The 250,076-nt window shown below is 37.8% G+C and overlaps 7 protein-coding genes and 2 pseudogenes across 13 annotated transcripts; 3 read left to right on the forward strand and 6 right to left on the reverse strand.

Annotated features, from left to right (window-relative positions):
- Positions 1-34,493: 34,493 nt before the first annotated feature.
- LOC143550617 (auxin response factor 18-like) lies at positions 34,494-37,495 on the reverse strand. Of its 2 annotated transcripts, XM_077041236.1 has the most exons (5): positions 37,447-37,495; positions 36,971-37,161; positions 35,681-36,885; positions 34,813-35,600; positions 34,494-34,710 (listed from the first exon to the last, which is right to left on the reverse strand). In XM_077041236.1, exons 3-5 carry the CDS (start codon positions 36,782-36,784, stop codon positions 34,638-34,640), a joined length of 1,965 nt encoding a protein of 654 aa, XP_076897351.1. In that variant the 5' UTR covers positions 36,785-36,885; positions 36,971-37,161; positions 37,447-37,495; the 3' UTR covers positions 34,494-34,637. The 2 variants fall into 2 exon arrangements, with proteins under 2 accessions (XP_076897351.1, XP_076897352.1); XM_077041237.1 differs by lacking the exon at positions 37,447-37,495 and having other exon boundaries at positions 35,681-37,310.
- Positions 37,496-102,107: 64,612 nt separating this feature from the next.
- Positions 102,108-228,946, reverse strand: LOC143550622 (30 kDa ribonucleoprotein, chloroplastic-like). Of its 2 annotated transcripts, XM_077041241.1 has the most exons (6): positions 228,941-228,946; positions 104,385-104,393; positions 103,984-104,349; positions 102,737-102,838; positions 102,346-102,651; positions 102,108-102,262 (listed from the first exon to the last, which is right to left on the reverse strand). In XM_077041241.1, exons 3-6 carry the CDS (start codon positions 104,335-104,337, stop codon positions 102,197-102,199), a joined length of 828 nt encoding a protein of 275 aa, XP_076897356.1. In that variant the 5' UTR covers positions 104,338-104,349; positions 104,385-104,393; positions 228,941-228,946; the 3' UTR covers positions 102,108-102,196. The 2 variants fall into 2 exon arrangements, with proteins under 2 accessions (XP_076897356.1, XP_076897357.1); XM_077041242.1 differs by lacking the exon at positions 228,941-228,946 and having other exon boundaries at positions 103,984-104,354; positions 104,393-104,407.
- On the forward strand, positions 167,173-170,716 carry LOC143550619 (phenylalanine ammonia-lyase-like). Its single transcript, XM_077041238.1, has 2 exons — positions 167,173-167,552; positions 168,782-170,716. Exons 1-2 carry the CDS (start codon positions 167,191-167,193, stop codon positions 170,529-170,531), a joined length of 2,112 nt encoding a protein of 703 aa, XP_076897353.1. The 5' UTR covers positions 167,173-167,190; the 3' UTR covers positions 170,532-170,716.
- Positions 179,337-182,073, reverse strand: LOC143550599 (serine/threonine-protein kinase PCRK1-like). 2 transcript variants are annotated; one of them, XM_077041219.1, is made up of 5 exons: positions 181,775-182,073; positions 181,280-181,647; positions 180,705-180,965; positions 180,495-180,617; positions 179,337-179,830 (listed from the first exon to the last, which is right to left on the reverse strand). In XM_077041219.1, exons 2-5 carry the CDS (start codon positions 181,625-181,627, stop codon positions 179,387-179,389), a joined length of 1,176 nt encoding a protein of 391 aa, XP_076897334.1. In that variant the 5' UTR covers positions 181,628-181,647; positions 181,775-182,073; the 3' UTR covers positions 179,337-179,386. The 2 variants fall into 2 exon arrangements, with proteins under 2 accessions (XP_076897334.1, XP_076897333.1); XM_077041218.1 differs by having other exon boundaries at positions 181,280-181,652; positions 181,779-182,072.
- LOC143550620 (serine/threonine-protein kinase PCRK2-like) lies at positions 185,153-189,422 on the reverse strand. Its single transcript, XM_077041239.1, has 5 exons — positions 189,335-189,422; positions 187,565-187,915; positions 186,776-187,030; positions 186,567-186,689; positions 185,153-185,730 (listed from the first exon to the last, which is right to left on the reverse strand). Exons 2-5 carry the CDS (start codon positions 187,904-187,906, stop codon positions 185,341-185,343), a joined length of 1,110 nt encoding a protein of 369 aa, XP_076897354.1. The 5' UTR covers positions 187,907-187,915; positions 189,335-189,422; the 3' UTR covers positions 185,153-185,340.
- On the forward strand, positions 214,006-214,389 carry LOC143550610 (protein SMALL AUXIN UP-REGULATED RNA 12 pseudogene; annotated as a pseudogene).
- Positions 217,153-219,416, forward strand: LOC143550601 (protein NUCLEAR FUSION DEFECTIVE 6, mitochondrial-like). Of its 4 annotated transcripts, XR_013138357.1 has the most exons (4): positions 217,153-217,391; positions 217,536-217,657; positions 218,897-218,988; positions 219,221-219,416. XR_013138357.1 is itself a non-coding variant. In XM_077041221.1 (3 exons), the coding sequence occupies exons 1-3, from the start codon at positions 217,246-217,248 to the stop codon at positions 219,238-219,240; spliced, it is 288 nt and encodes a 95-aa protein (XP_076897336.1). In that variant the 5' UTR covers positions 217,153-217,245; the 3' UTR covers positions 219,241-219,416. The 4 variants fall into 4 exon arrangements, 2 of the variants coding, with proteins under 2 accessions (XP_076897336.1, XP_076897335.1); XM_077041221.1 differs by lacking the exon at positions 218,897-218,988; XM_077041220.1 differs by lacking the exon at positions 219,221-219,416 and having other exon boundaries at positions 218,897-219,166.
- Positions 227,568-231,381, reverse strand: LOC143550621 (calcium-dependent protein kinase 8-like; annotated as a pseudogene).
- A 1,313-nt stretch (positions 231,382-232,694) lies between these two features.
- LOC143550623 (polyadenylation and cleavage factor homolog 4-like) lies at positions 232,695-236,280 on the reverse strand. Its single transcript, XM_077041243.1, has 6 exons — positions 235,548-236,280; positions 235,194-235,295; positions 234,841-235,104; positions 234,622-234,753; positions 233,132-234,544; positions 232,695-233,037 (listed from the first exon to the last, which is right to left on the reverse strand). The coding sequence occupies exons 1-6, from the start codon at positions 235,959-235,961 to the stop codon at positions 232,948-232,950; spliced, it is 2,415 nt and encodes an 804-aa protein (XP_076897358.1). The 5' UTR covers positions 235,962-236,280; the 3' UTR covers positions 232,695-232,947.
- Between the last annotated feature and the right edge of the window lie 13,796 nt (positions 236,281-250,076).

Below are 250,076 nucleotides of genomic sequence, written 5' to 3' on the forward strand. Positions count from 1 at the left end.
GGGTGATCGTACTCTTTTCGTCTAACGAGGAGTCGTCACTTTGTGAAGAAGGTCGTTCAACTGATGCTAATAAATCTATGGACTCGATTGCAGGTCTCACCTATCAACGAGCCGCGACCGATCAGGCAACTGCGGAGAAGACCGATAATGTTGATTCTACTGCGGACGTTGAAGGTCCGGGACCTGATGATATTACTGCAGAGATTGGACGTTCGGTCGTTGACGCGGGCGCTTCCAAAGCGGCAGGCAAGCGCAAGGTTAATCCGGAGAAGACTGTCCCCAAGAAGAAGAAGTCTAAAAAGACAAATCTTTCCACGTTGGGAGACCGGTTGGAACGTCTTGATGCAGAAGACCCGTCATTGGGTATGCAATGTTTTCCTTACTTTTATTATCCGTTTTGATTTGAGTCATTCCTAACCTATTGGTAATGTTTTTCAGTGAACCTGGATAACCTATCTGAAGGTATTTTTGGTTTGAAGGAGTCACCTGTCCGTCCGTCACAACCACCTCCTAACACTGTTGAGAATCCGGTCGTTGTGACGGATGATTCTCCATTGAAGAAGGAGGGGGATGACACAACTGATCTTACTAAGGTGTCACCCTCTCATAACGTTTACCGCTTTAGGGAACAAGGGGGTGTGAGCACATTTCCATATGCTTCCCCAACTTCTCCCTCTCCTGGGGAGGAGGACCCCACCCCACACCAACCTAACTGATCCTTACATCGGGATTCAACATTCCGTGACGTGGATGCATGTTTTGATTTCTTGTGGGAATGTCTTCCTCCTGGTGAAAAGGAGAGACGTCTCCTTAGTATTCGCCAAGAATTACTAAACTCTCACTCTTATTATTTGGCGAATACTATGTCCACTACTCATGAGATAACCAGAGATTGGTTGGCGATGAATGAACAATGGGATGAGCTGGTGGCCTCTGCTTCTGATGCTAAACAAGAAGCTCTTAAAGCTATAAACGAAGCTAGGGAAGCCAACCAGGCCCTGGAGGCGGAAAAAGCTGCTCGGTCCGCTGCTGAGGAAGCCAAGGCTGTTCTCCAAAAACAGTTGGAAGAACAAGTCAGATTAATGGAGGCTCTTCAGGCTGAATCAGCAGCCACGGACAAGCGTTTATCTGACCTTAACACCAAGAGCCGAAATCAATCGTTGGAATGTGCTCAACACAAAATGGAGCTTGTCCGGGCCAAGGCGGACCAAAAATGGCTATTGACGGAAGCTATTCCCAAGGTATGTGCCTTATTCTCATCATAAATGTTCCAAGTACTTTTAGAGTTACTTATGTGTAACTGTTCTATCAGGTCATTTCCGATGTTCGGGCTAGTGATGAACTTGGGAATTGTGTTGCTATCCTCCTTAAAGCTTCGAAGCAGGCTAGTCGCCAACTGGGTTTCCAAGAAGGCTATCAGTTTGGTTCAACCTCCAAGCTTCCTGAGGAGTATGTCCTAGCTGGCAAGGATACTGTTGTTATCCTTAAACAAAAATCAAAGGACTTTGATTCTCTGAAATTTTCTTTTACGGAACAGATATCCGCGCTTGCGGACAAGGAGGATAGCATCCCGCAATTAAAGATTCTTCTTGAACTTGATGAAGAAAACAGAGAAGAAGAAGAAAGAGATAACGAATATGCGGAAGATGCAGAAGGTGAAGGTGCGGGGCACTGTGATGCTGCACCATAGTTTTTTTTTTTGTAACTTGATCCTTTTGTTGTAATCTCATTTGTATGAATAAAGAAGGCTTAATTTTGCATCCGTTACACTTTGTTTATTTGTCATAATATAAGTGTTTTGTAGGATCTTCTTTGTACGCCAATAAAGGATTACCTAATGATACAAGTCTCAAATGACTGAAATGAAAATTTTCATAACTGAAGCATAAGCCAAAATACAAGAAATGAAATTACATATGTTGTGAACTTCTAGTTAGGCACGCAGGCCAAAAGATAAACATACTAAATGTAGCATTTCCTCAGTTGGGCCCCATTCCAAGTTCTAGGGACTTCTGTCCCGTCCAACCTTTCTAGTTTATAGGCACCTTTAGATAGAATTTTTTGGATTCTATAAGGTCCTTCCCATGTAGGGGCCAACTTGCTCGGAGGCTCTTTCCCTGAGGCTCCGTTACTGCGGAAGACATAGTCTCCCGCATCGAATTCACATCTTTGAACCCCCGAGTCATAATACTTTTGCAACTGTCATTTATAATTATGCTCGCGGATCGATGCCATTTCCCTCCTTTCCTCGAGGAGGTCGAGGTTCATCCGGAACTCATGATCATTATCTTCAATCATAAGAACTTTGGCGGATGGGATACCAATCTCGGCGGGAATCATGGCTTCTGTGCCATATGTTAAACTGAAGGGGGTTTCGGAATTGCTGGAATTCCTTTGAGTGCGGAAAGCCCCAGCACGTGGGGCAGTTCATCGACCCAACCCGTCATTTTAGTTCCTAGTCTGGCCTTAATTCCTTCTTTGATGGTCCGATTGGTTCGTTCCACCTGACCATTCGCCTGCGGGTGGGCTACTGAGGTGAAGATTTGAGAAATGTGTAATTCTTTTAACCATTCTTGTAGCCCACTGTCCGCGAATTGTGTTCCATTATCACTAATGAGTTCCAGAGGGAGGCCAAACCGACATATTATGAATTCCCATAGGAATTTTTTAACGTTTGCTGCTGTTATGGAAGCCATTGGTTTAGCCTCCACCCACTTTGTAAAGTAGTCGATGGCTACTATCAAGAATTTGACGCGTCCGGGGGCTTCAGGGAAAGGTCCCATTACGTCAACTGCCCATTTCTGGAACGGCCAAGCTGAAGTGACTGGAACTAACTCGTTTTTTGGTCGCAGCGTGTTAGGAGCATGGCGTTGACATGAATCACACTTCCTGATTTCACGTACATCATCCATATGGATCCCCGGTCAGTACTATCCAGCGTTCATTACCTTTGCTACGACCATCCGCGGACTCGCGCGAAGACCACAAATGCCTTCGTGAACCTCTCTGATTAAATAATTCGCGTCCTCGGCATCCACACATCGGAGTAGTGGGCCAAGGAAGGAACGTCGGTATAAAACACCGTCATGTATTTGGTAGTTCAAGGCTTTGTGCTTTATCTTCCGGGCCGCTACTTTTTCTTCCGGAAGTGTTCCGGATGACAAGTACGCTGCAAGGGGTGTCATCCAGGATTCTACTCCCGTTTGGATCACTAACAACTGATGTTGCGAAACAAATGGGCGATCTAATACCTCGATGCGGATGTCTTTGGCAAAATGTTCGAAATTCGTTGAAGCCAATTTACTGAGAGCATCCGCTGATTTGTTTTCACTTCTCTTTATATGAATGACTTTGCAAGAAGAGAACTGAAGCATCAAATCCTTTGCCTGTGACACATATGAAGCCATGATATCGTTTTTTGCTTCGTATGTACCGTTGATATGTCCCGCAATCAACGTGGAATCCACTCGGGCTTTTAAATTTTTAACTCCGAGCTTTTTGGCTATCCACAAGCCTGCCAAGAAAGCTTCATATTCTGCCTCGTTGTTGGTACTTTTGAAGTCCAGCGTTATGGCATATGTAAACTCATGGCCTTCGGGATTGACCAGCCTGAGGCCTGCGCCACATCCCTCATTGCTTGAAGCTCCATCCGTGAATACGGGCCAATTTTGTCCCAATTCCGGAGGTGCTTGGGGTTGTTGCTCGATTAAACATTCTTTTTCTTTGTGATGCGGAACTTCTGTCACGAAGTCCGCCAACACCTGCCCTTTGATTGCTGGCCTAGGTTTGTATTCTATTGCATGTTCACCTAGTTCGATGGCCCATTTGGCCAGTCGGCCAGATAATTCGGGCTTACTGAGAACATTTTTGAGCTTGTATCCGATTAAAACATTGATGGGGTGCCCTTGAAAGTACCTGTGGAGGCGTCTGGCAGCATAGACCAGTGCCAAAACAAGTTTTTCAAGCATTGAGTATCTTGTTTCCGGGTCCGATAGTGTTCTGATGACGTAGTAGATCGGTGTTTGAATATTCTTTCGATCTGTCAGGAGGACAGCCCCGATGGCAATGTCTGACGCTGATAGGTATAATGTTAACGGTTCCCCCGCACAGGGTGCTGTTAACGTGGGCAGCTCCATCAAACATTTTTTAACTTCCAAAAAAGCTTGTTCTGCTTCCGCAGTCCAATTGAAATGTGCTTTCTTAAGCCAATTTCTTAGTGTTGAGATAAATGGGTGAGATTTGGCTGCATGGTTTGCCAAGAATCGATTCAAAGCAACCAAAGGCCCATTGAGTGTCTGAACTTCCTTGAGGGAGGACGGGGAAGGCATGCGGGCTATGGCTTGAACTTTATCTGGATTAGCTTTGAAGCCTGCATCCGTGACAATCACACCCAGAAACTTTCCCTCTTCCATTCCGAATGAACACTTGGCTGGATTTAACTTCATGTTAATACCTTTCAATGTTTCGAAAGTCTCTTCAATATCTCTCAGCATCTGATCTTCCTCAACACTTTTGATTACAAGATCGTCCATATACACCTCTAAGTTTCGACCAATTTGACCTTTAAATGCTATGTCCATCAATCTTTGATACGTGGCTCCCGCATTTTTTAGTCCGAAAGGCATCATTTTGTAACAAAAGGTGCCTTGATCGGTACGAAATGTTGTTTTGTCCTCATCACCCGCTGCCATGCGGATCTGATGGTAGTCTTTGTAAGCTCCAAGAAGCACTTGAATTTGAATGGTGCCACAGCATCAACTTTGAGATCTATTTCGGGTAAAGGATAACAATCCTTGGGACATGCTTTATTTAGGTCCCTGAAATCGATACACATTCGCCATGCCCCATTGCTTTTGGGGACGATAAATGGGTTGGCGACCCAAGTTTGGTAACGAATTGGACGAATGATCCATGCCTGCAAGAGATCCTGGACTTGTTCATTTATTGCTTTTGTTTGTTACGGACACATCTTACGTTGTTTTTGAACAATTGGCGTAAACAACGGGTTTACCCTTAGTTTGTGTTCCGCAATTTTCCGTGGGACACCCGTCATGTCCGCAGGTTGTCATACGAAAACATCGACATTCTTTGATAATAACTGTTTCAAGAAGGTCCGCACTATCTCGGAGATAGCAGGTCCAATTGTTACAGTTTGATCAGGGAAATCTTTGTTCAAGACCCACTTTTCCGGTTCAGTTCTCAAAGTTTGTTTTGGGATCTTACTGGGCTTTGAGCTCTCGGTTGCAAAGCAGTGCCTATTAACATGAATTATTGCGATGCCAGTACAAGTTGGGACTCCCACTGCACTGTGTGCTGTGGACGGATGAGCATTGAAATCACCAATCGCTTCTCGCCCAAGGATAATGTCATGTTTTGATGTTGCCGGCAAAACCAGAAATTCGACCTCCTCGGTCCTCGAATGAATTCCATCGCTCAGGGTGACTGGAAATGAAATTACACCCCGTGGATGCATTATTTCTCCTCCGAATCCTGACACTGGAGCGTGGATGGGTTTCAATCTTTCTTTATCTTCTTCGTCAAGCTGATCAAAGTATTGTTCATACATGATATCTGATGTGCTGCCGGTGTCGAAGAAGACGTAATGAGAACGATAGTGTCCGAAGAGAGCAGTGATAATCAGGGGGTTCTTATTGTTCGGGCCTCATTTAATTCGAGGGAAGATCACTGGTTCATTCTTCCACTCTTCATCATCAGACTCTTTCCTCTTATTCCATGTATGGGACTCGCTTTGTATCATATGAACGTTCAAATCTTTAATTTGCTTCTTACCCGGGCCTTGGATGTCTCGAATGGTTGCTTTCCCATTGCCCGGTTTTCCAGTTTTTACCAAGTGTCTGAGCTTTCCAGATTTCACAGCCGTCTCTATTTCATTTTTCAATGTTCTACATTCATTTGTATTATGACCAATGTCGTCATGATGCGAACAGTGCTTGGTAGCATCCAAGAATGATCTTCTTTTTAGTGGCTGTGGCTTTCTAAATTTTATATTCTCTGTGGTGAGAATTTTAGCGGGAGTCTTTGAAAGAGGAGTCCAATTGTTGGGACTTCGCTTTGCGGGTCCCGCTTTGTTCTTGTTGCCTATGAGGGATCTTGCATCAAATGGTTTTGATGCTTCCGCACTTGGCTGAAGCCTTAACCATATAGGGCCTTTCGCCAGTCTATTAGGTCTCGGATTCTGAAATTCAACTTTAAATTTTTGCTTCGGGTTACTATTCCTCAATTTTTTCTCAGTACTAGCATACACCTTTGCCACAGTCATCAGGTCTTCCCACTCCTTTGGCATTCCATCTCTGCCTGTATGTGTGCGGACTAAATCATCACATTTGACGTTTTTGCGAAAGGCATCGCGAAGCATGTCTTTACTGATTCCGCCAATGTTCAAGATCTCGTCATTGAACCTGGTAATAAAATCTTCTATGGACTCGTTATCACGGCGGACGACATCCAAAATTTCTGACTGGTCTCGCGTATTTTTCTACTGGCTGAAGTGTTGGGAATTTTTTTTCACCAGATCGTCCCAACTAGAAATTTCACCGCTAGGTAATTTTTCAAACCATTCTCTTGCTGCCCCTGTTAGTGTCAATGCAAACATGTGACACCAATAAGGAAGCGTCCAACCACTAACACCACCCACCGCAATAAAGTTCTGGAGATGATCACTTGGATCAGTCATACCATTATATTTACCCACCGATGTAGGTATCTTAGAATTAACGGGAAAGGGTGCTGTGGCAATACTTGCTATGAACTTTGATTTTTCAGCGAAAGCCGCGGGGCGGTATGGTTTAGTAAAGTCTCGTTCCGCATTGCTATGGTATTCGGTATGGCAGACTATGTCATGCGGACGACTGCTTTTTGCCTGAGAACTTATCCTACTGTCTCCGGTATACATATTGTGATCTCCCGGGTGGTAGGATGAATCATAACCATCAAACTCATCTAAATAAGATGGCATCCGCATATTTATGCGAGGACGAGGACGTAGTCTCGGAAGCTCGCCAAACTCCAGTTCTGTCTGTTGACTGTAACGGGTTTGACTTCCTCGCACTGTTGGTGGAGGAGAAGGAGATTCCCTAGGTGATTCCTCATAATCCAAAGTGCGGGCGTGAAGTTGCTCGTTACGCTTTCTACGCTCGTATTCAGCCACCAAACTTTGTTGTTGCACATGGAGCCACTCTTCAGGAGTCAAGGCTCCTCTGGATCTGGAATTACGTCTATGAGATCTCGACACGTCAGAGTCACCTGAATCATTTTCTAGATCCAACACTGACCGCTTTCGGCGAGTTTCTTCCGTAATCCGTCCGAGATTACCCAAATTAGAACCTTCCGGTGCCGAGGCCCGTCCCATATCTAGGGGGTGGTACCGGTTGGTGCTGTGACGTTCTCTAGGGTAAAACCCCCAGGTGTTACGTCAATGTTTCGTGACCCTGGAGCTATGACTCGCTCAAGAGTACGACCACTTGGAGTCGTGATGCGTGCAAAAACACTAAGACCCGGAGGTGCTTCTGTGTTAGTTACACGTGACTCAGTTGCAGGGGTTCCCGTCGGCCCTTCAGGAAGTTTACTCATATCAAACGAACCAAAAAACCAACGAAAACTATTGTTGTTCTAACACAAATCACGGATGGCGCCAATGAAGAAACACGGATCCACTCCCCAAGTATGGGTCCTGGATCCAATGAGTCCACAGGGTACAATACGATAACTACTACCACGATATGAGTAAAGCTCCCTAAAGTCCAGTGACCGGAACCTGCAAAACAAACACCGTGAGTCTCGTTACAGGAAGGACAAGAGGGGGGTCTTCCTGTAACCACCCTCCGGCGTGAGAATCAGTAACGTTCGTAATGAAGAAAATACTGAAGTACAGAGACTAAGTGTAGTCAGAATAAATGTGAGTGAATGAATACCTCATACCGTTTGACAAGGTATTTATAGCCGAAGGATGATGGAAGATGATTGGGGTAGCTGTCATCTTCTAGAAGATCTTTGATAATCGCTTGGACACGTGTCTTCTTGTGATAGGTTGGGCTATACGTCCCATGTGCATGGGTATAACAACCTGGACACGTGTCACCAGCTGATAGGATGGATCGCACCCTGACCATATGCACGGTTATAACAACCTGGCCAGGTGTCCTTTGTTCATTGGTTAGTATGTCACGTATTCCCCAAGTAAGAATCATGAGCCTTTGTTCTAGAAAGTTTTTGAATGGTGACAGCTGTCCTACTGGCACCGTCCTCCAGTTATTTATGCGGACACATGTCTTGTCCCGCGGACGACTTTTGAGGACGCCCGGATGCTTCGACGCGTATTATGAGGACGTTCCTCCTCTATCTTGATATGCGGGTGATCTGTTTGTCCCGCGGGTGGCTTATAAGAGCATTCTCTGTGACCCGCAGGTGGTACTAAGGGTATTTGGGTCTTTTTGGTACCCTACCTCTACAATATGTTTGATTTCCTTTTATATAATCAGTTCTGATAATATGAGTACCAATCTTTGTTTACCAATCTCTGTCATTTTTTTATCCAATATTTTTCAGAACCGACCAAGACTCAGGATGAGAAATTTCAAGTTTGATTTTAGGTAAAATATTAAGTTTTTTTTATTTGTTGCATTGATTGTTTACTTAATGTTCAAAATGCCCTTCATACAATTTTAATAATGCAGTTTAGTAATCAAATAACACTTCAAGTTCGAGCATTTTCACATATGTCAACTTATTTGACCTGCTTCGCCCGTTTTCTTTTTAAAGTTTTTTCTGCTTCACCTATATGAGATATAACATAACTCAAATCAATCTACCATTGCATTTTTGAATGATTTTCTAAATTGGTTACGGGTCGGGTCCGATTTGTCTAACATAATTGTTTACTTCTTATATAGCATTTGACTTTGCTTTCTTAAATGTCATCTTACTGGATGTGGCTTCACAAGGAACAGTTAGTTTATCTAATTGTATACTACAAGTATTTTGTAACTTTGCTAGACTAAAATGAGTTTTTGGCAACTTGTTTTGTCAAATTTGGCACCGGTTTCATACCAATTTGGTCTGATCATTGATCAGAGATGGGAAGTTTTTTATCTGAACTAAATTTTCTGTTCAAACTTTGTATTGGCCAAGGCTACAAAGATGCTCATTTCAAGTAATGCGGGATCTCAAATGCCAACTCGGACATTTTTTCGAAGATGCTGATTGTTCATAGTTTCATACTAAGTAGTTGATTCTCATTTGAACATTTTGTAACATTTTAAATACATCAAATAAACATGTACCCAAGTAACTTAAATATGCAAACACAGTTAAAGGTAAATAATAAGTACATAAAGATTTTTAAAATTTAATAGATTATTATTTATTAACATGTTTAAAAAATATTTTTTTCAACCTGTGTGACACACGAGTATATAGACTAGTATATAATAATTTGCCAACCTGTTCGTGTAGTGTGGTCTTCCTTTTTTTCGTTTTCTTTAAATAAATTGTTTTTTTTTTAATATTTTGCATGTCAATTTCATAATTCGTCTGTGCTTGCTGATAGATGTAGTTAAATGATAATTGATAAGTGATTGTGACTTAATGTGGACAAATCACTCATTCGTGTACATGTGTGCTTGTAAACAGTACATAAATATCATGGATTCAGATAAGAATCATTAACTAATTAAAAATCCATTGAACTACCTTTTGTTTTTCATTACAAACGAGCGACATGGACAGTTAATTCATCCATGAAATATGATCTGAAGGACTAAAGGTAAAAAAATAGTTTTACTATTTAATGATTGTCTAATTATCTCTATGTATTGTGTCTAAACGTATGAAGTATCTAGAGTATGACGCATGCTTTAGGGAGTGATATTAGCAGGCTAATGCCATCTTCGATAATTATAAAAAAGTTTGGATCGAAGGCTTAAAATATAGTTCTTAAATTAGTTGAGTAATTGGGTTTAAACATTAAGAATATATATTTTCTTTCAAAAAAAAACTATATAATTTTAAAAAATAAAAATAAAAATTCGGGCCTACCTCGTAGCCGGCTTTGAGTATATGTGTCCTTTAATTAAAAAAAAGTGGCTTAAGACGCAACATTCTAATGGCTTGGATGGGCTGTTATAATTCTGTAGTTCTTGGTTGCGTCAAACCTAGGCAACCTGGATACACAGATGTACGTCAAAGACACATAGTTGTATCCGGTTTAAAAGTATCACTGCAACTAGTTTAGATACAACGTTGTAATATGATAACTTAAACACGTTTTTATAAATAGTTTAAACTTGTTTGTTTGAATGACCGTTTTATCAAGTTTAGATACACCATTTGTTGCATAGCGCATCAACATTTAAAAATTCTACGTTTCTTTCTAAATATATCGATATTATACTTAAATGAAAAATAATAAATTCTCAATTTTATGGTATTACTTTTTAGACAAAAAGTATATAATAGTTTATTTGAGTTTGCAAAACATGAAACCATACTTGAGTCAAAAGGTCAACAACGGTGTTTGATTTCTTTTTCACTTATTAGCCTTTTTTTTAAACGTCCTATTATCATTTGGTTGTCACCCTCAATCAGTTTAACTATTGAAATTTCCTTATCAGTCTGTTCGATTAACACACAAATTTCTTTATTCAATATATCAAATCCAAAATGTGTGTTTGTGTGTGCGCACACATATATATTGAAATATCATATACACGTACATATTAACATATTAAAGATAACAAACACATGTTAATATGGTGTAATTTATTTTAAACAAAAATTAATGTCTTATAAAAAACTTATAAACTTCACATGACTTGCATGTAGAAAATTTTCGCTTTAAATGATTGTACCATGAATTTAATAGTTATAATGACTTAAACTCTTAAATTATGTAACATTACATTTTTATTCTCATCGTATATATTATAGTATAGTGCGCGCGTATGCCCCTCTCGCGGTAGAAGAACAGATACTTACTATTTATACCGGAACAAACGGTTATCTCGATTCATTAGAAATTGGACAGGTAAGGAAATTTCTGGTTGAGTTACGTACTTACTTAAAAACCAATAAACCACAGTTTCAAGAAATAATATCTTCTACCAAGACATTTACCGAGTATATACACACACATATGTGTGTGTTTATGGCTGTAACGAGTGAGCATGGGTAGAAACTATGGCATATGTTGTGGGATGAATTGTTTGGAGGGTGCTGAAAACAAAGAGTGGTCATTGTTTCAACAACATAAATAATACCAAGAGGCTTTGGAAAATGGATATTGATTCTTTTCTTCGTCCATAACCGATTGCATGATTTAAAATTATTCAAATTTACAGTGGAGAGTGTTTATCACCATACAAAACAACTACAAAAATGAGCCAGGCAGTTCAATTTTATCCATCTTGAGGCTACTTCATTCTATCTTGTTTTCTTCAACGTTTAATCTAAACCACACAAGCGACGTGATCAATGCACGGGTGACCATGGTCTGACTATCAATTGTACCAAGATCGTCTCAAGAGTTCTAAATGTCATAGTAGATGGATGGTCGACCTCAAACTAACTCTATTTCATTTGTAAACTAACCATGAACCTTCTGTCCAAAGTGACATTTATTGGAAACAAGGCTCTAGCATTTTGTTTTCAATACCGTAAATTACCACAATTGTGATACAACATACAATAGTTTTTCAAGCGCTTTTATCTAAAATCCAAACACTTTTTAAGTTACAGAAAACAGCACCCTATTACTATATTATCACCATACGAATACATGTTTCTGAACTCCTCACGTCTTAGGAGGATCGGTTTATTAAAGACATTTAAGTGAAGACCAAAGCCCACAATATGAAAATCAAGTTTTAAATATCCAAACAATCTCAAGTTTTTACCAAAACATATCTAGATCATAAAACTCAAAAGTTGTGGGAATTAATCATGCTTTGACATCTATTCTTAAGTTATGTGATTTCTAAATTACCTTTTTATGAAATATAACTAATAAACATCCCATATTACTCTTGAAAACATCGTTTGGTTAGTAAAAAGTTAAACAAGATTGATAATATAAGGGCTCGGCACTAGATCACGATGGGTAAGGTGCTTTCTTTGTAGGCAAACGTTGGCAACTTGGCACATTAAATCCTCATGGAAAAAAATGTTGACATAATGGTCCACCATGCTTTGTATAGTCAAATAACAATAGTAGTTTAATTCATTTAGTAATGTGTTGCTTATTAGAAACTGAAGAGGTAGGTCCCAGCAAAGCCCAGTTGGACCCGCAAGACTCACCTAAAAGAGGGACGTCTGCGCAAAAACCAACTGGATCCGCAGGACCAACCATGCTCAGAGACGTGACGTCCTTACGCGCAGTACGCAAGCTGGTCCCGCAGGAAATGCCTCCCGATGGTGAAGGACTCCGCCTGTTCCCGCAGCCTCGGATACAAGCCATCAGGGAAGGCCACCCGCGCAGCAAGGCTACACGCACAAGGCACTTAGCTCTCACTCAGTGTCACCTGAAGGAATGAGCGAAGCCGGGAACAATCCCGCACAAGGGCGGGAGGGGGAATACTCCCGCCCAAATAAGCCAGTCCGTACGATACAGGAAGATCTTCTGTACTGTACCTGACGAGGTATGGGAAAAAGATCTGACTAAAGATACGACAGCTTATTGACAACAGTATGGCAAGCAGCATGCTCCTGCACTGTATGTCACTATTAGCCGCTGCCTACTCACCAACTACTGCCATACCACGTGCGTAGCCGTCAGTTGGTGGAACAGGAATAGTATATAGCAGGCCTGGTCGCTATCAGCCGCTACCTACCCACCAACTACCAGCAGGGCACGTGCGTAGGCTACTGTTGGTGGAACAGGAACACTGTTGCAGCCGGCCATACCTCTTTGGAAACCTACCTTCGGCTATAAATACCACAAATGGTATGACCATCTCATCTTATCATATCTTACCACATTATCATCATATTATACCTGATATCTGCTCTAGCAATCTCTTAATATACTTTTATATTTAAAGAGCAATCTAGTCTGATTCTCACGCCGGAGGGTGGTCACAAGGAGGAACCCCCCCCCCCCCCTTCTCAGTGACGAGCTCACGGTGTCTGTTTTGCAGGTTATCAGAAGAACCATCTTCCAAGGGTCTAACCCCTCGTGGGAAACATCTATCTAACCCCCAGGTTACCAGTAATCTGCCCGGGGTCCGGTTAGTGTTTCTTCATTGGCGCCATCCGTGCATAAAGCTAGAACTTTATTTTTCTCCAGTTTTTTTCAAACTTCTACAAAGATTGTTAGAGAAATTCCGGTAACCACAACCCCAGCTACTGGGGTGAATACCGGTAACACAGTTTTTACAAACACTACCCCGGTTACCCAAGCCGGGGCAAGTGAAGTAAATTTTACGAACACTACCCCAGTTACTCAAGCTGGGGCAAGTGCAGTAAATGATCGCCTACTGGGATCCACTGATACCCAGTTTGAGAAACGAAGACTCCCCCGCCAAACTCTCGATGAAGTTAAGGCATGGGCGGAGGCACGACAAAAGGAATTCCAGGCTGAGTTGGACGAACGCTTGCGTTCCATACAACAGGCCGACGAATTCAAGTACTGGGAGGATGACTCGGAGGAATCCGACTCCGACGCGAACCCTCGCCATATGGCAAAAGGGAAGCGTAAGGAAATGGAATCCCAACCGAAAAGGCATTTTGGACAAGCCTTCAAACCAAAAAGCACAGGTGGAAGTCCACGAGACTTCTCCAAAACGTTCAGACCAAACATTGCAAATGCAGGAACGTCCAAGTTTGCAAGGGACATTGCGGAAGCAATCGCCCCAAAGAGTGCCAAACAAATGCCTAACATAGGCACATATGACGGTATATCTGATCCAGACGATCATTTGAATAGGTTCATAGCGGGGGCAACCGTCAGCAACTGGACGGAACCCACCTGGTGCTACATGTTCCAAATGACGCTTGTTGGGGCTGCTAGAGCTTGGTTTGATCGTCTACCGGTCAACCACATCTACGACTGGGCAGACTTCCAGCAGAAGTTTAGCCAACACTTCAGCCAGCAACGGAAGTATACCGAGGAGCAATGGACAATCCTCAAATGCATACGAGAAGAAGATGAATCTCTGCCAAACTTCATCACTCGCTTCAACTCAAAGAAGCTAAGTTTGGGCAATATCAGCGAAGATCTTGTTCGCGCTGCCTTCATCCAGGGCGCGAATGACCCAGAGCTCATCCGCACCCTAACGGGTAAAGATGGCATGCCATCCACATGGGATGCCATCATGACAGCAGCAAAACGCTATGCGGAAACGGAGAAGCAACTGGGTAGAGATCTCCCCCAGAGCACAAACCTCTACACTCAGAAAACGAGTGAAGACAACGTCCTCACCGCCCGATTAAATAAAAAGCGGAAGCTAGGCATTTGGCAGTCAAGGGTAAACTTTGACACCTCATCCGGCTTGCAACATCGATTGGGCGGAAGGGATAATGTACATCCGCACCGGAACTCCAGATGGACGCCACTCACCAAGAGCGTCACTGAGATATTCGCTACTGAAGAGCTCCCATGGCCAAAGCCTCCAATAATCCGACATCGTCATGATGCTGATCGGAGCAAATACTGTGACTTTCACAAGACAAAAGGCCACAACACTGAAGAATGCATAGACGTAAAAGACATGGTCGAAGCATTTGTCAGAGATGGGACGCTCGCGCACCTCGTGGCGCAATAAAGGCTGAGCAGGCGGGTGCGTGTAGAACCTCAGCTGGGGAAAACACGAATAAAAGTTCCAGCTTCAATGTCGAGACTACATGCTGCGTAAAGAACGAGATCCCGAACCAGGTGCGTATCGGCTCGATGGCACTCCCATCCCAACATGGAAGGGAGCTCATTTACACAATTTGCATGTAAATCAATTCCAATTTGTAAAGAAAAGGCCAAGAGCCACTTCTAACGGAAATGATTCTCTTTAGAACATCGAAGCTGATGATTTTACTTTTCTGAACACTAGTATGCCGGCTTTCACCGCATAATTACGTGAAGTCGTTGCGTGGGAAGGCGGTCCTACCCGCACAAACCCAATAATGTGAAAAAACCTTCACGCAGGTCAGTTGAAGGGAAAAGGTTCAGCACCCAAAAATGAAAGTGCCGGTCTATCCGCACGAATCATAATGAGGAAACTGAACAATAACCTATCAACAACCGTGCGTCGAACGGTTAAACTATGCAACACTGGTAACGGCATTCACATTACGTGAAGTCGTTGCGTGGGAATGCGGTCCTACCCGCACAAACCCAATAACAGAACAGAACCTACACGCAGGTCAGATAAGGGTAAAGTTTTGCCATCCTACTAAGTGCAAGTGACGGTTCTACCCGCACAATCACGAAAGAGGAAGCAAAACTTCACACCTATTATCAACCACGTTCAAAGGTCAACTTATCCTCAAAAGATGAGGAAAACCTACATGCAGGTCAGATGAAGGTTAAAAGTTTAGCCATCCTACTAAGTGCAAGTGACGGTTCTACCCGCACAATCACGAAAGAGGAAGCAAAACTTTAACCCATTATCAACCACGTTCAACAGGTTAACTTATTCTAAACACTTGGAAAATTGCTAATTTAAACTAAGTATGCAAGACATAAGTTTATAAAGCAAGAAACCCAAAGAAGGAAATAACAATCTTATACGCAAAAAGATTTATATTTCACAAACGAATTATTACAAGAATGGCCGGGTAACTACCCGCCTACGAAAAGAAAAATAATACATCTGTACAAGCTAAAACTATCCTAGCAGTGGGAAGGGATCTTCAGGATCAGGCTTCAGGGCCACTTCCACTTGGACCAGCCCCATCGGTAGAGCGTGGCAGTTCAAGGAAAGCTTTGAGGATAGCTAGCCCATCATCAGCAGCAGCGACTTCCTTCACCTTCTCCACCACTGGATGCGGGAAGGCGGCATATTGGTTCACCGCTTGGTCATATGCAGCTTCGGTGTCCACATCGAACAAAGGGAAGTTGGAAGGCGGGACGCCTTTCTCAACGAACCCTAGACCAAGCAGGAAGCCGGCCTTTTCCCCATCCTCATGAGAAGCGTTGAGGGCTGCGCTCATGGCATCATCGTAAGTAGTCTCTGAGAAGACCCGATGCACAACCTACAAAGAAAATACAAGTGTCAAACACCTTTTCTATGTACAAAGGAAAGCGTGAAGACGTAAAGCCAAACATACCTGAGGCAACGCTTCTCGAAGAAGCCATTCCTTGGCAACCAGAGCTTCTTGGAGGGCGGCTTGAGCTTGGGTGCGGGCGCGTTCGGCTTCGCTTTTGTTAAGGTTGGCAAGTAGCACTTCCTTTGCAGCAGCCTCTTCAACGCCCTTAAGCTTCCGCTCGGTGTGATCAAGCACGCCCCTCTGGTCCAGGATCTCTTGAAGCTTCTTGGCATCCTCCATCGCCAAGGCATCATGAGCACGTTGGAGAGCCTCCAATTTGGCCTTGAGCTCCTCGTTCTCCACGCGTAAAGGCTCAGCAACGGCTTCAGCCTTGGTGGCCCTCTCGGTTGCGTTCCTCGCAGTCTCCTTAGCCAGCCGAAGCTGTTCGTTAACAGCTTGGGCAGCCTTGGAGCGGGCCTCGAGTCGCGCTTGAACCTCAACCTCGAGGGCCTTGAAGGCCTTCTCCTTCTCCGCAGCAGTTGCGGCCAACTTTTGGTTCTCCTCCCGAAGAGCCCGCGCTTGAGATACTTCCTTGGCGCGAGCTGCTTTTAACTTGTCGTTTTCACGACAAAGCAGCTCGACGCGCGGCTGCATCCGGGCCTGGAGAACCCGAAGCTCATTGGTTAGCCTACCCTCCTGGTAGCTAGCCATGGCTTCCCCCAACGCACCATGGGGAGCAGCGTGGCGAGCCCATTCCACGCACTCCACAGGGGTACGAAGGGTTGTTCCTCGGCGTATGTTCCATCGCGGAACATACACTTCATTGGAATCCGACACTGCAAAAAACAAAAAAGCAGTTAGGAAAAGATGATAAAAAATATAAGTGAAAAAGGGCCAAAGGAACCCTACGCACCTGTAGGGTCTATAACAGGTCGATAGCCGCCGAACCCATCACCTGAACCCAAAGGAAACCCATCCAAAAGGTCAGGCAGATGGGAAGGTGGCAAAGAGTGGCGAGTACTCCCATGCGTACCTGATGGGCCGGCCGTCGGTGCCGGTGGCGGGGGCATGGTGGCAGCCGCCGCAGTCGCTGCCGCAGAATCCGCAGCAATCGTAACCGCCGGCTCGGTGAAAGATGCTGTAAAAATCGCACTTACCACCGGCGGTGACGTCATCTCGGCTGGAATAGTCGGCTCAAGGGACTGAGCAACTGATCCAGCGGAAGCAGGCGCAGGCGCCTGGGTCGTCGCCTCAGGTAGGCTGACCGAGCCTACCGTCATCGGCGGAGAGGTACTCCTCTGCGCTCCACCCTGGAATGCGCCAACATCCACGCCTGCACAAGAAGATAAGTGTTAAACAATAAATTTATGAAGTATGATAAATCTACAAAAACAAGGATGTCTGTACTTACGGGTTTTCTTGAGCCTGAACGTACGGACGGGCGGGGACGAGCCCGATGGAGCCGGTCTCTTGATGCCGGTCACCGTCGTCGTCAATGGTTCTCCGGGGGTAACAGTCGTAGCCTCCGGAACAGTGGTCTTCTCACCACCGGGGTTCCCCGCCACCTCTTCACTATCTGACTCGGTGTCAGATAGGAGCACCGGATCAGCTGTGGAGGCCACCTTCTCCTTCCCTTTCCCACCGGCAGCCTTCCTCTTCCGCACCAGCGTAGGACCATCTGCGGATTCCTCAGAAGAAGACAGGATGTCAGGAATTCCAGCAGCGGGTACAGCATTGAGGGGTTGAGGATAGAGTATCGCCTTACCTGGCCGCCGTTGGCTCAGGATCTCGTGGCCCAGCGGATAGACCTCCACAAACCGATCCGCTGTTTGCTCCAGGATGGGCAACTCGTTCTCGTCAAGAGCACGAGTACCCACCCGCACGGGACCGTCAGCTTCCCGCGGGTACAGGAGCGACTCCAAATCGTTCCCCTCTGAAAAGAAAAGAAACAGTTAGAAGACAAACTCATATCAGCAAGAAAGACAAGACATACCATAAGGAATAGAGTTCAAACCGTATTCGAGAAGGATGGGAAACCGGGACGCATCCTTCCATACCCGGCTCATCCCCAGCATCACCATCCCGGACTCCGCAAACCGGTAAACCGGAGATTGGACCCGGGATATCTTCGCGAACCATTCCGCCTCCTGGTAGCTGGAAGCATGAAGGCTCGGAAGCGCTTGCCCCTTCTTAAACTTCATGGCAATGGGGATGGCGCGGGCAGAAACGTAGAAGAACTCCCGCTTCCACGATCGGAGACTGCGCTCGGTCAAGCAGATCTTCAAACCCTTAATACGGGTTGTCAGGGTGTACCACCCCTGGATGCACCTCCACGTATAGAAGGTCATCAGGCGGTCCACATAGGGCTCAATACCCAGAATCCGGCACACCCACTCGAAGTGCCGGATCTTGGCAATCGCCATCGGATGCAACTCGGTTAGGTGCACACCGTGCCTCTCCAGGACACGGTACACAAACTTTGTCAATGGGAACCTAAGGTTCCCATAAACAAAGAATGCAGCATATACCCCGATCTTGCCACTGGGGGCATCGTACACAGTCTGGTGGGGTTCAGGAAACTCAGGCTCAAGAGACTCAAGCATGAATTTCCTGACGACATACTGGTACTGATCGACAGGTAGAGCACACTGGCACTCGCCAGCAGTACTCCTATCGTCGGCTACAGCTTCAGCATCATGGGAAGACATTTTGCAGAAAGAAGAAAGCGATTTCGGGAAAATGTTTGCCTGAAAAGGGGAGTATTTGCCGGAAATCGCTAAGAAGAAGAGAGGTGAAAGTGTGGATTACAAAGAACCCTCTCCCCCTTTATATAGTAATCGCAATTAATGCGGTGAATTTAATGCGGAGGAGAGAGAAATCGAAGGTGCAATGAAACTATGACACGTGGCAAAAAGCAAGCTGGAAACAGCTGTTGAAAGGACGTGTGCCAGTAATTTCGCGGCCACGCGCCCGAAAAATCGGGCCCACGCGCCTGAAAAAGCGTCTGGAATGACCATATAATGTCACGTCACCATAACTTCCTGCACGTCCTGACACAGTCAGAAGAAACCGTCGCACGACGTTTCAGAGATTTGGACTGTTCCTATCTTTCCACCAACCTTTCGAATTTCAAAATTCAAATTTTGAAAATATTAAAAAGTAGGCGGGAAAATACCCCTTACCTTGGCAAACAAGTAACCGTAAGACGGATGCGGGTAGAGTGTAAAGGCAAAACCCTTCACATACCTAGCACCCGCAGGGAATTAAAGCCAAGAAAACCTTGGCGAACAAGCAACCGTAAGACGGATGCGGGTACAGTGTAAAGGCAAAACCCTTCACATACCTAGCACCCGCAGGGAATTGAAGCCAAGTACCTCGGCAACCAAGTAACTATAAGACGGGTGCGGATACAGTGTAAAGGCAAAACCCTTCACAAACCTAGCACCCGCAGGGAATTGACGCCAGGAATACCTTGGAAGTAAAATAACCGTAAGACGAGCGCAGGTACAGTGTTAAGGCAAAACCCTTCACATACCTAGCGCTCCGCTGGGAATTGAAACCAAGAAGGATCTTCTGGGCAATGCTTGCGGAAACGGAAATAACATCCCCGCATAGCGGGAACGTCGAGAACTACGTTGTTCGAAGCTCCAGGATGGAATTGGTGGTCTTAACATAATTGATCACTATGTTCAAAACCACCAAAACCTCAAGGAGAATCCACACAAGTGGGACTCAACGCTCCTGACGTGCGAGGAGATTACAGCCTACCCGCATCATACCCAAAGACCAAGCAGGAAACTCGGGCATTTCTGCAAGTGACAAGGACTTCCGCGGGAAGAATCCCCATGGAAAACCTTAGAAAAACCCTTTTCAAAACCCTCTGCTTAAGTCCAAAAGTTCACCTCACTTTATTAAACACTCATGAGAAGAACATTGGACTGGGGGGACTTGAAGAGGTAGGTCCCAGCAAAGCCCAGTTGGACCCGCAAGACTCACCTAAAAGAGGGACGTCTGCGCAAAAACCAACTGGATCCGCAGGACCAACCATGCTCAGAGACGTGACGTCCTTACGCGCAGTACGCAAGCTGGTCCCGCAGGAAATGCCTCCCGATGGTGAAGGACTCCGCCTGTTCCCGCAGCCTCGGATACAAGCCATCAGGGAAGGCCACCCGCGCAGCAAGGCTACACGCACAAGGCACTTAGCTCTCACTCAGTGTCACCTGAAGGAATGAGCGAAGCCGGGAACAATCCCGCACAAGGGCGGGAGGGGGAATACTCCCGCCCAAATAAGCCAGTCCGTACGATACAGGAAGATCTTCTGTACTGTACCTGACGAGGTATGGGAAAAAGATCTGACTAAAGATACGACAGCTTATTGACAACAGTATGGCGAGCAGCATGCTCCTGCACTGTATGTCACTATTAGCCGCTGCCTACTCACCAACTACTGCCATACCACGTGCGTAGCCGTCAGTTGGTGGAACAGGAATAGTATACAGCAGGCCTGGTCGCTATCAGCCGCTACCTACCCACCAACTACCAGCAGGGCACGTGCGTAGGCTACTGTTGGTGGAACAGGAACACTGTTGCAGCCGGCCATACCTCTTTGGAAACCTACCTTCGGCTATAAATACCACAAATGGTATGACCATCTCATCTTATCATATCTTACCACATTATCATCATATTATACCTGATATCTGCTCTAGCAATCTCTTAATATACTTTTATATTTAAAGAGCAATCTAGTCTGATTCTCACGCCGGAGGGTGGTCACAAGGAGGAACCCCCCCCCCTTCTCAGTGACGAGCTCACGGTGTCTGTTTTGCAGGTTATCAGAAGAACCATCTTCCAAGGGTCTAACCCCTCGTGGGAAACATCTATCTAACCCCCAGGTTACCAGTAATCTGCCCGGGGTCCGGTTAGTGTTTCTTCAGAAACAAAAGGACGTATGGACACAATAGTTCAACGTTTACTATATAACACTCCCTCTGTCCCCCAAGGTAACCATATATCACCAACAAAGATATAACCGGGCAAGAAGCTAATTTAACATTCTTGTACCTTTTTATAGACAAAGAATACATAAGTAGAAAGTGGGACATCTTTCTAAATCGTGTTAGCAATATTTAGATTTAAATACATGTTTATGGTACTTAGAAAGTTAAATAAGATAACTTAAAGGGAAACACAAAAAAAGAATATGCATAATATGTTATAAAAGCATGTGTGTTCTAAAGGAAGACCAAATATAGGGGCAAATTCCACAACATGATAGTTGGTGGTTATAACCATCGACTGTTAGAAAATCATTGACAGAAGAGTACAGTGATAGTAACTTAGCTACCACTGATACCCTAGTTGTCGCTGACACCAAGTACCACCACCGATGACAAGTTACTAGTGTTGAACCCAGTAGTCACTGATTAAGAATAACATACTATTGTGATTACCACTTATTACCAATTACAAGTGATGAATAGTTTCTATGTAATTTTCTATATATGAAGTACCCTCGAGACCCTACTGAAGGCTCCACACCTAGACCTTGGACGGGAATTTGCCCAAACCGCGTTGCCACTTGAATTCTTTGGTTCATTGTTGCATGAAATAACAGTAGTTAATGAGCATAACTGCGGACGCCCTAACTTGCCGGAATTTGTTATTTTTTTTACTTTGGTCTTATTTAAATCTCAATTAATCACATTTGCTGGATAACACGCAAGTCTAATGTAAAGGTTTCGAACAATTTGGACTTCATCTTCTCCATGAAGACATGTTATTAGTGGCGGACCTAGTATATAGCTAGGGGTAGCCTCCGTTACCCCTCAACTTTTCGCTGGCAGTACAAATTTTTATATGTTTTGGTCGGTTTTCGTATTTCGCTACCCCTTAAAAAATATAATGCTCCCGATGTTTGTTTAAAGCACAACCAAATTAAAAGTCGAAACCAATTAAAGTCCAACCAAATTTAACCACAAACTAAATAAACCATTTGTTTGTGTTACCCATATGCTTAAACGCTTGGTTTAGGTCGGAAATCATCGTTCAACAAAACAGAGTTTCATTCAGTCGTGGCTTACACCCGCACTGCCCCGACCTCCTGCATGTTGCAGTCGAATAGCCAACGGTCGGTGCTCCTTCAGTCCCTCACTCCCTCGTCCGCAGTTTGAATTCTACTTGTAGAATTTAGGTATTCTTCTACTTCTACTTAAAATTATAATTGTTTATTTGTTTATCTGAGTTGTTATTTTGGAAGTGTTTATGGGCAATTAAATGATTTTTTTAGCAATGAACTTCTTTTAGTTTTTTTTGTCTATATGATTTGAACCCAAGACCCCCCCCCCCCCCTTTTTTTCCAAATTTAGGTGTTTTAAAGGTTTTGCTTTTGACAATGAAGCATCACCCCGTTGGTAACAACTGAATAATTGATTATAGTTTGTTGGATATTCGGACAATATAAATTGGAAATTGTAATTGATTAGGGATTTAGGGTTTATGTATAAATTGAAATTGATTATGGATTTATGGTTTAAATTTTGTCAATTCAAAAATTAGAGAACTTGGAAGATGAAACAACAAAGTCTTATTAACAATACTTTTAAACGAAAATTAAATGAAAATGATGATATCAGTTCAAAGGAAAGTTAAATAAAAAAAACAAAAAAAAAACTATTGTATGAAATATCCTTAAACAAATTTTGGTTATTTATGAAAAATGGTAAAAAAAAATCCGTTTATATTGTATGAAATACGACAAAATTTATTTATTTTTTTTTAATGTTATCCCTGAGATTATGGTCTAGATATATTATCTTCATTTGAGTTGGTAAGAGTATCATGTTGCTTCACATTCTCAAAAGGCATTCTTTAGAAGACAATCGTGGTTTATGAATGACCGTTCATAAATACACGGTTATCAATCATATCAACTTTTAACACACATATTAAAAAAAAACATAACAAACGATTTGATAGGTGTGGGTTATAAGAAAAATATTAAATTGATTTAACATGTATGTAAACAAAACAAAATTAATTTAGTGGTTGGATGTTTTTTATTTATTTATTTATTTTTTGTCACGAGAAATTTCAATAAAGCAAACAAGCATGGTGCTAGAAACTAAAAAACAAATAAAAGGAATTACAACACGCATTTACATCAATCTTTGCACAAAATGCTTTAAAAAGGAGAATGGTTCTTGATCCTTAAGATACCCCAATATTTTTTGTCATCTACGGTTTTGGATAAGCAAGTCGTTTATTTGAAAAGACAACCTCATTAGCTATCTTTTAAATACACCAACACGCTGTGAGAATTATCTCGTACATCACCTTGTTCTTACGTTGACCCATATATCTTGTTTCCTGAATCTTAAGCAAGTCTCGTACTGAGAAAGCATAAATAGAAGAAATTTAATATCAATTACTAACAAATTACCAAACCAAAGTTGCAAAGTAAAAGAGGATGTAGCATGATGATCACTATTTTCCTCATGGTTCTTCACACATTCTACAAGCCATTGATCCCGTATCTATGTTTATTTTTTGTCAAGCCACATGAGCTGTCAACCTATCCATTTCCGTCTTCCAAGCAAGATCTTAATATTCTTTAGAGCCCAACTAAAAGTTAACGGAAAACATAAAATCCAAAATGAGCGTCTACATATTTAATAGCAACTGAGAGGACAACACTCATTCATCGACGTCGTGTAAATAGTGCAACACAAGTTTTTTGATAAGCTTTTATTTTATCATCCTATCATAACCATTAATCAACCTATATTTACATAAAGAAAAAAATATTTATCATATAACTATCAGTTTTATCTTTTTAACTCATTTTTCTAGCAAATCTATAACAAATGACGTAACATAGAGAAAGAAACAAGTTATACATATTTATTAACTTTTAACATATACTTTTTGTTATTAAAGTATATAACTTATAGTATGAAAGGTGAATTTCAAGATCCTTCGGTTAACCAGAGCTGATTCGGATGAGTGTTTGGAGGAACTTCACGTGATCCAACTCATGGTCTTGTCACCGCCACGTCGCGTTCCACGTAATCAAGTTTTTGCTAACTGGGATGGCCACGTCAGACAAAGACTAACGGAGTTAACATCCGTTAGTCGCGGCCCGTTAAAAACAAATGCACAGTTAGTTGGTACTGCCAGCAGGCAAGTGTAAAGTTGGGATGGATATTTACCAATAGGCTATAGTTGAGATTATTTAAAACCAATTTTCCATTTTTCAATCACGTATCAAGTTTATGGGTATTCATTGTTTGGTATGAAACCATAAAACCATTGAAACCGATAATTTTTTTGATTTCACGGTTGATTTTTTTCTTTAGATTTTGGCCATTCGTTTTTAATTTTTAATGGTTCGGTTTCAGTTTCAACGAAAAAAAAATGTTACCAATAGCTAAGTTCATGGTTTAACTTGAAAACCATCAAAACCATACCGCAAACACCCCTATACAAAAATGCTATTTTCTAACTGAAAAAAAAACTATAACAATACCATACTCAAATAAAGAGAAAATTATGCTCGTTTTTATGGTACAGTTTTTTTTAAAAAAATATTAACGTATGAAAAAGTTATTAACGTTTAAAAATCGTTGGGGAAGTTGGGTTAAAATTGAAAATATAAGTAAAATATGAGTAAAGGTAAAGGGTAATATGTAACATCACGGAAATTTCGACCTAAAAATGCCAAGTTTCAAAAGTCAATGGACCAAATTCGTCAATTTCCAAACTCAAGGGGGCTAAAATGTAAATTATGATTTCATGACCCATCGCGCTACGCGATGGATCAAAAAAGAGCCCCATCGCGTATCGCGATGGGGTATCTGACACGTTGTGACACGTGTGCCACGTGGCACACGGTGGCACCGTTTGCCGCCACGTGTCACCACTTAGCAACACGCCGCCACGTGTCACCATGTGGCGCAACGCCTGCCACGTGTCGCCACGTGGCAGGTCTACTGGGTGACACAGCCAGCCTACGTCGCGGTACGCGAGGGCTAGCCAAAGGATTCATCGCGTACCGCGATGGGGTCCAAAATCTTGCCTATAAATAGCAAGTCCGGGTTCTTCACAATCCATCCCAAATTTCAGCATATATATCTACATCTCTCTATACCTCGTAATACATGCCCTCAATCCATCTCGATAAACATGTCCCGGATCCTCGATAAACGTACCATACCTCGATAACTCGTACCACTAACTCGACGACGTGTATATCAAGAATGTAGTACTGTTCCGACGTCCCGACGATCATCTTGAAGAGCGTGTCGTGAAGTGTTGGTGCCTCGAGAAGCGTGCCAAGTGTGGAAAGAGTGAGTGATCAAGCGGCGACGAAGTGCTGCTCAAGTGAATAGGGTTCCATAAGCCAACCAAGGTAGGCATGATGCCCGAATAAAATATTAATAAAATATTATAATGGCTTAATACCCTAAGTCGAGATTATACTCGATACCTCGAGCATACAAGAAATATTTATAACAAAGAAAAGAAAGAAAGAAAATAAATATATTTATATGTGTGTTATATTCTTTGTTATAGATATTATTTAAGTATAATGAGTATACTTAAATAATAAAGAAAGGAATACGTTTCTTAAAGAAGAAGAAACGTAGAATTTTATAAATAAACTAAAGGTTTATAAATTACTATTAAAACTAAAGGTTTTAGAGTAAAAGAAGTTTTAAACTAAAGGTTCATCGAGGTAAAGTTTATAAAACTAAGACTAAAGATCTTAAGCCAGATCGTGTATCCGACTAACAAAAGTTATACTCGTACTATAGGTGCGAGATAGCAAGAGAAAGAACCAAGGACGGTGTTTGAAGCCGATCCCAAACAAAAGGTGAATACGCCCCACTTTTACAAACTTGATTTCAAACGAGTCAACTTGATTATGTGAAAAACTTTACATGAGACTAAGTGTCTCTAAAAACATTGTAAATAAGAGTATAAGCCTAGCCCTCAGGCTGTGGTATGCGTTTGTCTGGATCCTTACATATGTGGTATGCGGTGGGCACATCGCACCACGCTTGGTCACGACCTCCAGCCATGATGGGCCGGACCTAAGTTATGTCTGGGTGAGACTGACCATGTGTATATTTGTGATACCTAAGTTATGTCGGAACGCTGCGGTGTTTTGCTGAGGTGACCTAGTGTAGAGACTCGAGTTTATAATTATATTGTTTTAACTTAATTATTCTTAAGCCAAGATGGGCCGAAATTTACGTGGTCTCGAGGGGTGACTAAGGAAAGAAAATATTTTTAGCGTCAGCATATTCACCAGCATTCGTTGCTGACATATTTTTATTAACATTTTGCATGTAATCAAGATTAGAGCTTGAAAAACAAAGAGCTCAAGAATCCGATGGCTCGGATAATTTTGTTTGAGTATTAAAATATGGTGGTTTTGTAAAACTTATAACAAGTAAACTTATAACGAGACTTTCGTCTCGTCTTTTGTAATGTAAATATTTATAATTTTGATCCTTATGTTTTTATAAGACTTCCGCTAATAACCGTAAACTCTGATTTATTTACAAATGTGATACCAACTATTGATCACACTCCTAGGCCTAAGATAGGGGTGTGACATAATAATTGTAACTATACATTAAATTTATAAAAAATGATTACACCATGTGTAGTCATAAAGCCTCACCCGTGGGCGACGTCACGTGGCGCCCAGTTAGAGTTATGGCTATTTACAAAAACATAGTGTAGTCATAAAGCCCCACCCCCAGGCGTTATGCGTCACGTGACGCCCAGTCACTTTTACATTTTTTTTTTTGTTTTTTTTATTTTTTATTAAGAATAATCAAATAACAATAATATTTTATTAAATAAATATTATATTAAAATAAAAAAAAACTACTCGTTGTTGTCGTCTTCATCGTCTTCGCCCTCATCGTCCTCGTCGTCTTCGCCCTCGTAGTCGTTGTCATCATCGTCTTCATTGTTGCCCTCGTTTTCACCAGGAAAACGCCGATTCATCCAAAGATGTTGGACCAAATCCCCCTTTAGTGCGTTATGTATCTCTCTTGATCGCACGAAATTTGAGTTTTCGAGTCTTCGCTCCATACTTGCTGGAGTTCGTGGTGGATCCGGGTCCGGTATGAAAGTTGGACATATTGCTCTTCCGTCGTCCTCGATGATCATGCTATGCATTATGATACACGCATACATAGCACATTTTGTTCTTTCTAAAGACCTTAGACGACAGAGATTTTTAACAAACTACCATCGTTGTTGAAAAACACCAAAACACCTCTCGATATCCTTTCTCGCAGACTCTTGCACTTCCTTAAAATACTGTTTTTTTCATCTAACGGGTGTCTGAATGTTTTCACGATTATCGCATACTCTGGATATATTCCATCACCCAGATAATACCCATGATGGTAGAAGTTATCGTTAGCCCAAAACGAATCTACGGGAACGGTCCCAGATATGTAACTTTCCATCACAGGCGACTGTACTAAGACGGTTATGTCATTGCTGGAACCAGGAACACCAAAGAATGCCGACTAAATCCAAATGTCGTATGAAGCAATCGCTTGAAGGTTGACCGCTGGTTCCTTTTGGTCACCTCGTGTGTATTGATATAGTCATGCAGTTGGACAATTAGCCCATTACCAATGCATGCAATCTACACTCCCTATCATGTCGGGTAAACCATGCACCTTTGTATGTGCCTCGTAAAGATGTTATAGATCGTTCAAGGTGGGCTCTCTCAGATAATGTGGTCCATATAGTTTCAATATTCCTATATTTTACACAACTTTTTATAAAAGAACCGATTAAAGAAAACAAGTGATATAATTATTTAAAAAAAACGAAATGTACCGTAAAAAAAATACTCCAAGGTGTCCCAAGTTGTTTTATCGGCCATCTTTAAATACTCGTCATTGATGTCGACTGTTAGGGCTGTCACTTTTACCCGAAACCCGAAACCCAACCCGAGAAAACACGTACCCGAACCCGAACTAACCCGACCCGAAAAACCCGAACCCGAGAAAAGACTAACCCGAACCCCAACCCGAACCCGAACCGAAGTAATTCGGGTTGGTTCTCGAGTTTGATTTATAAGTTTCGGGTCAACCTGAATAACTTTTAGTTTTGAAATTAAATATATTTTTAGGTATATTAGGCTTAGTCTTAGCCACCAACGTTATCAAAATTTTGTCCTAATCAATTGTTGTCATTTCAACTATTTTAGATCGATTGTTTATTGTTAATTTATGTTTTCCGTTTATTACTAATAATAACCGTAATCGAACAACCAGATCAAGTCCGATTGAAGACGATTAGGGTTCGAGTTAGTTTTACTCTTCTTTTGGATTGCTTTATCAAGTTATGTTAGTTTATTATTTGATTATTTGCTTACGAGCAACGATAATATGTTGTTTTAATTTTAGCATTGTAGTTTTTAAAATATTTTTGTTTTTTGTTTTGTTTTCTAGAATACTCGAAACCTGATTAACCCAACCCGAAAAAACCCGAAACCAAATAACCCGAACCTGAAAAACCGTGAGAGATTTGGGTTGGGTTTCGGGTCAAGATTTAAAACTTTGAATCCCGAAGAACCCGACCCGAAAAACCCGAAACCCGAAAAACGAACCCGAAGAACACCCCTATCGGCCGTGTTTCCGTAGGCGAGCACGCGTACGGCTGACGTAACCTTCTGAATAACTGTGAATCATAGCGTCCCTCGACCGTACGGCTTTTGCTTAAAATAATCAAGCTCACGCTTCAAATCATTGGTGATGCGCATAAATACATTTTTATACATATGAAAGCGACGCCTAAAGGTCTTCGTGTTCTTTTATCTCTGCGAGTCGCCGAAGTAATCCACCATCAACCGGTTGTTGGCTTCGGTACGATCTCGTTCGATATATGCTCTTTTGAAACGGGGGGTGGTGGAGACCTAATCGCACTCGTAACAGAACTCATATAAGTTGTCGCGAGCACTATCGCACTCGTAACCGCCTTTTCCTCTGCCACGTCTTCGGCTTGTTGGCCGGGCCCGAATAACCGATTATATATAGAAGTAGGAGAATCCATTTATAAGGAAGTTGGTGTGAAGAAATATAGAGTAGAAAGAAATATTTTATAAATTTTATGAGTTTTGATTGTGGATGAAGTTGATTAATATATATAATTTTTTTTTATTTATTTGTTTTTATTAACGGTGTAATGACCGGTGGAATTGAATATATGTTTTTTTTTAATTTCCGTCCATTTTACTTCGTTATACACAAAACGCTCCAAAAAAATACCCCAAAACAACGAGGGGGGGGGGGTGCTCCCTGCGTTATAGGGCAAAACGCGTAGCATAAAGCCCGACTACGGGTGGTCTTATAATTGAAGAGGAAAATGTGTAACTATTTTAAAACAAATTAAAAAGAACGTGAGCTTTGATGTTATAATAAATTTTTTTTACCCTTATTCATAGTTTTACTTTGTGTCTCATAACTTGTAAATCCCTTAATCTAAGTGTCTTGATTTGCCCTTAAAATGTGCATTATATATAGTATAGACTAGACAAAGTCAACCGTACAACATTCTAAGGGTTATAGACAAAAGATAACTAAACTTAACTAATATTGAGTATAATTTAAAAAACAACAAAAAATGAAGCCCAACAAGGGTCGAACCTAGGTCATTTCGAAGGAAGAGACTGGGAGTTTCCACGCACTGGACCAGTTAAACACTATTATTATGGGTTCCAAGTTATAATTTTTATGGGGTCCTTAAAAAATCAATATACCTCTTCTAGTAAATTTTTAAAATACATTGGTGTTCCGAGAACCCGATACATACTAAGTGTGGTCCGCCCCTACTTGTATATAAACAACATTTAGAGGATAGATCCGACTATACTTAATTCAGAAATCAAGATTTTTTTCTAAAGAAAATTTTTTTGCCAATATCAAATAGACCTCGACTCGTCTTCAACTGTTTAAGCCACTTTCGAGTTAGGAGGCAACATCACTTGGTGCCCCCTTCTCACCAAATGAGTCAAACAAGCGGTTCGGGGATGTGGGAGAGAAAGAACTCATGTTGCAACTCTAATTTATCACCTTAAAAGTTTAAACCCTAAAATCCGTGACCCTGTAGTTATATCTAATTACCGTCCAATAAACCTAATTGGATGTATACACAAGTTGATATCAATGGTTCCATCCAATTATATCCAACCAAAATATAAGCAAAGAGAAAGTGAGTGTTTATCCCACATTGGTGGAGGAAGAAAATAGAATCATTCCACCTTGATATAAATAAGAAAATATGTTACTGTCTCACATCGCTAGATTACAAAACTTGTAAACTCTTTACAAAGAAGAGAGATCACATTATAGGATTCTTATATGACAAGACACTCTTGGTGGTCCTAGCGAGGGTGTGAAGCACCCGACGTGCACGCGCATGGGTAAAGTGTGATGGTCACAATGTGACGCACTTTGCACGCACACATAAGTGACCCATTGCGATACGTGACGTGGAGGCTACGCGGCCATGACAGGTTGTCAATCACAAGAAATAGCTAGGGCTGACTCGACGAAGCTATAGGCTCGTCCTGCTACGCAGTGGTCTTTGTTTGTGGGCATCGCGATACTCGACTATACCAATTTCAGCTAAAAAGGGAAAAAAGGAGAGGAATCCAGGCTCATTTTCTACGTCCAAAATTTAAAAGTCTCTCTCACTTTCATATATTATAAGTGTTGGTTTAATACCCTTGAGTAGTCGTAACTAATCCGATCGAAAGAAGCTGCGTACACAAATCCAAAAGCACTGCCTGAACAAGGTATGACTTTGTGTCATCGTGTAAAGTTTCTAATCTCGTGCTTATCATTATGATTATCGGTTTATACTAATATAGATATACTATATGGTGTTTAACTAGGTTTTAATAACAAGAAGCTCTATGTTTATAAACTTTCAGTGTGAGACATTCGGATTTTTGTATAACTCACATTTACGTGAGACAGCTGGTTTTCCAATACTGTTATGAAGATTTTTTAAACTTATTAAACTCATGACATATTGCTTTCAAAAGGTTTTAGTTATTGACAAGTTTAATTCCAAGTTATAATAATGGAAAGAAAATACATCTCTTTTGGTGGAAGAGCTACACTTATCAAAGCGATGGGCAATTGTCCCCACATATAAGTCTTTCTCGTATATAAAGCTTCATTTCACATTACTAATGAATGTGAAATGTGAAAACTAAAAATTTCTTTGGGTAGTAATAGTAAAAACTGAAAAGAAAAAAAATTGATGGGTGGCTTGGTAGAATATCATGACCCCAAAACAATGTGGAGGGCTTAGAGTGAGAAGTAAGAAAGTTTTAACTTCGCGAATGATGACGGAGATTAAAAAACAGATAATCAACAACTATGGGTTGATGTTATAGTATCAATCGATCTGTAAGAGGATATGAGACGTGATCCCGATGAAGTTGAGTATAGCTAATAGCAGGCACATGGAAGAACATTTCAAAAATAGATTAATAACTAGATAAGACCTCTATTGACACCCATGGAAGATTGAAAGGTGTGGTAGGCTAGACAAATCGCATTAGGTTATTTGTCGTCCATTAAGAGAGCTATTCCCGTCCATAAAAGCAAAATCCAGAAAAATTTGCTAAGCATGAGATGGATTGTGCCAAGAATCAACATGCTTTCATTTATTTTGTTTTTAATACAATTTGGTCACTTGTCTCCGATGCTGCTACGTTTCTGAAAATAGTTTAGCGGGCCATGCACAGTAACATATTCGACACCAAAGAACTATAATTTTGGTTTTCACTAGGATCGGAAATGGGGTGGTGGCGTAGCTTGTTACCCGTTTACATATCTCTCTATTGTATTTGAATACTTTTGTGTTATAAATTTAGGATTAATAAAAAAGTCGAATATACCTAAGTAATTCAATATACTATTGTAACATTCTAGTGTTTCGTTGTCTTCTATTATTGAAGAAAGTAATAGTTTATGTAATTTATATATAGAATTACATGAATTAGACATGTTCATTGTAGTGGTAGGAAACTTGAGTTTCTTAGCAGAGACCCAAGTTCAATCCATACAGACAACATTTTGAGGAGGACATGAATGACTGAATTAAAGAAGACTAAGATCTTTATGATCTTCAGTTTTTCATCAGTGGCCTTTTGCCATTAGGTTACTCCGTACGACACACTTGGCTGTAAAATAAAAAAAATAGCATTTAGTTTTTATTGAACGTGTGATTCCATATAGATTACTTATGCGTGAATTTTAAAGTTAACGAAATTTGATTGATTAAAATGATGATTATTTATGTATATATAAGTGAAAATGAGGAGGGTCAAAGGGGAAAAACAGCCCGATCGTCAAAACGGCGCAACACACTCCCTTGCGACTTGGATGATGTAATCTGACGCATCCCTCACGTGAACCTATTATTGTTCTTGTCGTCTATTTAGCCTTCACGTGTGACAATTTATATCATTCCTTAATAGATTATTATATTTATAAACTAGGTATTTAATTAATTAATGGTACACGATGTTACTCTTTTGGTTCATAGTTTTTTTTTGTTACTCAACCATATCATGTATGATATATTGTTTTCGCGGATGATTAACGATAAAGGGTTACTATTGCTTTTTTTTTTTTTATAATTTACCGTTATCGTATTTAAAGCTAGAAGCTTGGTTCAAGTTATTGAACTTTTCATGAAAAATCTAAATTTTTTCAATATTCTCAAAACTTTAAAAGATTATAGTCGATACCGTCTTATTAGGTGGTCTTGTCAGGCCGTTTTAAATAACTAGACGATGTAATTAATACTTTAAAAACTGTATGTGAATATTTAACTAATTAAAACAAAACATGAAACTATTAACAATCGAGGATACGATAAACAAAAATATGAAATTTGGAGCCTAAACTAGCAAATTAATAAGTAAATGAGATAAACATTTAAAAAAAATACAAATATTGAAAATCCGGTATGACCATAGATTTGGTTCCGGTTGTCAACGAAGACTTTAAAAAACACTCAACCAAACTGGTTGTATATGCGATTCTCGATCCTTACAAGTTACAAGGACATTGTTTTCAGATAATGTACATAGTTCCAAATAATAAAGCAAATTACTTTTGAATAACAACTTCAAGAAAAGGGTATGAATACGTATTATAATGAAAACGTTGAAATAAAAATTAAGTTGTGTTGATATCTAGCTTTTTGTTGACTTTGTGTTACGTGTAAACCGGAAGTTGAGGAAAAAAATTGAATACTTATGTTGAAAATTTGTAATCCCCGTACTATTGTACAATTAATATATTAATTATTTATTTAAGAAAAAATATATATAAAGAGGGTAATTTAGTAAGACAATAGGGAATTAAAACAAGGCCAACTCTTGCGGCACTTCAATGGGACGTTCATTCAATGTTTGGAGCCATGTTTAGTCTACCATGTGACCTCTGCCTCTTTACATTTTAACTTTACCCCTTTCACTTTCTACTTAGTTTCACTATTACCCTTCAACTTTTTTTAATTTCTTTTCCACATTTACGTTACATAAAATATAAATTCACCATCTTTGTTCTCACATTTGATGATATACCACTATATATTTACCCTCTGCATCCTAGGGTTTCATTACCTTTTTGCTCATATCTTTTAAAGGTTATTCAACCATATCATTGTTCTCACTTTTGATGACATACCACTATATATTTTATTTACCCTCTACATCCTAGGGTTTCATTACCTTTTTGCTCATAACTTTTAAAGGTTATTCAACCATATCATATAGTGCATAAAAACCTTCTCCGTTAATCGATGCACATAAGCGTTAATCTAATAAAGATAACAGGTGTTTTTTTATCCATACTGAAACCAGAACGTCTTGGTTTAGGCTAGTACAGAGTTAACTTCTCTCACGACTGCAGCTCAAAGGTTAAACTCATATTTTTCATTTAAAATTTAAAATATAATTTTGTAAAGGAAATTCTAAGTCAATAGTGTTTCTTGAAAACATATTCTTTTAAACACGTATATTCTTGACAAATAAACATTTTTATACATATGAAGTGTAGCGGTCAATTTATTTGACCATTTATATATTACTATGAAATTCCTTTTTTGGCTTTTTCCTGCTTTCCCCAAGCGTGCACGAAATATCCACTTTTATAATATTTATATACTTTTTTATTATTTCCTTCAACAACCTTTTGCTGTTTCTAACAGTGACTTTTAAACAGAAACCACATATATTTAAGTAATATATTTATTTCACTTTCACTTCATTCACATAAAGTCATAAATAATAATAATAATATTGTTTCATTTAAAAACAATCGAGTTTTCATTCAACTTATAATTCATTTGCCACAAATTTAACAAAAACAAAAATTAAATCAAGAATCCAAATCTTGAACGTTGCTCAAATCAGTCGATATTGTTAACCTTCTTGCTGTCTTCATGAACACACTACAAAAAAAAAATAGAAAACACAAAAAACAAATGAGTTTAAGAATAAAAAACATTCAAGTTTTCAGATAAAACAGGATCTTGGTCGGATCATGATCTCACCCAAATGGTTCGTCCCCAATCTGTTTTAAGGTTCCTGTTGAATCCCAATAATGAACACGCTTCGGCGTTACCGATCTTTCGATTTCAAACATATTTCCCAATTTGTTACACAATTCTTCATAGGAATCGAGTAACGAGAGATCGAGGGTCCGGCCCACGTCTTCTGATTCCATGAAAACCTTACAATGACCCGTTTCAGCGTTTAGGGTCTGGCCGAGGTCTGTCCCTCGGCCTGACCCAGACCCTGATACGATTTGTTGCTCGGTAAGAATCGGCTGACCGAAGAGTAAAAACCGTGATGTTTTAGTTGCTTTAGGGGTTTCGGGTGTTTCAGGTTCTTTCGAGCTCATGGTTGAGTTTCCGATTGTTAACAAACAGGAAATGGGCTCGGATTGGGCCGGTTTATTAAACGACGGGTTGGGTGAAAAGCTCGGATTGGTTTTGGTGTTTATTTGGATATCTGAGAGAGATAAACCATAATGTGTGTGCCTGGCTCCCTGCATGCTAGCAGGATGATGATGAAGGTGGTTAAGGTTCTCCGGGAGTTGGTAACCGAAAAGCCCGGTGGTGGGCCCGCCAAAGAGATGCGGGTGCGGTCTGGAGAATGCAGGAATGGGGATCGGGATTTGTGGTTCCGTATGGTAATCGGGGTGTTGGGTTGGCCTACATTTCTTTCGGGGCGGTGAGAATGGAGATATATGGATCGCGGGCATTGTCGATACTAATTCCACGAGCCATGGGTTGACCCGTTTCACGTTTTGTAGCAAATCGGGCTCGTCCCACGTTACCTGAATTACAAAATGGTAATGTAATATTGTTTAAACGTGTTGAAGACGATACAAAAATGTAAATCGAGCTCGGATTTTACCTGTAAAAGTCTCCATGGCGAATCGGGCCAACGAATAGGGTCAGCGACTTGGACCGAAGATATGGTTCCCATGAACCAACTGATTCGTGACGAATCCTCGGTTTCAAACGGCATCTTAAACCGCATCCCTGGAGACCACCAGATCTGCATCGCGTTCTTCACAAGAGACGCCTTGACACAAAACTCGGGTGTGCTAGCTCTCGGGTAGAACTCGACCTCAAACGGCTGCCCGCTTGTCGCTTGTTTAACCGCTTGAATCACAGAATCCGCTTCCACTTTTACTTTCCCAAACGAATCACCGCCACCACCACCATCCCCGTTTCTAATCAACGACGAATACCCACCATACGGAACAGAGCAATTTCCGCCAGCAGGATTCCAACCCGACAACGTTTCAGGCCCGCCCCCAATACCCCTTTTAGCCCGTCGGATCCCAACACAAAGATCCCCATTCTCCGCCCTTAAAAACACAATCGAATCACCCGCCACAAGCTTCTTATGGTTCACAAACGTGCTCCACCCGGTGGTAAGCAAATGCCGCCGAGGCGTCCCACGGTAAATATGCCGAAACTTCCACGTATCACCATGAACATCTTTCGCTAAAATCGTTTGAACCGGCGGGTCGGCCGAGTAATCAAGCCGCGGGAATATCGTCTCGGCACAATACCTCGGGATCGAAAACCCGCCACCGTTATTAGCATCCGATTGAGTCAAAGTCTTCGCAAACGAAGACGGTTTCGCCGGGCCAGAATCCGGCCCGGCCCGAGAACCCGAATCCTCATCATCAAAGGAACTAAACTCACCCGAACCACTAACCGGAACCAACCGAATTTTAGCATAAACCTCATCAGTATCCACATCCGCCATGAACTTAACCGCGGCAACCCGACACGGGATCCACGCGGGAACCCTGGATAACCCGGACCGGTCCCGGAAATCGACATTTCCGGAAGCGTGTTCGGCGTGTCCTTGTGGGAAATAATAAACTTTAGAATTCACCGGCGGCATTTGAATCATACTTCCGGCACACGCATGCCATAACTGAGAATCCAAACATCTTTCACCTTCTTTCACCATCTCTCGTGAATCCATAAACGTAATCATGCTTAATTATTTAATTATAATTCACAATAATTCACAACGCTTGAGTTCATATGATTTTATAACCCCTGTTTTCTGATTAATACGCCAATTCTGAGTAAATGCTGCAATCAAACAGTTTCAACATTAAAATCAAAGGAATCAATCAAACAGCAATTAACTTTTGGGTTATTAAATTCGTTCAATTACCTCACTAACCCACCAAAATCTTGAACAAAAACCATTAATTTAGCAAGAACAGAGTAGACTCTCATTATCTTGATGAAACTTGAAACCCCCAAATTGATAAAATTAGGGCAATTGAAGGAAAACCCAGAAAGAATATTCAGCTGTGAAGATAACCCAAGTGCATAATCATTGATCAACACCTAGAGCTACACCTACACGAACACAGACACACACACACATGCATTAACAAAGATTTCACAAGAAAAAGATTCATTCAATGCTTTTCTCTCTCCTGTTTCTCTCACTAGGACTCTTTTGGATCACTACAAAAAGTCCAAGCTTTACACACAGATATGTCTATATATATATAAAAAAAAATAATATTGAATTGGCAGTAGTACAACTCAACTCCAACACACAGTGGTGGTGTGTGGTTTATTGAATATTTCTTTTATCTGATTGTTAAAAAAGGTTTGAAATTGTATTTTGTTTCTTACCTTTTTCTTCGGATCTGAAGAAACTCAGGCAGCATAATAAATAAATAAAGATCGAAAAGCAAGTAATCCTTTTAAGTTTTTGCCCTTTTTAAACTTCATTTTATAACCCGTTATTTATTATTACTTCCTTATTAAAATATCACTTTATTTATTCTCTGTCATCAGCTGAGCAAAATTTAATTCCTCAAAATTTCGCGGCAAATTGGATATCTCGTGAGAATTATAATTTCTTTTTCACTTGGTTGTTTTATGGTAAGGCTATGTGTAGTGAGGGACTACAAAATGGGACGTTCTATCATATGATGTCCAGCCAGCAAATAATGAGTTTTTGTTTTTGGGAAAATCACCAAAATGGCTCATTTATATAATGTGATTTCAAGTTTGTCCCCTCAAATTCAAGTTTCCAAATTTGTCTCTTTGGTATCTCGTCGCCGACGGCATGTTAGCGAACACCGACGATGTGTTAACATAACATAGGGTTGACAATGCGTTATGTTGCTAGCATAGGGTAGTAGCGATGCGTTAGTGTTTAAAGCAGGGGTTCCACAATGCGTTAGTTGATAACGTATCGCTGCCACACTATGTTAGCAACATAAACGCATCAACCCTATGTTATGTCAACAAGTCGCCGACGATGCGTTTATGTCGCTAACATAACATAGGGTTGACGATGCGTTTATGTTGCTAACATAGGGTAGCAGCGATGCGTTATCAACTAACGCATCGTGGAACCCCTGCTTTAAACATTAACGCATCGCTGTTACCATATGTTAGCAACATAGCGCATTGTCAACCATATGTTACGTTAACACATCGTCGGTGTTCGCTAACATGTCGCCGGCGACGAGATACCAAAGGGACAAAGTTAGAAACTTGAATTTGAGGGGACAAACTTGGAACCACATTCTATAAATGGGCTATTTTGAGAATTTTCCCTTTGTGTTTTTGGGTGTAATGGTGTTGTAGCCTCATATATATGCATATATATATATATATCTCACACACACATATGTATAATAATCACACACAACGCATGTGAGAAATACCTCGCGCCCCCCACAATCCGCCGCAAAAATCGCCCAGAGGGGCGGTCGCGTGTCCCAATTCGTCCCGATCGCCATCTTTTCTCGCCCACTACGGATGGCCTAAGAAATAAAGGGTAACCAAACCAACTGGTCTAGTAGTAACACCATGACTTTTGTTATAGAAAACCATGGGTTCAATCTAGTCGGAACATTTTGTTCCAGATTAAGTCAGGGGCTTCCTAATTGTGGATTTCCTCGTGGGAAGGGTTGGGCAGGATTACCACACCATGTTATTTAAGCGGAAGTGTGTTCTGTTTGTCAAGGTGATCTCGGGTTTATAAACACGTTTAATAATTCTCTCTCCCTATCACTTACATAGTTTCAGTTACTCGCTTCATGTTTTCTAGCTACTAAAAGTTCGGTTTCAAATACATTACATCTAACTTCAAACTTGTTTTATGTAGAAATTTGCAAGCTACTAGAAATTTGTCTAATAGCTACTGATTTTTTTCATGTACATTATACCATCTTCAAAACTTGTCATAGAATTTTTAAAGTGAAAAAAATGATAAGTAATGTTTTGAAATTCGCATGATGCTTGTTTGAAAATTGCTAGTTTGATTTTGGCTCTGTTTATAAACAAGCCAATCGGATCGTTTTAATTTGTAAACAAGTCAAGCACGAGCAAGCCCTAAGTTTGTGCATATTTCACTTACTCCCCAAAATGTCACGAGATTTTTGTTTATTGGGTGAGAAATTAAGTGTAACTATAGCATGAGAAAATGAAGAAGTCAACAAGTCTTTAGAACCAAGAACAAAAAGGTCCAAAATGTTATGAGGATCTTTAGATTAGGGATAATTGTTTTGCATGATTTGACTAGGGTCAGATCAAGGTTAATCACGGTTAAATGGTGGGGTGTAGTTGGTTTCCAATTTTGAGATTCCCCATACCCCAATGGTCATGTGTGATTTAAACTAATAATATAATGGTTTGTTTGTGAGTTAGTTGAAACTTGAGGGGTCTGTTTTGCAAGTTGGAAGTGAAAGTAGAAGAAAAAGGGTTTGTTTGACAACCGCAATTGTTTTTCCTTCTTGTCTGCATGAAAGAAAGGGATAACCTAAGTCCACTCTCAGAACCATGCGTTTAATCCACGTCATTATATCTTTATAAAATGTTTTCACATGCCTATTATTAGTTTTTTTTAATATCACATTACATTCTCCCTTAAAATGTTTTTAACATTATTGAGCTACTTATAATTAAATGTGTTAAAATGTCGGTCCTATTATATAATTATTAAAATGTTTGTGATACTTTTTAAAAGATGTGTTTTGTCAAACTTTATATATGTATGTAATCATGTATATAGGAATTAGGAAAAGTATTAAGAGAAGATGATCATCTTTTGAAAACAATCATTACACAAAGTGTAACTATGTTGTTACACAAAGAGCATGTTACTTTACATATAAGCAGAACTAATACTAGATTACTAGTTTTTATTCATTTATTTTATGTTATAATCATTACATTGAGTTTAAAACTTAAAAGATACATTAAAGGAGTAACATTCACCAACAAACATAACACTATTGGCTAGCACAGCCTTATCAGATTCAAGTACTAAATGAAAACGTCAAACTTATATGGCAACCATTATGATACCAGATTCTTACAACTCTAAGGAACACACAACATATTTTGTATAGTGAGCTACTTCCTATAAGTCATCTCCAATATCACCTTACATTCTCCCTTAAAATTTGTGGTATCCGAATTTCGCAATTCTCTTTTGTTGAACCACACCAGTTTATATTGAAAATTGTAGTTATGATGTCAAATATAATGACTACCAAGCTCATGTTATCATCCACCGTATTTTATGTAACATTCCTAAACTTTCGGACTAAATATGCCAAATACAAAAGATAAATGACTTATTTTTAACAGTAAAGCATATAATCCATATATAGATAGAACAAAAAAAAATTACCAGCTAGTTGCAGAAGAGAACATACAGACCACAAACAAAGAGAAAAACAACACGAAACATAAGAACACACTCGAGCTAAAACTAGGGCTGTGCAACGGTTCAGAACCGCGAGAACCGAACAGGAACCGGAACCGAAAATGAGTGAAAAGTAGAACCGTAACCGGAACCTATTATAGTAAACCGGTTCGGTTCCAGAACCGCTAAAGCCGGTTCTCGCTAAGTGTTTCTGGCTAGAACCGGTTCGATCATTTATTTATCAAATGAGTTATGCAAATTTCAAAACAAGTTTATACAATTGTATGTCTTCTTTCACAGTAAAACTAATTTATATTACAACATGAACATCCGTTATTAAAACCTAAGTGTTGAAGTTAAATAAATCATTAGCAACGATAGATTAATGGAAGATCATATCATTTTATAATAAATTACCTTGATAGCTTAAATCAAAATTGATCATGGTTGCTCGTTCTTAAACGTAAAGAAAGAAGATTTGAATTAAAAAATGATTGAATGGATGCCGGTCAATAATTTACTCTGTTAAAAATGGGGATTGGTAAATTTATTTAAAGCGTTTTAAATATTCCGGTTCTTCGGTTCCAAGTCTAGAACCGCCGGTTTTACCCAGAACCGAACCGGGAACTGTTTAATGCAAATTCTGAGAACCGAGAACAGAACCGGTACACACATTAGCGGTTCTGAGGCACCGGTTCGGTTCCGGTTCCTCGATTCTGACGGTTTCGAACCGTTTTTTGCTCACCCCTAGCTAAAACACAATAAAATAAAAAGGATTAACACTCCAGTTCTCCCAAGCAATCTGTTTGTGCATAGATCTTGGTTTAATCCACCCGAACAGACAGATCTTGATATATTCCAAAACGACCTCCTTCGAGAGAAACCTATTATTAAATATCTTCGCATTCCTCCGCTTCCAAATATACCATATGGAGGTATATATATAATAGCAAATGGAATCCTCTTACCCAACATGGAATCGAAATGTGTCGGCACCTGAAGAAGTTCATCAAACGACTCAAACCAGGTCAAGTCCCAACCACACCACAAAGAGACTCCCTCCAAACCTCTTTAGCCCGAGCACTGTCAAGGAATACATGTACGGTTGATTCAGCTATCAAAGAACACTAAGGACAAACCTCTGAAATCGAGGTCATACCTCTAACAATTAAATTAACCGCGACCGGGATTCTATTTAAAAGCAGTCTCCAAACAAAACAATTCAATTTAGTAGGAACCCGATTTACCCACTCGCATATGCCCACAGAATCACTGTCGTAAATCTTGTCGGCCATAACACTTCTGAAACTCTGAACCGAGAAAATATTTGACGCCCCACCACACCAACTCCAACTATCAACCTTACTCGAATGAAACGTATAACGGACCACCATTTCCTTTAGATCAACTACCTCCAAGAGAACCTCAGTGGAGAGTCTAGATTTCGACCAAGCCCAAACTGTTTCTACCACCCCCCGACCAATTTAAAACCACTCTATCACACACAAGGCAACTTTTGAAACGCTCCAACTTAAATAAATCCGGAAATATATCTTTTATAGCAAATCTGCCCACCCACACATCTATCCAGAATTTCGTGTTATTTCCCAACCCAACTTTTCTAACAAACAAACTAGTCAAATCAATGCTCAAGGAAGAGAAATAATACCCGATACTAGCAATTTTCTGCCACGACCCACATATGGAAGATCTCACTGTCACACCCCAACCTACGGCGGAAATATCGAGGGCATGAACTGATTGCCACAACTCGCAAGGTACTATCATGCAATTATAAAGCGACAATATCTAATTAATTAATTTATTATCAAACAACATTTAAATACAACAAAAATAAAGAAAATTTCAAATACAAAACCAACTATTCTTGTATGTGTTTAACATTCTAAAGTCATCTCTACGTGAGCTTCAGTTTGATGAGCAATCCAAATCTATAACCTGCAAATGCGTACAAAATATATATTTGTCAACAACACATGTTGAGTGAGTAGATCACCGGTTTTGACACAAACAAAAATGGTAATATATGATGATATAAATGAGTGAATAAAAAATAGGCAAAACTGTTATTTGTGAGTATAAACAATAAAATCATTAAGCTAGTATGAGTGTCGGTGAAACCATTGCCAATGCGATCGGGCTTCGGCCACTACGACGGTCGTATGATCATACTATGTGGATGAGGATGAGGATGAGGATGAGATATCAACCAACCATAAAAACAGTAAACACATAAGCATAAAACAAATACCAAGTAGTCATTCAATTGAGACACAACACAAAGATCACAGTTTGCATTCGAGAAATAATAGTGTAAGTAATTTGATAGTTGGTACGCAAGTGATGTGCAAAACGGTCTATTAACTTAACCTAACTTTACCTAGACACTCTAGTTATAAATTTATAAATCTAGACTATCTTAATGCTAGACCACTAGACAGGCAAGTGTACCTATCAACTGTAGTAAAGCCTAATGAAGTCCGGATATCGAACCCACAGGACACTAGCGACACCTAAACTAGACTCTGACTAATAACTTAAATAAATAGATTTAATTGATTTTTATGATTTTTTATTATTAAATATTAAATAATATAAAATAAATAATACTTTCTCTAAAACTAGACACGGACAAATAGGACTGGAACTCAAATAGGAGAAACAACTACCTAGGTAAGGAATCCCACTAGTCAACTCGTAAACTTTTGGAATTGGATTTATGATCGATACCGTATTCTAAAAATATGAAATTTAAGGAATAACTAAAGTACGCTAGATCTCCTCCCGGTCTCACCAACAATACTTAAGAACCTTAAATATCATGTAAGCTCAACGGTTTAATGGTTCGGATCACCTCCCGGTCTCACCTAACCTAACTATGTTAAGGTACCCAAAGATTAAATCACCTCCCGGTCTCTCTAATCACAAAACACCCTAAGGCGTAAGGGGTATTTTTATTAAATTCGGTTATAACTCGGATCTGTAAGAATCTAAAGGAATCTAGGGTAACTCACTCCCATGCAATCACTACCCAAACCCGCAAAAGACCAAAACAGACGACACTTAATTACCTCCCGGTCTCTCAAGTGACAAAATATAAGGTATCTCTAAACTCTCAATTACCGTTCCTATGGAATACGTTAACAATAAACCATAAATTAGTTGTAAACACACAGTAAACAACCTAATATGCATCCATACATGAAAGACATTCACAAAGACGCATATGGAACAATAAACTGATAATAAATTAACACCAAATACGCATATGCATCACAACCAAATATAATAAAAACTTTACCAAAACATGAACCAATCAATATATAATCCAAGACCATAAGTAAAACGAGTTTAAAAGTATTCATCCAAACCCAGGCAGTATAAAAGTTTAGCCAACCATAATAATGAACGAAACAAATAAAAAATAAGTATTAAGGTTCATTAAAAAAAATAGTTGACGTGCCTAGATGTTTGCTTGCTTGTTATTTTTCTTCTTTCTGTTGTTGACTTATTTGAGCAGCTTGCGAGCTTCCCTTCTTCTGTCTTCTAGCTAAAACCCCAACAGGGGCAATCGACCAAAAAGGGTTTCCCCCTTGACTTCTGCCCTCGTGTCTGCCCCCTTCAAAATAACTCTTGTGTTTGCCTTTTATATTACTCTTCTTTCTTGTGGCAAAAGATAATTCTTATTGGGCCTCCAAGATGCCAGACTCCAATTTTACAATTCATTCTCGTCACAATAATCACCTAAAACAAAATTGTATTTCGTTTAGTCCCTGCCACATAATTCCTACATCACCACAAAAACAAAAATAATAAGTTTCCAATCTAGCCCCACTTGCAAATAATTGATTCGTTGGCTTTTTCATTCAATCAAACTTATTTTATTCTTTTTAATAGTAAATCAAAAGCACCATTTTATTTTCATACGTATTCTTTTATTTTTATTATTTTTTTTTATTTTATGTTTTTTTTAACCTTAAATATATAAAGAAAATAAAATCAATAGGTATGAAAGTTATTTAAAGTTTTACTTGTCGTTTCAAGTTTAGTAAAACACTTTATTTTAGCTCATAATCTCTAGAAACCATTAAACTCACATATGAACCAATTAATAATAATATTCAATAAAGAACTTGGCTCAAAGGTAACTAAAAGTATAGGAAATATTTACTATATTTATATATAATTTAGCCTATATCAGCAAGTGTCCCCAAAACATTTGAAAACAAGTAAAAATAGGGGAGTGATTACTCACCTAATCGGATGAACGAAGTACAAATGAGGATCATGTGAGAAAGATAAATCCTTCGGGATATACCGTCAAGGATTCTTAATTGAAATAATATAATATTAAGAATTAATTAATAATGAGATAACATGTATAATGAATTTAATGTTCCGATGTGATTTGAGTTATGGTTTTGACAAAAACGTTATTGATTGAAAGATTGACCTCTACGGATTATTTGTTACTGCGAAAACAATATTATTAGTTATCATTTTATTAAAAGAATCGTTTGCTTATCAGATATTCTGATTTACGAATAATTAGTTTAAATAGTTATGAGTTGCGATATATTATAATAATAAACGTTTAAATAGTTAATTATAAAAAGATTTATATTTTAGAATCTGTAACGAAACCCAAAGGTAAAATATAGTTAATTCGTCTAACGCGTTTAATACGTTTTATTATATATTCGTTTAAAAAGAATAATACAACTACATTATATATATATATATATATATATATAATATGTTAAGAATAAAATAATATTTAATAGTATTTACCCGATAAACGCGATAATTTTAATGATAAAAATTTCCTGACATGAAACGGGTCGGGTAATTGATGTTAGTAAAGTAAACGAAACCCGAGTTGTTACACTCGCCATCTTACCATCCACATATAGTCAAATGGAATGAATTGCGTTAAATCCTTTCACCCACAAAGAATCTTTTACAAAACGCCATCTCCACCACGATTTGGCTAGTAACGATAAGTTCTTCAGTTTAAGGCACCCGACTCCTAAACCACCATATTTCTTAGGCTTAACCACCGTATCCCATGCCACCCAATTGATGTTTTTTTGACAAGAGTACCACCCCACAAAAATTTCCTCCTTTTGTTCTCAATCTCAGCCACCACTTTTGATGAAGCTTGAAACATAGAAAAATAATAGAGAGGGAGAGTACCTAACACTAGGGATGAGATCGGGCTCGTACCCGTACCTGTACCCGAAAATACCCGTACCTAAAATTCGTAAATCTTGGTACCTATACCCATACCCGAATTTTATGGTACGGGTATGGGTACATGTACTTTGGGTACGGTACTCGTTTTGGTACCCCTTTGTTCTTTTTTTTAAATCTCCACTAAACTAGATATTGGTAACGGTACGATACCGACAATCAATTATTTATAATACCAAAACCGTAATACCGCAACCAAAACTAAAAATTAAAGAAATCAACCATAATATAAAATCCATTCAAAATCAAGTAATGAATACCAAATTCAAAGTATCAAAAAAAATTATCAAAATATTTAAAACAAAATTAACTTATACAAAGAAAGTCAGTATTCATTTAATCTTAGCTATATCCTTTTATTTTCCTTTTCTTTGTTTATTTTTTCTTCAATTTCTTCGAAAAACAAGAGAGAAAGCTAATACATATTATTTAATAATATACACAATTATACATACATGAAATAAAAATATATGAATACACAATATATGAATATACACATATATATTAAGAATGAACTTATTCAACTAATATATATTATGTTTTGAAAATCATGCTTGAAAGTTAAGCCGTGAGTGTTGGAAAGCTAATAAAAACCCCTAAGTATTCTAAACGGGTACTAGTACCAGTAATACCCGTACTTGTACTCGTACCTATAACCGAAAGTATCTGTACCTATATTTGATAAATTTGAGTACCCACACCCGTACCCAATAGATACGTAAGGGTACATGTACTGAATAGGTACGGGTAGGGGTAGTCGGGAAAAATATCTCATCCCTACCTAACACCGCCTTAACTAAAGTAAGTCTACCACCAAATGATAAAGTACTTGCCTTCCATCCGTTGAGTCTCTTCTTGATTCGATCGATAACCGTATCCCAATGCTTTAATAACCCCATATTTGCACCAACCGGCATGCCAAGAAAGTTAATCGGAAGAGACCCGGCCTCACACTGGATAATAGAAGCCATCGTGGCAATTTCGGAGTCAGAGTCCCCCGCTCCAAAGACCTTGATTTTATAAAAATTCACCTTTAGACCGGACGATAAATAAAAGCTCCTTAGAAGCCTTGCTAGATTCACCATGTCACCAGCATTCCAATCTCCAATAAGCATGACGTCGTCTGCATACATTACGTGGGAGATGACAGGACAATTTTTGGTAACTGAATACCTTTACATAAATGTTGATGAACTGCCGACTTTAGGACAACGTTAAGACCCTCCATGGTTATTATGAAGAGAAACGGAGCAAGAGGATCCCCTTGTTTGACACCTCTCTTGAAGTTAAACTCCAAGGTTGGTGAACCATTTACCAACACCGAGGCGCGACTCGAAGAATGTAAAAGAAAATTTTGAAGTTTTGATTTGTCGCGTTAAACGGCAGATCAAGAACAAACCTGTCACAATAAGTGATGAGAGTATTTCAAAACCCAAGAATTGGCGGTATCGCGCTACGCGACGTAGTCACCACGGCGGAGTGACACGTGTCTAACCACGTGGCATCATGGGACAGGCCACGTGTTAACACGTGGCATGCCTATATCTCGACGAGGCGGGACGTCTCCCATAACATCCGTCGCGATACGCGAATGATTAAAATATTATGAGGCAGTTAAATGTTTCGCTGCGCTTCGCGATGGTCATGCTTGGTCTCCGTCGCGCTAGGCGGCGAAGTATAAAATTTTGCCTCTAAAAGGAGGCCACGGGTTGATGCTCTATTCATCCAAACACACGCCTACATCACACATACTTAACCTCGTAAAGCGTGCGTTGGTCCAGACAATCCGACGTGGTTGTTGTCTCGAAGTACGTGCAAGTGGCAGAAGTTCTAACGGTTTGTTATACCTGACGATAAGTAGGAGTCCTACCCGATTTAAGCCTAGGCATTCTATCCAAAGTATCCGTACAAGGTAAGGCTCTGCCTAAAATTTTGTTATGATTGGCTTAGACCCTGGTCGGGGTATAGCACATACCTTGATCAAACATAAAGTTAAAAATATTTTTCATAAGCCGAGTATATTATTTTGTTTATATATTTAGAAACATAAAGTTTTACATGCATGAGATATAGTTAAATTAAAGTTTCTTCATGAAGAAGAAACATGAATATAAATGATAAATAAACAAAATGGACCAAAGGTCCAAATGTTTCAAATGATTTATTAAAGTAAATTTTATACACAATAGACTAAGTGTATATTTGGTTGGAAGTATTGGAATAAAGAGGGAATGAATGAAATGGACAAACATTTGTAATGGATCATTATCATTCATTTTCCTTGTTTGGTAGTAATTACTTTATGTTGTTTGGTATTAAACAAAACTGTAGGTATAAAATAAAACTAATAAAAAAATTCTTATCTCAATATATATATATATATATATATATATATATTTGAAAAAATGGAAATGACTACGGTGGTGGTAGCTCCGCCGACGAAAATGGTGGTGGTGGCGGTGGTAGCATTGGGAGTGATGGCGGTGGTAGGGTGGCAGTCAGGCAACGACAGTGGTGGCGGTGGTTAAGGCCAGGTGGCGGCGGTGACAGTGGTAGCGCTGGTGGTAATGTGGTGGTGGAGGTGGTGGCGACGGTGACAGCGGCGGTCAGGTGGTGGTTGTTGTTAGTTGGTGGTGGTGTTGAGAAAGTAGGGTGAGGGAAGAATGAAATGGAAAAAAAAGAAGGGTGGGGGGGGGGGGGGAAAGGAGTGGTTTTGATGGAATGAGATTCCATGTGTAATGGATGATTCCATACCATTGAGCAACCAAAACACCATTTTTTTCATTACCACGTAGTGAATCATTTCATCCTCCTTGTCATTCCTGCATACCAAATGCTACCTAAAGGTTTGAAGATAGATCATGATCTGGTTATTTATAAAAATTATTGTATTATAGGTTCGAGGTCACGTTCAAGCATACATCAGTGAGACACACTAATCATAATAAAGATGAATACGCTCAAACTTTTACAACTCTTTAATTGAGTCATTAACAGTTTACATATGGTTAACTATCCCTAAAACATTATAAACAAAAGTAATTGTTGGGCCTCCAGCTATCGTATACGTTTGTCTATATCCTTACATATGTGGTTAGTCGGTGGGCACACCGCACCACAATTGACCATTCCTCCGCCGCGTTGGGCTGAATCTAAGTAATATTTAGGTAGGGAATAATTTTGTGTATATTGGTAGTTGCTAAGTACTCGAACGTTGCATTGTTTGCTAAGCGGTTTTGATTTGAGCTTGAGTTTATAATAGTTATTCAAAATTTCATAATTTAGTTATTTCCTTTGCCATGACGGGTCGGGTCATAAGATACCCGTAAGGAATAATTAAGTATATAAAATGTTTTAATGTCAACGTTTTCACCTTGCTGACGTGTTTTGTAAATAGTTTAACACATAAGCAGGAATAGATGATGGGAGACGATGTTTAGCCATTTGACAATTGATGGCTCAGATGAAGGTTTTATTATTAAAATAATGTAAATTATGTTTTTATAAGTCAAACGTTTTTATACTACTGATTGGGTGTTTAATTTCCGACTTTTGAAATTTTAATCATGACTTTCGCTTTACAACCTTAAGCTCTGATATATTTACAAAACATGTACCAACTGTTGGTCACACTTAAGGACCTAAGTTGGGGTGTGACATTTTTCTTGTTATGGATTCTTCATCTTAGGCATTTTGCAGTTTACTGCTCGACGGCCATGTGAAATGTTGGGACTTGCTTTTTTAAATTTCCTTTCATCGAACCTAGATACGCAACCATACCTTCTCCTTTCTTTGAATGAATTCAGTAACATGTTATTTCGTGAACACGTACAAGCCAAATATTCCCCTTTAGGACAGCTTGTTGTCTTTTTCAATACGAAGACAAGCCACATGGTATTCAGTAATCATCTTATTTCGTTTGTGTTTAAGATGGCTTTTGAAATCAACTCCACTAAGAGACAACTTCCTAACCATCGTTACAAATTGAGAAGTCTCACTAAGGCCATGCCTCAACACGAATGCCATACACTAAAGTTTGGGGTTCTTTAACTTGATAGTCGTCTTTAAATCAATCACATTGTAGTCCAAAAACAAAGTGCCTAAATTTTTAGCTAAGCAGTTAATGCGGAAAAATATCGGATATCAGTCAAGTACCGATATATGAGATATCGATTATCGCGGTGAGACATCGGTGGGATATCGGTAATTTTAGCATCATGTAAAATTCATATATATAGAAATTTTAACACTACTAATTAAGTATACTCTCCTATCATTAACATTTTAACCTTTTGCAACTTGCAAAACACTAGAATTCGTAGCAAGTATGAACTGATTAAGACTTAAAACACTAACACTGAACACTAAAAGTTAATAATTAATACTTAAAACACTGAAATTAGGAATATCAGTGATATATCGGTCAATATTGTCGTTATTATCGGTAATGATAATCTAACCAATTATTTGACTAATATTTTATCAAGGTACCGATAGCTGATATATCATCGTGCGATAGCGACATCATAGATTTTTAGTTCATGCATTCTCATTTTGTACTTACGATTAAAAGACCCCTATGATTCTTTGTCCTTTGTGAATTGACTCGTCTCCTCACATTTATATTGATAGAATTACTCTTAAACATGAATACACGATTCGTGCACCTCCGGTTAAGTGGAATTTTTCGGTGACTATGAGCCAAGGGACGAATCTGATGCAATATTAGTAGTTGAAATACCACATGTATAAAGGATGGGGGACCAAACATGTTCTTTAAACATACATGAAGATCATTTTTGTAATTTTGTGTTTACACTTTACAGTGGGAGTGGAGTGGGACAGCCAGTGAGACAGTCTTTGGTTCTTTAGGTTTCTAAAGTGGTGAAAAAGCATTTGTTGGTCTGTGCCTGAAAAGATATGTAATAAATTCAATATATTCGTGTCATATTAAAGTATAAAAATGTGTTTATCTTCACTAAACTACTTTAAAACACAAACTACACAGAAATTACCCATGCACATCGCATTTCATCATTCTTTAAATTTATCTCTTCAGGGCCTTTTGCAAAATTTGATAAAAAAAAAACTAACAAAAAATACGAGTTAAAGGCGAGAAAAAATTTGAGCATTAACTAATATGATTTTTAATTAGGTATAACTATTTCAATTTTTAAATAGACTAGTTGAGCTATGATTTGGGTGTGCAAAACTTTTTTCTTATGAAAATGGATTATTATCATTCCATTAAGATGTTTAATTACCATTAGTAGTAGTAGCAGTAAACCATCTTTGGAAAAAGAATTAGCGCGTTGCTTTGAGTTGGAACTAAAAAAATATTAATATGATTTGTGTGTGTAGATTTGGGACCATGGTACCAAGTTATAGAAATCTTTATTCATTCAAATGATGTTAACATGTTATGTCTCTAAAAGTGCCTACGATTATTTACGGGTTCCATTTTTTTTATTTGTTACTAGTTAAAATATAAACCGAGATATTTCGTATTATAAATATCCACACCGGTCCAACTCAAGATTATAACGAGGTGAGTTATTTTACGATGAAAAAAGGTTGGTGTGATTTAGGGGATTCAATGTAATGTAGATTTCAAATAGATATTTAATCGTTGCATTAAACAAAACTTTCAAAATCATCACATAATCATAATCGATTATCAACTGTGAATGTCAAATTGGCATGGTTTGTACTGGCACAATTTTAGGGTTTGATTTTGTAGTATTGTTTATGTAAGAAGAGTATTTTGTACGTGTAAACCTATTTGTATTGCTTGAATTGATTTTGTACAATAAAGTGCCTCCTCAATATAGGAGCATTTTAAAAGGAAAAAAATATACACATTATGGTGAAATAAACTCTAAGAAACAGTCAGAAGGTCATAGATGCCCCTGCATACATAATATGTCTAAGATGCCACCCAAGCGAGACAGGCGTAACAATGTGAATCTTGGACCGAAGAGTGTCAAAACGAGTTGATGTCAGCCGTTTGTTTACAATGTCGGCCAACTGAGAAGAGTAGAGATATGTCTGATAGTTAGAGTTCGTGCTAAACAAATTCTCGAATGTAATGCAGATGATGGATTACATTCGGGTGCTACTGCACCCATGACATCATACATTTTGATGGCTTACGATGCTATTCCCTACACAGGTTCTAAGAGTGTTAACGCCAGCAATGGTATGTTGCTTGGTTGCTCCCCATTTCCCATATCGCTCGTTCTTTACTCCGTTTATCTCATCATATACTTTTACTTTGACATGTTTTTGTTGTTCAATGGCCTAGCCACAAAACTTTTATCTATCACACAACTTAATTATTCTTGATCATGCATCCTGTTGCGGTTATCTTCTCTCATTTTGGTTTATCTATCCCGACTCTCGATGGATACTTCAATATCAACAGCCTAGTCCTTATCAACTCTAATACCATGTAGGAAAAGTATTTGATATGCGATCTGTTGTGTATTTATTGAATTGAGTTCAACACAATGCCTCTTATATATATGAAGAGGTAGGTCCCAGCAGAGCCCAGTTGGACCCGCAGGACTCACCTTGAAGAGAGACGTCTGCGCAGAAACCAACTGGATCCGCAGGACCCACCATGCTCAGAGACGTGACGTCCTTACGCGCAGTACGCAAGCTGTTCCCGCAGGAAATGCCTCCCAATGGTGAAGTACTCCGCCTGTTCCCGCATCTGCGGATACAAGCCATCAGGGAAGGCCACCCGCGCAGCAAGGCTACACGCACAAGGCACTTAGCTCTCAATAATTCAGTAGTCACCTGAAGATATGAGCAAAGCTGGGAACAATCCCGCACAAAGGCGGGAGGGGGAATACTTCCGCCCAAATAAGCCAGTCCGTACGATACTGGAGGATCTTTTGTACTGTACTTGACGAGGTATGGGCAAAAGATCTGACCAGAGATACGACAGCTCATTGACAACAGTATGGCGAGCAGCATGCTCTTGTACTGTATGTCACTATTAGCCGCTGCCTACTCACCAACTCCTGTCATACCACGTGCATAGCCGGCAGTTGGTGGAAAAGGAATAGTACACAGCAGGCATGGTCACTGTCAGCCGCTGCCTACCCACCAACTACCAGCATGGCACGTGCGTAGGCCACAGTTGGTAGAACAGGAATACTATTCAGCCGGCTATACCTTCTTGGAAACCTACCTTCGGCTATAAATACCCCAAATGGTATGATCATCTAATCTCATCTTGTATCTTACATCTTATACCTGATATCTGCTCTAGCAATCTCTTAATATACACTTATATTCAAGAGCAATCTAGTCTGATTCTCACGCCGGAGGGTGGTCACAAAGAGGTACCCCCCCTTCTCAGTGACGAGCTCACGGTGTCTGTTTTGCAGGTTATCAGAAGAACCATCTTTGCCTGGTCTAACCCCTCGTGGGAAACATCTATTTAACCCCCAGATTATCCGTAATCTGCCCGGGGTCCATTAGTGTTTCTTCATTGGCGCCATCCGTGCATAAAAGCTAGAACTTCATTTCTTTTCAGTTTTTTCAAAATTCTGGAAAGATGGTTAAAGAAACTCCGGTAACCACAACCCCAGAGGGGAATACCGGCGACTACACAGTTTTTACGAACACTACCCCGGTTACCCAAGCCGGGGCAAGTGCAGTAAATTTTACGAACACTACCCCAGTTACCCAAGCTGGGGCAAGTGCAGTAAATAATCGCTCACTGGGATTCACCGATACCCAGTTAGAGAGACAACGAACGAGGCTCCCCCGCCAAACACTCGATGAAGTTAAAGCGTGGGCGGAAGCACGTCAAAAAGAATTCCAAGCTGAGTTGGATGAACGCTTACGTTTACTCCAACAGGCTGATGAATTCATAGAGTACTTTGACGATGATTCGGAGGAATCCGATAGTGACGCAAACCCTCGTCATAGGGCGAAAGGGAAGCGTAAGGAAACGGACTCCCAACCGAGAAGGCATTTTGGAGAAACCTTCAACCAAAAAACGCGGGTGGAAACCCACGTGACTTCTCCAAAACATTTACACCAACTGCTGCAAAGGCGGGAACGTCCAAATTTGCAAGGGACATTGCGGAAGCAATCGTCCCGAAAAGTGCCAAACAGATGTCCAACATCGGCACTTACGATGGTATATCTGATCCAGACGATCATTTGAACAGGTTCATAGCGGGGGCAACCGTCAGTAGTTGGACGGAACCTACGTGGTGTTACATGTTCCAAATGACGCTTGTTGGACCAGCTAGAGCGTGGTTCGATCGTCTACCGGTCAACCACATCTACGACTGGGCAGACTTCCAACAGAAGTTTAGCCAACACTTCAGCCAACAAAGAAAGTATACCGAAGAGCAATGGACAATCCTCAAATGCATTCGAGAGGAAGATGAATCTTTGCCAGACTTCATCACTCGCTTCAACTCAAAGAAGCTAAGTCTGGGTAATATTAGCGAAGATCTTGTTCGCGCTGCTTTTATCCAGGGCGCGAACGACCCAGAGCTCATCCGCACCTTAACGGGTAAAGATGGCATGCCATCCACACGGGATGCCATCATGACAGCAGCTAAACGCTTTGCGGAAACGGAGAAGCAACTGGGTAGAGATCTCCCCCAGAGCACAAACCTCTACACCCAGAAAACAAGAGAAAACAACGTCCTTACCGCCCGACTAAACAAAAAGCGGAAGCTAGGCATTTGGCAGTCAAGGGTAAACTTTGACACCTCATCCGGCTTGCAACATCGGTTAGGCGGAAGGGATAACGTACAGTCGAACCAGAACTTCAGATGGACGCCACTCACCAAAAGCGTCACTGAGATATTCGCCACTGAGGAGCTCCCATGGCCAAAGGCTCCAATAATCCGACATCGTCACAATGCTGATCGGAGCAAATACTGTGACTTTCACAGGACAAAAGGCCACAACACTGAAGAATGCACAGACGTAAAGGACATGGTCGAAGCATTTGTCAGAGATGGGACGCTCGCGCACCTCGTGGCGCAATGAACGCTGAGCAGGCTGATGCGTGTAGAACCCCAGTTGTGGAAAACACGAATAAAATTGCAGCTTCAATGTTGGAGACTACATACTGCGTAAACAACGAGATCCCGAACCAGGTGCATATCGGCTCGATGGCACTCCCATCCCAACAACATGGAAGGGAGCTCAATTACACAGTTTGCATGTAGATCAATTCCAAATTTGTAAAGGAAAGGCCCAGAGCCACTTCTAATGGAAATGATTCTCCTTAGAACATCGACGCTGATGATTTTACATTTATACTTATGAACTTTCCACACGGATATGCCGGTCTTCACCGCATAATTACGTGGAAAGTCGTTGCGTGGGGAAGGCGGCAAAGCCCACATAAACCCAAAAAACGGAAAACCTTCACGCAGGTCAGTTAAAGGTAAAGTTCAGTCATCCCACTAAATGAAAGTGCCGGTCTATCCGCACGAATCATGATAGAGGAAACACTAACCTATTAACAACCGCGCGTCGAACGGTTAATTTACTCAACTGATATGCCGGTTTTCACCGCATAATTACGTGGAAAGTCGTTGCGTGGGGAAGGCGGCAAAACCCACATAAACCCAAAAAACGGCAAACCTTCACGCAGGTCAGTTAAAGGTAAAGTTCAGTCATCCCACTAAATGAAAGTGCCGGTCCTAACCGCACGAATCATGATAGAGGAAACTGAACACTAACCTATTAACAACCGCGTGTCGAACGGTTAATTTACTCAACACTAATATGCCGGTTTTCACCGCATAATTACGTGGAAAGTCGTTGCGTGGGGAAGGCGGCAAAACCCGCATAAACCCAAAAAACGGCAAACCTTCACGCAGGTCAGTCATAGGTAAACTTTGGTCATCCAACTAAATGGAAGTGCCTGTCCTAACCGCACAAATCATGAGAGGAAACCGAACCTATTGACAACCGCGCGTCGAACGGTTAAGTTATTCAAAATACTTTAGAAAATTTCTAACAGAAGGATGAGGAAAACCTCCACGCAGGTTAGATGTAGGTAAAGTTTAGCCATCCTACTAAGTGCAAGTGACGGTCCTACCCGCACAATCACGAAATAGGAAGCAAAACTTCAACCTATTATCTACCACGTTTAAAGGTTAACTTATTCTAAACACTTAGAAAATTTCTAAAAAGATGAGGAAAACCTACACGCAGGTCAGATATAGGTAAAGTTTAGCCATCCTACTAAGTGCAAGTGACGGTCCTACCCGCACAATCACGAAGGAGGAAGCAAAACTTCAACCTATTATCTACCACGTTCAAAGGTTAACTTATTCTAAACACTTGGAAAATTGCTAATTTAAACTAAAGTATGCATGAGCAAGTCATATAACGTTTATAAAGCAAGTCATCCAGTGAAAGTAGCGGTCCTACCCGCACAAAGATTTATATTTCATAATATTCATTACAAGAATGGCCGGGTAACTACCCGCCTACAAGAATATAAATCTATACAAGCTAAACCTATCCTAACAGTGGGAAGGGATCTTCAGGATCAAGCTTTAGGACCACTTCCACTTGGACCAGCACCATCAGTAGAGCGTGGCGGTTCAAGGAAAGCTTTAAGGATAGCTAGCCCATCATCAGCAGCAGCAACTTCGTTCACCTTCTCCACCACCGGATGCGGGAAGGCGGCATACTGATTCACTGCTTGGTCATAAACAGCTTCAGTATCCACATCATACAAAGGGAAGTTGGAAGGCGGGATGCCTTTCTCAACGAACCCTAGACCAATCAGGAAGCCGGCCTTTTCCCCATCCTCATGAGAAGCGTTGAGGGCTGCGCTCATGGCATCGTCGTATGATGTGTCCATGAAGACTCGATGCACAACCTACAAAAAAAATATACAAGTATCAAAACCTTTTCTATTTACAAAGAAAAGCGTGAAGACATTATGAAGCTAAGCTTACCTGAGACAACGCTTCTCGAAGAAGCCATTCCTTGGCAACCAGAGCCTCCTGGAGGGCAGCTTGAGCTTGGTTACGGGCGCGTTCGGCTTCACTTTTGTTGAGGTTGGCAAGCAACACTTCTTTAGCCGCAGCCTCTTCAACGCCCTTTAGCTTCCGCTCAGTATGGTCAAGCACCCCCCTCTGGTCCAAGATCTCTTGGAGCTTCTTGGCGTCTTCCATCGCCAAGGCATCATGAGCCTGTTGGAGTGCTTCTAGTTTGGCTTTAAGTTCCTCATTCTCGAGGCGTAGAGGCTCAGCAACAGCTTCAGCCTTGGTGGCCCTCTCAGTTGCGTTCCGTGCAGTTTCCTTAGCCAGCCGAAGCTGTTCGTTAACAGCTTGGGCAGCTTTGGAACGGGCCTCGAGACGGGCCTGAACTTCAACCTCGAGGGCCTTGAAGGCCTTCTCCTTTTCCGCAGCCACTGCGGTAAGCCTCTTGTTCTCCTCCCGGACAGCCCGCGCCTGAGCTACTTCTTGGATGCGAGCTGCTTTTAACTTGTCGTTTTCACGACAAAGCAGCTCGACGCGCGGCTGCATCCCGGCCAGGAGAATCCGCAGCTCATTGGTTAGCCTACCCTCCTGGTAGCTAGCCATTGCTTCCCCCAACGCACCACTGGGAGCTGCGTGACGAGCCCACTCCACGCACTCCACAGGCGTGCGAAGGGTTGTTCCTCGGCGGATGTTCCAGCGTGGAACATACACTTCATTGGAATCCGACACTGCAAAAAACAAAAAGCAGTTAGGAAAAGATGATATAAAAAAAAAAAAAAAGGCCAAGAGAACCCTACGCACCTGTAGGGTCGACAACAGGCCGATAGCCACCAAACCCATCACCTGAACCCAAGGGAAATCCGTCCAAGAGGTCAGGCAGATGGGAAGGAGGCAGAGGTTGGCAAGAAGCCCCAAGCATACCTAAGGATCGGCCGTCGTTGCCGATGACGGAGGAGGCATGGTGAAGGCCGCCACGGTAGTAGAAACCAACGGAGGTGAACTCACCGTAGGTGAACTCACAACCGTGGTCGCCGCTGCGGAGTCCGCAGAAAAAGTAACCGCCGACTCAGTGAAAGATTCAGTAAATATGGCACTGACAGCAGGCGGTGATGTCATCACAGTTGGAACAGTTGGCTCAACTGGGTGAGCAACTGAACCAATTGAAGCAGGCGCAGCCGCCTGGGTCGTCGCCTCAGGTAGGCTGACCAAGCCTACCGTCATGGGTCCGGAGGTACTCCTCCCCGCTCCACCCTGGAATGCGGTAGCATCCACGCCTGCACAAGAAAGATAAGTATTAATGATGGAAAGCTATGAAGTCAAATAAAGGAAGTTTGTACTTACGGGTTTTCTTGAGCCTAAAAGTGCGGACAGGCGGGGACGAACCCGATGGAGCCGGTCTCTTTACGCCGCTCACCGTCGTCATCCTGGGCTCTCCGGAGGTGACAGTCGTCGCAGCCTCCGGAGCAGTGGCCTTATCACCACCAGGGTTCCCCGCCACCTCCTCGCTCTCGGTCTCTGAATCAGACCGAGGCACCGGATCGGCAGTGGAGGCCACCTTCGCCTTCCCCTTCCCGCCGGCAGCCTTCTTCTTCCGCACCAACGGAGGACCATCTGCGGATTCCTCATCAGAACACAAGATTAGAGGAATTCCAGCAGAGGTTTCAGCATTGAGGGGTCGAGGGTTGAATAATGCCTTACCTGGCCGCCTGGCGCTCAGGATCTCGTGGCCTGGCGGGTAGACCTCCACGAACCGATCCGGCGTCTGTTCAAGGATGGGCAATTCGTTCTCATCTAGAGCACGAGTACCCATCCGAGCGGGACTATCAGCCTCCCGCGGATGCAGGAGCGACTGCAAGTCGTTCCCCTTTGAAATAAAAGAAAAACAGTTAGAAGACAAACCTATATAAACAAAGAAGACAGAGCATACCGTAAGGGACAGAGTTCAAACCGTATTCAAGGACGATCGGGATCTTTTGCGCCTCCGCATCCTTCCACACCCGGCTCATCCCGAGCATCACCATCCCGGACTCCGCAAAGCGGTAAACCGGAGATTGGACTCGGGAAATCTTTGAGAACCATTCCGCCTCCTGGTAGTTGGAGGCGTGAAGGCTGGGGAGTGCTTGCCCATTCTTAAACTTCATGGCAAGGGGGATGGCGCGAGCGGAGATATAAAAGAACTCCCGCTTCCATGAACGAAGACTGCGCTCGGTTGCGCAAATCTTCAAACCCTTGATCCGGGTTATCAGAGTATACCACCCCTGGATGCACCTCCAAGAGTAGAAGGTCATCAGGCGGTCGACGAAGGGCTCAACGCCCAGAATCCGGCACACCCACTCGAAGTGGCGAATCTTTGCGATCGCCATCGGGTGTACCTCGGTCAGGTGTACACCGTGCCTCTCCAGAACACGGTACACAAACTTCGTCAATGGGAACCTAAGATTCCCATAGACAAAGAATGCGGCATATACCCCGATCTTGCCTCTGGAGGCATCATACACCGTCTGATGAGGTTCAGGAAACTCAGCCTCGAAAGACTCGAGCATGAACTTCCTGACGATGTACTGATATAGATCGACAGGCAGAGCACACTGGCACTCGCCAGCAGTACTCTTGTCATCCTTGTCGGACCTGGATGACGGGTTCTCGGCGTACACCCCAGCCTCCTGGGCTGTAGCCTCAAGATCGTGAGCAGAAGACATCTTGCAGGTATGAAAGAGAACGATTTCAAGAGAATGCTCGACAGAAAAGGTGAGTATTCGCCGGAAATCGTTTTGAAGATGAAGAGAAAAGTGAAAGTATGGATTACAAAGGACCCTCTCCCCCTTTATATACTAATCGCAATCAATGCGATGAATTTAATGCGGAAGAGAGAGAAATCGCAGGTGCAATGAAACTATGACACGTGGCAAAGAGCAAGCTGGCAACAGCTGTTGAAAGGACGCGTGCCATTAATTTCGTGGCCACGCGCCCGAAAAATCGCGCCCACGTGCCTGAAAAGGCGTCTGGAATGACCATGTACTGTCACGTCACCATAACTTCCTGCACGTCCTGACACAGTCAGAAGAAACCGTCGGACGACGTTTCAACAGTTTGGACTGTTCTTATCCTTTCACCAACTCTTCGAATTTCAAAAATTCAAAAAGATTCAAAAGTAAGCGGGAAAATACCCCTTACCTTGGCAACCAAGAAACTGTAAGACAGGTGCGGGTACAGTGTCAAAGCAAAACCCTTCACATAGTTAGCACCCGCAGGGAATTGACGCCAGGAATACCTCGGCGACCAAGTAACTATAAGACGGGTGCGGGTACAGTGTCAAGGCAAAACCCTTCACATACTTAGCACCCGCAGGGAATTGACGCCAGGAATACCTCGGCGACCAAGTAACTATAAGACGGGTGCGGGTACAGTGTTAAGGCAAAACCCTTCACATACTTAGCACCCGCAGGGAATTGACGCCAGGAATACCTTGGAAGTAAAGTAACCGTAAGACGAGTGCGGGTACAGTGTCAAGGCAAAACCCTTCACATACCTAGCGCTCCGCAGGGAATTGAAACCAAGAAGGATCTTCTGGGCAATGCTTGCGGAAACGGGAATAACATCCCCGCATAGCGGGAACGTCGAGAACTACATTGTTTGAAGCTCCAAGATGGAATTGGTGGTTTTAACATAATTGATCACTATGTTCAAAACTACCAAAACCTCATGGAGAATCCACACAAGTGGGACTCAACGCTCCTGACTTGCGAGGAGGTTACCGACCTACCCGCATCATACCCAAAGATCAAGCAGGAAAGTCGGGAATTTCTGCAAGTGACATAAGGACTTCCGCGGGAAGAATCCCCATGGAAAACCTTAAAAATAAACCCTTTTCAAAACCCTTTGCTTAAGTCCAAAAGTTCACCTCACTTTATTAAACATTCATGAGAAGAACATTGGACTGGGGGGACTTGAAGAGGTAGGTCCCAGCAGAGCCCAGTTGGACCCGCAGGACTCACCTTGAAGAGAGACGTCTGCGCAGAAACCAACTGGATCCGCAGGACCCACCATGCTCAGGGACGTGACGTCCTTACGCGCAGTACGCAAGCTGTTCCCGCAGGAAATGCCTCCCAATGGTGAAGTACTCCGCCTGTTCCCGCAGCTGCGGATACAAGCCATCAGGGAAGGCCACCCGCGCAGCAAGGCTACACGCACAAGGCACTTAGCTCTCAATAATTCAGTAGTCACCTGAAGGAATGAGCAAAGCCGGGAACAATCCCGCACAAAGGCGGGAGGGGGAATACTCCCGCCCAAATAAGCCAGTCCGTACGATACTGGAGGATCTTTTGTACTGTACCTGACGAGTTATGGGCAAAAGATCTGACCAGAGATACGACAGCTCATTGACAACAGTATGGCGAGCAGCATGCTCTTGTACTGTATGTCACTATTAGCCGCTGCCTGCTCACCAACTCCTGTCATACCACGTGCATAGCCGGCAGTTGGTGGAAAAGGAATAGTACACAGCAGGCCTGGTCACTGTCAGCCGCTGCCTACCCACCAACTACCAGCATGGCACGTGCGTAGGCCACAGTTGGTAGAACAGGAATACTATTCAACCGGCTATACCTTCTTGGAAACCTACCTTCGGCTATAAATACCCCAAATGGTATGATCATCTAATCTCATCTTGTATCTTACATCTTATACCTGATATCTGCTCTAGCAATCTTTTAATATACACTTATATTCAAGAGCAATCTAGTCTGATTCTCACGCCGGAGGGTGGTCACAAGGAGGTACCCCCCCCCCCTTCTCAGTGACGAGCTCACGGTGTCTGTTTTGAAGGTTATCAGAAGAACCATCTTTGCCGGGTCTAACCCCTCGTGGGAAACATCTATTTAACCCCAGATTATCCATAATCTGCCCGGGGTCCATTAGTGTTTCTTCAATATAAGAACATGATATAGGAAAACAATTGAAACATTCTATATATGTATATAGTGAACAAAAAACAATCTGAAGGACATGATACATAACCTGTCCAATAGTTTATCAATATTTTACTATCAACTAGTGTTAATGGTAATGGCTAATTTGTTTCATCATCATCATCATCATCATCATCATCATCATCATCGTACTCAGTATATCTCACCAATAGCAATGTTATGGTAGGATCTGAGGAAGGTAAGATGTAGACAGCCTTACCTCTATCTCATAGGCAGGGGCGGATTTATATACAAGGTTGGGGGTGCACGGGAATCCCCCGAGTTTCGAAATTATAGTGTAATTCTATATATAAAATATGAAGTGCACCCCCTTATAAAATTGAAGTGCACCATCTTAACAAGCTAAAAAATTGGTGGAGTGGTTAAAAACACTTGTTGCTGCCTTATAAAATTGAAGTGCACCATCTTAACAAGCTAAAAAATTGGTGGAGTGGTTAAAAACACTTGTTGCTGCAGTTGATGTCCCAAGTTCGAGGCTTGTTCATGCCGTTTTTGTTTTGTTTTTTTTGCTTCCCCCCCCCCCCCCTTTTTTTAAGGTTTGTGTTTTAATATTTTAGGGTTTTAACTTGCAAATTTCCAGCCACATAATTGACGAACGCAAATTATGTTCCCACCTCCTCCGATGATTTTCCGCCTCTAGCCTCCTCCTTTCCACGGTTTGTAATACATCAAAACTATTTACGATCTTCTTTAATTTATCTACAATAGAGTGTTCACCAACAAACAAAACAATAATTGCATGAAAAATTTACAATAACAACATGAGCCATATTGGGCATTTTTTTGTAGCAACTGCAGGCATGAAAACTATTTACAATCTTCTTTAATTTATCTACAATAGAGTGTTTCACCAACAAACAAAACAATAATTGCATGAAAAATTTACAATAACAACATGAGCCATATTGACATTTTTTTTGTAGCTAGCAGGTGTCATGAAAGTCTTTATATGGAATAGTTATTTATTAGCAATTACTATTTAGTTTTGAAAGTTGATTTTTGCTACTTGAATGATGGTGTCTTTTATATTACAATATCGTATTTTTATTATGTGCTAAACCGTACCCGACCCGAACCATCCAACCCACCCAAACCGTCAAACCGACCAGAATTTTTTATAACCGGCTCCATGAAATTGGAACATCTAAAAACTGTGCACCCCTTGAAAAAAAATCCTGGATCCACCACTGCCCATAGAGATAGAGAGGCTGCTTCCGGTGAGACCCCCGGCTCGATAGTAGTTTTGCATCAAGCCTTGGACATAATGGCTAATTTGTTTATATTTGGTTTTTGATGTTACATATTGTTAACTATATTGTTGTATTTGTAAAATTTAGTGGAGTTTGTTTAATTTTAGGGGAAGCATTTTCCATTGATGTTCAAAATGATGAGTTATCTTGTTTAACTCCTTAAGATATGAGCACGGTAGTATGATAACTTATTTGTTAGAACGAATTAACTAAAAATAATTGATCAATTTCCGTTAGGGGTTTTCATTATTTTGTATGCGTATTATATTATATAGTCTATAGAGAAAGGTTTATATGGATGTTTAGTAATTTTGAGAAAGAAAAATAAAATCAAACCTCTTGTATGTATTGCTTATTACCAAACTCTAATTCAGAATAAGGTGATGGTCTACTAACGGTGGATGGGGTCAGGAACTTGGCTGGGCCGAGTTGGCTGGGTAGTCGAGTAGGGGTGTTAATCGGGTCAACTCGATCGGGTTTCGGGTTAATCGGGTCGGGTTAGTCGGGTTTTCCTTAAAAAATATCTAACCCGCAACCCGACCCTATTAAGGTTCGGGTTAGTCGGGTTCGGGTTATTCGGGTGTCGGGTTTGTCGGGTCAGGTGTGTCGGGTTAATCGGGTTAACCTTGTTTCTTTATAGTTTTAAGTTATTTTTTATGTTTGTAACTTATAGGTTGCAAAATTTATAATTCCTCTCAATTTTCAATATTTTCTACAAGTAATTATCTTATAATTACATATATAGGCCTGCTAATGAACCGAACGGACATGAACAAAGGTATATCCGTGTTTTTTCAGTTACTTTTAATGAACACGAACACTTAATCGAACATATATTTGTGTTCATGCCGTTAGTTAAACTAAACATGTTCGTGCTCATTTATGTTCGTTCATATAAAATCTAAACGAATAGTTCACGAGCATAATTAATCAAAGATAAACGAACATAAAAGAACATACACGTGCATACGTTAACGAACACAAACATATATAAACGAACATAAGTGAACACATTTAAATAAACACAAACAAATATAAAACATATTAAGGTAATATTTCTAAATGCAAATAATATTTAATATTTTTTTGTTAATATGTAAACGGGCATGAATGGACGTAAAGAAACTAAAATGAACGATCATAAACGAATGTTCACGAACATAGATGAACGAGTGAAACATGTGTTCATGTTCGTTCGTTTAGTTAAATGCACACAACATATATGAACTTTCCACCAAACGGTTCATGAACAAACAAAATAATTATCTATAAAGCTTGCATTAGGGCCTTTATAGTGTTTATTTCACCTTTTAATCATTGTATTTAAAGTTAAGTATCATCGCTAATCGGGTTATTCGGGTTGACCCGAAACCCGACTTTTTTTCCAAAAATGAACCCGAATCCCGACCCTATTAGCATTTCAGGTTATTCGGGTTAACCCGATTAATACTTTTTGACCCTATTAACCCGACCCGAATTTGTTTATTCGGGTTCGGGTTCGGGTCGGGTCGGGTTAATTGGGTTCTGGTATTTTGGACACCCCTATAGTCGAGGATCCCCCCCCCCCCACTCTTCCGACTAGTGTAGCCAATTAAAAGTAGTCAGGTTGAGTAGATGGATTGTAGTTGGGATTGTTTTTTGTTGACTTGAGGAGACATTATTTTATTGGTTAATTGTTGAGTAGATACTGAGGTACCCCACCCCACCCCCACTCTAAATTAAGTAGCTTGAAGTAGTTTTGGGTTATTTAGAGGTGACACTACCCTATCGGTTGTGGATGGTTGAACAAGTCATTTGTTCAAAGTAATACTTCTACACCCCCTCCTCCCTCCCCTCCTCTCAAAAAATATAAAAATGAAATGAAGGTGCTTATTTAAGATCTATGGATGGCTTTAGGGTTGAGTGGCTTCAGAAAACCTAATAGATGTATTGGTTTATGTGGTTGTTTTTAATAATTGTTATTTTGTTATATGCTAGTTACCGATTTTATGATCATACTATGATGAGTTCATGTGTTTTCCAAAAGCGGAGACAACAAATATTAGTGTTTATATCACATATCATGATTTCATACAAATGTTTGCACTAGCTAATGATATGAAAACCTCAAAATTTGTGGATTAAATGTTGGTAATGTGTTGTGTGATGGCATGTTAAGAGGGGGTATTCACTTAAGACTAACTAGGTGTGTATATACATGTGTGCTCGCGCGTTAATAGTAATAATAAATAAATAAATGTTCATTATAATAAATTGTATAATAATAAAATAAACAATAGAACGACACCATAAAGAAACATAATAAATGTGAAGGCATGGATGTGAGAAAAGACCCAAGGCAGAATAAATATATTTAGACATGTAACATCTACAACCCCCACTTAAGTTATTGACTTATTTCTCTCCACCCCACATATGCTTGGTTGGTGCTCATGGCTGAATTATCATCACACATACTTAGTGTCACACTCATCAAATGTTCTTTATTTTTCTCATGTCGTATACCCCCCTTTAGTTCTTGAGAAATATGATTTAATTATCTATAAAAACGTTCTTTCGCATTAGAAAATACATAAACTATTGGCATTTCACATTGAAAGAGTTAAAATATTAAGAAGATCTCTTATTTTCTTAAAAACACAAGAACTTGTTGAAGTTACAAACAAAAAAAAAATACAAAGTTGAATGGATTTGTAACCATTTTAAAGCGATGGAGGTGTTTGTGGCGGTTGGAGAGTTAACCAAAGGTGTCAAAGATGGCAAGGAAAGTTAATCTGGAAGTTCGTGGTGATTGCAAAGTTGTCCAGAGATGGTGATAGTGATCGAGTAGTTGCTTGTGTTGGTAATTCGGGACGATATTACAAGTCAGTAAATATAGAATGACCTAAGTTGACAATTTAGTCAAGTTGGTTTTGTTTTCTAATAGTAATATGATTATAATGGTAATGTCTTGGTCATAAAGTTTGGGTTAGATCTACAAACTGTTGATCAGTTCTTCATGTAAGTAATATAAAACATGATAAATATTAAACCTATGAACCTATTCCAGCATGAAGAGTAGTAACCGCATCAGTGTGTGATGTAGTCGACATGCTTGTCATCTTGATCGAGTTCCCCTATAGGATGTATAGTTAAGGATGGTTAGGGTTCTTGAGAGGAACCCGGTTTAGAAGAGAGAGGAGACACATGATTTACTTATGTGTGTGAGATTAGGTTATGATGTTAATTTATTCTCTCCATATATACACCCAAGGGGAAACCATTTATTAGCTATTAAGAGTAGTATGACCCATCAACAATTACCAAGCTAATATATAATAAGGTATAATTAATTATTTTGATCTATTATTATATAAATGATAATGATGGCCATATACATAAATATATAAAATATATTTATTCTTACATTCTCCCACTTGGCCGAGTAATCATTTATTATGAGTATTAGATAAGCCTGATCAGGAGTTAACACTCATTTTAGTTTTAAACTCAAACTGGAGCAGAGAAATACAATCACTGAATTGAACATCAGCTCAAGACCCCCATTAATCATACTGCAGTCCTTATTTAAAACTTAAGTAGTTATGATCAAAATTTTCAAGTAAGCCCTTCAGAACATTTGATTTGTATATTTAATTCGTCTATATGTCATTATGCATGCAAAACATATTAAGAGACGTACAAAATCAAAACTGATGAGGAAATTTAATAGTTAATCATTCATAGTACGATATGCAGTTGTACGTGATCATTAATAAACCCCTCATGATTATAAGCGCTTTCATAATACTTATGGGTAATAGACCTTTAGTTATAGGATCCTTAAGCATATCATGAATGTATTTGATATGAAAATTTAGATTCCTCAATTCGTTCATAAACGAATAATTAATTTCATATCAAAATTTAATGCAGCACCTATCAAACTGTTACTGTTTGAGAAAACATGGTAGCTAACGTTATCACAATAGTCTTCAATATATAAGTTATTTGGATTTTAATAAAACTTATGAGTAATAAATATTCAACAACATTTATTGACAACAACGTTGTAATTAATCAACATATTATGTTGTTATGACTTAGGTTGTTGTTATCAGTTCATTATGACTCCTCCATGAGATAGATTTATCTACTGACATAAGAATATATCCCGAAAATTACATTTTCTTATCTCTGAATATGACAAAGTTTAGAGTAATATACCGGTTTGAATTCTCACTTCTTCTTTTAAATTATAGTCTTTCGTTTCTTTTAAAGATATTTTAATACTCTTTTAGATGTTTCACATTAATCTAGGCATATCTAGTGTGTTACAATTTTGAGTAATATCTGAACGAGTATAGACTTGAACCTACATAAGGCTTCTACTTAATGAAGCATAAGGTAATAATCTCAATGATCCTATTATCCTCTAAATAGAGCAATATTGTTTGTTACATGTGTAAGGACCCATTTAAGATAAAACTTATAAAACAAAACTAATGTCCCTTTGGGTTTATCTCAGAATGTTATGATATCTATTATGTAACGGATATCTTTGAGATATTTCATATCAAAGTGTGTGAACAATGTTTTGACTTATGTAACATATACTTGTCAAAAGAATGTCATCTATATAAGGACAAGTTTGTTTTTAGTTGCTCCCATTCATCTTGAGGTAGGTACATTAATCCACTTGGTTTTTGATGAAAACAATTGTATAAATATTTCATCAAATTTTGATGTTTGCATTAACCCATATATGGATTTTATTGACTTATAGACTAAATGTTCATTAACCTTCAGTTTATAATATTTTGGTTGTTTTATGAGCATGTAGATATGTAAGTCAGTTATTAGGGAAAGTTGTTTTAATGTTCTTCTAACGTAGCTCTTTAACTATTATAAGCTACTTGAACAGTGATGATCCTCAAAGAAATGTTTTATAATATAGGTTATAAGATTCTTTGATGATTTATTCATTTTTGAATCTAACCTTTAATAATCAATTATGCTTCTTAGTGTCTTAACGTTTGTGTTAGGATTTAGTTTAGTTATGAACACCTTTAGGTGATTCAACCAAATCTCAAAACGTTAGCGACTTATGGAGTCAATTATGATTGATGATAATAGTTTAATTATAAGGGGTATGATCATTAAACTTTCCAACATCCAATTCAACTTTAGTTAGGGAGGTTACATAAGCATCAAATTTAGTAGGTTTTAAAACCTAAATGGCCTCATAAGTTGATTATTGGGTAATTTTAAAAGTCTCAGTTTTATGGATTAGCTCTTAGTTAGGTTGCTCTCATTTTCAGGATTCTGAGTGTGTAAGATTTGGCGCAGTATGGTGTACAAGAGGTGTAATTGGAGTAAAATTTAATATCTCTCTTCCCTCCGCCTCTTGTACTTCTAACAAGTCATTATAAAGATTTTTACTGCTCCTACTGACCTTATAAACCTTTAGGAAATTAGCATACTTAGGGTCAGTATTTAAAGACCAATAGATTCTAACAGAGAAACAAGTTAATAATATAAGTTTGCAGTTTCTCTTGGTGAGGATTAATTTAGTAAGAAATCTGAATTTGTCCACTTTTAAGCAACAATGAAACTTTTGTAAGAGTAGTAGTAAATTCTAAAGAGATAAGTTTTAATGGAATAATGTTATGATGGAGCAGTATCTTGTACAAGAGGTGTATTTGAGATAATATCAAGTTTTCACTCCCCCACTCTTGCAAATCTTGTAAGTTATTATTGAGACACTTAAGGCTCCCACTGGTCTTTAATATCTCTAGGAAAAATACAAGAGAAGTTTCAATAATGTACATGACGTGGGAATCTGTCATATATATGTTAGACTTGATTTGATTCCATTAACGTCCAGATGTTATAATAAACTTAAAGGACATATTTAGAAGAAATCGTATTAAGTATATATGAACGGATCTCTTTAAGACCGCGGACCATATAATACTGATTAGATACAAGTAAATAGCATTTTAAATGATAAAAGAATTATGTCTGAATATTCCGTTTGAATAAGTTTCAAGAATGTCAGTGAAATATAACTTATGGTGGACCCATACTTATTTCTTAAGCCAAGTAATGTTTAGGGCATTTAACACATGATTTAAAATCACTAAGAATGAGATTATATGAAAAATCACCCTCATCAACCATGCCATGATTTCTCATGAAATTTGGTTTTAATAGATGAATATTATAGGTCTCATTTGTCTTCCGTTAAATTTTTATTTGCATTATAACAAAAGTTGTGAAAGTATACATTATCATCTAGTTCTATTTTATAAATGTTTCAATCCAGATATTGATAACAAATAATATAAGAGTTTAAGGTAAGAGTGACTTTATGTTGGCTATGCAAACCTTATAACTATCATAATGTAACTTAAGTATTGATACTAAATTATGATTAATCTTCAGAATATTTAAGGTATCATAAAGTGTAATTAAAAGACAGTTTATCATGGTTCTAATAACCTTAACATTTAAATTTGTCACTAACACTCATGTTAGTTATTTGCTGATTTCGGGTAAACATATAGAACTAGACTCAACAAATCATGTGTTAATGGGAATATTATGATTAGCAGACTTATATATCATTATTATATAACTATCAATTTTAGCCAGTTGTTCTTTTGAATTATGGATAGTCTTGTAATGTCTATGCCTAATCTAATGGCATATTTTTGCAATGAGACTTCTCCTTAAGAAACCTAAAGCTGGAAGTAATACTTGTATTTTGTCTATGAACCTAAGAATTATCCTCTTTTAGGTTTTAGTGGTGTTGAGTTGAATAACATCTTATTTCTAGCACCAGACATTTCTTTTCGTGTACATATGTTGCTGATCAACACACTCATTTTCCTTTGGTAATTCTGAGTGTTATAGTTGATTCGTAAGGCACCAAATTGTACTGCTGAAAATTTTAGTATGTAATGTACTAAAAAATGTATTTATTTCCATGTGTAAGCCCTTAATATTATGGGTCATGGTATTTTACATTATGTGTATTTGGTAATGCCATTTAACCTTATAGTTAGAATTTTCAAGAAAAAATGCATGCATCTTATGAGTTATTTTGATTAGTCTTAGGAAAAGCTAAATCAAGAATAACTCTAGTGATAGCATTTATTTAAATAAATTCTTGATTATCATTATTATCAGAGTCATTATGATTGACACATCCCATTTGTTATGCTCTAGTTTTTAATATAATGATTGTTATTAGAAAGAGCAGTAGGATAGCCATATCATGTCTTAATGAATAATTAAAATTGAGAAGAGCTAAATGTTATTAAAACTCTTTATGAGACAAAATTCAATTGTATTTTAAGATTAGAGTGGATGATTTGGATGAGATCGTTATTTATGGAAGAAAATATAGTGATTAATATTATGAGATATTAAAATAATATAGATTAAAGTTTATGATCATTAGAATAATGAAGGATCATTAATATGAGGATCACTATATTTTATTGAAAATGTGATATGTCTATTATTAACATCAAACTAATAGACTATAATTAATAGTTCTACTTAAACAAAAAATAAATCACCTTTGGGCAGGATTAAAATTTATTTAAGTATATGTGCAAAACAATTGTAACACATCACCTTTGGGCAGAAGTGAGACAATTATTTTAATTATGCACGGGCTAGTTTTGCTAAATAAAAATGTAACAAATCACCTTTGGGCAGAAGTGAGACATTTGTATCATGTTACGCAAAACTAACAAAAGCTTTTCAGTTATACTTGAATGATAGGGTAAATGTAACTCATCATCTTTGGGCAGAAGTGTTACATCAAAAGTTCATTCAAGTTAATCCTTTATGTTTTGTAAAATTTTATAATATTTAAGGTTTACAAAACATTTAATTAGTTAATAGCGGAAAATGTTTAGAGTAAGGATTTTTAAATTTCCGGCAGGACCTTATTTTGCGGAATTAGTTCTCAGAAATTTTGGATTCCGGAGAATTGCCAGTTTCCTGCTTTTAGTGGGTTTTTCAGTATTTGGGTGTTTACATGATTTTATGGAGTTTTATGGAAAATGTTGATTCCAGTATTAGTGAGTTTTCGGGTTTATGGGTTATGACCCCAAACCATTTTAGAAACTCATAAACTCTTAGAACACATATACTATTTTAAGCCCATAATACATTATTTTTAAATAGCGCGTGAACCCGTAAACTGGTTTATGCCCTTAACCCATGATCTTATTAACTAAATTAATAATGATAAGATTTAGTTCAAATCTTTTTAATGATTAACAATTATATTTGTTTCCTATTTTAAGAGGATTCAAATCTTTTAAGAAAATATTAAAACTTCTAAGTTATCCAAGATTTGAAAAAATATTTCCCTAAATAATATTAACAAATTTTAATCTAGATTTTGAACCAACATATTTCGATAATAATGATGAACACGAAGAACATCATCGAAAATTTTAACAATTAAACATAAAAAAAACTTGGAATCGAAATCTTTAAACATGAAATTAACAGATTTCGAAAATATTAGAGTTTACTAGATATGAATTTTAGCGATTTTAAACAGTTTCATGTATTGTTTTCGTAATAGAACATGAAAAAAAAGAAACCTAAAAAATTAGGGTTTATCAAGTTTTAGTCCATGTCTTCTGATTCAATTCCAGATTTACGGAAAACATGAAGAACTGATTAATCAACATCACTCTAATGCCACATGTTGATCAGTTCTTCATGTAAGTAATATAAAACATGATAAATATTAAACCTATGAACCTGTTACAGCATGAAGAGTAGTAACCGCAGCAGGGTATGATGTAGTCGACATGCTTGTCATCTTGATCGAGTTCCCTTTTAGGATGTATAGTTAAGGATGGTTAGGGTTCTTGAGAGAACCCAGTTTAGAAGAGAGAGGAGACACATGATTTACTTATGTGTGTGAGATTAGGTTATGATGTTAATTTATTCTCTCCATATATACACCCAAGGGGAAACCCTTTATTAGCTATTAAGAGTAGTATGGCTCATCAACAATTACCAAGCTAATATATAATAAGGTATAATTAATTATTTTGATCTATTATTATATAAATGATAATGATGGCCATATAAATAAATATATAAAATATATTTATTCTTACATAAACATGAGCCTTGTGTAAAAGGCTTAGAGATGTGATAAACAAAGAATTATTATAACAAGTTTTTGAGTCAGTTTTCTTTTTAAAATAATAAAGTGTTTATTAATCCTGTGCCTTGAGCTTGGAAATGTAAAAGCTTAAAAGGTTAAACTATAAACCCACCAAATAATTCATTTTTGTTTTGTTAAGTGTAAATTCCCATTTTTAAAAAGTTTAAAAGTTGTTTTTTAGTGTAAATTCCCATTTTAAAAAAGTTAACATAGAAAACTAATGTCTATCCGTCCCGAATAAGAAATCAAGATGGCTTGAGTAAACCATAAGGACCATATCTTAATTTATGATACGTAAGATAAATGTAAATTTTGATAAATATATAATTTACTCTTTTCAATGTTTAGTTATACTGTTAAAGCAAATTTTCTCTTGTCACATGTCTATTTTCTATTGGTTTCATGACTAATTTTTATAAATACCGTGTTTTCTTATAATTTCTTTGCAATATTATAATTCAAAAAGAAAATCAATATTTACATCCATGGACGAACCCTTTTTTATATGATTTTAACTCATTAACCTATTAATAAACCTTTTCTAATTTCAAACCCTGTCAAAAAATCAAAACGTACGACACCCTATCTATTCACGATTTATCACTGCCACATCTCTTCACGATCCCGAGGCGGTTCGCTTCTTGGAGCGGGTGTAGAAGGTGGTCCATAGTGACTCGGAGAGCTCGAGGAACCAAGGATTTATATTTAGTAGAATAGGCTTTGCGATTCAAAAGGGGGATAGCGGCGCAGCTTGTTGCTCGCTTACTCATTATCCAAATGTAGTTCGGTTTGTGTTATATATAAAAGGATCAATATGTAAAAAAAAAAAAAAAAAAAAACATTAAATCGAGAATCGATTCAAGTTTAAAGGTGTGATTTTTCATATTAACTCATAATCGATTCATGATGTTTAAAGCAAACTTTTCTCACCCCTTATAAGTAGTTGACTTATTTGTCATATCAAACCAATAGGTTTCCAACTTCCAACATTCATTAGTGGATTGAAAATTTGAAACATTATAAATTGCTTCTTTAAACACCAAAATACTCGCTTGTGGGTTTAGTATCTGCATCAATTGAGTACCTAATTCTGCATGCGTATGTTTTCAACTAAAAATTATTATACTTTATGTAAAAGCAAATCAGACACAAATATTAACATTTGTTTTCTTAATTAGATGTTTAATATAATATTATCATATAATTATGTATTGAATGATTGTAGCACACTATCACTACAAGTTTAAACTTAAAGTCACGTGTCTTAACCCCAATGCTTTGTCGGTTTGTCCTACATTAAAAGGTTATAATGGAATGATTACAACTCCTAATCTCTTATAATATCCGTCGTTAGGTTAAAAAAAAATAATAGTAACTATGAGACATGATAAATTTGCATTCCTTCCAATTATCTATTGGCAACCGTTTACGATCTACCAAATCAAAACTAAAATTCTAACAGAAAAAAGAGTGCCTCTCTGCCCACAAGTTCATTAACGTGTTAAGCTCGAGTATTACCTCTTGTCCACATTGGGTACTTTAGCCACACGGCAGCATCACCCCTACCAAAGCAATGAATCCGGGTACTATTATCCGTGAAGAAAGTAGTCTTTTTATAGCCATTGCAATTTAAAAACAAAATAAAAATGGTTTTTATTTTAGATTTTATTTTAGTTGTTTATATACCCACTTTAACTGCTTAACTCAAAATCTCATCTTTCCTATTTTAAAATTAGTTTCACAAAACAAACGGCACCTAAAATACCACCAAAATTGTGAAACGATGATGAAGAAGTGGTCTTGGCAACGGCATGGATGAATGTGTCAGATAATAGCACGGTCGAAAGCGACCTAATTTAATTTCCTAAACTTTTATGATTTTTTTCATTTTCAAAATCAAATACGTTGCTTCTCTCTACAAACCCTAACAATGAACTCAATCACCTTCGCTACACTTAGATTTGGTGCACATTCATCGTCTGTCTTCAGTTCTATGTCTTCATCAACAAATTAGGTGCTAATCAATTTCGTTTATCATCGTCTTCGATTTTATAACTATAATGGATGGTAATTTAGCGGCATTCAAACAAAAAATTTAGTGAACATAGTCTCATGGTACACCAAATCAATTCAAAGTGGAGGAAAAATCCAAGGTTACCATATTCAACGAACTTTACAACCGAACATTTGACGTGTATGATCAGAGGCCGAAGCAATTGTTGAGGACTTTTGCAAGTATTTAACACACCACCAAACACATGGATTTAATCCGTTGGCGGCTTGGGACACTCTAAAAACACATCTCATCATTCAGGCAGTTCCGGTGCAATGTTGACGATTCCGACACTGGCTCTTCCGATGTTGAAGATTAATTCATTTGTTTTATATATAACTTTAGTATTTTATATTAAGTTTTATTTACATTAATACTTTTTTTTATCTATTTTATTAATTTTAATGATAGTTTAGCTAAAAAATTAAAATGGATCATTGTACTTGAAAGAAGTAACGTCATAAAATAATGGGTTTTAAAGTAGTTTATGGTACTTACAAGGTGATAATGCGACATGATTGGTGGGTTTTTAAAGTAATTCAGAAAGAAGTGTCTGTCTCAGTGTCTCACCTAGACAATAAATTTGTACAAGCATAGATAACTAAACAAAGATAGAAAGATTTGTTAGAATAAACTAGTAAATATATTATCATTCGAAATCATTTAACGAAGTTGATAAAGGTAACATAAAAGAAACGATAATCAAACAAAATCGCAGATAGTAATGTTCAAAGAAAATTACAGAGTAATTTTAGGAATGATTATTAAACTAAAAACCTATGAAGAAGGGTAGAATAGAAAAGGCAATAATGATAAAGAAAAGAGAAGAAAAGAATAAAAAAAAACATTATTTGAAAAGAGACTGTCTTTGTGGAAGGCACATTCTTTATATATTGGGGAGCGGGTCACTTTGATCAAGTCGGTTCTTGAAAGTCTTCCCATTTACTTGTTATCCAATTTTAAAGTTCCGGTCAAGGCTGTGGAGAAGCTTGAAGGTATTATGAAGAGGTTTCTGTGGGGAGGGTCAAACAATGGTAAGAAGGTTCATTGGGTTGCTTGGGATCGGGTGGTCTTACCAAAAGATAGGGGCGGGCTTGGGTTTTCCAAATTAAGTGACGTGAATAATTCTCTATTAGCTAAATGGACTTGGAGATTTAAGACAGAAAAAGAGGGTCTTTGGAAGCAAGTGATTGAAGCTAGTCATCGGCAGCGATCTGAATGGAAGTTGGTTCCTATCAATAAAAGTTACGGAAAAATATTGCCGATGTTGTTAACAAACTGAACTTGGCTGGAAGGAATATCCAAGAGTTGATTAAAGGGAACCTAGGAGATGGCAAGAATATTAACTTCAGGTCAGACATTTGGACCCAGAATTCTAGCCTAAGGTCGTTCTTCCCTAACATTTATAGATTGGAAAAACACAAAAATTGCAAAGTTAGAGATCGTGTCAGTTGGAATGGAAGCCTCATAGTTTGGAGGTGGGACTGGACCCGAAGTCCAAGTTCTGTGGTAGAAAGAAGGGAATGGGAAAGTTGTTTTAAAGCCTTAATTTCAGCTAAGTGGAATTCAGGTAAGGACTCATGGGAGTGGCTGGGTGACACGTCTGGATCTTTCTCGGTTAAATCGGTTAAAAACCTTCTTGTTCAAAGTAGAGATAACTCCAATAACTTGGTTTTGGAATGGTGTAATCGGGTGCCAGATAAGTGTAATGCCCATGTTTGGAGGGCGGAGATGGGCAGAATCCCCACTCAGGAAGCCCTAAGAAAAAGGAATATTCAAGTTCCTTTTCGACTTTGTGGTCTTTGTGATTCGGAAGTCGAGTCGGTTGAGCATATTTTCTCAGGGTGCCTTGTGGCGTTGAGGGTTTGGGACTTTGTGGGCCATTGGTGTAAGACGCTTCCGGTTTATGCCTTCTCGATTAGAGATTTATTGGAGTTACATCTTGTGTCAGGTTTGGGGGATTTGGAAAAGAAAACTCTTCAAGGGGTTGTGATTATTGCTTGTTGGAGGATTTGGAAAGCTATAACGAGAAGGTGTTCAAAGGCAAAGAGATAAAGATCAAAGAAATTATAGGTGACATAACGTCTCTTGGTTTTTTATGGTTTAAGAATAGATCTAACTGTAAATCTATAGATTGGTTAAAATGGTGTAAGTTTGATCTAAAGGTGATTTTTGTCGTTTGGCTCCTCTCCGGGTTGTGTAGAGGGCTTGGTTCTATCGGTTGCCTTGTTTATAAAAGTTTACGGTTCGAAAAAAAAAAGTGGGTAAATTGATTATAGATGAACACCATTTGTCATGAGATGAAACATATATTTTCGTAATATAGATTTGTATAAATGTTTAATACAATGTTGTTAGTTTTTTTGTTCTTAAAGATTATATTTTATATATAATTTGTATAAATGTTTAATACAATGGTGTCGCTTCAACTGGTTTCGTGTTAAGTAGCTTCGCCCCTAATTAAATAATATCTTTACTAACGTAAATTTTACCGGTCAAAGGTCCAATACCCATACTCCATCTTAATTCCTCTTAGCTGGTCTAATATTATCATTTGATAAAAATGATAGTTGTATAATGATATTTTATACCCTTTTTAGTTACATATATGAATAACATAAAAAAGTCGTATATAAATAAGAGTTTGTTAGCCTTATTATTTCTATTACCTAAATTGATCCTTGAAAAGTATCCGGCCAAAGAGGTTTTGGTTAGGTTAGATCGATCGACGATCTTGTCAATACCCACAAGGCATAAAACATTTGTAATTTAGTCTTCGTTTTACTTATTCAAATGTGACAAATAAACTCAATGGTGTCACATAAATGGCATTTTCATCAACATAAATGAAATGAAATGACTAAAAATAATCATCATGTTTTGCGAAGTTTGTATATTTTCTCAAACTCAGCATTCAAATTCCAAGACAAATGAATTGCACCAAATGAACCTTTCAACCACCAATATGCTTGTTGGAGGATTTGGAAAGCTATAACGAGAAGGTGTTCAAAGGCAAAGAGATAAAGATCAAAGAAATTATAGGTGACATAAAGTCTCTTGGTTTTTTATGGTTTAAGAATAGATCTAACTGTAAATCTATAGATTGGTTAAAATGGTGTAAGTTTGATCTAAAGGTTATTTTTGTCGTTTGGCTCCTCTCCGGGTTGTGTAGAGGGCTTGGTTCTTTCGGTTGCCTTGTTTATAAAAGTTTACGGTTCGAAAAAAAAAAGTGGGTAAATTGATTATAGATGAACACCATTTGTCATGAGATGAAACATATATTTTCGTAATATAGATTTGTATAAATGTTTAATACAATGTTGTTAGTTTTTTTGTTCTTAAAGATTATATTTTATATATAATTTGTATAAATGTTTAATACAATGGTGTCGCTTCAACTGGTTTCGTGTTAAGTAGCTTCGCCCCTAATTAAATAATATCTTTACTAATGTAAATTTTACCGGTCAAAGGTCCAATACCCATACTCCATCTTAATTCCTCTTAGCTGGTCTAATATTATCATTTGATAAAAATGATAGTTGTATAATGATATTTTATACCCTTTTTAGTTACATATATGAATAACATAAAAAAGTCGTATATAAATAAGAGTTTGTTAGCCTTATTATTTCTATTACCTAAATTGATCCTTGAAAAGTATCCGGCCAAAGAGGTTTTGGTTAGGTTAGATCGATCGACGATCTTGTCAATACCCACAAGGCATAAAACATTTGTAATTTAGTCTTCGTTTTACTTATTCAAATGTGACAAATAAACTCAATGGTGTCACATAAATGGCATTTTCATCAACATAAATGAAATGAAATGACTAAAAATAATCATCATGTTTTGCGAAGTTTGTATATTTTCTCAAACTCAGCATTCAAATTCCAAGACAAATGAATTGCACCAAATGAACCTTTCAACCACCAATATGCTTGTTGGAGGATTTGGAAAGCTAGGAACGAGAAGGTGTTCAAAGGCAAAGAGATAAAGATCAAAGAAATTATAGGTGACATAAAGTCTCTTGGTTTTTTATGGTTTAAGAATAGATCTAACTGTAAATCTATAGATTGGTTAAAATGGTGTAAGTTTGATCTAAAGGTGATTTTTGTCGTTTGGCTCCTCTCCGGGTTGTGTAGAGGGCTTGGTTCTTTCGGTTGCCTTGTTTATAAAAGTTTACGGTTCGAAAAAAAAAAGTGGGTAAATTGATTATAGATGAACACCATTTGTCATGAGATGAAACATATATTTTCGTAATATAGATTTGTATAAATGTTTAATACAATGTTGTTAGTTTTTTTGTTCTTAAAGATTATATTTTATATATAATTTGTATAAATGTTTAATACAATGGTGTCGCTTCAACTGGTTTCGTGTTAAGTAGCTTCGCCCCTAATTAAATAATATCTTTACTAATGTAAATTTTACCGGTCAAAGGTCCAATACCCATACTCCATCTTAATTCCTCTTAGCTGGTCTAATATTATCATTTGATAAAAATGATAGTTGTATAATGATATTTTATACCCTTTTTAGTTACATATATGAATAACATAAAAAAGTCGTATATAAATAAGAGTTTGTTAGCCTTATTATTTCTATTACCTAAATTGATCCTTGAAAAGTATCCGGCCAAAGAGGTTTTGGTTAGGTTAGATCGATCGACGATCTTGTCAATACCCACAATGCATAAAACATTTGTAATTTAGTCTTCGTTTTACTTATTCAAATGTGACAAATAAACTCAATGGTGTCACATAAATGGCATTTTCATCAACATAAATGAAATGAAATGACTAAAAATAATCATCATGTTTTGCGAAGTTTGTATATTTTCTCAAACTCAGCATTCAAATTCCAAGACAAATGAATTGCACCAAATGAACCTTTCAACCACCAATATGGCTGTGTGTCTCAACCTAAGTAGCTATATAACAACAATATAAATCCAAGCAACAATCAAAAGAAATTTAGATAAAAAACAGCTAATGGGCCCGATAAATATTTATATATACTCTCTAAGGCCACCCGTAGTGGGCGTAGTATTGGGACGAAATCAGGCGAACTCCGGCGACAACACACCCCCCCCCCTTCCCTGGCGAATTGTGGGGCGATAGGGGGGGAGGTATTTATCGTTGCTTCCATTTGATTTTATTATTATAATAATGGATTGGGTGTGGTATATATGTATATGTATATGTATATATATATATATATATATATATATATATATAGATATAGATATATATATATAGGGGATGGTTCAAGAGTGAAATGAATTATTGCAAGAAATGTGAGAAATGAATATGAACCACTAGTTTTGTTTTAAGTTTTAAATGCATAAAGCTAAATAATTAAAATATTAATTATTCTTTTTCTTCAATTAATATAACTAATAAACCATAATACTTATCTATTTAATTAATATAACTAATTAAATTATTATAATTAGAAAATATTATAAACTCATCTATTTTTATAACTTACTTTTTGTTTCTTAAATTTTTATCCTACACAAATATAATTTATTCATATATTAAAATTTCTTTTCCAAAACTAATTTCTTCCACTCAATATATTAACATCCATCAACACATACTTACACGATGATGAATAATACCAAAAAACTATTTTACATGTATTTGCATTATATATCAACAAAAAACATACAACCTACACAAAAACGTATAATCTACACTTGCTCTAAGAATAAAACAACATATAACTTACACACGAAAAATATTTAACCTACACACAAAATACATCATCAATAAATTACACACGCACACGAAAACATTTAACCTACACACGAAATTTTATCTTACACAAATACAATTTATTCATACATTAATTTCTTTTTATTCAAAACCAATTTCTTCAAACTCAACATATCAATATCCATCAACACGTAGTTACATTGTGATGAATAATACAAAAAACTATCTTACACATGTTTGCATTAAATGTCAATGAAAAATATACAACCTACATAAAAACATATAACTTACACTTGTTCTAAGAATAAAAAACATATAACCTACATACGTAAAACATATAACATACGCATGTGTAGGACATGTGTATTTTTGTGTAGTTTATATAATTATTAATGTCGAATTCCATATGTAAGTTGTATGTTTTTTGTATGTTGTACGTTTTTATCGCTCAAAACAAGTGTAGGTTATATAACCTTTTGTAGGTTGTATATTTATTGTTTACATTTAATGGACACATTTGTATGATATTTTTATTATATTTATGACAATAATTTTTATAGGCATACCAATTGAAAAACTATATATATTATGTTTTAATATTTAGTGTTAAAAAACATGCTAATAAATTGAGTGGAAATTATTTTTATAATATAAAGAATAGTATTATATGAATAAATTGTATTTATGTTGAATAAAATGAATAATGTGTAAATAAAAAATAAAACTAAAGTAGTGTTTTTATCTTTTTAATTATTATAGTTAAATTAGTTAGATATATTAATTAGAGAAATATTTATTATGGTTATATTAGTTGTATTAATTGGAGAAAGAGTGTGTATTTATTGTTGCATTTATATCTTTTTTTATTTATTTTTAAATATTTAAAACCTAAAATAAAACTAGTGGCTCATATTCATTTCTCTCATTTCTTGCAATAATTTGATTTCTTTCTTGAACTTAAACACATATATATATATATATATATATATATATATATATATATATATATATATATTGGGGGCTACAACACCATTACACCTCAAAAACAAAAACATACCATTTGCTGACTGGGCGTCACATGGCAAAAAATGCCCATTTTATAGCCCCTCCACTACACATAGCCTAACACAAGGCTACATATTTTACGGTGTGTCACTTCTATATTAATTTTCACAAATTTTTAAAAACTTATTGGTATTCATTTACTAAATATATATATATATATATATATATATATATATATATATATACTAGCTTTTATCTCCCCGATGAAAGGGTTTCACAAATAAATTTAATGTTATAACCCGGTTTAACAGCTATCTGGATTTGGTGATACACTAATACACATTACCTTCTTATTTTTATTATAAAATTGATTGTTAATTATAAATAATAAATGTATTTTTGAAAGGCGTAGGATCCTCCCACGTCACTAGAGATCCTCCCACACCATTTTTTCCCTATATTGCTCGTATAAGGCTATACTATCCTATAACACCTTAATCATGTCAGTTTGTGTCGGATGTTTGTTGGTCATTATTTGTAGTGCCTCGTATAGCCCTATACGAGCCGTATAGGCCTATACGGACCGTATAAACAATTTTTTGGATACAAATTTTTGACAACCATAAATTTATGTGAATTTATGTAGCCATCGTCCAAATAAAATTTTAGCCTCTCTCCTTTTCGACCCATTCATGTTTTGTTTCACTTGTATAGAATTATATTTTATATTAAAAGTTGAATGATATGATATTTTAGAATAAAATAAATTGTCTATTAAAAGTTACATAACATATTTGGCTAACTAATTAAATTGTAGCACTATACAGCTCGTATAGGCTCGTATGGTCGTTTTTCGGCAGCGCTTAACAGTGTTCAAAAGCAGACTGGCTTTTTCTACAAAAGTTTTCTATACGGTCGTATAGCCATATACGACCGTATAGGTTTTATGGTGTGGCAGAGAGCAATACGAGCCATTAAACACCTATACGATCGTATAGGCTGCAAAACCTGTTTTTTTTTCTCATGTCTAGTCGTGCGTAGCCTATACAACTCATATAGGCCTATACGAGCCGTATAGGCATGTCCAGTCAACATGGGGGTGGTGTACGAGGATCACGTCCCTTTTTAAATCGGATAGTAATTTTTAGTAATCTTTATTTTATAAGATTTTCATATTAAATATTTGATGAGATTAATTTTTAATTTAATGAGATGTTATAACCCGTTTAAGAGCTATCTGGGTTTGATGAGACTCATACCCGAGAATTCGGGTCAAATGCACGAGAAACCTCTATTTACAAATAAAGCAATCTAGTGACTTGAGAAAATGTGGAAAGCAACCAGAAAGCTTTTAAAGGTTTTGCTATATATAATAAAGATTAAAATTAGTAACAGTTCATTTTATCTATTTTTTTTAATTTTTCTTGCCAAATTAAACAACATACCAAAATAAAATAACCATGTAGAAAATAATAAATATACAATCCTACAAATAAAATTTCCATTTTTTATAACTAAATAATTTAAAATTACGGTTTTTTCTAAACAGTTATTAACATATAAACCTGGTAGTTTTATTATACCTTTTTATTCATTTTAATCAGACAATTTTTAAACTCCATTATTAACACAATAAATAATATATATTCTTCACTTATGTCATAGTGGTTGTTAGGCCATGATTTTTATACTGAGGATCCTTTATCTTTGACTGTCTTATGGATAGTTTATCATTGAAATATATATCAGGATATAAAGGATCGACGATCCTCGGTATTGTTTGTTTACTAATAATTGCGTTTAGTATGGTGATGTGTTAGAGAGGTATATCGACTTCAAGACGAACTTGCATCAATTATCCTCATGGACATCCTGTAGCTGGAACATGGATCTAGGATCCTAATTCAACATAGCTGATTATGGACGAACTCTCTAGAAGATTGACGTTTAAATAACAACAACGGTATCTAGACCTGGTCTACCGCTTTATTCGCTAGTGAGTGGCTATCAGCACGTGGTCAAAGAGCACGTTGGTGAAGAATGGAAGGCTAGCGGATTTATAGGATGAAATCGTTAGGTTTGTTAATTACTTTTTCCTTATATATTTGAGTATGATCGATAGGAATAGACACATGTACTTACACACACACTAGAGCAGAAGCAATTATTCTCTCTATACACTAGCTTTCATTGTGATCTCGATCATATACTCCACAAATATTTGTAATCACCTTTTGTTCATTAATAAACTCGACGGTGATAGTTTTCACCGTCCGGGGGTTTTTTGTGCCGGGGAACACGATAACCATATACTCATCGACCAAAGGTTACCTTGTTGATCATTGACTAAAGTACTTCGACCAAAGATTATCCTATTAATCTTCGACCGGAGCTATTTTACCAACGATTGCCTCGATAAGTTTTGACCGAAGTAAGACTATCGTGATTAAGGGCTTTTTCCCTCGTGATCAAACCATTGTGTTCACCGATATCACGCTTATACATTTGTTATTATCGAATTAGCACCTTACCTCACATAACAGATTTGGATACTTGATCCTTAGCTGATTTTTGTCCAAAGTGGTAGGAAGGCTTGGGGTTCTCTAGTTGAAACTCAAGTTCGATTCTCACTTTTGTCACTTTGGGTGGATATTGGGAATGAAGGATTTGAACTAGACTTTGTCCAAAGTTGTTAGTTCGGATTTCGAGCCCACTCGGGTTTTTGTCCCACCGTGTGTTACACTAGAGAGTTCTGCTCTTGTGACGGCACAACGACTGTTAAGTGGCAGCCAACGGTATGGTTTCCTTGTGGAACAAACAAACCAAACTCTGAAGCTAGAGTGGATATGGTTAAGACAACATAGTTTAGCCAGAATAGGGCATTGGGGCTCTCCAAATTTAAAGAGGGCGATACCCTAAATACAAAAAGTCGTCGTTCTAAAAATAAATAAATAATATATTTTCTAGATTACTTAATTTTTTTTTCTCATAATTGTAACAACATCCCTAATTTTAAGAATTCAAATTTTAACTTTTAATTATACGCAAATTAAAGATACTTTGAAAGAAAGAATCTTGGGGAGGTTATTCTATAAAAGAGAAAAAAAATGAAAAAGATGAGAAAAATTTGTGACAAAAAAAACTCAAAAAATTAACAAAAAAATCATAATTAAAAACTAAAAAAACTAATAAAAAAACAATAATGTTTCTCCCGTTTTTCTCGTTCTAAAAAAACACAATGTTGAGAAAAAGTTATTAGTGTGTCTTTTTATTTATCAATGTGTTTTTTATTTATTTCCGTCACTAATTGTGTCTTTTTTATATATATCGTGTTATATTTTGTTCAACATTATGTAATATTTTATGATGACTTGTGTCTTTTTTTATTTATAATTGTGTCCTTTTGTTAATTTTCATCATTGTGTTTTTTTCTCGGCATTGTGTCTTATCGTCGTTTTTTTTAACGAAAATGACCGGGAAAACATTTTGGTTTTTAATATTTATTCTTTTTTTTTATATTTTGAGTTATGATTTTTTTATTATATGTTTTGACTTTTTTAGGAATTTTTATGTTGCCACATATCCTTCTCACAATTCTAATTTTTGTCTCTATTTGTATTTTAAATTTACCCTTTTTTCATATGTTTAAATTTTAATAAAATTCGTTCTATTGATTTTATATATATTGTTGTTATGTTTATACGTTAAGATTTTAGAAAACTCGTGCAGTCTTAAAGAAACGCAACAACAAATAATGTCAGTTAATCAACTAATTGATAAAATATATTGTACGATTACTTTGTATTAACAATGTATGATAAGTATATATTGTTGAATATTATTTTGATTATTTACTATTTTTTTATCGTAACTATTTACCCGTAATAACACACGGGCCTCAAACTAGTGTGTATATATATAGGGTTAGGTTCTCTACAAAAAAACAATAAATTTAACTATTAAAAGTAATTACACTTTGGCCACTACACATATTTTTTAGGGCTGACAATTTATACATGAATACACGACACGTACCTACACGACTTTAACATGTAACATTTTTATACTGAGGATCCTTTATCCTTGACTGTCTTATGGATAGTTTATCCTTGAAATATATATCAGGATATAAAGGATCGACGATCCTCGGTATTGTTTGTTTACTAATAATTGCGTTTAGTATGGTGATGTGTTAGACAGGTTTATCGACTTCAAGACGAACTTGCATCAATTATCCTCATGGGACATCCTGTAGCTGGAACATGGATCTAGGATCCTAATTCAACATAGCTGATTATGGACGAACTCTCTAGAAGATTGACGTTTAAATAACAACAACGGTATCTAGACCTGGTCTACCGCTTTATTCGCTAGTGAGTGGCTATCAGCACGTGGTCAAAGAGCACGTTGGTGAAGAATGGAAGACTAGCGGATTTATAGGATGAAGTCGTTAAGTTTGTTAATTACTTTTTCCTTATATATTTGAGTATGATAGATAGGAATAGACACATGTACACACACACTAGAGCAGAAGCTATTATTCTCTCTATACACTAGCTTTCATTGTAATCTCAATCATATACTTCACAAATATTTGGAATCACCTTTTGTTCATGAATAAACTCGACGGTGATAGTTTTCACCGTCCGGGGGTTTTTTGTGCCGGAGACCACGATAACCATATACTCATCGACCAAAGGTTACCTTGTTGATCATTGACTAAAGTACTTCGACCAAAGATTATCCTATTAATCTTCGACCGGAGCTATTTTACCAACGATTGCCTCGATAAGTTTTGATCAAAGTAAGACTGTCGTGATTAAGGGCTTTTTCCCTCGTGATCAAACCATTGTGTTCACCGATATCACGCTTATACATTTGTTATTATCGAATTAGCACCTTACCTCACATAATAGATTTGGATACTTGATCCTTAGCTGATTTTTGTCTAAAACAATTTGGCGCCCACCGTGGGGCAATTGGTGCTATAACCCATATTATTCTCATCAACCTTCATTTTTATACCCATATCACTTTCAATGGCCTCTCAATCCACCTCTGCATCATCAACTATGCCATCTTCGGTTTCTCTCTCCTCAAGGACCTTGCCGCCGATGCCTCCGCCAATCACGGGATCACCAAAGGCTGCTACTTCTGGGAGCAAGACGCAAATACCAGTCTTCCAGAGCTCGAGAACAACCGCTGCTACTTCGGCGGTAAACTCTAACAATGACGTTTCATCTATGTTTTCGCCGGTAAAAGCATATATGGAGCAGCATAACAAGACTAACTAGAGGATCCTTCGTGAGATAGAAGATCTCAGGAAGAATAAGAGGCCAGCAGAAGATCTCACTCCCCTGGTGCCCAGGATGCTGGATTTCACCAGTCCAGGATCCATGGCTCAGCTTTCGCATGGATCTTCATTCTTTCAGTCAGGATCACATATCCTTCAACAATGGTCCATGGGTCAACTGGTTCAAGGATCCTCAATGTTTCAGCCAGGATCCTCTATCCTGCAACCAGGGTCCATGGACCAGCAAACTCAAGGATCTTCAGTCTTTCAGCCAGGATCATTCATCCTTCATCAGGGATCCATGGGTCCTCAGGTTCAAGGATACTCGGATTTCCAGCAAGGACCATCTAGCTTCAACCATGGGTCAATAGTTCAACCAATGCAGAGTTCCTCGATGTTCCAAAGGGGATCAGGGGTGCTTCCGCCAGGGTCCTCCGGGATTCCTTATCAAGGATCCCTCTTTCAGGATCAGGGATCCCTTGGATCCCAACATCAACGATCTTCCGAAGTCCATGATGGGGACATAATCCCCATGCAAACCATAGCTTCTGGAGAACCCACTCCGATTGCTGACTCCTCTTATCCCAGATACTCGTCTGGAATACCAAACTCAACCCAACAGAGAGGTAATTGGTACGATCCTATATCTTTAGATACTAACCATGTTCCCATGCAGGATTCAGGTATCAACCAGGCCATGGCCAAAGAGTTACAGAAGCTAAAGGATATGATATCCAGTGTCCCGGGAGTAATACGTCCAATTCCTGAGATACCGGAGGGAAGTCACAAATTATCCAGATTCGCTCCGCCCATATGTGATGCTGAAATCCCGAAGCGGTTCCAAACTCCCAACATGAAGACGTATGATGGAAGTACCGATCCGGAGGAACATGTTGCACAGTATAGGGAGATGATGGAAATTAATCCCGTTCCTGAAAGACTCAAGGAGGCTTGCCTTTGTAAAGGATTTGGAGCCACACTAACAGGAGCTACACTAAAATGGCTGCTAAGTCTCCCTCCTTTCTCGGTTACATCTTTCTCTCATTTAGTTAGTTTATTTAACACTCAATTTTCCTGTAGTCGGAAATTTGAGAGGTTAACTTGTGATTTATATCGTGTTGTTCAACCTAGTGATGAATCCCTTAAGGATTTCGTTACCAGGTTCGGCAAGAAAGCTCTAGAAATCCCAAACCTTGATATGACTACTGCTGTTGAAGCATTCAAGATGGGAATTCAAAAGAGCTTCCCCTTTTATGATGATATGACTCCATGCAGGACATTAGATGAAGTCAGAAACAGGGCATTAAGATACATCCGGTTAGAGGAAGATAAGAAGATCCAGGATCATCTCGGGGGACAAACAAAACAAGAAACTCCCGAAAAGAATAAAGGATTCTGGAATAGGAACAACAACTCAAAGCCATACGCCAAGTTCAACAATCAAAACGTATGGGCAGTTGAAGAAGGAGATGATGATGAAGACTATCCTTGCATCTCCGACTATTGTTTCTCTGTGGATACTCATGGCCTGATCTGTGCCATGAAGGATCTGGGAGAAAAATCAAGGTGGCCCAAAAGAATGAGAAGGTTGTGGGCTTCAAGGACAAATCTAAGTGGTGTGCCTTCCACGAAGATTTTGGCCACGCGACAGACGAGTGCATCGGCTTAAGGAAGGAGATTGGATACCTCCTGAGCAAGGGTCACTTTAAAGAACTCTTGGGAAGGAAGAAATCCAAGATCCAAGATCCTGAAGACCTTCCACAAAAAGCAACACCACCACTACCAGATGCTCATGTGATCAACTTTGTCTCTAGAGACTACGAACTGTTAAGAGATTCTTGTACCATAGAAGAAAGTCCCATAGAAGAATTCGAGTTGGATAATGAGAGAAGACCACTCATTCCCACCACTCGAGTAACTGATCAGAGAATCTTTTTCAATTCAAGGATCCCGGATCTTCAACAGGACAAGCTGGGTGTGCAAGCAATCAATTTCATCTCCGGAGGTTCAGACATCTGTGGAACTTCTTTCTCTGCAGCAAAAAGATTCGCTAAGGAGATCAAGATGGATAACGGGGATCATCCGATAGTGTCAACCACATTAACAACAGACAAGAGAATCTTCTTCGACGAAGAAGACAAGTTGAACATTCGGGATCCTCATCATGACGGTTTGACTATTACTTTATTTATCTCTAACCATTATGTACGCAGGATCCTAGTGGACGGTGGCAGCTCAGTCAACATTATCCAACATGATGTACTCAAGAAGATGAACATCCCGGATTCAGAAATCATTCCTAGAACATCGGTGCTAGTCAGTTTCAGTGGTGAAACCAAGAAAACATTGGGGGACATCAACCTCCCAATTTATATTGAAGGGTTAAACTCATATAAAAAATTTTGTGTAATAGATAACCTTTCCTGTTCTAATGTTGTTTTAGGTAGGCCTTGGCTCCATGGGATGAAAGCTGTAGCTTCAACTTATCACCAATGCATCAAGTTACCTACTCCTTGGGGAGTTGTGAAGATAGTGGGTGACCAAGCGGAGGCCAAGAACTATTATTCATCATCAATGAAGCCAACAGCCAAACCAACTATTGCATAGCAACTACAGCAACATCCTAGGGACGTGCTGGAAGCTCGGGAGAAAGACATTAAAGAAGTATCATTGGACCCCGAAGATCCAGAAATAAATGTGTTCCTAGGATCCAATATCCCCAGTAAGATCGAGGAGGATATAATATCCTTCTTAGGGCGAAGAAGATCTACTTTTGCCTTCAAACACTCAGACATGACAGGTATTTCAAAAGAGGTAATCACTCATAAACTCGGCCTTAATTTAACTGTGAAACCCGTCCATCAGAAGCGAAGGAAATTCTCTCCTGAGAGGAACAAGATCATACAAGAAGAAGTTGAAAAACTTCTTAAGGCCGGTATGATCAGAGAGGTTCAATATCCTCGATGGCTAGCTAATGTGGTCGTTGTTTCAAAAAAGAATGGAAAGTGAAGGGTGTGTGTCGATTTTACGGACTTAAACAAGGCATGCCCCAAGGATCCTTTCCCATTACCACATATAGATGCCATGGTGGACGCGACGACTGGACATGAAATGCTCACCTTTATGGATGCTTCCTCTGGATTTCAACAAATTCAAATGGAACCATCTGATCAAGAGGATACAACATTTATGACTCCAATCGGCATATATTGTTATACTGCCATGCCGTTTGGACTAAGAAATGCAGGGGAGACGTACCAAAGGCTAGTCAACATGATGTTCAAGGACCAATTGGGAGAGACTATGGAGGTATATATAGATGATATGGTGGTAAAGTCGAAGAAAGCAGAGGATCACCTCAGAGACCTTGAGGAAGCATTCAATATCCTTGATCAATATAACATGAAACTAAATCCATCCAAATGCCACTTTGGCGTTAAGGCTGGAAAGTTTCTGGGATACATGGTCACAAAGAGGGGAATTGAAGCAAGCCCGGAACAGATCGAAGCCATCATCAATCTCAAGTCTCCTACAAATATCAAAGATGTCCAGAGACTCACCGGAAGAATAGTGGCTTTGAATAGATTCATTTCAAGATCCTCCGAGAAGTGCAAAGACTTCAATGATATCCTAAGAAAGAACAAGAAATTTGAGTGGACTAAAAGACATGAGGCTGTACTCAAGGCTTTGAAGGATTACTTATCCTCAGCGCCAACCTTGATGAAGCCTATAGATGGAGAACCCTTGTTTCTATATCTCGCAGTGTCAGGCAATGCAATAAGTGCCGTCTTGGTAAAGGACCACGATGGTGAACAACACCCTGTGTATTATGTAAGTAAGAGTCTTTTAGATGCAGAATATAGGTACTCCCATTTAGAGAAATTAATTCTTGCACTTATTATGGCTTCAACTAAACTGAGATATTATTTTGAAACTCACCCTATTATTTTGAGAACTAACTATCCTGTAAAGAATGTTCTTTGAAAACCGGAGTTATCAGGTAGAATGGCTAAGTGGGCTGTAAAGTTAAGTGCATATGATATCCAATACGAGCCGAGAACAACAATCAAGTCTCAAGCACTAGCGGACTTTGTGGCTGATTTCACTAGTGATCTACAAAGAGAAACTGACTTGGAAGTCCAACAACTGGAAAAGACCAAGGATCCTTGGATACTCTTCACATATGGAGCGTCCAACGTGAGAGGAACAGGATTGGGGATCCTACTGAAATCGCCACAGGGGGACATATTACCCCAATCCATAGCTTGTGAGTTCCAAGCAACAAACAATGAAGCAGAGTACGAGGCTTTAATCGCAGGTTTGCAATTAGCCAAAAGCATGAGGATCAGGTATCTTCAAGTTTATGTAGATTCTTTATTGATAACTAACCACTTTAACGGCTCGTATGCCGTTAAAGGTGAGAAACTAATGAAATATTTAGATGTGGTGAAGGAATTGTCAAAATTTTTCGAAGTATTTAGTATTACACAGGTACCGAGGGAAGAAAACGCTGGGGCAGATGCCTTAGCAAACTTAGTCTCATCTATGAAGATTCCTAAAGATTTGAAAATCCAAATAATCCACATTCTCTCGCCAGCAATAGGAGAACAGGAAGTTGGAGACATAACAAATGATAAAGAAATCGTACTCTGGGATCCTTCATCCTCAAATAACAAAGGATCATGGATCCATCCTATCAAGAACTATATTCAGACTGGAGAAATTCCAGCCACAGAAAATCCCCAAGTCCTTCAAACTCAAGGTATCCCAATATATTTTATTAGATAATGTGGTATATAGAAAATTTCTTGCAGGTCCATATCTCAGATGCATCGAAGATCCTGAGATCCAAGAAGTACTTAAGGATTTTCAGGAAGGAGATTGCGGCATTCACACAGGTGGAAGAGCATTATTTTCCAGGATACTCAGAATTGGATACTTCTGGCCAACAATGAAGAAGGATGCAGTGGAGTATTCAAAAAAGTGTGATGCTTGTCAAAGACACGCGAACATTCTTCATCAACCAGCGGAGCCTCTATATCCTATATCCTCCTCGTGGCCTTTCATGAAATGGGGTATGGATATTGTAGGCAAACTGCCAAAAGCACCGGGTGGAAAAGTCTTCATGCTTGCTATGACTGACTACTTCTCCAAATGGATTGAGACAGAAGCATTTGTACAAGTCCGAGAAAGGGAAGTAATATCTTTTATTAAACGAAATATTATAACTAGATTTGGTATTCCCGCTGAAATTATTTGTGACAATGGTTCCCAGTTTATTGGGAAAAGAACCACTAACTTTTGTAACAGTTGGGGCATCAAAATGATTACTTCAACTCCGGTTCATCCTCAATCCAATGGCCAAGCAGATTCTAGCAACAAGATCATCCTCAACAATTTAAAAAAAAGCTAGGATCCAAGAAGGGAAAATGGGCTGAAGAACTTCCTTATGTTCTTTGGGCAGATAGAACTACACCAAAAATGCAACAGGCCAGACACCCTTCTCTTTGGTGTTTGGATCAGAAGCAGTAATTCCCACATAAATGGTGGTTCCTACTGCGAGAACCAACATCCGTGATCCTGGAGTCAATAAAGAAGTCCTTCTTAAAGACTTGGATACTATAGAAGAACTCAGGGATCTAGCAAAAAATCAGAATGACAGCTTATCAACAAAGGGTAGCTGGGACATATAACAAAAATATCAGAATCAGAAGATTTCAAGAAGTAGATCTAATGTTAAGGAAAGCCTTTCAAAACACAACAAATCCGGCTGATGGGAAGCTAGCGTCCAAATGGGAAGGACCTTATCAAATTGAGTCGGAGGCAGGAAATGGGGCATATCATTTGCTCACAATGGAAGGCAACAGGTTACCGAGAGCATGGAATGCCATCCACCTCAAGAATTATTTTTTCTGATCGGGATCCACTATCCTGAGAGTATATATTATCCAAAAAAGGAATTAGGATCCTTAAATCGGTAACATCTTTCTGATCAGTTATTCTTTTTGAATTATTACTGTTAATTTAAGGATAATGTATTCTTAACACTATATCTTTTCCAAGTTTTGAATAACCATGCAGGAGTACAATAATTCAGTTGATGTTCAAGAAGTTGGCCACCTTTCCTTTACGTTTGAGGTACTATCTTATTTCCCTTGGCCTAGCCCACGATTGGATATGACCCCCGATGGTCATATCCCTTACGGTTTAAAGGTTTTCACCTTTCTCACGATCGCCAGTTGCGCACGCCATCCGACGTATAGTTCGGGGCAGCGGGACCGGTACACGCTTAGTGGCTGACAATTTCGTTGTCTCCGGCTATATGGAGGATCATACGAATTATGGTAGACGTACCATACCTCCGGTTTATAACGTTTTCAAGTTATCTCACATTTGGGCTAAATCCCGGTTTGGGCGAGTCCCCGGTTTACATCCGAATCTTTGGGCCAGTCCTCAGTTTGGGCTTGTCCCCAGTTTGTTGGGCTTGTCCCCAGGTAAATTTTATGGGCTTGGCCCCAGTTTATTTTATGGGCTTGTCCCCAGTTGCACGGGCTTGTCCCCAGATTACACGGGCTTGTCCCCAGTTGCACGGGCTTGTCCCCAGTTTATTTATTGGGCTTGTCCCCAGTTTAATGAGTTCGATCCCAGTTGATAATATGAATTTTTTGCAGCGGATTTTCTAAGTTTTTTCTGAAGATCAAGAAACTAAGGATCCCGGATCCTAATGCTACTCTTGTAAGGATCATTAAGAGTTCGATACTCCTAGTAACTTAAATCTATCTAGACCTTCTGGTATGTTCTCTATTAGTTAACTTATATGTATTATTTGTTGCAGTTATTTTGAGAATTTCAGTTTGAGAAGCTATTCTCTTAAAGTAATTTGATTACTAAAATCTTTAGCCATTTTAAGTATAGTTATCCTAAAACTTGCCCTGCAAGGAAATTCTCTTTTATAAATGTTATCAACTATTAAGAATGTTTTATCCTAAGATTTACGATTTAAGGATATTCTATTCTAAACGATTTTTAAAGATCTTTTATCCCAGAAATCTTTTACTCAAAATTATTTGTCAAACTATTAACAACGCCAAACTTATATTTAACAAATTTTTGAAAATAAATGACAAGTAAATAGTCAAAAGATTTATATATTAATTAAAATAAGCCCCAAGGACTTATCCAAAATCCTTAACCCTGACTTCACCATACGAAAAGATGGACCATCCATCCGGATTAAGTGAAAGTTACTAATAGTTCATAAAGTGCAGGGAAATTAAAAACAGGGGCAACAAAGGCTTCATCCCCACAAACAGAGGATCCCTCCACCTTTGTCACCCCCGCAGATTGTCTTAAGGATCATGGATCCTTTACCCTAAATAACTATTGTTTATTACAGACCATAGAAATTGTTCATAAAAACATCAACACCAAATAAAAAAGTGGGCTCGGGCATTGTCTTTAATATCCTTCATCGCCCACTTAAGCTACATCTTCAACCGCAGCATCACCTTCCCCCTTGCCAGCTTCAACCGCCTCCTTAACGCCACTGGTCCCAGCCTCGGTGTTCCCAACCATATCTTCATCATCCTCACGACCAAGGTCATCAAGAGCAGCCTTCCATTTCTCCACTTCCCAGGCCGACTTGTCAAAAGCAGGATCACCGGCTTCCTGCGCCATCTTGATTCGCACCTGGAATACCGACCTGGCAGCCAACACCTTGGCTTCATTAGTCGCCTGCTCCACTGCCTCTTGACGTTGGGCTTCGGCTGAGGATATCTGATCTTCCAATTGTTTCTTGAGTTGAATCATAGCTTTATCCTTAGCAACCACAGTTTTCCCTAACCCGGACATTTTCTCGCTCATCTGGAGGATAGTCTTTTCGTAATGGTCCCTCATAGCAATCACAGCCTACCAATAAATTTCGTATCAAAATTTGGACAATATTGGATCCTAAATCACTAAAGGGGAAAATACGGTACACTTACAGAGCAGACAATGTCACAGTGAGTCTCGGGATCAGAGAATTTTTTCCTCTTGGAAGCTGCGGATTTAGCCCTGGTAGTGGCGGTCTTGGGCTCGGAGCTTATGCCAGCCTTTGAAGCCTCCTTCTTGACAGCAGGAGAAGTAACCATACAGTTGATGTCGTCAAGGGAGAACTTAAGAATGGAAGACTAGCGGATTTATAGGATGAAGTCGTTAAGTTTGTTAATTACTTTTTCCTTATATATTTGAGTATGATCGATAGGAATAGACACATGTACTTATACACACACTAGAGCAAAAGCAATTATTCTCTCTATACACTATCTTTCATTGTAAACTCGATCATATACTCCACAAATATTTGTAATCACCTTTTGTTCATTAATAAACTCGATGGTGATAGTTTTCACCGTCCGGGGGTTTTTTGTGCCGGAGAACACGATAACCATATACTCATCGACCAAAGGTTACCTTGTTGATCATTGACTAAAGTACTTCGACCAAAGATTATCCTATTAATCTTCGACCGGAGCTATTTTACCAACGATTGCCTCGATAAGTTTTGACCGAAGTAAGACTATCGTGATTAAGGGCTTTTTCCCTCGTGATCAAACCATTGTGTTCACCGATATTACGCTTATACATTTGTTATTATCGAATTAGCACCTTACCTCACATAACAGATTTGGATACCTGATCCTTCGCTGATTTTTGTCCAAAACAGCGGTAGGAAGGCTTGGGGTTCTCTAGTGGAAACTCAAGTTAGATTCTCACTTTTGTCACTTTGGGTGGATATTGGGAATGAAGGATTTGAACTAGACTTTGTCCAAAGTTGTTAGTTCGGATTTCGAGCCCACTCGGGTTTTTGTACCACCGTGTGTTACACTAGAGAGTTCTGCTCTTGTGACGGCACAACGACTGTTAAGTGGCAGCCAACGGTATGGTTTCCTGGTGGAACGAACAAACCAAACTCTGAAGCCAGAGTGGATATGGTTAAGACAGCATAGTTTAGCCAGAATAGGGCATTGGGGCTCTCCAAATTTAAAGAGGGCAATACCCTAAATACAAAAAGTCGTCGTTCTAAAATAAATAAATAATATATTTTCTAGATCACTTAATTTTTTTTCTCATAATTGTAACAACATCCCTAATTTTAAGAATTCAAATTTTAACTTTTAATTATACGCAAATTAAAGATACTTTGAAAGAAAGAATCTTGGGGAGGTTATTCTATAAAAGAGAAAAAAAATGAAAAAGATGAGAAAAATTTGTGACAATAAAAACTCAAAAAATTAACAAAAAAATCATAATTAAAAACTATAAAAACTAATAAAAAACAATAATGTTTCTCCCGTTTTTCTCGTTCTAAAAAAACACAATGTTGAGAAAAAATTATTAGTGTGTCTTTTTATTTATCAATGTGTTTTTTATTTATTTCCGTCACTAATTGTGTCTTTTTTATATATATTGTGTTATATTTTGTTCAACATTATGTAATATTTTATGATGACTTGTGTCTTTTTTATTTATAATTGTGTCTTTTGTTAATTTTCATCATTGTGTTTTTTTCTCGGCATTGTGTCTTATCGTCGTTTTTTTTAACGGAAATGACCGGGAAAACATTATGGTTTTTAATATTTATTCCTTTTTTTTATATTTTGCGTTATGATTTTTTTATTATATGTTTTGACTTTTTTAGGAATTTTTATGTGGCTACATATCCTTCTCACAATTCTAATTTTTGTCTCTATTTGTATTTTAAATTTACCCTTTTTTCATATGTTTAAATTTTAATAAAATTCGATCTATTGATTTTATATATATTGTTGTTATGTTTATACGTTAAGATTTTAGAAAACTCGTGCAGTCTTAAAGAAACGCAACGACAAATAATGTCAGTTAATCAACTAATTGATAAAATATATTGTACGATTACTTTGTATTAACAATGTATGATAAGTATACATTGTTGAATAGTATTTTGATTATTTACTATTTTTTTTATCGTAACTATTTACCCGTAATAACACACGGGTCTCAAACTAGTGTGTATATATATAGGGTTAGGTTCTCTACAAAACAACAATAAATTTAACTACTAAAAGTAATTACACTTTGGCCACTACACATATTTTTTAGGGCTGACAATTTATACACGAGACACGAATACACGACACATACCTACACGACTTTAACAGGTAACAGGTAAGACCTTAACAGGTTTCGTGTACTAAACAGGTAGACACGAAATTACCTGTTAATTTTCCTGTCTAAACAGGTGTAATACATGTTTACTTGTTAGGTACATGTTAATTCCTGGTTATTTTTAAAATTAAAAAAATAATGTTTTAAATATATATAGTTATTTATATCCCATTATCCATTTATCCCTAACCCTAATTCATTCTTACAACCATCTCTCTTCATCCATCCTCCCGTCACCCGAAATCCGTCGCCAGCCATACTCTCTTCGGCCTCTAGTTAACACTTTGATATATATGTAATTTGATTTGATGATTCTGTTTATACCAAAACATATATCTTAATTAATTAATAATTAATAATTGTTTTCTGTATCGTTACATTACGTCTTCAATTGTTACACGATGATGCGTACTTTCTGATTATTAATTAACATCTCATTATTGATTCGTTGATGTATTTCTTCTATATCAGTTTCAAACTAGATTATTTCATTTTGAATGATACAGTTGATACTTAAGTACTATTATTAATTTCTCTACTTGATAAAACTATATGAATATGTCCAATTGTCCATGATTAATATGACTAACTGACTATACTTATTTTGTGTGTAGGTTTGATTATTTGTTTGTTTGGAATTGAAGATCTAAGAAGAAAGACCAATTGGAACTTGAAAGTTTAGAATTTGATATTGTGTTCAATAGATGTTATGATTAGAATTCTATGTGTTTTTGTCTTAAATTTGTTCAGGAGCATGTATTTATGTTTTATTTTAAGACTTTTATGAACTTTCGTCGACTTTTGTTTCGCTAGAAGGTTGTCAAATATGTGTTTCTTAACAGCTATTATCGTGTACTATCGTGTATACCAAGTAGTAACAGGTTCGTGTTCGTGTTTGGGTACAGGTACATAATAAGTTTTCGTGTCGTGTACAGGTATACACATATCGTCTTCGTGTCTTATCGTGTACGAGTATACACGATATGCCAGCCCTAATATTTTTCCCCTCTCTTTAACTTGCGTAGTAACTTCTCATTAATTTATGACCTTCTACCGCATTAATTTTTAGGTTGAATCGATTTGATTAATAACTTTGATTACTTTCTACACTTTAAAACAAACAATTTATTTGATTCGTGTGTATATCATTATTAATCTTTTACAATTGTTTACACTGATTATTTATTTTGAACTCAAATTTTTATATAATTATTAAATTGAAATCAATTGGTGGATGTTCGTTTTCAAAACATTAATTCCACTGTATTATTAAATTTAAATTTAAATGTTAAATATGGTGGGATGCTACTAGGTTTTAAGAATATGGACAAGGATGTGGGTCGGACAGCTTTTGGTTGGATTGTTGTTGGTTAACTCGGTTGTTTCTGTTTAAACCTTAATAACAAACTTTTAAGAAACCATATGATTTGGTTAAAACATGTCGCTACATATTTGGGCCATGTTTCATATGTCATTTACTGCACATAGCCCACATCTTTTTTTTTTGGACGTCCAAGCGGGCATTCACATTGGACATTCTATATGCATCTTTTCTATGAAGAAAAGGGTTCAAATAAAAAGAAAGAGTTTCTTAGAAATTGTAAGAACCAATAGATTTTTGACATGTGTCATTACAACATATGGTGAAAGAACAAATCTAGGAAACTATGTCGGTTATAATGGTAAAAGAGTAATTCTAGGAAACTATGACGGTTTTTGATAGTTTTAAATCTCAACAATTGATTAACATGATCCAATGACTATGATTTATTCTTAGTCTTCCTAGGAAACTACTTGTTTTTAGAATAATCCTCCCCTTCTATATAAATAGAGATGTTTCTTATTTACCATCTATATTGGAATCTCTATTTTAAATATTAATTTCATAGAATGTATAGTGATACTCTAAAGATAGAGCAGGGTTGGCTTCGAGAATCCTCAGAATGTTTTGGGCCCCGACAGGTAATAAAAAATGTGGGACAAGTGATATAGATTTTTGTGTATTTTTTAGATTTGGTTTAATAGTTTAACTAATTATTGGCTTTTGTGATACAATATTTTAAAAAGAGAAAATAAGAAATTAAGAATAAGACACATAAAAAATATGTTGTGTTGTTTTCAATTGAAAACAAGAGAAAAGAATAATAAAACACATAAAAAATATTGTTGTGTTGTTTTAAATATTTGAATTTGTGACCTTTGCATTTTCTTACAATGGGTTTTCCAACTAAAATTAAAAAAAAATTATGTATACCAACTACGTGTATAATCTAAACATATTACTTTAAGCATATATAAATTTTTTTAAAAATAGAGATTTGGGCCCTTCGGAAGGCTGGGCCTGGAGTCGTAGTCCACCCTGTCCTCTCTTTGGGCCGGGCCTAAGATAGAGGGTTAGGCTGTCAGAGCATTCTCATTCGAATCTCTTTCTCCATCTTTATAATTAGCTTAAAAATACACATTTTTATCTAAACTTTGTTTATTTTTTAAAAGCCTTTCACATACGATTCTCTATCTCAATCTTTATCTTAGTCAAAATACAATTATTTTATTGTTTTGTATCGATTTTCTACACTCACACTAGATTCAAGGCCTAACCACGAAATCACGAATAAAAAATAGTGAATAGATTCATAGGTTCGATAACTTTTAATAGAACTGATGCGTGAGAGAAATATTAGATTACATAGAGTTGACGAATGAGATGGACTCATTAACAATTCACAGATGAAAATATGGGAAAAAAGAAAGCAATCACTCCTCTTTTATATCGCGTATCTATAGTATTTTGGTCATGTTGGATTTCTTCTCTATCCTAGATAGTCATTATCGTTTCTATCATTTTTTTTCTCTATTTTAGTGATTTCAATGGAGGGTGTATTTGTTTTCTTTATTTTTTTTTTCTCTTTGTTTGCAGAGAAAATAGGTCTTAAAAGACTCTAATGTGAATGTTTTGAGAGTTAGTACTTAAATTTGTTAATAGGAGAAAAAGAACACATAATAAAAAATTGCCATAGAGATAGAAATAGAGAATTGAATTAGAATGTTTTTAAAAAATAAACAAAATTTATAGATATATGTGTTTTTCTATTAAATTATAGAGATATAGAAACTTTCTATAAAAATAAAAATAGATATAACTATTTTGCAGGCATACAAAACTAATTCTAAAAACAAATATAAATATGTAAAACCCATATAAAAATTGTACCTTTTGCTTAATAGTGATATATAAGATATACAAGACGATTATGTAGCAATTTCCTTCAATTTTTCTAACTCAAACTATATCTTGATTCTTGGCTACCGCATGTCTTTATTAAATTGGTTCAATAATGAACATGCAAATCATTTATGAAAATAGTTGGAAGATTTATTGGACCCAAAATGATACTTGATAAGTTGATAGGCTAAACGAATTTGAGTTAATTTATTAACATTTAACACAATTCAAGCTACATCTGGATAATTGGTAAGCGAGTAACAAGCTGCGCCGCTATCCCCTTTTGAATCGCAAAGCCTATTCTACTGGCATTATATGACTTGGGTTGGGCCAGGTTGGGCTGGGGCGTTCTTATCTTTAGTCTTTTAAATGGCTAAAAGATAAAATTTGGTCTGTATATGAAAAGCCCAATCGAGAGTCCAACCCACAAACAATTCACCTTTCCATCCCATGGTCCAATGGTCCATCACTAATTCATGCTCTCTTTATAAACAAAGTGAACGTTAACTGAACTCGAAGTTTGTTCATATTGGATTATTTCATAAACAGTGGATATGAATATATATATTTTTATCATTTACTTAAACTAGCAAGTATAAAACACATGTAATGTTCGTTAAGTATTTTTGTGATCGTTCGCTTATGTTGGTTCACTTATGCTTGTTTATGTCCTCTCATTAAATAGGCATTCAGATTTTTTATTAATATTCACAGTTTAGAACATTTATTTAGCCCATGATATGATACACCAAAATTTGATAATTAGAACACCCACAATACAGGAGGTTGTATCTAGTTCAAGCCATTCGTACCAATCCAATCAGAGAATGCAACTCGCATTAGCCATTAGCGATGCGTCACAACATTTTTTTTTTGGATTTGTTTCAAACCAACTCATCGGGTGATTGTTTGATCGTCGAATCATCGACTACGATCTACATGTACGTTTATTCTACACATATATGGTTAAATGCTGATTTGATGATATGAATAAGGTAATGCGTTATTCATCACTAATCAATTAGGCCCATCCGTTATTGGTCTTGCTTCACCATTTGTCACATTGACACCACCAGGTCAATCATATCAATCAACCCATATTACACACCATTCTCTATCATTATATTATTTATTAAAAAAAAAGAAATGAAAAATAAAAAGTAAAAAAACAAAATTCCTAATGGATGGATAGGGCAAATGAGCCACGTTAACCCCCTTATTTGCACCCCATCACTAGTGACCAAGGGAAGGGGAGCGTGGTGTTCAAACGATCTCACGTGAGCCACGTAGGCATCACACGTGATGCTTAGTAAACCACACTAGATGGCCTTACAACTCAAAAGATTTGATTGAAGTATGAAAATAGTGGCCATTTGGGGGTAGAGGTGCACAAATCGGGTTTTCTAAATATCCGGGTTCGGGTATGACCGGGTATTGGTAATAGTCGGGTAGGGTTCGGGTCGGGTATTTTCTCTAAAAATCATACCCTATGTATCGGGTTCGGGTAGGGTATAGAACCGGGTATTCTAAAACCGGGTATTTGAATACCCTATTATCGGGTATTGAAAAAACTCTATTTACGGGTTTTTTCGGGTTTTTTTCCGGTATTTTTTTATATAGATTGGATTTTTTAAAAGTTTACACTTTTTAGGGGTATTATTCGGGTATTTTTAAGGTATTTTTCGGGTATACATCGGGTATTTGAAATACCCGGTTTCGGGTATTGGAAAACCTCGGTTTTGGGTTCGGGTATTACCAGGTACAAATCGGGTTTTCGGGTATTACCGGGTACAAATCGGGTCCGGTTCGGGTTTTAGTGCCAAAATGCATACCCTATCCGTACCCTACGGGTAGGGTCGGGTTCGGGTATTAAAAACCCGGGTATTAGAAAAACCGGTTCCGGGTATTTATTTCGGGTCCGGTTCCGGGTTCGGGTTTTTTGTGCACCTCTATTTGGGGGTGGGTTCCAGTGAAGCCGGTAGAGTGTGAAGTGTCATGTGACTGCCACCTAATACAAGTAGGGGTTGTCCACTGATGTATATCCATCAGCCTTTAGAAATACATTTGAATGTTAAAAAAAGATGCATTTGCAAGTTTTTAACACATAAGTGGTCAGATTTGGACATTTGGTGACTTACATGATGAATTAAGTGAATAAAATGCATCACTAGGTGTGATTGTGAAGATAGTACTTACTATGGTTGGACATGAGGTCATTCAAACTGAAGTTAATAAACTTCACAGAATGGATTGTAGGGGTAAACATTCACATTTAGATCAAACCAAACGCAATTTGCATACACCAAAATGATCGATTACGAATCAATACTTAGTTTAAAAGCACACGGTTACAAAACTTAACGACACTTAAAACACCCATTAGCCCTTACGCGTGTACCTACTCACACCTTAACAATAAGCATCACTTCCTTCTTTAACACCTACTCCACCTGTTTACCAATTCACTGAACCAATTAACACCACATCAAAAGATTATTCACAAGTTTAAAAACATATAATACCAAAATCACACCTTTTGATTATTTAAAACTGACGCCTTTGCGGAGGAGCTTCAGCAGCACTCACTCGAATATTCCTCCCATCAAGATCCTGCAAAATAAGTTTCAATCAAAGTTATAAATCTTATAAACAATTTAACAAAAAGACCCTTGAAAATGGAATTATTTACTTACAACGCCATTCAACGAGTCGATCGCGCTGTTGACCTCATCAGCAGAACTATAGGTCACAAACCCGAACCCCCTTGACCGACCAGTCTCCCGATCATAAACAACTTTAGCTTCCACAACATTTCCTTGCTCTCTAAACAAAGTTTCAAGAGCATCATTATCAACGCTCCAAGAAAGATTCCCGACATAAACCCTGTTCGTGTTGTCAAAGCTTCTACCACTGCCACCACGGGACCCACCAAACGATGATTCCTCCCTCCGTGGTGGTGGTGGGCCCGAGTTCACCCTGATTGCCCGCCCATCGAGTTCCTGTAAATCTTGAAAAGTTTAGAACAATCTTGAAAGTTGAAATTAACAAAGCTTTCGACTTTATGTATATTATACGATTACTTACGTAACCATTGAACTTCCTGACAGCTTCCTCAACTTCTTCAACCGATGACATTGTTACAAACCCGAATCCTCTGCTTCTCCCACTAACTTTGTCATATATAACCTGAAAATAAGACACATGAAAGGTAAATATAAAGAAACCTCTGTTTCACATACTATTAAGCAAAAAAACAGTGACCAAATTTCGCTGAATAACACAACATTTGCAATGAAAGATAAAAAAAACCTCAGTTTCACATGCTATTAAACAGAAACAGAAGCCCAGTTTCACCGAATATCAGAATAAAAATTTTGAACAGTATGAGTTTAAATTTGGTTAATAATAGTTTAAATTACTTAAAATAACACAAAAATTTGCAATGAAAAACAAAAAAAAGCCTCTGTTTCACATACTACTAACATAACAGGGGTTCAATTTCACTAATTATCAAAATAAAAACATGAACTCAAAATTTAGTTCTAAATTAACTGAAAATTCCTCAAATTGACACAAAATTTGCAATGAAAGATAGATAAACCTCTGTTTTACACATACAGTGGTTCAGTTAGACTAAGTATCAAAATGAAAAATTTGGACAGTATAAGTTCAAATTAGGTTTAAATAATTGAAATTACTCAAATTAACACATAATTTGAGCAGTATTGAGTTAAAATTAGGTCTACAACAGTTAAAATTCCTAAAATTAACACAGAATTTGCAATGAAAGATAAACAAACCCCTGTTTCACAAACTATTAAACATAAACAGAGGCCCCAATTTATCAAAATGAAAAAGTGGACAGCTTAAATTCAAAATTAAGCCTAAAACAGTTAAAACCCCTCAATTAAACATCAAATTCGCAACGAAATTACACCAAATTCCTCAACTTAACACATAATTTGCAAAGAAAGATAAGGAAACCCCTGTTTCACATACCATTAACCAGAAACAGAGACCCAATATACCAAAATGATAAATTGTAAAGCTTAAATTCAATTTAAGCCAAAAAACAGTTCAAATTCAACAAATAAACATCAAATTCGCAACGAAATTACACCAAATTCCCCCAATTTAACACATAATTTGCAAAGAAAGATTAAAAAAACCTCTGTTTCACAAACTATTAACCAGAAACAGAGACCCAATTAACCAAAATGTAAAATTAGAAAGCTTAAATACAAATTAAGCCTGAAACAGTTAAAACCCCTCAAAATTCTTAACAAAATGACACCGAATTCAAGATTAAAAGAAGCAATTTAATAATATACCTCAACCATCTCAACATTACCGGCAGTCTCAAACAACCCAGCAAGTGCAGCACTATCTACGCTAAAGGGCAAATTACCCACGAATATTTTGAGGTCAGGTGAGAAACTCTGCTGTTGCTGGTCATCGCCGTCGTCGGATAAGTCTTCATATTCGAGCTCTAAACCAGAGGACACGGCTACATTGCGGGTGGGTTGGAAGTGTCTGGTGGTGGAAGATAATAATAAGAGCTTTGGGAATGGTTTGAGGGATGAAGGGAAGAAGTGGAGTGAAGTGGGTGATAGGGTTTTGGTGATGGTTAGGGTTTTGGAAGAGGCTAGGGTTAGGAGTTGAAGAGAAGCTGTAGAGGAAGCCATGGGTTGGGTTGGGTTGGGTTGGGTTGGGTTGGATAAACCTTAGCAAGAGGAGGAGGAGGAGGAGGTTTTAGCTAAGGGTGAGAGGAGTGGGTTGGGATTATGGAAGGGTTTTATATAGGGTGAGGATGGTGGTCATTTGTGTGGAGATATGGGTTGACCCGACCCGACCCGACCCGACCTGACCTTTGTTCATAGGGATTTTAATTTATTGGTGAATGATGGGCCGAAACTTGAATAGATGGATATAAAAGGATCGAGGATCGAGGATCGGATCGTTGGATGGTATTCGAGTTTTGGGAACGTTTTGATTGCTAGGGTTTTGTAAATATCTTGACTGGGAATTGTTAATACGATGGTATTTTATTTAAATTAGTTGGTTAAATTGATAAATTTGATTGGTGGTTAAACCAAAAAAATTTTAAGTTTGTTTTCTTTTTCAAATCTTAATAAATCGTACGACGATGATATTTTAGAACAAACTTTCTTAGTGAACAGACGCGATATGAATACATGGTTCAAAGCAATGTTTTCATGTGAGGCCCCGTTACCGGTAACCCTACTTTCGTTTTGGATTTACTCATAAACACAGTTCTAACTATCAGAGTTGATTAAAACATTTACGCGGAAAATAAAACTTTCATAAAACATTACAATATTTCATAACTTGTCTCAAAACATACTTTGTCTTTCACATTAAAACATTAAAATTAAAACATCGTAAGTCTTCAGATGCCAGGCTCTTATCCTTCTGCCATGTGTCCCCACTCAAGCCAGCTGTCTCATCCTACTCACCTGCGTGCATACTAAAAGTCAGCTACGCTGAGTGAGTTCTAGTTAATCACATAATCATGCCATACACATAAAATTATATCCTTTCATTCATACCTTTATACTTTCATACTTTAATACTTTCTTACTTTCGTACTTCTATACTTTCATACTTTCATACATTTAAACTTTCATCCATTCATACTTTCATTCTCTCTTTTGTATTATCTTACTTTCTTATCTTACATTATCATACGTTTTAAAGAGCCTTTCGCCCTATAACCTCACAGATATTATAAGGGTCTGGTCCCTGGTTTTCGAATATTAGAAGGGTTCGATTCCCTAACATCACAGATATTATAAGGGTCTGGTCCCTAACATCACAGATATTATAAAGGGTCTGGTCCCTGGTTTTCGAATATTAGAAGGGTTCGATTCCCTAACATCACAGATATTATAAAGGGTCTGGTCCCTGGTTTTCGAATATTAGAAGGGTTCGATTCCCTAACATCACAGATATTATAAAGGGTCTGGTCCCTGGTTTTCGAATATTAGAAGGGTTCGATTCCCTAACATCACAGATATTATAAGGGTCTGGTCCCTGGTTTTCGAATATTAGAAGGGTTCGATTCCCTATTCGTTACCATACAACCATACATCATACCTCGAGTATTAGTAGGGCTCGGGACCCTTTTCGTAACCATACAACCATACATTATCATTTCTTTCTTCTATTATCTCTATTATGTTCATACACTTAAACATACATATCATACTTACCTTATACATAGCATTACAACCTGACAGTACGTGCAATATCCGAAGATCGTTCACGTTCCATCAAGCAATCATTCATACTTTCATATTGTTCACATAAGGCATACACTTATCTCTTAGGATAAGCGTATTAACAAACATATTGAGTATGCACACAGCCCCGAAAACATAACACATAAATGGGGCTAGAAACTCACCTGAACACGGTTACGTTCTCCGTTGATCGTAATCCCTTTCTTCAGTTGTGCACGGCTGACTGTATAACAAGTATACATATCAATTTGACTATCACTACTTATAATGTATTTCTATCTTTATATGACCCACAATGAACGGGGGTCCGGGGGCAGCGCCCCTGGCAGCGGGGTCTAAGGGCGGAAGCCCCTAGCAGGGTCCAAGGGGCAGAGCCCCTGGCTGGGGTCGAGCTGCCAGGTCAGCTTGGAAAAATTTTATTTCCATTAACTGTCTTAACACATTTTTCATTAGATTTTTAATTTATTTTCTAAACGAACTTGGCTTTAGGCGAAGTTAAACCTCAGGCGAACTTGTCATCAGGCGAAGTTAAACCTCAGGCGAACTTAGCTTTAGGCGAAGTTAAACCTCAGGCGAACTTAGCTTTAGGCGAAGTTAAACCTCAGGCGAACTTGTCATCAGGCGAACTTAAACCTCAGGCGAACTTAGCTTTAGGCGAAGTTAAACCTCAGGCGAACTTAGCTTTAGGCGAAGTTAAACCTCAGGCGAACTTGTCATCAGCGAACTTAAACCTCAGGCGAACTTGTCATCAGGCGAACTTAGCTTGCAGGCGAAGTTCATCAGGCGAACTTATCTTGCAGGCGAAGTTCATCGCTTGAAGGCGAAGTTGCCCAGATGAAGGCGAAGTTGCCCAGACAGCCTGCTGTTTGGTTTCTGTCCAACATTTCGAGCGATTTTAACACCCCCGCTATGGTTCAATATCACCCACTACGCTTCCCGACCATTTTCTGTCACTTAACACTAAAAAGCTTGGATCTTTAAACTTCAAAGTTCAAGAATCTTACCTTTTTGAGCTTGTTGGATCTTGTTACCTTGCTTAATCACAACCAACCGCTCTCTCTTCTCTCTCGGATCTTGGTCTCTCTCTCTACGGCTCTCGGCCTCTCTCTCTCTCTCTCCTCGGATCTCGGCCGCCGGTCGGCTTGTGTATGGGGTGTGTGTGTGTTTTGGAAGTGTGAAGGAATAGATGTAAATGTAGATATTTTTGGGTTTAGGGGATATTTATATCCCTTAAATCCCATTCTCATTTAATCCAAGTCCCTGATCCGCTCCTACCCGATAATAATAATTAAAAACGCGAAATCACTAACATAACTTTCTTTATTCAACATTATAAATTTTAGGATGTTACATTTCATAACCGGATCGGACACCGAACCGGAAGGCCTGCCGGTTCACCGGTTCAATCGGTCGGACCGCCCGAACAAATTTGGTCAAAAAATGACGGATCAAGCTTAAAAAATGATTTATTCAAAAAAGAAATATTTTTTTCCTTAGAAAACCTGTTCAACCGGTTCGGACCGGCCGGTTCCCTGTCAGCCGAGCGAACTATGTGAACCAGACCGGTCGGTAGACCGAATCCCGGTGGACCGGTTCGACCGGCCGGTCCGGTCCTGTCACACCCCGACCAAAGGCGGCGGAACATGCCGAGGTGTAACGATTGCCCATAAGCGCATGACACTATTTAAAGCGACAATATTTAACAAACTCATTTCATTTCACAACATCGATAATGTCACATAACCAAATATTCATAAGTCAAATACAACAAAATATAACAAAATATAGCAAATCAAATATTGTTCATTTTTGCTAATATCCTAACGGTATTTGTGTCATTTTCTTCACCGAGCTACATAATCAACCTAGATGCAAACCTGTAACATTTCATAAAATAAAGTTGTCAACACAAAGGTTGGTGAGCAATTCATAAGTTTGAACAATAGATATATAGTATGAAAAGCCACAAAACTAGTATACAAAACCATAAATAATAGCTATAAACTTGGATAAATTGACAATCGCTAATAGAATTACGTTAGCGCCACCTAGCTACAAGGGATTGCCAAGTAGTCTAGGATTTAATAGAATATCGTTAATTGCATTACGTTAACGACACCTTGCTACAAGGGGATGCCAAGTAGTCTATGATTTATAGATTCTACCAACCGAAAGCGATAAACACATAGGCATATAAGCATAGAACAACAAATCGAGCAATTATTCAAGTAAAGTATACAACAACGTTTGTGGTTTAAGACTCAAGTATAAAGCATTTGATTTGAATAAGTATGAAATGTCACCCCAAAACAAAAGATAGAAAACGGGGTATGAAGTTACTCACGTTCAAGTATAAAACTTGATCGGTAAAAGATGAATAACCGGATGGATGAAGTTTAACGAGCAAGGCCTAAATGACAATAAAATCTTGGATTTAGAATGGTTGTCTTGAAGATCTTTAAATAAAATAATTGTTGCAAAAAGTAAACAATTAAAGTTCAAGGTTTAAAATGTAACTATTTAAGAATTTATAATAACAATCCTTTAAAAATGTAAGTTTGCTCGAAACCGGGTTAAAGTATCTAACCTTAATATTTACTTAACCAATGTTAAGTAATAAGGTGGGAAAAATGCTAAAATGCAAGTTCTTTTGGGATAAAGATACTAAAATGGGTTTTTAACGAGTGTTCGGGTTGTCGATTCGGGTCTTGACAAATGGTCAAACCCAAAGTCAACTTTCCAACATATTAATTGTTATGAGATAACTCATTAAAATATACTAACACTTAACCAAGTATGTAGATCTATTGTTTAGAACTAACAACACACGTTAAGGGAGTGTTCGGTTTTGTCGGTCCAAACTATGTGATGAGATCAAGTTGGATCCAACAATTCCAAGTACTTAAGAAAATAATTAAAATCAGTTTGTAAACTATTTTTAAGAAATATACAAGTCTTGATAGCTAAAAACACACTTGTGTGTCTTAAGCGAGTAAAAGTCGGTATAGTTCGGTTTGGTTCGGTCTCCATCTCACAAATAGTTCATAGATGGTTTCTACATGCCCAAATATCATAGAACTTGTATATTGGTTTATAAATGAAGAAAACTTAAATTTTACAACTAAAAAGTTAACTACAAGTCTTTTAAGCAAAAGTTTCGGTTTAGTTCGGTTTCCATCTCCCAACGAGTTCATAGATGGATTCCATATGCTTAATATCAAAGAACTTGTAAAATGATTTTTGAAACTCAAATCTAGCAATAAACATGTTTAAACAACTATTTTAACAAAACTAGTAAACAAAAGTTCGGTTTCCGGTTTGGACTAGTTTCGGCTAAACCGAGGTTAGTCTTATACAAACCCACACCATGGAACTTGTAAATAAGATGAACAAACTAAAAGGGTTAGAAGTTAGTCATAAGTGATATGTATAATAAGTTATGTGTGTGTGTATATATATCAAGAACACGAAGTCCTCCATGAAGCCTTGCCTTATGACATTCGAAACTTAACCAACCGGAGTCAGTGAAGTAACAAATAAAGGAAACAAGGGGTGTGTATTATATATATGTTGTACAACCATATTCAAGTGTTAGTAATATTAGATGAACAAGTTAAAATGAAAGACTATAGTTAGTTGACCTTTAGAAATCAAAATAACAAAATGTTAAAGATGAATACTTGGATTTGAGAGAGATTTTGGAGAAGATGAACAACCAAAATGGTGTATGGAGCCTTGCGTTTATGATGGTAAGAGTATGGTTCATACAAATAGGGTAAAGATGCATGTGATGGTTGAAATGGTCAAACAAGTTTTTGGTAAATGGCAATAATAGTCCCAAAAGTTTGGTTAAGGAGTTTTAAGGACCAAAAAGAATGTTTTCAAGACCCAGCAAGTGTAAAACAATATTGTAACATAAAATCCATCATTTTGATTATATCATAAGCTTTGGTTTACAAAATGGGTCGGTTTACATGATAAACGAATATAAAAACGAATACAAATGAGACCCGAAATTGACGAATGTCACAGTATCCCCTACTTTAGGAAATTTCGTCCCGAAATTAAGATGACGATGATGATGCAAACAAGTGTGGATACTTCTCCTTCACTGTGTCTTCTCGTTCCCAAGTGAACTCCGCGCCACGCCGTGATTCCCATCGAACTTTTACTAACCGAATACGACTACGCTTGGTTTTCTTCTCGTTACGATCCAAGATCTCAACGGGTCGTTCAACCATAATCATAGACTTATCAACATGAACTTCGTCGAGAGGTATATGAAGGTTACCCTCGGCTAGGCACTTTTTAAGATTCGAAACATGAAATGTCGGATGAACACCGGCAAGTTCTTGCGGTAGTTCAAGTCGATACGCTACTTTCCCAACACGCTCAAGAATTTTGAAAGGACCAACGAAACGAGGAGCTAGTTTACCCTTCTTTCCAAAACGGACTACCCTCTTCCAAGGGGATACTTTTAGAAGGACAAGATCGTCAACATTAAATTCGATCGGTTTTCGCCGTTTGTCGGCGTAACTCTTCTGACGATCTCTAGCGGCTAGGAGATTCTTACGGATTTGATTAATGACATCGGTGGCTTCTTGGACCATTTCGGGTCCCGTGATTTGAGCTTCACCGATTTCGTTCCAACAAATCGGGGAACGACATTTACGACCGTAAAGAGCTTGAAAAAGAGCCACATCAATGCTAGAGTGGTAGCTATTATTGTAGGAGAACTCGATGACCGGAAGATGAGAATTCCAATTCCCACCGAAATCAAGAACACATGCTCGTAGCATATCCTCGAGTGTTTGGATTGTACGTTCGGATTGACCGTCCGTTTGAGGATGATAAGCGGTGCTAAGATCGAGATGTGTTCCCAAAGCTTCTTGAAGAGATCGCCAAAAATGAGAGGTAAAACGGGCATCGTGATCGGAGATGATAGAAAATGGAAAACCGTGTCGACACACGATTTCCCGAACATAGATTTGAGCAAGCTGCTCGACAGAGTACTTCTCGCGAATCGGAATGAAATGAGCAGATTTGGTTAATCGATCGATCATCACCCAAATGCTATCGTTGCCTTTCTGGGTTTTGGGTAATTTGGTGATAAAGTCCATAGCAATGTCTTCCCATTACCAAACGGGAATCGGTGGTTGCTCGAGTAGACCAAAAGGTCTTTGATGTTCGGCTTTGACTTTCGAGCAAGTAATACATTTAGATACAAACAACGCTACGTCCTTTTTCATACCCGGCCACCAAAAGGTAGCACGAAGATCAAAATACATCTTATCCGCACCGGGATGAACGGAATAATGCGAATTATGAGCTTCGTCGAGAATACAAGTACGAAGGTCATCGCGATCGGGAACCCACAAGCGATTGAGAAAATACAAAAGACCATCGGGTTTGGTTTCGAGTTGAAGTTCGGCTCCACATGACATTTCGTCGTACATATTACCTTCTTCGACGGAGGTGCGTTGAGCTTGAAAGATACGAATTTGAAGATCGGTTTGAACAATGACGCTTAGAAGTAGAAAGGATTTAACATTAACCTTTCGACTTAGGGAGTCGGCGAAAACATTCGTTTTACCGGGGTGGTAGCGAATCTCGCAGTCGTAATCACTAAGTAATTCGGCCCATCTTCGTTGTCTCATGTTGAGATCTTTTTGGTCGAAAATGTGTTGAAGGTTTTTATGATCGGTAAAAACCACACATTTTGTACCATAAAGGTAATGTCTCCAGATTTTGAGAGCGAAAACGACAGCACCAAGTTCGAGATCATGAGTCGTATAGTTCTTCTCGTTGACCTTAAGTTGCCTTGATGCGTATGCGATGACTTGACCTCGTTGCATGAGAACACAACCAATGCCTTGATGGGATGCATCACAAAATACAACAAAATCGTCGTTCCATCGGGAAGGGTTAGAATAGGAGCATTGCAAAGCATGTCCTTGAGAGTACAAAAGGCTTCCTCTTGCTTCGAACCCCAATCGAAGGGTTGTCCCTTATGGGTGAGAGAGGTAAGAGGCAAAGAGATCTTGGAAAAATTCCGAATGAAACGCCGGTTATATCCGGCCAAACCGAGGAAGAATCGAATTTCCGTGGGATTCGTTGGAGTTTTCCAATCCTTAACGGCCTCAATTTTAGCGGGATCAACATGAATACCTTTGTCGTTTACGATATGTCCCAAAAATTGAACTTCTTCGAGCCAAAATTCACATTTGGAGAATTTGACATAGAGTTGTTCGTTTCTAAGGAGTTCGAGAATGGAACGCAAATGATGTTCATATTCGGCTTTGGATTTAGAAAAGATAAGGATGTCATCAATAAAGACAATAACGAATTTATCAAGGAATGGTTTGCAAACGCGGTTCATGAGGTCCATAAATACCGCGGGTGCATTTGTTAACCCGAAGGGCATAACCAAAAATTCGAAATGTCCATATCGAGTACGGAAAGCGGTTTTTGGAATGTCTTCTTCGCGAACACGCAATTGATGATAACCCGATCGAAGATCAATTTTGGAGAAACAAGTTGTGCCTTGAAGTTGGTCGAATAAGTCGTCGATACGTGGCAATGGATAACGATTTTTAATAGTAAGCTTGTTAAGTTCACGATAATCAATGCACATACGAAACGAACCATCCTTCTTTTTCACGAAGAGAACGGGAGCGCCCCAAGGAGAAGAGCTTGAACGAATGAAGCCTTTATCGGAAAGTTCTTCAAGTTGGTTTGATAGTTCTTGCATTTCAGACGGGGCTAGACGATAAGGAGCCTTGGCCACGAGCATCGCGCCGGGCACAAGATCGATTTGGAATTCAATCGGACGAACGGGAGGAAGACCGGTAACATCATCGGGAAAGATATCAAGGAAATCACGAACAATAGGAATATCTTGGATCTTCCTTTCCTTTTTGTCTTTTGTCACCGAGAGAGCTAGAAACGGAACGTACTTTTGGCGTAAGTACTTTTGCGATTGAGCACACAACATAAGGTTTAGCCTTCGTGACGTTGTGTTTCCAAAGACCTTAAGAATTTTACCGTTGACGAGCGGGATACGAATGAATTTATCAAAACAAACGACTTTGGCACGGTGCAAAGATAACCAATCCATGCCTACTATGACATCGAAGCTACCCATTTGCATCGGGATGAGATCAATGGAGAATTATGCTTAGAAAGAATATGAGAACAATCGCGGACGACGGAATTGATGGTAATAGAATTTCCATTGGCGACTTCAACAGAGAACGGTCGGGAAACTTAGTTCGAGGCATCGCAAGTTTCGACTCAAATTTCAAATAAATAAAACTTCTATCGGCACCGGTATCAAATAAAATAGAAGCCAAATGATAGTTCACCAAAAACATACCGTTCGCAACATCGTTTGCCACTTGAACTTGATTTGCATTCATCATAAAAGCTCGCCCTTGATTACCATGGTTGACTTGAGGTGTTTGTTGTGGAGGTGGAGGTGGAGGTGGTGCTTGGATTGCTTGGATGGGTTGGATGAGTGGTGCATTGAGTTGGGGAATTTGGGGTTGATAGGTTTGGACTTGGTAAGCTTGGGTTTGGTAGTAATGTACGGTCATGGTTTGGTTAGCAAAGGTGAGGCGAGGGCAATTATTGCGGAAATGGTTTGGATCTCCACAATTGTAACAAGCTCGGGGTGGTTGGGGTTGGTTTGGTGGGTAGGGTGCATATCGGTTTTGGGAATTTTGGGGAAAAGTTCTTGGTTTGTTTGGTTGGTTAGGTTGGTTGGGTTGGGTTCTTTGGGCGGATCGGCAAGTGGTGTTAAGATGGCCAAGTCGGTTACAAATGGTACACTGGTGACAAGGCGAGTTTGCTGGGTGGTGAAATTGGCAAGCATTACACAGCGGGTAAGGACCGGTATATGGTCTTCGGTTTTGGGGAGCTTGGGTTTGTTGTTGAGGTTGGGTAACGGCAAAGTTTCGGTAGTTGTTTTTGGGTTTCTTGTTGTTGTTGTTGTTATTGTTGTGTCGGGAGGAGTTTGAGTAGTTTATGGCTTGTGGTGCGGGGCTTGTGGTGCGGGTTCAACCTTGGCTTGCGGTGCAGGCTCGGGCTTGTCTTTCTCACTTGCTTTCTTGAGGGTTAGGGTACCCGCCTTCACGTGATTTTCCGATAGCCAACCAGCTAACGTGATGGCTTCCTCAAGGTTCGCGGGTTTGCTACTCATGACCGAGTCCCGGATTTTCACCGGTAAACCCCCAATATATTTGTCAATTTCACGTTTGGGTGAGGTAACCAAGTGAGGTAGAAGAACGCTTAGCTCGTGGAAATGGAGCGAGTAAGCGGCGTTATCACCACTTTCTTGTTTTAGGTTCCAAAATTCTTCCTCAAGCTTTTGGAGCTCGTGTTTGGGACATAATTTCTTCTTCATAAGTGCCTTGCCCATGGAAGAGCCATGGCCACATCCGTACCTTGGAGGTGCATAACACTACCCCACCATGTTAGGGCGGTTCCCCTAAACATGCTTAAAGCGAAGTTTGTCTTTTTCTCTTCGGGGCATTCGTTGTGTAAAAACACATTCTCCACAGATTCGAACCATTGCAACAAGGTAGTCGCACAGTTGGTTCCAAAGAATTTGGACGGGTTGGCACTGGTAAATTGTTTAAGCAGGTAGGATGCGGGTTTGGGTTCAATAGGTGCAACAACGGGTGCGGGTTGGTTTGCTTGTATTTGGGTCATAAGTTCGGGAATCACCGCGGCCATTTGCTTGGCGACGAGAGCGGCCATACGTCGGGTGGAGTCATATCGCGGTTGGCGTCTTAGCGGAGGCATGCTAACATTTATAAAGAAAATGGGATAAGTTTTGGATAAAAGGAAATAAATATAAAGGTGTATAAAATAAAATGAGATTTCGATTTTTGATTTGTGAATCCTAGAGTTAGTATGGAGAAGATGTTAGTGTTAGATAAAATATAAAACTTTGTTTATAAATAACAAAACCGTAAACAAAACGTAAATGATTTTTTTTTGAGATAGTTTAGGCTTGAAAATTTGAGATTTATAGAGTCGGAAGAATCGCGCATGAAATCACCATGACTTGATATTCCAACACTAAATAAAAGGTTTTTTAAAACACCACGTTGGAGTCCAAACATGTGCACGTAACCACCGCGACTTTTTCATGTTTTAGACTCAAATAACAATGATAACACAATAAATTGAGATACAACGTCATGCCAAAACACTAGTCCACGAAATCACCGTAGCCCTATTGTTTTAACACCGAAAAATTAGGATGACGACCGGAACGCTCACATTCGAATGCTTAAAGAATTAACATTTATAACACGGTTTATGGCCTAGAAAACGAGCATAATAACTCAACCATCCCAGGTAAGTAAATCACCTTCGATCATTGGAATCTTTTTGTCAAATGGTCATTTTATAATGTCTCGTTTTCTATGATGGCTACAAACCCGATATAAACGCAACTTTAAGGGATTTGAAACAACGGGATCCAAATTAATCTTGTAATCCATAAAACACAATAAAAATCTACTTTTTGCGTTTTAAGGTAAGGATACCTTGGAAATACTATGAAAGTATGTGTATGTGAACATTTAGGATATTGGTGAATTTTAAACAAGTTCATAAAGAACAATAAAATAGAGTAAACACGTATGAACACACGTATAGGACCCTAAGCATAACAATTCTAGGTCGTTACGTCTAACCACCTATCTTAATTGTCATGGCTTTGATACCAATCTGTCACACCCCGACCAAAGGTGGCGGAACATGCCGAGGTGTAGCGATTGCCCATAAACGCATGACACTATTTAAAGCGACAATATTTAACAAACTCATTTTATTTCACAACATCGATAATGTCACATAACCAAATATTCATAAGTCAAATACAACAAAATATAACAAAATATAGCAAATCAAATATTGTTCATTTTTGCTAATATCCTAACGGTATTTGTGTCATTTTCTTCACCGAGCTACATAATCAACCTAGATGCAAACCTGTAACATTTCATAAAATAAAGTTGTCAACACAAAGGTTGGTGAGCAATTCATAAGTTTGAACAATAGATATATAGTATGAAAAGCCACAAAACTAGTATACAAAACCATAAATAATAGCTATAAACTTGGATAAATTGACAATCGCTAATAGAATTACGTTAGCGCCACCTAGCTACAAGGGATTGCCAAGTAGTCTAGGATTTAATAGAATATCGTTAATTGCATTACGTTAACGACACCTTGCTACAAGGGGATGCCAAGTAGTCTATGATTTATAGATTCTACCAACCGAAAGCGATAAACACATAGGCATATAAGCATAGAACAACAAATCGAGCAATTATTCAAGTAAAGTATACAACAACGTTTGTGGTTTAAGACTCAAGTATAAAGCATTTGATTTGAATAAGTATGAAATGTCACCCCAAAACAAAAGATAGAAAACGGGGTATGAAGTTACTCACGTTCAAGTATAAAACTTGATCGGTAAAAGATGAATAACCGGATGGATGAAGTTTAACGAGCAAGGCCTAAATGACAATAAAATCTTGGATTTAGAATGGTTGTCTTGAAGATCTTTAAATAAAATAATTGTTGCAAAAAGTAAACAATTAAAGTTCAAGGTTTAAAATGTAACTATTTAAGAATTTATAATAACAATCCTTTAAAAATGTAAGTTTGCTCGAAACCGGGTTAAAGTATCTAACCTTAATATTTACTTAACCAATGTTAAGTAATAAGGTGGGAAAAATACTAAAATGCAAGTTCTTTTGGGACAAAGATACTAAAACGGGTTTTTAACGAGTGTTCGGGTTGTCGATTCGGGTCTTGACAAATGGTCAAACCCAAAGTCAACTTTCCAACATATTAATTGTTATGAGATAACTCATTAAAATATACTAACACTTAACCAAGTATGTAGATCTATTGTTTAGAACTAACAACACACGTTAAGCGAGTGTTCGGTTTTGTCGGTCCAAACTATGTGATGAGATCAAGTTGGATCCAACAATTCCAAGTACTTAAGAAAATAATTAAAATCAGTTTGTAAACTATTTTTAAAGAAATATACAAGTCTTGATAGCTAAAAACACACTTGTGTGTCTTAAGCGAGTAAAAGTCGGTATAGTTCGGTTTGGTTCGGTCTCCATCTCACAAATAGTTCATAGATGGTTTCTACATGCCCAAATATCATAGAACTTGTATATTGGTTTATAAATGAAGAAAACTTAAATTTTACAACTAAAAAGTTAACTACAAGTCTTTTAAGCAAAAGTTTCGGTTTAGTTTGGTTTCCATCTCCCAACGAGTTCATAGATGGATTCCATATGCTTAATATCAAAGAACTTGTAGAAATGATTTTTGAAACTCAAATCTAGCAATAAACATGTTTAAACAATTATTTTAACAAAACTAGTAAACAAAAGTTCGGTTTCCGGTTTGGACTAATTTCGGTTAAACCGAGGTTAGTCTTATCACATCATTCACATAAGGCATACACTTATCTCTTAGAATAAGCGTATTAACAAACATATTGAGTATGCACACAGCCCCGAAAACATAACACATAAATGGGGCTAGAAACTCACCTGAATCCTGTTACGCTCTCCATTAATCGTTATTCCCTCCTTGAGCTGTGCACGGCTAACTGTATAATATTTACATGTATCAATTAACTACTACTACTCATGTTGTATTTCTATCTTTATATAACCCACAACGAACGGGGGTCCGGGGGCAGAGCCCCTGGTAGCGGGGTTCTAGGGGCGGCAGCCCCTAGCAGGGTCCAAGGGGCAGAGCCCCTGGCTGGGGTCGAGCTTGACTTTAGGCGAAGTTAAACCTTAGACGAACTGTCTTAACACATTTTTTCATTAGGTTTTTAATTTATTTTCTAATCGAACTTGACTTTAGGCGAAGTTAAACCTTAGGCGAACTTAGCTTTAGGCGAAGTTAAACCTTAGGCGAACTTAGATTTAGGCGAAGTTAAACCTTAAGCGAACTTAACTCAGGCGAAGTTAATTAGTTAGGAGAACTTGCTTGCAAGCGAAGTTAAGCTTGCAAGCGAAGTTAAGCTTTGCAGGCGAAGTTATGGCTTTGCAGGCGAAGTTGCCCAGTTCAGCTACGGGTTTGGTTTTTATCAAGCATTTTGGCGATTTTAATACCCTTGTTATGGTTCGACATCACCCACTATGTTCCCTAACCGTTTTCGGTCGTATATATATCCCGTATATACTATAAAGCTTGGACCTATAAGTAAAAACGTTCAATACTACGTAAACTTTAAAGGTCGAGAACATACCTTTAGCGCTCGTTCGATCTTGGTTAGCTTGTTTATGCACTCTAGATCTCGTGTAATAAGATCTAATACCAACTAACGTTTACTCTCTCTCGGATCTTGCTCGTTTATGGTGTGTGTGTGTGTGTTTGGAGTGTGTAGAGATTATGATGGAAATGAAATGAGGGTTTAGGGTTTTAGGTTGGTTTAGGGGATATTTATATCCCTTAAAGCCCATGGACCTAAGGCTCATTCTCATTTAACCCATCTCAATTAATCTAAGTCCATGATCCGTTCTTTACTCGATATTAATTAATTAATAACGCGAAATCACTAAACATAACTTTCTTTATTCAACATTATAAATTTTAGGATGTTACACAAATAAAGGAAACAAGGGGTGTGTATTATATATATGTTGTACCACCATATTCAAGTGTTAGTAATATTATATGAACAAGTTAAAATGAAAGACTATAGTTAGTTGACCTTAAGAAATCAAAATAACAAAATGTTGAAGATGAATACTTGGATTTGAGAGAGATTTTGGAGAAGATGAACAACCAAAATGGTGTATGGAGCCTTGCTTTTATAATGGTAAGAGTATGGTTCATACAAATAGGGTAAAGATGCATGTAATGGTTGAAATGGTCAAACAAGTTTTTGGTAAATGGCAATAATAGTCCCCAAAGTTTGGTTTAAGGAGTTTTAAGGACCAAAAAGAATGTTTTCAAGACCCAACAAGTGTAAAACAATATTGTAACATAAAATCCATCATTTTGATTATATCATAAGCTTTGGTTTACAAAATGGGTCGGTTTACATGATAAACGAATACAAACGAGACCCGAAATTGACGAATGTCACAGGTCCGGTTTCAACAACACTGGTTCAAAGACTACATCTTGGTATACCCACATTTGCATGCTACATGGTCTTCTTCGAGATTTTGGTGCCCCTAGTGAGTACTAAAACGTGAACCTTTATGTAGAAAAAAGATAGACGGTACAATGATAATTGTACCTGGTGCTCTTCTTGCCATAATGGGCTATGAAGTAATTGGTATGTTTGTGTATGTTTATAATAAGGTATTTTGTGTAATGAGTTAAATGTGCATTGGACTATGTTTGTTATTTTTGGGTTGGATAATTAGCTAATGAGTAAATTATGTATTGGGCTTTTCTTTTCCCATTCACTCTATTCTTCAAAAGAAATGGTTTACTTTTTAACTCTCTTCACTCTATTTTTTTATTTATATATCTAATTTCATCATTAAACATTTAGTTTTAATACAAGAATAAATAATAATATTAATATTTTATTAATTTAATTTTATTAAACATTGATAAGAAAATAAAAATAAAGAAAAAAATAAAAACATAAAATGACAAGATGAGTTATAAAAAATAGAATATGTGAGGGCTAATCTGATGATAATGATGATGATAATGATTATGAAGATTGTTTTGGAATGAAAAAAAAGTAATAAAATGATGAGTAATAAATATATAGAGTAGTATTTTTAGATTAAAAAATGAAAAAAAAAAACTAAATATGAGAGTCGCTCAGTTTAGTGACTCTCACTCAGTGTTTTAAAAACCGATTCAAACCGGCCGGTTGAACCGGTTAAACCGGATTTCGCACAACAGGCCGGTATTTTTCACCGGTTTGCTTAAACATCGTACCGGCGGTTTTTGTCTAAAATACCGGTTTTACCGGTAAACCGGTTTTAAGTCCGAGAAATTTTAGATTTTTACGACCCATATTTTTTCAAAATTATTTTCAACCCAGCAATTAACATTCAAAGGTAAACTTTAGGACTACTTTTTTAAAATTGAGTGCTTTCGCATTATTTTTTAATATGAATTAACTTTTGAATTATTTTTTGATATGTAATCATATAGTTTTGAGTTATTTTTGCATTGAAATTACATTTATAGGAAATTACAAGGTAAAATATTCAACCGGTTGAACCTCCCGGTATAACCCGGTCCAACCGGTTGTACCATTTTTTAGTCCAATCCGATACAAGTAAAATACCGGTTTTTAAAACATTGCTCTCACTCCTTTTAATCCATTAGCTCCTTGACCCGTGGCCCTTTTAACAATTCTATCGCATAGGGTGGAGTGGCATTTAACGGGCTTAACTTGTTCATGACATCTTATCATGTACTGGGGCATGAGAGTACACCAATTGGCCTAAATAAATCGGTGTGAAGCTTGTGAACTGATTGTCTTTCAAAAGTACAGTTTTATCATCAATGTCCACTTTCCTTTTAGTCACAATTTTTGTTGGATGGTATATCTACCATGCTCCTACTCCAAACTAAGATGACTTAGGCCGGATTTATACCCGAGTTTGCCATTCTAAAAGGAAAGAGTCTCTACCAAATAGTCTAATCCCACATTAAGGAATGAGATCACTAATACAAATGCTTTCTTCTAACATATCATTTTCGGTTTTTATGATGCTTAGCACATTTACCATCATCGTGGTCGTGATACCATGGATTGCTTTCATGCATCTACATTCTACACTATTAAAGAGCTTTATACATTTATTGTCCTTATTAGAGCAAGTTTATTGTAGAGATATCGGTACGGTATCAAAAATTGCAAATTCTTCGTACCGGTATTGAAGACAAAATTCAGAAAATACCCGTACCGTATAGTACCAAAAACTCAAAACTTGAAACTCATTTGGTATCATTTTGTACCGACGCTACCAGTTCAATACCGGTACCGAATCTGCTCATCACTAGTTTATTGCCTTAAGGTAACTCATCCCAAAACTTTTAGGTTTACAAAATTTACACATCCCCAAAAAAACGTACTTTCTTGAAAAAATTACAAATATTTAGAAGTTTAGAAGTTAAATAATATAAACTTTAATCTGTTAAAAATGAAATATATAAAAAAACAATAAGAAAAAGAAGATAAAAACTAAAATGACATAACATACTCGTTTGTGGGAGTGTACTCACAAATGTTTCATCCAAAAACATCTCATAGTTTAGGGATGAGCTTGGTATCATACCGGTACTACTATCCAAAATGTTTGGTTCGGTACTGATACAATATGCAATAATTCGGTAAATACCGGTACTAATTAACGATCCAAATTTTTCGATCCCGGTTTTCTAACCGGTGATACCATTGCTCATCCATATCATTGTCTCTAATGTTTAAAATTGCATGTTTTCTCCAATGTTGCAAAAGTCGCTAGGCGGTCCCTAGGCGGCCGACTCCCTTGGAGGGAGTACTCGGAGTACTCGGACATGGTAAATATAAAAAAATTAATATTTGGTTATTATATATATGTCAAATATCTTAAGTTTACTAATATTTATAACAAAATAGGTGATTATCAATATAAATAAAAAAAATACATTTTTAAATATAAAATATTCTAAAAATTACTAACCATTAATTAAAAAATATGATATTTGTTCTTTAATATTATTGAAATAACAATTATGTTTTATTTTTTTGAGTCAAAATCGGTCCATGTTCCCCGATAAGATGTGATTCTGACTGAGGTTGACCACATATGACCGATTTTAGTAACTAGGCGGATTTACTGAAACTCGCCTCGGTGACATACCTTGTAGCGAGTACTCAGAGAGTACTCGGCCTTATAATCCTACTTTTATAACATTGGTTTTCTCCCACTAAACATATCGTTTTTAGTCCCTGTCAAATTTTGTAGGTTATAGTTTTGTCTAAGCAGGTTTGCCTTAGTTTCGGATACCCAATCATGTTTCGGTAAACAAATCATGTTTAGATTGGCCTTGTTAGGTGTGCTTGCTGACCCGTTTAACCCGTGTATTTGAAAAGAACGTGCTTATGTTGCATAAAATGATTGTATTTTGTGTCGAAACTCTACAAATAAAAAAACAATCATTATTTTCTTTTATAATTTAGATATAATTATGAGATATTGGTTTTTAATACTCCTAACTTTCTCCCGTTGGTAGATAACTCCCAACTTTCACCATATTTGTTTTTATTACTCCCCCGTTAACTTAAGGCTAACGTCGTTAATGGAGACGCTGACGTGACTTTCTTTATAATATCTTCTTATTAACTCATCTGATGTGTCTTGCTTACATGGAAATTAATTTCTTTTTTTTATCAAACATCAATTAATATACTTATATCAAACAATTTGAGCCATCATCAACTGTCATCGCCATCATCTTCATCAACACAACACCGGAGACTCTTGCCATGTCTGTGACAATCGTCAATTTCAGGTTAACTCCGTTAACTCAACTCCGTCAATTCAAACTTAAAAATCACTGAATCTATAACGCACACCTCATTACATTTAAACTAGGGTTTAAATGACGCTTGACACTTACTACATGTGTAGTCTTTCGGGAATTACACCGAAACGCAAACGAGTTGACGCAAACGATTAGTGAATAAACAAAAAACGTCAATACAATAATTATGTGATAATTATGTGTTAGACATATGTGTTACTTGATTATGTTATGTGGAATGCTAAACAAGAAACAAGAACCCAGTTAATTAAGCTAGAGATGTAACATTTGGAAGTTTAGGGACTAAAGTGTAACATGTTATTATTATTAATATTATAAAACCCTAACCTCTCCTCCCTCTCCCTCTTCCCAAAACCGACGGCCAAACCCCCCCACCCTCCTCACAATCGGTTCACACACACACACACACCTCTTGGATTTTGATCTTGTCTTTCACAATTGAAGCATCCTATATCCGTTTCTAGCCATCTCCTACCTTCCTATTGCTTGTATTGGCGCTTTTGAAGGTATAAATTACAAACCCTAGGTCCGATTTTTCCTATGTATGGTGTTCATATGATTGTTGTTGATTTGATGGTGTATTGATGATGATTTGATAACTAGTTTTGATATTATTGCATGTTAATTGTTGTGTCTTTGAGTTTGAGATCAATTAAAACCCTAACTATGTATGTATGGTGTAATTGATATGCATGGATAGTAGTTATGGTGTCTAGAATGTTATATGAATGATTTGTGGTCCATAGATAGTTAAATTGTTGAGTTTGGATGCAAACAGTTTCTGGACAGATTGTGTTGTTGATGTTTGATTGACTGTAACGGGGTGTAAAAGTGAAAATTGATTGAGATAATTGATACTACAGTAAACTAGGTTGAGTCTAGTTTCTAAAGAATATAAATTTGCAATTTTTGGACGTGTAAAAGTTAACTTTTATGATTTTACAAAAACGTTGTGCAAAGCTGAGTTGTTAGACCTGCTGTTAGGTTGTTTTGTAAATGTTATATCTCATGAACTACGAGACCAATTGGGTTGGTTCCACTTCTGAAAGTTGACTTGTTGAGTTAGGAACCTAACCCAAGTGGTCTTGCATTTATTGGATTTTTCGTTTAACGGGAATTTCAAATAAAATTCTGTTGCGCATGAATTTGACTGTTATGAGTTTGCTGTAATGATTTGATTATTGTGAGAAACCTATGTGGAATAAAAATATAATAAAATATTTTCTGGAAACCTAGGACATATATGCTTTTGTGATGATTTTTGGTAAATTAATTGTGATGCTATGATCGGTGGGATAGACTAGTTTTTCAAGTAGAAATTCTGTCGTTAAGAAACTAGTTGCTGAATTTTGTGAAAGTTGCATGAAACAACGTGATTGCTAATTTATTATCGTGTTTTGACCAAATTGCCCTTGAGGGGAATGATTGCTAATTAATTGTCGTGTTTTGACCAAAATGCCCTTGTGGGGAATAATTGCTAATTGATTGTCATGATTTGACCAAATTGCCCTCGTGGGGAATAATTGCTAGTTAATTGTTATGTGTTGACCAAATTGCCCTTACGGGGAGTAATTGCTAGTGATGTACATTATGAATACATGACACGTAAATAATTGCTCACACATGTAACGTATCACAAATACACTTGTTAAAGTCACACGCGATTCACAAACGAAACACGAAACATGTTGTGTGCATAGGTATTATGTGCCGGGTCTAGAGACTCGATAATATTCCGACACTTAGAAAAATCTCTTTGTTGTTTTAGAACGCTAGAGAGAGTTTTTATGTGACGCGCATCTTGGTGAATTATTTTGGGAATACTTCGCAAACAGTGAGTTCACTTACCCCTTTTAAACTGTTTTCAAACGCTTTTCACTTGGGGAGGTAACATACTCCGAAAAAAACGCATTTAAGATTTTGTTAGTATAAATTATATATCACTTGTAAAGACTAAGTGGCAAATGCGTTAACTAAAGTCCTTCATTCACATCGAACCGTTTAATATTGGATAATAGCGAGTCATTGTTGAGTAGTACTACTAGGTTTGACAAACCCCACCCAACGCTAAACTCGACTGGAGGTCGAGTGGGTGTAATCTTGGCTAAACACATACCATGGTCAGGATAGACCTGGTGGCAAGACAAATGATAAACAATCAGCTTTGGTGTCGAACACTTAGTAATACTTGTTTTATAGGCTAGCTACCTATAGATATATAATTGACATAACACTATCCGGTAACGCAAAACCCTTAACGCAAAACGCTGAACGCAAAACGCTGAACGCAAACGCTAAACGCTTTATTTTATATAAACTTGTGAACTCACCAACCCCGTGTTGACACTTTTAGTATGTTATTCTCAGGTAGCCTAGGCGGGCGCGCGGTTTAGGATCATGCATTGCTTGAAACACTTTTAATTATGCAAACTTATTTTAAACTGTTATCATTGGGTTTTTAAGTCGTCTTGCGTGACGCAACATTGGTTTCTATGGTTTTACGCTTCCACACTTATTTTCATTTAAACGTTTTTATGGTTTGATTATAACTAATGATTCCGATCCTGCTAGTTCACACCCTCTGACAGTAAAACTCCGTTAGTGGATTTTGAGGGTGTGACAGATTGGTATCAGAGCCATTGGTTATAGCGAACTAGAAGCTGCATGCATATTAGACTATAACCGCGACGACCCATTAGTTATAATGATACGCACTGCATATGTTTGTGTAGTCTTTGTTATCTTATCTCTTTACCTCTTTCACTCATACGCGCGCGCATACACGGCTTACCTGTAGGGATGTCGACGCCACCCTCATCATCATCTGATCCGATGACTCATGCTCACGGGAAGGAACCGCAGTTACCTACCGCATCGCCACCCCGAGTAGTCCCGGAACTCGAAGCTCCCGCACCGAAGAGGTATCGCTTATCCGGAGGCATGTACGAAAACGAAGTTAGTTGGTATTGGTACCCTAATATGATCAGACGTATGGTCTACCGTGAACAAGTTCCCCCGCTACCTCACCCGAACCACCCTGCTTACCCCAACACCCTACCACCCATAACCGAACCTGTAGAGCGAGTTCTCGCAGCTGTTGTTTCATGCTTGGAGCGTGACGTGGGTTACATGCGCTATACGAGAGCGAACGTTTCCGGACTGTTAAAGATGGAACCGAGACTAAGGAGAAAATTGCCCGCATGACAGCGGCCAGGAAGGAAATGCAAGAGGCTAGTGATCAACAGATGAAGATTATGAGAAAGATGCAAGCCGAGATGATAGACTTGCAAGAGCAACTCCAAGAGGCAAGGACCCGAACCGGGATAGCTCTAGCACGTTGCGATGTCTTACAAACGCAAATTGCTCAGAACGCAGCGGAACCTGAGGCAGAGCCTGAAGGGGAAACCGAGGAAAATCTTGAGGAAGAACCGGAGGAAGAACCGGCTGAGCCAGAGGCACACTCGGACGTGTCCTCAGGCGACGACATCTCGGGATGATAATACCTAGATGGCTGGAAGAAACGCTGGACACGGACGTGGTAACATCAACCTGACTGCAGCAGAACTCAAACTCTGCTGAACGACCACGCGGCGGCCGCTCTAGCCGCACATGTACAGAACCAAGCTGGAGGTCAAATTGGAACGTGTACCTTCAAGAAACTACCTTGACTGCAAGCCTAGTATGTTTAAGGGCACTGAGGGAGCTATAGGCTTTCTGCGTTGGGCTGAGAAGGCCGAATCAGCGTTTGAGATGTGTACTTGTCCCCCTGCCAGTAGGGTCGAATTTGCTGCTGGAACACTTGAGGATTCTGCCCTCACTTGGTGGAATTCGAACGTACAGATTCTTGGATTGGAACTAGCTAACGCGATGAACTGGGAGGAGTTCAAAAACATGATGCGAGAGGAGTACTGTCCGAGAGAGGAGATTGCAAAGTTGGAGTCAGAATTTTGGTCATTGAAGATGGTGGGTTCAGAAATCGAAGCCTACACTACCCGTTCTCACGAGTTAGCTGTGATGTGTCCGCGGACGGTAGATCCGCCGAGTAAGAGGATTGAAATGTATATTGATGGGTTAGCACCGCAGATTCAGGGCATGGTGACGTCTTCCAGACCAGCCACGATTCAACAAGCGATTCGGTTAGCTCACAAACTAACGGATCAAGCAGTGACCCAATGTGCGTTACCACCTAGGGGTTCAACCACTAAAGCCCGTGACAACCCGAGCACTGACAACAACAACAGCAACAGCAACCCGAGCAGCGGAAAGAAAAAGTTTGACAACACCAGATCCTCATCCTCGAACCCCCCACAGCAACACCACTACCGTAAGCCCGAACCCATTCGGAGCTTCAACAATCAGAGTCACAACAATAATAACAACGGTAGCGGGCAGGGTTCGAGCGGCTATGCTGGGAAATATCCGAAGTGCAACAGGTACAACTATCATCATGCTGGCCCGTGTGACCGTGTCAAGTGTCAGAGATGCGGAAAGATGGGTCACCAGGCAAAGGAATGTAGAGGAGACCTTGCGGCAAAGGGTGCTCCTAAACCACCCATGACAACCAAGGGATGTTTTGAGTGTGGACAAGAGGGACATTTTAAGAAAGACTGCCCTAAGCTGAAACAGAACGACAACAATGGAGGTAATGGAAGTGGCAGTGGTGGTGGAAACAATGGTAAAGGAAGAGCTTTTGTTATCCGTACGTGGTGACTGGTAAGTTCCCTGTGAACGATTGTTTTGCTTCTGTTTTGTTTGACACTTGAGCTGATAGGAGTTTTGTATCAAAAGCCTTTAGTCAACTCTTAGACTTAACCCCAACCCCGTTAGATGCTAAGTTTCCTGTTGAATTAGCTAACGGTAAGACTATAGTAACGACTCATGTACTTGCGGGATGTAAGTTAAAACTGTCAGGTCATGTCTTTGATATCGACCTTATTCCTTTTTCGCTTAGTAGTTTCGATGTTGTGGTCGGCATGGACTGGTTATCCGAGAACCGAGCGGAGATTTTATGTCACGACAAGATAGTCCACATTACTATCCCTTCCGGCGAGATCATTTCGATCCGAGGTGAGCGAAGCGGCATGACCACCAGCGTCATTACCCTCATGAAGGCGCAGAAGTATCTACGAAAGGGTCATCTGGCAATTTTGGCGCATATTGTTGAGAAACCCGCGGAGGAGAAGCGAATTAAAGATATACCGATTGTGCGAGATTTTCCGGAAGTTTTCCCGGAGGATTTGCCTGGACTCCCTCCTATACGACAAGTCGAATTCCAAATCGAGTTGACACCCGGTGCAGCACCCATAGCACGAGCCCCGTATCAGCTCGCACCGACGGAGCTTCAGGAACTGTCCACTCAGTTGCAAGATTTGTTGGATAAGGGTTTTATCCGACCTAGCCCATCGCCATGGGAAGCCCCTGTCTTATTTGTCAGAAAGAAGGACGGGACTTTCCGAATGTGTATCGACTACCGGGAGTTGAACAAGGAGACGGTCAAGAACCATTATCCTTTACCCCGAATTGATGATTTGTCTGACCAGCTTCAAGGATCGAGTTATTACTCGAAGATCGATCTGCGATCTGGATACCATCAGCTAAGAGTGCGCGAAGAAGATATTTCAAAGACGGATTTCAGAACACGGTATGGTCACTACGAGTTTTCAGTTATGCCTTTTGGTCTAACCAACGCACCAGGCGTATTTATGGATCTCATGAATCGAATATGCAAGGCGTACCTCGACAAGTGTGAGATTGTGTTTATTGATGATATCCTGGTCTATTCCAAGGACAAGGCAGACCATGAAGAACACCTGAGATTAATTCTGGAATTGTTAAAGAAGGAGCAACTGTACGCTAAACTCTCGAAATGCGAATTTTGGCTTCGCGAGGTTCACTTTTTAGGACATGTGATCAACGAGAATGGTATCCATGTCGATCCAGGTAAGGTAGAGGCCATCAAAAACTGGGAAGCACCTAAGACTCCGACTGAGGTGCTGCAATTCCTAGGACTGGCTGGCTACTACCGGCATTTTATCGAGGGATTTTCAAAGATTGCTGTCACACCCTCAAAATCCACTAACGGAGTTTTACCGTCAGAGGGTGTGAACTAACAGGATCGGAATCATTAGTTATAATCAAACCATAAAAGCGTTTAAATGAAAATAGGTGCGGAAGCGTAAAAACCAAAAGACAAAAGTTGTGTCACGCAGGACGACTTAAAAACCCAAGTAATAATAGTTAAAAACATGTTTGCATATCAGAATGTTCAAAAACCATGCATGATCCTATACCACGCGCCCGCCTCGGCTACCTGAGAATAACATACTAAAAGTGTCAACACAAGGTTGGTGAGTTCACAAGTTTATATAAAATAAAGCGTTTAGCGTTTGCGTTCAGCGTTTTGCGTTACCAGATAGTGTTAAATCAATTATATATCGATAGGTAGCTAGCCTATACAACAAGTATTGCTAAGTGTTCGACACCGAAGCTGACTGTTTATCAAGTGCCTTGTCACCAGGTCATCCAGACCATGGTACGTGTTAGCCAAAATTACACCCGCTCGACCTCCAGTCGAGTTTAGCGTTGGGTGGGGTTTGTCAAACCCAGTAGTACTACTCAACAGTGACTCGCTATTATCCAAATATTAACCGGTTCGATGTGTAGGACTTCAATTGTTTCGTTTGCCACTTAGCCTTTACAAGTGATATATAATTTACTAACAAAATCTTAAATGCGTTTTCGGAGTATGTTATCTCCCCCAAGTGAAAAGCGTTTAAAACAGTTTAAAGGGGTAAGTGAAACTCACTGTTTGCGAAGAATTCCCAAAAATAAATCACCAAGTGATGCGCGTCACAGAAAACTCTCTCTAGCGTTCTAAAACAACAAAGAGATTTTTCTAAGTGTCGGAACTATTATCGAGTCTCTAGACTCGGCACATAATACCTATGCACACAATATGTTTCGTGTTTCGTTTGTGAATCGTGTGTGACTTTAAAAAGTACATTTGTGATACACTACATGTGTGAGCAATTATTTACGTGTCATGTATTAATAATGTACATCACTAGCAATTACTCCCCGTGAGGGCAATTTGGTCAACACATAACAATTAACTAGCAATTATTCCCCGCAAGGGCAATTTGGTCAAAACACGACAATTAATTAGAAATCATTCCCCTCAAGGGCAATTTGGTCAAAACACGACAATTAATTAGCAAATACCATGTTTCATGCAACTTTTACAAAATTCAGCAACTAGTTTCTTAACGACAGAATTCTACTTGTAAAACTAGTCTATTCCACCGATCATAACATCTCAATTAATTTATCAAAAATCATCACAAAAGCATATATGTATTAGGTTTCCAGAACATATTTTATTTTATTTTTTATTCCACATATATTTCTCACAATGATGGATTTACCACAGCAAACTCACAACAGTCAAATTTATGCGCAACAGAATGTTATTTGAAATTCCTGTTAAATGAAAAATCCAAAAAGTGCAAGACCACTTGTGTTAGGTTCCTAACTCAACAAGTCAACTTCCAGAAGTGGAACCAACCCAATTGGTCTCTTAGTTCATGAGATATAATATTTACAAAACAACCTAACAGCAGGTCTAACAACTCAGCTTTGCACAACGTTTTTGTAAAATCATAAAGGTTAACTTTTACACGTCCAAAAATTGCAAATTTATATTCTTTAGAAACTAGACTCAACCTAGTTTACTGTAGTATCAATAATCTCAACCAATTTTCACATTTACACCCAGATACAGTCAATTGAACATCAACAACACAATCTGTCCAGAAACTGTTTGCAACAAAACTCAACATATTAACCATCTATGGATCATAATCCGTTCATATAACACTCTAAACACCATAACCACTATCCATGCATATCAATTACACCATACATACATGGTTAGGGTTTTATTTGATCTCAAAATCAAAGACACAACAATTAACATGTAATAATATCAATTCTGGTTATCAAATCATCATCAATACATCATCAAATCAAACAAAAATCATATGAACACAATATATGAAATTTTCGGAATCTAGGGTTTGTAATTAACCCATTAAAAATCGAAATTAAGTATAAAGGATGCATAGGATAGTCGTTTATACCTTCCTAGCACCTTAATCTTCAATCAAACTTGAACAATCTTGATTGTATGTGTGTGTATGAAGGCCGATCGCAAGGGGGGGGGGGGGGGTTAGAGGCTGCCGTCGGTTTAGGAGAGAAAGGAAGAGGAGAGTTAGGGTTTTAGGTTTATTATTATTAATAATAATAACATGTTACATCTAGGTCCCTCCACTTTCAAATGTTACTTTTCTAACTTAATTAACTAGTTCTAGCACATTGAGTTAACGTTTATAACAATGTTATCACATAACACATAAGTCTAACACATAATCATCACATAATTATTGTTTTGACGTTTTTCGTTTTTTCACCAATCGTTTGCGTCAACTCGTTTGCGTTTCGGTGCAAATCCAGAAAGACTACACATGTAGTAAGTGTTAAGCGTCATTTAAACCCTAGTTTAAATGTAATGAGGTGTGCGTTATAGATTCAGTAATCTTTAAGTTTGAATTGACGGAGTTGAGTTAACGGAGTTAACCTGAAATTGACGATTGTCACATCATTCCCATGTTAAAGAATTTTCGTCCCGAAAATTTGAGTCAAGTCGTGATGAGTGTCTGAAAAAGTAAGAAAAATTTTTAGTTTGTCATATCATCCCCTAGTAGAAAGAAATTTCGTCCCGAAATTTAATTCATACCTCCGGTGATTTCTGACGGTTTGTCGGGTTTCGCGGTTTCCTGTGTCTGGTCAGCCCTTCAAAAGGTGATGATACTTTTTCATCATTTGATCCTCGCGTTCCCACGTGAACTCCGGTCCACGGCTCGAGTTCCAACGAACCTTAACAATTGGAATTTTACTGTGCTTGAGTATTTTGGTTTCCCAATCCAAAACTTCGACTGGTTCTTCAATGAAGCGTAACTGTTCATCAACTTGCAATTCGTCCAAAGGAACTGCTTGGGTTTCATCAGATAGGCATTTCTTCAAATTTGATACGTGAAAAACATTGTGTACACTGCTGAGTTCCACTGGTAAGTCCAGTCGGTACGCCACCGGACCAATGCGCTCAGTTATCCGGTAAGGACCAACGTATCGTGGATTAAGTTTGTTTCGCTTCCCAAAGCGAACCACACCTTTCCAAGATGAGACTTTGAGTAATACTTGGTCGTTCACTTGAAATTCGAGGGGTTTTCGGCGCTTGTCGGCGTAACTCTTTTGGCGATCTCGTGCTGCTGCCATGCGGTTTCGGATTTGAACAATCTTTTCCGAAGTTTCGAGTACTAGTTCTGGACCAGTGATTTGGCTGTCACCCACCTCTGCCCAGCAGAGAGGTGATCGACACTTTCGTCCGTACAGTGCTTCAAACGGCGCTGCTTTAATACTTGCGTGGTAGCTGTTATTATACGAAAACTCTACCAAAGGTAAGTGAGGTTCCCAACTTTTTCCGAAATCCAACACACATGCACGCAACATGTCCTCTAAGGTCTGAATAGTTCGTTCACTTTTCCCATCCGTCTGAGGATGGTATGCTGTGCTCATATCAAGACGGGTGCCTAGTGCGCTCTGTAGCGACTTCCAAAAGTGCGAAGTGAAACGGGAATCTCGATCAGAAATGATTGAGACAGGCACTCCGTGTCTAGACACTACTTCCTTCATGTAGACGCGAGTCAATCTTTCCATTTTATCCGATTCCTTAATCGCTAAAAAGTGTGCAGACTTAGTCAACCGGTCAACGATCACCCAGATGGTATCGTATCCCGTCGGTGTTTTAGGTAATCCCGTGATAAAATCCATTGAAATGTGTTCCCATTTCCACATTGGAAGTTCCGGTTGCTGTAGCAAGCCAGATGGTTTCTGGTATTCTATCTTGACTCTGGCACAAGTCAAGCATTTGCTCACGTAGGTGGCAATGTCGGCTTTCATATTTGGTCACCAGTAAAGTGCCTTTCATGGTACATTTTATCTGAGCCAGGGTGGATAGAATATCGGGACTTGTGAGCTTCGTCCATCACTAGAGTTCTCAACTCTCCGTATCGTGGAACCCAAATCCGGTTCTCAAAATATCGTACCCCGTCCGATTTGGTTTCAATTTGCTTGTTCATGCCCCGCATGAGTTCTGATGGGAGATTATCATCCTTCAAAGCTTCGAGCTGCGCCTCGCGAATCTGATCGGGTAAGTTGGCATGAATCGTGAGTTGCAATGCTCGCACTCGTCTGGGTTTATCTGTTTCTTTCCTGCTGAGAGCGTCGGCCACTACATTGGCCTTGCCAGGGTGGTACTTGATGGCACAATCATAATACTTAAGCAGCTCGACCCAACGACGCTGTCGCATGCTCAGATCCTTCTGATCGTAGATATGTTGGAGACTCTTGTGGTCGGTGTAAATGGTAAACTTGGTACCGTACAAGTAATGCCTCCATATCTTAAGGGCAAACACCACAGCTCCGAGTTCCAAATCATGGGTCGTGTAGTTCTTCTCGTGAATTCGTAGTTGTCGAGAGGCATAAGCTATAACCCTCTCGAGTTGCATCAGCACACAACCGAGACCTTGTATCGATGCGTCACAATGTACCTCAAAATTCTCCGTTCCCTCGGGTAGGGCTAAAATAGGGGCGCTACAAAGTTTGGTTTTCAACAGTTGGAAAGCGGATTCTTGCGCGTCTCCCCAACTGTACTTAGTACCCTTGTGAGTCAAAGCGGTGAGGGGTTGAGAAATCTTTGAAAATCCCTCGATGAAACGCCGGTAGTAGCCGGCCAGTCCTAGGAATTGCCGCACCTCAGTCGGAGTCTTAGGTGCTTCCCAGTTTTTGATGGCCTCTACCTTACCGGGATCGACATGGATACCATTCTCGTTGATCACATGTCCTAAAAAAGTGAACCTCGCGAAGCCAAAATTCGCATTTCGAGAGTTTAGCGTACGGTTGTTCCTTCTTCAATAATTCCAGAATTAACCTCAGGTGTTCTTCGTGGTCATCCTCGTCCTTGGAATAGACCAGGATATCGTCAATAAGCACAATCACAAACTTGTCGAGGTACGCCTTGCATACTCGATTCATGAGATCCATAAATACGGCTGGTGCGTTGGTTAGGCCAAAAGGCATAACCGAAAACTCGTAGTGACCATACCGTGTTCTGAAAGCCTTCTTTGAGATATCTTCTTCGCGCACTCTTAATTGATGGTAACCAGACCGCAGATCGATCTTCGAGTAGTAACTCGATCCTTGGAGCTGGTCAAACAGATCATCAATTCGAGGTAGAGGATAACGGTTCTTGACCGTCACCTTGTTCAACTCCCGGTAGTCGATACACATGCAGAAAGTCCCGTCCTTCTTTCGGACAAATAAGATGGGGGCTCCCCATGGCGATGAGCTAGGTCGGATAAAACCTTTATCCTATAAATCTTGCAACTGAGTGGACAGTTCCTGAAGCTCCGCCGGTGCGAGCCGATACGGGGCTCGTGCTCTGGGTGCTGCACCGGGTGTCAACTCGATTTGGAATTCGACTTGTCGTATAGGAGGGAGTCCAGGCAAATCCTCCGGGAATACTTCCGGAAAATCTCGCACGATCGGTATATCTTCAATTCGCTTCTCCTCCGCGGGTTTCTCAACAATATTTGCCAAAATTGCCGGATGACCCTTTCGTAGATACCTCTGCGCCTTCATGAGGGTGATAACGCTGGTGGTCATGCTGCTTCTCTCGCCCCGAATCGAAATGACCTCGCCGGAAGGGGTAGAAATGTGGACTATCTTGTCGTGACATATAATCTCCGCTCGGTTCTCGGATAACCAGTCCATGCCGACCACGACATCGAAACTACTAAGTGTAAAAGGAATAAGGTCGATATCAAAAACATGACCTGACAATTTTAACTTACATCCCGCAAGTACATGAGTCATTTCTACAGACTTTCCGTCGGCTAATTCTACTGGAAACTTAGCATCTAACGGGGTTGGAGTTAAGTCTAAGAGTTGACTAAAGGCTTTCGACACAAAACTCCTATCAGCTCCAGTGTCAAACAATACAAAAGCAAAACAATCGTTCACAGGGAACTTACCAGTCACCACGTACGGATCATTGCGGGCTTCACCCGACCCAATAACAAAAGCTCTTCCTTTACCATTGTTTCCACCACCACTGCCACTTCCATTACCCCCGTTGTTGTAGTTCTGTTTCAGCTTGGGACAATCTTTCCTGAAATGACCTTCCTGACCACATTCGAAACATCCCTTAGCCGTCATAGGTGGTTTAGGAGCACCCTTTGCCGTAAGGTCTCCTCTACATTCCTTTGCATGGTGACCCATCTTTCCGCATCTCAGACACTTGACATGGTCACACGGGCCAGCGTGATGATAGTTGCACCTGTTGCACTTCGGGTACTTACCAGCATAGTCGCTCGAACCCTGCCCGCTACCGTTGTTATTGTTGTTGTGACCCTGATTATTGAAGCTCCGAGTGAATTCGGGCTTTCGGTAGTGTTGCTGCTGTGGGGGGTTCGAGGATGAGGATCTGGTGTTGTCAAACTTTCTGTTTCCGCTGCTTGGGTTGCTGTTGCTGTTGTTGTCAATACTCGGGTTGTCACGGGCTTTAGTGGTTGAACCCCTAGGTGGTAGCGCACCTTGGGTCACTGCTTGATCCGTTAGTTTGTGAGCTAACCGAATCGCCTGTTGAATCGTGGCTGGTCTGGAAGACTTCACCATGCCCTGAATTTGCGGTGCTAACCCATCAATATACATTTCAATCCTCTTACTCGGCGGGTCTACCATCCGTGGACACATCACAGCTAACTCGTGAGAACGGGTGGTGTAGGCTTCGATTTCTGAACCCACCATCTTCAACGACCAAAACTCTGATTCCAACTTTGCAATATCCTCCCTACGACAGTACTCTTCTCGCATCATGTTTTTGAACTCCTCCCAGTTCATAGCGTTAGCCAGTTCCAATCCAAGGATCTGCACGTTTGAATTCCACCAAGTGAGGGCAGAATCTTCAAGTGTTCCAGCAGCAAATTTGACTCTACTGGCAGGGGGACAATTTACACATTTCAAACGCCGATTCGGCCTTCTCGGCCCAACGCAGGAAGCCTATAGCTCCCTCAGTGCCCTTAAACGAACTGGGCTTGCAGTCAAGGTAATTCTTGAAAGTACACGTTCCAATTGGACCTCCAGCTTGGTTCTGAACATGTGCGGCTAGAGCTGCCGCCGCATGGTCGTTCAGCAGAGTTTGGAGTTCTGCTGCAGTCAAGTTGATGTTACCACGTCCGTGTCCAGCGTTTCTTCTAGCCATTTCCCTTCCATCTAGGTGTTATCATCCTTAGATGTCATCGTCTGAGGACACCTCTGAGTGTTCCTCTGGCTCAGCCGGTTCCTCCTCTGGTTCCTCTTCGGGTTCCTCCTCGGGATCTTCCTCGGGATCCTTCTCAGGCTCCTCTTCGGGATCTTCTTTTAACAGTCCGGAAACGTTCGCTCTCGTATAGCGCATGTAACCCACATCACGCTCCAAACAAGAAACGACAGCTGCGAGCACACGCTCTACAGGTTCGGTTATGGGTGGTAGGGTGTTGGGGTAAGCAGGATGGTTCGGGTGAGGTAGCGGGGGAACTTGTTCGCGATAAGCCATACGCCTAATCATATTAGGGTACCAATCACAGCTAACTTCGTTTTCGTACATGCCTCCGGATAAGCGATACCTCTTCGGTGCAGGAGCTTCGAGTTCCGGGACTACACGGGGTGGCGATGAGGTAGGTAACTGCGGTTCCTTCCCATGAGCATGAGTCATAGGATCGGATGATGATGATGGTGGCGTCGACATCCCTACAGGTAAGCCGTGTATGCGCGCGCGTATGAGTGAAAGAGGTAAAGAGATAAGATAAAGACTACACAAACATATGCAGTGCGTATCATTATAACTAATGGGTCGTCGCGGTTATAGTCTAGTGTGCATGCAATTTCTAGTTCGCTATAACCAATGGCTCTGATACCAATCTGTCACACCCTCAAAATCCACTAACGGAGTTTTACCGTCAGAGGGTGTGAACTAACAGGATCGGAATCATTAGTTATAATCAAACCATAAAAACGTTTAAATGAAAATAGGTGCGGAAGCGTAAAAACCAAAAGACAAAAGTTGCGTCACGCAGGACGACTTAAAAACCCAAGTAATAATAGTTAAAAACATGTTTGCATATCAGAATGTTCAAAAACCATGCATGATCCTATACCGCGCGCCCGCCTCGGCTACCTGAGAATAACATACTAAAAGTGTCAACACAAGGTTGGTGAGTTCACAAGTTTATATAAAATAAAGCGTTTAGCGTTTGCGTTCAGCGTTTTGCGTTCAGCGATTTGCGTTCAGCGTTTTGCGTTACCATATAGTGTTAAATCAATTATATATCGATAGGTAGCTAGCCTATACAACAAGTATTACTAAGTGTTTAACATCGAAGCTGACTGTTTATCAAGTGCCTTGTCACCAGGTCATCCAGACCATGGTACGTGTTAGCCAAAATTACACCCGCTCGACCTCCAGTCGAGTTTAGCGTTGGGTGGGGTTTGTCAAACCCAGTAGTACTACTCAACAGTGACTCGCTATTATCCAAATATTAACCGGTTCGATGTGTAGGACTTCAATTGTTTCGTTTGCCACTTAGCCTTTACAAGTGATATATAATTTACTAACAAAATCTTAAATGCGTTTTCGGAGTATGTTATCTCCCCCAAGTGAAAAGCGTTTAAAACAGTTTAAAGGGGTAAGTGAAACTCACTGTTTGCGAAGAATTCCCAAAAATAAATCACCAAGTGATGCGCGTCACAGAAAACTCTCTCTAGCGTTCTAAAACAACAAAGAGATTTTTCTAAGTGTCGGAACTATTATCGAGTCTCTAGACTCGGCACATAATACCTATGCACACAATATGTTTCGTGTTTCGTTTGTGAATCGTGTGTGACTTTAACAAGTACATTTGTGATACACTACATGTGTGAGCAATTATTTACGTGTCATGTATTAATAATGTACATCACTAGCAATTACTTCCCGTGAGGGCAATTTGGTCAACACATAACAATTAACTAGCAATTATTCCCCGCAAGGGCAATTTGGTCAAAACACGACAATTAATTAGAAATCATTCCCCTCAAGGGCAATTTGGTCAAAACACGACAATTAATTAGCAAATACCATGTTTCATGCAACTTTTACAAAATTCAGCAACTAGTTTCTTAACGACAGAATTCTACTTGTAAAACTAGTCTATTACACTGATCATAGCATCTTGAATGATCCTAGAGGCTCTTCTTCCGTATGAGATCTTATAACCGGGAAGCGTAGGTAGAACTTGTGTGGAAGGAAGACACTGGCGAGTAGACCTGCAAAAATATGATAAGTAGATACATAATTTCGAGTGTGATCAGACAACCAAAAATCAGACAATGACAGAGCGGCCTGTGATTCAGGATTGATCCACGACTTTAGTGGAAATGATGATCCTGCTCCCCCTGAAAGTATCAACTACCTGAGGCTAAAGCGGATTTGTCAACGGCTGCGCTGCTGGCAATGATTAGAATAGCTATGTTGCTCAATTATCTTGAATAGATTAACCATTTCTTTATTTTCCGATCGCCTGAGAAAAGAAAGATCTTGTTGTTTCTTCAACAATTTCTGATCTCTAGTGGACCTCTCAGTAGGATTCGAACCCAGATGAAGTTCTGACCATCTGTCAGAGAAAAAAGAACGAACGGATCTTGTAGGATTCCCAATAAATTCTTCGATTTCTTCCGGAAGCATATGATTAATCATCTGCTGCTTAACACACCTTCAGATCGAAGAAGTACTTTTTGGAAAGGATTCAGCGGGGTGGAGGAATGGTCAACTCGAAAGACTCATGATCTGAAGACTATAGGTTCGAATCCTGTCCCCACCTAATTGAGATCTTTTTTTGGGTGGTAAAAGTTGTGTTGCCAGCTAGCTAATGTTCGGATGGTGAACTGTTCAGTATCAAGTCTGTAACGAAGCTAGTACGGTTGCTTGTAGAATAATAGTTCAAATTCCGGGTAACTGGATCAACCCCGCCAGCATATATGTATTAGGTTTCCAGAACATATTTTATTTTATTTTTTATTCCACATATATTTTTCACAATGATCGATTTACCACAGCAAACTCACAACAGTCAAATTTATGCGCAACAGAATGTTATTTGAAATTCCCGTTAAATGAAAAATCCAACAAGTGCAAGACCACTTGTGTTAGGTTCCTAACTCAACAAGTCAACTTCCAGAAGTGGAACCAACCCAATTGGTCTCGTAGTTCATGAGATATAATATTTACAAAACAACCTAACAGCAGGTCTAACAACTCAGCTTTGCACAACGTTTTTGTAAAATCATAAAGGTTAACTTTTACACGTCCAAAAATTGCAAATTTATATTCTTTAGAAACTAGACTCAACCTAGTTTACTGTAATATCAATAATCTCAACCAATTTTCACATTTACACCCAGATACAGTCAATTGAACATCAACAACACAATCTGTCCAGAAACTGTTTGCAACAAAACTCAACATATTAACCATCTATGGATCATAATCCGTTCATATAACACTCTAAACACCATAACCACTATCCATGCATATCAATTACACCATACATACACGGTTAGGGTTTTATTTGATCTCAAAATCAAAGACACAACAATTAACATGTAATAATATCAATTCTGGTTATCAAATCATCATCAATACATCATCAAATCAAACAAAAATCATATGAACACAATATATGAAATTTTCGGAATCTAGGGTTTGTAATTAACCCATTAAAAATCGAAATTAAGTATAAAGGATGCATAGAATAGTCGTTTATACCTTCCTAGCACCTTAATCTTCAATCAAACTTGAACAATCTTGATTGTATGTGTGTGTATGAAGGCCGATCGCAAGGGGGGGGGGGGGTTAGAGGCTGCCGTTGGTTTAGGAGAGAAAGGAAGAGGAGAGTTAGGGTTTTAGGTTTATTATTATTAATAATAATAACATGTTACATCTAGGTCCCTCCACTTTCAAATGTTACTTTTCTAACTTAATTAACTAGTTCTAGCACATTGAGTTAACGTTTATAACAATGTTATCACATAACACATAAGTCTAACACATAATCATCACATAATTATTGTTTTGACGTTTTTCGTTTTTTCACCAATCGTTTGCGTCAACTCGTTTGCGTTTCGGTGCAAATCCCGAAAGACTACACATGTAGTAAGTGTTAAGCGTCATTTAAACCCTAGTTTAAATGTAATGAGGTGTGCGTTACAGATTCAGTAATCTTTAAGTTTGAATTGACGGAGTTGAGTTAACGGAGTTAACCTGAAATTGACGATTGTCACAATTGCTCAACCCCTCACCGCTTTGACTCACAAGGGTACTAAGTACATTTGGGGTGACGCGCAAGAATCCGCTTTTCAACTATTGAAAACCAAACTCTGTAGCGCCCCTATTCTAGCCCTACCCGAGGGAACGGAAAATTTCGAGGTACATTGTGACGCATCGATACAAGGTCTCGGTTGTGTGCTGATGCAACTCGAGAGGGTTATAGCTTATGCCTCTCGACAACTACAGGTTCACGAGAAGAACTACACGACCCATGATTTGGAACTCGGAGCTGTGGTGTTTGCCCTTAAGATATGGAGGCATTACTTGTACGGTACCAAGTTTACCATTTACACCGACCACAAGAGTCTCTAGCATATCTACGATCAGAAGGAGCTGAACATGCGACAGCGTCGTTGGGTCGAGTTGCTTAAAGATTATGATTGAGCCATCAAGTACCACCCTGGCAAGGCCAATGTAGTGGCCGGCGCTCTCAGTAGAAAAGAAACAGATAAACCCAGACGAGTGCGAGCATTGCAACTCACGATTCATACCAACTTACCCGATCAGATTCGCGAGGCGCAACTCGAAGCTTTGAAAGATGATAATCTTCCATCGGAACTCATGCGGGGCATGAACAAGCAACTTGAAACCAAATCGGACGGGGTCTGATATTTTGAGAACCGGATTTGGGTTCCACGATACGGAGAGTTGAGAACTCTGGTGATGGACGAAGCACACAAGTCCAGATATTCTATCCACCCTGGCTCAGATAAAATGTATCATGACTTAAAGGCACTTTACAGGTGGCCGAATATGAAAACCGACATTGCCACCTACGTGAGCAAATGCTTGACTTGTGCCAGAGTCAAAATAGAATACTAGAAACCATCTGGCCTACTACAACAACCGGAACTTCCAATGTGGGAATGGGAACACATTTCAATGGATTTTATCACGGGTTTACCTAAGACACCGACGGGATGCGATACCATCTGGGTGATCGTTGACCGGTTGACTAAGTCCGCACACTTCTTAGCGATTAAGGAATCGGACAAAATGGAAAGACTGACTCGTGTCTACTTGAAAGAAGTGGTGTCTAGACACGGAGTGCCTGTCTCAATCATTTCTGATCGAGATTCCCGTTTCACTTCGCACTTTTGGAAGTCGCTGCAAAGCGAACTAGGCACCCGTCTTGATATGAGCACAACATACCATCCTCAGACGGATGGGCAAAGTGAACGAACTATTCAGACCTTAGAGGACATGCTGCGTGCCTGTGTGTTGGATTTCGGAAAAAGTTGGGAACCTCACTTACCTTTGGTAGAGTTTTCGTATGATAACAGCTACCACGCAAGTATTAAAGCAGCGCCGTTTGAAGCACTGTACGGACGGAAGTGTCGATCACCACTCTGCTGGGCAGAAGTGGGTGACAGCCAAATCACCGGTCCAGAACTGGTACTCGAAACTTCAGAAAAGATTGTTCAAATCCGAAATCGCATGGCAGCAGCACGAGATCGCCAAAAGAGTTACGCCGAAAAACGCCGAAAACCTCTCGAATTTCAAGTGAATGACCACGTGTTACTCAAAGTCTCACCTTGGAAAGGTGTGGTTCGCTTTGGGAAGCGAAACAAACTCAACCCACGATATGTTGGGGTCCTTACCGGATAACGGAACGCGTTGGTCCGGTGGCGTACCGACTGGACTTACCAGCGGAACTCAGCAGTGTACACAATGTTTTCCACGTATCCAATTTGAAGAAATGCTTATCCGATGAAACCCAAGTAGTCCCTTTGGACGAACTGCAAGTTGATGAACAGCTACGCTTCATTGAAGAACCAGTTGAAGTTTTGGACTGGGAAACCAAAACGCTCAAGCACAGCAAAATTCCAATTGTTAAGGTTCGTTGGAACTCGAGACGTGGACCGGAGTTCACGTGGGAACACGAGGATCAAATGATGAAAAAGTATCCTCACCTTTTTGAAGGGCTGACCAAACACAGAAAACCGCGAAACCCGGCAAACCGTTAGAAATCACCGGAGGTATGAATTAATTAAGCTAGAGATGTAACATTTGGAAGTTTAGGGACTAAAGTGTAACATGTTATTATTATTAATATTATAAAACCCTAACCTCTCCTCCCTCTCCCTCTTCCCAAAACCGATGGCCAAACCCCCCCCCCCCCTCCTCACAATCGGTTCACACACACACACATACCTCTTGGATTTTGATATTGTCTTTCACAATTGAAGCATCCTATATCCGTTTCTAGCCATCTCCTATCTTCCTATTGCTTGTATTGGTGCTTTTGAAGGTATAAATTACAAACCCTAGGTCCGATTTTTCCTATATATGGTGTTCATATGATTGTTGTTGATTTGATGGTGTATTGATGATGATTTGATAACTAGTTTTGATATTATTGCATGTTAATTGTTGTCTTTGAGTTTGAGATCAAATAAAACCCTAACTATGTATGTATGGTGTAATTGATATGCATGCATAGTATTTATGGTGTCTAGAATGTTATATGAATGATTTGTGGTCCATAGATAGTTAAATTGTTGAGTTTGGATGCAAACAGTTTCTGGACAGATTGTGTTGTTGATGTTTGATTGACTGTAAAGGGGTGTAAAAGTGAAAATTATTGAGATAATTGATACTACATTAAACTAGGTTGAGTCTAGTTTCTTAAGAATATAAATTTGCAATTTTTGGACGTGTAAAAGTTAACTTTTATGATTTTACAAAAACGTTGTGCAAAGCTGAGTTGTTAGACTTGCTGTTAGGTTGTTTTGTAAATGTTATATCTCATGAACTACGAGATCAATTGGGTTGGTTCCACTTCTGAAAGTTGACTTGTTGAGTTAGGAACCTAACCCAAGTGGTCTTGCATTTATTGGATTTTTCGTTTAACGGGAATTTCAAATAACATTCTGTTGCGCATGAATTTGACTGTTATGAGTTTGCTGTAATGATTTGATTATTGTGAGAAACCTTTGTGGAATAAAAATATAATAAAATATGTTCTGGAAACCTAGGACATATATGCTTTTGTGATGATTTTTGGTAAATTAATTGTGATGCTATGATCGGTGGGATAGACTAGTTTTTCAAGTAGAAATTCTGTCGTTAAGAAACTAGTTGCTGAATTTTGTGAAAGTTGTAAGAAACAACGTGATTGCTAATTTATTATCGTGTTTTGACCAAATTGCCCTTGAGGGGAATGATTGCTAATTAATTGTCGTGTTTTGACCAAAATGCCCTTGCGGGGAATAATTGCTAATTGATTGTCATGATTTGACCAAATTGCCCTCGTGGGGAATAATTGCTAGTTAATTGTTATGTGTTGACCAAATTGCCCTTACGGGGAGTAACTGCTAGTGATGTACATTATGAATACATGACATGTAAATAATTGCTCACACATGTAACGTATCACAAATACACTTGTTAAAGTCACACACGATTCACAAACGAAACACGAAACATGTTGTGTGCATAGGTATTATGTGCCGGGTCTAGAGACTCGATAATATTCTGACACTTAGAAAAATCTCTTTGTTGTTTTAGAACGCTAGAGAGAGTTTTTCTGTGACGCGCATCTTGGTGAATTATTTTGGGAATACTTCGCAAACAGTGAGTTCACTTACCCCTTTTAAACTGTTTTCAAACGCTTTTCACTTGGGGAGGTAACATACTCCGAAAAAAACGCATTTAAGATTTTGTTAGTATAAATTATATATCACTTGTAAAGACTAAGTGGCAAACGCGTTAACTAAAGTACTTCATTCACATCGAACCGTTTAATATTGGATAATAGCGAGTCATTGTTGAGTAGTACTACTGGGTTTGACAAACCCCACCCAACGCTAAACTCGACTGGAGGTCGAGTGGGTGTAATCTTGGCTAAACACATACCATGGTCGGGATAGACCTGGTGGCAAGGCAAATGATAAACAGTCAGCTTCGGTGCCGAACACTTAGTAATACTTGTTTTATAGGCTAGCTACCTATAGATATATAATTGGCATAACACTATCCGGTAACGCAAAACGCTGAACGCAAAACGCTGAACCCAAACGCTAAACGCTTTATTTTATATAAACTTGTGAACTCACCAACCCCATGTTGACACTTTTAGTATGTTATTCTCAGGTAGCCGAGGCGGGCGCGCGGTTTAGGATCATGCATTGCTTGAAACACTTTTAATTATGCAAACTTATTTTAAACTGTTATCATTGGGTTTTTAAGTCGTCCTGCGTGACGCAACATTGGTTTCTATGGTTTTACGCTTCCGCACTTATTTTCATTTAAACGTTTTTATGGTTTGATTATAACTAATGATTCCGATCCTGTTAGTTCACACCCTCTGACGATAAAACTCCGTTAGTGGATTTTGAGGGTGTGACACTGTCACCGATTGATTCAACCCTCACCAGTTTCGGCGTCACCATCCAACAACCACCACACCGACTCATGCCCGTGTTCATCTTAATCGCCGCCGCCGCCATGGTTTTCATCACACCTTGTAATCCCAAACACAACCCTTAACCACCGTTCATCTTAATTGCCACTGCCGCCATGGTCTTCATCACACCTTGTCATCCCAAACACAACCCTCATCCACCGTTCACTTTCCCTTGCCACCGATTCCACCACCACCGCTGCTATAGTTTCCCCAATTCGAGTCAGTCTTTAAGTTTCAAATCTTGTCTTATTGAACATCGATTGAGCACCAATTGAACAAGAAAAAATGTGACGGGCTGTACAGTGGTGCCGGTGCATGTGAGGCGTTGTACAATGATGGCGGTGTGTCTATTGAGGGTGGTAGCTTGTTGGCGTGATGGTGGTGGCTGTGTGTATTGAGAATGGTGGTTGGGTGGGGGAGAAGACGAAGAAGACAAACAAGGATTGAGGTGAGATTATTATTATTAGTTTATATTAGTTTTATCATAATTTTGTTAGAAAAGAGCCATATCAGCAAGAACAAGTCATGTCAGCAAGAATAACGTCACGTCAGCAAAAATAAAACTAACGGAGTTAGGGTCCGTTAAGTTCATGAGTGCCAGAAACAAATAGAGTGAAAGTTGGGAGTGATGAGAGACAAAGTGAAAATTGAAAGTATTATCTACCAACGGGAGAAAGTTAGGAGAATTAAAAACCAATATCCCTATAATTATTTTATATTAATTTGAGTCAAAAAGAAAATTAGAAAAAAAGCACCTCTCAAATTAAATCATTTTAGATATATCATAACTAGCTTTAGAAACCCGTGTATTACACGGGATAAATTAATGTATAAATTATAATAAATCATTTAATACAAATAAAAAAATATAATTAAGTCTCTTTATACTATGTAAAAAAATGTATTACAAATATAGTCGTTTTATATCATAAAAAATTGAATTTTAAATCAAGAATAGGTTGTTATACTATTGGTATACAATAATAAATTAATGCCACTGGAAGCAACATTTAAAACAATGAGTCATTTCGATGTGAAAGATGTAGCAAAAGTCTTTCACAAAAATGTTATACGTTTCACACCCGGCCATAGACAAAAAAGACACCAGATTTTCCTTTTTAAACAGCTTTCATGTTGTCCTTATAAACACACCGTTGTTCAACTATCACAATAGTCTTATAATGAATATAAAGAATGAAAGATTTGTTTATGATTTTTAAGACTAAATATTTGTTTAAAAATAAAAAAAAAAGTTTATTATAGCTTTCTTCAATTTAAAGATGTCTCAAAAAATTAAATGTTAATGTACTTTTTAAATATAAACTCTTTTATATATGCATTTCAATCTTAAATAAAATATATTTATGACACATAATTATTATATTAATATTTTTTATATTAAGTATGTTTAGAATATAATTTATTGTATTAATAATTTAATCAATAGAGATTAATACTATATTCAAAACCAAGATTTTTTTTTCTTTTCCATCAATAGAAAGTGATTTTAGAGGGAATTTGATAGTGAGAATCAAACTCAAAATGACATGTGTTAGAATTATTTTCTTTTATTAGTATAGGTAGATTTGGATATTTACAGACGATAATAATAAACCAATTGAAGATATTTCAGCCAAACATAAATCTTAGAACCAAATGTTGGGCTGTCTAAAGGCCACATCTCATCTTTTTTAATGACTCCATGGAAGAGACAAAAACGTGTAGCAGACAAGCCCACAAAAAATGAGAGAAAAAAAAACAAATATTAATAAACTCAAACACAGCCATATACTTATTTATGTATAAAACATCAGTATAATTCGTACACAGCCGATTTATGTGAATATAATAAATATCAAAAGGACGTGGATAAAAAAGGAAAAGTCATTAAAACACTTGAATTTGAGAGGTCTTGGGTTCAAGTTCTAAAGACGATTAGTATGTCAACTATTATAGAGTGTTTGTTTCAGTTTCTTTTGCCAGTCGGATTTTGTGAGTTTTAATAAAAGTATTGAACATGGTATTTGATTCCAAATCTGATTATTTTTGTTCCTATGTTTTGTTGATCATGTACCTTTAGAGAATTTAACTTATTTATTATCTTTTTTACACGTTTGGCAAAAATTAAAACCTAATTATTCTCATGTCAGATTAGTTTCATTTAAAAAAATTGTATGTAGATTTCTTAAAACTCCAAGGCTTATGGATATCATCAATTCGGGCTCAAGCTTATAAGAACACAGGTTGCACTAAATTGGCTCATAACAGTCAACTAGCATAGAATACACATGTTGAACAAAGGATATTTTAAGGATAAAACACATGAAATCGGGTGTAAAATAAGTTTGTATTTGGCTTAGTATTCAATCCGCACCAACTGGTGGCTTGGTAACCTAGGTAATTTTTTATGTTATTTAAGTTTGCAATGGTTTTCACTACCTTACATGTCGTATGCACCCTTCCATCATTAAACAAACATTGCAGCATTACCGATCATGCACGTTTTCAATAAAGCAGTCAAGTGCGATTGTAGCATCTCATGGCTCATTAATCTGAATATTTGAAAGCATTCGGTTCAATACTTAAATTTATAGTTAGAGACGTTTTGAGGACCGTATAGAGTTGATTACTTTTTATTTCAGTTTGCATCATGGTATCTAAGCTTATAAGACCAAACCCACTTGTGGATGGAAATCCTTGGAAGGATTATTGCCACATCACCACATTCACCATTTTATTCTTGTTTATCTATGTTCATGAATTTCGTTATGCTCACAAACATTTTTTGTCATGCAAAACACATTATCTCTCATGTCTAGTCATCAACCACATTACTCTTTACTCACCAAATGCATGTTAAATGCATTGCATTGCATTGGTAATTATCTAACTCCTTTTGAGGAAAGTGTAGAGGCATAGGCGATTAGGCGTAGGGGTTAGTGTTTTATTTCTCGTTCATGGCCTCTTTTATCAACAGTTCTATAGTTTACTTATCTTTGTTTACTTGCCAATATAAGCTAGCGTTAGTTACACTTTCCATTATTAGTACTTTAGTATAGTATAGTATAGTATAGTTGTTTGCTTCATTCTCTTAGTTACATTTTAGACATAATTAGAAAGATTGCCCTTTATGTTTGTATCAGTTTTCATCGTCTGTCCTATATCTTCAAAACTGATCTGATTTGTAATCTACGTTGCCAAATTCTACACTATTTATCCTTTGGCAGTAACCCAATTAGTTTTTCTTTCTAAGTCTGGTTATATGTCTTACAAATGAAGGTGTTTTGTATTTTTACATAATAATAATAATAATAATAATAATAATAATAATAAAACACCATCATCATCTTCTTCCCCGTTCCAAACTCTAGAATACGCTACCACTTCACACCACCACCATCCAAGATCAAGCTCAAGTTCACACTCTTGGTGTTCCTGCAACCTTAATACATATAATCTCTAGTTATTAAATCTCAAAGATTGCATTAGCTCAAGTGTGATGATCTTGCGTGTTTGATGATGATCTTGTTGAGAGAGAAAGCAAGTCAAGGGTTAATCATTAGATTAGGTTTTCTCCAATTCTATCATCTACCCCAATGTTTTTATATGTGCCATTGTTACATGAAATCAAATGTAGTGTTAATGTTAGATACAAATTCGTCGTCAGCACCTCATTTTCTTCTCGTATTTCAGATCCCATCTCTTTTGTCTTCTCGTCTTCTTGAACAGACGGCGGACGAGACCGGTGCAGCAGATTTTTGAAGAGGCTAGGCTTTTGCACAGGTAAGAACATTGTCGCCGACGGCCATTGAGCTGGTTATGATATTGATAATAAATGTTGCATGAATGATTATGCTCTAATAATAATAATAATACTTGTTATGATATAGAAAATATAGGAATAAACGCGTTTTTTTGTATAAAGGGGTTTTCGATCTGATGGTCTTAGTTGAAACAGACTCTATCCGATAAAAATAACTTTTGTGATTTGTCTCCATCAAACCATCCCAAATCCTACTATTGTTTGTTTGTTTCTTTGTTCTCATTCTCGTTATTGTATGTTGCCAAACTTTCCACTTGTCTTTCTTATATACATTGTCGTTGTTGTTCTTAAAAGGAATTAGTTGTGTTTTCTGTTTAATCAACCCATAATTTTTATAATTAAAAAAAGAAAACTCATTATTTAAAGAATAATGTGTCTGGATTTTGCGAGATCACATGAAAATAGTCGTACTAAGATCTAGATTGGAAAAAAAAAACAAAAAAAACTTGTAAAATATTTAACAATCACGTGTTAGGTAGAGTGTGTATTATTATATGAAAAATAGAGAAATAGAGAAGAGTGTGTAAACATAGATTTCTAGGTGAATGCATTTAGATGTATAAGTTAGTGTCCAATTATATTGTTTTATCTTACATGTTTATTATAGGAAACGAAAATAGTTATGCATGCTCTTGTTGATGAAAATGACGATACCATGATAGTGAATTTCATCTTTTTAACAATCATGAACTTGATGCATTCAACACTCTAATGTCATAAACCTATTGTAAACCTCTATTTAAAAAACTGTTAGAAACTTGATTTATAATTATTGATTCCTGTATTTCAGAATTATTTTTTAAGTTAAAGTTGTATTTTTATATAAATATAGGGTCAAGTAGTCAACCTGAAATTTTGGAAGAGAAAAGTTTGAATATTAGAGCCCACTTTTGAAGCATTCGATTAGGTATCGGGTTCACGTGTGAAAATTAAGAAGATTGATCATCTACAACCAGTTTTCCTCCTGATTTCATAACATCGTCTTTAATATGTTTTCTTTTGACTCCAAGAAAAAAAGGTAGCTAAGTAGTTATTATCATCTAGGTTTAGACAAATCTTTGACTTTGTTTGACTTGCTTTTGAACCTTGGTTCACTTTAGTTAAAGTTCTTGTTTTTATATCTAATAATGTTGTGCATATGCATTTGTGTTTATTGCTTTTGTCATATGTTTACATGTCCGGATCATGGCATGTAGAACTATCCTCGTGTGTTGATATATTTAGGTTGTTAAACCTTTGTCTTGCAATCTAAGACTTGAAACTAGAAACAATGATTGATAAATGGGTGATAATGTTGGTTAATCATGTGTGCTACCTCATGATTAAATATGAACAAAACGGATCTAGGACTTTGTTAGAATCTTTCCCATTCATTTATTTTATAGCTAGTTGTGGATATACCAGGGTAAGCCGGTAAGGTGCACTAGTTTATCACGTTAGGTGGTTCTAAGTCATAGATAGATTGAATAAGTGCTTGCTTTATGATTTGAGATAGTTAGCGTTTGTCTATAGCGTCTAGCTTTCCCTATTATAGGCTCTTAGCGGGGATTGAGTTCGTTATAACGCTTTAAATATAGGTAACTGTTGATTGTCATTGTAGTTGATCATATGATTATTACAAACGTCGTGATTTAAATGCTTTAAAATTGTTCCAAGAGAGAAGGCGTGTCTCGAGTGGTAATGTGTTGAACCCTTAACTTTTAAAAAAGGTTGACTTGCAACTTGTCCGCACTAGTCGACAGAGGCGGCTAATCTAAGCCACCTGCCTGTATCATTTTTTTTTTATATTTATTTTAATTTTTTAGCAACTGTCTTTCTTTACTTTAATGACTAAAAGGTTAGTTAAAGACTTAAAGTTATAAGATAATATATGTTCTTAATTATAAAAAATTGGTTTTAAAAATTAATAATATTAGCGACAATGAATCCAGAATCTATGATTACATAGGTATCACTTAAATTTTTATTTTTTCATAAATAGGTTTCCTCAAATCCTACTAGGAAGGACGATATCAAAGCCTTTTAAATTATCATACAATTTTTTTTTATTTTATTTTTTACCATTCGTAGTAACAATTTTTCATTTGCTACTAAATTTTATTTTCTTTAACAGCATATAATATCTGACATTTAAAAGAAAACTAAATACATATATTAATTTTAACCTTTTCTTGTTTACATGCCATCCCATAAATTTTATTGAAGATCGAGTTTTATTTAAAATAACATATTCAATAACATCATAAACAAAGTAGCACTCGACTATTCATTTGAAGTTAGAGGAGTACAATACAAACTCGGATAGTATATCACTGATACGTGATGGAATAAGTGTTAGAATACTTTGTGTTTCTAAAATAATTTACTATACGAGTGGGAATGGGAATGGGGATCACGATTCCATTGTGATTGTTCTAAGAAGCAACAATAAATGACGTTGAATGAGCGTTTGGTGTCTTCAAGCAACGTTAGCACATAGTGTAATCCGACGTGAGCATTGTCACCTGAAGAAACACTAACCGGACCCCGGGCAGATTACTGGTAACCTGGGGGTTGGAGAGCTGTTTCCCACGAGGGGTTAGACCCTTGGAAGATGGTTCTTCTGATAACCTGCAAAACAGACACCGTGAGCTCGTCACTGAGAAGGGGGGGTTCCTCCTTGTGACCACCCTCCGGCGTGAGAATCAGACTAGATTGCTCTTTAAATATAAAAGTATATTAAGAGATTGCTAGAGCAGATATCAGGTATATATGATAAGATAAGATGATCATACCATTGGGGTATTTATAGCCGAAGGTAGGTTTCCAAGGGGTTTAGCCGGCCCAACACGCTACCAACTGTAACCTATGCACGTGCCTTGCCTGTGAGTGGTGGATAGGTAGCGGCTGACACAGAGCAGGCGTGTCGTGCACTCTTCCTCTTCTGCCAACTACAGGCTAGGCACGTGGTTTGGCAGGAGTTGGTGGGTAGGCGGCGGCTATTGGTCACAGTGCTGTGGCGTGCTGTCTGCCATGCTGCTGTCAGTGAGCTGTCGCATTCTTGGTCAGATCTTTTGTCTGTACCTCGTCAGGTATCACACAAAAGATCCTCCATCATACGGACTGGCTCATTTAGGCGGGAGTTTTCCCCCTCCCGCCTTTGCTCATTCCTTCAGGTGACACTGGGGAGAGTTAAGTGCCTTGTGCGTGTAGCCATGCTGCGCGGGTGGCCTTCCCTAATGGCTTGTATCCGAGGCTGCGGGGACAGGCGGAGTCCTTCACCATTGGGAGGCATTTCCTGCGGGACCAGCTTGCGTACTGCGCGTAAGGACGTTACGTCTCTGAGCATGGTTGGTCCTGCGGATCCAGTTGGTCTCTGCGCAGACGTCCCTGTTTAAGGTGAGTCTTGCGGGTCCAACTGGGCTCTGCTGGGACCTACCTCTTCAAGTCCCCCCAGTCCAATGTTCTTCTCATGAGTGTTTAATAAAATGAGGTGAACTTTTGGACTTGAGCAAAGGGTTTTGAAAAGGGTTTTGTAAGGTTTTCCATGGGGATTCTTTCCGCGGAAGTCCTTGTCACTTGCAGAAATGCCCGAGTTTCCTGCTTGGTCTTTGGGTATGATGCGGGTAGGTCTGTAACCTCCTCGCAAGTCAGGAGCATTGAGTCCCAGTTGTATGTATTTTCCATGAGGTTTTGGTAGTTTTGAACATAGTGATCAATTATGTTAAGACCACCAATTCCATCTTGGAGCTTCAAACAACGTAGTTCTCGACGTTCCCGCTATGCGGGGATGTTATTTCCGTTTCCGCAAGCATTGCCCAGAAGATCCTTCTTGGTTTCAATTCCCAGCGGAGCGCTAGGTATGTGAAGGGTTTTGCCTTAACACTGTACCTGTGCTCGTCTTACGGTTACTTTACTTCCAAGGTATTCCTGGCGTCAATTCCCTGCGGGTGCTAGGTATGTGAAGGGTTTTGCCTTTACACTGTACCCGCACCCGTCTTATAGTTACTTGGTTGCCGAGGTACTTGGCTTCAATTCCCTGCGGGTGCTAGGTATGTGAAGGGTTTTGCCTTAACACTGTACCCGCATCCGTCTTACGGTTACTTGTTCACCAAGGTTTTCTTGGCTTCAATTCCCTGCGGGTGTTAGGTATGTGAAGGGTTTTGCCTTAACACTGTACCCACAGCCGTCTTACGGTTATTTGTTTGCCAAGGTTTATTTGGCTTCAATTCCCTGCGGGTGCTAGGTATGTGAAGGGTTTTGCCTTTACACTGTACCCGCATCCGTCTTACGGTTACTTGCTTGCCAAGGGGTAAGGGGTATTTTCCCGCTTACTTTTTAATATTTTCGAATTTTGAATTTTGAAATTCGAAGAGTTGGTGAAAAGATAAGTCCAAACCTCTGAAACGTCGTGCGACGGTTTCTTCTGACTGTGTCAGGACGTGCAGGGAGTTATGGTGACGTGACAGAACATGGTCATTCCAGTTGCTTTTTCAGGCGCGTGGGCACGGGATTTCGGGCGCGTAGCCGCGAAATCTCTGGCATACGTCCTTGTGACAGATGTTGCCAGCTTGCTTTTGCCACGCGTCCTAGTTTCATTGCACCTTTGATTTCTCTCTCTTCCGTATTAAATTCATCGCATTAATTGCGATTACTATATAAAGGGGGAGAGGGTTATTTGCAATTCACACTTTTCACTTTCATCTCTTCTTCTCAAGTAATTTCCGGCGAATTTTTCTGTTCAGTAAAGCATTACCCTGAAATCTCTTTTCATCTTTCTTCCACCATGTCTTCTCATGATGCTGATGACCAGAAGACTGCTGGCGAATGCCAGTGCTCTCTTCCTGTCGATCTGTACCAGTATATCGTCAGGAAGTTCATGCTCGAGTCTCTCGAGCCTGAGTTTCCTGAACCCCACCATACTGTGTACGATGCCCCTAGTGGCAAGATCGGGGTTTATGCTGCATTCTTTGTCTACGGAAACCTTAGGTTTCCGTTGACAAAGTTTGTGTACCGTGTCCTGGAGAGGCACGGTGTGCACCTGACAGAGGTGCACCCCATGGCCATTGCCAAGGTCCGGCACTTTGAGTGGGTGTGCCGGATACTGGGCCTTTGAACGAGTTGCCCATCTTAGAGCAGACCGCGGGTCGGTTCGTGGAGGTTTACCCGCCAGGCCAAGAGATCCTGAGCCACCGACGGCCAGGTAAGCCTATCTTCTACCCTGAACCTCTCAATGCTGTGCCTGCTGCTGGAGTTGACATTTCTTCTTCTGAGGAATCCGCAGAAGGTCCTCCACTGGTGCGGAAGAAAAAGGCTGCCGTCGGGAAAGGCAAAGAGAAGGTGGCCTCTACGGCCGACCCGGTAGTCCTATCTGACTCGGAGTCAGATAGTGCAGAGGTGGCGGGGAAGCCCGGTGGTGAGGAGACCACCGCTCCGGAGGCTGTAGCTGTTACCTCCGGGGAGGCAGCGACGACGACGGTTACCGGTGTCAAGAGGCCGGCTCCATCGGGTTCGCCCCCGCTCGTCCGTACGTTCAAGCTCAAGAAACCCCGTAAGTACCCCCATAATTCTTGTCTAGATTTGTTGTTTCAAATAAATTTTTCTAACACTTTTGCTTGTGCAGGTGTGGATGTTGACGCATTCCAGGGTGGAGTTGGAGCAAGTATTCCCCCGCCGATGAGGGAAGGCTCGGTCAGCCTTCCCGAGGCGTCGACCCAGGCGTCTGCGTCTGCTTCCGTTGGTTCCAGCCTTCCTGAGGCTGTTCCAGCTGAGAAGGTGTCTCTGCCGGCCGTGAGTGCAATTTTTACAGCATCTTTCACGGAGCCGGCGGTTACTGTTGCTGAGGAGGCAACGCCAACAATGGCTACCACAGCGGCTGCCACCATACCTGCGCCACCGGCACCGACGGCCGGACCATCAGGTACGCGCCGGGCTTCCCGCCGATCTATGCCACCTTCCCGTCTGCCTGACCTGTTGGATGGATTTCCTTTAGGTTCAGGTGATGGGTTCGGCGGCTATCGGCCTGTTATTGACCCTACAGGTACGTAGGGTTCTTTTTCCTTTGTATATTTTTATCATCTTTTCCTAACTGCCTTTGTTTCTTTTGCAGTGTCGGATTCCAATGAAGTGTATGTTCCAAGATGGAACATACGCCGAGGAACAACCCTTCGCACCCCTGTGGAGTGCGTGGACTGGGCTCGCCACGCTGCTCCTCATGGTGCGTTGGGGGAAGCCATGGCTAGCTACCAAGAGGGTAGGCTAACCAATGAGCTTCGGGTTCTCCAGGCCCGGACGCAGCCCCGCGTCGAGCTGCTTTGTCGTGAAAACGACAAGTTAAAAGCAGCGCGCGCCAAAGATGTATCTGAAGCGCGGGCTCTTCGGGAGGAGAACCGGCAGTTGGCCGCTGCCGCAGCCGAGAAGGAGAAGGCATTCAAGGCCCTCGAGGTTGAAGTCCAGGCGCGACTCGAGGCCCGCTCCAAGGCTGCCCAAGCTGTGAATGAACAGCTTCGGCTGGCCAAGGAGACTGCTCGAAACTCAACTGAGAGGGCTGCCAAGGCTGAAGCTGTTGCTGAGCCACTTCGCGAAGAGAATGAGCAGCTTAAATGCAAATTAAAGGCTCTTCAGCATGCTCATGACGCCTTGGCAATGGAAGATGCCAAGAAGCTGCAAGAGATTCTTGACCAGAGGGGGGTGCTTGACCAAACCGAGCGGAAGCTTAAGGGCGTCGAAGAGGCTGCCGCAAAGGAAGTATTACTTGCCAATCTGAACCAAAGCGAAGCCGAACGCGCCCGTGACGAAGTGCAAGCTACCCTCCAATGGCTACTTCGAGAAGCGTTGCCTCAGGTATCCTCTTTTTTTTTTCTTCTTCTACTTGTAATTAGAAAATGTTCTAACTTGTAATTTTCTTTTGTAGGTTGTGCGTCGGGTCCTTTCAGAGACCTCTTACGACGATGCAATGAGCGCAGCCCTCAACGCTTCTCATGAGGATGGGGAGAAGACTGGCTTCCTGCTTGGTCTTGGGTTTGCTGAGAGAGGCTTTCCGCCCTCCAACTTCCCTTTATTCAATGTTAATACTGAAGCTGCTTATGACCAAGCTGTGAACCAGTACGCTGCCTTCCCGCATCCAGTGGTGGAGAAGGTGAATGAAGCTGCTGCTGCTGATGATGGGCTAAACATCCTTAAGGCTTTCCTTGGGCAGCCGCTCTCTGACGGTGCTGGTCCAAGCGGAGGTGGCCCTGAAGCCTGATCCTGAAGATCCCTTCCCACTGCTAGGGTAGACTTAGCTTTGTATAGATTTCTTTTAGGCGGGTAGTTACCCGGCCACTGTTGTAATATATCATTGAAATATACGATTGTTATTCCTTTCATTGGATTCTTTGCTTTATAAACTTATGACTTGCATACTTAATTTAAAATAGCAATTTTCCAAGTGTTTAGAATAAGAACCTTTGAACGTGGTTGATAGTGGGTTAAAGTTTCGCTTCCTCCTTCGTGATTGTGCGGGTAGAACCGTCACTTGCACTTGGTAGGATGGCTAAACTTTAACTTTTATCTAACCTGCGTGTAGGTTTTTCTTACTTTTTGAGGATAAGTTAACCTTTGAACGTGGTTGATAATAGGTGTGAAGTTTTGCTTCCTCTTTCGTGATTGCGCGGGTAGAACCGTCACTTGCACTTAGTAGGATGGCAAAACTTTACCCATACCTGACCTGCGCGTAGGTTTTTCTTACCTTTTTAAGAATTTTGTTTTGAACCGTTCGACGCGCGGTTGTCGATAGGTTAGTGTTCATCTTCCTTTCATGATTCGTGCGGATAGACCGGCACTTTCATTTAATGGAATAATTGAACTCTTCTCCTTCAACTGACCTGCGTGAAGGTTTGCCATGTTATTGGGTTCGTGCGGGTAAGACCGCCTTCCCACGCAACTACTTCACGTAATGTGAATGCCGTCACCAGTGTTGGATAGTTTTAACCGTTCGACGCGCGGTTGTTGATAGGTTAGTGTTCATTTTCCTTTCATGATTCATGCGGATAGACCGGCACTTTCATTTAATGGAATAATTGAACTCCTCCTTCAACTGACCTGCGTGAAGGTTTGCCTGTTGAGGATAAGTTAACCTTTGAACGTGGCTGATAATAGGTGTGAAGTTTTGCTTCCTCTTTCGTGATTGTGCGGGTAGACCCGTCACTTGCACTTAGTAGGATGGTATAACTTTACCCATATCTGACCTGCGTATAGGTTTACCTTTTCCTCTTAAGAATTTTGAACCGTCCCACGCGCGGTTGTTGATAGGTTGTTGCAGTTCCCTCGAATGATTCATGCGGATAGACCAGCACTTTCATATGGTAACTTTTTTCCCCTTCAACTGACCTGCGTGAAGGTTTATCATGCTTTTTGGGTTCGTGCGGGTAGGACCGCCTTCCCATGCAATGACGTTTTTTGTATTTATGCGGTGAAAACCGGCATATTAGTGTGTACAAAAGTATAAATGTAAATCATCAGCTTCGACGTTTGAAAGAGAATCATTTCCATTAGAAGTGGCTCTTGGCCTTTTCTGTACAAATTGGAATTGATTACATGCAAACTGTGTAATTGAACTCCCTTCCATGTTGGGACAGGAGTGCCATCGAGCCGACACGCACCTGTTTCGGGATCTCGTTCTTTACGCAGCATGTAGTCTCCATATTGAAGCTGATTTTTTTTTTTTTTTTTTTTTTTTTTTTTTTTTTTTTTCATGTTTACCCCAGCCATGGTTCCACACGCACCTGCCTGCCTGCTTAGCTTTTATTTCGCCACGAGGTGTGCGAGCGTCCCATCTCTGACGAATGTTTCGACCATGTCTTTTACGTCTATGCATTCTTCAGTGTTGTGGCCTTTTGTTCTGTGATAGTCACAGTACTTGCTCCGATCAGCATCATGACGATGTCGGATTACTGGAGGCTTTGGCCATGGGAGCTCTTCAGTAGCAAATATGTCAGTGACGCTTTTGGTAAGTGGCGTCCATCTGGAGTTCCGGTGCAGCTTTACATTATCCCTTTCACCCAATCGGTGCTGTAAGCCGGATGAGGTGTCAAAGTTTACCCTTGACTGCCAAATGCCTTGCTTTCGTTTTTTGTTCAATCGGGCGGTGAGGACGTTGTCCTCTCTCGTCCTCTGGGTGTAAAGGTTTGTGCTCTGCGGAAGGTCTCTACCCAGTTGCTTCTCCGTTTCCGCATAGCGTTTGGCTGCTGTCATGATGCCATCCCATGTGGATGGCATTCCATCTTTACCCGTTAGGGTGCGGATAAGCTCTGGGTCCTGCGCGCCCTGGATGAAGGCTGCGCGAACAAGATCCTCGCTGATATTGCCCAAACTTAACTTCTTTGAGTTGAAGCGAGTGATGAAGTTTGGCAGAGATTCATCTTCTTCCCGTATGCATTTGAGGATTGTCCATTGCTCCTCGGTATACTTTCGCTGCTGGCTGAAGTGTTGGCTAAACTTCTGCTGGAAGTCTGCCCAGTCGTAAATGTGGTTAACCGGCAAACGATCAAACCAAACCCTAGCAGCCCCCACCAGCGTCATTTGAAACATGTAACACCACGTGGGTTCCGTCCAGTTGCTGACGGTTGCCCCTGCTATGAACCTGTTCAAATGGTCGTCTGGGTCGGACATACCATCATAAGTGCCTATGTTGGGCATTTGTTTGGCACTTTTTGGGGCAATTGCTTCCGCAATGTCCCTTGCAAATTTGGACGTTCCCGCATTTGCAACGTTCGGTCTGAACGTTTTGGAGAAGTCTCGTGAACTTCCACCTGTGCTTTTTGGTTTGAAGGCTTGTCCAAAATGCCTTCTCGGTTGGGAGTCCGTTTCCTTACGCTTCCCTTTTGCCCTATGGCGAGGGTTCGCGTCGGAGTCGGATTCCTCCGAGTCATTGTCCAAGTATTCTTCGAATTCGTCGGCCTGTTGGACGGAACGCAAGCGTCCGTCCAACTCAGCTTGGAATTCCTTTTGTCGTGCCTCCGCCCATGCCTTAACTTCATCGAGAGTTTGGCGGGGGAGTCTTGTTCGTTTTTTAAACTGGGTATCGGTGAATCCCAGTGGGCGATTATTTACTGCACTTGCCCCAGCTTGGGTAACTGGGGTAGTGTTCGTAAAATTTACTTCACTTGCCCCGGCTTGGGTAACCGGGGTAGTGTTTGTAAAAACTGTGTTGCCGGTATTCCCTCCAGTAGCTGGGGTTGTGGTTACCGGAGTTTCTTTAACCATCTTTCTAGAAGTTTGAAAGAACTGGAGAAAAATGAAGTTCTAGCTTTATGCACGGATGGCGCCAATGAAGAAACACTAACCGGACCCCGGGCAGATTACTGGTAACCTGGGGGTTGGAGAGCTGTTTCCCACGAGGGGTTAGACCCTTGGAAGATGGTTCTTCTGATAACCTGCAAAACAGACACCGTGAGCTCGTCACTGAGAAGGGGGGGTTCCTCCTTGTGACCACCCTCCGGCGTGAGAATCAGACTAGATTGCTCTTTAAATATAAAAGTATATTAAGAGATTGCTAGAGCAGATATCAGGTATATATGATAAGATAAGATGATCATACCATTGGGGTATTTATAGCCGAAGGTAGGTTTCCAAGGGGTTTAGCCGGCCCAACACGCTACCAACTGTAACCTATGCACGTGCCTTGCCTGTGAGTGGTGGATAGGTAGCGGCTGACACAGAGCAGGCGTGTCGTGCACTCTTCCTCTTCTGCCAACTACAGGCTAGGCACGTGGTTTGGCAGGAGTTGGTGGGTAGGCGGCGGCTATTGGTCACAGTGCTGTGGCGTGCTGTCTGCCATGCTGCTGTCAGTGAGCTGTCGCATTCTTGGTCAGATCTTTTGTCTGTACCTCGTCAGGTATCACACAAAAGATCCTCCATCATACGGACTGGCTCATTTAGGCGGGAGTTTTCCCCCTCCCGCCTTTGCTCATTCCTTCAGGTGACACTGGGGAGAGTTAAGTGCCTTGTGCGTGTAGCCATGCTGCGCGGGTGGCCTTCCCTAATGGCTTGTATCCGAGGCTGCGGGGACAGGCGGAGTCCTTCACCATTGGGAGGCATTTCCTGCGGGACCAGCTTGCGTACTGCGCGTAAGGACGTTACGTCTCTGAGCATGGTTGGTGTTAGAATACAAACTCGGATAGTATATCACTGATACGTGATGGAATAAGTGTTAGAATACTTTGTGTTTCTAAAATAATTTACTATACGAGTGGGAATGGGAATGGGGATCACGATTCCATTGTGATTGTTCTAAGAAGCAACAATAAATGACGTTGAATGAGCGTTTGGTGTCTTCAAGCAACGTTAGCACATAGTGTAATCCGACGTGAGCATTGTCACCTGAAAGAATATGGAAGGTAATAAGTGTAAAACACTCCATGGCAGTATCTTTTACACCCATATCCAAAATTATACATACCGATAACCGATTTGTGTACTATCATTTCATCTTCTTCTTTTCATATATGCAAAGATCAGTCTCAATCAAGGCTTTGAATATTGTATCTTAATTCACTCTTCACTCCCCTTTTTATATATAAACAATATGGGGTTGGGTTACTTTTAACAGATTAACATAGCACGACTGGCCACCATGCAATACAATATATACTACTAAACTAGTTACGTAGGGTGATTGGGGTTTTCGGGTATCAAAATAAAATAAATTGATATTGTTAACATGACTAGAAATTATACTATATAGATCAAAATATTTTTCTTAGTTTTATTCGTTTTAAATATGTCTATCTTATGAATTTATTTTTCAGTTCATTTGTAACGAACTTAACTGATGTTGACCATATTCGCGTTGACTAGACGCCACAGCGTACGGGTTTTACCGATTTTCATATATTTATTTTGTTTTAAATATGTTCCAATTTGCTAATTTATTTTTAGGTTTAGTTTTGGTACCATGAAGAAACCAAAACCGACCGAATCACATCGACTAGTCGGGTTTTACCATTTTATGTGTTAAAAATGTTTCTTACTTGCTATCCTTTTGTTTTAAATATTTTTTTTTGGGCATTACCGATATCTTAACGAACCTGAGAAATAACGACTGCATTTGTGTTGTTTCAAACATAAGGTGTACATGTGTTAATGCTTTAGGCTTTTACATATTTACGTTTTGAATTTTGTGCTAGGGTTGTAACGAGTTTTAGGGGTGTGCGTGGTGCTGTTTTAGGCTAAAACCATGTTGAAAACCAAACTTTCAGTTTTTTGTTTCTTCAAAACCGTTCATTTTCGATTTTTTCAATTTTGGGTTTTTCGAGTTTCTGGTTCATTAGGAGCTAATAAAAAATTTTGGGTTTTGATTTTTCAAAACGTTTATTTTGATCTAGAATTAAGAGCTAATAAAAAGATAGTTGCATTCAAAATGATTTAATCTAATCCAAATTGATAAAACATAACCGATTAACGTTTATAATAAAACAAATATCCAAGTTTATAAAATATAAACGATTCAAAATCGTTTTTTTGGGTTCGGTTCGGTTTTTCACAAAACACAAAACCGATCAAAACCAACATTTCTGTTTTTTTTATTCTAAGTCAGTTTTTTGGTTTCGTACCCCACCCTAAAGAGATTAGCCGATACTGAGCACATTCACGTTGATGCGTCGCCGCAACGCGACGAGTTTGAGTTTAGACATGTGATGTGAAGATAGAATAAGAGTTTTTGAGAATAATTAGTTTATTAAGAAACTATTTAGAAGGAACATGACCGGTATATATTTTTAAGTACATGGATTTAAAGTCCGCTTAAGAAAACAAATGACTTTTATGGAGTCAGATTTTACATTTGTCAGACTCAGAATTCAAAAGTTGGTCACGTTAACAATTGATTATTAAACAATAATACAATACAACTACATAATAGAGGTCATTAGAAACGTTCTATAGGCCAAATTTATTTTAATATTTTAAACAATGTCCGCTAGGTCGAGTCAATCCTACTAAGTGTTATTAATCACTAGTTTGAGGCTCGTGTATTACACGGGTAATTGTTAAAAATTTTAAACTTTGACCATTAAGTGAAATACATTCAAGAAATTGATTATATATTGTTAATACAATTACAATTAAATTAAAATTACATAAATTACATAACTAAGATTACACAAATATGTTACCAATAGGTAAAAACTACCTTTTACACTACATTTGTGATTGTATTAGCAGGTATATATTGTTTATCAAAAATCAAAATCTTTAATCCATGTCTGCTTGTAGCTATTAATAAAGTAACATATAGGCCTGCTTATAACTCTTGATATAGCCATATATAGTTGTCTGTGTGACAGAAAAGATTCTCCAAGTACATAGCAACTCTAGATAAATGATAATATATATCTATGATACTAATAAAAAAAATATTCATACACATAAAATATCATGTCATTTGAGAATATCTGCTCATGTTTATAAAAAAAACATGATTATCTCAAAAACCATATACCTGAACTTTGATGATATAATTATCCTTAGAATCTTTACGATTTGAAATTGATTGATCATGATAAATTTGTTGTTATTAATATTCTGTGTATGACAAATATTTTAATTAACTTTATATTTTACAATTAAAAATTAATTAATCAAGCGAAACAAAAACCGAAAATTTAAATATATGATGTGTTTGTTTCATATTAATATAATTGCTAGGAAAATGAAAAATACATACTAACATTAAAACCATATTCAAATAATAGTGATTATTCTGAGTTAGAAGAATATTATAAGATTTAAAGTTGCATAAAGTGAATGTAGTGATTCTTATATATAATCGTTGACAGTAGGGCTGTCACTTTTACCCGTAACATGAAACCCAACCCAAGAAAACCCGTACCTGAACCCAAACTAACCCGATCCGAGAAACTCGAACCCAAGAAAATACTAATTAACCAGAACCTGAACCGAAGTAATTCGGGTTGGTTCTTGGGTCCGAATTCTAGGTTTCGGGTCGACCTGAAAACTTTTAGCTTTAAAATCATATGTATTTTTAGATATTAAAAGTTAAGCCTTAGCCGCTTACGTTATCAGGATTTAGTCCAAGTTGATTGTTCTCATTCCACATATTATAAATCAAATGTTTATTGTTTATTATTTTGAATATAAAACATAATAAACACTTATGACTAATCGTCTCTTGTCAATTCATATGGACAATACTTATTATATGTAGTAACAAATTTAGTTGGAATAAACCTATAATTTTAATGTCATATATTGAAATGATTTAAAAGATAAGGACCATATATGAAAACTGGTTAAAAAAGGTGAGGAGGGCTATGGTATTAACAAGTGGCAAAAGTGGTAGGCTTTTATTAGAAAAGATAGATTTGCTTAATGTATGATAAGAGCATTCTTAATTCATTCTTCATCTCTATCTCTATAATATTAAAAATATCATTTTATTCTCAATCAATTTTAGTTAAATAATACATTTTTTATACTTTTATCATTACATTTTATCTCTTCTTAACTCACGACCACTATAAAAAATATTAAAAAATTATAGATGTCGAAAAATGTTTCTTCAAAATCACTCATTAAAAGTAACATTTTATTGTCCTTCACCTACAATCACTAACAACCACTTAAAATATAAAGCCACACTCACATAATTTAGAGGATGGATTATGCATGTTCTTAGACCTTACATCAATATCATTATTTAAACAAGTATCACTACAAGAAAACATGAGTTTAATTGATAGAAGATTATGTATTTATGTTAGAAATCCATCAAAAGCTAGCTTTTCTGATGAAATTCCGTCGGGAAAAATACACGCGGGAAACGCAATTTACGACATACCCGTCGGTAATGATCCAATGGATTTATGATAGCTCTTTTACCGACGGATTTTCCTACATATATTTTTCCGGACAACCTTTTGTTTTATCATGTAAGTTTTAACATTTGTAACGGAAAAACCGACGATTTCTTTATTCATCCAGTTCTACAGTCACGACATATTTCCTATAAGCCATATATAAAAACCATGTGTACTAATCTTGAGGACGAGTAAAAGTGCGCATGATTAGGATCGGATGTATCATTCCTGTAGGTGTCATGAAGCTCATGTGCTTCTTCCTTTAGTGTAGCGATGAGCTCATTGAGCTGATCGGTTAGTCCTCCGTTAGTCGCGGACCGTTAGAATAGAAATACACCTTTAGTTTGGACTGCCACCAGACAAGTGTGAAGTTGGAACTGTTATTTACCAATAGGTCATAGTTGGGGGATTATTTAAAACCACTTTTCCTTAAAAAAAAACACTGTTTTTATGTCATAAGTTGAAATGATTTGGTTGTTTACGGCAATATTTGAAAGATAAAAGGAAATTTTATATAAGAACTATCACTTCAAGAAAATATGAGTTTAATATTTGATAAAAGATTATGTTTTATGTTAGTAATCCATCGAAAACTAGTGTTTCTGACGAAATTCCGTACGCCAATACATGTGGGAAACCCAATTTACGACAGACGCGTCAGTAATGATCCAATGGAATTACGACAACTCTTTTACCAACGAATTTTACTACAAATATCTCTTCAGCCATCCTTTTGTTTTTTTCCTGTAATTTTTAACATTTGTCACGAAAAGCCGATGATTTCTTTATTCATCCAGTTTTGTAGTCATAACATATTTTCTATAAGCCATAGATAAACACCATTTGTATTAATCTTGAGGATGAGTAAAAGCAGGATTAGGATCGGACGTATTATTCCTCCATGTGTCATGAAGCTCTCCTGCTTCTTCCTTCAGTGAAGCTGATCGAACTGGGTCTCGGGAAAGGACGATCTCCCGACGTTGGGCGTCCTGGGAGAGCCCCAAGAGTAAAGTAGGGATTAGTGTTGGTCCCCCTCCCAATTATACATCCTTTGTGGATGCCTCCGGAAGTCTCCAAAAATAGGGTGGTTTTCATCAACTTGTCACCTCGGAAGACAACGCCTTTGCCTTTCATGTGGTGAAGTCCTCCTCAGTATAACGAAACAAAATAAAAGCGCTATTTTGTTATTTAATTGATTAGTAGTAATAATAATCATGGGTTAGGTTATCGTACAATAATCCTTAACGAACAAAAACATATATGAATTACGCTTAAGGCAAAAACAAAACGCTCAAAGACAAAAACAAAATGGTCAAGGCCAAAAAACAAAAACGCTCAAGAATCCGCTCAAAATGGGTTTCGTGAAGAAAATAAAAAATAGATCGATTAACGATCCAAATATGTTTTTCGGTGAATCAATGATTAATAAAGTATGTATTGAGATTTCGAGATCTTGTGATGCGATTTCATAAATCAATTTCATGAATATATGTATTTTTGCACGCTAAGAATTATTGTAATATCCTTTATCTAATAATAATAATAATAAAACTTGTAGTGTTAATTTCCAAAAATACCCCTCATCAAAACATTTTTCTAATGCATTTTTTAAGAAAAGATACATAATTGATAATACCCATAGACCCTCTCATGACTCATAGGCCATATCACATTACCATCTAGGGATGAGGTCGGGACCGTACCGGTACCGACCGGTTCCGGTCCCGAATACCCAGGTCCCAAAATTCGCGAATTCTTGGTACCGGTACCGGTACCGAAATATTCGGTTCGGTACCGGTACCGGTACCGGTACGGGACCGGGACGGTACCAAGATTGAAGGTAAAATTTCGGGAAATACCGGTCCCATACTGGTAGCAAAAATTAAAACTTTGGTACCGATTCGATACCAATAGTACCAAATCGGTACCGATTTCGGTTCGCGAAATCGGTACCGGTACCAACCGGTACCAGTACCGCTTTCACTCATCCCTATTATCACCTCACTAGTCACCATATCCGTTCTAAAGTGGGTCTTTACCAATTCATGTATAGGACACGTCCACAGAGCCGAATCCAAGAATTGAAAAAAAAAATAGCTCTGGTCCGATGGCGAAAAATATTTTGGACATTAAGTAAAAAAGAGGATTTTGTTGAGTTTAAACAATTTAATTTTTAAATTGGCTTCTTTGGTTATGATATGGATTGTATAAAAAACTAATGTATTATAAAAGGCTTAAACATGTCTCAAATGAGACTAGAAACCACAACTTTTTGGTTGCAAGTTATACATCGTTGCCACTAGACTAAGTTAGTTGTTATTTAATTGAGTTTGAACATTAAATATACATATCGTTGTTCATAAAATACATACATATAATTAAAAAAAATAAAAATTCAGGCCTATAGATGTTGACCACTCTGCCATAAGCCATGGCCGGCCCTGGACGTCCATACCAGGATCCACCCTCGAATCCTTTCACTACACCAATATGTTAGGTAACTAAACTTATTTAGCCAAACGGGTCGGAGTAAACACAAGTCAATCTGGAAGGTTTTTTGGGTGACTCGTTAACCGTTTTAAGTTATACATATTTAAAAAGACTATTTCCTCATAAGTTGAAATTATATGTTTGTTTATGGCCATGGCAATGGCAATATTTGAAAGATAAAGGGGAATTTTATATAAGATTTTATAGTTTAAAAGTAACTTTTTACACACATGATTGTTAAGTTATTAAAAGTTACAAAATAAAATAAGAAAAAATTATACGTTACGACCCAACCCACCAACTCACAAAGACCCCACTTTTTAACTATTTCAATATTTTTCCTAAGAGGCTAAGACAAATAAATACCCACTTTATAAATAAATAACGAATATTAGTTTTCCCATTTAGACCATGTGTAACGGTTACGTTGTGGCTGTGTTTTGGGTGAAAACGCGGGGGTACACCGTCCCCCGCCCCCACTTTTTTTTGGTGCGTTTTAGATACAACGCGAGAATGGCACACACATCCAAAAAAAATACCGTTGGGTGGGTGGGTCTTGTTGTTAACGGGATCGCCGGACAAAATGGTGGGTGAGTTACAGATCGGAGAAGAAGGAGAAAAAATGGTGGTGGTGGGTGAGTTACAGATCGGAGAAGAAGGAGAAAAATGGTGGTGGTGGTGGGTGGTAACGGGATCGCCGGAAAAATGGTGGTGGTGGGTTTCATGGTGGCCGGAACTCCGACGGCGTCAAATCGGAGAATCTAGTGACACCATGGTGGTGGTGGGTTTCATGGTGCCCGGAATAGTTGGATCCGGTGGGTTTCGTGGTGGTCGAAATAATTGGATCCGGTGGTGGGTGCAAAAAAGTGTAAACGTGACTGGGCGTCACGTGACGCATAACCCCTGGACGTGGAGAGTTATGACTACAACATGTTTTTGTACAAAACCATAACTCTGACTGGGCGCCACGTGACGCATAACCCCTGGATGTGGAGCTTTACGACTACACATGGTCTTAGCTTTTATTAACTTTATCGAAAGAAAAAATTACACTCATTTTAGTTAATATCTTAAATCTTAATACATACAACGTAAATAAATTGACATTTTCAACAACTATGTGTATATATAATATCATACATGATACACGTATGACGTTCTTAAATTGTTTTATTTAAGACTATTAATTCTTTTCTAAAAAAGAAGAAAAAAAAGAAAAGGCAAAATGTTAACTCACCTACTACCATTAGTGCTTTTACGTTTAGTGCATTGAATACCAACACCCACTTGTTCCACCTCAGCAGCCCATCACCGTTGATAATTAATCCCATAATCAAACGGCTGATATTAACTAACAAAACCAACCTACCACCTTTCATCATTTTATTTATTTTCCTTATTATTTCTCTCTATATTTTTCTCCCTACCTACCACCCCCACCCCTACCACCTCTCATATATTATTCACACACACCACCTCTCCTATATAAACATCACCTTCCACCACCTAATAACTTATAACTCAGCAGTCTCAACTTCATTGCACACATTTAGAGTGTGAGTCTAGTGTGTGTAGAGTTCAAAGATTGTTCTTTGTATTTGTTTTACTTATAATCCAATAAACGACAATGGAGAATGGTAATCATGTTGACTTTTGCATCAAGGACCCATTAAACTGGGGCGTCGCGGCGGAAGCGTTGACCGGGAGTCATCTAGATGAGGTTAAGAAGATGGTGACGGAGTTCAGGAAGCCAGTGGTGAAGATTGGTGGTGAGACACTGACAGTGTCTCAGGTGGCAGGTATCGCAGCTTGTGACAGCTTGAAAGTGGAGCTGTCAGAAGCTGCGAGAGCTGGCGTCAAGGCCAGTAGTGATTGGGTCATGGAGAGTATGAATAAAGGTACGGATAGTTATGGTGTTACCACCGGGTTTGGTGCCACGTCTCATCGTAGGACTAAGCAAGGTGGTGCTCTTCAAAAGGAGCTTATAAGGTAATAATAATTTACTACTTTTGTCAATTTATGTGTTTATGATATTATCATTTGCATCATCATGACTAAGTAGGATACAATATTAATTCAAATTAAAACATTAGTTAAAATAGATCTTAGATATAGTAAAGCTACAAACATTATTGTTTTTCGATTTACATGGTATGCTAATTACTACTGACTTTAAATGATCGTGGCGGGTTGAATTCGACACAAATTTGAACATTTTGTACTAGCCCGATAATCATGTCAAATACATAAACTTGATTAGAAATAAGTTTCTATGTCTATGTGTTGATGTGGACACGATGTGTTTAATTTAAAATTATATTTTCATATGCTTATAATAGAAAGTTTTAAATTTACAAGTATATAAAAATAAAAATATATACAAAATATTTTTAGAATTCAACTGGTTGGACGAGTCAAACTCGCGATCTAACTAGGATGACCTATTTTCCTTAATATTTTCATATGTTAACTACATGTAATGAAGGGTTTTAACTAATAAAAAATATTGTTAGGTATCCCTAACGACATTTATTAATTATAGATTTAATAACTTAACTAAAAACATCAAGTATATTTTATATATTTGTTAATATAAATATTGTGAATAAATGATTTGACCGGTTAGAAATAAACTTGGCCCACGCTCAATCACGTCCGCCAATTTATTAGCACTCTTGCCTTGTTTGGCGCCTCTCTTCTTTAAATGTAAGGGTGTGTGGCGCCCCATGATGAAGTAATGGTGTGTGGCGCCCAATATTGATGACATGGCGGTGTTGGTTAACCGATCCTTTATACAAAATTTTAATTTTTTAAAATACAGTATTATTTTAGGTTGGTATTTTTCTTATCATATAAAAAATTCACGCCCATTGTATATCATATATTTTCAATATAAAAATATAAAGTTGTGGTAGGTAAAGGCATATGCTCATTTTTTTTTTTAAATTGTATTATTATTGAAAAAAATATATAGTAGGCTGTCGTTGAAAAGAACATTCAAAGATGGTATTTTCTCTTAACATTATATTTTGTCAACTAGTAAGAAGCGAAATAAATAACGTTTAACTTTAGTCAATACGTTACATTTATTTCAAAATTTTAATCTCTACGTCAAGATGTGATTCATATGATCAAATCTACTTGGAAATTTCAATAATGATTTGTAAATTATTTTCATGTAAAAAAATCTAATAAGATTCAATCTTTGCATCACACAGATTCTTGAACGCCGGAATATTCGGCAATGGCACAGAATCAAGCCACACACTACCACATTCCGCCACAAGGGCCGCCATGCTCGTCAGAATCAACACCCTCCTCCAGGGTTACTCCGGCATCCGGTTCGAAATCTTGGAAGCCATCACTAAGTTCCTCAACAACAACATTACCCCATGTTTACCCCTCCGCGGTACCATCACCGCCTCGGGCGACCTTGTCCCGTTATCCTACATCGCGGGCCTCCTCACGGGCCGCCCCAACTCCAAAGCCGTCGGCCCCAATGGCCAAATCCTTAATGCGGAAAACGCCTTCGCCCAAGCTGGCGTCGAAGGCGGGTTCTTTGAGCTACAGCCGAAAGAAGGGCTCGCACTTGTTAATGGGACCGCAGTTGGGTCCGGGATGGCGTCCATGGTGTTGTTTGAAGCTAACGTCCTTGCATTATTATCGGAAGTGTTATCGGCTATTTTTGCGGAAGTGATGCAAGGGAAACCCGAGTTCACTGACCACTTGACGCACAAGTTAAAGCATCACCCGGGTCAAATAGAGGCTGCGGCCATCATGGAATACATTCTAGACGGAAGTGACTACGTTAAAGCCGCACAAAAGGTTCACGAAACAGACCCGTTGCAAAAACCGAAACAAGACCGTTACGCTCTCCGCACATCGCCCCAATGGTTGGGCCCACAAATCGAAGTCATCCGGTCCGCCACCAAGATGATCGAACGCGAGATCAATTCGGTTAACGATAACCCGTTAATTGACGTTTCGAGAAACAAAGCGTTACACGGTGGTAACTTTCAGGGTACCCCGATTGGTGTTTCGATGGATAACACGCGTTTGGCTATTGCCGCGATTGGGAAACTTATGTTTGCGCAATTTTCTGAGCTTGTGAATGATTTTTACAACAATGGGTTGCCTTCGAATCTCTCGGGTGGGCGTAACCCGAGTTTGGATTACGGGTTCAAGGGTGGAGAGATCGCCATGGCTTCTTATTGTTCCGAGCTTCAATTTCTAGCAAATCCGGTTACAAACCATGTTCAAAGTGCGGAACAACACAACCAAGATGTTAACTCTCTAGGGTTGATTTCGGCTAGGAAGACAGCCGAGGCGGTTGAGATTTTAAAGCTCATGTCATCGACTTACCTAGTCGCATTATGCCAATCGATTGACTTGAGGCATTTGGAAGAGAACATGAAAGCGACGGTCAAGAACACCGTGAGCCAAGTTGCGAAAAAGGTCCTAACCATGGGGGTCAACGGCGAGCTCCACCCGTCAAGATTTTGTGAAAAGGACTTGCTTCGTGTAGTCGACCGCGAGTATGTTTTCGCCTACATTGATGACCCGTGCCTCGCTACGTACCCATTGATGCAGAAGCTCCGCCAAGTGCTCGTTGACCATGCGTTAAGCAATGGTGAAACCGAGAAGAGCGCGAACACTTCCATCTTCCAAAAGATTGCTACATTTGAAGATGAACTAAAGGCCATTTTGCCTAAGGAAGTTGAGAGTGTTAGAGTTGCATTTGAGAATGGTACAATGTCTATTCCAAACAGGATCAAGGCTTGTAGATCATACCCGTTGTACCGATTCGTGCGGGAGGAGCTCGGTGGCGGGTACTTGACCGGCGAGAAGGTGACCTCGCCCGGGGAAGAGTTCGACAAGGTGTTCACGGCCATGTCTAAAGGCCAAATTATCGACCCATTGTTGGAGTGTGTTGAAGGGTGGAATGGTGCACCACTGCCTATCTCTTAGGTGTGGATTTGTGCTAAGTGTTTTAATTTGTATTTTTTAATATTTTTGTTTGGTTAAATTTGATGTTTGAACAAGGACTCTTTAAGGTATTGTTATGTGCCCGAATATGTGGTTGTAAATCATATATATTAAACATGTTTCTGTCTCGTTGGTTTCACTAGGTATACAATTATTCATTTTGTTTCCATTTTCGTATCTATTATTTTTTTTCATTTAATAATCTTGTACTTAGTTACCGGCCAACACGTTTATTTGTTCTTACGCAAGCAATGCCATATGGTGGGGGTCAAACCAAAATTTAAAAAAATGTGCTCTATTTCTTACTTCAAACTCGTAGTGTGATAAGATAATGGTGAGTTGGATAGTTTAATAGATTTTTTTTAAAATTGAAGTAACTCTTAATTATCAATTTGTCCTCACATGTCTGACACATGCTTCAAATCGCTGAGAAAACCGATAATTGTTAGTGTAAATGACTAAAAACGAGATGCTTTACCATATAAATGATAACGAGTGAAAACGGACTTTTTAAGAGGTCCAGCTCATGATTTTACAATTTTTTAACGACAAAAAATGCAATTTAGTCTTATATATATAAAGTTCATAAGCATTGATATCTTATCATTCACCATATTTGAGTGGAGTTTCAAAAAAATTACAACACAACTTAAGATTTCCGTTTTCAAAATTTAAACTTTTAAGAAACAAATAAATCAAATATTTTTTTTTATAATCTTTGTATTGTGTGAATCTTGTTTTATGAGACACTCGTTTGATCATTAATATATAACCTTAGCATATCGAGTATCGACCTATACATAAACAAGGAGTACAATGGTTGGGACCCTCTCGAAAATGAGCCTTGTGCGGTCGCCTGCAAGGCAGCTCACAAAGGACGGGCCTGATGTTTAATTTGTATTCCTATTATGCTTTTATTCAAATTTGTATCCCTATGGGTTATGTTAAAAAGGACTATATCAGGTTGTTGTTATGTGCCTGTATATGTGGTTGTAAATCATACATACTAATCATGTTCCTGTGCCGCAACTTAGGTATACGAATATTTATTTTGTTGGTCAATTGTCATTTTCCATCAACGTTTCATTCAAGAGTCTTGTATTTAGGTACACGTCAACTGTTCTCACTCAAGCATCTGGTGGTTCTTGCATGTTAACGTACATGTTTGGGGATTACAAGCATACCGGGCCTTAGAACGTGTCAGATTATACCATGTCAGGTTATATCAACATTTCTTAATCGGCCTTTTAACTTATAAATTCTACCAACAACATTAGGTGACGATTTTGGTTACTAACTGATAAAAATCAATAACATGTTGTGTTGGTCTAGTGGTATGATGTTCTCAATTATAAATGTAAGATGGTTGTTTTAAATCCTTACAATTACAAGATTTAGAGAATTTTTGGTGGCAATAATTTGTTGTAAAAAAAAATAAATAAGAATCAATTTTTCAAGACTTAAGTCAGTATGATAGTCAAAAGTGGTTGTTAAGTTTTCATGTATCACGTTTGTATGAAAAATAATACTAAACTAACGATGGTGGGTTTTCATGCATCTTTGTAACTATAAATATAAATATTATACACGTGTCCTAAAAAGGTTAAATACGCATTAATTATAACATGTTTACGTTACTCTCAACTGAAACTGTCCACTAGTTCTTGTGGTTGATTTATTTATTTTTCAAAATACGAAAATTCGATGTGGTTAAAATGATTTTTATGAGAGAATTTGTGAAAAATCCTTTTGTGTTTTTGAAGAATATTCCGTTAGCAATGGCATATCATAAAAGTTAATTGATCATGTTAGTTTTTGTCTGGTGAGTTGGAAGATCCGAAGGTGTTTCGTCATTTGTAATGTTGAGACTAGTGTAAAAGGTTTACAATCTGTTATCAGGAATTGCATATCCAGTTGTCTCATACTCTGTCACTTTGACCGGCATATGCCACCACAGATCATAACATACCCTTATAATTTGCCAAGGTTGCGTCATTAGAAATGACGGACCTACAAACATGTGAGATGTCATTTAAATAGGCATATGTTGAATACTTTTGTTGAACAAGTATGCTCGTACATACAGAGAACATGTACAACGATGTGATGCCTCATCTTTTCTTATGAGATATGCAAATTTGAAATGATGTTTCGTCAATATAATAAATAAATCACACAATATAATTTATAATTTGATCATACGTAATTTATAGTTTGACCATCGGATATGACCAGAGAGATACTCCAAACATTATGTGTTTTTAAATATGTATTAATCATTTAGTGTGATTTATTTATTATATTAATGATATAAAATGACATGTCTCACGAGAAAAAACGAGACATCACATCTTATATAGTTGTGCTTGTTCTCGGTTTGTACGAAAGTACTTGTTCTACAACATACTCAACATATGCCATGAAATGGCAAATATCACGTATTCGTAGGGGTATGCTATGATCTATTGTGGCATGCAGTTGTCAAACTGGCGAAACATGAGACGGAACACCTTCGTATCTTACGGCTCACCAGACAAAATCTAACATGCTCAGTTAACTCTTTTGATCCGCCATTAGACATATCACCTAGAAACACAAAATATGTTTTTTGTCTCACATAAACCATTTAACCAATGGCGAAGGATAGGGAGGGCGAGGCCAACCCCCCCCCCCCCTTTTTTGCGCAGTAGTATAAATTAACTTTTTTTTCGATTGGAAATTTTTATACGTAGTGTAAATGTATCTCTTTTTGACCGCAAATTTAAGCCCCCCTAGTTTATGACTTTTAAAATACATTTTGAGTTCAACCCACACCGTCATTTTCATCCAAGCTTCGCCGCTGTATTTAACCAACTCAAATTCTCCTATTTTGAAAAAAAAATTCGACATATTTTTCTTTGTTTTGTGTTCTTTCTTTTAATAGCGTGTTTTTGGTCTTCATGAGACATAGTGTGGTGATAAGATGTCTCTCATCTATCCTAAATGTCAGATGTGGAGGATTTAAATCTTGTACATTACAATATATAAGTGGCTTGTAAGTATTTAAGAGTAAGTTAGATTCTATAAGGAGCAACTAAGGTCTTATGCGTGAGATTTTATGAAGTATGATTGTTATTGTTTGCCATTAAAAGTAAAAAAAGGATAGTGTGTTCTTGTCGATCTCCGTCCTCATAAAACCAAGTAAGTTAACACCAAATTTGGAACAGCTTTGTAAGTAATAACTTAAAAAGCAACAATGGAGACTAAATAAAACATTTTTATAAAGTGTAACATCTGCTGTACCATATCAACCAGCATATTACAAAACATCCAAGACTTCTCTTGAAGTAATAAGTTTATATAAAAGAATGCTCCTCACAGGTATTCCGAAAACTTGGGTTTCCAATGAACGGAATGAACACGAACAATGCATTGTTCGTGCTCGTTTGTTAAGAAAATAATGTGTTCACAAACGGTTCATGAACACTTACTGAACGAGATTTTATGTCGTGCTCGTTCAGTAAGGAAATGAATATGTTCGTGAACGGTTCACTAACACAAACAAAATCGGCGGAGCCTAGAGATTAAGATTCATCAATGTGAATAATGAAAAAGGAAATGAGAACAATTAAAAAACAATGAAAGAATATGGTTTCCTATTTTATGTTAGGGTAATAAATTAAAGAGCATAAGTTGTTTAGATAAAATAAATAAATGTACAAAAAATTTTAATGAACAACATATACAAACGAACGTGAGCGAGCGTTCATGAACATATTAACGAACGTTCACGAACACAATTAAACGAATGAGGACTTTGTACATGTTCGTTTGTTTAACTAAGCGAATGAAATTTCTTGTTCATGTTCGTTAATTTATTAAACGAACAAACGTAAACGAACTTCCCGTCAAACGATTCATGAATGGTTCGCTGAACATTTGGTTCGTCTACAGCATTACCGAAAACCTTATTCTCTTATACATAACGAGTGGTTTGCCCGGCGCGTTGCGCCGGGACAGGTTGGTAAAACCCAGACGGTGGTAAACCAAAGCAGGTAGTAAGTGCACGCGAATTGTCAGTTTTGGTTACGTGCGTTATGATATCGAAACTGAAACAAAAAATAAAACAAAACAGTATAATAATTGAGGTTGACCAATGAGGTGACGTCGGTCAGTAAAACTCGGGCATTGATAAAACTCGAGTGTTGTCGATCCCGAGTGTTGAGGTAATGAGTCTACACAAATTTGGTCGGTCCCCGTCACGTTCCTTACGGTACCGAAACTAAAACAAAAACAAAATTTGGCTTTCTTTTTCATTAAGTTCGTTGCGGTACCGAAACTAAAACAAAGCACGGTGATTCTATGCGAATTCGGTCGGTTCTACTTACCATCCGGCCTATACCAAAGTTAATTTGATAAACAATTCTCACGTTTACATAAACATATGTATAAATAAACATAAGTGATACACTTGAAAAAAAAATAACCAAAATCATAAGTTCATAAGTAACACACTTGAGAAAAAATAACCAACTTTTTGCTCCATTAGAGATTTTATCCCTAGCTCTAATCTTGAAGAAACGTTTACAACAATCAACACAACCATCCAACCAACACCAACATCCATGTTTAAAGACAAAACTCTTATTACATATATAAAAACAAAAATAACACACTTTTGTGACACCAAACTTCTAATTTATACTAATTAGATAATTATACATAACTTTTTCCATCTAACTCAATGATGTCGTGAAGGGTTAGTTTAGTCACATCTAAGATAAACTATAAGGTTTATTAAATGTAAAACATACTGCAATTGCCTTTATGTATGACAATGACGTACAGACTAAAAGGAAAAGAAAGAGGAACACAAATAGTCATTAAATCAAGGAAAATTAACCAAATAACTCCTGAATTTTAATTTATAAAAAACTGCACTCGATGATACAAATATGTATGTTATATAAGTAAAAATTTATAATATTTTGGTGATTTGTAATTTAGTGTGACTTGTATGTAAAGTTGATTAAATGTTGCACAATGCAGCTCAAGGAGTAAATAATAGTACTTCCTGTTTGCGCATCCTTCTTGTCAATCCTTGGGTGGTGTCCCTTGATGGCCTTGAGATGTCGTGTCGGTCCTATTCTTGCAAGTCCGCATAGATTAAATGTTGCGTAACGTACATAGCTCAAGGAATAATTATTGGCACTATGTCAGCTCGTTACATTGAAGAAGTTTATTTAATAAGAATGAGACATATGGCGTTTGCACTTTTTATGTGTGTTTTTACTCTTTATGTATCAAATGGATCAAAGACTTTTAAATCAGTAACATTCGTAATTCATAAAAGTTAACTAGATGATACGATTTGAGAATCATGCTCGTAGTTTGGCAAGCTCAAAACTTATATTAATTTAAAAACATGAAAAATTATATCCGGAATATATACTTGTTGACAGTAGGAAACACAACATGTGCAAACCTACAATTTGATAGTGGCATTCGTGTTCGGCGTGTTTGCCTGACACATATGACTTGAGTGGTTTTAGGCGTTCGCCTCTTCATGTTTGTTACATGATATATACTTCTCCGAAGTTTGGTGTTCCTCCGCAATCCAAACCCACATGTCTTTTCAATTTCCAGTGAATCGCTTTGGAAATTCGACGTCTAAATCACAGTAGACCTAATAATTTAGATATACCGAACTTAATTTGTTATCTCTAAACAAGAGGATGTGAAGTCTTAATCATCACTATTAAAAGAGAACACAAGGTATACAAGATACATAGACATCAAACTAGGCTTGTAGGGTGGGGGTGGATGATGGTGTGAAAATACAAGGTTGGAAATGTGTGTTGACTGTTAGGTATGAACGAATTCTCATGTGCAATTAAATATTTGGTCCATTTGTATTAAAGATAATATCATAATAGTTCTCTTGATACTATTTTGGAAAGAAATGTGTGTTCGGTATGAATTCTCATGTGTTACTTACTAAGTAGTTTTTTTATTTGTATAATTTAGGAAATGTGTGTTAGGTATGAATTCTCATGTGTTACTTACTAAGTGGAGTAGTTTTTTTATTTGTATAATTTTACTAAAAAGATATTTATTTTTAAATGCGTAAAATTATCCTTGAGGGTTGATTATATTTGCTACTTTAAATAGGTTATTTTTATCTACGTATGTAACCTTGATGTTTACAAGTATTGTCAATTTCATACAATTCGTTAATCCAACTATTTTTAATTATTAAGTCAGGGGTGTTTTTGTCTTTCTATAAGAATACCCCTAATAACTAGAAAACAAAAAGATATATAATCCAATTCTTGGTTTTACTTTTGAGGTTAAATGGAGTGTATGCTAGAAGCAGAATATTGTGGAGATTTACTCTTGTAGAAGTTCAACTACACTTGTGCTTGATCTGTGTTGAAATATCCTTAGACCCGTGACCTGATTAACACACGGGCCATGGATGCCCATTGGATTAGCCGTTTGAACTTTGAACATGGAGTTTATATATAAAGAAGAGAGTGAATGTCAACCACCATGGATTTACATTGTAAATACCCAAAACCAATTTTACTAACCCCAAATTGTTTATACAACCATTTTCATGTCAAGATGGTTGAGAATAATACAGATAGTGACAAAGCTGTTGGCCCAGACGGATCAAACAATCGAATCAAACGAACTTATCAAATAAACGAACACGAGATATTGGGGTGACAACCCTCGACTCTTTTCATATAATCAAACGAACTTCATAAACTTATCAAACGTAGATGGAGATGAGACTCCTTGACTCTCTCTTAACTCTCTCTCAACTCTCTTTCAACTCTAATAATCTAGACCCTATATATAGACCTACTAAACTTCCTCTCCAAGACATACATTTCCTAAACCTACTACAATTCAAATAACTAAATTATAACATAACAAAATAAACCTTTAACTTTACTAATATTCAAGATTAATCCTTCAAAAGCTTGGACGATAACTCGCCCACAGGGGAGGGGGGGTCAAAAATATCGGACGGACATGGGTAAATTTACACGTTGTACAAAAAATTTAAGACGAAAGTGGGTACATTTCACCACTAAGCAACCCCACCCCTCCAAGGCCTACACTATCCTACGCCACTGAACACAAACCTATGAAGAACATTTAAGATTAGAAATACAAGTTGATCTTAAGACTAGATTTGTATAAAGAACGAACAAACCCTAACTTTACCAGACAAAATATGAAAGAGATGAACGAGACAAAAACAGAATGACGAATAAAATGATCAAACTGAGATACACGCCCTCTCTCAGCTGTCAGTTACTCTCTTTCTTTTATAATCAGCCGAACTATTCAGGTTGTTGGGATCTCTTCAAAATAACCAACTACAAACTTTAGCCCAAGCTCATAATATTTTGCCGTAAGCCCAAGCATGGCAGCAATAGCATCCAAAACCAATTCATCATACAAAACATAAAAAATGTATTATATTTCAAGTCCCGTATCGATAATCAACACAAAAACTAAACGAATAACTCGCGTTTATATTAATCAGAAATATCACTCTAAAAACTGATTACAAACCCTCAAACCCTAACTCGGTTTGACTCTTGATGAACCCTAACTCGGTTACACCAACTCCACCTTCTCTAATGTCTAACAATAACTCGGTTTATATAGACTAACCCTAACTTGTTAGCCAAAACATTACCAAATATAATAAAACTTAATTCTTGGGTTGGGCCTTACACTTGGGCCAAACAACAATTGATCCAACAATATTAACCCAAAACTATATAAACTGTTATGTTGATGTTTTAATTACATATATATTTTAACAGTGAACAAGTTCATTACTCTCAATCTCTCATTCTCACTTCTCACCCTGAAATATATTTTCTGTTGAGCTATATTTGTCATCGTTGTTGCATTTAGGAGGGTGCCATCGTTTTGATGAGCCAAGTCTGATTCGTAAAGAGTCTTGTTTGTATCTTTTGCATCAGTTCATCGTGTTGATGTTCTGAACATTGTTTTGTCTTGTATTTGGTTCTTGATTTCTGGGTTAAACATTTTGGTTTGTGATTAATAAGATAAGAGTTACCATTTTTTATAGACCTACTGGACAATGTTTAATTTAGCTACCCCGGAATACAACACCATATAAATTAGTCGACAAACACTTTCATACGTCCATGAGAGATTCAAAGTTTAAATCTAAAAAACAAAAACATGTATACATTTTTTCACAATACTAAACCAAGCCGCCACTTATCTTCAAAACCGATCGACCCAACAAGTTCAATCATGCCAACCGAACCGGTTAAAGGTCCGGTTCCCAGTCCAAGTGTTCCATTAGATCAGTTTTAACAACATTATCTTATACAAATATATATTCATGAACTGAAGTAGTCATAAACATAAAAACTGTTATGAACCCGGATGTGAGTCCAGACAAGCCCAACCACCCCAGTTTAGGTGGACCAATAAGAGAAGTGACCCGTGGAAATGTGACAGGAGTCGCTTGATATATGCTGAAGAGATTCAAAGAACGATTATGATGAAATAAGATGAATGTTAATTAAGTAAATAGTGGTTCTTCTATTATTTCAGATTCTATTCTAATTTCTCATCTCTTCTTGTAATTCTTGTTTGTTCATGATTGTGTATGGTTCGGTTTTCACCGTAAACCTTCAGTTTATCCATCTAAATCTAGTTTCTAATTGTCTGATTCATTGATGCTTTGGTTGTGTTAATATCACTTCACAACAAAATACATATCATATGATTACATAAAATTGCTAATATGCCCTTTCTCTATGTATAACAAACTAGACAAAGCGACTACATATTTATACAAAAAATTTGTCTGGATTGACGGGTTCAATAGTAGGAACAACATGAGCCGGACCGCCTACAGGTGATCTAGGACTGGTTCCTTCTGATGCATTCCCAACAGCCCGGTTAACCATTTCAAGAACCTCACTCATTTTTGGTCTTGCTTTTGGGTTCGTAGACAAACACTTGTTGGCTATAATGGAAAGCTCTTGTGCTGTTTTCAGTGAGTACTTACCTTCTAGCCTAGAATCAACTATTAGTCTAAACCTTTTAGAGTCGAGATGCGGTTTCACCCATTCTAAAAGCTTCTGCTCATTCTTGGGCAGGTTACGATCCAATGGTCGCCTACCCGTGATAAGCTCATACAGAAAAACACCGTAGCTCCACACGTCACTCTGGGATCTGAGTCGTCCCGTTAGGATATATTCTGGAGCCGCATATCCCATTGTTCCTACAACCTGATCATATAATTTTTCAATGTCATTGGTTAAAGGTTATATGAATCAAACCAATTTGTGCATAATTGTATTTTTGAGTTTCATGGGAGGTGTGATTGTGTTAATAAGAAACAACAAAATATTATTGCTTTTATTTTTCACTTTTTAAGATTGACATAAGTATGCAATATTTTTAACGGAATTGCATTAAAAGCACCGACTAGCAAGCTACTAGCCGGTTGAAAACAGAGAAATTACATGACTAGAAGAGGGTTTTCAACCGTTGTATTGAGAAATTCACACATTTGTTTTCCTACTCAATTACCAAAAGAACGAGAATGCAATTTTTTGTCTGCCTGTTATCATAATATATGGTGTTTTGCGTAGATTTCTCCTATGTATATATTACTCCCTCCGTCCCGATCAAAGTGTCTTAGTTTGAAAAACACAAAGTTTAAGGTAGATTAAATTATTTTTTTTTTGCTTACCAAATGACAATAATGCCTTTGAAAATTGGATCTATAAATATTGTTTATTAATGTTAGTTGTGTGTGTTTGAGGATAAACTTGGAAACTGGCTAACAAATTTTGAAGGTGGACATTTGTAATGGGACAGATAAAAAAGGAAATGTAGACACTTTTAATGGGACGGAGGGAATTAAAAGTTTATCATGGATGAATGTACCGCTGTGGAGACATGGGTTAGTCCTTCTTGAGGACCTAACCTAGCTAGACCGAAATCTGAAAGTTTGGAGTTCCATTGATCATCAAGAAGGATGTTGGAAGATTTGAAATCTCTAAAGATAATCTACAAAAATATAACATCAATCACGACGATTATTACCCAAGATGTGTGTTTGAAGAATCCTATATTGTTAAAGTTGTAACAAACTACCTGAAAGTCCATTTCTTCATGGAGGTATGTTAAGCCACGGGCCGCTTCTTGAGCCACTTTAAGTCTCATGGTCCATGATAGAGGTTCCACGGACCTAGCCAGTAAATGATCTTCAACACTTCTATTGGGCATATATTCATAAACCAGAAGCCGTTGGATCCCTCGTTCATCGTCTTCTGCGCAATATCCAATGAGCTTCACAAGGTTCGGGTGCTCAACCACCCCAAGAACATTCACTTCCGTCACCCACTCCTTGTGCCCCTATCCATCACAAATAAAAAGTTAGAACAACAATCTTTAATTATATATACACACATGTATTATGTATATATATAAAAATAAAGCCCTTTAATTTTATGGATTTAGATAATGTGTGATCATATTCTCTCATGTTAGAATCCTAAGCAAAAGAAGATATTTGTTTTTTTGCGAAAAAAGATACTGATTTTGTAATCCGCTTTAGACCCAAAAAGTTGAGTCGCGTTGTATATGTCATTCGTTACACAAATATGTTATTTGCTAATTTCATATTATTTTGTTGTAATGGGTTATTGAATAAAGCAACAAAAGCTTGCCTGTAAACCCTGTCTACCGAGCTGTTTAACAGCCACATTAATCGTTTTAGTCGGGTCTTGAGGGGACTTGATCAAGCCCAAGTAGACACACCCGAACCCACCCTCGCCAATCTTTGAAGACCGTCTAAAGCCATTGGTAGCCGACTTGAGTTCAGCCAAAGTGAACACTTTTAGGCCACTTGGCCTTTGTGAAAAGGTTGGAACATTAGCCCTTCGTTTTGTCTCAGTGCTAACATCAGACACGGTATGAGACTTAAACCTTGTCCATGATCTTCCTGAAAATAAAGAAGTCCGATTTTTCGTGGTTCCGTTCTTTTCTTCATGGTAAGAGAATGAAAAACACTTCATTTCCTCTAAAGGTTTAGTGTCTCAGCTAGAAAAATATAGATTATAATCAGCAGTGTTTAAGTTTGACACAAATGTTGCCCGCGTGCAAGCATAAATATGCACGCTTGCAAAAGAACATTACAGATTTAAAACATATAACATAATAACTAACCTTTTAAGGTGGTATGGATATAATAAGTGATCAAGAAATGAAATCTTGAAAGGAATAATTAATATCAAGATTGTGCAAGAGAACACCACATAATCAAGAAATTAACATGAGATTCATCACAAGACTAATAATTTACTAGCAAACTGAAAAACCCTGATTGATTAACTACAAATTATGTCATCAAGGTTAGAAATTGTACAGGAAACAAATCTATTTGATTCAAAGACTTTGGAGAGAGAGAGAGAGAGAGAAAGCAATGGGGTGGTTGGAAAAGAAATCTAATCAGTATACCAAATTAATAGGTTAAAAAGTTGACTAAAAGAGTTGTTTAAAACTTTAATAATGTAGGAAATATGTGGGTTAGATTATTCTTGATGACATAAGTATTACATTATGATGACAATATTATATGCATTCCAACGATAATTTTTGCTTGCCTTTAAAATTTTATAAGTAACTTTTATTACTTATAAGAAACCCAAAATTGTTTATTAAACCATTGTGTTTTGGGTAGTCAGAACACTCTTAAGACTAATAGGGACACAACCCGAAAAACTAAATGAAATCAAATCTTCTAACCAATCATATGAAGACGGCTCAAAACTAGAGGTGGTGTTAATTTCATCTTTACCCAAACCAAATGGCATTCCATCACACACGCAATCATCATGGTTGTCTCAACGTTCGTGGAGCCTAAAACGAATTAAAATGTTGAGGCATTTTGAAAAATCCATTTGGTGTAAACCCTCCTTTTCCAGGGCTTGGGACCGATAATAATAAACTAATAAGTTTGTAGTTGGTGAAGTTAAAATTTTCTTTGTTTCTTTAACCTTTTTATATTGACCCGATTCAAACTTTCGAATTATATTTGACATTATAAAAAATCTAACTATAAATAATTTAAGATTTAAACTTTCGGCTGCCATTAGCTTATGTCCTTATTTTTATTTTATATTTTCTACTATGTGTACCATAATACAAGGATGAATCATTAATGACATGGGCATTACTCTTAACGTGTAATCCATTGACAAGTTCTTAATAGAAAAAAACTGAGTTTTAAAATACATGTAGTGTATAACCCATATAAAATTGGAGGCCTAGAAATACTTGAGGCCCAAAGCCATTGCCTTATTTGGTTGGCCAATGGGCCGAGCCGAACAATCACTTTTTCCAATCAGTTTTCGTACCCAAAATTCCAGGCTGAACTGCATAACTGAACCACCACCTCCGGTGATGTTACTGACCGACCCGATCAAATCAATTTCGCCCCGAGTACCCGAACGCAATCTAGGTATCTACTTTTACACTGTTGTATAGTTTTTCTTTTATTAATATAACAATACTATATTATTTAGTTAAGTGTAAAAATGTGTAAAACCGGAGCCTCCAATAATCTTTAAGTTTGAACTATAAATTTAAATATTCCTCTCTTTTAATTGGTTTATTCTTTTTTCGTGTTTATGTTTGTTTTGATTTTATCTTTCTGTTGGTTTTCTTCTAAAAAATCTGCAAATATAATAGTATTATATGAGAGAAAATGATTATTGTTATGACTTTATCAAGTTTTGTGTGTGAACTCACGGTTACTCACCCATCAATGCCCATTTCAAAGAAAATGTTATATCCAATCAAACAACATCTTTCTTTTCATGGATATTAATTTCAAATAATAATAATTTAGCATGATCTTCAATTTTGTCGTCTGAAAAGAGTTGGTCAAGTCAACGAGAGGGAAAATATAGCTATCCAAAATGATTTGTCTAAATTTTTAATTTGTGTTTTGATTTGAATTATTATATAACAAGTCTTTTAACTAAATTCAATATTTGATGACTAATTATGTTTACATTTAGCGTCTAGAATTAATGAATTGTTTTGAGTTAAAAATACCATGTTTGGCTCCGACATGAAGGGGTGCCTGCAAGTACCCTTGAGGCTATGCGTAGTGGAGGGACTACAAATCGGGGCGAATTGCGACACGTGGCACCCAGCCAACAAGGGATGGAAATTTGTTTTTGGGGTGTAATGGTGTAGGGGCTACAAATAATAATATAATAATATATACATATATATATATATATATATATATAAGGGTTTGGATAAAATACAAATGAAATTATCATGCTAAACGTGAGAATCAAGTAGAGTAATTATGTAATTACTCTATGATAATTACTCTATGATGTAATTACATAACTACTCTACTTGTATATATAATTACTCTACTTGATTCTCACGTTTAGCACGTTAATTTCATTTATACGTTAACCTCCCCTTATATATAAATATATAACACACACATAGTAATATAATAATAATTAAATCATTCCTCCTCCCGGCAACAAATACCCCACGCCCCCGCTCCATTTCGCCCAGGGGGCGGTGTTCCACACTTCCACCCCAATATCGCCCCATTTCACCCTCAATTTCGCTTAGTACACATGGCCTAATTTGATATGGTACTTTATGTGGGTAGTCGGGTACACCCCAGCCTCCTTCTAGGACTAGTTAGATTGTGAAAGAACTACACTACTATAACCCGATGAAAGGAGGAGAGAGAGATCCATGTGTGTGTAGAGAGGAGATAGAAAGAGTGGGGGCATTTGAGATGAGTAATGTATGCTGTTTAATTGGTTTTGAGGTAGTAGATATTATAAATGAGCACCCTTCTAGCCTTCCTAGTCAAGTTAAATTGTTAGAAAAGATATGTGCATTACAACATATTTTATTTTTTTTAAATATCCCAAATATTAATTATTGTCAACCTAACTTTATGTGATGAGATGACCAATGATCCCAATTTCCACATAATGTGAATTATTGTGAAAGAACTTTTGAGCAGATATTCTTGATCGATTAGTTTCCTGTTCATCTTTATTCTTACTCTAGTGAAACTAAGATTATAAATATGATTCTTGTACTAAAATAGGATGAGAATATTTAAAAATGTACAAAATAAGAAAACTTATCTCAATGATATACATTTTTAGTTTAACTTATTATATACAAACTTAAAAAAGTGATATAATTATACAAATTTCCAAGTAGTGTTCATATGGCTTTTTATTTGTTGGCGTGACATCAACTTTGAGAAAAACATCGAAATATACCTCAAAAATGCTACTTTTAGCGACCGTTCCTTAATCATCCCTCACCACTTGGCTTCAGCCATACATCTAACCGCCGCCAGTAAGTTGGCAAAAATAATTTCATTGAAAATGTATCATAATACTATACCTACAAACGGACCGGGTAGTTTTAAAAATTAATTACTTTTATTCCAGTCGAAACATGTACGAGTCAAAAAATGATATTTTTTGCTAATAACATTTCAATCTCAAAATACAATCAAGTATATCAAAGACATACAATTCACTAGCAAAAAAAACTTCAATATTAATACCACTCTTTGTTCCATAAATGGCAAAAAAACATGTCTTTTACATACATTCAATTTCTATAAATAGTCTGACACAATGCAGTCACAAAGTATGGAGTCCAATCCAAAAAATATAATCTTCAAATAAACTTTACAAAATATACAAAATATCCACAGCCATTATATACGGCCACCATTGACCGGTTGTTGACTTTCCAATGCTATAGCCTCTCTCACCATTTGCAGCACCTGACTCATCGTCGGCCTTTTCCTCGGGTCTTTGACCACACACTTTTCCGCAACAACACACATCTTTTGAATTGATCTCTCGGAATAAGTACCCTCAAGCCTCGGGTCAACGGTTAAATTTGACTTTCTTGCACCTGCACAGCAGCATATCCAACTTGTGCATTCAGGATCTTTTTCCACAGAGTTTTTTTTTACAACTGGGCGTCGGCCCGTGATCAGTTCCTCAAGAAAGACGCCATAACTCCACACGTCAATACTGAACCTTAGACGCCCGGTTTGAACATATTCTGGAGCTGCATATCCCTTTGTTCCTCCTACTACCTGAATAATACATTCTTCATGATATTAGAACTGTAAAAAGATATAAAAATTGTTTTAGATTGTAGAATGTAGAATCAATAGCAGGGTGTGCACAAGGGCTTGTGAGCCACTCGAGATTGAGTCACCAAAAGCTCAAATCGAGCCAAGCTTAAACGAGTTAAAGCCTAAAATAAGCTTTTTTAATAAACTAGCCCAAGCCCGAGCTTCACTTATCGAGCTCAAGCTAACCTGCAAGCCAACGAGCCTAATATTTATATAATTTTTACTCTATATTTTAAATACATATTTATCTAATGATGGTTATTATTTTTGTATATAATTTTATTAAAAAATCACTATATTATTTCATAAAAATTATAATTAGTTTATATATAAAAGCGTATGCAGATTAATTAATAAATAATAAACGAGCCAGACCCGAGCTGAGCTCTAGCTTGAAAAATTACCCACAAGCCAAGCTCGAGCTTTGGAAATAGAGCTCAAAATGAGTTGAGCTTGAGCTCTCATATGCTAAATGAGCCTGGTCGAGCTCATCTTGGCTCGTCTCGAGCTTTTAGTGAGCCGATCTCAAGTAGCTCACGAACATCTACGCTCATTTACACCCCTTACTAATTATACAAACACATATTTATTTTGAACGGCTAAAATGCCCCAATACTCCTATATTAATCTTAAATCTCTAATCGGTGACACATTGCCATCAAACTCATTACAAAATCATATATTATGAAGAAAAACATATATGTGCAGCATTCTAATATTCTATTGTTCTAACTTCTAGCTTGTAAATATATCATCTCTAAGTTGTAAGTTTAATGAAATCAAAATAAACATACTGATGTTGAGACATGAGTCTGTCCCTCTTGAGGACCTTCCCTAGCAAATCCAAAATCCGAAAGCTTTGCATTCCAGTTCTTGTCCAAAAGAACATTTGAGGGTTTAAAATCCCTAAAGATTATCTGCAGCATTAATTCAAATTAAATTATTCAAGAACATGTCAAACTTATATAAAGAAAAAAGGTAATTAATGGTAATGTCTAAACACCTTGCGCGCCCCTCCCATTCCCTCGTGTAGGTATGTCAAACCAATAGCAGCATCTAGGGCTATCTTTAGCCTCCGGTCCCAAGAGAGAGGGGTCTCTGAATTAGCCGATAAGTGATCGTCTACACTTCCATTAGGCATGTATTCATACACCAAAAGCCAGTCATTTTGATCATCGCAATAGCCGATTAGCTTCACAAGGTTATGATGCATAATGTCACCGAGAATATTCACCTCCGTCTCCCATTGCTTGAATCCCTGTCAATCTTTAAATTAATCTTATAGGGAAAACATTATATAGTAATCAAGTTTTATTGTTGCTCCATCTAAGAGGTTAAACCACTCAAGTTTCGATTTTGTCTAGATGCCATGTTTTTTTTTAACTATGCAACTAATGTTGACCTAACGTGTCAATTGTGCAAGCTTGATAATATGCCATGTCACCGGTTTTACACAATAGAAAGTCAAGTGTTACATTATGTGTTATACTCCTCATTCACCATTCACCAATATGTGCCACCTCAGCGCCACATTATAACCCCCCGTCCATCTTTCACCATTCAGCTTTTTTTTAAAAAAAAATTAATACATATAACTTTTATTAATTTTAAAACGATTACTCAACAAATAAAAAATATAATGTATTATTAAAATAACGATAACTCATTTTTCAAAAAGAAAAGAAAATAAATATACTAATAGAACAAATAAAAAAAAAGAATCTTTATTTATGTGAAACTAGGGTGAACAAGTATGAAACTTGATTATTCAAGGAAAGTTAGGAACACTAACCCGTTGTCCTCTTTTACCCCGCTTCACCGCCACACAAATATCATCAGACGGATTTTCTAAGCTCTTAATAACGCCCTTATGTACAATCCCATATCCGCCCTCACCGATCTTAGAAGACTTATCAAAGTTATTAGTTGCTTCCTTAAGGTCACCAAGAGAGAACACCCTAAGATTGCTTGATCTCACATTTCGATTTGGGATATCCTGTCTTTGAGGAGCAGATGCGGTCCGCGATTGTCTAAGTTCAAATGTTGAATCTGCGGTATAAAAGTTTTCAATTGATAGTGGTGGTCCTTCATCTTGCGCGGTTACAAGAGAAAAACATCGGAAATTGAAAACCATGGTTTAACCCTTGAGTAGCATGAGAGAAATATAACAAGATATTAGTTATATGTATACAAGACAATGTAGAAGTTAGCATATGAGTAATTTGTGAAAACTTTCATGGGCCATAATTCACCTTTTAGCAAGAATTATGGTTACATATGTATTTGGTATGGAAATATAGGACTGACAGTTGAAAAACATGATTTAAGTTTTTCTTATTGGTTTATGTAGCACTCTTTGGTTAGGGAAAATCATGGAAGTATCCATCTTTCCTAGCGTGTTATATCCCTATGGTCATGATAGAACAATTTTACATATATAGCAATGATATACACGAATCTTTGGTCATGTATTCATGTTAATTTGCCTACACACTAGAGAGTTTCATTTTATAAGTGAATACCAATACATACACAAATCAATGTGCGATGCGGTGTCACACATCACATTAGTTTAAGTCATTACTAACCGAAAAGAAGGGACTTGTTTGACATGGCTATAAAACTATAAAGCCCTAAATCTATACACCAGCATGTATGTTACATCATACAGACCATACGATGTCACATGGGACATATGGTAGAACGAAAAATTGTCATATGCCCCGTATGATAGGTCGAAAAATGGCCATACATGCCATATGACTTTGTCAGTGGTTCACATTAGTCATTTTTGTTAAGTGAAACACATCATGCAGGCCTTCATACAACCCAATGACCCATATGGGCACTCTTCGTTTGACATATGACCCAAATCAGTAAAAATGCTAGTTGTAATACTAGCTAAAGCTTATTAAAATGGAAAGCTAGTAATACTAGCTTTTTTTTGTTAGAACGACGACTTTCTTGTAATTAGGCTATTGCACTCTCCAAATTTGGAGAGGCCCGATGCCCCACTCTGGCCAGACTATGTTGTCTTAACCGGACCCACGTTGGCTTCAGACTTCAGAGTTTGACTTGGGCATTCCCTCATGAAACCATACCGCCAACTGCCACTTGACAGTCGTTGTGTCACAACAAGAGCAGAGCTCTCTAGTTAAACCTTACTTTTTGTGTCTCAAAATTGCTACAAACATGAGTAGCTTTTGATAAAATCACTTCAAGAACTTACTTTACAAATATAGCTTTTAACCAAACAAACACATTTTCCTTATTTGGAAACACTTTAAACCTCTCAAAAAGTCAAAACAATCACTATAAACATGGCGTCAATCAAAGATCCATAAATAGCAAGCAGCAACAAGAGTTCACAAATCCAATCAGTCAAACAGAAATCCAACTAACTGACACATAACACATATGAAATCAGCCAAGAAACCCCTAAAATAGTTGGTACCCAGGCAATCATCAGAAACGATCACAAAAACCCATGTGTAATTTAGAAACAAAAGTAAGATCAGATTTTATTAATTGAAGCTCAAAGCTGGAAACAAAAAACACGCACCTTTGAGCCCAGAATAAAGATGATCTTCAGAGCACCTGCCACAATACCAACAAGAGAAGACAGGGGTTCTTTGGCAGAAGAAGAAGAAGAAGTAAACGAAAATGTAAAATAATATTATGCAACTCTTGTTTTAACATATGTTTTTAGGGAGGTTCTTGTCTCCTTCTTTGGTGTGGGTATACGTCGACTTTGGAACACGGGTTTGGGATCTAGTTAAATGCGTGTAATTAATAGTTTAAACTGTAGAATTAATATACTTTTTTTATATTTAGTGTTTTTTAAAAGAATTTTTTTAACTATTTTGTTTTTATAATGATTAATGAAGTTTCATAGGCTATCTCATAACTTTTTAAGATACTACAGACTAAGAAAAGTTCTAAATATATTCGTGAGATATAACTTTTTATCCGCGTTTTAATATATTTATTTTTTAAACCAAGTTATGAGTAAAGTAGTGATGTACAAGTAATCAAAGCACAACCAAAATTGTTATAAAAGCTAGGGGTGAGTAATTGGACTGAAACCGAATAACCGAAAAAAATTGAACTGAAGCATTAACCGACGGTTAATTTTTTAGTTTTTTGAAAAACCGATTTTTGGGTTTAGGTTCGGTTATTCATTTTAAAAAAACCTAAAAACCGAACCGATTAATCGAACATGTGTTTTCTATGTGTTTTTTTAAGATGTTATGACCGAAAACAAAACACTAAAAGAATCTACAATTGACGGTGATGAAGATTATAAAGATGATGAAGATTGAGTCTAAACTCTGAAGATGAATAAGATAATGAATAAAGATTCGGGCCAAACTTTTAGTGTATTTTTTATTTAGAACTTTGTTGAATTTTGTACATTACTACTCAAACAACTTTGTATTTGTTTGATTCCACGTAACACGTGCCTATTTTTGTATTTTTAATTCAATATATATGAGATACTCTATTTTTTGAATTCTTTTTTTTTTGCAATGTCTACTCACAATTAAAAAACCGAAAATAACCAAAAATCGATCGGTTGGTATTCTAAAATAACCGATAGCTTCGGTTTCGGTTTGGGTTTCATCCAATAACTGAACCGAACCGTGCTCACCCCTAATAAAAGCTACTTCAAATCAGATGTTTTTTTAAATAAAGTGACACTAGTTATCCTTTTTTCAATTCTAATAATGTAATGTATATAAAATTTTGAATATGCCGTTTCAACGTGCTTATATATATCTATGTTTCGATAAAAAAAATCAAAAATGAATGGGCTAGCTCAAGTGGCCAGCCAAATGATGGGTAAGAGCTTGATGCCAGTTGGCCTCTTAAGTTCGAATCTTGATGGCGACACGAGTTTTCTATTAGAGTGTCCCTTCCCAGAGAGCTTGCTCTTGTGGGCGGACAACTCCTGTCAAGTGGCAGGGGGCTCGAAATTTTCTCGTGGAACGCCTAGCCAAACTCGGATGCCAAGCGTGGACCCGGTTAAAACAATATAGTCTTGGCTCGAGTGGGGCGGTTGGGGCTCTCTACGAGAGCTGTGGTTGAATATTCAACCACTATGAAAGTCACCGTTCAAAAAAAATAATTGAACAAGTCAAATGTGATTTTTTTTGTTGTTTACCGTGACAAACCGATACTGTCCGAACAATATTTTGTGCCGGTACTATTATTTTTCTTTTAAATGCAAAGAGATGTTAAGTTGGGTTTCAAGTTGCATCATTAGCCTAGCTAGTGTTTTCCAACAATTAATCATGTTGATCAATTATAGAAACTCAATGCAAAGTTGCAAACTAATGAATTAGGATATGTCTTTAACTCCTTAAACACTAAAACTGTATGCTTTTAAATAAGGAAAAATTCCTAAAATAACACAAGAGAGGAGAGAGAAAAAAAAATCCTAAATTTGTCCACATTCCCAAACTAACCCATTAAATATGTACTGAGTCGACGCTTCGTTATAATAAACGACGGGATTTTTAAACCAATCATAATTTGGCATGTGGAAAGCATTTGACACACCCAGCGAGATTTTTAAAAATCTCGTGGTTATCGACCATATTTTAAACTTAAATCACTTTTAAAAAACAGTCTATCAAGACGGTTTTTTTTATGTTTCTTGTCTGGTCCGTTCATATTATATTTTTCTTGAGAGTTTATCCTTAATTGATGGTTTAATTTGGAAAGTGAGGTCCACCTAAAACCTAATTATAAATATAGTCGGAGTAGACGGAATATTAAAAGACTTTGTCGGTCAAGACGGAATACTAATAATCCTATCGGTCGAGACGATATTAAAACTTTTAAAACTTATAAGAAGAAACTTGAGAATATGAACTCCTTAGAACAAATTCAATCAAAATGCGTCTTGAAAGACGAAATTCAAAAAGCTCAACTCTCAAGAAAAATATAATATGAACGGACCAGACAAGAAACATAAAAAACCGTCTTGATAGACTGTTTTCTAAAAAGTGATTTAAGTTTATAATATGGTCGGAAACCACAAGATTTTTAAAAATCTCGTCGGGTGTGTCAGATGCTTTCCACATGTCAAATTATGATTGGTTTAAAAATCTCGTCTTTTATTTTACCAAAGCGTCGCATCAGTACATATTTAATGGGTTAGTTTGGGAATGTGACAAATTTAAGATCTTTTTCTTCTCTCATCTTTTGGGTTATTTTGAGAATTTTCCTTAAAATAATATGATCAATCTAGCCTACTCTTTTAATCCAACCGGCACGGTTTAATTTACCGTTTTCCTAAACCTTAGTAAATCTAAAAATTGTCGTGGACTATATCGGAAACATGGGATGTTGTACGCGGACTATTAATAGCTTTCTTAGGCTTTATGTTGAGTATGTAAAATCATCAAAACTAGTTCAATTATACGGTCGTCACGGTGAGAATTTGGTTGATACTGGTTTGGTTCAATATATTTTGAGACCCCCCCCCCCCTTTTGTCCTGGTATGATATCATCTCGCAAATCATTTAACATTATACAATATTTGGCATCATTTTAACGTTGATAAATAACCATAACATTCTTGGGCCTAAGCTCTGTTGGTCACTCTTGGTAACATTTTTGCCTTTCAAAAATAAATGGTCAATGTGGAAGCCTGGATTATAATCGTATTAATTGTTTTGTTCTAGGATGTTTAGACCAGGTGTGGTGGCAAGTTGTGCCAGACGTTATGGTCTATAACGCGGGGGTACACCCCCCCCTCCCCCGCGTTATGTTGAATTTTTTTTTTTGCGCGTTGTATCTAAAACGCGAGAATGGCACGCGGATCAAAAAAGTTACCGTTGGTTTGGAGCCGTTGAAGTTTTTTAAAAAAATAATTATTATATTTATACTATATAAACAAACCAAACATATATTTTTTAACACATTCCTTCCAATCTACCAATTTACACAAATATTTATATCTTTTACACTAACATTTCTACCATCATGTTTCCAAACAACAACCAAAATATTCTCGGTTTCGGTCAATATGCCCGTCAAGCCAACCAAAATCCACAACTGAACCAATCTATCGCCCCGACGCCAACCGTACCCGTCCCATAAATGTATGACCCGCAAATGGCCGCGTACTTTGCACTTCTACAAAACTCTATGCCAAATGCGGTGCCCGGTTACCAAAACCCAATGACAAACATTTTTGCGGGTTCGGGTTCCCAACCCGCCCCGGAGACCCAACCCGAGGTCGAGTTCGTGCCGGAGACACAACCCGAGGGCGGTTCGAGCCAACGCGGACGTTCGAAAAAACACGCAAAGAAGCCCGCCGGCGAACCTCGGGTTAAAAAGACGGTGATATCGTGGAGTATCGACGAGTGCGTACTATGTGCTCGTGCTTGGTGCCAAATATCGGAAGATGCCAAATGCGGTAGGTTTTTAAAATGCATATATATTTTTTTAAAATTTCTTATAACAAACATTAAACTTGTAATGTTTTTATTTTTTTAGCGAACTATCAAAAAATGGGGGTATTTTGGCACAAAATTATAGAGAGGTTTCACAACCTTGGCGGGGACTCGCGTCGAGAAAAAGATTCGTTACTGTCGAAATGGGGCGACATAAACACCAAATGCATGACTTTCCATACGGTTTTCTCGCGGATGAATCGAACTAGGAGTAGCGGTGTCTCGGACGCGGAAGTCATGGATAACGCGTTGGTTGAGTTTCAACATAAGGTCGGCGGGACCTTCAACTACTTTGGCATTTGGAAAGACTTCTTGAGGTTTCACCCAAAATGAGGCTTGGTGTTGGATGCCGAAGCCGAAGGCGAAGGTGGTCCGCGTAAAAAAAAGTCTAAAACATCATCTTCGGTTGATCTAGACACGCCCCGTTCCGACGCTCTAAACTTCAACTTAAGCGATAATGACCCCCGTGAATACTACCGACATGCCTCGGCCGGGGGGTAGAAGAACCAAAGGCAAAGGAAAGGGGAAAGGGGCCGGTTCGTCGTCGGCAACGGGTTCGAATCCCGAATTGGAAAGCCAATTCCAATTAATGAACTCTCAACTCCAAGATTTACACTAACTTGGAACCCAACGACTTCAAGTAAATTTGGACGCCGTCGGCCTACTTCGAAGGAATGAGATGGATAAAGACATCGAGATTTTATCAAACGAGCTATCCGAAGACGACCCGATAGTCCAATCTCTAAAAGTCAATCGACTGTAACATCCTACTTTCAGTTATTACAATAAAAATAAATTTCGTTATTTCATAGTGGGTCGTTATTGGTTTAGATAAATAGAATACGAGTTGGGCCAGTGCTGGGTAAATGAATATGGGTTATGGTCTTGGGTTAGGAAAGAAAGAAGGAAAGACCATGGGCTTAAGCCCATGATTCATAAATATATAAACCCTTAATATCCATTTAATCCTCATTCACACATATTCCATACACCACCCAAAACACACACTTAAGATTTCTCTCTAGTTCTTCCTTATCTCTATCCGAAATCAAGAAGGAAACCGAGCACCGATCCGAGGTAACGATAGTTTAATATTGTATGAGCTTAACTCGTTAGATAAAGTTGCGAAACAACGAGCCGACACCGTTAAACCGTTTAAATCACGAGATCCGGGTGGAATCGGGTATAAACCGAACCTATGATGGGCTTAGGGATCACCCTAGCTCAGATCTGGATCGAACGGGGCGAAAAACGGTGAAAAACGAGTTAAGAATCGTTTTTCCGGTGAGTTCACGTTTTTCCGGCGGCTTTCCGGCAATGACGGCGCCGGAAAGGCGGCGCCGGAAAAGTAATACGAGGTTAAGGGTATGTCAGGGAATGTTCTGACATTCCCTGACCTAACCCTAGTTCGCTAACGGGAATTTAGCGAATTAAGGGTGATTCGTTAAGTAGATTCGCTGAGGAAAGATAACGAACTAGCCTTAGTTCATGTCCTGATTCGTTAAGTAGATTCGCTGAGGAAAGATAACGAACTAGCCTTAGTTCGTGTCCTGATTCGTTAAGGAAAAGATAACGAATTACCCCCCCCCCCCATTTCGTTATAGCCATTCGTTAAAGGAGATAACGAATTAGAAGGTCTAATTCGTTACTTGAACTGATACGCTATGTGGACTGGTTCGTACAAGGACGGATTCGTCAGAGGTCCAGTTCGTTAGAGGGTTCAGTTCGTTACAAATGACCAGTTCGCTAAGATAAGTCAATTCGTTAAAGACTGAATAACGAACTAGAAAGTTTAATAAAATGACAGAACAGTCCCTGGACTTAGAAGAATGAATTAATTACAATTCATCCCTTGAACTTTTAAGTAACATATTATTCAATGATTCAAAATGCTAATGGAAAATCCCCTTGGACCCTGCTAGGGGCTGCCGCCCCTAGACCCCGCTGCCAGGGGCGCTGCCCCCGGACCCCCGTTCGTTGTGGGTTATATAAAGATAGATATACAACATGAGTAGTAGTAGTTAATTGATACATGTAAATATTATACAGTTAGCCGTGCACAACTCAAGAAGGGAATAACGATTAACGGAGAGCGTAACAGGATTCAGGTGAGTTTCTAGCCCCATTTATGTGTTATGCTTTCGGGGCTGTGTGCATACTCAATATGTTTGTTAATACGCTTATCCTAAGAGATAAGTGTATGTCTTATGTGAATAATGTGAAATGTATGAATGATTGCTTGATGGTACGTGAACGATCTTCGGATATTGCACGTACTGTCGGGTTGTAACGCTATGTATGAGGTAAGTATGATATGTATGCTTATATGTATGAACGTGATAAAGTTAATAAAAGAAGGAAATGATGGCTGTATGGTTGTATGGTTACGAAAAGGGTACCGAGCCCTAATAATGCTCGAGGTATGATGTATGGTTGTATGGTAACGAAGAGGGAATCGAACCCTACTAATATTCGAGAACTAGGGAACCGAACCCTACTAATATTCGAGGAAAGAGGGTACCGAGCCCTAATAATACTCGAGGAAAGAGGGTACCGAGCCCTAATAATACTCGAGGAAGGAGGGTACCGAGCCCTAATAATATTCGAGGAAGGAGGGTACCGAGCCCTAATAATACTCGAGGAATGTAGGGCGTAATGCTCTTTATAACGTAAGATATGAAAGTAAATTAATACAAAAGAAAGTATGAAAGTATGAATGAAAGAATATAAGTTTATGTGTATTGTATAATGTATGATTAACTAGAACTCACTCAGCGTATCTGACTTTTAGAATGCACGCAGGTGAGTAGGATGAGGCAGCTCGCTTGAGGAGACACGTGGCATTGAATAAGAGGCTGGCATCGGAAGACTCAAGACGTTTAAGTTTAATGTTTTGTTTATTTTGAAAGACAAGATGACGTTTTAAGACAAGATGTGTTTTGTTATGAAATGTTTTATGAAAGCTTCTATATTCCTCGAATGTTTTAATTAACTCTGATATTTAGAACTGGTTTATGAGTAAATCCAACAGGAAAGTAGGGCTACCGGTAAAGGGGCCTTACATTGACGAGCGAAAATTTTAGAAAAATATAAATGAGTTTTAGTTTTATTAGTATTATTTATGTTATTTTTTATTTTAATTTGATGTATTTTTTTAAATGAATTATTATTTAAAAAAAACAAATAAAATTATAATGACTGGGCGCCACGTGGCGCATAACCCCTGGATGTGGAAAGTTTTGACTACAGCCTGTTTTTGTACAAAACCATAACTCTGACTGGGCGCCACGTGGCGCATAACCCCTGGATGTGAAGCTTTACGACTACACATGGTCTTAGCTTGAGTAGTGTTAAATAATATAGCCGACTCTTTGATGTCCCTATATGAAAATTATTCTTTGGTATTCCCAATGACATTTCTTATTATTCCAGTATTTATATAACTTTATTATACAAGGAAAGTAAAAATATATAAAAATTATAAAGCCAGCGGATTACTAGATTACTCTATTAGCAAGGGACAACTAAAAGAAAATGTCTACAACTATGTTTTGGGTATATATGTATGTATCGTTCAGATAATCGGGTAGCTATCATATAATACCAAACACTTCTATACCAACACAAAATTTTAAAATTAATTTTCATACACGAAGACTCATCCCAAATATTTCAAATTGCATATTTACCAGCAGGTTCGGGTTTGTTTGTCGCCCCTACCATCCAAGTTTATAGTAACTCCTCTTAGACCTTTAACTTTCAATAAAATAACACAACTTACAAGTCAACATTAAGTTAATAACATCAATAAACATAATTGCAACATTAACTGGTTGTAGTGTGGTGGCGCCCCAAGCCACCTCACCATCTCTTGCCATCCATTCCTCCGCCAAACCACTACAAACAATGGCGCCAAGCCCCTTTGGGCACTAACTAGTTAATGGACAAGGGTGTCAAGAGTTGGGGCCACATCTTCAATCCAACCAATCATATTTTTGCACACACATTTTTATATATGTACAAGAAAATATTAATATTAAATATTAATTGTGTTTTCAGTTAAACATTACTCGTTTTTAAGTTAAAAGTTAGTAAGAGCTCTCATGCCTACATGACAAGACGTTTTTCACTTTCAAGTTAAAAACCACTACGTACAATTGAAAACGAACCACAATCCCAGGTCTTCTCCCTAAAAATATCATCACCAATCACTCCTCACCCATTGCTTTGTCTTTCTGACTTTGACTATTCAAGGAAATAAAAGATAATGGGCCTCACAACATGGTTAACCATATGTTGTCCCGAGACTAAAAGTCATTTTTTCAGGCATGTCTTGTTATAATCTCATTTTTGGCTGAAACGGCCTATCCTGCTTGGTATCCGGCTGACCATGATGTCAGGTTACAGTTTCTGGTCGGTTATCTTTAAGATTTGATATCGAATGGGAGGTCTGAAAAATAGTAATACAATGTCCAAGTATTAGGAATCTTCAAGGGATGTTGGGCATTTCCTGAGAAGGGCATTGGTTAATATTATGTGTTCTGTGGCTCCAAGTGACAATAGGTCAACATCAGTGTTATCCACTTTTCCTTTTAATTCTTTAGGCCTTTTTACAAAACAAGTATGGTGGGATAATAGTATAATACTAGAAACAATTCTTGTGTGCTTATACCGGGAAAACATAGTTGTTAAAATCTTAAGTTGTGATGTCATCCGTTTCGAATCCGGCCCAACCAATCAATCCGGTCCGATCAATTAACAAGTATATGCTTGACATTCAACAATTATATAAGGTGTATGAAGAATTACATGATTTTCTTAGGATGTTTGGTAGCATCGATTGCATCCATTGCCCATGGTCAAACTGTCCAACTGCTTTGGCGAGGCTAGCATCATCGAAGTGACTATCCAGGCCCATCCATTATGCTCGAAGTTGTGGCATCGTATGATCTTTGGATTTTGCATACCTTCGTTGGTGTCACCAGGTCCAACAATGACGTCAACGTTGTTGAGCAGTTGTTCATATTCAATAATGTTGTAGACAAAGTTGCACCCGGGTAAACCATTGTAGTGAATGATGCAGAGTACGCACAAGTATTATCTTGCAGGTAATGTTTATCCAGTCGGGTCACGATTGTTAAAGTGTTTACATGTCCAAATTGAAAAAAGGGAAAACTATTGGACATGGGTTATCATTTTCAATCTGACACGAATGCGGGAGAAAGAAAAGATAAGGAATGTAATGTGCGCTTGCTTGATATAACATAACAATATTGGAAGGTCAATTTAAAACAATTTGCCAAGGCTACAAAGGTGATGTCCCACAACTGCCGCCACAGATGTCTTCAGGCGGTCCGTCGATAGTCAACTTTGCCAAATTGCAATTTAGTCCTTGCACTTTCAGCTTGGACATAAATGGAACCACATTTTTAGAGATGTTACACTAATCGTTTGATATCCATAATGTAATGACCTAAATCAATTCAGTTTATTCACAATTAATGATTTTCCAGAGGGACTCATAGTGACCCTGCCCAAAAACCACAAGGATACAAGCAAATCAATTTTTTTGTGGAAGGGACGCAAGTCGCTCCCGCCCCAAACCAGAGGGACACAATGCAAATATCTCATACTATATTAAAGATGGTTATTGGTTTAGAAAAAACTTAGAGCTAAGTGTCATTTTCATATCAAAGGTTTGACCAACCATACAACTTCAATGTATATTTTTTAAAAGATTTTGCAATTGAACACATTACTTTTCAAGAATCATGTTATTTTCATAAGTTTTGCCAACTCTGTTTATTTTTGTCGATAAGTCAAGGGTAAAACGGTTATTTTGCATTTTATTTTATTATTATTATTATTTTTTTTTTGTAATTTCTCGTTTATTTTAACTCCTTTATATCAGTTTATCATGTTAAATAAATCCTAACACAAAATTAATTCCTCAAACTCAGTTGACTCTCATCAAATTCAGAATTTAGGCTCTTTAACTTCACGCGTAAGGCTGGAATTTGAGTTTTTCAAGAGCAATGGTCTGACTTCGATCCTATGATGGAGTATGGTTAGTCAGTTTTGCACTTCAATCATCTTTTTGTTCCATATAAAATGTTACTTTTGCCATCTCCACTTTGGTGGGATGGTAAAGGCTTAGGCCTTTGGGTGAGAGGTCCAGGGTTCGATCCCTGGCAATGGCGGTTTATTGTAAATAGTAGGAGGCAAGCTTAAACATTCAAAAAAAAATATATATATATAAAATGTTACTTTTGCAAACTCTAACTCATATGTTTTTATTACTTTCTAATTTTTAGCAAATGACACACCCACCCCCCTCCCTCATAAGTTTACATTGGAATTTATCATGGTGGAAAGTTTAGCAATGGGCTAGGTAAAAGATACGAGAAGGGTCATACGTGTAAACAATCGAAGAACCCAAATTTTGAGTTTGATTTAGTTTGAGTGTCGATAAACATGTCTAATGAGGTTAAAAGAAATGAGAAAAAAAGACTGTTTTACCCTGTCTTAACAACAAAAACAAAATGTTATCAAAAAGTACGTAAATGGCATGATTCTTGAGATGTCAATTGTTCAATTTCAAAATATTTTAAAAATGTTATTAAGTTACGTAGTTAGTTAAACCTCAAGTATGAATATACACTTAAGTTCAGGTTAAAAGAAATGAGAAATTAAAAAATATACAACACAAAAAGACCGTTTTACCCCCAACCAAACGTCAAAATATAGACGAGGTTAGCGAAAAGTACGAAAATTACATGACTTTTAAAACATCAAGTGTTTAGTTACAAAAAATGTAAAAATATAAATAAAATTTGCGTAGGTGCCCAAACGCCATGTATGAAAATGACACATAACTTAAAACTTTAGATTGACATCTTAATACTAATAAAGAAATTATTGGGTTTATAAATATTATATTTAAGTGACTGGGTTAAGTTACTCTACAAATGTCAAAAAAAAAATGAGAATTGTGAAAAGACATAAATAATTAGCATATGTCAAGGCGATGACCAAAGGGAAAATGATATAAAAGTAATAATATAAGTTTTCTTTCTCCACATACCAGTCACACGTCAACCCCCCCCCCCCCCCCCCCGCGCGCGCGATCATTTTAAAACGTAAATAAACTTTTCATATGATATTTTTATAAATATCACCATAATAACAAGTGTTTTTTATCTTTAATATGAGTATGACTTTGTTATATAAAAATTAAAACAAATTTACGTCATTGTATCATTTTGTTTGTCATTGTGTGTTTTTTTTTGTATTGTGTCTTTCAAATCATCGTTGTGTTTTTTTTAATTAATAACATTGTTATGTAATAACAATATATAAATATAATGAAAAAATAACAACACATTGTCTAATACATACAAACAATGATTAATACATATTACACAATAACCAACCAGAAACGTAAAACAAAATGATGAATACATATAACACAACTGACTGAAACGTAAAACACAATGATGAATACCTGTAGCTGTAAATGAATCAAATTGAATCGAATAAAGCCTTGTAATATTCGTTTATTAAGTTTTTATCGAACAAACAAACATCTAACCTAATGAAATTTCTTGTGTGTGTACATTCATTATTTATATGAAGTTGCATGAAATTTTAATTTAATTGGAAAAATAATAAAGAAATATTAAAGTAAAGACAAACAATCTGATATTATTAAATAGTGTTGCAATGTATTCGTTTGCGTCTTTAAACACTGAACCTAATCAACCAACCAATCTCATCTCTAGATTACTTTGAGCTTTATTTTCTTTCACTTGAACACCCTGCATTAACCGTAGTACCATAACTATAATTGTACTGTTGTGTCAGAAGAATGAGATTCGAAAGAATGGCGTTTTGAGCGCCCCAACCACCTTCATTCAATTAACAAACAAATCATTGCTTATTTTCTTTTAAACCATAAATCCCATATTATATACTTTTCAAATACAATAAAATAATTTATATACACTTTATTAAAATAAAATATATATCATTGCCTTTTAATTTTCTTTATTTGTAATACGACCCACAATCAATTACGTGTCTTTTTAATGTGTGTATCTTGTATCACTTTTTATATTTTTTTATTTAAGGGATGAATTTCATGATTGTTAGTTAACTAGTTGAAATGAATCAAGTCAAGATCAAATGATCAATAACATACAACCCTTAAAGAAATATGATAACGTCATCAAATTTGTGATTTTGAATAAAGAAATAGTTACTTTAATTTGTTAAATTAATAATAACAATGCATAGTGGGCAGATTGCAAATTGGGGTAGGGAATCATATGATCATACTACCCTTGGCTTGAGGGGATGCACCACATGGCAAGGTTTAATCATTTTCCTTATATGATATCGAATAATTTATTATGTTTTGTTTCACAACCAAAGAAATTTGAGTTTATTATGTATAATGAGATGATTTACGAGAAACAAAAAAACTCAATCTGAGTCAGGTATCAATGTATCATGATTGATCAATGTTTTAAACTATTCATCATCATCATCATCATCGTACTCAGTATATCCCACCAATAGCAATGCTATGGTAGGGTCTGAGGAGGGTAAGATGTAGACAGCCTTACCTCTATCCCATAGGGATAGAGAGGCTGCTTCCGGTGAGACCCCCGGCTCGATAGTAGTTTTGCATCAAGCCTTGGACATAAGGCACATAGCACTCAATCATCGGGACACCGGCTGATTGGTGCATGTGCCCTTGTCTTTCGGCTATCAACGCCCCCACATGATGCCTGATTAACCTTCCGCCACTTTTAACGTTATTTTAACGAGATTAGTAAAATAACATCAAAATTAGTGCAATTTTACTTTTGCCCACCCGAGGGTTCACACATATATACATTATATGCGCGCACCGCAAGCAGGGCGTAATGTTTTAAACTATTGTAGACATTTTTATTATTAGCTAAAATTTACGAGGGGTTTGAATAAAAAAAAGTAATAGTTTTCAGAAATATGACGTATCAAAAGAAATTTCTAAAAGATTTCACTTTTCTCTTCTATCTCTATTTTTTTCTCTAACTTATTGGTTTTTAAAAAGACTAATAAGTCAATAAATTATTTTCAAACATAGTCCCAAACATGCTTTAAATATCATAAATACACTCATAATTTTGGCTAAAAAGTTTTAAACTGAAGATGATAATCAAGTTTTAGGGCCATGACTTATTGGTTGAAAAAGCATCTCTTAACTTGTATAGTAGGTTTTGGGTTCTAACCTTGCACCCACTTTATTTTTTACTAGATCCAAAAAAAATCATAAAAATCTGAATTATTGTTTAAAATATATGATCACGTCATAAACAAACGAAGTTAAGGATCTATTAGACTGAAATTATTATTGATAACAAAATTGACAGCTAGGACCGCCACTAGTAGTTAGATTGTTAGCATGGATTGCTATTTTGGTCGCTAGTTAATGGTTTGGACTATTAAAATCCATTTTTTTTTTAAATAATAACTTTATCATCTTAATTTGTATTTATGAGAATCTTTAACACTACAAGAAATCGGGGTACTAGTGGTGACAACGTGCAATACTTTACATCTTCCTCAATCCTTCTCAAACACCATACCCCATCTTCTTGGATGGCCCCTCCGGCCAGCGTCCCGCCACCATATCATCCACCTTCATCTTCTATCGGCGTAACGGTGAAAGCTCAAGCTACGACCACGTTATGACGATTAAAGTATCCAGTGAAAGCTCTGACCGCTCATTTCTATCTCGTAATTTTATGTAGAAAGTATGTAGTGCTTGTTTAAGTTGCATGCACTCGTGTTTGTAGAGATCACGCAATATAAGACCGATTCTAATGAGAAATTAATCATGTTTTGTTTCTTTCAAGTTCAATTAAATTAATGAAAAACTCTCCAATTAAACGTGTTTTGTTGCGTAAGAAATCTGGATTTCCGTCTCAAGCAAACTCGGGGGCGTAGGCACTAGCGGTAACACATTACACATTAGCTGCGATGTGTATTAGCGGCAATTTAAAAGCCTTTAATGGCTATAGTTGTCGCCGTTAATAGTAAATTTACTTGTAACCTTACAGAACTTTACTAATAACAGATAATTGTAACCTTACAGAACTTTGCTAATGACATATAAGAAGTAAAACTTGTTGAACTGAAAGTTAGTTGTTTTTTATTTTTATATTATATTTTTTTATTATAAGATTCAAAAGGTTCAAAATTGCATCAAGGTTAGTAATTTTAATTTTTATAATCCTTGTAACTATTCCTACTTTATCATTAACGTGTCATGATGCTTCACGAACTCGTCATGACACTTTCACAAGTGTTTGGACATTGGACACCCTAGCATGAGAGAATAAATAAATAAACATCATGAATGACGTCACGAAGCAATCTGTTATGTTCACAAACGTTTCTTGATACAATATTAGGTGTCGGTGATACGAGTCGTGGAAGAAACTGTTCTTGAGTTTTGACTTTCGTACGTTAAATTAAATGCCTTAATTTCAAAGTTGTCGGTGTTCAAAGAAAGGCATCGACTTGCAGAAATGGGTGGCAGATCCAGTTGTGTTTTAATATTATTATTTTGTTACTCAAACACTAATTTTATGTGTGGTTGGATTCGGATATAACTGGTTTTTACCTGTCGCATTGCGGTGACGTATTAACACGAATTCATTGGGTATGAGTTAATTTCGTTATGATACCGACAGTAAATAAAAATTAACACAAAAAGTAATGACGACAATCGTATATCTTATAATACAAAAAAAGTTAACATGTTTGAAATAAAAAAAAAAGGTACTAACAATTTGTTTAAGTTAACATATTTATATAAAAAATACATTACTGGCACAAAAAACAAAAAAGTAAATTAGTAAATGTTCAAACACAAAAATATGCAAATATATCTTATGATAAAGAAAGCCATATTTGAAACAACGTTAATTCGGTAAGTAAAGTCGAGCGTTGCGATGACTCGACGCGAATTCGGTCGGTCTTGAGTTCGACATATTCGGTTGGTGAACATGACATTGAGGCAGTGCTGGACACAAATTCAATCGTTTTTTATTACGTTAGTTACGGTATCAAACTAAAACAAAAGGACAAAAAAATTATGTGAAAAGCATTATAAAAAGCTCATTAAAATATACAAAAAATTCTTGTTAAAAGAACAAAAAAAAAACTTGTATATCTTATGATACAAAAAAGTCATAATTAAAACGGTGTTTATTCAGTAAGTAAAACCCGAGCGCTGCGGTGACTCGAAGCGAATTCGGTCAGTCTCAGGTACAACATATTCGGTCAGTGAACCTTGCATTGCGGCAATGCTTCACGCAAATTTGGTCGTTTTTTGTTACGTTAGTTAGGGTATAGACTAAAACAAAACGACAAAAAATTTTCATATGAACGGCCAAAAAAAAGGCCATTAAAATATACAAGGAAAAAAATCTTGTTCAAAAACAAACAAAAAAACTCGTGTATCTTATGATAAAAAATATTCATAACTAAAACGACGTTTATTTGGTAAATAAAGCCATAGCGTTGCAACGACTCGACGTAAATTCGGTTGTTCTTGTGTACAACATATTCGACTGGTGAACCGGGCAATGCAGCCGTGCTCAACGCAAATTCAATTGCTTTTGGTGACGTTAGTTACGACATCAGATAAACAAATAGATAAATTAAATTCATACAAAAAGCAATGAAAAAAAATAATAAAAAATAAAATGGTTTATTGGATTTTAATAATCTATATTGAACACTATTGGCCGATAATAATATCTATTCATTTTATCGCCACTAGCGGTCACAAGTTTAAAAAAGTTGGCCCTCAGTGGTTCCCCGTGAAATAGGACTTAACGGCGTTATACTTTTTTTCCGAATTTCAAACTAATGTCTTATGGCTTTTGATGGGAAGGAGGATATGAATCGATTGATGTAAAACTTAGCTCGAAATTGCAATCCAAACGACTTGATTTTGTTAATTGTAAGTTCGAACACTCGAATTGAAGCATTATTTCGTCGCTTTGGAGCACCATTTCGAACTTAGTTTTACATCAATTAGCCTGTATCCTTCTTTCGATCAAAAGCTCTAAAACATTAGTTTGAAATTCGGAAAAAAGTATAACGCCGTTAAGTCCTATTTAATGGGGGCATTGAGAGCCGACTTTATTAAATTTGGGACCATCAGTGGCGATAAAAGGAATAAGGATTATTATTAGCCAATACTGTTCAATAGAGATTATTAAAATCCAATAAACCAAATAAAAAACATACAAAAAATTCTTGCGACGCGGAACTCTAATTTTTATCTATAGATATAGATATAAGGTCAAGTTATTTTACAAAAGGGAATAAAACTGAGAAGGATGAGTAGGATTTGTCGCCACACGAAAAAGTCTTTTAAAAAATTAATAAAAATAAATAAATAAAACATAACTCAAAATTAAAAAAAACGAAAAAAGTAAAAACACAAAAATGTTTTCACCGTATTTCTCGTTCTCATAAAAAGAAAAATAAAATAAATAATAAAAAATCACAATGTTAAGTGAAAAAAGTCGTTTTGTCTTTTTGTTTATCATTGTATTTTGTGTTTATTTTCGTCATTGATTGTGTATTTTTTTTCTTTAACATCGTGTCTTTTTTTCTTTATATTAGGCTATATTACATTGTGATATATTTTACTCGACATTGTGTTATATTTTGTAATTTATTGTGTCATATTATAGTTATAATTGTGTCTTTTATTGATTTTCGTAATTGTGTTTTTTCGTCAATTTTTTTTCTTTTGTATTATTTTTTTAACATGAATGATGGCGGAAACATTTTAGTTTTTTAATTTTTTGAGTTTTTTATTTATATTTTGAGTTATGAATTAGTTATTATTTTTTTAAAATTTACTTTTATGTGATTTTTTGTGTGGTCACAAATCCTTCTCACACTTCTCAATTTTGTCTCCCTTTATATTTTAACTTTAACCTATAAATATAATATAATATAAGAATTAAAAATTGAAAATTTTAAAACCAAAGCAAAAAATAAATAAATAAATAAACATTTAATCTACTAAAAATCCTTTGAAAGAAATAATTGGTATATGATAATATAAATATTAAAATCAAATGACATTTATTCATCAAAATATTGAATTTGTTGCAATACGCATTTTTGACAGAACACCTAAACAAACTCTAAAGTCAACATGAGCCAGGAGCTTAGCTGTCTGGTCAAAATAAAATAACATGACTCTTCAAATTTAAGAAATACGATAACTTAACAAAAGAAAGTCGCTATTCTAAGAAATAAAAGATAGAATCACAATTTTTACATGGCCCGAATTAGATGGGATGAGCATATGCCTTACAAAATAAAGATGGGATGAATACCTAACCAAAGTGTTCCATCCTTTTCAATTCTTTTTGCTTCACATCTTCTACTCACCATCATTCGATTTCAATCTCTTAATCGATTACGTGGTACATGACCCACGATGCTAAAACCCAATGTGGGCACGTGGCGTATTAGTGGATATATATACAAATGTGTTAACAACAAAGAGAAAATAACAAATATCTCAAACGAATATATACGAAGAAGATATGCAAAACGTATTTCACACCTTTTCCGTGTTATTTTAAGATGTTATAAAATGCGCTCGATTGTTGACACAGAGGGTACGTATTTGTATAGTTCTTTTACCTTGTAAAAGTTCATTTTAATCATGCAAGATACATACCACTTGGTATCTATTATTAACCTTCAATTCAAAATAGCACACAAAGACTTCATATCTCCCTCTCTCTCCAATATATATTATAACATGTGCATATATAAATACACAAGATCTCTAACATCTACACACTATAATTTATAAGTCTCCTAGTTGCCTACCATCAACACATTCTCTCTCTGCCTCCATCTCTCTCACACATACACACTGCTAGAAGCACATCTACATCTACATCTACATCTACATATATACATAAGAAGATGTTGCAAGTGAAAATTGTGAAAGCATGGCTTAAAAAAAGGAGACATGCAAATGTTACAAGATGGTTAAACTGTGAAAAGTAGTGCTCATGGCGAACTAGATGGACATCATCATCATTATCATGCATGCATAATGATGATGATGATTATGATGATGAAGACTACATTCCAAGGGATGTCCCAAAAGGTCACTTAGCAGTCTATGTAGGTGAAAACCAAAGCAGATTTGTCACCAACGTGAAATTACTAAAATACCCTTTGTTTAACGCGTTGCTGGATCAAGCTCGAGAAGAATACGACTTTTCTGCTGGTTGTAGACTATACATCCCCTGCCATGAAGATGTTTTCCTTAGTGTTGTTCGTTGTGCCGCAATACCACATGATCGAAGATTCACTTTCTGCCTTTGAAATTTGTGGTTTTCTTTTTATTATTTTTATTTTTAGCTTGCCGCGAGATTTACATATTATTGTAAAAATTGAAGCATTTTATTAGGATAAAGGAACCCCATTTTTCTAAGGGTTTCTTATTTCAAGATTGAGTATAATTGATGATTTTTCCACTTGATAAAAGATGGCTTCCTTTGGAAGTGTTAAGCAAGATGACATGTGATGACATGAGTAAAGTCGTATACTGACAAGCGACACAACGACTATATCTTATACCAGCTATATAACCCGACTTAATTATAAGATAAGGCCATTCATCATCTAAGCGATGCATGAACATTAAACGTTGTTGATGTTAATTATGCCAATAAATAACTCTTAGTGTATACATTCATTACACGTACGTATTTACTCTCGTTTTGCACGTATTTCACCAACCCGTGATGCAACTCTAATACTGAAAATCTACTAATCGTCAAGAACTTTTATAGAGGATGCAGATCGAATGCTAGCTAGCAAGTGAACTGCCCATGGTTCAGAAAATTAAACTTTAAGAAATGACAATTTTGACCCCTCAAGTTTTTATTTATTTTCACCTGCACAGAACTTATGTTATTTAACGTTTAAGCATAAAGTTTAACATTTGACTTTTTGTTTCACAACCAATATATATTTCACCAAATATCTGGGAAAATAATGATCCCAATAAAATAGCACACTGATCAAAATTATTGATGTATCTGTAAAGCTTACAAAGGCTATAGTGAATATTAGAGAGAGAGAGATTTAAAGCCAAAAACAGCTTTAAAAAGTATAATATTAGCAATTGGTCTTCTGGCACAATGGCATGGGAGTGACGGTTAAGACATGGGAGTTCTAAGGTTCGAAACCTGACTCAAGGGGGTTTTCTCACAGTGGTGGGTTTCCTCCTTGATGGTGTTCTTGAGTGAGTCAGGCCTGGAGCGTCACTCAGGTATTGATGGGGATCCAAACACTATTAAAAAAAAAGTATAATATTAGTGTTAAAAACATGAACACAGATCACTTTATTTCAATCAAACAATGAAAGATACAACTATGTTCAAACCAAATTACAACATCAATTTAATCCTAATTGTCCTAATTGGTTAAACAACTACAAACAATCAGAAAATCTAACAAAGTAATTACAAGATCTAAACTATGATGTATAAGAAACTATACCTGCAACAAAGTGTTGCACGCAAATTCAAGATCGAACCCTAACAGAGCGAAGAAGATGAACACCCAAGAAGAAAGTTATATAATCTTTTTTAATAAAAAAACCAAAAATATCTTCTCATATACGCTTTAATAGACTCCAGCCTTTCAATCCTTCAACTTTTATATCCTTGTCACATTTAGTCCCTCCTATTTATTGCAAAGCCCTTTTTTCATGTAAAATAGCTCTTTTTGCCCCCTTCAACAACGTAACAATGTACATATACAATACAAATATAAACAAGTTTATAACAACTGTCATTTCAACCTAATCATAATGAAATAATACTAACCTGTGCACCAAATGCAAGATTTGAAATGAACCTTTTTACTTTATCTTTTCAACAATTAGCAAATTGTGATTTGTGACCTTCCATTTCCAAATAGGACGTGACAACTAATTATCCCGGCCTAGGGGAGACTATATGCCATATTTTTATTAACCTGTTTATATTTGGTTTTACGTGTTAGAATTTTAGTTAAACTCATGTTTTATTTTATTTTGTAAAAGAGAATAAAAAATGGGTGGTTAATTAAATAACAGCCCGAAAATCATTCCCGATACCTGTTTTCAAGATGACAGAGCATGACAAAACAAAGTGTTAGGATCAACTTATAAGATGTTTCAAATTAACGAATATGATTAAATAAGCCGAAATTATTTGATCACTAATCTCTCCCTCTCACGTAACAAATGAATCAAGTATGATACTTAAGAACAATTAAAACAAAAATGATTCAAAGTTAACCTCTTGTACATTTAAATATTTTAGACATGATGAATGCAAAAGTTATCTCTAAAACAAAGAATTATGAATAATCAGGGTGGAAAGAGTGCAATTTTTTGAACCCAAAACTATCACAGCCACTAATCAATAGTATGACATCTCCTTTGATCCCAAAACTAGTACAAACTATCTTAAAAGGTTGGGCCGTTGGGGTACAATCTTTTAAACCCAAAATTACATTACATTAGCATTTTTTTAAAATAAATTATATACTTTTTAAATATATAAACACAATTTCATTAACTAAAATATAATACATTAAAATTTAAATAACTAAAATAATAAAATAAAATAAAACCTAAAAATTAAAATAGAGAAGAGTTTTAGAAAAATAAAAACCTACAAATCACAAGACCAACCCCACTTCACGGATTTGTTGTGTTCACGTTGAAGGATTACTTACATGAATGGTCTAGTCACACCGTCATGCAGTTTCAGAAACATCTTCATATCTTGGTCAATTTTGTTGTTACAGGATAGTCTCTCGTTGCTCTTTCGTCATGGTCATAGCCAAATGTTCTCTTCTTATTTTTGTTAATTTCCAATCATCTTATTTATAATAATTTTTGTTCATCATCTTGTAGTCAGAATGAAATGTTGAACTAACTTTATTTTCCGGTGCTTGATGACTCACTTTCTTTCTTCTCTTTTGTGGAAGCCTTCTTAGGTCGCTTGTAAAACCTTCATTTGCATTTGTATAGTTGTTGCATTATGATGCTTTTTATCTTTTTGTGGGTGACCTTATCAACAACAGGTTTCTATATCGAATGACTTATTACCATATCTCATGTGTTGAAGTGAGATGAACCTTTCTTTTCATAAGTCTTTTTGGGCTCCTTCATCGCTATCTTCATTATATCTACATCCGCACTTCCATTACCCAATCTATGGCTCTATATATTTTTAAAATTACTATTAAAAACTTAAATTTAAATCCTCTCACTTTGAATAGGGAAACTTTTATAGAATGACAGTAAACTAACATGTTAAAATGTTCAAGAACTTGACCACAAACTGAGTCGGACATTTGTTGATTTCCGACTCTAGTGACTTGGAAAATATGAACCAAGGCTACTTCCTTATGTCACTCCACAACTTAGGAGCCGTTCTTTTTGAAAATAATTTTTCTTTCTTTTCAATTGGGGCCTCATCGTTGTTATCTTCTTCTTCGATCTTCCTCATCTTCTAGTTATCATATTTCCAATCTTCATCATATTGTTGTTCTTCATATGCTTCCTCATCTTCATCATCAAAGTTGGCTGACTCAAAATGGGTTGGGTTACGGTAGGGTCAGTTTTGGTATTGGGGAGTTTGGGTCACGGTATGCATATTGGAATATGGGTGAAATGTGAATTGGCTGGTGCATTTTGAACATTCATGTTTTGTGTAGGTAGATATTGTGGGTAGTATTGCGGATATTGAAATGGCTGGGGAGGAAGTGTGGACTGGTTCATTTTCGCTCAAACTAACTCTTGGTTAAGATAATTTTAGGTCTAGGTTGATTTTTTTCTTGGATAAGTTTGAGTAAAAGATATATGAATAGAAGAGTAGAAGAAAGTTTTACTATTTGGTGTAAAAAATGGTTGAAGACTGGTTTAATTTATACTATAAAAATTGGGGTTAATGTTCATTTTTACTTCTTATTAAAAAAATAATTCAACAACTATATTAGCCTTCCCCGGTGTTTAATTTCTTGGTTTCGATCATTCGTGGGTTCAAGAACTCAACATTGAAGCCGAGTTGTCTACCCGCTTCACTTGCGTGCTCAGCATCAAGCCGGTTTCATTCATAATACTATCAATATGTCCATATATAAATCGAATGAAAAGTCTTTAGGATGCCAAAGACCTAGTTTAGGAGCACTTTTGAGATATAAAATTCTCTTGATAGCAAATAGATGAGATAACTTAGGAGCTGCTTGATACCGAACACGCAAACAAGTGACATACATTATACCTGGTCTACATGCAGTTAGGTAATGTGAGAGCCTCTCATAGCCCAATAGTAATGCTGATCTACCTCTTCCACGTGAGGATCAAATGTTAGATCTATAGAAGTGGCTATTGGAGTAGAACCGGATTTGCTATTGTAAATACAATGGATATCAGAAATTCACTATTCTTTTATTCACCAATCGATCTTGAAGATTACAGCGGAAGACAATAACTCTCCAATACAATAGATCACAAACACAGTGATCTTATCAAACTCTCAACCTCTCAACTATCTAACAGATTATCAGTTCATAACACAATGAACCTAACCCTAGAACTCGCTATTGAATACAAAGAGAATATCAGAAATCAAGAAGAGTTTGTTATGAGTGTATTTTAGATTCACAACTCTAACACCCCTTTTTATATAGTTTCAATAAACCGAGTTATTATATTAATTATGATAACTCGGCCCTTTAGAAAAGCCCAACAGCATAGCATCCAACATACCAAAGCCCAACAGAGTCCAGCAGCAAGCCCAGCAGTCCATAATCCAGCTCAAGCTTCAGGTCCAAACCTCCAGTCCAAATATTGACTCATACAAACAATATAAAACTAACATTAGTATATAACACAAGATATTGAATTGTAAAAGGAAAAATATTACATTACTATGTATATTTTCCACAGCTATCATGCATTTTAAACTTTGTTAACATGCCATTCACATACTTAGGTTGATCAATAAATATCCCATCATACACTTCTTTTACTAACTAGAAAGAATATGAGTTCTCCCATAGAGCTCATCTCACACTTGGAGTGCATAAGACATTAAAAAGCAATACAAGTTGTTGCATATCCAAATACAAGCAATCAAAATCCTTTTCTTTCTTGATAAACAAATTTTTGTCAATGCATACACAACTACACATGATCGGTGCATTTTACATGCACTTTATTACATATTAGTTATTATATAATACACATTTATTTCATATAATAAAATACTATTTTGACTTGATTAATATTTCTTAGGTCCCAAGTGATAACGAGCTAAAACGATGAAGTTACAAAAAAAAAACATGAACTCAATGAGTTGAAAGTCACAACTTTAAAGAGTGAACTGAAAGTTAAAGAACATTGAAGGTTTTGCATTGGGAATTTAGTTATATGAGGTGAAAGCAATTGGTATAAATCAAATGAAGAAATGAATTGGTTATGTGACGTAATTTAATTGATTATGGGTGAATCATCCCAGCCCATTCAGGGCCCAAAACAAACACAACAGAGAATCTAGTGGAAAACGGATCGTGAAGAGAGTTCCATCACCGACAGTTTCTGGAGAAAGCAGCCTCAGCCTTTGTTGTGGTCCTGTGGATAGGGCGACAATAAGAGTCAACACAAGTATTGACTTGGCACAGATACTGAGGCAAATGTCCATGATAACACTCGGCTCTAACACTTGTTTGGTTTTCATATATCACAAGTATAACAGAATGTGGGTGTTTTTGTTCCTTATGTAATCTAGTATATATCTTGTTGCTTAGATTTAATAAAATAATTCATTATCATTCAGAAAAGAAAATATAAGGAATATATACACCTGAGTTTCAGTTGGTTTACTTTTAATGGAGAGTTTTGTAGTAACTAACTTGCATTTGACTTCTTTATAATATTATTAGAACTAGCGTTATCTAACGCAGATGCTGGATCATATTCCAAACTAAAAAAAAAAGTTTATTTCATAACATCAAACATTCACAAACCTCATTAAATATATTAAAAATTACATATATATATTATAAATATATATGAGAGTGATGTGATGGACCACCCATTCCGCTTGCTTGACGGTCTACATCTCTGGACGCCGGATTTGAACTCCACAATGTGGCCTAGATCGTGACCTCCCCGTCCGCTCGCCACCACGTCATGTGGATGCTCCATTTGAGCTCACATTCGAGGTGCTCTTATGATTGGTTAAACTATTTGTAGTCATAATTTATGTTGCCTTTTGAACCAGACATTTAAGTTTACATCATAAGTTGTTATTTGAACTAAAATTTTAAGTACATTTACAAATTAAAGTGTCAATGACTTCATATCTTTCTCTCTCTCTCTCTCTCTCTCTCTCTCTCTCTCTCACACACACACATATATATATATATATCTTTATCTATATTATATGCATATAATATTATACACACACACATAATATATATACAAATATATATGCATGCATGTGGATATAGAACATGAGCTTATATAAGGATATAAGATGTCTTAACATCTACACACTATTTACAAATCTCTCCTAGTTTCCTACCATCAAACACATTCTCTCTCTGCCTCAGTCCATCATACACACACTGCATTTACATACAAAAGATCATGATGCAAGTGAAAATTGTGAAAGCATGGCTTAAAAGAAGGAGGCACACAAATGTTGCAAGATGGTTAAGCTGTGAAAAGTGGTGCTCATGGATATCATCATCATGCATGCCTGAAGAAGAAGAAGATGATGAAGACTACATTCCAAGGGATGTCCCAAAGGGTCATTTAGCAGTCTATGTAGGTGAAAACCAAACCAGGTTCATCATCAATGTGAAATTACTAAAGTACCCTTTGTTCAAGACATTGCTTGATCAAGCTCGAGACGAATACGACTTTAATGCTGGTTGCGGACTGTATATCCCCTGCCATGAGGATGTTTTCCTTAAAGTTGTCCGCTGTGCTGCGGTACCACGTGATCGAAGATTCACTTTCTCCCTTTAAAATATTTCACGGGTCTAATTTCTTATTTCAAGATTGAGTCTAATTGATGATTTCAAATGCAGAAAACATATGAAAACTGAAACTCGTATATGCTTACAACAATATGAAAACTGAAAACTGAAACTCGAAGATTCACTTTCTCCCTTCTAGCCAGGCTTAAGCACTATTATATGCTTTATAAAATTTTGTAATGCATGTAAATTTACAACAATAATTGACTTATTTTATAAAGTTCTCCATGAATTATAAAGTACAAAAACTGTACTTTGCTATTAATTTAATGATTATATAAAACAAACAAAAACTTCAAATAGATAAAAAAAAAAGTTATATCGTTTGTCATTATTTGACATCCAATATGATTACACAAGATTGAAGATGATGGAATCTGTGAATTTCATTTCATTTCATTTTGTCTAGTAAGCACATGACAATTTCAGTTTCAGTATTCCATTACTTTCACATATTTCAGTTTCTTTAAATGCATTCTAAGAACCAAACACCCTTACAGTTTCAAAGGAAAAGATAGTATATTCAGAAGTAACAAGGCATGGGATATACAGAAATGTATGTTGTTTGGATAAGGTGAACAGAATTGTATGATATACCAAAAATAGTACATGCATGTGTGTTGAGAGAGATCTCAGACATTGTCTTGATTCTCATGCACTTGGTTGACATAATCCAATGCATATTAGGAGTAACAAAATTTATTTATTTCTTTAGTTTTTCATACTTTGCATCATTACACAACATCCACTCTCTTTGTTTCTGTTTCTCGGATAAACAACAGCTTATACAAAACTACCCTTATCGGTGCATTTTACATACGGTTTATAATTACATATTAGTTGTTATGTAAAATGTATTTATTTGCATAAAACATATTGCTTTTAAATTTTTAATAGGTTTAAACTGATAAGAAGCTATAATAGTTAAATCATGAACACAATGTGTTTAAAGTCATGAGTTTGTTTGAAGAGTAAAAGAGTTACATTGGCTGGTGAAAATATAAAGGATAAAGGAAATGGATAAAGTAAAGTAGTAGTTAGTTTTTGGGAGGTACATAGAAGACATGGTTAAGTAGTTATGGGCCACTCATCATAGCCCATTCAGAATTAATGAGAAAGGGCCCAAAACAGAAGAGAATAAGGGGAATGGAAATCAGAGGAGTTTCAGGGAGTTCCATGACCGACAGTTTCTGGTTGAAGAAGAAGGTGGCAGCAGCCTTTGTTGTGGATGGTGCTCCGTATTGAGTAACACAGAAATAGAGGCAGATGTTCATGATAACATTCCAGGATCTTGTTTTGTTTTCTACCACAAATGAGATCAATTCTATTCCAAGTAGTATTGGACCGGTGGCTTAACTGAAAAGTGAAAACTTGAAATGACGGCTATCAATAACGTTTTCTTAAAAAACATGTAATAGTTAAACTTAAAATCAAATTATTTTAATCTTTCTTTTAATAAAAAAAAGAGTTCGTTTGAAAAAATTATGGCCCCACGCCCTTGCGCCCCTGTGCCCGTTGTTAACACGGTAATGTAGAAAAGGGCACCTTTCGTTTTGGCACCCATTTGTAGTGGTTTGGCTGGAGAGGAAAATAGGGTGGAGGCGGCTTGGGCCACCACCCCACTACCCTCGCTCTTAGACAAACGTGTGAAATTTAGTTAGTTAATTTTTAATGCAACATTTTTATTTATTATTATAATTGGTTAAAATACATGTGATAATATGACTGTCGTTATTTATTTGGTTAAAAATGTTTGTTTTTTTAAAACAAGTGTATGATTGAGTGGACATTGATGTCAGATTATACATAATGTTAGTCTACCTAAATGGACAAAATTGTTTCTTGTAACTTAATTTTGTGTGTTTTGTTAGTCTGTCTTAGTCATAATGCAACCCATAGGTAAATATAAAATCTTTATGTCTTACTAGTTGATGTCGTGGATGAAAGTGAGTAACAACTAAAAAGAGAGGGAATAGAGAGCTGACCACTAGGGTTTTGCAATCTCAAACAACTCATGGATTTAATTGTTTTCTAAAACTCTGCGATTTATACAATAGTAGATTGATTAAGGTATGCAAACGGGCAAACGTTATGATTAAAGACCCCAGTCTCGAAAGAGACACGACATTAAGTAGAAATTAAGTAACTTATAAGCTATGATATCAACAACATATCCCTCGTTAGCTTTTAAATACTCATAGCAATCCTTTTGAAATTGAGATTGATCATTACAACAACCAAGATGTCCCATCACATTATTGTATATGTAACTGTTGATGACTGAAAGAAGATCTTTTGACTGGAACCCTTATCTTATTGTTAAAATATAACAATATATAAAATCCTAATATCTAAACTAATCGCTTTGGCCTTGGAGTTATCTAATACAGCTCAAACACTAATGTTCGTGTTCGATCTTTTAGCATCATCCCTTATTGAGTTATTTGTAACATTATCATATGTCGTTACTTGAGCATTTAGGTCCAAATGTCCAATAGAACCAAGTAGGAGTAACAGTCTCCGAACGCTACACAAAAATAATGAGGTTTTTGTTATCGTATCTAGTCCATTTAAAAAACAGACCATCTACGAATTGTCATGTTTAATCAAACTGTAACCTATTTAATTAACCATGTCGACCCACTGCTATCCATCAACTTGTTTGACATGTCTATAAATGAGTTATGTTACACGGTTTTTACACAAATAAAAAATACGAGTCATATTCAGTTAAACCCGTCAACCCGACTCGATTAAAACCCAAACCCAAAAAACAAGTGTCTAGGGTTTTAGCCTCAAAACCCTTGATAGTAAGTGGATCAGTCAGTAAATTTGTACCTCAAAAATGGCGACTACAGCGGCTGCCGTTCGATCAATTTTCCGGTCATCCTCCGTCCGTAGCGCCGCGGCGCGTGCATCCACTCAAGCCAAAGCCGTTCGCTCTCCGTTTCGCATGGCTAACCAGAACTCTCTTTCCAATCGCATCTTCAGGTAACCAGATAGATCTATGCATTTTGTAATTATTATAATTGATATCAATTTGATTAATTTATAGATAAACACGTCAATATGTTGTCTAGGGTTTATTTAATTTTGAAGGCGTGGTATTGATAAATTGTGATATTGTGTGTATAGTTCACCAGTTGAATTGAGTGCTTGTTTGGAATCACTGCAACCTTTCCACACTGCCACTGCTTCTGCTTTGATGACTTCCATGTTAACCCTCTCTCAGCGCGGTTACGGTTGGCTTCCCGAAGGTGAAATAATAATCAGACCTCCCATCACTATCAATTTATAATGATTTGTGATGTTTGTAATTTGTACTTTTGAGTGTTTCGTGCTTGCTTACGTGGTGATATCCGGTTCCGCTGTGTGCGTTCACTTGTGTGTGATTAGATTAGGTGAAATGAAAATCTATTCTTTGCTTTTTGGTGATATGAGGATAGTTTCATACTTTAATAGTGGCACCTATGATCATAGTTTTGTCAACTTAAGCTATACGATGCCTAAATCTGCCATTTTTGTGTACGTTTTCAGGAAACTATTGACTTAATTATTGGTTTGTGCGCGTTTTTTAATATCTAAAAGCCGATGTTTTTTACACCACATCTAACAGCATCTACGACAACAAACCTTTACAAACTGTCACATCATCTTCACATCAGATTTCAAACTTTTCACAAAAACTCAACTTTCTTTCACAACAACAAACCTCCACAAACCTTATTAAATATATTAAAATTATATATGTATGCATATGAATATGTGAGAGAAATTGACATTGAGACCCACCATAGAAGTTTGAATTAAGTTTGGTTATGCAAACTTTAACTCACAAACTTTGCTCTACAATGGATGAAGTCCTTAACCATCTAGTTTCGACATCATCCAAACCTTGGAGAATTCACCTTGCTGTAGGTGCTCTAACTTGTGTTGGTTATATTGATATTTCATGGTTTATACAATCTTATAGCCTTGTTCACACGATAAGTTTTTCATTAGCCTTGCTAGAAGGGCCGTTTTTATTGGCTCTTGACTGGACAGTTTTTTTACGCACATTAATCGTTTCTTTTTCTCAAATTTGAACTTTCTCATTTTTAACCTCAAAGGATCTTGACCGGTTTTCTAATTATTGGATTTTTCTTATTGATTAGGTATCTAGCAATGGGTCATAGGTCTCTCCTTCTTGATCTTCGTTCATTCAGTTTGAGGTACGCTAGTGGTTGTTAAATCACGTCATAGATTATGTTAGGTGTAGCACTGTTTATATGAATATTCTAGGTCCTCTTTATAGTCAATGAAGCAACCTTTTAAACTCGATTTTTCACTTAGTGTTTATCCATCTTTTGGTTAATTTGTTTTTTCACTTTTGTGTTTTATAGATGTCTTCATCTCTCCCCTATTTTGCACTATAAATACGCATAGATTTTTTTTATATTTATTTTAATTTTTTTATACCATGTATTTTAATAAAGCGGTGCATGCTTCATTTGTAGGCGTTGACAAGACTAGATGAAGATCAAGAAGCGATGACTCGAATGATTTGGATTTGTCTATTTTGAATATTTGGTTTAATAGAAACATATAGGTCGGTCCGCCAGTTATCGTCTTTAAGATCAATAATTAATGACAAAAGTTTTGAAATGAGCAAAATTCATGCCAATGACTTAGTTTTATAGCATGGTGCACTTTTTATCTGTTTGCCATCATTGAATGAATGAGATTGTTTCTAAGTGTTTAATTTACTGAAAGTACCTTATTTGCAAAGTTGCAATGAATTGAGGGTCTACTATTTATTAATTGTATTCTTGTTTGATCAGCTTGCAACGATGATGTGTGATGAGTAGTAGCAGTTAGATCTGTTTTCAAGAATTGCAGTATCGGTTATCAAGTTACGGGAGATGCTAAACATTTTCAGCTTATTTTGATAAACGTTCTGGTGTCATATGGAATGTACTCTCATCACAAACTTAAATGATTTCATTTGTTGGACTAAGTCTCTGTTTAAGTGGTTTATATCATGAGTTTGTATGGTAGAAACAAGTTCTGGTCAAATTGGGTTTTGGCTCTTAAAGTCAGTTTTTACCAAAATAGGCTTGAGCTGTAAGTGTTGCACATCAGCTTATATAACTACTGTACCTTACAAGTATATAGGATAATGAATTGATTAAATATAAGATATAAAATTAGCCACCCAGAAAAACACTTGAAACAGTCTCGAACTCTAGATGATTCGAGATTTTAAAGATCAACATTAGATTCCAAAGATCAACATTCAAATTTAGATTCCAAAGATACAAAAGATCACTAGCATTCATTGTTGCCAAGATTAAACAGCAAAATTCACTCTAATTTTTTAGTTTAATATACAAAAGATCGGTGTTTTGGTGGTTGATTTCTTTTTGGCTGTCGATAAACCATAGTTGAATCTTTGTTGCGTTGGCTGTCGATAAACCATAGTTGAATCTTTGTTGTGTTGGCCCTCAACTGATATCTTCATGAAGAGCATGAGGCGCTGGTAGTGGCATGTACACATGTTGTGCAAGGGTGCGAGTGTTCAACATCATGAGTTTTAGAAGTAAAAACTTTTGTTAGATCAAAGTGGATGTCTTGTCATTGCCATAATGTCCGACAAGGCCTCCTCCACGGGCCACGCAGTTCTGGGGGTGTTTGGCCTAGCTTTTATTTTTAAGCTTATTGTCACGGACCAAATATTTGAAGATTGAGATGCTTGAATTGTGTTGAAACGCTTGGGTTTGTTGGCTCGTCCCGGACCTCATTGGGCACGGCCTCAGCGGGAAGGAAGGCGTACATGCCTAGTCGTGTTGGCACGACGAACGCATCGCTGGTTGCGAGCTGTTGCCGCTCTCCTGATGAATCCAAGGCAGGACGAAACCAGCAAGCCCTGATCATGAGCGGACCGATAGGCTGGCCTTCGGTCGCCACAAGGAGTCAAAGGGATAGCTCCGTGACATTATGCTTATATATAAAACTAGCTTATAGCTTTTTTTCTATTATTTGATAAGCTCTTTTTAAGTGTTTGGATTAGCTTATATTCTACAAGTTAATTATGTGTATTAATAAGTTGTTAAATCCAACATTCTTTAATTTGTTAGAGTAATAATTACTAATCCACCACCATTAGAGGACAAATGAGTAATTTACACCCTTAAACAAATAAGCTAAAAAACCATCTTCAAATAAGCTTTTTCAAATGAGCTTATATAAGCTAATAAGCATAAGCTTAAAAAGCTAAGCCAAACACCAAGTTAAGCTTATTTTGTAAAAAAAGAGCTATAAGCTTTGTTAAAAAAGCTAGGCCAAACACCCACTTAATCAAGCCCTCTATTACTATGGGAACACATAAGCGAGAACCCTTCAAAAGGAAATCATCATGAGTGAACCATGGGTTGCACATTTAGAGAACAGGTGGCCAAAGTCGGGATGGCCCACATAATCCTGTTTGAGCATAGATCAAGACAGATGACTCTTGGACTTAAGATGTTTAAGAGATTATTTGCAAGAAAACGCGTTAACTCCTTTATATAGCTTCTCACTGTGAAGTCGAAAGCTACTGTATAATTTGGGTGCTCAAATAAACTCCTTTAATATACAAAAATCACTCAGATAGGTCATGATTTTCGTGTATAATTATTACTGTCGAAGCACGAAATGAATCTGACCTGATCCATGACGATATTTCCACGGATTTACGAGATGAACGAACCACGTCTTGATCTTCTTCTCCGGTTGCTTGAGACCTACAATGGTTTTTCGGGGGTATGGAGGTGACTGCTAAGAAATCTCAAAGATCTCTTGTTTACAGACACAAAAAAGTGGTGGTGGCTCTTATTGAGCATGACCCCATAATAAGGAGTTGGAGACCTCCTTATATAGAGAGCCTCATTGCCACCATCATGGTACCCTAATGGGCCTAGCCCAGTTAGGGTTACCTCCACAAAACCCCCTCAGCCCAATAACATTGTATTACTCCATATAATAAAATAAGCCAAACATAGTAAAATTAGGGTCGTAAAACCGGGTTTAGTACCATACCCCTACAAGCCCCCCAAGTCCAGCGTTGCTCCTGGGCGCGCAAGCGTCTAGGTGGAGCGCTGGACTTTATGAGGTGTGTTAGGCCATGGGGTTGTTTTTTCCCTTTTCTTCGGCCTTGTCTTTATTGTCTGAGTTTTGGGAGGTTTTCTTCATGATGGTGACAGGTTGCGGTCCTTGTGATAATGATGGTGCCCTGGCATAAATAAGATATAGCACGCATCATGGTGGCGCGAGGCCTGATAAAAGATGGAGCGCGCATCTCGATAATAATGTAACATAACTTGCGCGCGAGGCAGCTTACGAGCTATAAAAATAATAAAGCTTGCGCGCGAGGCGACTTACGAGCTATGAGAATAATAAAGCTTGCGCGCGAGGCGACTTACGAGCTATGAGAATAATAAAGCTTGCGCGCGAGGCGACTTACGAGCTATCATCATAATAAAGCTTGCGCGTGAGGCGACTTACGAGCTATAATAGTAATAAAGCCTGCGCGTGAGGCGACTTACGAGCTATAATAATAATGGAGCTTGCGCGAGTTGTGGCTTACGAGCTATAAGAATAATAAAGCCTGCGCGTGAGGCGACTTACGAGCTATAATAATAATGGAGCTTGCGCGAGTTGCGGCTTACGAGCTATAAGAATAATAAAGCCTGCGCGCATGGCGACTTACGAGCTATAAGAATAATAAAGCCTGCGCGTGAGGCGACTTACGAGCTATAATAATAATGGAGCTTGCGCGAGTTGCGGCTTACGAGCTATAAGAATAATAAAGCTTGCGCGTGAGGCGACTTACGAGCTATAATAATAATGAGGCTTGCGCGTGAGGCGACTTACGAGCTATAATAATAATGAAGCTTGCGCGAGTTGCGGCTTACGAGCTATAGTAATAATGAAGCTTGCGCGAGTTGCGGCTTACGAGCTATAAGAATAATGAAGCTTGCGCGTGAGGCGACTTACGAGCTATAATAATAATGAAGCTTGCGCGAGTTGCGGCTTACGAGCTATAATAATAATGAAGCTTGCGCGTGAGGCGACTTACGTGCTATAATAATAATGAAGCTTGCGCGTGAGGCGACTTACGAGCTATAATAATAAAGCTTGCGCGTGAGGCGACTTACGAGCTATAATAATAATGAAGCTTGCGCGCGAGGCGACTTACGAGCTATAAGATGTTGGATGCGCGTGCGCATAGGCTCTAGCTTTGTGTTATGCGCCACGCGCAGATGTTGCATGCGCGTGCGCGTAGACTTTATGTCCCGCGCCACGCGCAGATGTTGCATGCGCGTTGCGCGTAGACTGTGTGTCATGCGCAGATGTTTCATGCGCTTGCGCATAGGCTTTGGTTTTGCCATGCGCCACGCGCAGATGTCGCATGCGCATGCGCATGCGCGTAGACTTTATGTCCCGCGCCATGCGCAGATGTGGCATGCGCGTGCGCGTAGACTGTGTCATGCGCCATGCGCAGATGTTGCGTGCACTGATGTGATGTGTGAGCATGTGGCGCGAAGCCGTATGGGTTTATGAGGATTCTCAACCTTTAAGTTTGGCGCTTGGCCTGATGGGTTTATGAGGATTCCCAACCTTTAAGTATGGCACGTAGCCATATGGGATATTATGAGGATTCCCAACCTTTAAGTATGGCGTGTAGCCATATAGGATATTATGAGGATTCTCAACCTTTAAGCATGGCGTGTAGCCATATGGGATATTGAGGATCCCAACCTTTAAGCATGGCGCGTAGCCATATGGGATATTATGAGGATTCCCAACCTTTAAGTATGGCGCGTAGCCATATGGGATATTATGAGGATTCCCAACCTTTAAGTTTGGCGCGTGGCCTGACGCGCGCATGCACGGCGATGGAGTGGTGACTCGCGAGTGCGCGCGCATGGCGGAGGTCTCTTGCGCAAAACCCACATGGTGGAGGTCTTTTGCGCGAAACCCACGTGGTGGTTCCCGCGGCGGCACATGCACGGCTGCGGAGTGAGAATCCGCGGGCGCGCGTTCGTGGCGGCGGAAGTCTGATAATTTTTGGATCTGCAATTTAAGAGTTAGATCTGCAATTTTAAACCTAAAATCCAGGTCTGTAATCTAGATCCAGATCTGTAAATCAGATCTAGATAGATCTGAAGCTCGGAGCGGATTTAAAACCATCACAGATCCGGAGACTTGATCATTCGAATCAGGCAGTTTCTTTTTGCACAGATCTGGAAGCCTCCTTTAGATCTATGGATCTTTTTGAGCTTTAATAGAAAAAGCCTTGAAGCCTTTTTCTGTAAACTTCCAGATCTGGGTTTTTCCTGGGAGAGATCTGACAACCGAGAGGGAGATCGAAGGGTGGTTCGTTGCCGTCCCACGGATGGCGCCAATGTCGAAGCACGAAATGAATCTGACCTGATCCATGACGATGTTTCCACGGATTTTCGAGATGAACGAACCACGTCTTGATCTTCTTCTCCGGTTGCTTGAGACCTGCAATGGTTTTTCGGGGGTGTGGAGGTGACTGCTAAGAAATCTCAAAGATCTCTTGTTTACAGACACAAAAAAGTGGTGGTGGCTCTTATTGAGCATGACCCCATAATAAGGAGGTGGAGACCTCCTTATATAGAGAGCCTCATGGCCACCATCATGGTACCCTAATGGGCCTAGCCCAGTTAGGGTTACCTCCACAAAACTCCCTCAGCCCAATAACATTGTATTAGTCCATATAATAAAATAAGCCAAACATAGTAAAATTAGGGTCGTAAAACCGGGTTTAGTACCATACCCCTACAGATGCTGTCCATGTTTTTTCTTAATAGAGTTGGAAACTACATTTAATATCGAGTGAGCCTTCCTGAGACGGGATGTCAACCGTCTATACTGATTTTAACATTCCAAATCTTACTCTCTCAGAAACATCATTAAAAAAGAAACCCACTAATATGAAAAAAAAAGTATCTTGAATTAGGTTTCGAACTTGAAACCATAAGATCTCAAATCTTAACATCACATATGTTGTTGGATCCGAAAGTATATGTTGTTGGATCCGAAAGTAAATGATAATTGTGTCCATGTTAGATGTAGTCTTTTTAAGCGAAGTTAAAACATGAAGAACCTTGACCATCTTGATAGGCGTGCTTATAATAACGACAATATTTGATTTTGTTGTCGGATAAATGTTAATGAAAATTTAAAATATACTCATAGAGACGTAAACAATCAACTTATCTTTAAAAATAGTAAATTCATACCAAATGGTCCATTCTTTGTTTAAAAAGATAAACAACTTACTAAGTGTGGCCACCCCATTAATTAATTGCTTAAACCTTTTTAATTTCTACTTTCAAACCTACCTCATGACTATGATCACCATGGCTGTACTCTTCTATAGCTTTATCTGTATATATGTATATTGTAAAATCTACCTTTCCTTTCTTCCTGTGTAGGGATGATTATTCATTATATGTAATAATCTTTTAAATGGTGATATACGGGTTTAGTCTATATACAATTATATAGTTCAAGATGAGTTTTTCTTTGTCTTGATCCATATATATCTTGATGTCTAACTTCATGTCTTGAAATTGATCCATATATATATTAAGAAATATTTTTGTTACTAGTTTTATTTTATCTTAAATCCACCAAACCCACCCACTAAGAAATTTGAACCCTGTATCTTAAAAGGAAGGGGACACCTATTAACTACCATATATATATATATATATATATATATATTACTTTTGGTGATTAACAAAATTTCTATAAAACATTTGGCATTTATTTACGGTTAACTTTTCATAATAAGAACTAATAATAACTAAGTTTTCCAAATGACCTACTTCAAGTACTTTAATACTTTTAAATTACTCAATTTTCATTAGATGGTTTAAGTTTGCGTAAATTACATAATTTTCTTTAACATAAAGTACACTATTCACACTCAATGTGAATGAATTTGTACAAGGTGCTTGATATGAGTGGGCACAAATTTCGCCAATCCAGTTTATTTGAATCAATATAGGATTCTTACTACTATCGTTATGAACATACGCTAGAATTACTGTTATGAACAATTTTAGTTCATATGAAACTTATCTTAATAAGCTGGTCAGCTTTTTCTTCAAGTTATAGAGTTAGCTGTGTAAAAAGTTCATGTGATATGTTTCAACTTTCAATAATGAATTGGGTCTTAAGGTATTTAATTTTGCTAATTGGGTACTACTAGTTTGCATTAGTTAAGCATTAAAGATCCCCAACGTTAGATGAGATTAAGTATGTTCGTTAATTACCCCATGTGCCAAGCACGTGTGAGGGTAACTTTGTAATTTTGAAAGATGGGGTATACTTATTACTCATTAGGGTTCAATTCTTGTTTTGATTTCAGCAACATCACAAACGTTCATTGAAGACATCAATTTTCAAAATCTGAACATCCCATAACGATGATGGTTTTTTTGACTAGTTCACCCCTTATCCACGTAATCATGAAAATCCGCTATATCATCTTCTAATTAATCTACTTCATTATCCTTGTCAAATATATAGTTAGTGCCATCAGTATCATCATCACCATCAAAGTCATGATTACATACTCTGATCGAGGGTTTATTGTTGATTTCGATAATTGCACTCGCTTCTAGAAAATTCGATAGTGCATTCGAGAATTTGTCCATGTCAACACAAAATTATTTTGAAGTGTACGACTGATGAGAATGAGATGATAAAAAATACACTCTAATATTATCAATACCGTCAAAAGAAAAAAAAATCACCGCAAAGGACCATGCCGACTTGAGACAAATGGGACCGTATTAATTTCATAGACGTGTGTATTTAATATCTATAGATTTAGACAGTCATATAGATATTTAACAATATGCATAGAAAATGCAGCTTCCAGTAAGTTACCGACACGTGGATTACTTCTCACACACGTATAGGACGTTACTTGTATTATTTTTTTTATTATATTATTATTATATTTAGAAGATGACCACCATGTTAAGGAAATGCCGTGCGTCCCAAACAATTTCCACCCTATATATAAGTTCTCATAACAACAATTAACAAATCAACAATTAATATTCACAAATTAATTAATTAAGCTAGATATATATCATAAACATGCAACGACTGGGATATCACCACCCGCCACCGCCACCTCATCACGTCCACCATCACCCACCACACCACCACCGTCCACCTCCTCCTCCTGTCCACCATCACCGTCCACCACCACCTCCTTCCATTCATCACCACTGTACACCACCACCACCACCACCACCACATCACCATCCACCACCTCCTTCCATTCATCACCACCTTCCACCACCACCACCAGCACATCACCGCCACCATCCACCACCACCACCTCTTTCCATTTATCACCACCATTCACCACCACCAGCACATCACCACCATCCATCGCCACCATCAGTACATCACCACCACCCTCCACCACATCCACATCACCATCACTGTTGAAGATCTGAAGCATGCACGAGCTGAAGATCATGATCAATCTCCTATTATATTATGTTGCTAGTACTACGTACTTGCTATATGTGGCATCTTTTTTCTATTATGTTGTACCATCTTTTTATGTTTTTTTTTTTTACTTTTGAGGGATGTATTTTGTATTTTGTGTTGATGTACGTTTAATGAAGATCATATCATATATGTGTACTAAATAGATTGTAATACAGTGAAATTATTACTCTATTAACTTCTCCTTTCACTTAAATAATTATTCATTTATTCGTATCAAGATGGAAAGATAACCAGCGTAAACGTACAAATCACTTATTTAATTACTAGTAAAACTAAAACGACAAGGGTAACCAGAACGCCGTGTGAGCTGTTACGTACACTATTTAAAAAAATTCAACTTTCTAACATAAGCTATTGGTACCATTGGTTAACATAATATTAATGGGATCATGTAAGTTTATTATTAATGAGTTCTCATAGTATAAAAAAATAGGATAATAATAATAATAATTCAATAAATTTGATCTATCATATGGTTTTGATCTATAGCAATCACTGATTGCTACTTATAACCACAATATCCAATTTATAGCTTCATGAAAATATGAAATCCAAAGCCACAGTCAAATTAAAACACTGCAATAGGACTCTAAAAATAGCAACTTGCTCTTCATAGAAAGTTGCAGTACCAACAACAATTAATATTCATGTATGGCCCTAGTTAACCATCTTTACAACTCCATCCTAATATTATATATACATGTTCATTCACACCCTTCCTAATCCTACAAAAAGATGATCCCCATGCATTCCCCTATCTTAATACACAAAACAAACAGTAGCTCAATGTCCATTTAACTCGATCTACATTCGTTCTTTTGTTTGTGTAAAGTAATAAGATTTAAACTTTCTTAACGAGCCTCGCTCCCCACCTGTAACGAACCATCCTTCATCAACTTCAAACTAAGATTGTTGAATCTTTCTCGGGAATATTGCCTTGATGCTTTTCTCCAATCCGTGCCCGTCCTCATCATTATATGAAATTCCTCATAACTGATACGCCCATCCTAGTAAAATTAAAAAGAGGGCTAATTAGAGCAGTGAACAAACAGAATAATTAGCACGACCCGTGTCATTACACAATAAACGAACCTTATTCATGTCGACATCACGCGTAATCCCATTGATTACTTCGTCATCGGTGTTCTCGCCTTCATCACTTAACGCTTGACGAAGCTCTCCTACCTCTATATAACCGGTTCGGTTCTTATCAAAAAATTCAAAGGCTTTATGTAAGTGCTCGTCGTTCGCCATTCGTTTAAGATGCAGAGTGACAGCCACAAACTCCCCACAGTCGAGGGTCCCGTCTCTATCAACATCAGCCTACAAATTATGATTTCGGCTTCAGTTAAAAAAATATATAACTAATGAATGTGAAGAACTGAAGATGATGGTGCTTACCGATTCCATTAGATTTTGAAGATCCACATCGTTTCTTGATGACCAAGTTTCTGTAAACCGATTCTGAATTCTTCCATATTAATCTTCCCATTGTTGTCTGTGTCAATCACATGGAAATCCTCCCTTATTCCAGCTACTTCCTCCACCGATAAATGTTCAGCCACCACCTGTGTATATACACCACCATTGATAAGTTAACTTAGGGACAGGCCGATGTTACTGATTAAAAATAAACTATTTTGCTATATTTGTATCAACATATATTCAAGTAACACTGTATATAGGGCTGTAAACGAGCCGAGTCAACTCGAGCCAGAGTGTGCTTGAGCTCGAACTTAATCGAGTTGGCTCGAGCTCGGCTCGTTTTCCTTATCGAGCTCGAGCTCGTCGAGCTGCGCTCCTATAATTTTTAAATTTTTTTTATTTTTTATTTTTTATTTTACAATTTTGATATATAAAAGACAAAAATTATAATTTTAACATACATATTATATAAAATTTATAAACTAGAAAATATATAACTTTATATGTTTTATTTTTGTTATCCTATAAGGTTTTAGGTATCGAGTGGCATAATATATGTATAATTTTTATTTATTTATTTCTTGATATGCTATTATTATATATAGATATTAAAAGTTAGGGTTTAATCTAAACTAGTCAACGAGTCGAGCTACGACTGAGCCACGAGCCGAACTGACCCTGGCTCGAGTTCGGCTCGTTTAGAAATCGAGCCGAGTCGAGCCGAGCTCATTTAGAATCGAGCTTTTTCAAGTCAAGCTTTTTTCAAGCTATTTTTGAGCCAGCTTCAAGCGAGCCACGGGCCGCAGGCTTTTTGAACAGCCCTAACTGTATATGCGACCCATAAGAAAGTTGACTACCACAATTTAACACTAGCAGTACCCTTATAAATATATTTTCATGAAAAAGAACTATACATATTGTATATATGTTTTGTTATCTCTTAAAATGTAATGTATGTAACTTTATGATTTCTATAGCACTAATAGAGCGATAAATGGATCATAAACCGTACCCTCAAAGCTTGTTTCTTTAGCTTGTTCATCATTGAAAACTGTTTAAGCCTTGACTTAACATCACCCAACGGAACATTTGAGGTCTTCTTTAAGTTCACTAACCAGGGGTGTTCTGCGATTGCAACACGCAAGTAAGTTAGCCGGCCCGTTATCAAGAAACACATTTTCAAACAAAGCAGTACCTATACAATGTTACATTACCAAGAACTTGTTGAGCTGTAAGCCGGGACTTTGGATCCGGATCAAGCATTTTCTTCACAAGGTCCTTCACATTATCCGAGATTTTAGGCCATGGGTCTCTTTTGAAATTTATAACCGAGCGAATTATTGCTTGCGCGACCCCTTGTTCAGTTTCTATAGAAAATAAACATGAATTTAAGAAAGTAAAATCAACATGAATGATTAGAAAAGAAAACCGTACCTGCCCAAAAAGGCGGAACGCCACAAATCAAAATGTAGAGAATAACTCCAGCACTCCATATGTCAACCTCGGGCCCATAGTTGCGTTTTAGAACTTCAGGAGCCATATAATAAGGACTTCCCACTGTCTCGTTAAAGACTTCCCCTGTATAAACCGAATTCATATGAAAATTTGTATATTAACATCTAACACATTATATAAAGTTAAAACCATAACTATATACCTGGTTGAAAGAAGACCGACAGCCCGAAATCAATGGCCTTCAGAGGAGCCGTTTCCTTTTTGTTTCCAAAAAGAAAGTTCTCCGGCTTTAGGTCCCGATGCATAACTCCATGACTATGACACATCTGTAATCAACAAAAACAAAAGGAGTTATATAAATATACACAATTCAAATTTGAAAGATTTCTAACATATTTATTTCTTTTTTAATGTGAAAATATCTTAATAATTACAATTAAATGGGAACTACTACAAATAACTATAAGGGTAAACTACATTTTTTCATCCTTCAGGTTTACCACAAATTGTAAGTTGTGTTCTTTAACTAAAATAATTACAAAAAATGTCCTTTATTTAAAAGTTGTAACATGTTACATGTTTTTCACTAATTGGTGTAAACTTTTTCTGTTAATCCTTTTGGTTTAACATGTGAAATGACCAAATTAATCTAATAGACAAAAGAGAAGTTAAATGGGGTCAAACTACCAAAATACCCTCACGTGCACTGCACATGACTGGATTTAACAGAAAAAGTTAACGCCGCATAGTGAAAATAATGTAATGTGTTACAACTTTTTTAAATAAAAGACGTTCTTTGTAATTATGTTAGTTAAGGAGCACCAGTCACAACCTGCAATTTTGGGAAAACCGTAAGCCTAAAGGACAAAAGTGTAATTTACTCATGTAACACAAACAGACCTGCACGACTTCCACAATGGTCCTCATGATAGAAGCAGCAGCTCGTTCGGTGTAATGTCCTCTAGCCACAATCCTATCAAACAACTCTCCGCCTTCACATAACTCCATAACAATATGAACCGCGCTATCATCTTCGTAAGTGTCTCTTAATGTAACGATATTCGGATGTTTTGGCAGATGTTTCATAATCTCAACCTCTCTTCTAACATCCTCAATATCCACCACGGTTCTAAGTTTCTTTTTTGATATTGATTTGCAACCGAATTTTTCGCCTGTTTTTATATCCGTACATAAATGGGTTATTCCAAATTCACCCCTACCGAGCTCTTCACCAAGTTTGTAGCCCTGTGTGAGATCGTGGCCAGTTGGATCAGGTAATACAAAGAAACTTGTACCACTGTTTTGGGATGAAAGGAGATAGTCAACAAAGAAAGAATTCGGCTTTCGGGTTTTTCTTTTCTTCTTATGTTCCTTCCTTTTAGCAGGGGTAACACAGCAATTTCCCATGATTTATACAACCAGGTCTTTATATTCTGATTGAAAAAAATAAAAAGTTAAATTAAATACAAATCAATATACGTGTTGAGGTTTTTTCTTCGATTTTAGCAACTTTTAATTATTCTGTTTTGATTGTAAACACGCGTGAATCATCGACTGCGTAATTTATGCACTTATTTACTTAAAACAACACCGAATAAATCTTGAAATTGCATAAAACCATTTTTATAGAAAGAGGACAAAGAAAGATTCAATTTTGAAGATCAACATATGATCATATAACATAAGAAAATATAAAACCACCATTAAAGGCCATATTTTTCCATAGCTAAATAAATTCAAGAAAATCTTGAAACAAGACATGATCATATCATTGAAAAATAATCATATACCCATGTGTGGAAACTGTAAATTTTTCCATATCTTCATAAACATACAACTTGTTACATAATCAAATCCCAAAATTGCATAACAAAGCAAATTCGAAACCATAAATGTATAACCGAAAAAAGAGAGATGATGCGAGCATACCTGATCACAAAATTGTCGAAAATATCATTCGATTCGCGAGATCAATTTAATTATCAGAAAATGATGAAAATTGAGGGGTGTTCGGACACGAAAAGCTTTCATCAATGGTGATTAACGAAGGGTTTGTTGTTTGGGGTGACCATAATAAGATTATAATGATGATGATGATGATGATATGAGATAGATGGAGAGTCAAAAAGATCTTTTTTTCAGACTTTTTTCCCTCCAAATTCTCCACCCCTTTTCTCTTTGTTTCTATAAAATTGTTCCTTCTAAACAATGGTGCCTGGCTTTTATACTTGTTATAATAACCCACTATTTATTAGATTAGATAAAAAATGTTTTTTTTTAAATTAGCAAGGAACAAGTTCTTCAGAAACGCTAAAAGAATAATGCGTTAATTTTCCAGTTTTCAAAATCCATACATTTGTCTTCTCAAAAGATTATTATATTCTTTTTATTATTATTACTATTTGCATATATATATATATATATATATGTAGGTATGTGTATATATATATATATATATATATATGCATGTATAAGAGCATCTTGGATCAAATACAAATTAAATTAACATCCTAACTGTGAAAATCAAGTAGTGTAATTATATATACAACGTTAATTCAATTTGTACGTTAACTTTCCCCCATATAAGATAAATATATATTCATTTTCTAGTAAGTATATAGATATCATAATATGGTTGTATTAAAGTTTGAAGACATATACGAGTGATTTCTTATGTGCGAAATCATAATTTATCTCAACTGAAGTCTAACCATAATTTGGAAGTAAAACTAACTACATGAAAGCAACACTTATTCTTTTGTTAAACATGAGGATCTGTTACTGAAAACTCACAGGACCGCAAATATTCACAGTGCACAGAGGTTCACTCATAAGTATATTCCAAGTACCAAACGAAATATTATCCATAGTTGTATCATTTAACATTATAGAGAAGTCAAAAACGTTACCATATCATTTTCTTCTAATTAAGAGTCAATTGAAAAAGCACTAGATTTTAAAACATACAAAAACAACCATCACCAGCAGTCTTCGCACATCGGCGTTTGACCAAATCGAAACATCTTTGACTATGTTTCGATTCATTTTCTCTCAATTCAGCTTCAACCACTCACAATCATGAGCATACACCCGTTTTTTGGTAACCATGAGAACCCGTTACCAGAAAGCTCATTGGATCCCCACCAGATATGCATACACCTTTTTCCTGCATAAAAAAAACATATTCAAATTAAATCTTTCTGAAGTTACAAGTCCAACGGATACCTTTTTTTTTACAGTCAAATAAATTTAACATTTACCAATTTGACATCATTGACCAGGCCCAGATCAGCAAGTGAATGTTCTGACACACAATTTATATGCACAATAACACCATTCTTGCCATTTCCAATTTTACCATTTGTAATATCCAGATAATCAGCTCCTTTAAACATCCATTTACCCCTTTCTAAACTATAAATATCATTGAATATTTCACCACACAAAACACACACGCTTTGACTTTCATCTGCATTCACCATCATCTCACCATCAACCTCCAATGCACCCTCGGTTCTTGACCCATTAACCCAATCGTCACAATTCATAAACCACCTCCTAGATGGGTCAAAATCAGAATTTCTTAACGTATGCCATTCCATATGTTTATCAAACCGTTCTTGAAGCTTAAACCTTAACCCACATATACCACATTGATGCGGAAGCTCGTCGATTAGGTCACTAATCACACCAGAATGAAACTCCCTGATGATATCAGCCCTAAATTCACAACCAATAGAACACTTGATTTCTTCATCCGTTTTAGATTTAGATACAGGATTGGAAGAAGAATCTACAACAGGCGGAATCTTAACATCGCTCACGCTCGGGTTCTTTGAATCATCTTCTGATGCAGATATTATGCCTTTAGCAACCAAAGTACTTAAAAGACTCGACACAGGATTTGATGAAGTATCACGAACACTTGAACTCACTGTTGATGATATTGGTTTGTTACCAAATATGCTGCTAACTGCAGCTAACAAACTACTTGAACTTGTTGGGTGGGCCCGTGAGGAACTAATTGTTGGAACCGTATCAGATACGAGCTCGGGTTGATAAGATGGCAGAAAAGTTTCATGCTTTATTGGTAAATTCTGAACCTTTGATTTCTGAGAGTTAGGTTTTAACTGGAAAGAATCTTGATGAGGTTGACTAGAAATCCCCGGGATCTTTTGAACTCGAGAACGAGGCGGTTTACCATCCGGGTCTATTAAGTCTTGATCAGCTAACTCATACGTCAACTTATTTGATTGGTACTGTGAGTGAGGACGCTGACGTGACGGTTGCTGACTAGACAGTGTTGCAGTTTTACTTAACGGTTTTTCAGAATCAAAAAACAACCGGGGATCTCGTTTTGAGCTATTAGCCGATGCGGGTTTCAGCGAAACCGAACTGACATCATCCCACAAATACTCTTCTTCATCTGAATTCTTCCAGCTTCTGTTAATATCACCACTTCCTTTATTCATAGACGGTAATTTCACATCAGAAATTGCAGATCTCGGGGCTGAATAATTGTGCAATCTTTCCAGCCTGGGTATTGTCTCGGTATTATGCTCTGCAACTCGTTCACTCGATAAATCAGAACCAAAATCAAAATTGTTGTATGATGTACCACTGTTTTCATGAGTAAGATCACTCTCCGCCTCTCGTTGTGCATGCTGAATACTCTGCAAAACCAAAATCGTCAATTTCATTATTATTATTATCATTATTATTTTTAAGTTTTAGATGCCTAGTAACATACATGCAACTTAAGTCGAGGATCAGCACGTGCTCTTTGAATATTAATACTAGCAGTTGTTCGGTCTTGTCTTCCGGTATCTTCAGATGAATTATTAATCAAGTTCCTTGTTATGTCACCCGCTGTATCTTTTGCCTTCACGACAGTTAAAAAAATTTATATATAAAAAAAAAGAAAAACAGTGATTAGCACATTAAAAACAAGATTTCTTTGTCTGCATACCCTGGTTGATTGTTGGAGTTTCTGTCTCTCTTCCAAATACTTTGGATTTACATGAATGCTGCGGGCAGGGGGGCGTTGAGGCTGTGAATCAGGTCTAGACGTGGTCAACCCTGAAGTTGACCCATTCCCAGCTGACTGAAAACCGAGTTCTTTCTCTATAGATTGAAGTGTTTGAGGAGGAAATACTCCTTTCCATGTCCCGAAAAGATGTCGCATACCAGAATGTACTGTAGAATCAACCTGTCTATACGCCTTGCAGAAAACCTAAACCATAAAAAAGTAATAACATCATAAGTTCATAACTAATTTACTAACTGTCACACGAGTAATAGTTACATAAATTAAGATCCAACCTCGGGAAGTTTGGTTGCAAAGTGTTTGATGTAATCCCTTCCAATGTTCTTCACAATACTGTCAAGAAGATATAGTGATGGCAACTTTTGATCACTTGGAACCTAAAATCATTGTGTCAATAACATTAATAATTTATAACACGACAAAGACGGTTCCATACACGCACTGATTCTAATATCATCCACAACTTATTAACTGGCAAGACAACAAATGTGATTGCATATGCGGACCAATTATAATATCTTCTACAACTTATTTGAATAACAAATTAAGCCATTTGATTATTACGATTACGCAGATACACAATAAAACAGCTAAATCTATACACCAATAGTAACCTAAATGATCATCACCTCAACAATATTATTGCAGATAGTGGCAGCAATCGCTTTCGCCGCCTGCAAATTCTCTCCAGCAATAATCGTCAAGTTCGTAATTATCGGTTTCGAATTAAAAGTCAGCTCGGCCAGAGCTGTCCTGTACTGACTCACAAGCTCCTGATGCTGCTGTTGTTTAATCTGCGTCAACGATTGCGGCTGATAACCTTCACCGTCTCTCTCGACCGCAGTTCGAAACCCTACCGGCTGCCGTTGAACCCCAGGCCTATTATCACCGTTCGAATTACTACTATTACTATTATTATTACTATAACCACCACCGCGAACAATCGCCGGTTCTTCGGTTATCAATCTCGGCTTCTTCATGGCGTTAGGGTTTCTACCCGATCTATCGAACGATCTGCCGCGAGAATTACCGTTGATATCCATTTGGGCGAAATCAAAAACGATTAATCTGTGTTTACAATTGACAGTTTACATGTGCGAATTAAATTGCTGCATACATACATCGTTACAACTGTTACAACATGAACAAAATTGAAACCCTAACCCTAACCCTAGATGGATGTAATTACGAATACACAGATCCGAGAAAGAGGGATAATAATAATCGATTGCAGGGGGGTTTGATTTGCGACGGAGTGATGGGAGTGATTAAGATTAGACGACGAGATTGGATTGGATTGGAAGTCGTCAGTCAGGGTATAATTAATATTATTATTATATTATTAAGGTTAAGATTCAGAGCTGCCTGCCAGTGCTAGCCAACAGAATTTTACTGTAATGTAATGTAAGTAAAGCTTGTATACGTATGTGGACTGGGTGGGTGGGTTGTGTGAAGGTAGACCGTTATGAAATGGTTAAAGATAAAGCCCAAGTTAAGTGGGCTTGAAAAAGCACAATAAAACTGGACCATACTCGTTCAACTCATGCAAACTATATGTTATGTTATGAATAAATCTGGACCATACCTGTTGAAGTCCTACAAAGTAGAGGTGCACAATATAACCGGTTAACCGGTTTCTAACCGATTTTGTAACCGGTTAGTAACTGGTCCAATCCTAACCGGTTTACTAACCGATTCTAATCGCCGGTTAGTAACTGGTTTGTATTTCTGATTTCAAAACCGGTTATAAACCGGTTAACCGAACCGGGTTAACCGGCCAAAACCGCTTCTGCAGATGGTCAAAACCGGTTACTAACCTAACCGATTAACCGGTCTAACCGGTTAGGGTATTAAAAAAACCGGTTACGAAAAAAAACCGGTTAACCGTTTTGTTCACCTCTACTACAAAGTAGAGGTTCACAAATCGGGTTTTTCAAATACTCGGTTTCGGGTATGGAACAATGTTCGGGTATTGGAAAATCAGGTATTGGTAATACCGGATCGGGTCGGGGTTCGGGTCCGGGTATTGTCTCTAAAAACCATACCCTATGCATCGGGTTCGAGATGGTATAGAAACCGGGTATTCTAAAACCAGGTATTTGAATACCTTATTTTCGGGGTATTGAAAAAAACTCTATTTTTGTGTTTTTCAGGCTTTTTTCCTGGGTATTTTTCAGGTATAAATTGAATTTTTTAAAATGTTGCACTTTTTAGGGGTATTTTTTGGGTATTCTTAGGTATTTTTTGGGTGCATATCGGGTATTTGAAATACCCAGTTTCAGGTATTGGAAAAACCGGTTTCGAGTATGGAACCGGTTCGGGTTTTCGGGTATTACTGGGTACAAATCGGGTCCGGTTCGGGTTCGAGTTTTTAGTACCGAAATGCATACCATATGCATACCCTACGGGTAGGGTCCGGTACGGGTTCGTGTATTAATAAACCGGGTATAAAAAATCCTGTTCTAGGGTTTTTTTTTCGGGTCCAGTTTCGGGTTCGAGTTTTTTGTACACCTCTACTATAAAGGGCAAACCAGTGATACACAGCCAAACCCAATTAACCGGCAGATACCCGGTTTGTACCAGAAATTCTAATCGGGTGGTACCCGGTATGAAAAAAACAAGTTTACACCCGATTCAACCTGACAGTTACAAACCGGTTTGGAGTATGAGCACCAAAACCGGTTACAAACCAGTTAACCAAAACCGGCTTTTAGAATTTATATATATATATTTTAAATGTGACATTCGTCATTTTCGGTTAAACTTGTTTTTGTTTTTGTATTAGAAACCTGACCCGTTTTGGTCTTTCGGACCTTTCGTTATTAATAAAATATTGGGTTTTATGTTCGTTTATGTTACACAATTGTCGAATCAAGAAATCATCTCTCTCGGTACGTTAAAACACCCTTTTTTTTTGCTAAACACAAGTTAAAACAAACTTAAGGGACTAAAATTGTCAAATAACAAAAGCATGTAACTCTTGAAAGCAACTTTATAGCCAACTCTTCACTCTTTCCCTATATAATGCATCCCATTTGGGTTTGCTCATTCACCTCAAACTCTCCCAAATCTAGATCTAAGTATTCTTTTTCCAAACTCTTGATAGTTTGACTTCTCAAGGGTCAAACTAATACTAATCTTTGTTTCTAACTAATTCTTGTTAATTAAAGCTTGTTATTATAGCTTTTTTAAAGCATACTCCCCTTGTTTCCTTGGCTTACCCTTCTCCGGCCATGGTTAGTTTAGGTGTATTGCTAGGTAAAGCTTCATGGAGGACTATTATAGTCCTTGTTAACACTTTAAATTTTGTTTAAGCTTATTATTAATGTTAATGTTTAGTTATATTTACTTTAGGTTCCAAATCATTTTAATGAGTTCTATGGTAATGGGTATGTGGCAACCATCCTCGGTTCATCCCGAGTCAAGAGCCGAACCAAAACCGAACTTTTGTTTAAATACTTTATTGTTAACATATTGTATGTAAGACTTGTGTATTATCAATTATAAGTTTATTTTAATAAGTTCTATAGTATCGGGTATGTGGTAACCATCCTCGGTCTTATTCTGAGTCAAGGACCGAACAAGACCGAACTAAACCGAGTTCACTCGCTTAAGACACACTAGTTGTGTTTTGGGCCACCGAATCTCGTATTTTTCTCTAAAACTATATTATAAACTAATTTTAATTATTTTATCAAAACACTTGGTATGTTGGATCCAACTTGATCTTATAACAAGTTTGAACCGACAGAACCAAACACTCGCTTAACGGACGTCGAGGTTATTCTTAATAGAACTACACACTTGGTTAAGTTTCTTTTGATTTCATTGAGTTATCTCATAACATTTATTACTGTGAATCTCGGCTTTCAGCGTGACCAATTATCAAGACTCGAACCGACAAACCCGAACACTCGTAAAATCTCGTTTTGGTATCTATTTAACAAGGGATCTTGCAATATTGCAACTTTACCCAAATGTTTACTTAAAAAAGGTTAAGTAAAACAAATGAATAGAATACCGAGACCCGACTTCGAGTAAACTTACTCTTCAAAAACCATTACTTTAATTTCTTATGTATTTACATTTTAGCCTTCAAACTTTAATTAATTATCTTACTAGTCATGCAATATTACTTTAAAGCTTTTAAGTCCATCTACTAACTCAAGACCATTTTTAATCTAGGTTTTTGATTGTTGAATTAACTTTCCGTTTTATCGCAAACTAATCCTTCAAGTTACTTATTTCATGTGAGTACATTTCATCCCTCGTTTTCATTTTTATGACTTTGGGCGTAACATGCATACCTATTCAAAACAAGAATGATTTATAATACTCTATCCTTAAACCACAAACTCTAGGTTGTATGATACTTAGAAAACTTGCTCTATTGTGTGTTATAGTTTCATATGCTTTACGTGCACGAGTGTTTATTTTATGTTGTTGTTGAGCCTCAATAAATATGATCATACGCACCGCTAACTACTTAAGCCTTGAGCTAGTAGAATAGGGCCTCATTATCCGAGTATGTCGGTTGTCACCGATTAGAACGGATCCTCATTTATTTATGATTTATATATCGCAATTGTTGCTTTTATTTATAGTTTCATATACGAGTTATGGATTTTCCTCATATTATATATACTCAAAACTATGAAATTGTTAACCAACATTCGTGTTGACAAATATTATTTTATGCATTGTTACAGGTTTGATTATTGGTTGATTGGAGTTCGAGATGCTATCTTATTTGAGACCGTTTAGGTTATTAGAAAAATGAACCAATTAAATTCTTATATTTGGTGTTATTTTGTATGAACGATGGTGTGTTACTTTTGTTGATTAAATGAAGTAATGAGTTATTTAAATATTGTCACTTTAATAATGCTTTGTGTTCCTGAACAATCCGTTGCACCCCGACATGTTCGCCCGCCTTTGGTCGGGGTGTGACATAAAAAACCATTTTTTTCCAACCGGTCATTTACGGATAAATGGTTCGGTTAATACCGATTATCGGGTAGGGTATTTCTACTGAAAACTGGGTAGTATTCGACCGGTATCTGATCGCGTTAACCATATTCGGTTTTGAAATAACCGGTTTCGGAGAACTAGTTTGTGCACGGGAAAATTACACATTTGAGCAGCTTCTCCAAATTATGTGAGAACGTCCTACATTTTTTTGGAGTAAGGATGTAAGTGGTTGTGAATGGATAAGAGAAAGCATTTTTACTGCTCATGAGTAAATTTGTAAATCTGAAAAAAAAAAAATACTATTCATACTTTCTCATTTTTTAGTATTTGTAAAAAAATGGTTGTGAATGAAGGAAAAAATAAAAGATAATGATAATATTCAACTGAAAATAAGATAGAAAAAATATAGTGTTTTTAATATAATTATAGAGATGAAGAAAGATGAGTTGTCGGGAATGATCTTAGGTTATGAATAAAATAAGAGGAACTGTCTCTTTCGTCATTTAGTTATGTTTATACATAACTAGTTTTTCTACTCGGCGCGTTGCGCCGAGGCAGCTGACAAAACCCTCTCATTGAAAAATGAGCGTTGCTAACACTTGAGCGTTACAACGATCAGTCAACACGAATTCGGTCTAGCATCGGCTGCATGCGTTACGATAATAGACATCATTGGTAAAATTTGAGCATTAAACCCAAAAAAATAATTCGTCGAATTAACATGTAAAAAACATTAACATATAAGAAAGAGTAAAACTGCGGTTTCCGTCCCTGTGATTTGTTCAAATCTGCGGTTTTAGTCCAATAGTTTTAAATTTGCGATTTCTTCCTTGTAATTTGTTCAAATATGCGGTTAGTCCAATAGTTAAAATTGCGATTTTCGTCCCTGTGGTTTCATTTCACAATGCAATTAAACCCGAATTCATTACTTCGTTAAGTCTGGTCGCTAAACCAATCAGCGTACCCTTCACGTGAGGGACAATTTGTCCTTTATTCCCCAAATACACCCAGTCCCTCACGTGAGAGGGCTTGCGAATTACGATTGGGTTTATTTGGGGAGAACAGAACAAAAATGCCCCTCATGTGGGGGGGCATGCTGAAGGGTTTAACGACCTGAATTTAACAGGGTTAATTAATTTGGGTTTAATTGCAAGTGAAATAACACCACAAAGACGAAAATCGCAAATTTGGAACTATTGGGACTAAAACCACAAATTTGGACAAACCACGGGGGACAAAACCGCAGTCATTCTATAAGAAAACAAAATATTTAAGACGATCTTTATTTTGGTTGGCAAACCCCGGATGGTAGTAAAACTCAAGTGTTGTCGGTATCGAGCGTTTGAAGCGGAAGCTTGACACGAATTCGGTCGTTTTTAACTTTTGATTACGTATGTTACGGTACTGAACTAAAAAACAAAAATATAAAATTGAGGTGGACCAACAACCAATTTTATTTTCTTTTTACTTTTTTTCTGGGGGGGGGGGGGGCGGGTGAACTTGCGCATGGTAAACCCTAGTGTTGTCGGTCATGGGCTTTAAATAAAGCCACGAGTCTGCGCGAACTCGGTCGGTTTCTTTCAGGTTTGTTATGGTATAGGAACTAAAACAAAAAAAAATTAACATTTCCATTACGTTTATTATGGTAACTGAACTAATAAACAAAAACAAAATTCACCGATCAATACAGTGCCGCCAAGTAACCCAATAGGCCACTTATGACACCAAAGTTCTTATTTATATATGATTGTAATTTCATTTACGTGCTTTAAATAAAGAATTGCATATACAACCTTTATATTTTTAAAAAGGTTGCACGTTCAATCTTAAGACTTGATGTCTTAATTTAGACCATAACTAGAATTTAGACCTCGCGCGTTGCGCCAGGGTTGTTAAGTTTTTAGTAGATATTTGTGGTTATAAGTTATAACATCATGTAATGTTGGCTACATGTACTTATTAGCTATGCTTTACAAAGATAATTTGAGGACAAAGAAACTAATGCAAATAATGTTAGTACAAAAGTATTTGTAGAGCAGCGGGTGAGCCAATGTTTATGTAGTCCAAAGAAGTGTTTGTTTGCTGGCTTGTTTGATACTCTCAAAAGAGACTGTTGCTGCTTATTAGATACTTCAAAAGGGTTGCTTGTTGCTGCTGCATTACCAAGAGGGCTGCTGCTCCTGCATTACACTTTTGTGGAATTTGGGTTGTTTGGTTGTACCCGCAACAACCTTTCATACCATTTTGATGAGTTAGAAGTCAAAAATCAGCCTCAACATGAACGTCCTCATATTAGGACAAAAACAACATAACAAATGCATCAAACAACTCAAAGAAGAGCATAAATTCAAACATTTATAATAACAACCTGAATCTTGTTAGGTGAACCCAACATGAAGCAAATCAAAATTTGATTAACAAAAATCCAAACATATCTAGACCCGATTAAACACACCAAACGTATCCGATTCTTCAAATTTGAAACGCAAGGCAACTAATTTTTTGCTTTTTGTAACATACTCATTTCAATTTGAGTCTGTTTTGGTTGAACCATTTGACCCGAACCAAACTGATATAATTTATGTGAAAATGCAAGGCAACTATTTTTTCTTTTTCCAAAATAACTTATGTTCAATTTGAGTCTATTTTTTCCGAACCAATTTGACCCTAACCAAACTGATATAATTTTTGTGAAAATGCAAGGCAACTATTTTTTCTTTTTCCAAAATAACTTATTTCAATTTGAGTCTATTTTTTCCGAACCAATTTGACCCTAACCAAACTGATACCTTCTTCTAAAACAACCCGTTTTTACATGTTACCAACCGACCAGACCGTTTTACAGGTGATTAATATTTTCGTCTAATAATATTACCTTCTCAATGTTGTCTATCTTAACTCCCTTGACTTCAGAGACTGGATGAGTAATACACCATTTCATCTGCTCCATTTTTGGCCTAAAATCCACCCAAGTGTCATTAGCACTTCAAAATTTAATTAAAAAAAACATTTTTAGATAAAAGGTGGTTAGGTACCCAAATGATTTGTTGAGGCTCTTCGTAGCAGCAGTTAAAACTTTGCTTCCTCCATATATCTTATTAAACTCGTCCTTGACACGGTCCAAGAACGCCATGGGAATCTAACGTCACAAATCACATACGCAAGGCACCTCAAGTTGTTTGAAAAATATTCCACGTGCTACAATAATTCGTTGTTAACATAATGTAAGTTCATGAAAACACCGTCGCCAGTCAGAAACAGATGGAACAACACACTGATTGCAATTTGGGGTTCACAGCACCGGAACACCGCTGCTTCCAAACAGAAACCCGACAACAGCAAGGCAACCACCTGACCCACCCTTTTCCGGTCGGTTCCTAACACAGCCACGACACCGACCACCGGAACCGTCCTTCCAACAGCTTACTCAGAGAGGTTAGTTTTTTCAATTACAATTGAACTTTTATTAGAATCTAACGATACAATTAACACTATTGTTATTTTAGCTATTATATTTTAAACTGGTAATATGCAGTTTATATTATAGTTTCCGCATGTGTATGTAGTTTATATTATTCTTTCAGCATATGTATTATTCTTTCAGCATATGTATGCTTATTATTTTTTTTTTGCCCATTTCCTTTTAATCGTTGTTGTGTGTAAAAATTTAAACCCATTACTTGTTTTGCACATTTCCTTTTAATCATTCTGTAAAAATTGAACCCAATAACCCCCCCCCCCCCCCCCCCCCCGTGTTGTTTTAACCGTAATCGATTCTGCGCAGAAACCAACTGGATCCGCAGGACCAACCATGCTCAGAGACGTGACGTCCTTACGCGCAGTACGCAAGCTGGTCCCGCAGGAAATGCCTCCCGATGGTGAAGGACTCCGCCTGTTCCCGCAGCCTCGGATACAAGCCATCAGGAAGGCCACCCGCGCAGCAAGGCTACACGCACAAGGCACTTAGCTCTCAATCACTCAGTGTCACCTGAAGGAATGAGCGAAAGCCGGGAACAATCCCGCACAAGGGCGGGAGGGGGAATACTCCCGCCCAAATAAGCCAGTCCGTACGATACAGGAAGATCTTCTGTACTGTACCTGACGAGGTATGAGAAAAAGATCTGACTAAAGATACGACAGCTTATTGACAAACAATATGGCGAGCAGCATGCTCCTGCACTGTATGTCACTATTAGCCGCTGCCTACTCACCAACTACTGCCATACCACGTGCGTAGCCGTCAGTTGGTGGAACAGGAATAGTATACAGCAGGCCTGGTCGCTATCGGCCGCTACCTACCCACCAACTACCAGCAGGGGCACGTGCGTAGGCTACTGTTGGTGGAACAGGAACACTGTTGCAGCCGGCCATACCTCTTTGGAAACCTACCTTCGGCTATAAATACCACAAATGGTATGACCATCTCATCTTATCATATTATCACATTATCATCATATTATACCTGATATCTGCTCTAGCAATCTCTTAATATACTTTTATATTTAAAGAGCAATCTAGTCTGATTCTCACGCGGAGGGTGGTCACAAGGAGGAACCCCCCCCCTTCTCAGTGACGAGCTCACGGTGTCTGTTTTGCAGGTTATCAGAAGAACCATCTTCCAAGGGTCTAACCCCTCGTGGGAAACATCTATCTAACCCCCAGGTTACCAGTAATCTGTCCGAGGTTCCACTTAGTGTTTCTTCACACCCAAACTGAAGAATGAAAATTTGAAAATGACAATATCTTTACGAAGGCCTTTAAAAAAGGCTGCCATCATCTCTAAAACTTTTGTTGTCTGTTAAAAACTTCAAATTCCCCAAACAAAAGCCTCATTAGGACACTTCGGATTTAAATAAAATCCATGAACCCTAGAAACTGAGTTGCACGCCACTAATGACCAGTGCCCATCTCCTCAACCGCCAATCAACTACTTTTCTGGTGAACCCTCAAGTCAACAAAACTTGTTGCATAGTAACAATCAAGCATTATTAAGACATAGTCACACAAACAGGCTCAGATAAGTCATCATCATAGCTTCAATATCCACAACTTTTATGGCCCCTCCAACTCTCAAATAATAATAATAGTAATAATAACGGAAAACCAAATCAAAGCATAAAAAAATCTTCATAAAAAAGTAATGAACTCGTCTCAAAACAGTTTTTAAATACACATTCTATGCTTAAATAGAATCATGAAAATCCAAGGAATCTCCTAGAAACAAAATCGATTCGGAAAAGAGGCTCTGATAATCAAGTACCATCACAACCTTAAGCCCCTGATATCATCACTGTCGCCTAGGGTTCCTATACATAGCCCGACAACATCACAAACTACCGGTGCTCGAAAGTCGTCCGACAACCGTCGTATAGGGGTTCCCAAATTGAACCCAGAAACGGTAATATGATAATGTAGTAATCGTTCAACAATTAGATGAAGCAGACACAAACCCCCCGTTCGATGCCGCTACCAGACACAGCTGGAAAGCCGCTGATAACGGTTTTCAGTTAAATAACTACAACTTTCAGTCATCAACAATATTCAACCGTAAGGATGTTGGCCCCAATGATATATCAATAACCATAAAGTCACAAATAAATGTCTGTAACCTCCAAATAGATTGCTTTCTGAAGCACTAAAAGATCAGTGATCAGAAAACGCTACCAGACCACCGCCGACACCTAGGGTCATGAAAAACACCACCACCTAGGGTTTACAAACAGAACCTGGCGCCTTCTACAGCCAACCACCGGCGCATATCTGCGCCAATAAAAGACCAAATGCCAGAAAAAACAACCCTACATCTGCCGCCACCTAGGGTTTCCAAAAGAAACCCGGCAACAACAGGTGGGGTTGAAGATGGTGGCACTGGCACGGTGGAAGCAGTAGAAGAGAGAGAGAAATCGTGGCAGTGTAATCGATAGAAGTTAAAAGAGAGAGAAGAGAAGCCGGTGTGTAAGAGAGAAAAAAAGCTAATGTAATTGAAAACCAGATGTCACGATGTAAACAATGAAAGACGTGGAATGACGCGTGTACAACAGCTGGAGAGTTAATAAAACCATCTTAAAATGTACAACATGAAGAGCCTGAGATACAATTTGTAAAGAATCATATACAACAAAAATAACAGCAAGTACAACATGTAATGCACGTTTTTTGGTTAAGCATGTTGTCTTTTAATATATATAGTAATAGCAGGCATGTGACCCCCACTTGAGCAATGACGGATCTTGAGCATCTAGTGTGCATGGGCCGAAAGTCACAAGACCCAATTTGTTTTCGTGCTTCTAAGTTTTAGGTTGGCAATCCGGGTCGGGCAGGGTTCAAACAATAATTCCAAGCCTAACCTACCAAATTGAAAGAATGCAAATTGTCGAACCTGGTTTTTGCTTGCTTCTGTTGACTATTTAGAGTAATCGCTTTCACTCCAACACGAGTAAGTTCCGAACCTCAGGCCTCAACAGACAGCAACAGTGCCCGATCAATCGATTAATTGATTCACACCCAAACGATTTCACCAATTCACCTGAGCTTCTGTTCCGACTTTTGTGCCAAACCTCAAAAGTCAGTACGTCACACAGTGCCAAACCTCAAAAGTTGGTAGTGCCAAACTTCTGTGACAATGAAAACTCCATTTCTTGTTGTGTTCGAACATCGACCATATGGTAGGGTTGGATTTTGGGTTTAATGTTTTTTATTTGTTTGTTTAAAATTTATTTGGGTTTGGGCTTGGTCTTACGTTGTTTTATTCTTAGCCTTTCTTTATCTATATGTTTATTCGTAAACGATATCTCGTTTTTTTGGCTTTAAACAAACTTTCTTTGTTAGAAATTCAAGGTTGCCCTGGACTCAAATAGTATGGTTGGGCCAGAATTCAAATATGCTTCCATGGGCCGAACTCAATACATTTATATTTTTTTTTTATTTTTTCTGAAAAAATACACTACCGAGCAAAAAACATGGTGGATCCCAAAGAAACATCTGCCACTGCACGTGAGAGAAAAATAGACATTTGTAATCTCTTTGTGGTGTCCCCAATGTTACCATAAAACACCAATACACATTTATAATCTCACGTGAAAGAAACTCAATACGATATCTCTCTCTTTCTCTCTCTCTCTCTCTCTCTCTCTCTAACTCTCCTCATTCTTTCAATTACAAAATTTGTCGGGTTTGTTTCTTCTTCATTTAGCGATCTCCATCTTCGAAGGCATAATTGTGTTTTATTGGTAACATTGTTGCCTCTGAAGATGGAGATTGCTATATGGTGTTACTTATTTAAATACTCAAACTTGAAGGTGATAAATTTTTCATTTGATGAGGAATGTAGTCCTATAGTGACGCTTTTTATACACATAAAAAATACATGGTTTCCTTGAGATGCTTTGTAGCTTGGATTGTATGTGTTGAGAGTGGTTCTATTGCCCAACTACAAAAAGAGGTGATCATCCTCATCCAACATTGGCGTTGGAATTGAAAGTGATTATGGTTGTAAAGTATCGATCATTATTATTATAAACAATGACCCTATATATAGGGAAGAATACAACCAAGAAATAAGGAAATGATATACACAATGATTATCTCTAAATAACTAACTATAATCTATTCCTAATTTACATAATAATTGGCTGGCTAAGACACCCCCTCATTTTGAGCGGGCAGAGGACAGACGCTCAAGCTGGACCGAGATGATTGGAATAGTTCACGAGATAATCCTTTGGTAAATATATCCGCATACTGCATAGAGGATGGGACGTGAAGAACTTTAATGTGACCAAGACGAACCTTCTCTCTGACGAAGTGTATGTCAATCTCTATGTGTTTTGTCCTTTGATGTTGAACCGGATTATTGGACAAATAGACCGTTGAAACATTGTCACAAAAAACTACTGATGCGCGCGTTAAAGGAGTGTGAAGTTCGAGCAGCAGATTCCTAATCCAAGTCGTTTCTGCAACCGCATTTGCAACTCCCCTATACTCAGCTTCCGCACTGGATCGTGAGACAGTAGGTTGACGTTTAGCAGACCAAGATATAAGATGTCACCAAGGAAGACACAATAACCCGATGTCGAGCGTCTCGAATCTGGGCAACCGCCCCAATCAGCATCATAATAGGCACCAAGTCATGTGAATCAGATCTCATGATCCGTATACCATAGTCAATTGTTCTTTGCAAATAACGGATGATACGCTTCATAAAGGCAAAGTGAGGATCTCGAGGCTCATGCATGAAGATACACACCTGTTGAACTGCATATGACAAATTCTGGACGAGTAAAAGTTAAATATTGCAGTGCACCCGCCAGACTCCGATATAATGTCGGATCCGAAAATAGAGCTCCATCTGTAGCACTTAATTTAGATGAAAGATCAACCGGTGTTGAACAAGGTTTGCACGAGGACATGGAAGCGTGGGTGATTATGTCTTTGGCATATTGGGTCTGTGACAAGAAAATACCATTCTTTTGCTGAGTAACCTTTATTCCCAGAAATGATGTAGACGACCCAAATCAGTCATGGCAAATTCCCTTGAGAGCGTGCCAATAATGTTGTTTAAGAGACGGTCATTAGAAGCTGTGAGGACTATATCATCAACATATAATAATAAATATGCAATATTAGACGGGTCCTGTTGATAAACAAATAAAGACTGATCACAGGTGCTGCTACGAAACCCCTTGGAGGTAATAAAATTAGCAAAACGGGTGTACCAAGCCCTCGGTGCCTGTTTAAGACCATACAGTGATTTCTTCAACCGTCAAACGTGGTTAGGAAAACGTTTATCATAAAACCGGGTGGTTGATGCATAAAAACCGTCTCATGTAGTTCCCCGTGTAAAAAAGCATTCTTTACATCAAGTTGATGAATAGGCCAAGTCCTTGACACAGCAAGAGACAAAACCGTGCGAATAGTGGCTGGTTTGACCACGGGACTAAATGTCTCATCACAATCGACACCAATTGTTTGTGAATTTCCATTAACCACCAACCTGGCCTATAACGTTCCAATGATCCGTCCGATTTAAATTTATGCCGAAATAACCACATGCAACGAATCACGGGACACTCATGTGGGCGTGGAACAAGCTCCCATGTTTCATTATCCTGTAATGCCGTATACTCGGTTTGCATTGCATGCAACCAATTTGGATCAGTTAGGGCTTTGGCATAGGAAGTAGAGACCGGGGAAAGGGAGATGGTGTTGTGTATAGATAAAGGGTTGGACTGGGAATTGGAACGATTTGTCATGGGATGTTGGTTAATAATCGGACCGGTTGGCTGGATAGGATGTGGGCTGGGCTTGGGCCGAAGCTGGTATGGTGGTAGAGGGGTTGGTCAAAGGTGGTGCAAGACGAGGACGACGCGAGTATGTGAACGGGTATGGGCCGTGACCGGGTTGGGTGTGGGCAGGTTAATGTTGGGTGTGGGCTGGTTAATGGGCCAATAGAATGTGAATCCAGGTGGGGTGGTGTCGTCCAAAAAATTGTATGAGGTAGGATGATGAGGAAGTGTAAACGGGAACACGTGCTCATCAAAGGTCACATGTCGGGAGATGTGTACCTTGCCTGTGGTAGGGTCGAAGCAACGGTATCCTCGAAAGTCAGGTGGATACCCGAGAAAAATACATCGGATGGACCAATGGTGAAGTTTATGAGGCTGAGTAGCTGATGTGTTAGGGTAACACGCACAGCCGAAACACACGTAAGTGTTCGTAATCTGGGTGACGAAGATAAAGAGCAAATGTAGGTGTGTAAAAATTTAGGCGTTTGGTTGGTAATATATTGTGAAGATAAGTGGTGGTGTGTAGGGCTTCAACCCAAAACGAAGGAGGTAGATTCGCATGAATTAAGAGAGCACGTATAATATCGTTCAGGCGGCGAATCATACGTTCTGCCCTTCCATTTTGAGAGGATGTTTTGAGGGCAAGAAAAACGGAAAAGCAAGCCGTTTTGTTGGGCAAAAGTTTTAAACGCTAAATTGTCAAACTCACCCCCTAAGTCGCATTGAAAGTTTTTATTTTGCGGTTAAATTGGGTGAAGATTAATTGATGGAATCTGGCAAAAGTGGGAAAGGTTTCGGATTTATATTTTAGGGGGTAAACCCACACGAAGTGTGAGAAATTGTCAATTAGCACTATATATACTTGTATCCTGTTTTACTCGTGATTGGCGAAGTCCATAAATC

This window comes from Bidens hawaiensis, unplaced genomic scaffold (assembly GCF_021521415.1).
Source record: "Bidens hawaiensis isolate Kalapana, Puna unplaced genomic scaffold, B.hawaiensis_p1.1 tig00016116_1, whole genome shotgun sequence".
Classification (NCBI taxonomy): Eukaryota; Viridiplantae; Streptophyta; class Magnoliopsida; order Asterales; family Asteraceae; genus Bidens; species Bidens hawaiensis.

Bases quoted from the DNA above. Each gene is read 5' to 3' on its own strand.
- LOC143550619 (XM_077041238.1), top strand. From the start codon at position 167,191: ATGGAGAATGGTAATCATGTTGACTTTTGCATCAAGGACCCATTAAAC. The intron at 167,553-168,781 runs GTAATAATAATT...TGCATCACACAG, and splicing joins CTTCAAAAGGAGCTTATAAG to ATTCTTGAACGCCGGAATAT.
- LOC143550601 (XM_077041221.1), top strand. From the start codon at position 217,246: ATGGCGACTACAGCGGCTGCCGTTCGATCAATTTTCCGGTCATCCTCC. The intron at 217,392-217,535 runs GTAACCAGATAG...TTGTGTGTATAG, and splicing joins CTTTCCAATCGCATCTTCAG to TTCACCAGTTGAATTGAGTG. The intron at 217,658-219,220 runs GTGAAATAATAA...TTGTTTGATCAG, and splicing joins TTACGGTTGGCTTCCCGAAG to CTTGCAACGATGATGTGTGA.
- LOC143550617 (XM_077041236.1), bottom strand. From the start codon at position 36,784: ATGATTACGTTTATGGATTCACGAGAGATGGTGAAAGAAGGTGAAAGA. The intron at 35,601-35,680 runs GTAAAATCCGAG...TTTGTAATTCAG, and splicing joins CGCCATGGAGACTTTTACAG to GTAACGTGGGACGAGCCCGA. The intron at 34,711-34,812 runs GTGAGATCATGA...TTTTTTTTGTAG, and splicing joins ATTGGGGACGAACCATTTGG to TGTGTTCATGAAGACAGCAA.
- LOC143550620 (XM_077041239.1), bottom strand. From the start codon at position 187,906: ATGGTTTTCAATTTCCGATGTTTTTCTCTTGTAACCGCGCAAGATGAA. The intron at 186,690-186,775 runs GTGTTTAGACAT...TTAATGCTGCAG, and splicing joins GAATGGGAGGGGCGCGCAAG to ATAATCTTTAGGGATTTTAA. The intron at 185,731-186,566 runs GTATGTTTATTT...TGTATTATTCAG, and splicing joins AGACTCATGTCTCAACATCA to GTAGTAGGAGGAACAAAGGG.
- LOC143550623 (XM_077041243.1), bottom strand. From the start codon at position 235,961: ATGGATATCAACGGTAATTCTCGCGGCAGATCGTTCGATAGATCGGGT. The intron at 234,754-234,840 runs GTATGCAGACAA...ACTGTCGTGAAG, and splicing joins AACTCCAACAATCAACCAGG to GCAAAAGATACAGCGGGTGA. The intron at 234,545-234,621 runs GTATGTTACTAG...TTGGTTTTGCAG, and splicing joins ATCCTCGACTTAAGTTGCAT to AGTATTCAGCATGCACAACG.
- LOC143550622 (XM_077041241.1), bottom strand. From the start codon at position 104,337: ATGGCTTCCTCTACAGCTTCTCTTCAACTCCTAACCCTAGCCTCTTCC. The intron at 102,839-103,983 runs GTATATTATTAA...TCTTATTTTCAG, and splicing joins GTAATGTTGAGATGGTTGAG to GTTATATATGACAAAGTTAG. The intron at 102,652-102,736 runs GTAAGTAATCGT...CAAGATTTACAG, and splicing joins TCAGGAAGTTCAATGGTTAC to GAACTCGATGGGCGGGCAAT.
- LOC143550599 (XM_077041219.1), bottom strand. From the start codon at position 181,627: ATGAAGTGTTTTTCATTCTCTTACCATGAAGAAAAGAACGGAACCACG. The intron at 180,966-181,279 runs GCAAGCTTTTGT...TGTGATGGATAG, and splicing joins TCGGTAGACAGGGTTTACAG to GGGCACAAGGAGTGGGTGAC. The intron at 179,831-180,494 runs GTACATTCATCC...TTATATGATCAG, and splicing joins TAACCCATGTCTCCACAGCG to GTTGTAGGAACAATGGGATA.